The sequence below is a fragment of the Hermetia illucens genome, chromosome 4, assembly GCF_905115235.1.
Source record: "Hermetia illucens chromosome 4, iHerIll2.2.curated.20191125, whole genome shotgun sequence".
NCBI classification, from domain to species: Eukaryota; Metazoa; Arthropoda; class Insecta; order Diptera; family Stratiomyidae; genus Hermetia; species Hermetia illucens.
The window spans coordinates 83,369,703-83,658,060 of record NC_051852.1 but is presented as its reverse complement, the minus strand read 5'-3'; the positions used below and the strand labels follow the sequence as shown (position 1 = coordinate 83,658,060).

At 38.9% G+C, this 288,358-nt stretch overlaps 4 protein-coding genes across 18 annotated transcripts; 3 read left to right on the top strand and 1 right to left on the bottom strand.

Annotated features, from left to right (window-relative positions):
• The first annotated feature begins 15,279 nt into the window (after positions 1-15,279).
• On the top strand, positions 15,280-66,110 carry LOC119655581 (dehydrogenase/reductase SDR family member on chromosome X). Of its 2 annotated transcripts, none has more exons than XM_038061521.1 (7): positions 15,280-15,445; positions 41,352-41,640; positions 41,942-42,049; positions 64,784-64,957; positions 65,052-65,259; positions 65,330-65,528; positions 65,654-66,110. In XM_038061521.1, exons 2-7 carry the CDS (start codon positions 41,442-41,444, stop codon positions 65,849-65,851), a joined length of 1,086 nt encoding a protein of 361 aa, XP_037917449.1. In that variant the 5' UTR covers positions 15,280-15,445; positions 41,352-41,441; the 3' UTR covers positions 65,852-66,110. The 2 variants fall into 2 exon arrangements, with proteins under 2 accessions (XP_037917449.1, XP_037917450.1); XM_038061522.1 differs by lacking the exon at positions 15,280-15,445 and adding an exon at positions 35,388-35,403.
• A 12,454-nt stretch (positions 66,111-78,564) lies between these two features.
• LOC119654611 (trypsin alpha-like) lies at positions 78,565-79,444 on the top strand. The gene has a single exon (XM_038060083.1). It carries the CDS (start codon positions 78,597-78,599, stop codon positions 79,398-79,400), a length of 804 nt encoding a protein of 267 aa, XP_037916011.1. The 5' UTR covers positions 78,565-78,596; the 3' UTR covers positions 79,401-79,444.
• A 15,240-nt stretch (positions 79,445-94,684) lies between these two features.
• On the bottom strand, positions 94,685-269,374 carry LOC119653569 (probable phospholipid-transporting ATPase IA). Of its 14 annotated transcripts, XM_038058288.1 has the most exons (17): positions 205,354-205,890; positions 181,689-182,123; positions 137,657-137,777; positions 133,612-133,795; positions 133,390-133,550; positions 127,306-127,503; positions 126,862-127,249; positions 126,216-126,437; positions 125,366-126,124; positions 125,110-125,307; positions 124,763-125,058; positions 124,272-124,584; positions 123,952-124,205; positions 119,904-120,002; positions 114,713-114,817; positions 103,157-103,248; positions 94,685-95,687 (listed from the first exon to the last, which is right to left on the bottom strand). In XM_038058288.1, the coding sequence occupies exons 2-17, from the start codon at positions 181,939-181,941 to the stop codon at positions 95,590-95,592; spliced, it is 3,741 nt and encodes a 1,246-aa protein (XP_037914216.1). In that variant the 5' UTR covers positions 181,942-182,123; positions 205,354-205,890; the 3' UTR covers positions 94,685-95,589. The 14 variants fall into 14 exon arrangements, 12 of the variants coding, with proteins under 12 accessions (XP_037914216.1, XP_037914222.1, XP_037914214.1 ...); XM_038058294.1 differs by lacking the exons at positions 181,689-182,123; positions 205,354-205,890 and adding an exon at positions 268,950-269,374; XM_038058286.1 differs by lacking the exons at positions 181,689-182,123; positions 205,354-205,890 and adding an exon at positions 232,730-233,158.
• Positions 269,375-286,594: 17,220 nt separating this feature from the next.
• On the top strand, positions 286,595-288,047 carry LOC119655400. Its single transcript, XM_038061282.1, has one exon. The coding sequence runs from the start codon at positions 286,638-286,640 to the stop codon at positions 287,829-287,831; it is 1,194 nt and encodes a 397-aa protein (XP_037917210.1). The 5' UTR covers positions 286,595-286,637; the 3' UTR covers positions 287,832-288,047.
• Positions 288,048-288,358: the final 311 nt, after the last annotated feature.

Below are 288,358 nucleotides of genomic sequence, written 5' to 3'. Positions count from 1 at the left end.
GGGCTAGCCCGAAGTAATGTGACAAACGGTTCCGGGCTAGCTCTCTGACGATGGGGAGGTGTTTAGTTGGTAATCCGACGACGTACCGAATCGGGAGTCCAACACTCTGTGCGTAAATGCATTCACCTACCCCCTATCCCAAAAAAAAAAAAAATATGCCCATTCTGGCGGGAATCTGATTTCCCTCTTTATCTCGGCAGGATAAACATCGAGGTGTGTAAAGCTTCATCCTGCTGACTTATTGGTAAAACTTCCGCGCCCGATGCGGTTGTTCCCTGTACTTTTCGAGTTCACAGACCTGTTATTTCCCCCAGGCTTCCTTTTTCCGTCTGTGAAGTCGCTTCTCCGCTTGCTGCGGAGTTTGTGATAAGTTTCCGCGCGTGCCCCCTTCTTTGAGAATGCAGCATTACTCGGTATGCAGCATCCTTCCGTTCCGTTGCTAGTTTACATTCATCGTCAAACCAGCCGTTCCGACTCTTTTTGCGGCTGGGGTCAAGTATGTTTGTGGCCATATCCACGTTCCAGGTGGTGGGAAGATCATTTGTTGAGGCTTCATCTCCAGGATCTCGGTTGACCGCGGTTATTGAGGCATCCATTTCCCTCTTATAGGTGTTGCAGAGGGCTGTGTTGTAAATGACTTCAATGTTAACTCCCACCTGATTGTCAGAAGGGATTCTGGGTGGTGTTGTTATTTGAGCTTGGAGCACCATGCCAATGAGATAGTGATCCGAGTCTATATTGGACCCCTTATATGTTCTGACATTCATCATTAATAATAATAATAATCAAATAAAGAGCACACTGAATAAAGGATTTTTAGATTCGTGGCGGGTTTATAACACAGTTCACAAAAAAAATCGCAACCCAGCGGAAACCAAAGGCAGAGCTTCTTTAAAGATTCATTCAAGATTAATGGCAATTGATCTTAATGGAATCTGTGAGCGATTAGTGTTTTGAAATTCGTTTATAGGACGCTTGGTGGAAGTGCAAGGGGATATACATTTTTATTCCTTGGTTTCTGTTTTCGCGCATGAGCTTTTTGGAACATTGTTGATTAATCTAAGCCACTTACCCAAGGCTTCATCCTGCTGACTGGTTGTTACATACCTGTACTTTTCTAGTTCACAGACTGGTTGGTTCTCCCAGGCTTCCTTTCCTTCTCCGCTCGACGTGCCCGCGTTCTTTGAAAATGCAGCATTACTCGGTATGCGGCATTCTTCCGTTCCATAGCTAGCTTACATTCATCGTCAAACCAGCCGTTCTGACTCCTTTTGAAGCCGAGGCCAAGTAAGTTTGTGGCCGTATCAATGATAACGTTCTTCAGGTGGTTGTGAAGATCATTTGTTCCTGCTTCATCTCCAGGAACTCTATACACTGCAATTATTGCAGCATTCATTTCCCTCTTATCGGTTTCGCGGAGGGCTTTGTTGTGGATGGCTTCAGTGTTAACTCCCACCTGATTGTCAGAGGGGATTCCGGGTGGTGCTGTTATTCTAGCTCGGAGCACCATGCCAACGAGATAGTGATCCGGGTCTATATTGGCCCCCCTATAAGTTCTGACATTCATTAAGGCTGAGAGTGTGGTCAATTTGGTTGAAAGTGGTCCCGTCTGGAGAGGCCCATGTATGTTTGTGGACCGCTTTCCGCACAAACCAGGTACTACCAACAACCGTTTCGTTTGACACTGCTAATTGAATAATCTGCAGTCGGTTGTCATTTGTATTTTGATGTAAGTTATGGGAGTCAACGTATCGCCTGAATACGGGCTCCTTCCCTACTTGGCTACTAAAATCCCCAAGCATGATTTTGATATCATATTTGGAACAGGCGGTCAAAACGTGGAGGTGGACATAGGGATTGGTAGTAGAGCTGTTGGTGTTGATTCAGCAGGCGTTTCCCAGGTTTTATGCTCCATCGTGGGTACCAATCCACGTTTCGCCCTGGGACCTATACTACCCTTTGAACACCTTATACACCTCGATGCTCATCCTGCCGAGACAAAGAGGGAAATTTGATTTCTGACAGAATGGGCATATTGGAACGATGGGTTGAGTACTTTGATGAGCTAATGAACAATCAGAACATCGGCGAGTTGGAGGTCCCGTCAATTGAAGACGACGGACAAATACTGCCACCACCAAGTATAGGAGAAACAGTCCGTGCAATTCATCGGCTAAAAAATCATAAGTCACCAGGAGCCGATTGAATTACAGCCGAATTGGTTAAATATGGAGGCGATCAGTTACACCAAATGGTTCATCAGCTTGTGCTCAAAGTATGGGACAGCAAATCAATGCCTGACGATTGGCAACGAGGCATTATCTGTCCCATATATAAAAAGGGAGATATCACACAGTGCAGCAATAATAGAGGTATCACGTTAATGAGTAAGATATTCTCCGTTATCTTGCTAGGCCGGATAGCCCCGTACGCCCATAACAAAGAGGCTTCACTCCAGGCAAATCAGCAACAGATCAGATTTTCTCAGTGCGGCAAGCGATGAAAAAACTGTTGGAATATGGACATCAGTTGCACCATCCCTTCATCGAATTTAAAGCCGCCTATGATAACGTAGCCAGAGTAAAACTGTACACGACCATGAGAGAGTTCGGTATCCCGACGAAATTGATAAGACTGACTAAGCTGACCCTGACCAATGTGCGAGGCCAGATACAAGCAACAGGGTCACTCTCAAGACCAATCAACATCAACAACGGTCTACAACAAGGGGATGCTCTATGATACGTCCTCTTTAACCTGGCCCTCGAGAAAGTGATCTGTGATGCTGAGGTAAATACGACGGGTACGATCCTCTTTAAGTCCACCCAACTACTGGCCTATGCTAACGATATCGACATCATGGGAAGAACCACCCGAGACGTACAAACTGCCTTCATCCAGATCGAGCAGGCGGTGCGAGATCTTGGGTTGCACATCAATAAAGGCAAAACAGAATATATGGTGGCGACGTCAGCACCGAAAACCAACCAACCAACAACATCAAACCGCACTGGTCTAACGGGAAGAATAAAGATAGGAGAATACAACTTTGAGACCGTTGATAATTTCTCCTATCTAGGGTCGAAAATCACAACCGATAGCAGCTACTATGACAGAGCCTATTTCAGCTTACGAAAACTGTTCCCCTCGAAATGTCTCACCATAGGGTCAAAGCTCTTACTGCACAAGACAATGATCTTGCCAGTCCTCATGTATTCTACGGAGACTTGGGTTCTTAGCAAGTCGAATTGCGAACTCTTGGCCGTGTTCGAGAGAAGAATCCTCCGAAGAATTTTTGACTCCCTATATGAGGATGACCGATTCCGTAGCCTACATAACGACGAAATCTATGACCGATACCATGGACGTCACGTTATGGATAAAATCCGGCTCAATAGGTTACGGTGGGCGGGTCACTTAATCCGTATAGATGAGGATGATCCAGCCCGGAAAGGCTATAAGGGCAACATCTATGGTAGAAAAAGAAGACGAGGCAGATCCTGCCTAAGATAGACAGATGGACATTGAATTGGTGAGCCTCACCGTAAAACCGGGATGTCTGGAGTTCCGTATTAAGACAGATATAGACTGGATACCAGTTGTTGCGACGTTGATGATGATGATAAAGAATACCCTCAGTTAGATTACAAAATGTGTAAATTTTCACATTTTTTGGCATTTCATTTTTGAGATTTAGTAAAGAGTTGCGAATGGTGATCTTCACCCGCAAATGCGACATTTTAACGGTGATATTTCAATAAATTTCTATTTTGCAGGAATAAAAATCCAAACTAATTTTTAAATGAAAATTGTCATATTTTTGTACACTACAAAATGCAGTACTGGTCAAGAAAATCCGATCAGTTAAGTGCGCCTTACTTAATCTCGCGTAAGTCCGTTATTTTAATTTGAATTGACAGTTTTTTTTATTGTATAAATACTGTGAAGAAAGTATTAGCACCGTTAGATTGTATTTTTTCGCAGTGGTAAATGTTTGAATTGCATTAATTAAAAAAAAGAAATGACAGAAACAGGTAAAAGGAGTGATATCGGCAAAGAGGAAATAATTGCCTTATTCCATGAAAAATATAGCACACGACAAATAACGGTCGTTGTGGGCTTTAGCCAGTCCTCTGTAGCTGACTTTTTGAAAAAGTTTAGGCCCACTGGGTCTACTACCTGAAAACGGGGTTCTGGAAGGACGTGAAGGACGAAGACGGGCACCAGCCGAAGACAGACAAGAAAAGTTCGTCGGACATTAAAAAGAACTCAAGGATGCGATTGGGACAGAAATTGATGCATCAGCGGTTCGTCGGAGGCTCAGAGAAGGCGGACTTCATGGCCGACGTCCCGCAAAAAAAGCATTTTTTAAATGGAAGAAAGGCGAAGGAACACTATGGGCGAAGGACCATGAACGTTGAACATTGGAACAGTGGCAATCTATAATATTCTCCGATAAATCCCAATGTAACATTTTCGGGGCGGATGGGATCCATCACGTATGGAAAAAATCAGTGGGAGGAGCTTCTGATACTTTACAGTTAAGGGGGTCATCCCGTGTAAAGGCCGTTTTTTGGCTTTCTTTGAAAAATTATTTTGGAGCACTCGATAAAGATAGAAACGTAATTTCACCGTATGTTTATTGATATCTCTAGTATATGTAATAAACTTTTCAACTTGATATCGTAGCTATTATAGTTTTCGGAATACGTGTCAATTTATGCACCCATCTCCAAAAGAAGGTGTTTTTGTGCTGCCACGCTGGAGGGCGATGTGTTCATCTCAGGATAAAAAACTAAACGGCATTTTAATGTGGACAATATTCCACGGTCCGCAAACTAGGATAATTAATAAAACTAGGAATATGTTCGTTGGATAGATTTTGGGCTATAGTCGCAGCCGATTTTCAAAATGCAGTTTCGAGAAAAACGCATTTGAAAATTTAAATGTGATTATCAACAGTAAAATTTTCACACACCATTAATCTGCTATACCTGGTCCATAGAGACCACCCTCTGTTTCTTCAAAAAAGTCTTGTAAGGCCGATTGTTGCTCTCTGGTTTCAATTCTGGCTCTTTTAGCGAGGTCAGTCGATCGTCGTTCGGACCGCCAAATTCGCGCTTCATTACGGCGGTCGACATAAACCTGACATATGTGACCAACTTGACATCCCATTGTCACTAGGATTTTGAGAATGCCATTGAATCCTTCATTGAAAATAATTACAGCCAGAAAAGTGGCTATTTCTACGACCTTGGCCCCAGAATGAAGGTGTTTAGGAGCGAAAATCCAGGTCAATGCATTTAACGACTCATTGTTATTCTGGGTCTCTGCTCCTAAACATCTGTTCAAGAAATCATCTCGTGACACATCTTCGTAGATTGATTTGATGACTGTTTGAACTTCTTCAGTTAAAGGTGCCTTCTCGTGGTGGAAACTATCCAGTTCTCCTTTAGCTTCCGCTTTGTGCGATTTACACCAACTGTCCTCGCCTGCTGGACAATTTTGATGCTGAGGATTTTCGTCTGTAGAACATTTATGGAAGAAAGTTGCCCAAATTTCTTGCTTCATTCCTTCTATCGAATTTGCCTGTCGGCAAATAGCTAGCCCAAAAAATGTAGTGAGGTCGTTAATAACCTTATCAGTAAGTTGTCCGACCCCTTTTCCACCAATGCCTTTGTGATTCTTCTTTGCATTTCTAAGCCGCGTTCCCATTCTTTTCTCGACATGTCCTACGCATTCCTTTTTTACTACCACGTATATTTTATTATTTGCAGAAATTCGCAGATATACCGGAGAAAACTCCAGCAAAATCCAATATATAAAACTTGTCGCAATTGGAACATCCATGTTCATGCTTGCGAAAAGTTTCTTTACTGATGTTGATGCGAAGTCCTTTTTCTTCTCTGATAAGTATCGGTTCCCATGAAATACTCGTTTTTTAGTGCGAGCATGACGTTGAACGTTAAAGCCATCTCCCTTCGTACGATCCATTTAAAAAAATCACTGAACACACGAACAGCGCAATACTTACAACAAAATATAACTGAGTATAGCTTGAAAGCCTTTCAGTGCTCGCTCTAGACTGGATTATCCTTTTTATTCCAAACAGCAAATGAGTTTAGACAATTGATTGGTTTTCCATCTTTTTATATTTATACCTGTGTGCGAATTTATAAGGCTCAGGTAAAAAACTAACAGGTAAAAAAAGATTCGATGCACTTTCTCATCGAGTACTCTAGCCGCGGCCGCAAACTCCTTACCTGTTTAACACTGTAATTTCTGAACAACTCGGAATATCGGAAAATCCCTTTGCCCACATATTCTCCACTATATATTAGATACAATTCATGCAAAAAAAATCGATTTCTTCAACCTGACACACGGGATAACACCTTAAGAGTAATATCAGTATTCAAGTGAGGTCATCTTTCACGATGATTCTGTGTCCTGTCGCAGATCCCATATTGTAAGTAATATTTTTTTTCCTTTCTCTAGCTGTTTTATAATTATTATAAAATTATTTGACCATTTTTGCTTTGAAGGTGCGTAACTTTCTGACCGAAAACTCAATAAAGCACTTGACTTTGCCCGGGAACAGCCCAAATTGAAACCCCATAGAAAACTTGTGGGCACTAACGGAGAAAAAGGTAACTGAATAGAAACGAAAAGCCAACATGAGCTGGATTTAATTCTCTTAAGGACGTGGAATGACGAAATTGACCTGCAAATTGTGCAGAATCTCATTTTATCAACGCCAGCGAGGATTAGAGCCGTAATTAAGGCAAAAGGTCGTTACACGTCCTTTTGCCTCTAATTCTAATTAAGCATTTGTGCATTTATGTTTATTAAATAAACAAAAAAATTATTATGATACAAGTTTTGTGATTGATGTGAAACATAAACCAAATTCACCTATTTTTTGTAGAGTAGACTAATTTTCAATAAAAGTCCCTCCTGAAAAATTTTACATAGGTTTTTTTCTCCAAAAACTATTTTTAGTGCAAAATATCAATACAAAAAGACCTTTATATTTCATTGTGTTTCCCTATGTGAGGAGCATAACGCAGTTCTCCATTGGCTGGTAACATTGACCCGAGATATTTAAATCTCCCAGTTCTGAGCAGGCTACTGCCATTCTCAAAACTGAGCGATTTAAATATCTCGAGTCAATGCTATTCAACGGCGTAATGAAATTTCTTTACGCATTAACGCAACCTGAATGAAGTGATATTCCACAACTGGTGTTCTTTGTGATCGACGTTTAAAATTTAAAGTAAAATTTACTGCAATGTCGTCCGTCTGCCGCTTTCTATGGTTCTGAGTATTGGCCGACTATAAAAGACAATGAATAGCATCTTGCGGTAATGGAGACGAAAATGTTGCTTTGCACTGGTGGCGTGCCACGTTTTGATCACGTCCGAAATAAGAATATCCGCGATCGATATGGGGTTGCACCGATCGTGGAAAAACGAGTGCGACGTTTTCGATGGTGTGGTCACGTAATTCACGCTAACAAGAATCCACTTACTAATATTGCTGGCCAAACAACGGTGGCTTTAATACCCTGGATGGGGATTTAAAGGCCTCGCGATTACGACCAATTCCATTGCCCTCTATTTCTTAGAAGGCTATTTAAATATACCATTTGATGGAAAGCAGCAGGTATTGATAATATTCAACCTCATACGCTTCACACTCTCAGTTTAATATTATTAGCAAATGCCTATATCAAATATAATCAAGTCGGAATACCGGAAGCTCGCGCTTCGGGTATAAAGGTTTTGTGTTCATCTTATGTAAGAAATTTCAACCCACATTTTTCTATCCGAATAAGGCTACAAATCCAACCTATCCCTTCATATTTTTCCAAACTACGAGACATACGTACATATTACAGCCATAGAGATCACGCCCACCCTAAACAAACAAACTGCCTATTTCCGAATACTGTACACATATATGCACGTATATAAATTGATCGTACCCATATTTCCGAGTTACTTCTTACAACTATCTGAATTAGGCACTACCCGCAAAATACAGCACGCATATCAGGGTGCGTCAGCATAACTTCCTTTTTTAAAATGCGCGCCACTCAGTTAGTTGATGTCATAGCGGAGCGCTAGTGGTCTCGTTCAAGAGGGGATACTCTAAAGTTTTGTCCCGACACGGTTCAGTCGCCATCATGCGTTGAAATAGTGAGGAGCGTGCCTTTGCCGTTGAGGTTTACTTTTCAAGCGGATGTTCGGTTATTGCAACACAGCGTGCATTTCGGAATTGCTTTACTTTAGCCCCGTTGGCTCCCGTCCCAGACCGCAAATCAATTGTTACATGGGTCACTACATTCAGACAAACTGCAAGTGCGACAAAAGGAAGAACTGGAGTCCCTCGGCCCGTTAGATTACCTGAGAACATTGAAGCAGTGTGAGCGTCAATGTTGCGATCGCCACGGCGTTCTGCGCGCAAACACGCATCTGCCCTTGGACTATCCGATCGTTCTGTGAGAAGAATTCTTCGTGATGATCTTCATTTTCATCCCTATAAGATGGCCATAGTGCAGGAACTTTCAGAACGTGACTTCAATTCTTGGATGAACGCGTGTGAGCTTCTTCTTGACGTCGTTCCCGGGGGTGCTATTGTTTTTTTTAGCGATGAAGCCCATTTTCATTTGTGTGGGTCGGTTACCAAACAAAACATGCGCTACTGGGCTGACACCAACCCTCGAGAATTGCATCAAAAGCCTTTGCATTCACCCAAAGTCACAGTGTGGTGTACAATTTCCTCAGCTGGAATTATTGGTCCCTGGTTTTTTGAGGAAAATGAGGTTACAGTCACAGTGAATTCGGACCGGTATGTAAACTTGTGTCCGGATAGCTGAGTGGTTAGAGCGCAAGGCTGTCGTACGGAAGGTCGCGGTTCAAATCTCACTGGTGGCAGTGGAATTTGTATCGTGATTTGACGTCGGATACCAGTCGACTCAGCTGTGAATGAGTACCTGAGTCAAATCAGGGTAATAATCTCGGGCGAGCGCAATGCTGACCACATTGCCTCCTAGTGTACCGTTACGGTCTTGAATGAAGTGCTCTAACACACTTCAAGGCCCTGATCCAATATGGATTGTTGCGCCAACGATTATTATTATTATTATGTAAACTTGCCACAGAATTTTTTTTTCCCACGGCTAGAAAATGTGGATTTGGGGGACACTTGGTTCCAACAAGACGGTGCAACAGCACACACTTCAAGAGCATCGATGGTTGTTTTGAGGGAACACTTTCCAGAGCGCTTTATCTCAATTAGAGGCCATTTGGAATGGCCGGCACGCTTTCCCGATCTGTCCCCTTGTGATTTTTTTCTATGGGGTTTTTTGAAATCCCATGTTTATGTGAACCGTCCAAGAACCCTACAAGATTTGAAGACCAACATCCAAGAAGAAATTGCCAACATAACACCTCCTATGCTAACAAGAGTCATGACAAACGCCAGAAATCGGGTTACGCAATGTATGGAGAATGGGGGACGTCACCTAACAGATTTGATCTTCAAAACAATGTAAATAAAAACTTTAGACATGTACCTACATTATAAAAAATAAATACATATTTTCCGATGCATACAATAGTTTTTATTGAGTTTTGAAAAAAGGAAGTTATGCTGCCGCACCCTGTATTATATACCTACATACACAAATGTCTGGTTGGAGTGATATTCATATACAAATGACTGAAAAACTAAAACAAAATAATTCTTTGCGACCCCATTCATAAGAACTCATTTCGTTCTGGTATTGACGAATTGATATGTGATGATGACGTCATGCAGGTTTTAGAGTGAACAAAATTTACAAAAAATGGTAGTTTTACTCCCTATATTTTTGTTAATAATAGTTGGATTTTCTGCAAACCCAAATTGACCAAATTGTACATGATGTTCTTTATTACACGCATGCCGAATTTTATACTTCTGCATGTAAAGGGAACATCAGATTGCATACTCTCACCAATTTTCATGACAATCGTTCTAGCCGTTTCCGAATAAATCGGGTGTGACAGACAGACAGACAGGCAGACATTTGTGTTGACAGACAGACACCGTCTCGATTCTTAATTAGGACTGGCGACAATTTGATTCTTCTTGAATAAAATTTGAATATTTCACTCGAATGTCAATTATTCTCATTAATTATCACGTCAGTATCTTATTTGTAGGATGCTGTTAATTCGCACGAAATTGATAAATTTTAACTGCTATCACTTTGACACTAATAGTTGGACTTTCATGAAACTTGGCATGTGAACGCACGAGGTTGTCCCCTATGTCTTCAGCACACCTAGGATCAATTTAAGGGTAGTTTTTCAGTAAATTTCTAAAAGTTGGTAATATACTATTAGTAAATTTATTTGAGCAGATACCGGAATGGGACATCTTTCGAGGATTATATTTCACATAAGGATTAGATTTCACAAAACCTTAAAAAGGGCTGCAGAGAAGTAGATTCTTCATAAATGCGACTTTAATATTTTATGTGAATGTCAATTATTCCTGTTAATTATGACGTCAGCATCTATTTGCATGGCTTGGGAAGCAGTTAATTCGGGTGAAATTGCTAAGTTTGAACTGCTATAACTTTGGCATTAATCACTAGATTTCCATGAAATTTAGCACGTATATACGAAATGTTATCCTCTATGCTGGTTCGGAAGTTCTAGGATGAATTTAAGGGGCGTTTTTCAGTAAATTTCTAAAAAGTAGTAGAATATTATTAGTAAGTTTATTTGAGGAGATATCGGAATGGCACATATTTTGAGGCCTAGATTTCATCTACACGCACCACCCTGATTTTTTCGGATTTTTAGGTTGGGTAGTTGCCGCAAATCAGTCCTGTCTCACTTTAAGTGCGTACATTTTGACTCCTCACTCGCGTACTTTGCAATTCACGACAAAACTAATACCAGTTGCGGTAAGTACTAATCGAGACCTTTCATTTGATACCCTACACGACTATATCCGGTGAAAAAATTTTGGAATCCTCCCTTTGCATGTGCGGGGAGCCCCCTTTAAACTCCACTTAAATTTATGCCACTCACTATATGCGCGGGATTTCATAGTTCCCATCTGTCCATCAAATTTAGTTCGGATCGGTTTAGCCGTTTTGGAGAAAAGTGCGTGTGACAGACAGACAGTGAATCGATTTTAATAACGTTTTGTTTTACCAAAAACCAGGAGTTTTGTTATTGATTTTTTCATTTGAATAATTGAGATATTAACGTTACTTTGATGATAATACAGTAGAAATTCAAAAAAGATAAACTGCTTGTTTTTAGGCCTGTCAACTTTTGTGAATTATTAACTTTTTAGGAACGTTCAAGTAATATACATGAAATAACAAATAAGGAAGGAATTTAAATAACAAATAGATTTACTCGGGAGTGAACAAATAATGTAACTGTTAACAGCTTTTGTGAAAAAATGTCTTCGCCTTTGCTTTCAACATGGAGCTGCTAATAGAACAGTTACTTTCGTAATGGTCTAAGTACCGTTTAAGCGGCGTGCTTTCCATGTCTAGTAGAATATCTAAGCAAAACTTTTCCTGGAAATTTTTTACGGGTATTTGATGCTACTTTGCATATTTGTCTTCTGTTCGCCTTACTTTTAGAAATTGCTGCCTTAGAAACACTCAACTTTACTGCTAACCAGCCAAAACGTTCTAGTTTTTAAGGTTTTGTTTGCAAAGCCCCATACATGTAAAAAGGGGGTGTACAAATTTTTTCACTGAATGTAGTCATGTCGGGTATCGGTCGGTTCGAAGCCAGCCTTAGTTTTGAGATTTATTAGAAAAGCGGGGAGTGGGAGGGGTGGAAAGTGATGATTTCTTCAACGGAGCTATTGTCAGAAACTACCCAACCGTAAAATTTGAAAAAAAATCATGAAGCTACCTCTATATGGTACCCAGGCCTCAAAATACTCTCCATACCGATATCTATTCAAATTAAGTTAATAATTGTATATTACCACATTTTTGGGGAAATTGACTAAAACCCCCCTTAAGCTTATCCCAGAGCTATAGCAGTAGTATACAATATAATATGAAGTATGTTATCCCCAAGTTTGATCAAAATCACACTATTACTAACAAAGTTACAGTAGCTCAAAGTTGACTCTTCCCTGTAAATTTACTGCAACTAAATATCAATATCCCCTCTGACAATCAGGTGAGAGTTAACACTGAAGCCACCGATAACACAGTCCTCCGCAACTCCTATAAGAGGGTAATGGCCGCAATAACCGCAGTCAACAGAGGACCTGGAGATGAAGCATCAACAAAAGATCTTCACAACCACCTGGAACGTGAATACGGCCACAAACATACTTGGCCCCAGTCGCAAAAGGAGTCGGAACGGCTGTTTTGACGATGAATGTCAGCTAGCAACGGAACGGAAGAATGCCGCAGATCGAGTAATGGTGCATTCTCAAAGAACGCGGGCACGCGCAGAGGCTTATCACGAACTCCGTCGAGTGACTTCACAGACGGAAAAATGAGGCCTGGGAGAACCAACAAGTCCGTGAACTAGAAAAGTACAGGTAGCTACCGCACCAGGCGGTTTTACCAACAAATCAGCAGGATGAAGCCTTATGCACCTCGATGCTCATCCAGCCGAGACAAAGAAGGAAATATGATTTCCGACAGAATGGGCATACTGAAGCGATGGGTTCAGTACTTTGATGAGTTACTGAACAACCAGAACATCGGCGAGTTTGAGGTCCCGACAACTGAACACGACGGACAAATACTGTCACCACCAAATTTAGGAGAAACAGTCCGAGCAATTTATCGGCTAAAAACTCACAAGTCGCCAGGAGCCGATTCCATAGAATTGATTAAATATGGAGGCGACCAGTTACACCAAGTGGTTCATCAACTTGTGCTCAAGGTATGGGACAGCGAATCAATACCTGACGTTTGGCAACGAGGCATTATCTGTCTCATACATAAAAAGGGAGATATCACACAGTGCAGCAATTATAGAGGTATCACGTTGCTGAGTAAAATCTATAAGATATTCTCCGCTATCTTGCTAGGCCGGATAGCCCCATACGCCCAGAACATCATTGGCCCATACCAAAGAGGCTTCACTCCAGGCAAATCAGCAACAGATCAGATTTTCTCTCTCTGCGGCAAGCGATGGAAAAACTGTTGGAATATGGACAACAGTTGCACCATCTGTTCATCGACTTTAAAGCCGCCTATGATCGCATAGCCAGGGTAAAAGTGTACACGGATATGAGAGAATTCGGTATCCCGACGAAATTAATAAGACTGACTAAGCTGACCCTGACCAATGTGCGAGGCCAGATAAAAGCAGCAGGATCACTCTCAAGACCATTCGACAGCAACAACGGGCTACGACAAGGGGATGCCCTATCATGCGTCTTCTTTAACTTTGCCCTCGAGAAAGTGATCTGTGATGCTGGGGTAAATGCAAGAGGTACGATCCTCTTTAAGTCCGCCCAACTACTGGTCTATGCTGACGATATCGACATCATGAGAAGAACAACCCGAGACGTACAAACTGCCTTCATCCAGATCGAGCAGGCGGCGCGAGATGTTGGGCTGCTGTTCAATGAAGGCAAGACAACATATATCGTGGCCAAGTCAGCACCGAAGACGAGCCGAGACGGGAAGAATAAAGATAGGAGATTACAACTTTGAGACCGTTGATAATTTCTCCTATCCAGGGTCGAAAATCACCACCACTACGATGATGAAATCTGCGGACGGTTGTTGTCAGCCAACAGTTAAGCCCTTGAGTGTTTAACGTAGGTATCTGTCGTAGGTCCTCTTCAGATACGGATTGATTTTGTGACCACAATCAGAGCCCCGCTGAGACAAGCAGCAACGGTACCAGTCTTCTCCTAACTAGGGTCGAAAATCACAACCGATAAAAACTACGATGATGAAGTCCGCACACGGTAGTTGTCAGCCAACAGAGCCTATTTCAGCTTACAGAAACTGTTCCGCTCGAAACGTCTCACCATAGGGTCAAAGCTCTTACTGTACAAGACCATGATCTTGCCAGTCCTATATGAGGATGGCCGATTCCGTAGCCTACATAACGACGAAATCTATGAGTGATACCATGACCGTCCGGTTGTGGATAAAATCCGGTTCAATAGGTTACGGTGGGCGGGTCACTTAATCCGTTTGGATGAGAATGATCCCACCCGGAAAGTCTATAAGGGCAATATCTATGGTAGAAAAAGAAGACGAGGCAGACCCTGCCTAAGATGGAGCGATGGCGTAGGTCAGGACGCCAGACAGCTTTTAGGGATATCGAATTGGTGGACCTCGGCACAAAACCGGGATATCTGGAGTTCCTTATTAAGGCAGGCCTAGACCGGATACCGGTTGTTGCGCCGTTGATGATGATGAAATATCAATATCACATTGAAGTGGGTAGTCAGACATGCTAAATGCAAATTCATAACGGGCTACGTACAAATGGAATAGTTCTACACTTAAATATACTCACAGAAGAAGCAAACAAAATCTTTCACACTTGAAGCGCCCAGCTTCCGGTTTCCCGACTTGTTTAAAGATTGTTTACAATGTCTACGGCACACACGGACCCGCACCGCAGCTAAACATTATACATGTTCTTACAAGCTGAATATACATATTGCATAACTTAATATCGATTTTATTAACATTTTATTGTCTAAAAAAAAATTGAAAAGAACTTTGAAAAGTTAACTTTTTGGAATTTCCTGCGATGGCCAAAGATCAGTTAACTCCTCCGTATATTTAACTTCTGCGAGCGCCAACTTTTGCGAGTTTCTACTTTACCATTATTAATGATCCCAGCGACGAATTAATCACTTACCCAATTTCGGCGGTTACTTTGAAGGGGGAAGCACACCTTGCCATTGCATAACTTTCGTTTCTCATGCTACTCCCTAGTTCCAGTTCAAATTTCACGTTAATAAACGGTCATTTCCTGGACTAGTGCAAATCACCAAGTGATGATTTTTGGAAAACACCTTTGGCTTTTTTCTTGTTCAGCAACGCGCTGTGCAGCATTAAAATGAAAATTCGCTAAAAACCTTCCATAAATTGTGCACGGCTGCCAACTTACTAGAATGAGACATGTGAAGCTTTCACAAGCTCCACCTGTGAAGTTCTTTCGAAGAAATAGCTAAGACCCATATCCGAGCTTTCCAAACTTCGGTGCAGTTTGTCAATTTGAAGACTGAAGCAATGGTGGATTATCGTGTTTACTTTGCGATTTTGACAAATGTGGGAGCTGAGAGGATTGAGTTGCACAGATTTCGGATAATCTACTTCAAGCGGCGTGCATGGCGGCCGAGGTTTAGTTTCGCTTGGTACGTGGTTCGGTTGTGTCAGGTTAGAGCTGTGAATTGGCGGCGCCGTTTGTTTGAAAACGTAAGCATTTTTGATGTAACTATTATTTCTTGGATTTTGGGGTTTTCTGTGCACTGTCACTGACGATATAAGTGGATGTTCGATGTTAGTGGCTGCTCGCTGTGCGGTTGGTAGAATGCAATGAAATTGCAAAGTAACAAATCAGCCCCGAAGTACGTAAAGTTATCTGATAGTGTCGCAAATATCTTCTGCAATGACTTCAAAGAGTTGTGAATTGTTGGAAGAGCGCAAAGTTATGGACAAGCTTTCAACTGATATTAGTCACTTTTCCATTTAACCTGATTCGTCGGAAGAAAGTGCCGGGCGTATTTCCTGCTTGGAGAAGTTATTTAGAACATTTCTAGTGCAGGTGAAATGTTTCATGTATTTGCGTACATGAAATAAGCAGAATTTGTCCGTAGTTTGTACATAGCTTGACTACTGGAAATTGAGTTGTCAACGGTCTAACTATTCAGGGATATAAGTTGGCCTGCACTTTTCCTATCTTCATGTTGCAAATAAGATTAACTCTGTAGGAATGGTTGATACTATTTCGTCACTAGTGGTTCAGGAGCAAAAATAAACCTGGTAGGCGGTCAAAATACAAGCAACATTGAGAGTAGCGGCAAGAACGAGTTTTTGATTCTTGTGGCAAATTTTTACGACTTAAGTATGCATATATTATTGGATTGCAGTTTATGAAGAAACGGGAAACAATTTCTCATCCACATACGGTAACTTCCTTTGACTGTGGCTGTGGATATGAATCAAACTGTCTAGAACAGAGTGGTCACCTTGAAGACCAGCGAGTTTATTATGCAATCGGGTATGCCAAAAAAGTGAATATCTCTGCGCGCGAAGGTTGGGGATTATTCACCAATAAACTAGTTAGTTAAATTCTTCAAAATTGATACTATAGAGAGTTGAAGTTATGATTTTGTCTTTTTTTATGGTCGAGGAAATCTGTAGGAAATTCTAGCAGTATATGCACTCAATATGTACTGAAATCTCTCATACCCAGATATGATTCTGCATGCTGTTGAGGAGGAAACCTTTTTCAGACCCCGGCATTCTCTTCACCTTCCAGAGTTAAATACAATAGGACTCGATTAGTTCTATACTTATCCGTTCCTAAACTAAGTTAAGTTTTGGGAACAGTCTCGTTCTTGACATCTGTTGGTATGTATTTTCAAGTCAGCTTTTTCTCTCAGTTCAACAAAGGAACTCAAATTAAAAGCATTATCAAGGGGCAAACTCATAAATACTTGGTATTCACTTTGCCCTTGAATGCTAATAAATAAATGTCCAAAAAAACCACTGCAGTCCTGTAAACAGAGTATTTAACAAGTCGGGAAACCGGAAGCTAGACGCTTCAGGTATGAAAGGTTTTGTGTATTTCTTTTATGAAGAGATTTGGGTGTGCGTTTGCCCATTAGCATGTAGCACGTAAAATATGCATATATTATGTGAAAATAGCCACTTTCAAGTGACATTGACACTCATAGTCTTGAATTTGCAGAGGAGCGCAGATTTGACCTAGTATAACTTTGTTAGTAATAGTGCAATTTTCACCAAATTTGGCAGGATCATGGTCTATACTGTAGCCTACATTGTTGCAAAATTTTGTGATTCTAAGGTGAACTTAAGGGGGGTTTTCCTGTCAATTACTAAAAATTATAGTAATATACTATTATTGATTTTATTTGAACACGTATCGATGTGGAAGGTATTTCGGAGCCTAGGCACCATATAGTGGCAGCCCCCTGATTTTTTCCAGATTTTTCGATTTGGTAGTTCCTGAGAATGGGTTCGTTAAAAAAATGACCACTTTGAACCTCCCGCGCTCCCCACCTTTTCAGCAAAAGTCAAAACTACCTACTACTATACCGGCTTCGAAAAGTACTCATCGAGACCTTTAATTTGATACCCCACATGACTATATTTGATGAAAAAAAAATTTACACCACCCTTTTGCATGTATGGGGACCCCCCCCTTAAATTCGTAGTAAGAGGATGTAACTCACTATATGCATGAGCGTTCACAGTTCCCACCTTTCTACCAAGTTTGGTGTCAATCGCTATCACCGTCTCCGAGAAAAATGCGTGTGACGGACAGACAGACAGACAGTAAACCGATTTTAATAAGGTTTTATTTTACAAACAAAATCTTAAAAAATGTTGTATTTTCGATCAGGTTCTCATTATTTGAATAAATACAGTGGAGCCTCGATAATTTGAACTTGGACAATTTGAAATTTCTCTTGGTCTCTTGAATTTCCTATAGAAATGTTCTCGAAAAATCGTGAAGATTCCCCGTGTTAAAAACTAACTATATGGTTTTTTTTACGCCGAATTAATAGTTTCACCTGCCTGTTATCCGTTAGGAAAAATTTATTAAATTTATTATTTATAATAGTTCAATAATTGAATTCCCACAAAACGGCAAACGTGGGAAATCGTTACGTGAAAGGGCAATTCTTCAATTTACCTTACGTTTTGGCAGCAATGGTAACAGGCTAGCAAATTCTGGCAAGTTCAACATCTCCGAAAAGAAAAGTGTGAAACCGGAAAGTTCAATATGTTGTTTACCGGATATTAATTATACTAAGTAGAATAATATTGATTTTATAAGTGTGAGAAATTAAATAAATCTTCGCCATCATCATAATCCACGGCGCAACAACCGGTATCCGGTCTAGGCCTGCCTTAATAAGGAACTCCAGACATCCCGGTTTTGCGCCGAGGTCCACCAATTCGATATCCCTAAAAGCTGTCTGGCGTCCTGGCCTACGCCATCGCTCCATCTTAGGCAGGGTCTGCCTCGTCTTCTTTTTCTACGATAGATATTGCCCTTATAGACTTTCCGGGTGGAATCATCCTCATCCAGATGGATTAAGTGACCCGCCCGCCGTAACCTATTGGTCATGATATCGCTCATAGATTTCATCATTGTGTAGACTACGAAATCGTCCATCCTCATGTAGGGGGCCAAAAATTCTTCGGCGGATTCTTCTCTCGAACGCGGCCAAAAGTTCGCAATTTTTCTTCCTAAGAACCCAAAAGTTTCCGAGGAATACATGAGGACTGGCACGATCATAGTCTTGTACAGTGAGAGCTTTGACCCTATGGTGAGACGTTTCGAGCGGAACAGTTTTTGTAAGCTGAAATAGGCTCTGTTAGCTGACAAAAACCGTGCGCGGATTTCATCATCGTAGCTGTTATCGGTTGTGATTTTCGACCCTAGATAGGAGAAATTGTCAACGGTCTCAAAGTTGTATTCTCCTATCCTTATTCTTCTTCGTGTTTGTGTTTGACCAGTGCGGTTTGATGTTGTTGGTTGATTCGTCTTCTGTGCTGACGTTGCCACCATATATTTTGTCTTGCCTTCATTGATGTGCAGCCCAAGATCTCGCGCCGCCTGCTCGATCTGGATGAAGGCAGTTTGTACATCTCGGGTGGTTCTTCCCATGATGTCGATATCGTCAGCATAGGCCAGTAGTTGGGTGGACTTGAAGAGGATCGTACCTCTTGCACTCACCTCAGCATCACGAATCACTTTCTCGAGGGCCACGTTAAAGAGGACGCATGATAGTGCATCCCCTTGTCGCAGACCGTTGTTGATGTCGAATGGTCTTGAGAGTGATCCTGCTGCTTTTATCTGGCCTCGCACATTGGTCAGGGTCAGCCTAGTCAGTCTTATTAGTTTCGTCGACATACCGAATTCTCTCATGGCCGTGTACAGTTTTACCCTGGCTACGCTATAATAGGCGGTTTCAAGTCGATGAATAGATGGTGCAACTGTTGTCCATATTCTAACAGTTTTTCCATCGCTTGCCGAAGAGAGAAAATCTGATCTGTTGCTGATTTGCCTGGAGTGAAGGCTTCATCCTGCTGACTTGTTGGTGAAACTTCCGCGCTCCCTGTAATTTTCTAATTCACAGCCTTGTTGGTTCTCCCAGGCTGGAGAGGCCCACGTATGTTTGTGGACTGCTTTCCGTGGAAATCAGGTACTTCCAACAACCATTTCGTGTGACCCTGCTGATTGAATAATCCGCAGTCCATTATCATTTCTATTTTCGTGTAAGCTATGGGAGCCAACGTATCACCTGAATACGTCATATTGTCACATACTTAATTTACATGTTCCAGCATAAAAGTTATATCAACAATGCAGTGGGGGAATTCAGTTAATGTGCAAGGACAATGTTTACTCAGCTTTAGCGGACATACAAACTGCCTTCATCCAGATCGAATAGGCGGCGCGAGATCATGGGCGGCACATCAATTAAGGCAAGAGAAAATATATGGTGTCAATGACAGCCCCAAAAACCAACGAACCAACGGGAAGAATAAAGATAGGAGACTACAACTTCGAGACCGTTGATAATTTCTTCTTAGCAAGAAAAAATGCGAACACTTGACCGCGGGCGAGAGAAGAACCCTCCGAGAATTTTTGGCCCCCTACATAAGGATGAACGATTGACGGAATCTATGAGCGATACCATAACCGTCACGTTGTGGATAAAATTTGGCTCAATAGGTTGCGGTGGGCGAGTCACTTAATCCGTATGAATGAAAATTATCCAATCCGGAGTCTATAAGGGCAATATCTATGGTAGAAAATTATGAGGATCATTTTAGTGTGAGTTAACATTTTTTAGAGTTTAATTTCAATCTTAAGGGAGGTCACCCCGTGTGTCGGATCCGCGGAATCGAATTTTTTTGGCGTCAATTATATCTAAATATAGTGTAAAATATATGGGCAAAGTGATTTTTCGATATTCGGAGTCGTTAGGAAATTATAGTGTTAAACACGTAATAAGTCACATGCCAGATTTATGCCAATCGCCGTAAGAAAGCTTGTATTTATCGGTCCGAATGACGTTCGAATCACTTCGCTAAAAGGACAAGAATTGAAGCCAAGGCTGGACATGTGTTTCTTGCAGAAACCCCAGGCTTATGGATTAGGTGTAGCAGATTAATGGCCAGTTAAGGTTTTATGACTAAAATTCGCATTCTACTTTTTAAATGCGTTCTTCTCGAAACTGCATGTTGAAAATCGGCTGCCACCGTAGCCCAAATTCCATCCAACGAAATTCTTTGAAATTTTCAGGAGTTATACAGAACATATTTCTACGGTCTGCAAACTAGGATAATTGCAATTCATTCAGTAGTTTTTTTTGTATCATCAAAGAAGCCTTAAAAAAAAACACCAAAATTCACAAAACAGAAGTTTAAAAGACCTCCAAAAATTTTGCTTTTAATATTTTTTAATAATCCTAGTTTGCGGACTGCAGTTAAGTCTGGACGTTCAAATGTCATTTACATTTTTTTCTTTAAAATGATCACAGCGCCCTCTAGCGTGACAACAGAAAAACATCATTTTTTGGAGATGGGTGTATAAGTTCCTCTGTATTTTAATAACGGGCTATGCGATCGGGTTGAAAAAAATACAATGTACGCTCAAGATATCAATAAATCTAAGGTGGTACCTCAATCCTGTTCTTCACAAAAAATTTCTAAAAAAAGCGAAAAAAAAACGACGTCCACACGGGATGGTCCTCTTAAGTGATAATATACGATTGCGTTAGAATTTTGTGTCACTATTATTCTAATTAAGTCACAAGAGAAGAGATACCGCCGAATATTCAACGTTTCCAAGGTCCAAATCCCGTGCAGTGCAAATCCATTTTTTGCCGGCAGTGAATCTTTCAGAAACGTCCGTTTTATCGCCGTTCAGGTAAAAATGTGAGAATTTGCTATATAACTCGTTACCATTACTGCCGAAACGTAAAGTAACGTGAAGGATTATCGATTCAAGCATCAATTTCCCATTTTCCTGTTAAAAACTGATTGATTACTTGAAAAGTAAAAAGTAACAAACACTAAACCGGATGCCACATAGATAGATTTATTTTCCGCTTTTTGAGAATTCAATTTTTAAACCATTATTATTAAGAAGTGGGCGTTCCGAATTGGGTTTTTTAACGGATATGGTAATTTGGCATTTGAAACTACTATTTCGGTGTAAAAAACATAGTTATTTTCTAACGCGGGGAGGCAAGTAGGCTCATTTATCTTGTGCTTCCCTTGCAATTTCGTAGTTGCAGGTTGAATTTTCTCAGGATGAGCAATTTGGAGGTTTTGGAAGTCGGAACTAATAAGAACTGCATGAAATTCTCAAGGTCTTCTTTCAACTGAAACATGAGAAATGGAATAGTGGCACTAAATTCTAATTTTAAAATATCATATATTATTTATTTATTAAATGTTCACTCACATTGAAATGATCTTCACAAAAAAATAAACCTGGCCGCTAAAAAAACGGGTTTCTTCCGAATATCTCCTTTCGGAACAGCTAAAAAACTTTCAGTAGGGTTTTTGTGGAGTTATTTGTGCAGCAAGACGCGGAAGGTACGATTCTCTTTAAGTCCACCCAACTACTGGCCTATGCTGACGATATCGGCATCATGGGAAGAACGACGCGAGACGTACTAACTGCCTTCATCCAGATCGAGTAGGTGGCGCGAGATCTTGGGCTGCACATCAATGAAGGCAAGACAAAATATATGGTGGCAACGTCAGCACCGAAAACCAACCAACCAACAACATCAAACCGCACTGGTCAAACGGGAAGAATAAAGATAAGAGAATACAACTTTGAAACCGTTAACAATTTCTCCTATCTAGGGTCGAAAATCACAACCGATAACAGCTACGATGATGAAATCCGGGCACGGCTGTTGTCAGCCAACAGAGTCTATTCCAGCTTACAAAAACTGTTCCGCTCGAAACGTCTCACCATAGGGTCAAAGCTCTTACTGTGCACGACAATGATCTTGCCAGTTCCTCGGAGACTTGGGTTCTTAGCAAGAAGAATTGCGAACTCTTGGCCGCGTTCGAGAGAAGAATCCTCCACAAAATGTTTGGCCCCCTACATGAGGATGGACAATTTCGTAGCCTACACAATGACAAAATCTATGAGCGATACCATGACCGTCCGGTTGTGGATAAAATCCCGCTCAATGGGTTACGGTGGGCGGGTCACTTAATCCGCATGGAGGAAGATGATACAGCCCGGAAAGTCTATAAGGGCAATATCTATGGTAGAAGGAGAAGACGAGGCAGATTCTGCCTTAGATGGAGCGATGGCGTAGATCAGGATGCCAGATGATGATGAAGACGCGGAATAATATTTCACCGTCCTTCTTGACATTTTACACGCGAGATTAATGTTGACATTTTTTGGTACCACTTTTGACGTCGCACAACATGGTACGAACTTTTCTGTGCGTTTGAATTTGGTTGAAAATTAAAATGTTGATAATTTTGAACAAATAGGTTTTTTTCAAAAACGGTCTTTGAGAGTTTTATTAAATTGCACTATAGAAGTAATAGCCGTCATTAGCGAAAATAAGGCAGGAGACATGTTAAATGCATATACATAACAGGCTACGTACAAAAGGGAGAGTTCTGCACTCTAATATACTCACAGAAGAAGCAAACAAAACCTTTCATACCTGAAACGCCTAGCTTCCGGTTTCCCGAATTTTTTCTATTTTGTACGAAAAGGATCTCAAAAAATTCGAAAAATTGGACTCTCACCAGATTTTTTGGTTCAAACGTTCAGTTCATCTTAAAAATTCGTGGCTTTTGCGTTTGATCTGAGGCCCAAAGGATCAAATTATAAAACGCAAAAATTAGAGGATTCGACATATCCGATTCGCGCGATAGAAGTAAGTATAAGAATGTGTGAAAATCTTACAGATGAGGATATTTTGGAAGATGTGAAAAGACAGAACAAGCAGACAAGCAGTCTTCAGGCTAGAAAATCATAACCGAAGAGAAACAGAATGCACACGAGAGTTGAGACGTTTTACCGAAGCTCATGACAACATAAATTATGCGCAGTTATTGTACGTATGTATACATGCTTCTTGTCTTTATGTACCTACTCCCAACTTCCGTAATTTCAATTTTGAATAATTCGAGGTTCTTCTTGGTTCCCTTCGACTTCGAATGAACCAGGGTCGTCTGCAATTCTTATCAGAAAAGATAATTACAATAAAACATTGCTATTTTAAAAATAAACAAAATTCCCTTATTTATTTATAATTTCTTTGGGTGTGTGACTGGATTGGTAGTAGATATATCTGTTATTCGGTTGGCTGGTTTTTAAAAAACTTTACAAATTACGTAACTATATTTTAGTTGCTGGCGAGTAGAAGCTTTCTATCTTTTGGACGTAAAGGTTGCTTGGGGATCACTAGCTGCCCTCATTCGAACCATTGCTACATGAGAAGTTGATCTCCAGAGAAAAGGCCAAATGGTTCCCAAGACTCCTTTACGATATCGCTTCAACACTGATCTATAGTTCAGTCTGATGTGTTGTTGTTAATTGATAAGATGTAATCTGTCATTGAGTGTTTGAGAAGAGGTGCTCCTTGCTCGCGACGAAAGCCTTTTTAAAGTCTGTTATCCAAGGAATAGTCTCTTTCCTTTTTCTTGGCATTTTTGAGAAAGTCATGTCGGGGAGCTTACTTGTTAGCTATATCTTGGAGTAATTCCGGTTGCAGAAAGTCACTTCACATTCAGGGATAATTACTATACAACGGCCAAACGGAGAGCTATTAGAAACCCACTATGCCTATGCACTATTAAGGGAAATTATCATGGTAGATCCGAAGAAAGAACAACACTTCAAACTTAGAGTATGGTTAGGCTATGCGGACAACGTTATCGATATTGTCAAATAACGTGACAAAGAGAATTAATAAACTAATAATCTGCACACTAAAAACTAAACGAAACGTTTCTGATGTGGATACCAAGGCAATCGAGTGTCGTTTGTAATGAGGAAGCTGATAGATTGGCTCGCGGAAAGTTTGGATTCATAATAGTGACGGTCAGAGCCGGCATTTGCCATCTGCCACAACTGAAAATCTTTGTGAAAGAAGTGCGACACGAAAACTCCAGTCGGGCTTTTAATGGGACATTGTTCCTTAAACTACCATTTGTGAAAAATTGAGGTGGTGTCCTCGGCTGTACATAGCCTAACAAAGAGCATGAGTGCTTGAAGCTGCGACTCCTCCAGAAAATAAACAACATACCAGTTCTGCAATCGTACGGTGCATCGAAGAAAAAGGAGGAAAATCGAACAGGTAATGGGGATCAGGAAGGTTAAGCGGACCCCTACTGAAACTACTTTATTGAAAAAGAGGATCAAAAACACCGTCCAAGCAAACATATGGATTCACTTTTGCCAACGAAAGGATAATAAAATTGGTTCAATAAATGTATAGTTGTCATTTGGCCTTTGGTGAGGCATAGCGCAACAACCACGCCTAGACACCATCGTTCACGGTTCCCTGCAATTCAAATCCTTTCAGGATCTCCCAGGACGCCTCCACTCCTCTACTGTTCTGCGTCAAGTTCTCTTGAGGCAGCCTATTCGTTAGTAATTTTTGTGGGAATTGGTTTCATTGCATGGCATAGCCAGCAATGCAGTTGTCACCCCTCCTTAGTCTGTAGCTTATCCACTGCCACTTCCGCCCTCCCATCGCATCGCGTACGGGTGACAGGCCTGTGTGCCAAATTCTTTGTTCGAAATAGTATCAGGCCAGAGATAAAATGGCGCAAACAAGTGTTCACGAAGGCTTAGAACTGTTGCTGTGCCACTCTCATATAGCAACATAGAAAGTATATTAGCACAAAACAGTCTCAACTTGATCTTGGTGATAGATCACTGCATTTCCAAATTTTAGACAGGTCAGTGAAGACGGATAGAGCGCTGCTAATGCGTCGAACGATATCCAATTTAGTGCCACCGCCGGCAGAAACCTTTACTTCTTAGATATGCAAATATGCAGATAGGGAGAGTTCAAACTGAGAACCTTGGTTTCGTTGGTGTTTATCTTCAGTCCAACTCTATTTGCTCAGCTTTTTACATCCAGAAGCAAACAGATGGCGCCAGTGTAGTCGAGGTGTTTGAGGAAAGATGTCATTGTCCATTGTAGTTCTCCACGTCCCCTGGGCAAGGTACCATGAATAACGTCACCGATAACGAGAAGAAATAATATCGCTGGCTAGATGTAATCTTGGCGAACTCCACTTTGGACCTCAAATCTTCCTCTGTGATTTTACCACGATACAGCACGTGACAATTTGGGTCATCATTAGAGGCTGTGAGCATAGTTTTTTTTTATCCGGAATGCCCTTTCTGCAGAGGGCACGCCAAATATACTCCATGTTTACGCTGGCGAGAGCGTTCCCGAAATCAATGAAGAGCAGAAAAAGAGCAGGTCTAAACTCCGCGCATTGTTTCAAAATGATCCGGGGGGTGTTGATGTGGTCAATGCAGGAGAATCCAGAGCGGAAACCTACCCGCACACTTCATTTCTCATTTCTTCATGACCCCCAATTTCGCGTCGAAATCGGATATGGAGGTAGTAAAGAGATTTTCGGGAATGTAGAAGGCAATTTTAAAATACTTCAAAGCTCAAACCTATGTAATGAAAGACAGACAGACAGACAGACTTAGAAAGCGACACAATTCGCACGCCTGCTTGTGGGATGGACTGCACTGTAATCCAAGTCATAGATTAAGCATACGTACAAATTTAAAAATTGTGCGCCCGACTATTCTCACATAAGAAGCACTGATACTTCGGAAACTCATTCCATTTGCATTGGCATCAAAATCAATAGCACTAACAAAAGGGGCGATGCTCCATTTCTCGTTTTCCTTTTAGTTAACGAAACTTCCAGTTTGGTGTTTATTTTATTTATTTGCTTTCCAACAATCACTAGATATAATTTTGGATGCTCACTGAATGCCTGAAATGAAAGTCAAGTTTGATTCTGACAACATCTTCAGCGTTTGTCCCACACAGAAGCGGGGTCTTCTCATCTTGATCGGTTTCGCCATTTTGCGCGGTTAAAGGCCTAATTTGAATGGAGTTGCGAGGTTCTCAAATTACTATCCAGCGAATCAAGCTACCGTTTTTTCGACCGGCCTTTTTGCCGTTTCCCATTGACTTCCTGAATAACCCGATTGAAAAATTCACGGAACCAGAGTGTGTTATTGTTAAACCCTGGCGCTTTTCTCGATTCCATTTGTTTGATTGCTTCCTCGACTTCAACGGTGCTAATAGGTCGAATTGCCCCAAACGTCAAAAGTACTTGTGGAAGTGGAGGATGGACAAATTCTTCCGTTGAAATCTAGTCGACATCTTCCCGCCTTTTATCCGTCACGGCCCGTTGGTCAATGATGCAACATGCTATCGGCTCTCGACAAGTCGACATAGATCTCTCTCGCCATCCCGAGGGTCCAGTTTATCGGAAAGGTCTTTGTAGTGGACCGCTCGGGTAACAGCGATCGCTTTCTTTATTTCCCGGTTTCCATTCTTATGGTGGAGGAGTTTCTGTTTACGGGCTTTCATTTGGATATCGTTATTCCAAAGTCAAGTATCTCGGTTTGTATAGGTCGCTCTGTGGATCGTGTTTTAATTTGGTTCCACGATTCTTCAATATTCGTCATGGTTGTAATTGTGTAGGTGAGATCCTTTTTTCCCTTTTGGCACGAAGTCTCTACCATTTAATTCGCGGCAAGCCAGTGCATTTCTCACGCTGTTTTATCGGTAGCTTAATTCGCAAAGCAGCAATCAACGTGTGATGTCGAGGTGCGATGATCACATAGGAAACACGATAAAATGTAGGAAAATGACATTATTAACAAGTGCAAGGGCGCTCGTCGCTCTCACCGCGTGCTTCAGACCGTATTTCCAAATGCCACCTGCTACCGTATGTTTTTTCAAGCACATGATCATTAACGTCACCCACAATGGCTATATAATCATCAGTAGACACACTACAGGTGTTTGTGTTAAGTAATGGCCAGAAGGCATCTTTCTCGACATCAGCTGGCTATGATGCGTATGCGGTAAAGAAGTGGATCGGATCAGCTGATCTAATGGTGAGCTTCATAAGCCGCACATTAAGTCGCTCGACTTCTTTAATGTCATTATGGAAACAGATGACGATACCAACACCATACTGAGTTCGTGGACTACCAAAATGGAGCAGTTTGTAACCACTTTTATCGCGTTCGCATCAGCAGCTTTTGGCATTACACCATCGAATTTCTCGTAAAACGCAAATATCGATGCGCCTCTAACAACGGAATGTTGCGAGTTCCTTTACTTTCCAGTTTGGGTACCAATATTTAGCATGCAGACACGTATTTGTCTTGTTCGGACCAATTTACTTACGTCCTGATGCCATCCATGCGCCAAAAACCCTTGCTCATTTCTTGACAAGACCAGAACCCGTCCCGCCGCATCGATTGAGGTGAACACCCTAGCATTTCTCCAAAATTTAGAATTCATGACGATCATTTTTGTTTTTGCTGATATGCAATCAATTTGTTTGATCTGCTTGTCGCGGGCAGGTTCAGTTGGGGGTTAGCATAGTAGGGTAACTGCAACTATACTTCATCTATTTCCCTGATTTTAGCATTTTATTTTTATTTTGCTGAGGATAGTACAAAGTATGTTGTCTCAAATCTTCTTCCTTTTTCTTGGCTTGAGACGAGCATGCGGAGTTTTGGTTGCAGCAACATGACAACCGAAAACATAGTGATGAAACATGGTTTTAGTGACTACAGCACTACGTCCGATGCACTCGAAGGCAGTTCTTCAAGTGTGGGGCGCGTAACGTAGGGTGCAGGGTGTCAAACTTTACATCAAATAAGAATAGTCGACTTTGATTCTTTCTCTCATATTATATATATATATATATAATTGTTAAAATTGTAAAGATGAATCCCAGAGTGGCGACAAAACTATATGACGCGTATCTCTCTTAACTATTATTAGTCAATTTGAAATCAGTTGAGACACAATTTTAAGAAAGAAAAGAAGACACAAACAAAGGTGCCCTTTTTTTGAAAATTTGAAAAATAAATGTGTCCCATGGTAGAAAATTAAAACCAACTCAAAGGTAACCAACTGAACAATACAAAAATCAATCTGGAATTGATTCAATATCATGTTCAAATCGAATCGAATTACATGCTGCCATTACACTCATCTATGAGCAGCTAATACACCATGCTGGGGAAATTGCAAATGGAAAGAATATTTGCCGAAAAGATAATGCTACAGTTCATACCACTTGAGCTGCGCACTGGCACTTCCGCCATAAAAAATTGCAAGTCTTCCGTGGCCAGCAAGTTCGCCAGATTTACACATCATTCAGACCGTCTTGGGGAAATTAGTTTATGCTGAAGAACGACAGTTTACAAGCAATAGATTTACAATAGTTCAATCAAAATTATGTGAAAAAATTGCATTTCTCTTTACCAAAATGGATGTGCGAAGTGTCAACCAACCAAGGTGGGTCTAGTCATTATTGACACCTAAGCACGTGTATTTACTCCTACAATTTATTGATATTCATATGAGGTGTTCACTCTAAAATGTTCAGCCATTTCCAATTTGGCTTACTACAGGTTATTCGATAGATTGAAATTTAACGAACAAAGTAGTATCTCCAACATACTTTCGCCGAAAAAGTCTTTTCGAATAAGTCACATTCTCAAAGGAAAGTACATTTGCCAAATTGTCTTCAGGGAAATGATTACCCATGAACATAATGTTAGCATTGCCTTCTCCAAGATGTACGTATTCGAAAACTTATTTTTTTGGAGTTTTTCTTGTTATAAAGAAGCACACCTTTCCGATGAATACATATGCATACGTATTTGTATACAAAGTGCGCATTTACTTTACAATGTTGACCTAGTCCCAGCTACTAGCATCAATTCACCTCACTTTGATTCATGTATCTTGGAACAGTTTTTGACCAGATTCAACTCTTCTTTTTCTAAAGCCGGTCCAGTTCATTAAGCGGGCCACAAAAATACCAACAAATCAGCTGAGGAAAATTTTTCTGTGGGTCAAGGTTAACACTCACCCATAAATATCGATGGAATAGTAGTTATTTACTACTATCTATGCCTAGTGTAGTTTTGGGCTCAAAAAGCATCGATTCAGCATTGCATACGGTCAAGGCAGATTATTGAGGTTATTTGTGATATGACACGTAAAACCTTAACAGCATCATCAGCAGCATTTAAAGAAATGAAACGTGTTCAGGGCTCCGATTTTCTGCAGCATCTTGGTGCAAATTTTTCTCTAAAATTTATTTCAGCTTCCTGCCCAATTTTTCTCCACTGCTGAACATTGCTTTAAAAATGTATACTCCATCGGACTTTTGGTGTTTGCTGGCGAATAGTTATGCACCGTGAATATTTTTTTCATATCAGCAAAATTTTGCTGCAAACATTGCGCAACGATATTGAGGTCGATTATGTGCTATTTTCAATCTGAAGAAAGAAATTTTGAAATATGTAAACAATAAAAAGGTAACAAAAAGTATTTGCAGTGAATTATGAACTTGGTTAATTAGTAGTACAAATTATAACGTAGGAATTAAACGAAAGTCGATCTCATTATGCATATAATAACATCCAGGTGACTATGATGTAAATTGGTTTGAGGAAAGTGGATGATTATGCGATCATCTTGTGCGAAGAATAATTATCTAACAATTATGCAGGGTAGATTTCCTTATTTCATTCTCACTGTGTCTCCCTAGTCTTGTGGTATTATCGTACAGCATTACTTTCTCTTTCTTTGATTTTGTGGTTGTGCAGTTGGACCTAAATTTCTTGTTTTACCCTGTATTTCTCTACAAAATTGTTGGAGGCGCAATAAAAATTAAAGACGAGTTAGATTTCTTGGACAGGATATTCTTCATTCCATTTACAAAGGCTTTCATCTTTCTTGTTGGTATTGTGAATAATATATGATTGTGTATAAAATACTACTGGGAGTAGCTGAAAGAACAGACAAGTTTCCATAGGATAGCCCATCTCTTCGTTTTCGAAAAATATAAAGCTTTACACAACCACACATTATCACATATGAAAATTATCCAAAAAATGGGTACTGTGCGAAAAAACCGTGGAAAAACCATTAAGATGTACACCATTTCATGACGGTATTTATCCTGTGATCTTAGCCAGGTGCTATCATTTATTAAAAAGCCTGACTAGCTTGAGGATAACCTTGCATAAAAGTGCTGTGAGTGACAATATTATTAGAGTCACCTTTGAAAAATGTATAATTTCAGTTTATATGCAAAGAAAGGTAACAAACAAGTTGCCAATTTTTACAAATTATTTATGTTGTCAAGTAGTATTGGGTAGACTTTTGAAATATAAGTTCAAAATCAAATATTTAGTCAAGCTGTCTTTCGCTGGAATCATAAATCTTACTTTTCATGGCATAATTTCAATACATTGATTGCAGTTTATTTTTATTTCATTGCTTCTATGCTTAAACACCATAACGGCTTCTGTCAACTGTTACTTATTCATACAATTTTTCTTGAAAATTTTGTGTTTTTCATTGATCCTCAAAGGCTTAAGGGTTAAGTTCTGGTGGATTACCAGACCAGACTAAGGTTAAGATCGGGTGGATTATCAGACCGAACCAGAACCAGAAGCTCTTGTTTGGCTTTTTTCTAAAAAATTCTATTCGTTTTTAGCCTTTTGGCATAGAACAGAGTCGTACACAAATATAAAGTTACCATTTTATAACCATTCGTGTACTTTGATTATCATTCTGGTTCCCAAAATCTTCACATATTGGTTTTGCTCCAATCTTGATCCAATCTTCTTAAAATTGTTCACTAGGTAGTCTTTTCCGAGTTTGCTTTTCTGAGGAACCATCGGTATATACTTTCATTTTATGAAAAGACGATAAACTGGATGTATATACCGATGGATCCTCATAAAAGCAAACTCGGAAAAGATTGTTGAGTTTGAGCTTTTCAAAGCAAAGACTACATAGAAGCTAAATGGCTGATTTATTTTATTAAAAACACTCAAACAACAAACAAATAATCAAATTAAAATGTTATTTGCATCTATTAAGTCACTTCATCATCCTCGCAGGGGTGAGAAACCTTTCTATTTTGGACAAAAATATCCCTCATTTTTCACTCACCTCCAGGCGAGGCTAACCTATTACCAACACACTTGCCATCCCATTTGGTGTTGAATGAAATTCTGCACTTTCTGTTTGGTTCTGTGTATACCGCGACTGCGAAACATTTGATATCAATGCGATTTGGTTATCAACTTTTTTATTTGAGATAACAAAATGTACATTTTTAACTCAGAAATTGCTCAATGTAGAATACGTGTATATCCAAACAATTATTAAACTAGGTCCAAAAATGCATTGTCACCAGAATATAAAATAAATTCACATCTTTCAAAAACAATAATGATAGCAACGTACCCGATTTCACTCAATACTTTAACAACACAAGTTCTGCCTTCCGCCTGAGTGTAGAGGATGGCTTAAGAAACAAAACTTATATAGCGCCGATGTGTACTTCCCCCCGGGAGAGGTGTGGCACCGCATCTTTCGTGTAAAAATAATCAAAAAAATCGATGGTCAATTCTAAGCAAAAAATGTTTAGTGAAAATTTGTCGTACAAGCAGTAGTTTTCTTGTTATTAATGTTCAATCATGTCGTTTTTAAGGTTTTGTGTTTACAGAGAAAAGATCCATCCCTTGTTATTTAATTTGCTTTGTTTCTGCTTAGTATCATTTCTACATAGAACGCATGTGTTTCAGATTATTGGCAAAAACCGTTGAAAAACAAGCATTTTTTTATTTTTGCTTAGAATGTTCCATTTAATCGATTTCTGTGGTTATTTCGAAAAAAAATTTACACTTTGGGGGGCCAGACACTTCCGGGGAGGCGCACATCGACGCTATATAACCTTAGTTTCTTAAGCCGCCCTCTACCCCCACCTCAAATTTCATGTCAATTGATCTTGACTGAAAGGATTCGGAAGTCGCACTCGATTTTCAGCGGACTGGAATACTACCTAAAAGCCAATATCAAATTGAGACGTTACGCGTCAATATTCTCTGTGTTACTATGTAGGATCAGCATGTGGAAAATACCCGTTACTATTCCACGAAAGTGTTTATCAACTCGTATTTATGCCCAGCCTGGAAATAAGCACATGGCTAGGAATTGTCATCGATAAAAACGGTTGAGTATCACAGATAAGAGTGTTGTCTTTTCGAAGTGTAAATCGAAGTATTGATTCCAGGAAGCTGCTTTGAGAATCTTGCAGTGACGAAAAATGGAGCTCTTTTTTTACACCCGAATTTGGACACTAAAAGAAATCCAGAATCTCACATCTTTTTCTAGGGCTTTGTGTGAAAAACAGTGTTACTAAAATCGGTTTGTTGTCCCTCTGTTTGTTGTATAGGGATACCTACTTTGTGTGGCTCCAAAAAGGCGGCTTCATTATAACACATTTTTTGTGAACAAAACATTATTATTTAAGATTTTGTGGGATGTGAATCTTAGAAACTAAAATAAAATTCTTAGAAACCCGAAAAAGCTGCAGAAATTCATGACGATTCGTCTATATGACTTGACTAATACTTCGAAAATCTACTCTCTCTATAATATTTTTCGGATAGGTAGTTTCTGAAAATCGGTCCTTGAAGTAATCGACCTATTCGCATTCCCGTACTCCTATGCTTTGCCAAACTAATACCTGCTTCAGAAAGAATTCCTCGAGACTTTTGATTTGGTAACATACATACCTACATCCAGTGAAAGAAATGTTGTACCCCTCTTTTAAGGGCTGAATTGTTACTTTACGAAACTAGTCTAACTTTCAATATTGATTTGAATATAGCGGAGGTAAGGCGGAAATGACGTTGTCTGCCCCGTCCCAAAAGGGGGCACTAAAGTGAGGGTAACTGCCGGGAAATACAAGTATATTGAGGAGTAAAGAGAATTAATGGTTCTTATTACCGCTGCAAATAGGAGCAAACGTAATGCACTTGAACTCCGATATCCCGAAAAACCTCGGGAGTGAAACATACCGTGAGCCTTGGCAAACGGGAATTCATTATTGCGCTTCTTTGGAAACTAGAACCTGTCATAAATAATTGCGGTTTCATAAAGAGCTTGCAGGTGAAAAGTTCCTTGATGATTCTTTGAAGGACATTATCAGTAGACTTCTCATCCTCGAGAATCGCATAACTTTTAAGCGCAGTACCGGCTGTATCTGCGTAGCTGCTGTAGGAACAGAAAGTGTATCTGAAATGCTCTACGCAGTATGGGAATTCCGGAGAAGCTAATAGCTATTATCAGAACGTGAAGTGAAATTTCGAAAGAATTGGAAATTCAAAGCGAATTTCGCCAAGATTGCATTCTGTCGCTAATACTATTTCTTTTTGTTATTGGCGACATTCTCAATGCTGCCTTATCCGGCGGCCGTGGAGGATTTTAATGGATCATGACATTTGAAAACCGCGACTACGCTGATGACACCTGTCTGGGCCTTGTATGGTACAAATGGGTCTGGATTCCGAAACACCAGAGTCAGACATAAAATAGAGGCCAATAAAGACGTGGATCAGTCAGTATCGGTAATCGCAATCTTCTTCCCTGCATTAAAGGGTAGAACAACTAGAATATCAGTAAATATGTCTATCTTGGTAGCGTCGTTTCTGCCCATGGTAGTACCGAGCTTGATATCACCCCATGCATCAACAACACTTAATTCGCCGTCACCGTTTTGCCTAGAATTTGGAAATACAGATATTTGCATTCAATATTACACTAAAGTGACTTCTCTGACATGTTAAATACATATACCTTACCATCCATATTAAAGCTCTGCGTACTCTACACATTTCAACGCCCAGCTCCAACGGAATTGTCGCGCAAACGATTGCTATTATTAGGTTATATTTGATTTTATGTGAGATTATACTATCTGTCACACGTACTTTTCTCGTAAAAGGTTTTATGTAGCGTAGAAAACGAAGATACTGAACTGGGGGCAGGGATCAAAACTAGTGCCAAAAGCAACAAGGATTACCACGATCATTAGGTGTGATTTAACAAGCCTTCAAAGTCATGCCGGTTTTAGATGGGACTAGGTCGGCACATTGTATTATGAAACAATCGTTTCAGGAATCGAGTATTGAAAGACAAAGCCGCAATATGTCGAAGGCCCATAAGTGATTTTGCATCATGACAATATCTCCAGATGCTGCTCCGTCTATCAGTTACACGTATTTCAATCAACCACCAGTTTTTCCGATGCGGAATTCACTTAGTAAAAGGGGAGATAAAATATTGAATTTCAAATTTATACAAACTTAATTTTATGGTAAATGCAATCACTACTTATTGCCAACGTTTGTTATGGAAGAGGCCCAATCAACTTTTACCGTTTCATAAATTGTAGACGTCTAGACAGTCATTCTAAAAATTGATACTTTCAATTCATTGCTTGGCGAATCATGAAAGAAACTCCACAATTTATAATTAACAAAACAATTTTTTATGGAGCAGTGGTGCAGCGCTACAAGAACGAGTTTTTTCATATCATTTGTTTCACATCATTTACATTATGACAGGAAAACGTCTGTCTTTTTTAGTTGTATATCGATAATACTGGCAAACCAGTTCATTGAAATTAACTTTAAAATAACAGATGACTGTATCTGGGTAAATCTGAAATTCTGTTAAAAATATCTTCTTTCCATTTACAAAGAAAATATCTTTTTTTCGGGTTATTTTTGTAAAGTAATAAATTTTACTAGAAGACCAGTTACATACAGGCTGCAAAAATGTGGAAGTGTCGACACACAAATTAACTTGGTAGAAAAAATGTTAAAATTGATTCAATTCCCGTTGGTAATTTTCAACCGCATTGCGTAGCTTTTGTCATTATTACTAATATTTATATGTTTTCTATTTGAAAACATGTCAATTACATTTGCCTCGCTGTACCAAAAAGGGTTTAGAATGATGGTGTTGTCCTTCTGTGATAAACAAACCGGAAGCTCGGCACGTCAGGTATGAAAGCTTTTGTTGATATTTTGTGCAAGAATATTTGGGTACCCGGTAGCTCCAATTATGCGTAGCTTGTAATGTATGTACGTTGATTATACCAGATATTCAATTGGTTGTTTGCGGGGAGGACGGTTTCCACCAAACTTTCCAATATGATGCTCCCTACTAAAGTCTGTGTTACTGCGGTATATTTCGTACTTTCTTGTCAGTCGGTATAGTCGTTTCTGAGAAAAGTGCGTGTGATATTCAGACAGATAGACAGTGAATCAAAACAATAAAACCTTAAAAAGTAAGTGTCGGGTGAAAATGATAACATGAGATGTATAGTAATATAATAGAATAAATATGACGTAGATTTATTAGCATATTTGTGAATTTCAGGGATCTGCATTCATTCATGAAATGAATAAATACCATGCACTTCATTCTTGATTTAAATATACCAGTACCGTTTATAAGATATTCTCCGCTATCTTGCTAGGTAAGATAGATCAATAGATTGCGGGGAGCGGATCACTTAATCCGTATGGATGAGGATGATCCAGCCCGAAAAGTCTATAAGGGCAATATCTATGATAGAAAAAGAAGATGAGGCAGACCCTACCAGGACGCCAGACAGATTTTAGGGATACCGAATTGGTGGACCTCGTTGGAAAACCGGGATGCCTGGAGGTCCTTATTAAGGCAGACCTAGACTGGATGTAGTTTGTTCCGCCGCTAATAATGATGATCCATTGCGGTGAAACATGTATGTTCTAACGAATGTTAGAGATTTCCACAACTTATATTAATCCTAATAAGGTCTATATTCATGGATGTCTGCCCGCGTAGGGTTATGCCGAATAGAGTTACTACTGCAAGTCTGCAGCAATTTTACAACTCTGATTTCTGTTGAGCAGCTTTATGGCAAAAACCATCGAAAGATCCATTAGATCGTAAAAATTTGAAAGTCACAAATTATAGCCATTGAGCGTATCGATCAAAAAATCAGCCTAAAATTTCCAAATTGGTTTAAATAAATATTTATTATTATAAAACAAGTCGGAAACCGGAAGTCCGACGCTTCAGATATGACAAATTTTGTTGACGGCTCCATTTATATTATTTATATTGCTCAGAATGTATATATGTTGAATATACCCCACATTCCATTCAATGTCGTACTGATATGTTATCTCTTAGGGAGTAGTAATTTGTTGGGAAAAGCGAAGCGCTATAACTTTATTAATAAAAGTAGCATTTCTTCCAAACTTTCCCGCTTATTTGAGTAGATAGTAGTGCATGGAACACCCCATTTTTTCCTCCTCCAACGGAAACTTAATAAAAACCAGTCGTGAAACGGGACTGGGACTCTTCAGGTATGAAAGGTTTTGTGTTTCCTAATATAAGGAATGTTGAGGGCATTACACTTGTACATAGTTAAAAATGCAATTGTACACTATTTTTCAAGAGCACACAAACACTTGATATATAGGTCCTATATTATTTTACTCATAAAAAAAGTACAAATTCGTTTGCTGCTAATACTACAATCATTAGAATTGACGGCGTGAAACATTTTATAGGGTTTACTTCTTGGCCAAAGTAGCAATAAGCAAACAAGAAGAACTAGAGCTAGCAAAACCTGATATCTGCATTATTTAGAAGAAATTTACAAAAAACAACAAAAAGATATTTGTTTGATTAACAATAAACTATAAAAAATCGAATAATATTCTAGTTATAAAATATTTTCACACGTAGAAAATTCAACCTACATTTCCATAAACGGTATTGAGAACGTTCAAAAATAGTAACTGCTTTCAGAATGTGTTCCCTTTTATCTAGAGATGACATAAGGGATTAGCCCCATTTTTAGCGGAAAAAATATAATAGGAAAACTTCGAATTTTTTTTAAACCATAATTATATCATAATTAAAGTGTATATATTGAACGTCTTTCAGTAACTCTTTTTAATGACAAATATTACACAGTTGTTACAAATGGCCACATTCGCTTGTTGCATTTGATAAATTTGCTAATAGTAGGCCTCTGATGATGATAATTTTCCCCGGATGCGGGATATTCTAATGGATAACGGCAGCAGACCACCATTCAATCATTGCAACCGTTTCTGAATGCGAAACGAGCTGTCAAAAATATTGTGGTATCACAATTAAAACACTGAGCGTTTTAAATTCAAAATTAATTTTTTTCTAGTTTTCATTCAATCCCTGGGACATTAATTTATTGATCTAATTTGCCTTTTCCAATTTCTCGTATATTATTCATGGCACGTCGAGTTCAGAGACAAGCTCTCCAATAGTTGTTCACAAATCCACTATGACCCACGCCTTCAATTGCCCAGTTTGAATGCCAGACTTTCGTTTATGACTTCCTTCATCTTTATCCTTGCTTCGATATATACGAATATCACATAAAAAAATTGCAAAATATCTATCATGTTACTCGGAATATAAAAAAATGGAAACATATGATGGCGCGAAAGTTACTGGAAGCAATTGACACTTTAGATATTTTTTGGTCAGCTCATCCCTTATAACTTCTCTTTTTTAAGTAGTTTTAAGCGTATGATAAGATTATTACTGTCTCCTCCTCCTGAGGACAATAAGTAATTGGAGTTTACTCTATTTATTGTCTGTTAAATAAAATAAACAGAGCAATTTGCATGTCATTTCGTATTTCTATGAGAAAAAGTTTCTGTTACATCGTCGTCCTGCATTTTGAACAATGTACAATGTTTTAAAATAAAACGGCTGGGAAAATCTCTTCACAACCCCAAATATTCGATACATTGCTATTGATATTGAAAAGTTGATTACTTGTATTATATGTACATATGTAAATGCATGCATGCATCTCCTGCTTAGTTTCAGTTCTTAGTAAACTATCATCATTTTTGTAATAATTGCTAGTCATAAAATTTTCATGCAAATCTTCACACCATATGGTAGTACCGTACAACGATAAAAATCATTGTCACTGCAAACGCAAAGCTCAACAAATTCTAAAGAATATTTAAATACAAAGTTTACTTTGTATTGTTTGCTCTTCATAAATAGGGAAACATGTCAGAGCGAAGATACACAGTATTACACTGTTTGCTCGCAAAGAAAACAGGTTTTCCACTTAGCACTCAAAGGTTTCTCTGTTAATCTTGTGTCATAAACACAGACTCTTTGAAGTACCATTGCGATGTGCTTAGGAAATCAAGTAATCAAGGTAGATCTTTAGATATGTGAGAATCGATTTTTTTTATATTCGCAGAGAGGTCGTTTTAGAGGGTAAAAAGTTACATTAAGCTATTTCAGAACAGAAATTTACATATATTTATGTAAATAATCAAAAGAAGTTAAAAAATCATTTACTTAAGACAGAAAGATTACCTTTTAAATTGGACTATAGTTTCCAGTTTTGTTTTTGATAATGCTTGTGCTGTGAACTGACAGAATTGAACAAGTCTTTTCAGCAAAATCCATGGATTTCAAAATCTTCTTCTTTTTCTTTAGCCTTTGACCCATTCACAGACGGGATCGGCACGTCGTGATCGGTTGCATCATTTTATTTTATCAAAGGCCTGATTTGGATGTAGTCGTGAGGCCTTCAAATCACCATACAACTTTTGGTCGCTTAACATCGACTGTTCAGATCAATTTTTGAGAGTGAATTCTCGTTATCACGAAATTCCAACGACCGGCGCAACCTCATATCCATCGCAGATATCCTCATTTCGGATGGGATCAAGACCTGTCACGCCACTAGTCCACCGCAACATCTTCGATTCTATTACCGCAAGACGCCGTTAAATGTCTTTTATAATCGGCCAACACTCAGAACCATAAAGGTCGACAGGGAGGAGAACATTGCAGTCAATTTTAGATTTGAAACGTTGACTAATACGTCGATCACAAAAGCGATAGTTGTGGAACGCCACTTCATCTAGGTTGTGTTAATGCTTGAAACAATTTCATAACGCAATTCTCCATTGGCCGATAGCATTGACCCCAGATATTTAAATTGTCAGTTCTGGGCAGATCACGGTCATTGACAGTGATAGTACCGGTTTTATGGGGATCGGTCGTCAAAAATTCAACTGTATTCAAATTCAATCTGAGACCGTGTTACATGAGGCGATCATTCCATTTTTGATAAAGATAGGAGACTACAACTTTGACACCGTTAATATTTTCTCCTATCTAGGGGCAAAGATCACAACAAGGCGTGTCAGACCCTGCTTCACATGAAGCGTTGGTGTAGGCCAGGACGCCAGACAGCTGTTAGGTATACTGAATTGGTGAACCTCGGCGCAAAAACCAGGATGTCTGTAGTTCCTTATTAACGCAGCCCTAGGCCAGATACCGGTTGTTGCGACGTTAATTATGATAAATTGGTGGACCTCGGCACAAAACCGAGATATCTGGACTTCCCAGTAAAGGACGCCTAGACCAGATACCGATTGTTGCGTCATTGATGATAATGATGATGATACGAAAAAGACAACTTTGATCTGCTATAAGTTTGTTAATAATAGTTAGTAGTAGTGATATACTATTATATTATTCATTCTATTTGAAAAAATATCCGCAAAAGATATATTTTGAGGCCTCAATTTTACGTAGTGGGTGGCCCTGCTATAATTTTCTTCCGAAGTTTTTGTTTGGTGAATTCTAAGAATGAATCTCGTCTCACTTCAAATATGCGCTTTTTGTCTCTTTGCCCTATTATTTCGCAACCAACGGCAAACCTTACTGTGGTAAGTACTAATTTAGACTCTTCTCTCCTTCAAAGTCCACATCAAATTATGCTATTTATAGTATGCATTGGTCCACCAAATGTTGTGCTAATAGGTGTCGAGAAGAGTTCGTGGAATTAAAAAACAAGTCGGAATACCGGAATCCCGCGCTTCGGGTATAAAGGTTTTTTGTTCATCTTATGTGAGAAACTTCTACGCACATTTTTCCATCCGTATGTAACTGCAAATCAACATATTCCTTCATATTTTTCCAAACTACAAGCATATGTACATATCACAAACTCACCCAAAACAAACAAACTGCCCATTACCGAATATTGTACATATACCTGCACGTACATAAATTGATCGTATATTCGGATTTACTTCGTGCACAAAAGCGTACATATGTACATATTTAGTACGTATATTGAATACGACTGCTTTAATGTACAAAAATATTTATCCGAATTAGACACTACCTGCAAACTTCATTAGCACGTATATACTATATACCTACATCCGCACCTGTCTGCCTGGAGTAATTGATATTGATATATAAATGCCTAAAAAACTAAGACGCAATATTTCTCGAACCCCATTCATATGAACTCACTTCGTTGTGGTATTAACGAATTGATATGTGATGATGACGTCATACACGTTGAATGCACAAAGTTCACAAAAAATGGCAAAGTTTCACTCCCTATATCTTTGTTAATAATCGTAAATACGAATACGTTTCTATTTACTTTCGGAAGTGAGAATACAGCCGTATTTGTGTAAATACTAAAATTTTCACTTTTCCGTATACGATTATATTTTTTTTATATTATTCGTATTTACGAATACAAACATGCCCAACACTGGTTTCGGCCGGCCTTTTGAATGAATGAATTCTCTTTGGCGCGCATTACATGATCATACCATCGAAGACCTCTCCCTAGCACGCTACTATATATGTATATATATAAAAAAATATACTTAATCTAATCTGAAATCAAAATTATGTATATGGAATAAATGTAAGTACACATGCACTTTTTTTCCTCTATCACTAAAATTGAATTGTTTCCACTTAGTATTGTGGTATTCCACTTTAGTTTCCGCACTTTCACCAAATCTATAAATAAGAACAGACTGATACATTAGCTATTACTGAATATAATGTGATTTTTCATGTGACTGATTCCAACAAAATTTTAACTCCTTTTCCAGATTGTAGATGCCGTTGAAAAAGTAAACATAAAATTGACTGGGAGAAGAAGCATTTATATATTTTTGGAAAACGCGTAACAAGGTTGAAATATGGTTGATTTAATATTAGGTGTGCTGGCAGCAACTTTCATAGCCCTGCTGACCATTATGGTACTTGGTTTCTATTTTTTTAAATCATCGAAGCAAATGCCTAAGACATGGTCCGAATGGCAGACAGAATTCCAAATACAAGCCTGTGGAGCTTTTGGATTATACCATGATTTTGTCCTAAGAAAGAAGGACCGCGTGGGTACGTATTTAAAATTTTTGAGTAAAAATTAAAACTTGTTGTTAAAACATTTCAAACAAAAATAGTTTATTCAACATCATCATTTATAACATTAAAATTGACAAAAATGGAAGTTTAATTCTTTTATCAATTATTCGAAATTTGCATAAAATTGTTCTTGCAAAGCATACAATCACGAAAGCTAACCATCCAGCACTGCTTATGGCTTGAATAATCAATTAGTTATCGAAATGTTGCATATTGCGCTTTGAATTCCAATTAACTTCAGTGATGGTAACATTTTCTTCATTTGCTCTTCCAGAATTATACAAGCAACCAGATAGGGTGGCAGTTATAACGGGAGGCGGTCGAGGTATTGGTCTCAAAATAGTAGAGAAGCTACTCGAATGCGAAATGACGGTTGTAATGGGTAAGTCATATAATATAAACTAACGAATTTGAATTTATAACGATTCTTAAAAATGCTCATCAAGAGGCTCCTTACGTTAAATAAAGTAGAAGTATTTATTCGTCACTAAAATCAAGTTGAGTTTGCTGCCATAGAACACTATCAATGACGACAGCAAACATTTTTGGCGGGCGTGTGGGGTATCAAGTGGAAGTTCAATTAGTAGTCGGAACTAGCTCAACTATTCATATCAGAAAGAACTTGAACCCAAAATGTAGCCACCATAATGTGTAGCTGGTCTCGTTTTCAGAATCTAGCCAACCGAAATATCTAAAAGTAATCGCAAAGACGCATCTTAATCAAATCTGGACCTCAAAATATTTACCATTTCTATATCTTCTCAAATAAAGTCAATAATACTACATTACTATATTTTAGAAAATTATCAAAAAATCCCTTGAAATCATTCTAGAAACACCGTACCATCCACCATTCTATATGTATAGCGATATCAATGTCGCAATAAAGTGAACCGTCTGAGATACGAAGATCCCATATATGCATAAAAAGGCCGTATGGGAATTTTCGCTTTTTTAGTTATTTGTTTATCAATTATTTCTATATGTGTAAGAAGCTTGCGAAGAGTAGCACGGAACTAACTACCCTTGAAAGAAGAAGACTTCGGTTTTGTCTTGGCCCTCCAATGTTCGGTAATATTTTCGAAATGGTTACAGCGAATTAGGACACTTTACAGTGAGCGCAATTTCTATAGGCACACCCAATTTTTTTCAATTTTGAGATGAAATTCATGTTAAAACAAAATATTATATTCAAAGTAAAGTGGACACATTTATTTTAAATTATAATACAAACAAAAAATAACGAAATAAATATTATTCTTAAAAAAATTAACAAAAAATAGCATTTCAGTGCGCAATTTCCATAGGTGCACTTTCATTGTAACACTTTTACCAATCGAATAAAAGACATCAATCAAACTTTAGTATTTTGTTTTTGCACCATTATTTCTTATTATTTGAAATATTCTGTTTGGCATTGAATTAATAAGGGTTTTTAGTACATTATCATCGATTTCCCCCCAGCACTCTAATATTTTCTTTTTTAATTCAGCGACTGAGCTAAACTGCCGCCCATTTGCATAAACCCCTTCTGGATAGTATTCCCCAAAGGTTTTCGATTGGGTTTATGTCGGGACTACGGGAGGGCCACTCCATTATTTTTATGTTTTTAGAATCTAGGTAAGATTTTGTGAATCGGGAAGCATGGACGGCGGCGTTATCTTGTTGGAAAATAAAATCTATGTTATTTTTCTCGTCTAAATATGGGACAAGAATAACCTCTAACAAATCGGTGTAAATGTCTGAGTTCATTTTTGTGGGTACTATCCCAAGACGAAGTTTTCCATGATAGGAGAAAGCACCCCAAATCATTAAACTTCCACCACCAAAGTTTCTGCTCATACGCGGAGGGTTATCTTTTCGTAGGTCGTGCCAGTAACAACTAAACCCATCGGGGCCATCTAAATTGAATTTCTTTTCATCAGAAAAGATAACTGTTTTCCATTCATCTTCCCATTTCATATGTTTCCGTGCAAAATCTAACCGGGCGGTTTTATGGCACTGTGTTAGGTGCGGAGCTTTCGCGGGTTTCTTGTATTTTAAATTGATATCGGCCTGCAAAATTTGCTGAACACGCCTCTTTTTGATGGGAAGATTCAGTTTGGAAACAACTTCAGCCGGACTTAATTTATTTTTCGTCGCTTCATCCTTAATTTATGTGATGAGCCTGTTTCCAACTTTTTTGTTTCCTTTCGGGTGCTTTCGGGCGGCGTATTTTTCCCCTAATTTGAAAAAATTTCGGATAACATTTAATGATCTGCCGATTTCCTTTGCTATAGCTCGCATACTGCATCCCAGATTCTTCATAGTGGCTGCTTTTACTCGTTCTGTTTCAGTTAATACTTTTCCACGTGGCATACTGTTGTTGCTATATAAAACAATAATATAAGACTATGGATTTTAACCTATATAACATTAAACAATACTATTACTAATAACACATCTTTTTTTGTACGAAAAGCCCCCTCTAAACAACACACTATACATTTTTTTTCGTATGCACTTATAGAAATTGCGCAGTTGAAAACGGATTTTCACCATAAAAACATAGAAATTAGCACAACTAATCAGCTGATCACATTGCAAATGTCAAAACGCCTTCCCAGCAAACCCGAGAACAGATATTAATGCAAGTGGTCATGATACAGCAAGCGTTCTTTGTGCCTTCCTTGAAAATTATTAAAAATGCCATAGCACCTATAGAAATTGCGCTCACTGTAGTTGCTGCATACTCAATATGTTTCTTGAAATTAAGCATTTTGCATTTTCACTGTTGTTTCTGTGAGAAGGTTCTTGTTGATTAGAATTACCTCTGTTTTATTTTCAACAAGTGATAGGCCGGATTTTTTTACCACACTGTCTCGAGAATTTTGTATATTTTTTAGTAGTAAAAATAAATGCAATGTTGTCATTCTTTTTATGTTATTATTGGGGGCTTAACTTATAAGATAAAATCTCAAATCAATGAATTTGATAATCGTTTGTATTCTTTTTCTTGCGGTCAAAGTGTGCTTCTTTAAAAAAAGATTGGTTGCTGGTAGGAAACACATCCCCATTTGTAGCAATCTGACATCAAAAATTTGTTCTGTGTATACTAAACATTAAAATTGCGTCTATTTTTAAATGAAAATCCGGAGTAAAAATCAAAAGTTATTAACGGAAATGCATAGTGGCGGTGGTTCGGCCGAGAACTACTGATGTATAGAATAACGTGTAAAAATGTCAGCTCGATTGGTTCAAAAGAATTTTATTTGTGCTTCCCACCAATTGAAAAAATATGATTTCGAGAAAAACACGTTTAAATTTTTCAGTATGTATTCAAGCCAACATGGTACTTGCTATTCTATTTCGAATTTCGATCTGAAATTTCTGCAGCATACTCCTAACATATTCTGTTTCTAAAAACCGTAACATAGGAAATTTCAAAATTTTCCATTAACATTTTACGAATAACATACTCAAAGAATTAAAGTGAGGAAAATATCCAAATACTTCTATTTTGAATTTTCGCGCAACCCCTCTTAGTCCGATGCGGACATACGCTTTTATCGAAACTACATTTTTCAAGTTGGCCGAACTCAATGCTCGAACAAATTTCGACGGATTGACTTGAAATTTTGACTGCATATTTATATAATGACATTCTGCATTGATGTACAAAGAATTTTTACAATACATTACATAGTTTCTTCAATAAATAATTTTCGCCTGATGTGGTAATATAAGACAGAATTCTGGAAAGTGGAAAGAGGCAATCCAACTATTACTAACAAAGATATAGAAGGTCAAAGTTTGTATTCCACGTGAATCCATTATACTCCACGACTTTTGTGACGTCATCATCATATAAAGTGAACTCACATGAACGCGGGGTCCATTTGAATTTTCCTCAATGGATGGACAGATAAATGGATTGCCCAAGCATACTTCGCGAGTTTTTTGTGTTAAAATTTTCTTTGTAGGATTTGCCTCTCATAAACCTTTTGTTTTAAAACACTCCAACCATTTTCTATTGAGTTGATATCAGGAGACTTGGATGACCAAGGAAAAACGGCGATGTTGCGCCTGGACAAAAACCCCTTGACAGATTTCTTGGCATGATGCATTACCTTGCATAAAGATTGTAGAATCTCCATTTGCTTTCATTCCTTGTTTAAATGGCAGAGGACCACCGTTTACAATCTTTAAATATTCTTGCTGAATCTTACTGCCTTTCACAAAGTGCAAGGGTCCAGGACTTTTGTTCACCATCCACACCATCCCTGAAAGAGGGTGTTTAAGAGTTATTTAAAAGCAGTAAGGGCGGTTTCTCTTCATCCTCATTGAATGGAAACAAACTGGTGCCTTAAAAGTGGATTCACCACTAAACCATAATTATCCGCAGCAAGTTTTTGTAATAGCGAAAACTTGAAAACTTATTTTCATTCAAGTCTTACCTTTTCCCAGTCAGTTACAGTGAATTTTTCGTACTGCTTTTCGAAGTTCAAATGGATTTTTTTCATTATCTCTTATGAATTTCGGCCTTTTTGTGATACGTTATGAGGTTAGACCAAATCTAACACATCGACGCTTCAATGTTTCAATGGACAAAAAGACCCCACTAGTCGCCAATTTTTTCAGACTTTCTTTAAAGTTGCTTTACCGTTCTCCAACAATTTTTGCATTTGCCCTAATAGTTCGGCCGTAGACGTGGTTGCTCCCTTTCTCCTCTATGGATATATTTAACATATGCAGAAACTATACTCACACTTACCCCTTGTAATCGGACAATTTCTCCTTCTCCTTTTTTCCTTCCTGGAAAATTAGCTTTTCTGCCTATATTGTCAATTGCACGATTTTACCACCAAAAGAAAAGGCACATATTTTATGTGGTTTACCTTTAAAACTGTTAAAATCGGTTGATTTAATAATTGATCTTAAGGATGTCAAACATTTTGTAATGATGTCAAACATTTTCACAATAAAAATCGACGGTTTTACCAATGTAAAATAAAGCTACAAACCACGACACGCAAGGATGCTCTTTTTCTATTCAGAAGCACTTTTCAGAGTAAACCAAAACATAACGGTACTTTTTCTAGTATCAGGGAGAGTACAGAAGTGGGCAAATAAGAAGCTGCAGCAGCTGTTAAAAAAATATATTTATAAAACTATATACACTAAATTTCATAGTTGGATAGTTGCATTGAAATCAGCAATGTTATTAATTAGTGCAGCCCACCATCTATTGAATGGTTGTCTTAGCTGGAAGCAGTGTAAGTGCAAACCTGGCGCTTTTAAAACAGTAAATCATAACCTTGTTGGGTTTTAAATTAAACAAAAATAGAGCAAAATGCCACCTGCAGCCGGTTTCGGTCACGTTGCTGCTCAAGGTAAAGGTCCGAGGCAGCGTTTGATGAGACCGCCTCCAACCTGTGATTGGAACCAACCAACCACAAAAGTTTTTTACGGGTAGTATCGCATCTAGTTAGATGTAAATCTATGTTAGTCCCAGCAGTATTCAACTTTTGTACTTAATCTGTAAATATGTATGTTTTGCTCTATGCAGCAATGTGGAAATATTCAGATGAGCACTATCGATTTACATAGGTAGATGCGTATATATATATATGTACACATCAGTAAACATTAATAGACAATAGTATTTGTTTATAATAAAAATCGTTGGCGCAACAATCCATGTTGGATCAGGGCCTTGAAGTGTGTTAGAGCCCTTCATTCAAGACCGTAACGGTACACTACAGTACACTGTAGGAGGCAATGTGGTCAGCATCGCGCTCGATATATTTGTTTAGGATGATTTTAATATTTATGTCTTCCATATGTACATATATCTGAAAGTTTGGAAATACATATATGAAAGAATTATTTTGCATTTTAGCTAAGAAAAGGTAAGATAAACGCAAACCTTTATACCTGGAGTAACCAGCTTCTGGTCTTACTACTTATTAGACTGAAACACGCAAGTGTGCATCTACGGAACACTACAGAGGAGCTGCGCTTAGGTGCGGACTTGCACGGTAAAATGTCGTCACCTTTCTTTCGGCTTGGGATAACTATATCCTCATAACTCTCTATGGCCAATTCGATTCCTACTTCTTCCTTTATTAAATGTTCCCATAAACAATAAGTCAAACATAGTTCCGCACTTTTTTCAATCAAAGTGTCAAAATTGAATTTTCAGTGATACAAATCTTCTATTGCCACACACTTTTATCGATAATAACCCGATGCTACACGTACTAACATTCAGTTAAAATATATCACAAAATTTCAGTAATTTAGTTTGTTGCCAGGCTGATTTTTTTAAATTTAGTGGATCGACCCTTCTATTGAAATTATGTAAGGACAAGGTAAAATCTTTGTGATATAAAGCGTTTTAGGCGGTTTTATTTGAAATTGTCTAATATATCATATCTCAAAAAGAAAATTATCCTGGAATACCTTAAAAACTATTTATTTTCAAATTGTTTAGTAATAGTATACTCATACCGGTAAAATCTGTCACCACCTCTTCCAATCAAGAGGTAGAACCTAGCAAAAGTACCGAATTTCTTGAAAAAAATGTTGAATTGGTTGCAAAAAGTAATAGTTTGAATAAAAAACTATAATACTAAAATATCAGAGGAGAAAAATCACTGAAGCCGCTAAAAAAAATAAAAGGGTTGATTGACAAATGTCGGTACAACAACTGGGCTTTGAATACACAAACAAATTTGTTTTACTCGTTTTTTCTTCACTAGGGATGTCATGACGCAACAGCTTTCTTTTATGGTCAGAGGTGAAAGTTTTCAAAAGACGCTACTCCGCCTGGTTATACAAGTCTATAAGATTAACACCAACTAAAACCATTCTCATTTTCCTCCCGCCCCTATCCGCATGTGATCTTCTTGCAATACTCCACAGTATGTTTTCAGTCACTATGTTGTGTGTAAAAGTTGCACCCCTTAACCATAAGGTGCTCATCCCAGTGATTAACGTCCCTTTCATATATTGTGATTGCAGCTCCCTGCTAACTTTTCTTCTCACTTTTTTTATGACTATCTGACTCAAATATGCTAAACTTATTTCGCTAGAGAAAATGACGGATTCCCAATGTTCATAATCGAATTGTTCATTTCGTTTTGAAAAATTTATGCGACTTACATGATTCTTTGAATTTACAATGGGGTTGCGCACGTTGCGACTATGGTAACCAGCATTTTATTAGCACACGTCGTGACCATCCCGACCGTGTTTTTCGCCACTTCGCCCGAATTTTTGTATCTTTCTGTAACTTTTTTACAATATAGTGATTTCAATTTAATATTTTTGCAATTGCTCTCTAAAAAGTAAGTATTACTTTTTTATTAAGGTTTTTTGTAGAATAAAGCCTTACGGTTTACTGTCTGTCTGTCTGCCCCTCCGTCTGTCCGTCCGTCTGCCTGTCTGTCACACGCATTTTTCTCGGAAACGGTTATAGCAATTGAAACCAAATTCGGTGGAAAGATGGGAACTATGAACGCTCGCGCATACAATGAGTTACATCATTCTACGTCGAATTTAAGGGGAGTCCCAATACATGCAAAACGATGGTTTAATTTTTTTTTCATCAATTAGTCATGGCATCTCTTGAAAAGGTGGGGAGTTCGGGGCCGAAAGTGATCATTTCTTTCAAGGACCCATTCACAGAAACTGACCAACCGAAAATCTGAAAAAAATCAACATATCGTGCCTAGGTTCCAAAATACACTCCTGCTTTATGCAGATGACGTTTTCCTAGCGTCTAATAGCAAAAATAATCTCGAGCAACTTGCCCAAAAATGGAATTACCGAATGTGAATATAACTGAGTTTTTAACAATCGTTCTCCATGAAATGGCACAATTGCTGCCAACGGCAGTAACCTGCCCAGAACTGAGCGATTTAAATATCTCAGATTAATGCTATCAGCCAATGGAGGACTACATTATGTAATTGCTTCACGCATTAATGCGGCCTGGATGAAGTGGCATTCCACAAGTGGTGTCCTTTGTGATCGACGTATCACCGAATCGAAAATTTCCCGCAATGTCGTCCGTCCTGTCGCCCTCTACGGTTCTGAGTGTTGACTGACTATAAAAGACAATGAACAGCGTCTTGCGGTAATTGAAATAAAGATGTTGCGTTGGATTACTGGCGTGAAACGTTTTGATCACATCCGAAATGAGGATATCTACGGTCGATATGGGATTGCACCGATCGTGGAAAAGTCACGTAATTCACCCTAATGAGAATTCACTTGCCAATATTAGTTTGAACATCGAAGTGGATGGTAAGCGATCGAAAGGCCGGCCAAAACAATGTCGCACTTGCGAACGAGATAAAAGCTGAAAAAAAGAGAATGCGTGTATCTGTTGAATAAAATATAATTTATAATAATACATAGAACATTACTATATTTTTTAGTAATTGACTGCAAAATCCCCCTTAAGTTTATACTAGAATCACAGCAGCAATGTAAGCTATAATATATGCATATTTTATGTGCTAGATTCTAATGCGACAAATGTCCACTCAAGTGTTTTTATATGCGAAATACACAAAACCTTTCATACCTGAAACGTCTAGCTTCAGGTTTCCCGATCTGTTTATTTTTTGATCTCATCAGATAATTCTTTGCTATGTTTTGAAATTGTTTACTTGATCGAGTGCATTTTAGAGAACTTGTCGGTTTATTGTTTCAGATTTCAGAAAATAAAACGGACAGGATCGTCAGGCATTCATTCGCTGTCCCACAGCTTGAGCACAAGTTGATGAATCGCTTAGTGTAATTGGCCACCTCCATATTTAACCAATTTGGCTGTAATTCCATCGGCTCCTGGCGACTTTTAAGCCCATGAATTGCTGAATGTTTTTGAATTATAAGAATGATTTAAGAGGGTTGTGCATGCTTAATATTTTCTTTTGTGAGTAATTGAACATACACTCGATATTCAATTCGATGTGATACTGAAATTTTCTTCGTCCACTAAACCTTCCAATATGATACCTCATCCTAAAATGTCTATTACAGCAATTTTACGAATCTAGGACCAACTTCAAGAAGGTTCGCAGTAAATTTTCAAAATATGATAATAATATTATTAATTTTATTTGAGCAGATATTGTAACGGAGAGTATTTCAGAACCTAGACATCATGTACATGGCCTACCATAAGCTTTTGAGAACGGATCCTTGAAATAATTGATCCTTGCCAGAATACTGTACCGTTCCTAGGTACTACAATTTGCTATATGCTTTGTTGAAAAAAGTGCTGCTCGTGCTACGTGCTCCAATGCAAATTTGGAGAACTTGGGGCTAGCTCATTACCTTGTTTTTAATTTTGTGGTTATTTGGCACTATACTACATACGTATATCATAATCTGATTGGCTCATTGTCATTTCATTGAACCCCTATTGCTTCCCTCTTTTGAATGTTATGTACTTTTGGGAGTTAAATATCCCATTCCTGGATCACAAAGATTCCTTCATTTTGAACCTATTTTGAGAAATGAAATTTTTGCTATTAGGGTTGGCAATTTACTTGTGGTGCTACTCAGTGGTGTTCTATATTTCAGCAGAACAACATATTGTCCCATATGCAGTCCCCATAGAAGTTTTCATTAGCCCCCGCAACATATGCAACACACATATAGTTCTTCAAGGACGCGGTGCGACTTTCCCTTAACAGAATATATATGTGTAATTTTCTGACAAAATGGTGTACCATTTTGAATTTTACTGTCCAGCTATGCATTTTAATCCACCTTATTTTAAGGTTTTGTGTAAAGCAAAACCTTATTAAAATCGGTTTATTGTACGTACGCAAATATGGAGTTGATCGCATCCCAACTTCCCTGACACGCTAACACTCTTCGCACCAGATTTTCTGGTATGAGCACCTCTCCTAAGTTTCCTCTAGGTCCTTCCTTCCTTCCGCAAATCTTTGACAGTGGAAGAATACGTGCTTTGAGTCCTCTGGGACTCCATTGTAGTTTGCACAATCTGGTGAGGTATCTAGTTTAAACTTGTGCAAGGTTGGTTTAGCCCTACCTCTATATCATTTGTTGCGAATGTGGAGAGTGCGGGGGTCGAAAGTGTTCACTATTTTCACGGATCTATTCTCAGAAACTACCCAACCGAATAATCTGAAAAAAAATCAAGAGGCTGCCACTTTATGGTGCCTAGGCTCAGAAAAACCCTCCATACCGATATCTATTCAAAAAAGTTAATAATATATTACTATAACTTATCACGAACTCCGTCGAGCGGAGAAGCGACTTCACAGACGGAAAAAGGAAGCCTGGGAGAACCAACAAGTCTGTGAACTAGAAAAGTACAGGGAGCAACCGCACCAGGCGCGGAAGTTTTACCAACAAGTCAGCAGGATGAAGCCTTATACACCTCGATGCTCATCCTGCCGAGACAAAGAGGGAAATCTGATTTCCGACAGAATGGGCATATTAGAGCGATGGGTTGAGTACTTTGATGAGCTACTGAACAACCAGAACATCGGCGAGTTGGAGGTCCCGCCAACTGAAGACGACGGACAAATACTGCCACCACCAAGTTTAGGAGAAACAGTCCGTGCAATTCATCGGCTAAAAAATCATAAGTCGCCAGGAGCCGATGGAATTACAGCCGAATTGGTTAAATATGGAGGCGACCAGTTACACCAAGTGGTTCATCAACTTGTGCTCAAGGTATGGGACAGCGAATCAATGCCTGACGATTGGCAGCGAGGCATAATCTGTCTCATACATAAAAAGGGAGATATCACACAGTGCAGCAATTATAGAGGTATCACGTTGCTGAGTACCATCCATAAGATATTCTCCACTATCTTGCTAGGCCGGATAGCCCCATACGCCCAGAACATCATTGGCCCATACCAAAGAGGCTTCACTCCAGGCAAATCAGCAACAGATCAGATTTTCTCTCTGCGGCAAGCGATGGAAAAACTGTTGGAATATGGACAACAGTTGCACCATCTGTTCATCGACTTTAAAGCCGCCTATGATAGCATAGCCAGGGTAAAACTGTACACGGCCATGAGGGAATTCGGTATCCCGACGAAATTAATAAGACTGACTAGGCTGACCCTGACCAATGTGCGAGGCCAGATAAAAGCAGCAGGATCACTCTCAAGACCATTTGACATCAACAACGGTCTACGACAAGGGGATGCGCTATCATGCGTCCTCTTTAACCTGGCCCTCGAGAAGGTGATCCGTGATGCTGAGGTAAATGCAAGAGGTACGATCCTCTTCAAGTCCACCCAACTACTGGCCTATGCTGACGATATCGACATCATGGGAAGAACCACCCGAGACGTTCAAACTGCCTTCATCCAGATCGAGCAGGCGGCGCGAGATCTTGGGCTGCACATCAATGAAGGCAAGACAAAATACATGGTGGCAACGTCAGCACCGAAGACGAATCAACCAACAACATCAAACCGCACTGGTCAAACACGAGCACGAACAAGAATAAGGATAGGGGAATACAACTTTGAGACCGTTGACAATTTCTCCTATCTAGGGTCGAAAATCACAACCGATAACAACTACGATGATGAAATCCGCGCACGGTTGTTGTCAGCCAACAGAGCCTACTTCAGCTTACAAAGACTGTTCCGCTCGAAACGTCTCACCATAGGGTCAAAGCTCTTACTGTACAAGACTATGATCTTGCCAGTCCTCATGTATTCCTCGGAAACTTGGGTTCTTAGCAAGAAAAATTGCGAACTCTTGGCCGCGTTCGAGAGAAGAATCCTCCGAAGAATTTTTGGCCCCCTACATGAGGATGGACGATTCCGTAGCCTACACAATGACGAAATCTATGAGCGATACCATGACCGTCCGGTTGTGGATAAAATCCGGCTCAATAGGTTACGGTGGGCGGGTCACTTAATCCGTATGGATGAAGATGATCCCACCCGGAAAGTCTATAAGGGCAATATCTATGGTAGGAAAAGAAGACGAGGCAGACCCTGCCTAAGATGGAGCGATGGCGTGGGCCAGGACGCCAGACAGCTTTTAGGGATATCGAATTGGTGGACCTCGGCGCAAAACCGGGATGTCTGGAGTTCCTTATTAAGGCAGGCCTAGACCGGATACCGGTTGTTGCGCCGTTGATGATGATGATGATAATTTTTAGTAGTTTAGTAGTTGACTTAGAATCGTGAACTTTCGCAGTAATATAGGCTATAGCATAGACCATGATCCTACCAAGTACTATCACTAAAAAGTTATAATAGGTCGCTTCTGTGCAAATTCAAGATTTTGAATGTCAGTATCAAAGTCAGTAAATACACAAAACCTTTGATACCTGAAGCGTCCAGCTTAACACTTGTTTTTAAGTCAGTCATTTCATAATTTCAGGCTTTCTCCTTCGCTTTAGTTTCTGCCATCTGTGTCTTCTGAATTTTAGTTTCATTATTGTTATTGTACTTTTCAAACGTGGTGGCAGCATGCTCATTTGATTGGCTAAAATCTCTTACTATAAAGTATGTTCTATTTTGGATTAGCTTCTGTCGCAGCCTTTAGAAACAATTTAAGAAGCGCTAGTTCATTGAACTGATTGTATGTCTATCTGTCTGTCTGTCGCATTTTTCTTAGAAACAGTTATACCGATTAACATCTAATTTAGTGGGAAGGTGAGAACTGTGAACAACCATGCATACAGGGAGTTACATCTTTCTACGTGGAATTTAGGAGGGGTTCTCCACACATGCAAATGAGGGGAGCAACTTTTTTTTCACCGAATATACTTGTGGTCACTTAGTTATCAAATAAAAGTTCTTGATTAGTACTCTACAAAGCCGATCACAGTTTTGACATATAATGCACAAGTCGGGAGAGCGGGAACTGAAAAAACACCATTTCTTTCACTGACGATTCTCAGCTACCACTACACGGTGCCTAGACTCAAAAATACCCGACATCTGTTCAAATAAACTTAGTAATAGTATATTTCTATAATTTGTAGCAGTTGACCGTAAAACCTCCTTCAGTTCATCCTAGAATGATGAAGTTTGTCGCAATATAAGCTATAATATAATCCTACCAAGAATAATGAAAACCGCGCCGCTTTCAGTTCTGACTGCTTGATAGTGATCGCAAGTTAGTTACGTATACGCCGGAAAACGATAATACTTCATTCGCATTAGAAAAAGCAAATTCTTTCCTAAATCTTGAAAAAGGACACTTCTATAAAAAACCAAACATAATAATAATAATAAAGCAATTCATCTATCGTCTATCATATACGTCAAAGTCCTGAGTAATGTGAATAATAAAAACTGCCAATACAAAAGTTTATGAAAAATAATGTTAATTGAATAAAATTACAAAAAACCACCAAATCGATAGAAGAATTAGCCACCAAATCGATAGAAGAATTAGCAACGTACCGGAAAACTCCCACGATAAACAAATTATTGAGTATTATCATCTGTAAATATTCAACCACGTGAATGGATAAAGTTCGAGCACTTCACGCGGATATTATGGTAATTTGAGCTGCCAAGAATAGAAACAGCCGAGACAGTGAACATCTTGATATTTAAGGAGGTTCAAATAAAATATAAACAAAAAACATCTACTTTTGGGCTCTATTTACAGATTTGTAAAAATATTAAATTTCATTTCCATATGGCAGTTCAATTAAAATATCCTATCTCAAATATTATTAAAGAAATAACAATTGTTGCTTTATTGATCTGCTGGATCATTTGTAGTTGCTTTACCTGGAAATTTAATGTTAAGTTAGAGACTGTATATGGAAGCTTTAACTGGGAGAATTCATATGTACGCAATGAGATGTAGCCTGTGGAAGAAAATCTGTCTGTCACAGGCAATATTGTCAAAAACGGTTCTACTTTTTAAAACTCCATTTGGGTAAAAGTTTGGAATTGTGAATCCCCAAGCATGCAATGAATTATGTCGTTTTACGTCCATTTTATGGGAAGAGGATATATACAAACGCGAGGTGTAAAATTTTTTTCACTGGATTTAGTCATGTGGAATAGATATCATATGAAAAGTTTCAATCGGTACTTTACGAATTATACTATATATAATTGTTTATTACTTTTAAAGTGGAAGATTGCGAGGGTTAACAAGTCCCCAAATGGCTTTCAACCGAAAAATCTGAAAAAAGCATAATGCTATCTGTATACGGTACAAAGTTTACTGTATTTTGTAAATTTACTGCAAAGTCAAAAAAATTTTATTACATAGGCAACTATATGGATATGCAAGGATCGCAAGAAACAGTATTATTTAAGCTCAGTTTCAAAACATGAGGGTGAGCGTGCCAGTACTATCACCGAGTTACTTGAGGATCATCATATCCATTTCATTTCACCACGTTCGAATCCATGTTCGCCATGGATGTTTGCGTTTGCCATTGTGTTGTTCTGCTACTGTATCAGATGGAATAGCGAGAATTTTGGTTGTATAGCCATTTATTTTCACCCCAACTATTTGCCCTTTTTTTCCAAATCAAGGCCCATTTAAATCAGAGCAATGGCTTTTCCCTGGGTTCGAATCGTGGGGGACATGGATTTTTGCGTGCGTCTTGTTAATTGTCTCACCGCTGCAAGCTTTTCACTTGTATAACTTTACGTTTAAGAATAGTCTCATTGAAAATGAAATGAGAAATTACAAAAAAAACAATGGAAATACTCTACTCCACGAGTACACAGTTCACCTCCAAATTTTTAAACATGTTTTCTGTTAAAAAAAGAATATAAGAATATATGTATACTTTAAATTTCAGGAAAAAGTTTTCATGGAGTAAAATTTTCCCTATTGTCATTTTCGTCAATTTTTTGGGCGAAAAAAAATATCATCATCAACGGCGCAACAACCGGTATCCGGTCTAGACCTGCCTTAATAAGCAACTCCAGACATCCCGGTTTTGCGCCGTGGTCCACCAATTCGATATCCCTAAAAGCTGCCTGGCGTCCTGACCCACGCCATCGCTCCATCTTAGGCAGGGTCTGTCTCGTCTTCTTTTTCTACCATAGATATTGCCCTTATAGACTTTCTGGGCTGGATCATCCTCATTCATACGGAATAAGTGACCCAACCGTAACCTATTGAGCCGGATTTTATCCACAACCGGTCATGGTATCGCTCATAGATTTCGTCATTGTGTAGGCTACGGAATCGTCCATCCTCATGTAGGGGGCCAAAAATTCTTCGGAGGATTCTTCTCTCGAACGCGGCCAAGGGTTCGCAATTTTTCTTGCTAAGAATCCAAGTTTCCGAGAAATACATGAGGACTGGCAAGATCATAGTCTTGTGCAGTAAGAGCTTTGACCCTATGGTGAGACGTTTCGAGCGGAACAGTCTTTGTAAGCTGGAATAGGCCCTGTTGGCTGACAATAACCGTGCATGGATTTCATCATCGTATTTGTTATCGGTTGTGATTTTCGACCCTAGATAGGAGAAATTGTCAACGGTCTCAAAGTTGTATTCTCCTATCCTTATTCTTCTTCGTGTTTGACCAGTGCGGTTTGATGTTGTTGGTTGATTCGTCTTCGGTGCTGACGTTGCCACCATATATTTTGTCTTGCCTTCATTGATGTGCAGCTCAAGATCTCGCAGCGCCTGCTCGATCTGGATGAAGGCAGTTTGTACGTCTCGGGTGATTCTTCCCATGATGTCGATATCGTCAGCATAGGCCAGTAGTTGGGTGGACCTGAAGAGGATCGTACCTCTTGCATTTACCTCGGCATCACGGATCAGTTTCTCGAGGGCCAGGTTAAAGAGGACGCATGATAGCGCATCCCCTTGTCGTAGATCGTTGTTGATGTCGAATGGTCTTGACAGAGATCCTGCTGCTTTTATCTGGCCTCGCACATTGATCAGGGTCAGCCTAGTCAGTCTTATTAATTTCGTCGGGATATCGAATTCTCTCATGGCCGTGTAGTTTTACCCTGGCTATGCTATCATAGGCTGTAAAGTCGATGAACAGATGGTGTAACTGTTGCCCATATTCCAACAGTTTTTCCATCGCTTACTGCAGAGAGAAAATCTGATCTGTTGCTGATTTGCCTGGAGTGAAGACTCTTTGGAATGGGCCAATGATGTTCTGAGCGTAGGGGGCTATCCGGCCTAGCAAGATAGTGAAGAATATCTTATAGATGGTACCCAGCAACGTGATACTTCTATAATTGCTGCACTGTGTGATATCTCCCTTTTTATGTATGAGACAGATAATGCCTCGTTGCCAATCGTCAGGCATTGATTGGCTATCCCATACCTTGAGCACAAGTTGATGAACCACTTGGTGTAACTGGTCGCCTCCTTATTTAACCAATTCGACTGTAATTCCACCGGCTCCTGGCGACTTACGATTTGTAAGCCGATGAATTGCACGGACTGTTTCTCCTAAACTTGGTGGTGGCAGTATTTGTCCGTCGTCTTCAGTTGGCGGAACCTCCAACTCGCCGATGTTCTGGTTGTTCAGTAGCTCATCAAAGTACTCAACCCATCGCTCCAAAATGCCCATTCTGTCGGAAATCAGATTTCCCACTTTGTCTCGGCAGGATGAGCATCGAGGTGAATAAGGCTTCATCCTGCTGACTTGTTGGTAAAACTTCCGCGCCTGGTGCGGTTGCTCCCTGTACTTTTCTAATTCACGGACTTGTTGGTTCTCCCAGGCTTCCTTTTTCCGTCTGTAAAGTCGCTTCTCCGCTCGACGGAGTTCGTGATAAGTCTCTGCGCGTGCCCGCGTTCTTTGAGAATACAACATTACTCGGTAGCCCCCAAATGGCTTTCAACCGAAAAATCTTTAAAAAAGCGTAACGCTATCTGTATACGGTACCAAGTTTACTGTATTTTGTGAATTTATTGCAAAGTCAAAAAAATTTTATTACATACGGATATGCCGTTCGTACGCAGGTGTGATCGGAAGACGGAAGTGGCAGAATAGGTCTCAAATTAAGAAGGGCAGCAATTTCATTGCGGGCTACACCATAAAGTCGAATGCACTCTCCCAAGATGGCCAACGAGTGGAGCGCCGACACTTGGCGCAAAACAGTAGAGAAGGAGTGCAGGGATCGAAAGAAACAGTATTATTTAAGTTCAGTTTCAAAACATGAAGGTGAGCGTGCCAGCGCTATCACCGAGTTACTTGAGGATCATCATATCCATTTCATTTCACCACGTGCGAATCCATGTTCGCCATGGATGTTTGCGTTTGCCATTGTGTTGTTCTGCTACTATAGGCTGATCGCTTGTGAAGCATTAAGTGTGATGATAAAGAAATTGAAACACAGTGTCATCAAAAGTAACGAATACGAAGAAGAAACTATCATATACGAGTATCGCGTGCGAATCTCTTGTTGCTATGATTGCCTGTTTTTTGGACTAGAAAATAATTTCAGGTGCATTTGCCACATATGTCGCATCAGTCTAGTGATAAGTAATATTTGGTAATATCGACTGCCGAGTGTTAATATTTGTTGTTGATGATATGGCATGATAATCGTAACGGAAAGGGATATTTGTGATATCACTTTATAATACTAGTTTAAAAAATAAAGATATATGACACTACCTAATCAAATGATGTTTTACGCAGGTCTCCCTCTCTCAAAAAAAAACCGGTGAGGGGGGAACGCCTGGAGCACATTTTTAAAAACCGTCAACGATGGCAAGTAAGCACGGTGCCCCACAAACGCAGGCAATTTGGTGCAACAACTTGATAGTAGTGTTGGCATTGAAAACACTGTACTTCCAGATTCTAGACAAAACAGTGAACTCGAGATTAGTGCTAATATTGAGCCAAACGACATCAAATTCGATGCCCCATTTGCATCACCAGAAATAATGCTACTCACGGATACACATATAAACAGCGAGAATCTTGGTTGTATAACCATTTATTTTCACCCCAACTATTTGCCCTTTTTTCAAAATCAAGGCCCATTTAACACAGAGCAATGCCATTGCCCTGGGTACGAATCGTGGGCGACATGGATGTCTGTGTGCGTCTTGTTAATTGTCTCACTGCTGCAAGCTTTTCACTTGTACTACTTTAATTGAAGAATAGTCTCATTGAAAATCAAATGAGAAATTACAAAAAAAAAACAATGGAAATACTCTACTCCACGAGTAAACAGGTGAACGTGCTCGACATTTTTAAACATCTTTTCCGTTAAAAAAAGAATATACTTCTAATCTTTATGTTATATACAATTTTCTTCTCTATCTTATATAGAATTAGATGTATACTTTAAATTTCTGGAAAAACGTTCCCATGAAGTAGCCATTTTCGTCAATTTTTTGGGCGATAAAAAATGTGCTTAAAGTAATTTTTCCATTTTATTGTGTTGTTAGAAAACAATTGCCCGAGAAGCTGAAGCCCTATATCGTTAAAAGCTCTAGTCAGATTATCACGCAGTCCAATCCCGTAACACAAACCTCCTTGCAAAAAGGAAGGGTACCGGACGTCCACAGAAATCAACTGAGACCCAGACTTGTCTTATTTATGTTGTTTTATGTTGCTTTCCAACCCACTCAGAAGCTATTAACATCGGAAAAAAGCTGTTATGCCAGAATTCGATTCGCGAAAGAGCACTTTGACTTTGTTGTCAAATACTGGACCGCCGTATGTTATGATTCGGTTAATCCAAATTTATGCTCTTGTAGAAAACATTAGAACGTCAATTTCCACCTGTCGGCGGTCAAATATGGAGACAGAGACAGATCTATCGTGGTGTAATAACTGTAGCCAAATACTGTACTTTATTATTGTATCTATGCTACCTCAATCTCGCGACAAATTGGTCAACGATTGGATGTTTATCATCATCATCAACGGCGCAACAACCGGTATCCAGTCTAGGCCTGCCTTAATAAGGAACTCCAGACATCCCGGTTTTGCGCCGAGGTCCACCAGTTCGATATCCCTAAAAGCTGTCTGGCGTCCTAACCTACGCCACCGCTCCATCTCAGGCAGGGTCTGAATCATCTTCTTTTCCTACCATAGATATTGCCCTTATAGACTTTCCGGGCTGGATCATCCTCATCCATACGGAATAAGTGACCCCACCGTAACCTATTGAGCCGGATTTTAACCACAACTTGACGATCATGGAATCGCTCATAGATTTCGTCGTCATACATATAGACTACGGAATCGTCCATCCTCATGTAGGTGGCCAAAAATTCTTGGATGTTTATACACGACAATAATGCGAAGTTGGCGGCTCGAATGGCGAAGATTTGGCTGGCTAACAACCATGTAAACGTGCACTGATGGCTTGCACAATCCCCTGACTTGAATCCCATCGAACTTCGTTGGGAAATCGATGACAAAATGATCAGGGAACGTAATTACACAAAAAATACTGAATTATACACCGGCAATGAGTAAGAATGAGCGGGACTTCCAATGGATCTGATTTTTTGATTTGTTGACTCCTGACTGATTGCGAAACGATATGCGAGCTTTCAATTCGCATACTTGTTCAAAAAAAACTCGTATTTTAAATGAGTGAACGTGTTTTTTGGCCCAAAATATTGATGAAAGCGGCAAGAATGGAAGTGGTTACTTTATGACAACTTTTTTCAAAAACTTAAATTACTAAACCAAATATAAACAGATTAAAAATGTTTTGTTCGTGAACGAAAAACATCTTTAAAAACTTTGAGCACATTTTCCGCCACGTGCTCAAGATAGAAGAGCAAGCAAGCAGATGTCATCAGCGTTATCAAAATCTACTGATCGATCGAATGATTTCCCTTTTCAAGCCGTGATCTAATCCAGGTATTTGTTGCGGGTCAGGTGAAACAAAGTACCACCAATGAGAACTAAAAAAATGCTAAAATGAATTTGTTTTCCCCTGCAAATGCACAGGCACATACCATTCGGTTGCGAAATGTCACTTAGCGCAAGGAACTTAATGTAAGACTAATTAAGAGATTAGCATATAAATAGATGGCACGTCCGTCTGTATTATGCTATGTTCCTTGCGTTAAGTGGCATTTCATTGTGCGCATTGTAAGTGCGATCTAAACCATTACATTATTTTGAATGGCGTTGTGTGTTTTGTGCGATATATTAAGTGCACCGTCAATACGGCCTAACCTGGGCCGGGATTTCTCAGTCAATTCAATCTCGCATCTATTCATTTGGTCCTAATTTGGATCTAATCCAGCAAGAATACAAAAACACGGTGTCGTAGAAGAAATTATATTACTCTCCATAATCGCACTATCTTGCTTCGTTCAGGACCTGGGCCTGGCCGGTATCACTGAAATTGTCCGTATTGCGTTGCCAGTGTGTGAATAGTGCGTAAATAACGTTTCATTAGCATTTAGTTGTTTCCGAAATTGCAGACAGATACCCCATTCCACAATTCTACGTTAGCTCGGCCAGGATCTACTTTTATATTATTTGCGTAACTATTAGGTTGTTGAAATGGCCGTTTTGGTACTAAAATTTGAAACGACTGTAAAGCTTACAAAAATTTATTTATTTAATCAAAATAGGTGCCAGTCGATTGAAAACACTTCTCACAGCGAGATTCAAGAGCATGTATGCCAGTTTCGTAGAAGTCTAACTGTCGGGTGTTGATAAATTCGTGGAAGGCAATTTTGACAGCCTCTTTGTTCCTAAATTGTTTTTCCGCCAAAACATGATCCAAATGCTTAAAAAAGTGGTAGTCGGTTGGCGAAAGGTCCGGTGAATATAGTGGATGAGGCAGAGTCTCATACTACAATTCGTTCAACTTTTGAACCGTTGTTCTGGAAACATGAGGTCGTGCATTGTCGTGAAGGAATATCGTTTCTCCAGGTGCCAAAAAAGAATAGCGGATACCTCCAGCTGTACACCACCAAACAGTCGCCATTACCTTCTTCGGATGGAAGCTCGGTTTCGGCATATGCTTCGGTGGCTCATCAGCATCTAGCCATTGTGCTGATCGGCGACGATTGTCGGATAATATCCACTTTTCATCACATGTCACTATTCTGTGCAAAAAGGAATCGCTTCTGTTGTGGGAGACTGAAGAACTGCAAATTTTCATTCGAAGCGCCATGTAAGAGCACGGAACCCATTTGTCAAGCTTTTTCACCTTTCCAAGTTGTTGTAAGTGGCGCGAAGCTATCGAACAGTGTACGCCCAGTTTCTCTGCAATGTCTCACACAGATTGACGTGTGCCGGATTAGGCTAGCAAACGCAGCTCGTCGTTGTCAATCGATGGTCGTGGATGTCCACGTGGCTCATTTTGAAGGTTTACGTCGCCTGACCGGAATTTTTCGAAACACCACCGTGTACCGCATCAACTCCAAATGCACTGTTAATGTTCCTGGTCCGCTGCTTTATGACCGAGTTTTAACTCATACAGAAAAAGTATACGTTCTTGGCTCTTTTCCTTTTTCTTTTTTATTCACTGTTAGCACATCGATAGTCAAAACAGAAATGACTCCTTGATTAAATGTAGGAGTATTTATACTTTATTATCCGACACCAACAACGCCAACTGGTGGTGGTTTGATAAACCAAAATCGCAACTAACTTCACTTGATTGCCAAATCAGCCATTTCATATGCAACAACCTAATAAATATAATAGATTGTTGTTTTAATAAATTTAATACATTTGGTATTCCCTCTCATATCTTGAGGGATTTTTTATTAATAATCTGCTTATTTGTTTTTTATTCACAAATAATTGACAAATCGAATTATTGTTAACACATATTTTCTTATATATTTGGTTGGGGAAAAAGAAATGTCGTATTTGCGACCGAAATTTGACGCTTTATTCAACACACTTAAAATTATCCGATGTAGGTCAAATATACGCCGTTTTGTTCGCAAACTTGTTGCCATTTAGAAGGCAACTTCATTATCGCCTTCTAATAACCCCCCCACCCCCCACCCTCCTTATTTGCAAAAAATTCAGACAGCCAGTTTTCGTAACCCCCCTTTGAGGGTTAGTATGACCCGATGCGAAAAGTACAATACAAGATATGTGTAAGTATCGCCATCTGTTGACAAAATACGACATTTCTTTTCTTTTTCCCCAACCCAACATTTCAATTAAAATTAATATTGCAATTAAAATATTACTTATTTTTAGTGATATACCTCTCTTTATTTATATTTATTTACTGAACATATTTTAATTTGTATTTCGCTGCGGAAGTCCGCTCGCAATGACGAATGGCAATAGACTGATCCTCTTTCTCCACTAACATCGAAAAACCATTTTTACATATTTTCCTCATAAAGATCCTACCAATCTCTAATATTCTTATATTGTCAACCCAGTCTTTATTACTGTTAAATATTTCTTCCAATAGTTGGCACGCTTGCAACTCCATTTTTGGAGTTATCACTGTGCTACTCACTTTGAAACTTGCTTCTCCATTCGTTCCCAAGTTTTTCACTCTTCTGGAGGGGAGTAGTGGCTACTTTCCTATCGAGATTATATTATTCTATGTACATACTTTTCAAATCTGCATTTAACAAGTAAACGGTTGCTAAATATTTTTAGCAAGGGAAAATAATAATCACAGAAATCAAAACAAATAAATATAATCAATTTAAAAAAAAAAAAAACAAATAAAGTTATTGGTACAAATCGAGAAGCAATAATTTCTTTGGAGAAATAAATGGACCATATAGAATTGAAGGTCGATGCCGTGTCTACTTCTTCATCTTCATTCAGAGCTTAGCATTTTTACTCGTTATTATAAATCTAGTTGGTTCCGGATTTCCTCCTTACTATAGGAAAAACTTAAACCTCGAATTCCCTCCCTTAGAAATGAAAAATAAATTGATAATTAGATAGTCGTATACATATATTTTTCTCCCGTGTCATCTATGTAATTCAGTTATTCCGTTAACAGCTGAAATAGGAATAAATCAAGTGTTTTCAGGAGCCCAACCTTGACAAATTTACTGTCCGCTTCAAGCCAGTAACGTTTGTTGAATAATAATTTGGTGGAAGCAATATCAAACCGCAAATAGAATTTACGACTCTTAGTATGCGCGCTAGCACAAAAATACAGTTGGACAGCAGTTTTCATGCGCTAGTATCTCTCACTTATATAATGGAGTAATAAGTTTCATTCTTTATTTGCAGGAGTTAGGAACCCAAAAAAAGCCGAAGCGAGCGTGTCGGAGATTGTTGACCTATCAAAAACCAAAGGAAGACTAATTTGTGAAAAATTAGACGTTGGTAGCTTTGCGTCAGTTAGAGAATTTGCTAAATCAGTTCAAGCTAAATTCAGTAAAATTGATATTCTCCTAAACAATGGTAAGACTTTAAGTGAAGACTTTACTATTCAGTTTAAAATTATTCTTTATATAAATGATCGGTTTGCCATCTATATACATATATATTTTTCCAGCTGGTATTATGTTTGCACCTTATGAGCTGACCGAAGACGGTTATGAATCCCATTTTGCTACAAACTACCTTGGGCACTTCCTACTTACCCATTTGCTATTGAATCAACTGAAAGCTGCCGGCAAGGAAGGTAGGAATTCTCGGATTGTTAACGTATCATCGATTGTTCATCTTGTCGGTCGCATAAATTATAACGACATCAATGGAAGGTATTATGGCTGTATTGTTGGACCATTCAAATTTAAAATAATTGGATTGTTTCCGTTTTTGTTTTACCAGTAATAATTATTATCCTGCGACAGCTTACAATCAAAGTAAACTAGCTCAGGTATTATTCACAAAACATCTTAACAATATCCTCAGAGAAGAAGGGGCACATGTTCAAGTTCATGCAGTCCACCCCGGAGTAGTGGATACTGACTTGTTCGTACATTCCAGTACTACTGCGGTACCAGGTCTGAAACGGATTTTCTTTAAGGTAAACTTGTTTGATGCTCCGTGAATCTTTTGTAAGATTTTTTTCGAATTAACATTTTCTCCCATTACGTTTCATTGTCAACTTAATGTTATGCATGGGGGAATTCCTATTTGTGGCTATTACAGACACCGGAGCAAGGTTCACGATGCGTGGTCTATGCTGCTATTGCTCCAAAGTTGGAAGGCAAAGGCGGTTCTTATTTGAGTAATTGCGTAAGAGCTAAGGTTCATCCAGCTACAACAGATTACCAACGCTGCGAAAGATTGTTCAAATTTAGCTGCGACTTACTTAATATCGAGAAATTTGGCTCAGTAGGAAAGTAATTTTGTCTCAATTAGGCGTATAAATGTATATTCTCAATGATTTTAGTAGTACTTGAACGGTAGTGATGTAAGTTGGTCAGTAGAACACTATATTATTATAATTAGTGCGTAAGTTTTATACACTGTTGAAGATGTTGTTGTCTCAATTATATCGAATAACTACTTTACTTGGTATACTTCACTAAATTATTACGAATACCTTTGTTAAATACAATGGGAATAATTTTTATAATAAAACTTCTTATTTTATATGGATCAATTGAAATTATCTCTTTTCGTATCCAACAGGAACTTTTTCGCTTTGTTCTCTCTTTATATTATACAACATTGATTCAGAGGAAGGATGGAAATCTGCCATATTCATTTAGTGTTCATCTTTTATTTCAATCGTGCCCCTCTGTCCTCAATCTGTGACAATAAAACTGAGACAAAATATGAACTCTATATCTCTCACTTATTTAGTATCCGAAATGTGCAATGAGATAAGGTGAAAATTATGTAATTACATAGAAGCTGTGGAAGGGGTTTAGTTAAACGTGTAGGACGAGCATGGTAACACGCAATTAGTAGACGTACTAACTTGTTGCCATAGGTTGCAATCCTACACAAATGAGAAAATTAGGAATGGATCTTGACGAAGATCTTCCAAAATCCATGTGTGTGTGAAAACAGGTTTGGCTTGAAATCCTTCCACTTGTCCAGTTTTGCGCTTTAAAGTAGATAAGATAAGGAAGGATCTCAGTCAAAGATACGCCAAGAAATGGTTATTAGATAGAAAGTAAGTTGATAAAAAAAAGATCTTGGTGGGATAGATACGATGCGGGTACGGAAAATTTTAAAACAATGAAATCGAGTTTACACTAGAGGTAGAAAAGGATGGGGACCTACCCTTTCTAGATCTGAATATCGTCAATTCTAGCGGGAAGCTTAAGTTCGTGATATACCGTAAGCCTACAGCAACGCAGAGAACGATACCAGAAACTTCGCACCATACATTTCCCCAAAAGATGGCAGCCTATAATTGCAAGATCCATCGACTGATCACACACCCTCTTTCGGAATACGGCTTCAATAAGGAACGACAGCATGTTATTGACACCGCTATTAACAATGGCTGTAATCCTCAGACTATTGAGAAGCTGATCGTAAGGAGAATCAAGTAACACAGTAGACATGCCTATCCAACACTATTCTCGCAGCAATAAAGAAACAACCACAAGATGAATAAGTATCCCGTATTCCTACCTATTTAACAACATCAGAAATTGGATCAAAAGTTTCAACTGGAAGTCGTAGGTTCGAGTCGATCGCGGAATTTATTAGGAAACGTCAACGATCCTTTTGCAGCGGAGAAAAAAAGCGGGATCCATCGAATAACGTGCAGCGACTGTAATGAGACATAGGACAGACTAAATGCCTGATGACGACTAGATTTAATGAATACATCAAAGAAGCGGTAAGTAGTGTTCGCAAGTAATAGTCGTGCATAAGATCATCAGTGGCAGCGCACATAATCAAAGAAGCCCATACAATTCAACAGCTCTTGCGTCATACAAACCGAAGGACAACGTTGGACCATTGGAATAGTTTAGAAATTTTGAAAGAAGACGCGCCGCGGTTATTAAACACAGATTCAGGTAACTGCCCCTCAAAATTAATAAGACTGTCCGCGTTAATTAACAAGTAGTTAGGTTGATAGTTTAAAAAAAATTTTAAAAGTAATTTAAGTAATTAACAATATCAATTATTTTTAGTAGCTTTGTACTGATGAAAGGGGTAAGTTACTCTCGAAATATATACATATACGCTCTCCACATCGCGAAACTACGGCAGTAAAACGACACATGCTCTGCATTCTTTCGGTATACCACTACATGTAATACAATTCGGCGAATCATGCAGCCCAAAACGATGCCTATGCTGTCTGTAGCAACCATCGTGTATGCTGTCTGTAGCAACCATCGTGTTCCGTGAGAAAGCGGGTAATATGGTAATTAGTCTCTCCATTTTTCCGCTCAAACCACGTTAGTATTAAGTCTGTAAGCCCTCCGCTCCTTATCTCCTGCTTCGATGTACCATCTGTGCTAACACATACCTGCGCGACGTGAACGAAAAAGCATCTAACGCACCGTTTCAGCGCCCAGTCTATTCTTACTCTCCATGCTGTCAACAGTTTAAGTATTACCTTCACTGGTGGGTCATAGGTTTAGCGATTGGTCCGCTGTCTTTGAAGTCCGATAAGGTCGAACTCCTTTCCCAAGGCCTGGCAAAACTCCCCCTATATGGTGATTCCATCGACCTTACAGCCCTTATATCAGCTTCCTGTCCTAAAGACTTTCCAATTTCGCTCAACAATTTATCGGCTCTCCTTTCTGGGATCGGTATAATGCGGCTAATATTATCTTCCGAACTGTTGAATTCCGGGTTTGCCTCCACTCTCCTAAAAATGTCAGCGTATGACCTTTCCCATGCTTGGGGAATACTGATAGGTTCCGATCCTCCGATCTCTACTTTTCGGAGGTGCCACCATTTCCCAGACTTCACCATTCTCTTTTTGGGGAATCCACACTCTCTCCGCACATGCGGCTACCTTTGGAGCGATGGATTGAGTATTTTGATGAACTGCTCAACAACCAGAACATCGGCGAGTCGGAGGTCCCGCCAGCTGAAGACGACCGACAAATACTGCCACCACAAAGTACAGAAGAAACAGTCCGTGCAATTCATTGGCTTCAAATGAGTTTTTCTCGAAACTGCACATTGAAAATCTGCTGCCACCATAGCCCAAAATCTATTCAACAAAATTCTTTGAAATTTTCACGACTTATTCAGAACATATTTCTACGGTCCGCAAACTAGGATAATTGCGATTCATTCAGTAGTTTTTTTTTATTCATTAAAAAAGCCCTAAAAAAACATCAAAATTCACAAAAAAAATTTTAACAAGGAACCAAAAATTTAGCTTTAAATATTTTTTAATAATCCTAGTTTGCAGACTGTGGTTAAGTCCGCACGTTGAAGTTCCGCTTGCATTTTTACTGTAAAATGTTCATAGCACCCTCCAGCAGAAAAACACCTTTTTTGGAGATAGGTGTATAAATTGCTCTGTATTTCAATAATGAACTATGCTATCGGGCTGGAAAAAATATTACGCATTCTCAAGATACCAATAAATATATGGTGAAAAATTCGTATTTGTATCTTTATCCGGTTCTTCACAATAAATTTCTAAAAAAAAACGAAAAAAAACGGCCTTCGCACGGGAAGACCCCCTTAATATATAGCCTTTGTTTGTCACTATGCACATACTCTTCGCTGGCATTCCACTTTAGATGCTTACAAAAGTGAGATCTACGATAGCGCCTAGTTCTCCACGCCTAAACGTGTTTATATTTATAACATTGTTCGGAATGATGCTTACCATAAAAAGCCCTGAGTAGCCCCCTTTCATATATTTCTCGGCTTCTCCGACTGAGGTGATTGCTGCAATAATTTGGTAGCAAATGCGACGTAACCACAAAGTCGTGTTTGCGACGCTTCATTACAGGTTGCAAGGCTCGATTTCAGCAGGCGCACATCGCAACCTTTCTATTTACATCCATTTCTTAAACGCATTGATGGAGATTCTTGTATTGCTCGCGGCATAAACTTCCTTTTTATAGACCTTTTGTGACAGCATGTCCTGGCAAAAAACCGATTTTTTTATCATTAACCTGAATAGTAAATAACTCTGAAAATATGTTCTTAATAACGTAAAAATCGAATTAGGTTTTAACAAGTCGGGAAACCGGAAGCTTGACGCTACAGGTATAAAAGGTTTTGTGTTTCCCTATGTGAGGAGCATAACGTAGTTCTCCATTGGCTTATAGCATTGACCCGAGATATTTAAATCGCTCAGTTCTGGGCAGGTTACTGCCATTGCCAGAACTCAGCGATTTAAATATCTGCAGGGGCAGATTACTGCCATTGAAAGAACTGAGCGATTTAAATATCTCGAGTCAATGCTACCAGCCAATCGAGAACTGCTTAATGAAATGTTTCAAGCATTAACGCCACCTGGATGAAGTGACATTCCGCAACTGGTGTCCTTTGTGATCGACGTATCAGCGCACGTCCCAAATCTAAAATTTACTGCAATGTCGTCCGTCTGTCGCTCTCTATAGTTTGAGTGTTGACTATAAAGGACAATGAACGGCGTCTTGCGGTAATGGGGACGAAAATGTTGCATTGCACTGGTGGCGTGACACGTTTTGATCACGTCTGAAATGAGAATATCCGCGATCGATATGGGTTTGCACCGATCGTGGAAAAACTGCAAGAGAGGCGTTTTCGATGGTGTGGTCACGTAATTCACGCTAACGAGAATTCAACAACCAGTATTGGTCAGAACATAGAAGTCAATGGTAAGCAACCAAAAAGCTGGCCAAAACAATGGTCGCATAATACACTGGATGGGGATATGAAGCTCTCGCGATTACAATTTCAATTATTCTCGTTAATTATGACGTCAGCATCTTATTTGTATGGCTTAGAATGCTGTTAATTAGCACGAAATTGATAAGTTTGAACTGCTATAACTTTCCCAATAATAGTTGGATTTTCACGAAACTTGGCATGTGTATGCACGAGGCTGTCTTCTATGTCGGTACACTTAGGAGTAACTTAAGGGGAGTTTTTTAGTCAATTTCTAAAAGTTGATAATATACTATTAGTAAATTTTTTGAGCATATACCGGAATAGGACATCTCTCGAAGATTAGATTTTACATAAATCTTAAAAAGTGCTGCAGATAAGTAGATTCTTCATAAATACGACTTTAATATTTCACGCGAATGTCAATTCTTCCGGGTAATTATGACGTCAGCATCTGATTTGCATGGCTTTGGAAGCAGTAAATTCGCGCGAAATTGCTAAGTTTGAACTGCTATAACTTTGGCGTTAATTACCAGATTTCCACGAAATTTAGCATGTATATACGAAATATTGTCCTCTATGCTGGTACAAAATTCCGAAGTCCTAAGGGGGGTTTTCCAGTAAATTTCTGAAAAGTAGTAATATACTAGTAGTAAGTTTATTTGAGCAGATGTCGGAATGGGACATATCTTGAGGCCTAGATTTCATCTAGGCGCACCACTCTGATTTTTTTCGGATTTTTAGGTTGTGTAGTTTCCGAAAATGAGTCCTGTCTCACTTCAAGTGCGTACATTTTGACTCCTTACTCACGCACTTTGCAATTTATGCCAAAAGTAATGTCAGTTTCGAAAAGTACCGATCGAGACCTTTCATTTGATACCCTACACTACAACTATATCCGGTGAAAACATTTTTTGGATCCCCCCTTTGCATGTATGAGGAGCACCGCTTTAAACTCCACCTAAATTTATGCCACTCGCTGTATGCGTGGGATTTCATAGTTCCCATCTGTCCACCGAATTTCGTTCTGATCGGTTTAGCCGCTTTGGAGAAAAATGCGTGTGACAGACAGGCAGACAAACATTGAATCGATTTTAATAAGATTTTGTTTTACACAAAACCTTAAAAATGGGTAGCCAGTGTATGTAGCGTTCCGCGATAGTGCCCAATTATGGGTGTGTTTCTTCAACTTTTTGTATCGTACCTTTCTCTTTAAAGCATATGCTTCTTCCTCTTGTGCGTCATATGCAAGGAAACATTTTTTCGCGAAAATTTTTGATCTTAATTTCTGGTGACCCAAATTTTTAATGTTTTATTAAAAGGTGTAAAAATAAAGGAAAAAACAGGCTGGAAAATGCCAAAAATTACTTTAGAATTACAGTAACATATATGTATTTATATACATAAGCTACTTATCTATCTATCTATCGACCTGGTCGGCCTCTACTGAACTGCTTATAGCCGCTCATAGAAAGCAGCCTTCTCCTCTATATCGAAAGTTTCCATTGGTGCAAAGCACTGCATACTTGTGATCTTATTTAACCTGGGCTAGAATCTCCTCTCAAAAAATGGCTTCAGGATCACAACAGGATGCCTTTTCGTAGTTGTTGGCAATAGTTTGACAACGAGGTTGCGTCTACTACCACTAGGCCAGCGCCGCAACTGGGAAAGTAGTACTACTTTTGCAGATTTTATCATCTCAACTTGTTCAGGCCCAGAATACTCGGTCGAAATCCTTAGAATACTTGCTCAACTTGGAGATATAAAGCTATCGCTACCGAAGAAGATGGGAGTAAGTAGCTCCCGAAATAAGCACTTATTTGCTAAAATAAAATTTACTTGTAAAACGGAGGGGCTATCGTTTTGAGTTCTATAAAAGAGACCATTTTGAGCTACTATCTATTGGCATTGGATGATCATCATATTAATACAAATATATATATATTATTATTATTTTATTTGAGCAGATATCGATGTGGAAGGTATTTTGAGACCAGGACACCACATGGTGGTAGCTTCATGTTTTTTTCTAGATTTTTCGGTTTGGTAGTTTCTGAGAATGGATGCGTGGATAAAATGATCACTTTCGACCCCACACACCCGCCCTCCTTCAAAACTAATGTCAAAACCCATACCGTACTAATCTTGACCACTGGATACGCCACATATTCGATGAAAAAAAATTAATTATCCTCCTTAAGCTCAATATAGAACGATGTAATTCGCCGCATACGTGAGAACACACAGTTCCCACCTTCCACTGAATTTCCTATCAAACGGTACCACCATTTCTGAGAAAACGCACAACAGAGCAAATCAACAAAACCCCAGCTGGTGCTTTGGGTATAAAGGTTTTGTGTTCATCTTATGTGAGAAACTTTCTATGCACATTTTTCCATTCGTATATGGCTTGAAACCCAAAATAATCCTATTCTTTTCACACTACAAGATACATATTAAAGACGTAGATATTATTCGCACCTTAAACAAACAAGCATTGCCTATTACCGAATCCTGTGCATATTCATGCACGTATATAAATTGGTCGTACCCATATTTCCAAGTTGCTTGGTACACAAAAGTATCCATATGTACATCTACAGTGTGTATGTTGAATGCCGCTGGTTTAATGTACAAATATATCTATCTGAATTAGACACTACCCCAAAGCTTCATTAGCATATACATATAAATACATACATATGTCAGTCTCGAGTAATTGATATTGATACATAAAACATTAAAAAAGTAAAACGAAATGTCTCCATGCGCCCCTCATTCATATGAGGTCACTTTGTTCTGGTGATGATGACGTCATACACGTTTTAAAATACACAAAATTGATATAAATTGTAAAAATTTCACCTTCTGTAACTTTGTTAATAATAACTGAATTTCGTTTAAACTGATATCGCTCATGTCTATCCCATTTTGTATTTCGTGTAGTCCAAGTCCCTGCATAGAAGCAATGACCGGTAAGGAATACAAATAAAAATGAATCTCTTCACACACCTAACTTTTGCAGACCATATGCTAGTATCAATTGAGAACATCAATTTTCCTTCTACGAGAACATCAATTTTCCTTCTACGAGACCGAGGTATTATCAACAAGTTTCTCACACTACTCACGAAAACAACAATATACAACATTACAAAATGGCCAGGGTTACATCATAAACCCTTTATGGAATACTATCATTTAGGTAATCACAGGATCAAATAATTATAAATGCATCATATATATGGCAAGAACAGATCCTCAGTCTTAGATCTGTCCTGAAGAAGTGAGCCGAACTATCCCAAAAGGTCGCAATCCAAACAGCAAATTTCATGACCGAAAATTCAAAAAAAATACAAATTAAAGACTGCATGTGAGTGAGTACTTGAGTCAAATCAAGGTAATAATCGCGGGCGAGCGCAATGCTGACCTTTGCCCCCTACAGTGTACTGAAGTGTACCGTTTCGGTCTTGAATGAAGTGCTCTAACACACTTCAAGGCCCTGATCCAATATGGATTGTTGCGCCAACGATTATTATTGTTATTTCCGATTTATCACAATCTCGGCAGATGCCGGATTTTACATAATACTAGCACTAAGTGCCAAGCATTTAGGCGCTCGAGACGCCAAATTTCTTTGATTTCCCAAGCCAATGGCTCATAGTTCACCTTCTTCTCCACGTATTTCCGTTCAATGCTGCTATTATGGGGATAGCAACATCAATAATATACGCGGAGCGACCCGTCTTGTTAACTAACAATACGTCAGGCTTATTGTGTGCAGTATGGCGGTCAGTCAGAACTTGCCGGTCACAGAACTATCAAGTACTGCTTGCGGTTCATATTGGTAAACCGGACATGTTCCCGTGATCAGCCCATGCTTGTATGCAAGATTTCGATGGATAACCTTACATACAGCATTATGCCTGGTGATATTGCACCGGTGTCATAACAGTACAACCAGAAATGAGATGGTCCAACGTGTCTAACGCCGAACCACACATTCTGCACTGGTCGTTCTCCACCACACAGAGCCATCTGTTCGAAAAGTGAAAATCGACAAATGGCTGCCAAAGACAATTCACGTGTTTACCGTGCATTTCCTTCGACTTCCATTCATCGGTCCGCTCTTGGGCCGACTTCACCCCACTCAGAGGATTGAAAGATCGATCTTTCAAGTTAAGTGGAATCAGTTCACAGTCTGCCTTACAGACAGCCGCATGCAAGGGACCCGCCTGCTCTTTGCTGCAAAAATAACCGCGCAGCCAACTTGGCGATGATGTTATGTCGCCACGTCAACCACGCCTGGAGGTATGTATGCTCCGATGTCACGAGGCAGGTTCATCCGCTCCACGGCAGATTTTGGATGATGCATTCGGAATTCGGACATAGTTGTTCGTATCCGCCGCTGGACGTTTTCCAGATCGGTCTTCGTCCACGGCAATATTCCAAATGCAGAAGTCAGTGAAGGGATAGCGAATACATTCAACACGCTTATTTCATTTTTCCCCGAGAGATGCGATTTCAGCATCAGCTTTACACGTCGCAGGAATTCGGACAGCAGAGCTTCTTTCAGATCACCAACTCGAGCATGGGTTCCTTGCAGAATTCCTAGGTACTTTTAGAAGTCTGTCTCGGTCATAGCTTCGATGTGGAGGTCACCAATGCTGCTGCACCAATGTCTGCGGGGTGCTGCACTGTGTCCTTCTTAGGGATAAGGTAGGTAATGCCCGCAGTGAGGAAAGGATGGAAATTCCTCCGGCCGAGTCATGACCTTCTTTATACTGTGTGCCAACCGACTATTATCATTATTATTAATCATAAAAATAAATCTAAAAGAAGCAAACTATAAAGAAAGATAACAATTGTTAGCGGTGTTATAAAGATATTAAAATCTTAAAATATAAACAAAACAAATGATAGAAATAAAAGCAATAATAAAATTAAAATATATAGATGAAAGTGAATTACCTGAAAGCTTTGTGTGAACATTCTTCTCCTAAAACGAAAGTGGGATATTATAAACAAACAAGTCGGGAAACCGGAAGCTTGACGCTAAAGGTTTTGTGTTTCCCTATGTGAGGAGCGTAACGTAGTTCTCCATTGGCTGATAGCATTGACTCGAGATAGTTAAATCGCTCAGTCCTGTCAATGGCAATAACCTACCCAGAACTGAGCGATTTAAATATCTTGAGTGAGGCCCTTTGGATGGTATGGTGAATTCAGTTTACAATATTGGTCTGAACATCGAAGTCAATGTTAAGTAACCAAAAGGACGGCCGAAACAACGGTGGCTTGATACGCTGGATGGGAATTTAAAAACCTCGCGATTACATCCAAATCGGTCATTTGATAAAATAAAATGTCGAAACCGATCACAATGAGCCGACCCCGCTTTGCAACGGGGCAAAGGCTGAAGAAAAGGAAGATGTGAGGAGCGATCACATAGCTAAAAATTCCATTGCTCTCTATTTTTTAGAAAGCGATTTAAATAAATCATTTGATGGAAAGACCTGTATTGATAATAGTCAACCTCATACGCTTCACACTCTGAGTTTAATATTATTAGCAAATGTGAAGAATTTAACCTACATAAGATATAAACAAGTCGAGAAACCGGAAAGTAGACGCTTCAGGTAGGAAAGGTTTTGTGTATTTCTTTTATAAAGAGATTTGTGTGTGCATTTGTCCCATTAGTATGTAGCACGTAATATATGCATATATTATGTGAAAATATCTACTTTCAAGTGATATTGACATTCATAGTTTTGAATTTGCAGAGAAGCGACAGCTTTGACCTAGTATAACTTTGTTACTAGTAGTGCGATTTTCACCACTCCACTATTCGGGGAAAAGGGCCTGTAGATAGTCCTTTTATAAAGTAAATAAAACTACTTAATTTAAAAGTTGCAAAAGTTATATGTTTAAATTTAAATTGGAAGGTAGGGATGGGAATGGGTAAATTGAAAGTAGTGAATTAGGAAAGCTAAGGAGTGCTAGGACGGAAGAAAACGAAGGAATATTCTACATTATTAAATGCATTCTCCCTTCAGATCGTCCCTGGATAAGGCAGTAAAAATGTCATGCATTTATTATGTTAATTCAATCATGGAATTGATGCCGCCAAAAGTGCACTTACCTCCGGTTGAAATTCTATTGTTATGAAAGGAAGGTTCGGAAATAATGCTAGTGACATTCCTAATTAGCACTTGCAATTCAATTAGTGCCTACGACAGTTTCCTAAACGAATTCAAGCTAATTATTCCCAATCGAATGTAACAGCCGAAAACGTTAAGCGCCGCCATACTGCAAACGGCTGTAATCTGTCATCAGACTGATCCTTGCCGAGGTAGAACGATCTTTACCAACCTTAAGGGGGTCATCCCGTGTGAAGGCCGTTTTTTTGCATTTTTTAGAAATTTTTTGTGAAGAACTGGATAAGGATACAAATACGAATTGTTCCAGCTCGAGAGCATAGTTCATTATTGAAATACAGAGCAATTTATACACCTATCTCCAAAAAAAGGTGTTTGTCTGCTGCCCCGCTAGAGGGCACTGAGATCATCTTAATGAAAAAATGTGAACGGCATTTTAACTTGCGGACTTAACTACTGTCGGCAAACTAGAATTATTAAAAAATATTGAAAGGTAAATTTTTGGTGCCGTGTTAAACTTTTTTTTGTGAATTTTGGTGTTTTTTCAAGGCTTCTTTAATTAATAGAATAATGAATAGTTTGGGGACCTTAGAAAAATTTTCTGAATAAGTCGCGAAAATTTCAAAAACTTTCGTTGGATAGATTTTGGTCTATGGTTTTCAATATGCAGTCTCTAGAAAAACGCATTTAAAAAGTAGAATGTGATTTTTAGTCATAAAATCTTTGCTGATCATTAATCTGCTATACCTAATTCATAATCTTTAAGTTTTGTCAAGGACACATGTACAGCCTTGGCTTCGATTCTTGTCCTTTTAGCGAAGTCATTCGAACTGATATATACGCGCTTTATTACCAGTTATTATCTGGCATGTGACTTGTTACGTATTTAACACTATAATTTACGAACGACTCCGAATATTAAAAAATCACTTTGCCCACATATTCTACGCTATATCTAAATAAAATTGAAGCCAAAAAAAATCGATTCCTCGGATCCGACACACGGGATGACCCCCTTAAATCTTCATCGTACATTGAAGCTGCGTGCGGGCCGCAGCTTTTCTCATCTGCGTGCCGGAAGCAGCGGAATTGTGTTTCGGCCATATCAAAGTTTTATCTCACTCATCGTTTCATTCCAATGAAGGAGGAATAATCTGATACTTTCCAAATAATTACAAGAAGCAATTGTCGTTTAGGGAGAGGGAAAGATTCTTCTCAAAGCTTGGACGGCAATACCGGAAAACGAGGCTTGAGAACACTTGCCTCTGAGGAAAAGGCATGTTATCCAAAGCCCGAAAATTGAACTCATGTGTGAGGGGAGCCTAACCGGGAGCAAAATCGAGAAACTGTTGTCTTTTTTTCCGACACAGTAAAATGAATTTGGGGATCAGAATAAGCTATCTTCCATATGTTTATTGTACTAAAACCTTAAGGATGTTTCGCTCCCCACTTCGTTTTGTACAATTTTATAAAGTGAAACATGAGCGACTGCCCAATAAGACCCCACAGTGGTACTTCAGTATTTGCGAACGCAACTTTGCGGTCAATTTCGCAAACTTTTAATATTTTTAGGGTAGATCTGCCCTTTTGGTCAACTTCGGTCAACTAAGATGGACTTTGATCATCACTCAACCCATAAGTTATTAGAAGGAATGAAGAGTTTTGTGGATTGTTATGTGAGACTTTAGGGCGCTTGATGGTTCAACTTGTGGAAAGCTTGAATAGGATAATGACATTCTATATACGTATGATGTCTTGGAGTGCAGTGAATTTACGCGAAAGTCTGTTTCCTACTTTAAGTTGTAGTATCCGTTGGACCAGATATATAAACAAATTGTACTAACTTTCTGTATCCCGTCCAACGGATACTACGCGATCCATTATTGGTACAAATAAATTATATCCCCCTTGAAAAAAGAAATCAAACAGCTTCTTGATTTGATTACAATGAAATACTAAGAACCTGTATTTCATCCTATCTGATTTTATCAGCATGTTCCTTTGTTAACATCGAGTTTTGAGCTACAACTAAACATGAGAAAACATAAAGGCAATCGATTTATGTTGAAGTGGCTTGCCAAAAGATAAGACACTTTCGACGATCCGATTTTTTATCAGGGCTTCAGCCTGGGTATAAAAAGTAACTTTTCTTTTCTGTTATACATTTTGCGGGCAAAATGCAGCAATTACTGGTTCTTATTGTTGCGCTCATCGGATCTGTGCAAAGTGTAAACATTACCAAGTTATCAGCCACCAGTCGGAAATTTAACTTCCATTTGCGGGCGCGGATCGTGGGTGGTCGACAAACCACCATAGAAGACTTTCCCTATCAAGTATCAATTGTTCACGACCGGTCGCATACGTGCGGCGGATCTATCTACAAACCAGATATTATCATCACTGCAGCTCATTGTTTAGTCGACATCGAAATGCATGACTTGGCTGTTGTAGCCGGAACCACGGACTGGGAAGGCGGAGGCGTGGAAACTTCCATAAGAAAATTTGTGATGCATCCCAAATTCGACCCCAAAACTTTCGACTATGACATCGCTATCTTGAAACTTACGGATAAACTGCAGTATGGCCCGCGAATTCAACCCATTACGCTTCCAGTCTATCGCCAGGAATTCAAGCCAGGATCAGTTGGGGTAGTTAGTGGATGGGGAGCATTAGGGGAAGATGGCGATGATCCAGATGAGCTCCACTTTACAAGTTTAAAAATTGTTAGTAACAATGAGTGTTACAAAGCTTATCGAGATATTAATCCGGTAACAAAGAATATGATGTGCGCGTGGATTCGAAAAGGAGGACATGGAACCTGTCAAGGTGATTCGGGAAGTGCTCTTGTAGTGGGAAATGTGCTTGCTGGTATCGTCTCATGGGGGCTAGGATGTGCGCGACCAAATGTTCCTGAAGTTTACACCAAGGTTTCAACTTTCAGAAGGTGGCTGGATTTGAATATAAAATCATTAAACAATTGAGCATCTAGCAGAATTCCAAATAAAATATTTCTAGTGAACCACAATCAATTTTTCTTTGTCAATTTTTTCACTGTCAGCTGAGTTACCCACGAACTCTAATTAAAAAAACACAGCCTTTGTAGAACAAATCGACGTCTGGTAAAGATACATATGCAGCGATGGGCTAGGAAACGAAAAACCCACAAATGTTAGATGACTGATAAGTGATAAAATTTTGTGATATCTTTTCTGCGGAAGTGAGTTGTAAACTAGGTTGAAATAACACAGGGCGCTCAATGAATTTCGATGCGACACGCGTATATTATATTCACAAAACTCAAACTGAAACCAAGAGGTATACGCATCAAATATTCTATTTTAGGAGATAATATACATTCCCAAATAAGAACAAATCGGAAACCGGAAGCCAGGCGCTTCAGATATATTTGAAAGTTTTTTTTTAATAACCACAGAAATACATTGACTTGCTGAATTGAATATCGACATTGCACCTACCTTATTTGTAGCTATTTAGTCTATGCAAGGAGACGCCATTAGAGAGGCAGTTGTGGCAAGGTTCCAAGCAACCCCAAGATGAGATTTTATATCTAGACTATATGACTGACATCAATCACTATATGGTTTATAGTGTACCAACCACACCTATGTGCTATTGCTGTCGGTCCTTGTCAATTTGCTTCCCCAAGGATTTCCTGGGATGCTATCCAAAATATGTCTGAACAAAATGATCTAGGTCCCATCTAGAATATTCGAAATACAGCAGCAAGAAGATTAGAACTCCAAATTATTTTATGCAAACATTTAGAGAGGAATCTTATAGAAAACATAAAGTGAGATACATGTATCACTCCAGTTCCTTACGACGAAGTTGTCGCGACCATAGACATACGCCTAAACTCCGGGGGGAAGAAATCTAAAACACTAAAAAATACTGAAAAAGGAAGCACCGAATATAGATACAATACCTACGGAGCTCCTCAAAACAATCACAGGAAAATCGTCTGACTCAGATACTCTCATTCCCAGCTGAGTGGACTAGTTCCGGCCCCCGGTCGCGATAACAAATCCCTCTGCCAAAAGTGAGTTTTGAACCGCGACCGAATCAAACCATTCTAAACGGATAATGTCGGTGAATATCAGCATTGATTCCAACGGCTAGACAATAATAATCGTTGGTGCAAAAATCCATATTGGATCAGGGCCTTGCAGTATGTTAGAGCATTTCATTCAAGGGCGTAACGGTACACTACAGGATTACAGTACCCTGTAGCTGGCAAAGTGGTCAGTATTGCGGTCGCCCGAGATTATTACCCTGATTAGACCCAGGTACTTGATTCACAGCTGAGTCAACTGGTATCCGACATCAAATCACGATACAAATTCCATTGCCACCGGTGAGATTTGAAGCGTGATCTTCCGTACGGCAGCCTTGTGCCCTAACCACTCAGCTATCCGGATACTCGGCTAGATATTGACAGTGAAATAGTGAGTTCAGTTATTGAAGGTAAAAATCGGGTACGACATCCGAATTCTTTCAGTCAAGGCCGGTTAGCATGAAATTTGAGGATGAGAGTAGAGAGTGACATAAAAAACAAAACAAGAAATTGATTAGAAAAAATCTTTCCCTTTTAAGTATCTCAAAACAACAAAACGGAAACTAGGAGCTAGATGCGTCCGTTCGGATCGGTTGAGCCGAGACAGTGAATCGATTTTAATAAGGTTTTGTTTTACACAAAACCTTAAAAAATAGCGGAAAAGGCTTAAAGTACAAAAATGTGGTTTACTTCTCGCTAAAAGATTGAGATTCACTACCGTTTTAATTTTTTGAGATATTTAAAAAAAAAATTGGGAAACAATAAACAAACTTTTTTTCGGAAATTATACACTTTGAATGATTTTTATATCAAAAATTCTAGTAATTACATTATTTAGATCATAGCTCGGTTATGTGCCGAGGTCCACTAATTCGATCTCCCCAGAAGCTTTACGGCCTCCTGATGTACGACATGGTTCCGTCTCAGGCAGGGTCTGATTCGTTTTCTTTTTCTACCATAAATATTGCCCTTCTAGACTTTCCGAGTGGGATCATCCTCATCCATACGGATTAAGTGACCCGCCCACCGTAAACTATTGAGCCGGATTTTATCCACAACCAGACGGTCATGGTATCGCTCATAGATTTCATCATTATGTAGAATACAGAATCGTCCATCCCCATGTAGCAGGTGAAAAATTCTTCGGAGGATTCTTCTCTCAAACGCGGCGAAGGGTTCGCAATTGTTCTTGCTAAGAACCCAAATTTCCGAGGAATACATGAGAACTGGCAAGATCATTGTCTTGTACAATAAGAGCTTTGACCCTTTGGTGAGACGTTTTGAGCGGAACAGCTTTTGCATACTGAAATAGGCTCTGTTGGCAGTCAACAAACGTGCGCGGATTTCATCGTCGTAGCTTCTATCGTTTGTGATTTCCGACGGCGGTCAAAGGGTAGTATAGGTCCCAAGGCGAAACGTGTATTGGTACCCAACGATGGAGCGTAAAACCTGGGAAACGCCTACTGAACCAACATCAACAGCTCTACTACCAAACCCTATCTTCACCTCCACGTGGTGATCGCTGGGAGTTCTTTCTTAATGGAAAACTGCAGACGGAGAAGAATGAAAGCGAGTCTCCCACGCCTAAAACGGGACAAATTGTACCAACTGGTCCTTCAGCTGGGAGGATGGGTAAGGCTGGCAACCTTAGGTGGAAAACAAACCGTTACGAAGCCACGGAAGGAGCGGATATTGACTACTCAGCGACGAACCCGGCAATGACAACGGAATAACGATTTGCGCATTTTCTCATGGGACGTGCACTCCTTGTACTGAGATGGAGCTGCCAAGCAGCTTACCGGTACCCTGTCCCAATATAAGGCTGATATAACATCGTTGCAAGAGCCACTACTCCATTTATTATAGCGGCCATCCAGTAAACCATATGCTCGAACCAGGTTTCTTCTCCTTAGTCAGCTAAAGAATGAAACCTGCTGTTTTCGGCTTTGAAAATATAAGCGAAGGGCGTTTGCTATGCAAATTTAGAAATATAAGCTTCATAAACGTTCATGTTCCTACAGAGAAGACCGCAGACTCGGAGAAGAACACCTTCTACGAGGCAGTTGAGCGAACCCTCGAAGCCTGTCCAAAGTATGATATCAAAATCATACTTGGAGATTTCAACAGTCAAGTGGGAGTTGGTATGTGGGGCTACCCGGCCCAGCAAGATAGAGGAGAATATCTTATAGATGGTACTCAGCAACGTGATACCCCTATAATGCACTGCGTGATATCCCCCTTTTTATGTATGGGACAGAGAATGCCTCTTTGCCAATCGTCAGGCATTGATTCGCCGACCCATACATTGAGAATCGGTCGATGAACAACTTGGTGTAATTGGTTAATTCCATCGGCTCCTGGCGACTTATGATTTTTCAGCCGATGAATTGCGCGGACTGTTTCTCCTAAACTTGGTGGTGGCAGTATTTGTCCGTCGTCTTCAGTTGGCGGAACCTCCAACACGCCGATGTTCTGGTTGTTGAGTAGCTCATCAAAGTACTCAACCCATCGCTCTAATATGCCCATTCTGTCGGAAATCAGATTTTCCTCTTTGTCTTGCCAGGATGAGCATCGGGGTGCATAAGGCTTCATCCTGCTGACTTGTTGGTAAAACTTGTGAGCCTGATGCAGTTGCTCCCTGTACTTTTCGAGTTCATAGACTTGTTGGTTCTCCCAGGCTTCCTTATTCCGTCTGTGAAGTCGCTTCTCCGCTCGACGGGGTTCATGATAAATCTCTGCGCGTGCCCGCGTTCTTTGAGAATGCAACATTACTCGGTATGCAAGATCCGTTCCATAGCTAGGTTAGATTCATCGTCAAACCACCGGTCCGACTTTTCTTCCGGCTGGGGCCAAGTATGTTTATGGCCGTATCCATGATAACGTTCTTCAGGTGATTGTGAAGATCATTTGTTGATGCTTCATCTCCGGGATCTCTGTTGACTACGGTTATTGCGGCATCCATTTCGCCTTTATAGGTGTTGCGGATTTCGCAATAATCGCCAAAAGAAAGTATTCCCTTCAATATATAATGGGAAAACATGGTAACGTTTAATGTAAACGATTGATGTTTAATTTAAAATTGAATTTGTTTCCCATTGAGTTTTTTAACTGCTGCAAGTCTTCTTGGCATCGAATTCACAAGATTTTCTATTAATACTGATGGAATCTGATGTCACTCCATCAACGCTGTTTTAAGGGATCCCTTGCTCGTTATGGTCCGCTTTCTTATTTTTCGGTCAAGATGTTCAATTAAATTAAGATCGGGCGGTTGTGGAGGGTGGTACAACTGCTTTGCCGTTCTATAAAGTAACCATTCCCTAGTATCTTTAGCGGTGTGCTTAGGATCATTATCATTCTGAAAGATTCATGTGGGAATCTTAGCACAATTTCCATACACTGTCATGCAGATTCGTTTTTAAAATGTTGAGGTAGCGAAAGCTGGTCCTGTGTATCTCCATTTTTTTGTTAGTTTTTTCCGCCAAATATTTCAAACTGAGTTTCATCACCCAAAAACAACGTTTTACCAGAATGCGAAATCCATTTTTTCGTACTTTTTAACAAAGTGGAGTTGATTCTTCCGCGATATTAACGGCTTCTTTCTCGGTGTTCTGACATGTAACCCACTTTTATATAAAGCCCGGCGAACAGAACTAGCACTTACACTTGCAACTTTACGGTGCTTTGTGCCATGTGCAATTTTTATCTAAAGGGTTTTTTCGAACTCTACGTACTATGTTGTTATCGGCGCATGAAAGACTTTGTGGCCTTCCAGAAAAAAGATCCTCCAATTGTCAAACCTTTTTATATTTGTCCAAGATTTCTTTTTTTACTGTGCGATGTGTGCAATGGTTTCTATTGATAATAACGAAAATTTCACACAAATAGTTATCATCATTGTATAATTTTATAATTTGCTTACGAATTTCAATAGAAGCTTGTCTGCCCATGATAATAAATGTTGAAACTTCCTTAAATCTGAGGTAAAGTTATGTTCTGCTGCTGCTAACACTCACCAAACGACTAACCACCAAGAATTTTAATGTGAAATGTAAACAACATCTAAACGGACTAGGTATTTTCCCATTATACATAAAGTGTATATTTTATTTGGACCCCTGAATTTAGTGTTTTTTGCATATTTTTTTAATTGTATTTATATTATCAGCATTAATTTTTATGTTTCGAAAAGAGAACAAAAGAAAACATTCAGAAATATAAAAATTCCCTGTTCACTAATAATCTTAACATAGATATGACTATTTAAAAATACTTAATCGAACTGTTTACTTTCCTTTGACACTGACTGTATATAGTCAGGCATGGATAAGGATCCGATGCATGTAGATAATGTGTCATCTGTTCAAATAAAGCCTAAGAAGGTCATCTGTTACAAATACATTTACATAAAAATAATATAAATGCATCGAGCATCCAATTATTATCGGACGCTTTTAGTAAAGAGAATCAAAAGCCCAAATAGCACATATTTTCACCGAACTTGGTGACGATAGCTCCACTCGTTTCGAAGTAAATCGAGTGTGACTGACGGGCAGGCAGTCATTGAATCGATTTTAATAAGGTTTTGTTTCACACAAAACGATTCGAAATTTTTATATGATTGCTATTTACCCCGTGTTGGGGAATAGCGTGTCAGCCACATCTATGCGCCATTGTTCGCAGTTACGTAAAACACGCTTCAGCTGTCTCCAGGGCTTCCCAAAAAGCCCGTACTCCTCCTCAACTGTTTTGCACCTAAAGTCCTTGGGGCTTTTAATTTCCCCGGAATGTCCCTCCTGCGAAGAACATTCCAGGTGCACTCCCTATCCAGACTGTCAAAAGCTTTTTCGAAATCGCGCGTACTATTCCAAAATAATCCGCAGCGGGTTAATGTGGTCAATGCAGGAGCATCCGGAGCGGAAATCAGTCTGCTCTCTGTCGATCTGGTTTTTGAGATGTCTTTGGTGCGTTCCAACGGCTTTATTGTATCTGGGTGCATTGATGGGCGAAATAATTTCTCTCTCAGTACATATCTGCGATGTTACGGTAACTACTTCATCCCCAAGAGGAGGAATTTTACTGAATTTGACATGTGGTGTAGAGTCTTTTCCCCCCTCATTATTGTGGATGAGGAATCGACCACTAACGTCCTTCACAGGAACATCGAAAGATTTGCAAGTTCTTTCTTGATGCGATATATAGCAATAGCAAATTCCCTTTTGTCATGGCGTACACTACGCTAAATTTCTCGTGACATCGATCCGCCTCCACGATTCCGCAGTCAGTCAGATCTTATGGCCAAGGACCTACAGTCCTATGCTTATCGATATTCTCATGCGCGTTACTCACTGTATCTGCCGTCCTACCAGCAAGATAGCTCTCCCACTGTCGAACGACAGCTGGATCATACAATCGGTCGATGTTGGACTTTTGGGGTCGCAGCTCCCCAACCCTGCGAGAAGTGGCGGGCTCAACACGCAAACGAAGGGGAGTGTGAGTGACCATCAGATGGTGATCCTTTTCGAGGCTGATGTCAGCGTCTATCTTGTTGTGCACATCCAGCAGACAACTTCTAAATCTATTGTTGATCGCGAAGTGGTTGATCGGATTGATCGTACGGTATCGGGAAGTTCAACTTCAACTGACCTTATGGTAGGCTCTATGCTCGAACAATGTGCCACTAACAACGAGGCGGTAGAAGTTGCAGGAATCCACAAACTTCCGCCCATTATCGTTACGATCGCCAAGACCGTATTTCCCTGTCACATGTCCGAGAAAGATATTGTCAGATCACCCATCACGATCACAATGTCATCTTTAGAAAGCCTTCCCTGTCCAGCGTGTAATCGCTCGTGGATAGCATGCTTCTCCAATATATTGGAAGTCTCGCACCGTACAATTGTGATGCTCCTTAACTTGGGCCGGAATCTTGCAGTCAGAAGTTAAGAGAGTGCGGATTGCAGCGGCCGTCAGAAGCAACACGACATCTGATTCACGTCTGCTACTCTCTAGATTTCCATCATCTTAATTGGCTTAGGCTCAGTCTAGCATATAACGTTGGAATTTGCGCTCGAATTGGAGAAAGCACTGGGGGCACTTTCGCAACCGTTGTCGTGAAGCGTCACACATTCCATAAACCAATCATAGTCCGTTTTCAATAGCCAAAGATCGTGGCCGCGAGGTTAGTCCCTGCCGGAGGAGTTGTTGACGTTTCGGCAGCACTAAAGCTCAAAAATTTGCATGTTGAGAGCCCACAAACTTCTATCCTGATTTTTAGTATATTTTTACCTTTAATGGCGCTTCATTTTGGGTTACTACGGACTGCTGGTAGAAATGTAACATAGGTCCCTGATACACTCCACGACCTCTCGAAGGTCACCATGGAAAATTTCATCCCGTTCGAACAACAATACTCTTTCGATCATTTTGAGGACGTTGCCGACCCACACTTTCGCGCACTTTTTGCGAAAATATTCCGCATTACTACCGATTGTAGTATTTCTCAGCCAGTTAAGCATGACATTCATCACCACACTAACACTACTGGCTCCCAAATATTTTCGAAAGTGCGTCCTGTGCCACCTAAGAAGCTAGCTGTTACGTGGAAAGAATTCAAAGAACTAATCGAGCAGGGCATTTGTAAACTTTCCAACAACAATGGCGACCTTGTGGGGATTGAAGATGGCCGAATGCTCAGACGATTCCTGGCCGATACCGCATTCCACTCATCCAAGACTTTGCGCATTATTTAGAAAACCGTCGTGTTTTTTCGACCTTGGGCTTCTGATCCGCCTACTTGGATGACGTCCTGATCGCATCTTCTATTGAGTCCAAATATTTGGCATATTTCGAGTGTATTTATCAAAGGCTCCTTGACAATGGCCTAATTTTGAGGGCAAATTTTTCCATCAGCAGGAGGAAGTTCTAGGTCATTCTATCATCACCGACGGGATATAACCCGACTCAAACAAGGTTCAAGCTATCGTGAGTTTTTCGCTGCCAAAGACGGTCTAGGACCATGGAAGGTTTTTGGGCATGGTAAACTTCTACTGTCGTTTCCTGCCCAAAGTCGCTCGCCACCAGGTATTACTTAATTACTTCTTATCTGACTCTAAACCCGAAGATTCGCGGGAGGTTGTGTGGTCTCCAGAAACCTTCCAAGCGTTTAAAACCACCAAGCAAAAGCTGGTCGGCGCTATACTGTTGGTATTCCCTAAACAGGACGCACTCCTAACCATGTTCGTCGATGCCTCAGACATTGCAGTAGGCGCTGTTTTTCACCAGAGGGTGAATTGAAGTTGGCAATCGGTAGGTTTCCTCTCAAAATAATTAAATCCCTCTCAACGGAATTACAGCGCCTATGATCATAAATTTCAAGTCGCTTATCTGAGTACCAAGTACTGCGGATTTTTCCTTGTAGGCAGGCTGTTCACGGACCACAAGCCTCTAACTATTGCTGTTAAGTGGTGAAATCGAAATGTGTAAAAAGCTAAAACTGAGACAAAATATGAGCTCTATATCTCTCACTTATTTCGTATTCGGAATGTGCAATGAGAGTTAAAGTGTCTCCGACTCATTGATTATCAATGCGCAATCGGATGAAAACTATGTAATAATTGTCGTGGAAGAGGTTTAGTTAAACGTGTAGGACGAGCATGGTAACACGCAATTAGTAGACGTACTAACTTGTTACCATAGCTTGCAATCCTACACAAATGAGAAAATTGGGAACAGATCTCGACGGAGATCTTCCAATAATACATGTGTGTGGTGAATATGTGTGTGTGAAAACAGGTTTAGCTTGAAACCCTTCCACTTGTCCAGTTTTACGCTTTAAGATAAGAAAGGATCTCAATCGGAGATACGCGGTGAAATAATAAAGAAGATTTTAGAAGATAAAAGAGCTCGGTCGACTATCGAGCACCAATCAAGTAAATAAAAACAAATTGATGGACTCTTTTGTGTTTTAATATTTGTGCGTTGAGATACTTTACATTTGGTCCTTCGAGCCGGATATATCGCATCGGCAATAAACAATTTGCAATCGTGTAATTGAATAAATTGATAAGAGTCAATGAGGTGTCGGTTGCGATTAAATAAATGTTGAATGTTTGTGTTTTTGTTGAATTAAGAATTCCTAAGTTTGGTCGAAAAATTACTTTTATGTTGGGATCTGACCAAGTCGTGTAATTTGTTGTCTCGAGCGCGGTGCCAAATTCGAAGACGACAGAACATTATGAAAGGACAGCTTCCGAAATTACTATCGCGGGTTGTGAAATAGCGTGACAACTGCAATTATGCCCCTATCGTTACAGCCTCGGAACTGTCATTGGCTAAAATCAGTGATGGAAGTGATTTTGCAGTGAAAAAACAAAGTCTCGCCTCACGAAATCATCGAAAATTTTACTGTGAAGATTGACGCGTAAAAGGCGTCTTCCGTATCTATGGTGGATATCTTTCGTGGCCGAGAATCACGTAGTCTTGTTGCAAAGTTGTACAGCGCTATAAAAGTAGTTGCGTCTCAGCACCGTGTTTGTTTCAGTTTACTGTGAGTGTTATCTGCGGGCCGTTAGTCCGTGAATATTCGTGAATCCCATTGAAATCGGTGTAGTTTTGTTGTTCGTTTTGCCGGTAGCCAGCCCATCGCGATCGCAACGATTGTTTAGATTGCGGTTTCTAGCAATGTTAGGTCGGCAGGCGCATGCATATTTCTTGCTTTTGCTCGGCATCTGGATTCTATTTCTGTCGTTAGTGATCCGCCGGTTGGTGACCTTGATTTCCACCCAAGCGACGCTTCTCGCCCAGGCAGAGGTCTCCATGAAGCAAGCCCAGAGTGCCACCACCGCTGCTCGCAGTCTATTCGAACAGAAAGGAAAGTCGAGTGGCGCAGAAGAGGTCAAGTCAGAGGCAGCAGAAGAGCATACATATGTGTCTATGGTGTTTTGTTTCTTTCGCGGCCACTGCTGTCGGGAGATAACAAGGAAACGGGATCGCGAAGTACCGTGAAAATGGCCGTCGGAAGACGGACCATGCCAATTTGGAAACTGGGAAAACAAAATGATTTCAGGAAGTGTATGGTCGACGAAATGGTCAACAACAATTTAAGTTTAATATATTTTTTAGTTGGAATGTTTCAATGATTAAATTATATTTCCAGATAGGCTACTATTATTTGCTTACGTGTGTGCATCAATTCATTTTAGCAGAAGAGAAGAAGCTACAACCGAACGATATATTGTTTGTGGAATTATCAAGAATCGTTGAATCATGCTGTTTCATAAAAGTAGGCTGAATCGTGTGAGATTTTTTTGGGTGACAATTTTCTCACAGATTGCATTCGTGGTGATGTTACGTTGCATCCTTGCAGCGGCAACGGTTTAAAATATTGTATTCAGGTCATTTTCTCCTTTATGTATATATTGTTGATGTATGTTGACTCCTGTTAATTTTTTGTTCGACGTCGTATGATTTTGTGAATTTTTAGAAGAGAATAGATTAACAGGAGTAACTGCTTCAAAATATCGTTTTCGACTGTATGGAAACCAGCAATACAATTCGGAATTAAATAACAATAGGATTCCACTTATTTAGATATCAACCCAGTTTTATTTAATTCTTATTTAAGTAGAGAGAACGATGCTAGATACTAACTTCAACTGATAATTTTCCTCTCAATTAATCTTGATATCTGTTTATATGCACACAACCGCCATAGTACATTGTTGATCCATCCGAAAATCAAATCAATGCAAATTAAATCAACAATTTCGAACTCATTCAACTCAAATGATCTATTAATCTTTACATTTTCTAAAATTATAAATTAACACTTAAGAATGTTTCAAGTTTTTAGAAATTCAGCTGGGACCCTATTATCCAATTTGCTTCATATTTACATATTTGGTGCATTGAATATTTTGTCATTAAAGATGTTGGAGCCAAATAATCCCATTGGATCAGATATCATTGAGATCTTACTTAACATCGTTCTGTTGATCATGGTAATAATAATTAGGAAAGCCAAAATACTCATGCAAGACATTCCATGAAGGCGCCTAGTACTTTTGAATGTAAATCAAAAAAATCCCATATGTGAAATGTTCTTTACTATTTCATAAGAGTTCAAAAATCACTTGCGTAATTCAAGTTTCTTTGGAATACTTTTTATTTTATTTTTTGTTTTCGTTAATTGCTCCAAGAATATGTTTCTGCTGATAAATCGTCTATATAAGGACAAGAAATTATAATTTGCCGTTCTTGGGGGCATTTCTTTTTATATGAATAGCAAGCGATTGTAGACATTGCAACGCCCACGCTATCAAAGGTAAATGTCAATAATTCAAAAATGTTGGCCCTAATAGCAAATAATTATTCAATGACTACTAGATTAAATGCAGGATGCATTAAAATCACACCTAAATTTAATTGCTGCTGGAGGGTGCGATACTCCATGATGTGGCAAAGGATATTCAATAATATCATTTTGATGCGATGCTAATCGCATTCGTTTTAAATTTAAATATTTCATTATTCATTCTAAATAACGTATATTCAATTCAATATTTGGTGGCAATCTTTGTTCTAATCTCAGCTGTTGAGTTGGTGATTCTTCTCCAAATCAAACTGGCTCTTTGTGGTCAAAGAATATTGTGAAGCGCTTGGGCAGACTCCCCATGAACTTTAAAATAGCAAAGTCTTGATTACTTGAACAACATAAAACATTTAATTTGTCGAACATCACTTATATGTACAAATTTTCCTTCCGTTGTAAAATTCTTAATTATGTTCATAAAAAATTCTGTATTGTGCCTTTGTCAAGGTTCTGCTCCCACCAATTTTCCATAAATGAGCAATATTGTGTGAAAGAATGTTAACCTTTATTATACAAAAGAATTTGAACAACTGGCGAATGAGGAACAAAATAGGAGAAGTCAATTTGTGTTTGCAATATTCGCGAATTTCATTTGTATACATGATTAAGTTTGATAACTTATACACAAATTGCTGTGAGTCAACTCTATACTGTAGACGATTTGGATGGTTTGGATACATTTCATAATCCTAAAGACTAGAAATCTCCTCAAGGTGGTTCTGTAATTAATCAATTAATTTTTTCTTTTCATTGAAATAAAGCTGAACAGTGGATCTGCCTTCGTTGGTTTTCGGAAAAGTTTCCAAAAGAATAATTTTATTTGATTATCCTTTTATTCAATTCAGTTAAAACTTCTAATTGATTTCTTTTAGTGCCTTAACATAATGAAGTGTAATTAAGCAAATAATAATTTGAATTCTAACTCATGATCTGAAGATTTCATTATGTTTGGCTAATATGAATCCATTGAGTCGAATAAAATTCGAAGTATTGCAAAAATATATTTATATTAATAACATAGTGGGACTTTGAATATTTCTAATCCTGAACAAAGGTACGAATATTCTACAAGCACAAGGCGAATCCAGCTGATTATATTAGTAGAGGTTCCCAATAAAGAGAATTAAAAATAAAGTGTGGTAGAATGGTCCAGATTTTTTGAAAGACTTTTCAGAGTCTTGGATTTTACATAAAGTGGTAAAATTTCGCAAAAGAAAAGTTGATTCACACTGAAAAAAAGTAGTTCAAGTTCAACAAAATTCAAATTGATAATTTAGAGTTTTTAAAGAAGTACTCTTCCTTTTCAAAGACAAAATGGATTCTAGTTTACATTTTGAGATTTTTCATAGCTTTGAAAATGTCGATTTAATAATTTAATTTTGAGCAAGCTAAGAATCGTGGAAGTGAAACTAATAAAATACATGCAACAACAATTATTTTCGAACGTATTAAGTGAATTAGAAAAAGGAAAAGATCTTAAAGCATTCTTTTTTACTTCTTTGTGATCAGAATAAAACAGTTAGAGTTGAAGGAAAGATATATGATTATATAGAGAATTTAAAGTTGAACTTACAATCAAATCATGGGCAATTTGCTTGAAATCATGTAAGACCAAGTAGGATTTCCTCAGTTGTGAGTGTAAATCATCAAATTACTGCCTGATGCCTTTTTGCGACATTCAAAGATTTATCGGTAACCGAGGATTCTCCTTGAGACTATGTTGAACTAATGAAGCTAACTCTATACTATATATAACTATATACTATACTATGAATGAGATACCTTAAAAGCATATAATACAATTCCCTAAATTTTGTATGAAATAGAATGAAATGTAATTCCCAATCGATGGGTTGTTGAAAAGAAAATATTAGACCGGTGAAAATGTATTTCAGAACAAAAAATATGATATGATCTGTTTGTTTATTCAAGACGAATTACGCCATTTCAAACGGTTCAAACGAATTGACTATATTGACGCTATGTCTTTTTAATGGGTGATTCCCTAAAACTATATATGTACTTAAGTAGATGAAAATATTGAATACTCAGATCTATGTGCAACAATAAGTTAAATACGCAAATCCTTAAAAAATGAACAAATTGGCGAAAAGATATTTAATTTGAATAATTAAATTAAATTAAAAAAAACAAGGCAATATTGAATTAGATAATATCACTATTGCAAAAGATCAATTCCCGCAGCAGTAAAAATAGCAAATATAAATATTCGATCAATTTTTCAAATGAATAGCGGCACTGCTGCCCGGGGAATATGTTAAGTGGTGAAATCGAAATGTGTAAAAAGCTAAAACTGAGACAAAATATGAGCTCTATATCTCTCACTTATTTCGTATTCGGAATGTGCAATGAGAGTTAAAGTGTCTCCGACTCATTGATTATCAATGCGCAATCGGATGAAAACTATGTAATAATTGTCGTGGAAGAGGTTTAGTTAAACGTGTAGGACGAGCATGGTAACACGCAATTAGTAGACGTACTAACTTGTTACCATAGCTTGCAATCCTACACAAATGAGAAAATTGGGAACAGATCTCGACGGAGATCTTCCAATAATACATGTGTGTGGTGAATATGTGTGTGTGAAAACAGGTTTAGCTTGAAACCCTTCCACTTGTCCAGTTTTACGCTTTAAGATAAGAAAGGATCTCAATCGGAGATACGCGGTGAAATAATAAAGAAGATTTTAGAAGATAAAAGAGCTCGGTCGACTATCGAGCACCAATCAAGTAAATAAAAACAAATTGATGGACTCTTTTGTGTTTTAATATTTGTGCGTTGAGATACTTTACAATTGCCTCGCGGAAAAAGCCTGACAAAGCTTCCCCGCCAGTTTTGGCACTTAGCCTTCATAAGGCAACTCACAAGGGACATTCAACAAGTATCCGGTAAAGATAATCTAGTCACTGACTCTTTGTCCCGGATCTCCGAAATCAACATCCCTACCGCAGTCGATTTTTCGGCAATCGCTGTGGCCCAGAAGGATGATGCAATTCTTCATGGCATGCAGTCAGACTCCAAATACCAGTTCAAGGAGTTCCCCATGATGATGAAGATGAATGAACGAGCTACGACATCATCATCATGAGTAAGGATTACTGTTCGTTTCGCAAGGAGCAGAAGCTTTCGAAAATTTTCCGCGGTGAGTCCTTATTATCAATTTTGTTCTGCTGGATAGTGTGACTGCGTTTTATACCGAATAAAATCTTGTAAATGTAAATTACACAGCTGTTGAAAAAAAAAAATTAAAACTTTAGAATTTAATTTAAATTTTGACCATTTTTTCACTAGTTATGCAAAAAGCATCCTTAAAAGCATAATATCATCCTAAAGGTGCATTTTCTTTGCAATTTTATAAAGAATTATACCTTCAAAATAATAATGATCATAATGATCGGCTCATTACTTTTGAGTTAGAAGTCCCGCAATGAAAAGAAAAGGTAAGTACATACCTATTCTGAGATAGCTAAATCAACGATCAATGTGATAAAAAAAAAGATTCTCAAAACCTCTTGGTGGTCGTTTCCCCCCTTAATCTTCTAAGATGCAAAGAATGGAGGCAATGCATTAGGGAGACTAAATCCGACTAGGACTAGGTGACCATCGACAAAGGACAATCAAGGACATCTAGGTTATGTTTTTTTTATCTTTTTATTTAATAAATATTGACACATAACAAATATACAATTGTTGTAAATATGTACTTCGACGCTGATCGGACAATAGATCTTCAACTTAAACCAGATAAATACCACAATTATTAGATTATTAAAGAAAAAATGTAAAAAATAGAATAGCAGTTTAACAGTAGCTCATTAGATCATTCTTTCAAATTTTCTTCCAGTATAAGTAACAATAATATCTCATATAGAGTTCAGTTCTCCTATTTACAAAAGTCTTATAGCTAAAAACAAATTCGTGTTGATGCAGTGCATTTCGTGGTTTTAGCAGCTATTCAAAAAATTTGATATCTATGAGTCAACCATGCTAAGAAATTATTGTTCGCGTGAAATAAGTGTTTATCGATAAACATAAATAGGACGAAAAAAATCGTTAATCTCACCTTGTAACAAACATTCAAATGAAATTACTTGTAGGTTTATTTATCTTAAATATGATGGACACTTCACAGTTCTTTACTAAAACTTAAACTGCAAAAAGATTGAAAAACTATTTCGAATAAATCTGTAAAATGAATCAAACCAGTGCAATGAATGTATGAAATCAAAGACTCCGCAGTGAAAGAAACGGAATAAAATTTTCAGATCTCAGCAATCTTAATATAAAATATAAAAAATAAAACTTTTCTTTTGAAGATTTTTTATAACTGCTTGTGCAGTACAAATAATCTAGAATTAGTTAATGTTTGCTTCAAGAGAGTGTAGTTTCGGCTCCCAGGAGTCCTAAGATCTAATATTTTCAATGTGAAATTAACTTCCAAAAATATATTCACTTACAGTTATTTCCACGATACCAAGCTTCAAATTTGGAGGAGGAACATGACTATAGTTGGTGAAATAAAACATATTTTAACCCTTTGGGAGAAACAGTGCTCACATTTAACTATGTAGAGTCGAGATTTGGTTATTTATCCGCAGTATTATTAATTTATTTTTTTTAGCTTAAATCTAATGTTATCTGAATGTCTTATATGTATGTAGCCTTAATAGATTTATTAAGAACTTCCTAAAGTACTGATGTCCTTTTAGTTGCCTTCTGGTTTTCGTAAGTTTGTATCGTATGCTCGTATGACGACTGATTGTGGAACTGCTCCTCCCTCCTCCTGAGAAAACGCGTACCCATCTAGTTAGGTAGCAAGGAGAGAAAAAAAATCATTTAATCACGCATCAAATATATCTTCATGTCAATGTTGTTAATGTGGAGTGTACAATTGCTAATGGTATGCGAAGTGATAAAAGTTAGTAGACTAAGTGATCAATGTGATTTAAAGGCACCGTTAGAGGCAGATGCACAACAAGAAGACAGTGAAAACCAGACAAACACAAAGATTAACATAGACAGCGCCATATGATGAAGAAGGCAAAAGCAGGTCATTGTGCAGGAAGTTTTCAAATTCTCCTTCCAAAGCTTCGAAACATAGAGCTCAGACAGCTCGTGGTAGAACGAATCTGAATTTCCACATTTTTAACTCCCAGGCAACTGGGGAGCTGAAAGGTTAATGCCCGCTAGAAAACCATTCTACTATTAGTAGATTAAATTGATGTTACGTCCAGCAAATGATGAAATCATGCATGAAAATATGTTAGGCATATCCACCTCCATGCCAACTTTTATTCCCTTTATCCGATGAGAGTTGAGGACCAAATGTATATATCGAAATTGGCAAACTTGCTTATGAACCACCCTCTGGTTAGTCTAGACAGTAGAATAGATCATAGTTATGCATTTATATCAAAAATATAGTGTTATTGAAACCATAATAGAAAAACATCACGTCCCCTACTCTCTGAACTATGACTAAGAATGTTTTGATTGAGGGCGTTTCGATGCCAAGAGGCCAGTCAAATGGTTTGACTCTTTGCAAGTGAGATATTCAGACACGCAACGGGCTTTACGGGTGGTAAAGGATCCATACATACCTTGCGGTCTTGATGGAAAACCTTCATTACATGTAAAAGGTACGGGAATACTATTTTCGGAAATTATCAAACCTCAATTTAGTATTTGACGGCTTATTTTCTTCACGTCAAGCCTGCGCTCTAGATATCGCGTGCATGGCACACAAAAGCCGCCTTATTATCTGAAGCAGTAGTATATCTGGTGGATTCGCATTATATAAATGGTCGTTCCTTTATAGGTCGCTATATTTTGTTGTAGTGTTTCAGCTCCGCTTACGATTGAGACTTAACTTTCCATTATTTTCTAATTTAGCCGTTCGACCGTAGATGCCATAATGGTTTGATAAATTTAGGGTCATCAATTTCGATTATCAAAAGCAACGTGCTAGTTTAGTGTTTCCAGTTTACTTTCATCACACTAAACTTTGTGCGCGGGATAAGCTCACACACACACGGCGAGCCAAACACAAGACGAACACAGACACCCATGACGACTGGGATTTGAACCCAGAGCAGGGAGATTGGGAGGCTAACGCCCGACCCCCTCAATCATCATTTCCCGTGGATGAGTTTAGGGTCATCCATTTTGATTATCAAAAGCAACGTGTGTTATTTTTGGTTAAACAACGCGAAAAGCAGATCTGATAAAAATGACACATACCTGAACTAGGCAGAGAACTTTACAGAAAAAGGTAATTTGTTCCCAAAAAACCAAAAGAATAAAAAAAAATTGTAAAATTGGAAAACCATTTCAGAAAATACTCAAGAAAATGAATTAAGTATGCTTGTCCTAGTTTAGTTAAGGATACTCATATGTGTCACACTACTTATCGCACTGCTATAGGCTTATTCAATTATTTTACACAAATAAATATTAGTGTAAAAATATAAATAATAGTCCGTGGAAAATCACTTCTGGTAATCGCAATTTAAGTATTTATTTATTTTTAAAAAAAGATAGGCATTTCAATTAGGTATTGTCCTTACGGGTAGAAGACAACTGAGGCACAAAATGAATATGGAGCTACGCGAAGAGGATGCCAAAAATGTCCGCGAATTGAAAAGTGTTGATGCGATTAAGGAGACATAAATTGAGATGAAATAAAGAAAAAAACGCAAGATAAAACCAGACCTTTCGGAAACAGTTATTATGTAGGCCGATGTTTCAAGAAGACATGCTGCGAAGTTCACGGTCAAGCGGTCCTTGCCATACACAAGATGTCCCAAAGTCTTTTTCATATTTTTTTTATCTACTGGGCGAGCGATGGAAGAGGAGCGAGATTTCTACCGATCATTAACCGTGTACTTTTGAATTCAGTTGCTATAGAGCATTTTACAAAGTCGATTATTATTGCATTATTGCGAAGCACCGAGTACTGAACTCATTAAAATAGGGATAGGGATTTGAGGAGACATAAGCAAATCTATAATAGACCGACCAATGTCATCCAGAATAAGGAATAAGTGAAGAGCAGACGCAAATCCCGCAAAGGACAAGTGTCCCAAAGTTTCCTAGAAGTTCCCAACATCACATAATGCGTAGAGACTTTTGTCTCCATTGCAGTTGGTTTAAGCATTAAAGGTTGCAAATTATTAATCGATTTTCGTACTTACACAAAATTTCATTCTGGGATGAGAAGAATTCAAAACATTAACATGGAAGACTATTTTATTTACTAACAAGTCGGGAAATCGGAAGCTGGGCGCTTCAGTTATGAAAGGTTTTATTTGTTTTGTCTGTGAGTATATTTGAATGCAGAACTATCCCATTTGTATGTAGCCCGTTATTTGTATGCATTTATCTTGTCAGACTACTCACTTTAGTGTGATATTGATATTTAGTACTTTGGGTTGCTGTAAATTTACACGGTAAAGTCAACTTTGAGCTACTGTAACTTTGTTAGTAATAATACGATTTTGATCAAACTTGAAGATAGCATACTATAATCTATATTACTTTACTAATCTAGGATAAACTTAAGGGTGGTTTTTACTCAATTTTCCCAAAAATATAGTAATATACTATTATTAACTTAATTTGAGCAAATATCGATATGGAGAGTATTTTCAGCCCTTGACATCGTATAGAGGCAGCTTCGTGATTTTTTTCAGATTTTTTGATTGGGTAGGTTTTGAGAATGGGTCCGTTAGAGAAATCTTCACTTGCGAGTCCTACCACTCCCCGCCTTTCCAACAAATGGCAAAACTGGCAACGGAAAATACTAATTGAGACCTTTCATTTCATACCGAACATGACTATTGGGTGAAAAAAAAAACTTTACAATCCCCTTTTGCAGGAATATGGACCGCTTTTGAGAAAAGGGATTTAAGGCCCTCTTTTCAATGACTGAACCAAGGAGTAATGAAAGGATTTTCGAATGATTCAGAACAGTCTGGGGCGTAGAAGATGTACGCGTAAACACGTAAGAGAAATAATAAAAAATTAAGTGACAAGATGGTGGTGGTGCATTGGCAGCGGAGTTCCAAAATTAATAGTAGGAGGGAAAAATTAAATAGGATAAGGGAAATCGTGTATGGGGCTAAAGCATATTGATAATCAGGAAAACATAAATTGTATAAGAGCAGGGTAAAATTTATTTAGGATGCCAGTAAAAATTTTTGAAATTAAGATACTATATATTCTAAGAAATCATCCGCACATAGGTAAATGCGTTTTTATTTAAATAAGTGGAAATAGTTGTTTGACCGGGTTTTTGTTGGTAAGCCCACTGGAGCAACCCCTCCCCCCTCCGCAATACCTTCAAAGAAACTTTATTTTTCTTCTGCCGAATATAGTCATGTGGGGTATCAAATAAAAGATCTCAATTAGCACTTTCCAAAGCTTAGTTTAACAATTCGGCTCAGTTCTGATATTCGATGAAAAGGACACATTCTCAGAAAGCGTCTAGCTGAAACATCTTAGTGTTTAGGCTCTCAAATACTTTCCATTCCGACATCCGCTCAAATAAGATCAATAATAGTATAATACTGTAGTGTTTAGGAATTGTCTAAAAACCGCCTTAAGTTCTCCCTTAATCAAAATTGAAATAATATAGGCTATACTATAAAGCATACTACCGTGCAAATTTACTGCAATCTAAAACTTCGAATGTTAGTATCACACTAAAGTGAACACAATCAAGCTAGGAACAACTACGACTTGCTTTTCCTAAAACTTTAATACTTTTGTATGCAATTCCGAAACGTGAAAATTAATTAAAGCTTTTGTATTGTTCGTTTTTTCTAATCCAGTCTTCTCCGTTTGTGAAGAATTTAGAAAGCTTTTAAGATGAAAAATATTTTAGAAAAAATATAGACCAGATTTCGAAATTAAAATCATTTTTGGTAGTAGTTTGCATGTTCCTGGTACAGTTGTCTGTATAACTATTTATGATAAATAATGCACATATCTAATAAACCCCCCTCTCCTGCTTTTTGCCAGCAGTTATGAGGGTCCGTTGACCAATACGAGCATTCATCGCGAGTTCAGACAAAAAAATGGGAAGTTCGTCATCACTTCTTTATTTCTCAATATTTTTACATCAAATTTTAATCAGCTTCAAAGTATTCTCAATGAACCATAACATACTGCTGCCAGCGATCCTTCCATTCCACAAACCAGTTTTTAAATTCACTTATAAAGATGTTTTTTAATGTCTTCCAGCGATTTTGGTTTTACCCCATTCACAGTGACAAAGCGCTTTGATTTCATGTAGTTAGATAGGATGGTGAATAATCGGTGTCATACCGTTTTTACTCAAAAACATGCCTGAAATCAACGCTTTCTTTACTCGTCGGTGAGAAGGCGAGGGACAAATTTCGCTGCAACCCTTCTCACGTTCAAATCTTCGAAAAAAATCCCCTGAGTTGAACCCCATGATATTTCAGGCATCCCACAGAGCTAATCAATGGTTCGGCAATGATCTTCAGCAAGAAATTCTCCCCACCATAACCCATATTCTGTTTCTTTTGGGTTCACCCGTACACCATGTTTTTCATTTTTAAAAAAAGTTTGAAAAGCACAAGCCAACATTTCCCAACAATTTGCACCAAGCAGCTAATGACGGAGGTTCTGATTACTAAAAACGATTTTAAAAGTTCAACTGTGTAAACTAAACAAGTATTGCTTCCCTTCATTCTCACTCCATTCAAATTTAATACAGACCGTTTCCGCGACAGCCGGGTCCAGTCCGGAGGATTATTTGACCTTCACCAAGAAAAGCGTTAGATCATCAGGCTACTACAGGCTTGACTCAGATGCAGACTTAACATCATCGGAAGGAAAACAAATTATAATTGGTAGGAATCAAGTGAAAGAACGGACGAAAACATTATGAAGTTCTCAGGGATATTTGCTTGAACCCGTCACCGGGCGAAGCATACTACCTCTCGTTTGCTTTCATACTGTCCAATATTACACGATACAGAACTGTGTGTATATATATAGCAAATCAGTAAAACAGGAGGCATATCAGAAAAAACTAGCAAGAATAGAAAATTATGTCGTAGTAATTTTTTGTCGAATGTTGTTGTGATGAATCATGTCGTCTAATTCAAATAGACCGCTATTAGGCCACGGAAGAAAAGGCCACCATCCATAGTTAGTTCGGCCTGTCAGTTACGTCTGAACAGTCCACAGTTGACCGACGACCAGAACGTGGGTGACATCGCCTATCGATTCAGATTGTTCAGGCGGCCAATGTTTGAATGAAAAATGATTTGGTGAACCATGTGCAGAGATAATGATGTCTCCACGCAATTACAATGCATAGTCGGTATAACATCTTCAATCTTATTTGTAAGTATCTTGCACATGAAATGGCTGATTTGGCAATCAAGTAAACTTAGTTGTGATTTAGCTGTATCAAACCACCACCAGTTGGCGCTTTTGGTGTCGGATAATGAAGTATAAATACTTTTACCTGTAATCAAGGAGTCATTTCAGTTTTGACCATCGTTGTGATAACAGTGAATAGAAAAGGAAAGAGCCAAGAACGTATACTTTCTCTGAATGAGTTCAAACTCGGTCATAAAGCAGCGGAGGCGACCAAGAACATTAACAGCGCATTTGGAGCTGATAACGGTAAGCGAACGAACCACACAGCGGTGATTCGAAAAATTCCGGTCAGGCGACGTAAACCTTCAAAGTGAGCCACGTGGACATGCAGGACCATCAATTGACAATGACGAGCTGCGTTTGCTAGTCAAATCTGACATACGTCAGTCTGTGAGAGACATTGCAGAGAAACTGGGCGTACACTGTTCGACTGTTTCCCGGCAACTGCAACAACTTGGAAAGGTGGAAAAGGTCGACAAATGGTTCCGCATGCACTTAAGGAACAAAACATGGCGCTTCGAATGGAAATTTGCAGTTCTTTACTGACCCGCAACATAAGCGATCCCTTTTGGCACAGAATAGTGACATGTGATGAAAAGTGAATATTTTACGACAATCGTCGCCGATCACCACAATGGCTAGACACTGATGAGCCGAAACCGAGCCTCCATCCCAAGAAGGTAATGGTGACTGTTTGGTGGTATACAGCTGGAGTTATCCACTATCCTTTTTTTGGCACCTGGAAAAAGGATAAATGCACAGAAATATTGTGCCCAACTCGAGGAAATGCACCAAAAAGTGAATATTCAACGGCTGAGATTGGTCAACAGAGATGGTGTGATACTCCTTCACGACAATGCACGACCTCATGTATCCAGAACAACGGTTCAAAAGTTGAACGAATTGCAGTATGAGACTCTGCCTTATCCACCATATTCACCGGACCTTTTGCCAATCGACTACCACTTTTTTAAGCATTTGGATCATTTTTTGGCGAAAAAACAATTTAGGAACGAAGAGGCTGTCAAAATTGCCTTCGACGAATTTATCAACATCCGACAGTTAGACTTCTACGAAACTGGCATACATGCTCTTGAATCTCGCTGGGAGAAGTGGTTTGAGTCGACTGGCACCTATTTTGATTAAATAAATAAATTTTTGTAAGCTTTACAGTCGTTTCAAATTTTAGTACCAAAACGATCATTTCATTTGCAACAACCTGACACAATCTTGGCATAGAGAGGATTCCTTGGGAAGATATAAATTACCATAAATTTTTTTCCTAGAAATAACTTAAACTGTTCTAAAGTTAAGTTAAACATGCGGATGTAGAATCCACTCAAAAAAAAAATGTTATTAATTAATTGATGGACCTAATACTAAGGAATTAATGAAAACATAATTAGCAAACGAATAGTTCACGATCAACGAATCATGTCTGCAAGGAACTATGGCAGTCTGAATAAATCGTGCTCTATCAACTAAGAAATTATAGTCTATATGGCTGACTGATTTCCGCTTGGAAGTTTCCTCTCTTCCGTCTCCATGCAGTTGGGTTTAGTATTAAAATGAAAAATTTATGAGAAAATTATGGCGGAATGATCAGTATTTGAACCTGAAAACAGATGGATATATTCACATAACAAACAGAAATGTAGAAGGTCTATACAGACTTTTATATACTAGGCTATGTTCTCTAAGTTGTTGCAAACATGGTCAGAATAACACTCTGTTAGTATTTGAACTTCTTTGTAAATGGAATGAGTGAACTTTGGTAGTTTTATAAATATTTGTTCCAAAATAGAAAAACCAACTGAATCAATCAAAATCAATCTTAACAAAAATCAAATACTCACGCGACAACTCAAGCTCCGTATCTATTCTGGTGTTTGCTCGTCGACTAAATACACTACGGACATTTCTCAGAAGTCTCGCAGTTTCAGTTAATCTGTAATTTGGATTTGCAAAGCGATTTTGTTCTTGTGTTCTACATACATATATAGCTTGTTTGTGAATTGGGTTATTGTTTACTTACAGTCATTTTATACATAAGTTTGAAAGTGACTTTTGATTCTTTTGATTTTTGTTTTATGAACATAACAGATAAAAATATACCGAAGAAGAAAATAATACTGATAACGAACATAACAAGGGATATGGAGTTAGTGGTATATGTAAAGAAACCGATGAGGAGGTTAGAACAAAAAAATCAGGAACAACATTTATTTTTACACTTTTCTTGCATTGCTTTTTGGTGATATTTAGTTAAGAACAATATTTTAATTGAATCGTAGCTATAATAGTAATATTTTCCGCTGGTAATTGCGGAATAGACGACACCAATAAAATAAAAAGAAATAAACTGCACTGCCGTTACAGTTTCCATTTATGTGTACAAGCATGCAGGAAATTCAGGTTAACAAAGAGAAAGAAGAAAAATAGCAAATGAGTAACCTTTGTCTTTTATTAAATCTACTGAGATTAGCAAAGCTAAAAGGAAGCCATAAAATTACAATAACCTTTCATTCCATAGAAAAACACAACACCAAGTATATATTAATTCACTTCAAATATCCTCTTCAGATGCTTGTATTGGTTTTTGCTTGGTATTCGGCCCCTACGAGAGGCACCCTCAGCTGATGTATAGAATGACGCCTTTGCTTCGATTACTGAGTGATAAGAAGAAACATATATATCAGTCAGGGACAGAAAGACAGCTTAGCCGAAACCCTTACATCGTTCCTTCAGTAAAACTTGTCCCACAACCAGAAACATTACCTTAAAAAAGGCTGATCAAATGGCAATAAAATGTGCACAATTCGTATGGCGGATGGGACGAACGTGTTGGTTGCGTGGCGACCTGTTCATCACGTGGCTTTGGCTTCGGATCCCGATCGTCAAGGATGTTTCTGAGTTTCTTTGTACTGTGCTGTACGCTATCATTTGCGTATAAGCATTAAGTGTGATGAAAATGAAACAGAGGAACATTTTTTTCGCAAAATGAGCTTATGTGAATTCCCTATACCCCACAAAGGGGTGAACAAGAGACACACAATTCGTAGAAGCTCACTTGCACCGAAAAGAAAGATGAAATCATAAAGAGTGAATTATATTCTCTTGTGAATAAAATCATCGATGATTCATCCACCGTAATAGTAAAATTGTAATTGATTCTCTTCTGATTCCCCCTTATATGTTATATTGTACACATGGTTGCTATAAACCCCTTCGGGGTCATATAAATCAACCACAGCTACGCACCATTGCAATCGGTTCTCCTAAAATGTCATTCAGCTCCCCAAGCCTTTAGGAGAAGCTTGCATTGTCCCTCCAATATTTCACGACTGAGTCGTCGGCCGACTTAAAACAGTGCATTCTATTGCATGGTATAAGATGCAAAAGAATCTTCATCCTTTCTCAATGTGTGACCTATCTACTGCCAATTCCGCCTTGTTATTTGCGTCCACTAATATCTGGCCTATATTCAGACATAGTTCTTCGACACGAGTCGCTGAAACGACACTTTGAGTAGAAGGTGCAGTTACTCTCCACTTCCCATATGTCAGCACAGCAGGAGGATATTAACGCGTCGAACGACCTCACTGGTAGAAGAAACAGTACATAAACAAAATCGCTGCTCACGATGTTTAACAAAAGTTGACATTTTTCAGTACCATAAAATTAATTATACGCTCAACTGTTTCATAAATTGACGTAAGCATCGCATGGACGCAACAGTTAAAGCCAAATCGACCTGATCCTTACTACAAAAATGAGCTGAATATGAGAACTCTTTGCCGAGCGAACGGGAGTACACATCCTTTTACAAATACATAAAACACACATGTCGCATTAAAATGTATGCGTCATAAATAACAACAGTATTTTCCTACTCAATGTGGAGAAACTAAATGAAGACTCGAAATAAGCTCCGACACTGAAAAAAGTGTGGAAAGAATAACTTAAACTTGATCATAGAAAACATCTGACAAAGAGAAGAACACTAGTTTAACAACGCATCATCAGAAAGACACTAGTTCAGCAACTCATAGTTGTTACTGGTCAACTTCCGCCTGGGAGTTATAGAGACGAAAATGTTGGAGTAGTGGCACAACTCAATATTATCAAGCTAAACATTTAAAACTAAAACAGCGACGGTTTGATAGATTAGATTGTGATTTGAAAACCAAACCTACACCTGTGAGAAGGGAATAAACCCAATCCAGATGAACTGACCCCGCTTCTGAAGGGAAAAAGGCTAAAGAAGAATATGATGAATATGTTTTTGGAAATCACGCATAGTCACATTTCAGTACTAAACCCAAAAACAGCAGAATTTGTGGAACAATTCTCTGTAGACGGAGCTACCAAATTATCTGCAAAATCTGGATAGACGAGCAATTTTCACAACGCTGGTCTCGTTGATAAAGGGTGAAATGTCAAATGCAGGTCAGTACTTTTCAAAAGTTACACTTTAATGGAAGAACTGAAGAAAAAAGGTAATCTTGCCTTACTTTATTCAACCCGTCTTTAAAATATACACAGCTGATACGACATGCAAACAACGTGATCTTTAAGACGGAGCGCTTTTCTGAAACCGACGGTAGCACGCCATATCATAAAAGAAGCGACTCTTAAGAACTGAAGCGGAAACTAAGAACTGATTGGAAACTTTCTTCTGCAATTGTTTTTGCTACTTTATAAAGTTGATTTAATATTGTTTGATACTGTTATATATAATTTTCTGCATATTTTACCAGCTTTTTAGTGGCATATTATATCTTTTTAAGATGTTTTCTGGGACACATGAAGTTTGCGGCTATAATTTACATATGCTGCAAGTTAAAATTTTTACTGCAAAGTTACTCAATAGAAGATAATTTGATCATTATGTACATGAAGTACATTGAAATATCGAGAGAGACGGGTTCAAAGGTTATAGTTGTATGTCGTTGAAACGTCCAAACTTTATAAAAACGACCGAAAAGACAGTGCTGATTTCCAACAATTTTGATCAATTTTGAGTAATAAACGTTTGTGCAGATTCGATAATTGCATATAATGATAATGCCCTGCCGCCCAATTTGGAAAGCTAGAACAGTTCAATATCGCTGGGCAATAGTCAATGGTTGACGTCCAGCGAAAAAAGAAATGTCGGTAGAAAAATAGAACATTTGCACTTTAAAGTCAAACAGAAGCGGGTTGCACATTCTTCTTCTAATAACCGTTTCACAAGCGCCATAATAAGATATGCATTACGGAAACGGCCATGACGGGTTCAAAGGTTTATCGCATTATTAGAAGAATGGATTACCTGGAATAGAAAAACATTTCAGGTAATCTAACCTGACAGTCCTCAATGCCCGCCCAATAACTAGATTTTCTAAAATAATAATTGTTCGAAGCAAACCACCAAAACTACTAATCATGGTTCTCGATTTAAATCATATCGAAAATTTATGGGACGAATTGGAGTGACTGCGTCAAAATATATTAATGCCGACGAACGTTTTTCTCTTTACAGTGAAATTTAGAATTCGAAACTGTATTCGTTACTTCAAAAACGTATGCGAATCAAATACGTGATAACGTCATTGATGCTAACCAGTGTACATCGAAGAATTAACAATAATAAATTTTCCATTCAAATGTACGAACATTTTTGAAGTTATTCTTTATAAAAGTAATTTTTAAAAACCTTTTAAATATACAGTGTTATAGTATATATAATATTGAACAATATTAAATTTACTTTTTGAAATAGCAAATCCAACGACAAGAAAAAAATTGCAATCAATCATCCGCCATCATAATTCGTTCTCAAATAAAAATACGTGCAGGCTCATTCTGCAGTTACCTAACTTGCTCTAGCAGAAATTTATTGGTAACACTCGTTACACTGTTATTACAGTAAATGTAAATAATAATGAACGAAGCAAAACAATGATTTATTGAGAGGCTTCCCATAGAAGGGAGATTAATCAGGCCAATCAAAAAGAAAAGGATCTTAGAATCTAAATTCACTAGCATGAATCACAGTCGTAGCAAGGGAAAGCTGCTCAGTAAAATTTATGAGCATGAATTTGCACCTACAAAGAAGAACAAAGATGAGTAAGAAATATTGTGAAACTTCCTATCAAAGCTAAGAGGTGAATACTGATACCAAAGTGAAGTTCAACGAGAAAAAATAGTGAACATTTTATAAAATCCCTCAAATAGGCTCTGATCACTTTAAAAAGGAAAGCTTGAACCGTGAGGAGTGAACACTACACTTCTACACTAGGAAAGCTTAGTCGGGTAAAACGAACCAGGGTATGGAACGCATTTCTCTATGTAAAAAAGGTATAAAAGTATTGCTAGCAAAAAACAAGCAGCATTCCAACTTTATTGGGGGTAGGGTTCATCAGCCACATTTATGTGTCCATTATAGAGGATTCCAGCCGACATTTTCAGCACCTCTAGGACTTCCTAAGGAGCCTGCATTCCTCTACTGAAGGCAAATATTGGTTTTAGATAGTTGCATTTCCACATTTTGGATAACATGATGAAAAGACGCTGTTAGTATGTTGAATGATGTCTAGTTCGTTTCCAGTCCCGGTAGAGCAATGTTCGTTCGGCACTATTGAGAACCTTGGCTTCATTAGCATTTATTTTCAGTCCAACTCTCATTGTCTTCTAATCCAAAGCTACAACCATTGTTCAAGAAAAGCAGCAAAGAGACAAATTACAATCAATACGAATAAACCACGTACCAGATGGAAAACAGTGATGTAAAAAGTAGTTGACAACAAGTAGCAGAAACCCCATAGAAAGACTATGACGAGGCCATATGATCTAACTAGGATAGGAGTATGGTCAGAAAGTTGATTGAAATGAAAGATTCATAAGACTTTTCCTCAGATCTATGCATGAGAACTACAAGACTTCTATAATCTCGAAAATGTCATATATTTAAAATTAGCAAATTATAACAATGTTTAAAGCGATTTTAAGAACACAGTATGAAGGCATTTTATCAGGCAAATGGAACAAACAGATTTTTATGCTAATTTAAGATTTTTAGAAGCAAAAAATAAATTGAAATGTTTGAGGAGTGAGAAGGCGAACTTCGATTTTAACTAAGAAATACTAATGCATTATATCATGTGACAAAATTTATAGCATTAGCTTCTATGAATATAAAGAATAGAAATCGCCAACAAAATATGTTTTTGGACTTCTAACAATTACAAGCTGTTGCAGTGATTGCTATTTCTGTAATATTTCAATATTATAGTGTAGCGTATATTCCCTTTGAGCGCAAGTGAGTTAACTCTTTTACATGCTTAGCATATTATCCATACCGACATGTGCTCTCTACCCTACCATGTGATTCGTTTAGAAAAAGTGCAATTGACCCAAAATCTTGGAACAAGATGCATCGTTCCCAAGTGGAAAATATGAAATTTTAGAAAAAATCATTGGAATGCCCATTTGGAAACGATGAATGTCAATGTTTTTCTACTGATTGCACAAAAGCTGAGTGATTCAATAATGCAATTTGTTAAGTTACTTACACCGAATTAGGGCTCCCAATGCATGCATCGTACTGAGGAGAATCGTTTTTAAAATATTCATTTTTAATTGCTGTCTTTCAAATATGTTTTTCTGTTATTATTTTCTATTTCATATAATTTGATTCACGTTTCATATTAAAAGACAAATGCACTTTGATGCGCGATTTCTATGTATTCAGAACACATACTTATCAAAAATCAAAGAAGAAGGTTTGACCTATTGAAAATTTCGAGTAGACATTTCAATAGAAAATAAGGTCGTATGGTAATTTAGTAAGTTAACGTAGACACTTTTTCATGCAAGAAAGAAAGAAGGTAAAATTTCGATTTTTATCACAGATTGGAAATATTTCATTTTAGGAAGTAAATGGACGATGAGGTGCGAATACTGTTCTTAATTAAATTACAGTTTTAAATCGGGAAATCGATTAGCGTGCATAAAAGTAAAAGGGCAAACCAAAACTCTATAGATAAATAAAATGAATTTTCAGTATAGAATGGGTAGAAACACCTTAGCATCGTCGTTGAAAACATCACACTCTCCAAACATAATTTCCTCTTAAACAACAATAGTAGTTTATTCATATCATATTTCAACAACAATAAAAGTTTTATATACTAGATCATCACATGCAAAGGTTATACTGCAAATGGATTGTCATTTACACAGAATTGACAAGATAATTGATGAATACTTGCTTACTCCTGCATTTGCTTGGAATCGTTTATATTTAAACATGTAATGTAAATTAGGTGATTGCTTCAGATTGAGCAAAATAGATTATTATTTCTAATGTTAACTTTGAAATACACTTAGAAAATATGTTATATGGATAAAGTTTTCAAAGGGATTAAATTATGTTAATTGTCCAACGTGTTAGACAACAATAATACTGAGCTAATGCCAATTATATTGTGTAAAGTGAATTGCTAGAGTTTCTGCTTAAAAACAAAAATAATCAGATAAACTGAGCAATGTATTATTTTTCAATATCTTCTAATCTGAAAAATTATGAAAACCTATCAAATCGCAATTCAATATGAATATAAATACTCCTGCCTAAAATTGAAAATTCCATGGAAAAATGCTTTTTGAATGTGTCACGTCCGCGTTAACGGAAAGTTTGAGGAAAAATGAGGAAAATAGTATAAACTGCTCATTCTGTGCTTATTGTATGCTCTATTTTATAGTGAGAAAGTTAAGTTTCGATTTCTAGTTCATTCCATACTAATAACGAACGTTAGCAAAAACATATTCAAAAAAAATTAAAACTGTTTAGGAAGTGTCATTTCATATTCTCATTGCACATATAAACTCCGTAATATTTATTCGATTGTGTCCTGTATTTTATTTAAGCATTCCAATCCGCCAATTTATCTTGCATGTGGAAGTGGGCTTGGATTTATTGCTACAGCGTTGCGCTATAGGTATGAAGGTTTTGTAATTATGAAATTACCTCCCTAGGATAGGCATGTGAATGAATTGGTATGTTCTTACGTACAATAAAAGAAATGATAGACGTACATATAAATTCCTTCTAAGGCAGCTAAATCGCATGATCTCATATTAACATTAAAACAAGTGGCTTCTCATTTGCTTGCAAGAATTTTTTTATTATGCGTGTTGTATGTACATACATATTTCGAGAGCGCTCTGCGACAGCTTTTAGCTGTTTTATTTAGCAGCTAAGCACTGACTGTACTAGTTAAGTAATTATGAAAAGAGTAAGTAACTGCAAACTAACATTTTTAGGTACGCCGGAGCATAGACTAACTGTTTTTACAATCAATACTCGATAGATGTAATAATTAGACTTTATTAACTTTAATGAATGAGTTTAAATTAATTAAAAACTGCACCGCGTGATAACCGACTATCCAAACGTTAGAGGCAGAAGAGAATCATCTCCCTTCATGTGTTTCTTTCTGCCCCTAACTCATGGCACACTTTCCTCGCTAGTCCTCCACTCCCGTGACGAGCTCTACAAAGTGGAAAGTTCCGCGCTATCTATTTGTTCGCATTCGCAACATTCGAAATAAATTTCGAATGCTTCGAATCCTGCCGCGCCACACATATATGCATGATAACAAATTTCTTGTAAGAAAAAGAGAAGCTACTTGTTTTGATATTAAACAGGAGGATCAGATGATATCTACTTTAGGCATGAATCAAATGAATCTGATGCAAAAACAAATTCATGGATATTCATTATTCTAGAAAGTTTTCTAAACAAATCCCAAACAAATCCCCATATAGACTACGCGACGCGGCGTTGCACTTGCACTAGCGCGGCAGCCGATTGCAAACAACTGCATGTTTTGACATTTTAGCACGTGGATATAAGCCAAAACTGAAAAATCGTAACAGTCAACTGAATTCATTATAATAAATGACACGCGACACTGCAAAATATCCTCTACCATCCAACTCAGCCGCGTCGCGTTGCTTGGCTGAATGTCGCCAATGTGTATTGCTGCCTGCAAAACCATATAAAGATATTTTGACAAGCAGTGCAGTTTGTGGGCGTGCCGCGTAGCGTAGATGGGGTCGTACCTTTAGTGCAGCTTGTGGCCGCATCGCGTAGCGTAGATGTGGTTGCACTTTTAAGGTACGATTTTTAAGCTAAAAATTGGAAATTGGATCGACATTTTCTGCATGAAATGAGCCTAGGTTAAGAGTTTTCAACATACTAAGGTTATATTGATCTCATTCTGGAGAATCAGGTTACACGACAGTATTGTAGGTTTCTTCATAGGGCTGAGACGCATTGGTACAACTTGTTGGCTAAATACTTTGTCCGCGGGTAATCTGGCTCTTCAATGGCTGAAGAACCTTTCAAAAATGAAAGGATACATTTCACCAAATAAATTAAGAAGACAGAAAAAAAAGAAATATGTAACGTTTTTAATCCGTGTCCGAATGGCTCAGCGCTAGACTGTCGCACAGAAGGTCATGGTTCGAATCCCATTGGTGGAAGTGGGATTTGTATCATTACGGGATATCGGATATCGACGAGCACTCACCAAACCTCATACGGTAAGTTAATTTCCATTGCAGTTGCAGCGAAAATTAAGAGATATCCAGAAAGCAAGGTTGATTCCCAAACGTGAACGGCAATAGGACATAGAATTACTATAATGCAAACTGAAGAATAGAATAACTTGAAGCAGACGATATAAGGGTTTAGCTTAGAGTATTTGTGTCATCAATGACATCAGGATTAATATAATCAACAGTACAACAACACGATGGTGACTTACAATTGATCACCACACGTTGCGGTGATATGCAATTTCGAACGTAGCATTTCATGCACAGGTGTCATTATAAATAAACAAAGAATACTTTCGCAAGGCATACTAGCCATGGTTGACCAACAATGAAAATTCCAATTTCGAATATTGCACAACCAAAAAATTGTAAAAATGATATTATGCGTCCATAGCATTATTTTTAAAATTTGCTTGGAAAAACAACAATGTAATCCAAAAAATTAGTTAAGGTAACGGAATTACAAAACACTCATACCTGTAGCGCCTAGCTTTTGGTCTTTGGCGAGTTATTACATGTATATAAATAAATTCATTTCTCTGTATGCATATTAATTTTAGGAATAGAAATGATTCATAGTGATATGTAGGAAAATATGAGCAAAAAGCAACCGTGACAGATCTACGCATATTGGAAAACTTTAGCTCGTTCCACACCGTGAATGAAGAAATACCCCTACAGTTAGTAATTGTTTTATCTTTGCTTTTGAAAAATTTAAAGCATTATTCCCACCGCTTTTTTAACAAAGTTTTTATTACTTAAGAATTAATACTTTATGGAAAATGTATTCGAATCGTTGAAGAGCTAAAAGACGTCTATAATACTTAAAGAATACTTGGATTTAGTCAAATGCAAAAATCTGATTTAGAGAAAAATCTACTAAATCAACTACACTAAGCTAATATACTACAACTAAATTGGAAGTAAAATTTGATTTGGAAGTGCATTTTTCGTAGTGCGCTTGCGTTACTCGATCGGACCTTTTCTCTAACTAAAATGATTTTGTACATTTCTAATGTTAACTTATTGATATTTGCCAGCATTTGTGAATGCAATTGTGCGTGCGGCTAATGCAACTTCTTCGGAGGCCAATCTTTGAAACCGTAATAGAAGTTTCCACACTTAAATGTGGCTACAATCATAATAGAAATCAAAATCATATTTATGAATTCCTATTAAATGAATATAGTACACTAACATATTTTTTGAAAATAGATAAAATATTTATTTCCATATAGCCCACATCGACCTTTACAATAAAAAATGGAACCAAATACAAAATGCATTACATTCTGAAACAGACTTAAAACAAAATTTAAGCGTTTTAACTTTTTCTATTCTATACGAAAGCGATATGCAATTAATGGAATATAGCAGTTCAACCACACTCAGTCGGTACAAACTTCCTATGTGACGATTTCCAGAAAGAGATTTGTTTTATATATATTTTGAAAAGTAAATATGTTTACTCATTTTTCTCGAAACCACATTTTCTCAACTGGTGGTAAGTACAACTAAAATTCTATTGAGCTGATTGGACTGAAATATTTGCACGTTATTCCTACATCAATAGTTCTAGTCTAAACCACGATAATGTATTTTGGTTTTTGTTTCTTCTTTTTATTAATATTTAATAAGGCATTTTAATCGTGGTTCAAACGATAGAGGCCAGATTGAATTTTTGATTCGAGATCACTGTAACAGGAGATGTGCTTTCAACCAGTCAACAATCTTTTTTAGAGGAGTCCACTTTGGCCGAAAAAAAAACAAATGAAACGATTACCAAATTAATTGACTACAAAATTTTTTATCATAATTCCGGACCCCAACAACAACTTACAAAAATATTCTACTCCAGAAAAAAATCTAAAGAAAGATTGAAATTTCGAGCGTCACATAGGAAAACCACCTTAACCTGAAATATTGTTGAGATTTTAGAAATTCAAATTATTTTTATTAAGCTTTTTACCCGCGTAAATTGATATTATTTAATCGTGACTTACTTTAAAACAATCGATTGATATTCGAAATTTTTAGCTTTGGAATCATTATACTTGCTATATTCATTATTAAAAAAAGAATGAGAATAATATGCAATCTTTCCTTTTTTCGTAAAGGACGCTGTGGGATTCACCTGTTATGAGAATGTTGGAAATTCAATTAACATCTATATAAATAAACCCTACCCTGGAAGAATACAATTTCAACATATGTTGATGTGCTTACTAATTAGCATATAATAAATTCATTTGAAACATGTTAACTTCATATATGATGCGATTATTGTCGCAACTATAAAGGATTGTCTATTTGTTTGAACTAACATAATTTTCCCTTCATTTGCCCAGCCAAGATAATTCCCTCACTAAAATTAAAAAAACTTAAAAAGAAACATAAACAATTGTAGCTGCGTAATTTGCTTAACTCAGAATATATATCTATGTATTGATAATAGTCTCACATAGCTACCACTGTAGATAATACTTTTAGTAGTTTTATATTAATATAAAATATAGTTTTCAATCACAGCCATTATATGCGTAAGTTGCATGCACTTTTATTTACAATCTAAATTTCCCCTCCAAAAAATATACGAAACAAATATGCATGTGAAATTCCTTGTTACTACGGAGAACCCCAGTGGGCATTGGAGATTTTTTTAAACTAATATTTAAATTTCATATGACCCTACATTAGGCGCTCATACTTGAGAAACGCTGAGGACTGTAGAGTTCCAATCTACAGTCTTTATGGTAAACATGAAAAGGTTTTGCTGTTTTCACGTTTTTGTCCTGACGACTTACATATGATGCGTAGCTACTGTTGCCATCGAAGTCGGTGTTGTCCATGCAGGTACCGGTCCTATGCTGTTCAAACCACGCCACGATATTCCAACTGGCTCGCCACTTCTGAAGAGATGAGTAAAGGAAATTTGAAAGTATAGTGGTCGATTTTTTCCCATTGTCAAACTAACATTTTTTCATTATACGATTTTTAATCATATACTCTTTAAATCTCGAAGTATGATTGCAACATTTATATTTCTTAGTTTTAGACTGAAAGCAAGGCTGATTGTTCAAAAGAGATTATTGAGAAGAATCCTAGTTATAGGATATGGTTTTAAGTGACAAACGTCTGCCAAAGAGCTCTGATATCTCAAATCTATTTTGGTACACTAACAGTCAAATTTATTATCAAGAACAATTGGGTAACAAATAAACGCAACCAACTAACACAAATCTCTTAGAATTCATTGAGAATAACTGCAGCTAATACATATATTCTAAGCAGAGGATTAATTGCTTAATAGATTGATATAATCACAGCCGGCAGCAACTTTCAAATTATTTCTTTGTAAAAACCTGCTAATGAAGAAACTCTGTGCCTTTCAAAGTTTTCTAAGCAGTTGTAATATTTATAGAAATCCCAAAGTTTTTACATAAATCCCACAAAATGGAAAATATCGTAGCTAGTAAGTTCTAACAGCATTGAAGTGAACCAATTTAGCCTGTAGATACGACAACCGACATACTTTATCTCCATAGCTCTACATTCAATTTCTAGATTATTCGAGGAATCAGTCAACCAAAACTTATTAGTAAGAAAGCGATATCACCGACTACGCTGCTGGCGTTTAGCAGGAGCTATGTCGGAAGGATTTTTTTGTACTAACTCATGTCACTGAAAATATATGGACCACTTGTTAAATGAACTTTAAGCCACAATTATAGTTCTCTTGCTTTTTACACTATTCCTTATTCTAATTCTGAAAGACTCTATTCAAGGGCAAAATATCGACGTGATCACAATTACACAATGGAATATTAACAATATATTGAAATTAGTTTTCTAGTCAGTAAAACTATTTTCAAATAGTTTACGATATTGAGAAAAGACTTCAATATTCAGAGGAGAAAACAGTGGATCGAAACGGGACGACCTCTGAATCGCAGCCATAAAAGTTCGATCCACCTGTTGAATAAATAATAATAATAATACAATAATAATCGTTGGCGCAACAATCCATATTGGATCAAGGCCTTGAAGTGTGTTAGAGCACTTCATTCAAGACCGTAACGGTACACTACAGTATACTGTATGAGGCAATGTGGTCAGCATTACGCTCGCCCCAGATTATTACCCTGACTTGACTCAGGTACTCATTGACAGCTGAGTCGACTGAAATCCGACGTCAAATCACGATACAAAGTCCACTGCCACCAGTGAGATTTCGACCGCGACCTTCCGTAGGACAGCCTTGTGCTTTAACCACTCAGCCATCCGAGCACATAGTACAACGGCCGGAAATAAATTACAACTAAAAATCCATACTAAAATCAAAAAACTTACTTTATTCAGTATAAATTAAACAACACACTTTCTAAGTTCGCGGCGATTAATGCATGAATGAAATAATGTTTATTGTATTTTCAATAATCCAGTTTAGGAATTTTATCTCACCCAGCCTGATTACTTTAATTTAAGAGTGCATCACCTTTAGTCTAGTCTGTAGTCTAGTCATCATGAGATAAAACCACTTTGCTGCAGTGCTTTTGAGGGGCGTTCCCGGCGCTTTTCTGCTATAAAATGCGAACTATTTTCCGAAATCGTTTTGGTAAAATGTAAAATTAAAATACTGATGATTGCAACCATGGTTCTTGAAAACGTATTTTACTAATCATGCAAAACAATGTCCACGTTATTTCAATGAAACGGTTAATGTCTAAGCTAGAATAGCTATTACCTGAAAATTGCATCTCCGTCTCTTACTTTTGAACCTTACCACAAACAAGGTAAATCCATGTATTTCAATTTTTGTTCCTACGATGCCAACACAACATAAGTTAGCTTTTTCTCTAAGGGCCAGTATAATTTCGCTATTGTATTAGGTCGCTTCTGCTATGCATATAGTGAAGTGCTACTTAGTACAAGGCATTTAGTGTAAAACGACTAAAGAGTTTAACATTTGGCAACTGATATATCATAATACAGGCACATGGTGCGGCGTACCATTTTCTAAGGTTCTAGCTTTTATGTCAAATTATGAATGCATATGTATATATACAATTCACGATTGTCGTAACAGTGTCGTGCACGCAGGTAGTTGCGCGGTAGTTGAGTTCACGCTTCCTCTATCAGCATAAATATTGCTATTTTGTCGTTGAAATCACGTCACTAGCACACAGAACGTCGCTTAGCGTAGAAGTAAGAACCTTCCAAGGTTGTCTGTCGCGCGATGCGCACCGTAAAACAGGTGGCACTTTTTATACGATTTAGCAACCATATAACTACATTGATTGCATAGCTTTGCCCTGACTTTGCAACTCATTCTTATCAAAGATACGAAATCCTATCAGAATTTAGCTATTAATTTATAAAGACGTGAATAAAAAGTTAGAAATAGTCCAAGGAAAAAATGCAGTTTTTGAGTAGTAAAGTGAATATGTGCAGCAGATTGAAAGAAATATGTGAAGAAGAAAAAAATATTCCCGCTAATATAATGACTGAAATATATTAGGCAACGCGGAAGAAATCAGAATAGGACGTCAAAATAGTCCAGTTACGTAAATCGAAGCGTAGGAGAAACAAATCTCACTGCAAAAGATAGTCAAGTATAGGGGTAAATACTATCCAAAGATACCAAGTTTGCAGTCTTGAATCAAAGTAAAATTTTCGAATCAGAAATTCATTTTAAGGCTCAGTCCATGCTAGTGTGATTGTGAAAATATGTGAATGTGTTCTAATGAAGCGAAGAATAACTTCAACATGCGATATGGAAGTGAATTCCAGAAGAAAAATAATAAAAGAACTCTTATATCGCAGTGGCAACTCTCCGCACGCAGCTATATTAGGACACTAAACGAATCATATTTTTACGCATTTGTGGTAATCATACTGTATAACCTAATGAGATTATAAAAATACTTCAAATAGAAAGGCACAAACTTACACCGGATTCGGCTAGTAAATCTATAGCATCTATCCCAAAACAACAGATTCTGACACGCAACGCCAATTTGGATAACTCAATCCCAAAACAATGCAAAACAGTGAAGCACATTTTGGCTTAAAACTAAGAAAGCATAAATATTTGCAATCACACTCTTTGTCGCGAATATTTAAGATTATTTGACTCCGAACTTTTAGAGAGAAATTGCTGTTTAAACTCGTTTTGCCAGGAATAACAATGATCAATCAATTTCTTTGTCATGAAATTCTACACCGAAGTAGCACTCTCGCATCAAACTGGTGAAATAGTGTGTAAAAGGCTTTTTTGGGGAAAACACTCGTATGCAGGTCAATCGTCCAACTTCTTAGCTTTCATGAAGTGAGTGAGAATAAAATGCATATTCACGGTGAAATGGTCCACTCACTAAATTTTCTAATACTATGTTCACTTTTTAATTACATTATCTTCTTATCTCTTTCACTTCCAAAGAATATCTATTTACAACTATCAATAATTTATGCATGAAAATTACTTACAATTAAAAATTAAAATATTTGAACAAACGATATATCAACATTGACTTTTTAATCTAACAACCAAGCTATATCACGTCTTTGATCCTTTCCTTCTTTCTGTTTTTTTTTTCTTCCTGCATATTTTTTTTTTTCATTTTTTGAGTTTGAATTTGCTGTTTTGCAATTGTGTCTTGCAAACAAATACTCTAAATCTTTGGGGCTTCACTTCGACACATCTGAAGCTACCAGTGGACTGGTCACTTTTATACTAAAAATAAATGAAGAAATGTCAAATGCCAGATATGAGCAAGTGGAAAGTTATTCATTTAAAAAAACCATCATCACCAAGGGTTTAAGTTCCCAGGTATGCAACAAATGTAAGCATTTTCTCAACTAACTGGAAGCCTTTCTGTTTTACAAATTGTCACAAATAATTACATGTTTTCAAATAATTATAATATAACTCTCAATCCAAATAAAGTGTGGTATAAGTTGTCCTATATGTTGAAGTAGAGACAGTAGAAAAAGAGAAAGTAGAGTTATTTTTGTTCTAGGAATGCTCGTAATACCCATATGTATATGCAGTGTGGTCTCAATTAGGTTGAACACTGTTACACAGAAAGCAATTTGTTCAAACATTTTTCAAATGAAACTTACAATCTTACACGTCAATAACATCTCAATCTATTAACTAATTATCCATTTTCTATTTTCTAGTACAATAACAGTTTTATCTAGGTTCTTATTTGTTATAATCTTTGCATATTGTTTTCACCGTGTTGATATTTATTTCCAAATACATCAACCGTGGCCATAAATAAACGATATATACTAATTAATCAGGCTAAGCAAATTCAATGCTACGAGTAAAACCATGCAAGAAGCAAGCATAAACTCTTCAAAAGCATTTTGTTATGTAAATCGTAAAAAAATATTATAAAACCCATTATTTTCACAAGTAATAATATTCCTTCTAAATGTGATGTCAAAGTATAAATAACACTATGTCCGTGTCGATAATACCATTGAATTTCAGATAGAAAAACAAACACCTTTGCATTGACAGTTATTTTCAATTACTACCCTTCACATAATCGAATCAATTAAAATATTGCACTTTTTACCGGACACAGAACGAAAAATTAAAGTATTTCTGATTCAATTCCCACACAATTGTGTAATAAGCGCATATTGTGTATGTTTTCCAATACTTATCACCCATAAAACGATGCGATTTTTCAACTATTTTCATAAACAATACTAGTTTTAATTAGGTGTTCAAATAAATTGCAAACATTATTTCACGAAACCATAAACGAAACTTATGAGAATAAACGTGTTTTCGTGTTTAAAATTCTAAGGAGTGCTACAAAAATACAACGAAATCATTTTGATAAACTTTGTCATGGACAAAACGAATTTATGAACGAAATCAAAATCAATACATGGAAAACTCAACTTAAATAAAACAAGGACAAGGAGTATAGCATTAAAACTGGAACGTGGGAAAAACTGCACTGAAATACTTACGAAGATCTCGATTCTCTCATCACTTGATCCGGGTCTTGTTTCTGCACTTCCGTCTCACGTACTGCTTCCGTAAGCGATTTGAACACAGTATTTTCCACTCTAGAAAAATAATAAAAGACGATCATAATAGAGTGAAAATATTTCGCTTCATAAAAATTATTTTCTGACTTACGGAATATAAAAATATGCATCTTTTTTCCAAAATTCACAAAATATTGCCTTCTCAATGTTTCTTTGGAGATTTCAACAAAGGTTTATACTAAATGAGAAGGTGTCAAAAGAAATGTCGTGTTGGCCGCGAGCAATACGAATTACACACACACACTAATGGTTTATCTTTTCATAAATCTTTAGTCCTCCAAGCGTACAAAGCATTCAGCATTCAACAAGGAGGCTAGAATCAGTTTATGGTTTATTTGTTTTGTTTTGGATTTTTACATTCGTTTGGAGTTGTTTGATTCGAACGACCAACCCCTTTCTTTTTAACTTCCCTAAAAGACCACTTAACAATGGGCATCGCAAGTGTAAAACAAAATCTTAAGAAGACATTTTACAGTCAGTATTATTTTCCATTTTTTTTATTTATTAATTTGATAGAATATTGTCTCAAGAATCATCCCCCTAAGTTTCAATTCGAAATTGGCAATAATTTATTTTTGGATTTTTTTTTGTGGGCACAAATCAAAAATTTCATACAAGTCACCAACCAACCTCATATGAATTGTATTTGTGGCACCACATTTTCCGGATACTTTTTCAGATTGCTCAGATATTTATTATTCGATTTGTTTCCTTTTGAAGATTTTGTTGAAAACAAAACCTTATTAAAACCGGTTTACTGTGTCGCAATTTTGTGAGAAACGTTTGTACCGATCGATATCAAATTTTATGGGAAAATGGGAACGCCCAATATGCATTCAGTTACATTGTTCTATGTGGAACTTAAGGGGGCTCCCCATATATGCAAGAGGAGGGTAAAATTTTTTCCACCGAATGTAGTCATCAAATAAAAGATCCCGATTAGTACTCTCCGAATCAGGTCTTAGTTTCGAAGCAGATTGCGAAACATAGGAATGAGGGTGTCATGAAAGACTCACTTAATTAACTAAAAAAACTATATTTAAACTTGTCAAGTTTTTTACATTCCCACTGGTTGCAATTATCTTGTCTTTTTCCAACCGATCCCGTTAGCTCCAGTTCGGGCCGTAACTACATGTGTTGTAAAGTTCTAAACAAAACTGTATTTACACTTTCTTCTTCGGATTCATAGTTTGGACAGAAATGCAGAAGTTGAATCAAGTCTCTACAAAAGTCAATTTCAACATCAAATACAACCCAGTGTATAGTAATAACAACCGGATAACTTTTTAAGGTTTTGTGTGAAACAAAACCTTATTAGAATGGTGACGGTGTCTGTCTGTCCGTCTGTCTGTCTGTCTGTCTGTCTGTCTGTCTGTCTGTCTGTCTGTCACACCCGATTTATTCGGAAACGGCTAGACCGATTGTCACGAAAATTGGTGAGAGTATGTAATCTGGTGATCCCTTTATATGCAGTAAGTGGCGCCATCTTGCGTTAAGTTTAAGGGGGGGCTCTCCGTACATGTGAATGGAGGGTGCAAATTTTTTTTTCACAGAATGTAGCCAAGTAGGGTATCAAATGAAAGGTCTCAATTAGTACTTTCCGAATCTGGTTCAATATTTGATATTAGATGAAACATAGGGGAGTAAGGGTTGAAAATATGACCCACAAAAAGTGTAACAGGTCTCGTTCTCAGAACCTATCCAACCGAAAAATCTGAAAAAAAATCACAGTGGTGCATTTCTACGAAATCTAGGCCTCAAAATATATCCGGTTCCGATATCTGAACAAATAAAGTTAATAATAGTATATTTCCACATTTTAGAAATTTACCCGGCACCCCCCCTTATGTTCATCCCAGAAATACAAAATTTGGCATGAGTATAACGAAGAATATAATGCACAGTTTGGTCAAGTTTGAAGAAAATCCAACTATTATTAACAAAGTTATTGGGGGTGAAACTTTACAATTTTTTGTGAATTTCGTGCACTCTACAACCCGCATGACGTCATCATCACATGTCAATTCGTCAATACCACAACGAAATGAATTCTTATGAATTGGGTCGCAGACAATTATTTTGTTTTAGTTTTTTAGTTATTTGTCAACCAGACATGTATATATGTAGGTATATAATATATGTAGGTATATAATATATGCGTGCTAATGAACTTTGCGGCTAGTGCCTAATTCAGATAGATATAAGACGTAAATCGGAAATATGGGTACGATAAATTTAGATACGTGCATATATGTGTACAGCAGGTAATAGGCAGTTTGTTTGTTTAGGGTGAGCGTGATATCTATGGCTCTAATATGTACGTATGTCTCGTAGTTTGGAAAAATATGAAGGATTATGTTGGGTTTGTAGCTATATACGGACAGAGAAATGTGCGTCTCTTACATAAGATGAACACAAAACCTTTATACCCGAAGCGCGAGCTTCCGGTATTCCGACTTGTTTATTCTGATTTCATTCTTTGGCTTCAAAATAAAAAAAAAAACGCAAATTACTTTGTTATTACTATCACAATTTTAAAAACACTCTACTCAGCGCTCTTTGAGTGTGAAAAGTGACCTTAACCAAATCGATTCAATGTTCGTGTGCCACCAGATTTAGTGAAAGTATGCAGCCTTCTCTATCTATGCATCTAATGCAGCGAGTAGCAAGTTTTTTTATTGAACTTACCAACGATTCTCAGATATAAGAAAAAGCACAATGAAGCATCTATGCAAAATCTAGGTACCTCACATCCCCATAGTTACTCAAGTAAAGCTAAAAGTGGTTGTTATTAAATTTTAAAAATTTATAACCCCATTAAGTTTCTTATAGAAGCAAGAAATTCACCTGAAATGTAAACTGTATTATAGGGGAAACACTTTGGAAACATTAGGACGATTGATAGAAATTCTTAGAACATTTCGTTTTTATCCTTCTTTCCTTTTCAGTTAATTGTACATCAAACTCATAACATAGGGCATGCCACAAAAAAAAGTTTTGTAGAAATTTTACTATAGGTCAAAGTTGTTTACATTATTGCACCTCAAGGGTTCAGAAAACGTCAATATCTCAATAAAGTGAGTGGTGACTGTTGTTCGAGGATTAAAAAAGATGCGTGCAAGAGAATACAGTCTGTTCCTCTGTAGGGTCGAAATGATGGAGTTTTCGACTCGAATATAGTTCTTAGACAAACCGCACAAAATATGAGAATGTTGTTAGATGAGTTTTCTTCAAATTACATCAGGAGATATCTTCTCAAGTACGGTAAGAGAACATACTGTGACGAAAATCACTTTGGAGGACTATGTGTCGTCAGTCGAAATTTAAAGCAACGGCAATTAGTGAGGATGCATAAATTGCATAAGAGTGGGGCGAACACTCAGCTAGGATACATGATTACACATGGCTCAAATCTCGGATAAGAGTTCTGTCATGGCAGTTTCTAGCAAAGAGGATTGTATTCGTATTCAGTTTCAGTATCAAAGGAATATTGTACTACATATTTCTGTGATGGATTCAATGCTTAAAAAAATGATTGTTTGAATTATTGTTATATCTGACTTTTGTACGGGTAGAAAATTCTCCAAACGCATTGCAAAATCATGGCTGCGGGTGTAATTGCTCAATCCTCGGACGGCCACTAATTTCCAAGAAGTAGGTTCTAATTTTTCGAGAAAATTTGAAAGACAGATGGAGACAGTAAATTGAATTTAATGAGATTTAGTAGAATCAGTGAATTCAATGCTCCATATAAATAATGCGAATTGGGGGAAGTTGCCATAGGAAAAGACTTTTTAACATCCTCAACACATTCATTGCAATATTGACTGAATCAGATTACTCCTGCTTTTCAAGAAATTAGTTAATGAAATATGTTTAGCGGCTCCGTAAATACTAAAGTTATTTAGGGACAACTGAAAAACTTCCTTGAATAATCTAACAACTAGGCAAAAACAGGATTACTCACATTTTAACCAAAACATCCAGCAGTAGTGTCGCAACAGGTATTATGATCAGGCCCAGCCAGAACAATGGTGACGAAAACAATATTTTATCCATTCCCGAAAAAATTGCAGCGAACGGTAATGTTGGCCAGATATTGCTATAAACTGCAATAAATATGAACCATAAGGCAATTGAGCCCCAAATAGAACAATGTGTTAACCATGTCCACGAATTTGTAATTAAACCAGCTTTCAAACACACTGTTATGACCACATACTGAAAATATAAGAATATAAAAATTTAGCTAGGAACGAACATTTCAAGCCCAAATTAAAAACTTACAGTGTAAACGATATTCCCTAAAACCAAAAATCCACCTGTTCTCCCACTGCCCCATATGGTCTCATTCTTGTATGCCAACATTGGTAGCCAAAACAGCAACACCGAGTGTATAAGAGCATTTATTATCCATACCCAAAACACCTTGACGTTGAATAGTTTTGCACTTTGTGAAGGTTTGTAAAGTGCCGGATATTTTAACATTGTTTCAGCCGAACAAACTTTGTCAAATAGACCCATTGCGAATGGCGGCAATGCTGTAAAAACCACGTTGTATAGACCAATCGTCCATCGTTCGAATAAAATTTGGCCGGACCTATAATTTGGTAAGACAAACAGCTTACATTAGCAAATTTCCTTATGGCGATCTCTATTTCGAAGAAGCAACTCGAAAGCTTAGTAGTGTGTAGTAATTTATAATTGATAATTCATTGATAATCCAATAGATAGTGTTGTTGAGTCTTCTTCGATGATTTTATAAACTTTATACGTACCATCCTGAATAAATTGCAAACCATAATTCTATCACATACAGGCATACGTTTTTGTAGAAGCTATAAAGAATTAATTTACACATGCGGCTATAGTTCCACGCCCCGTGAACCAGTAATAACCGTAGTAAGAATCTAAATTGTCCAATCGAATAATCGGATGCACATGCAGCTTGAAGTCCTTCCACACCTGAGATACCAACGCCTACATGCGCTTTCTGAATCATTGCCACATCATTGGCTCCATCTCCAATTGCCAGTGTTACACTTTTTGTGTTCGTTGTTACCAAATCCACAACCTGAAATGATTCTATGTGACATGCATATACGGAAAAACTGATAATGAGTACCTCAGCCTTTTGCATTGGTGACACCCGACAACATATTACAACCCTGCAAGCTGTGCACAATTCTAAGAAATCTCTACGCAAATCACAACTGAGGGCGTATTTCAAGGTCTTTCCATCTATTATAAGTGCCACGTTGCTCTCTTTCGCGAACTGGTCCCGGAAATCACCGCAATGTTTGTGTATACATTCACGAGTATTCTAGGAGTAAACATCAATTTGAAAACAATGTAAAAATCTCCAATAGTAGTACACTCACATCTAAGCTATCCTCATTTAAAATAAGCAAATCCATAGTTTGACTAATTAGTTTACATGAATAGCCAATATTTATAGCAGTCTCTTGTTTATCGCCGGTCAATACCCAAATATAAATATCGGCTTTGAGTAAGGCAGCTATAGTGTCAGGTACACCTTCTTGTAGTTTATCCTCAATTGCAGTGGCACCAAGTAACATAAGATTGTTTTCAATAAGATTAGCTGCATCTTCAACTTTACGTTCTCGGTATTGCAGTGCCGTCGACGCTTTATGATAAGTTTCTTTCCATTCATTGTAAACATCCTCAGGTATGGTGGCAACCGCTAAGCATAACGTTCGTAAACCTTCTGAAGCGAACTCTTCCAAATGACGTAATGTAGCTTCACGATAAGCTTGACCATCCGGCGCCAATCTTTCATAAATCACTGTATCTGCTCCTTTACAGTATAACTTAATTTCGCCGCTTGCCGTTCGAATTATAACAGACATCCTTTTGCGAGCTGACGTAAATTCAAGAACGTTCAAAATTTCGTAACGTTCCCGCTTTCCTAGTGCATCGATTTCAACGTAAGAAGGTGTTCTTGTGTCGAAAATATAACCAAATCGTTTTGCTCCATCGACAAGGGCTCGTTCATCAGGACTTGCAGCATGATAGGCTATGGTGTCTTCTAGCCGTTCTGGGATTACTGTATGACACACAGCAAGTAGTGTCATGAACTCGATTATGACTGGAGCGGTCTGATGATTGTTGAGTATATTCTAGAATAAGCAAACAACATATCGTTATATGTATTATGAAAAACACCACATCACATATCCACAATATTCTATATTTGGGCCGGTATTTTACCTGTACTAGTGCTGATTGTTCTGGTGTATCTTCGACAGAGTACATTAGCCTAGCGATAGAACATTTTTTGAATTCCATTATATTTCGCGTTAGGGTTCCTGTTTTGTCCGTGAAAATGTACTTCACCATACCAAGCTCTTCATTTAAATTTGATGTTCTCGCCATTGCAGGGGTGTCCGATTCCGCATGATACATTTCAACATCAAAATTTATAAAAATAGCCTGCGTGATCATTGAAATTAGTATATATAGACCTACTTCATGTAGATTTACGTTGCAATTTGGAATGATATGAAACTTTAAATGATTGATCCCTCTTAAAGATTAACTAGAACATATGTGAACATGTGAAGAAACTTTTAAGTGACTATTATTACATAGTATTAGTATAATATGAATTTCTGCCAATATACAGCTGAATATCCACTTTTGGTTTAATACGAGATAAGCATATTCACGTTTTTAAACTTTGCTTGTACCATACATAAAACTTGAACGTTTTTTTGCATATCAAATTTTCTTCCGCAAGAGTTAAGTCACAATTGATTTTTCATAAGTTATAGAAGTCCAAATACGTTGCTATTTGTAAGTATGTTACAACAGTACTAATATTTTCATTCCATTTTCAAAGGCGCCCAATACTCACCTGTAAAAACCTTACTAGTTCCAATGTAACTTGCAATGATATTGGGATCAAATTATTGTACAAAATAATAAACGTCAGAAGATTGTATCCGAAATTTTTGCTCAGCACATCATCAATACCCAAGTACCAATCACTTCGGAAGTGTGATTGTATCCACACTTCATTGAAAATGGCACTAACAAGGCATAAAACAATAAGTATTAAAAATAACATCAAAATTTGCGTGTTGGTCAGTCTGTCAACGGTTGAACGCTTCAAGGGCGCTGAGGTAGAATTTCTCATAAGTTTTGAATCATGCCCGGTGTAGACAACGATTCCGAATACCCATGAAGTGTTTCGTAAAATCGCACCACGCAGAAGCAATTGATCTGGTCCAAGCGCAACGGACCTGTAAATGTGATCCCTTAGATATTTCTATCCAAGTTATTTGAAAACTAAACTCACGATTTGTCTTCTTCCTTAAGAACTCCATTGAATTCATACAGATGTCTGTTTGGTAGTTCACATTCTAACACACCGGCCAATAAGCTGACATCTTTTGTTTCAATTAATTTGGCTGTAGAAGGTACACCTTGACGTATTTTAAGATTTGTCTCCCCATCTAAATTTGCGGTCTCAATAAAAGACATTCCTTGAGGCTCACTGAAAAATTGTAAAGTAATTGCTTTAAAATAGCTAACAAAATTATCAGCAAAAGAAATGAAGACATTCTTAAACGATGCATTACTTATTATTACTCATCGTCCTAGCGAAGAATAATGGACGTAAAAATAATGTAATTAGCTACTATTACTTATTTCAGCTAGTTTATCTGTTTATTTATCTGAGGAACATGCTATCCAATCAATAGAATATGCATTAAAACGAGTTTTTTTTACGACTATAATTATTGAGAACATATCAAGTATCAATATCAATTCGGCAACCACTTCAGTTTAATGGATATTAAAACTGTAGTAGCTACATTATTGAGAGCTTCACTAATACGGAAGAATGTGAAATTGATATTTTCTATATTTTTAAAGGAGTCATCCCGTGTCACGGCTTCAAGAAATCGTTTTTTTTTTCGTTTTGCATAATTCTAATATTGCATGCATAGAATATACTGGCAAAGTAATTTTCTGAAATTCGAAGCCTTCGAAAAATTACAGCAGTGGGATTGTGATGTGCTCAAGCGCGCAGCTGAGCGCTCGACGAAGTCCAGATCAGCCGTTCCGAGCGGCGCATGAGCGACGCGAAAAGAGACGCTAGAATTTCAGTCAGGGAGGAGCAGTCGGTCTTATGAAATGTCCAAAAAGTGGTAGGGAATAGCAGATTAGTGATAAATAAGAATTTCATGATGTAATTTATTATTAAATTAAGAGGATGTGACGGGTGAAAATTTTGATGTTTTTACTTTTTTCAAATGAGAAAAAAGATAGATATTTTGATGAAATTTTACATAAATATTATCATAATGTTAAGAGTCAGAAACAAGTCGGGAAACCGGAAGCTGGACGCCTTAGGTATGAAAGGTGTTGTGTATTTCTTTTATAAGGATATATGAGTGTGCATTTGTCCCAATAATGCGTCTCACGTAATATATGCATATATTATGTAAGAATATCCACCTTCGGGTGATATTGACGTTCAAAATCTTGAATTTCCAAAGAAGTGACAAATTTTACCTATCATAACTTTGTTAGTATTAGTGCGATTTCCACCAAGCTTGGTAGGATCAAGCTCTATATTACAGGCTACATTGCTACATTTTGTGGTGCTAGGATGAATTTAAGGGGGGTTATGCAGCCAATTACTGAAAATTATAGTAACATTCTATTATTAACTTTATTTGAAGGGATATCGGTATGGAAGGTATTTCGGAGCTTAGGCACCATATAGTGGCAGCCTCTTGATTTTTTTCAGATTTTTCGGTAGGGTAGTTTCTGAAAATGGCGCCGCTAAATAAATGATCACTCTCGACCCCCTGAACTCCCCGCCTTTCCAACAAATGTCAAAACTAAAACGAGCTTCGAAAAGTACTAATCCTTTCATTTGATACCTCACATGACTATATTCGATGAAAAAAAATGTACACCCCTCTTTTGCCTGTTTGGGGACCTCCCTTTAAATTCGACGTAACATGATGTAACTTGTTGTATGCGTGAGCGTTCACAGTTCCCACATTTCCACCAGTATCAATCGCTGCTACAGTCTCTGAGAAAAATGCGTGTGATCCCAGCTGGCGGATAGGGGCATACCTATTGATGTGTAAATATGTGTTCATGTACTTTTCTTTTCTGACTGTGCTTGGCATAGTTTTTGCTCATCTCTGGTGCGTGGACCAAAATGGCTATGGGAAGGACACACAGAAAATAAAACCAACATGGACGAATTCAGAAGGAATAAAGTTATAGTGCAGGAGTTCGGAACCCCAGTACCGGCGGCTATTGGAAGTGAGCAAGCGGGCTCCCGGCCGTCGATATCCCTCGACCGCAATGCCTCAGTGGTGTACAACTTGGCCACCGCTGCATCTAATACTACAAGCGTTTTAGATTTGGAGAAGGAGACGTTCAAATGAAGCACAACTCTGTCAAGCACACCAATTGCAAAGGCAAAGAATGATGGGCCAAAAAAGGCCATCTCGACACCCATTGGACTTGATCAAGAGGCACTCCAGCAGCAGCAAATAGATCCATTCAGGAGAAGCTCATCAATTTTACGATCTCCTCCAATACCAAAGCCGGCAAAAGAGAAAGCTCATGGGAGCTCAGCAATTGAAACCGGCGAAGGAGTCAGTAAGAGGAATAATCTGGCCAGGACTCACCGAGAACAGAGCCCTAACCCAGAAGAACTCCCTTTTATGCAGCTAAAAAGGACTAAAATAGTTGAGCTGTCCGAATTCATCAAGGACAAGCACAACGTGCACCAAGCCATTGAGAATATGGTGAGAGTCATCAGAGTGTTTTGCAATAATTCACAGGAAGAAATAAGAAAGCCTAAGCAAAAGTCGGGCATCCCAGCCTCAACGGTGTCACAGGCGACCCAAGTGGCACCAAAGCACAAAATCATCGACTTTCGCTCAAGTAAGAGAGTGCGAGACAAAGAGAGGGAAACTTTGGGGAATCAACAGGCCCCAAAAAGGAAACAAGTCGGGAAACCGGAAGCTGGACGCTTCAGGTACGAAAGGTTTTGTGTATTTCTTAGTACGTAGCACGTAATATATCCATATATTATGTGAGAGTATCCACTTTCGGGTGATATTGGCATACATAGTCTTCAATTTTCAAAGAAGCAACAACTTCAACGTATTATAAATTTGTTAGTAATAGTGGGATTTCCATCAAACTTGGTACGATCATGCTCTACGTTATAGCCTACATCACACATTTCGTGCCGCTAGGATGAATTTAAGGGGGGTTTCCAGCCAATTACGAAAAATTATAGTAATATACTATTATTAACTTTATTTGAACAGATATCGATATGGAAGGTATTTCGGAGCCAAGGCACCATATAGTGGCAGTCTCCTGATTTTTTTCAGATTTTTCGGTTTGGTAGTTTCTGAGAATGGCCCCCTTAAAGAAATGATCACTTTCAACCCCCCGCACTCCCCACGTTTCCAATAAATGTCAAAACTAAGACCGGCTTCGAAAAGTACTAATCGAGACCTTTAATTTGATACCCCACATGACTATATTTGATGAAAAAAAAATTTACACCCCCCTTTTGCATGTATGGGGACCCCCCCTTAAATTCAACGTAAAAGGATGTAACTCACTGTATGTGTGAGCGTTCACAGTTCCCACCTTTCTACCAAATTTGGTGTCAATCGCTATAACCGTCTCCGAGAAAAATGCGTGTGACGGACAGACGGACAGACAGACAGACAGACAGACAGACAGACAGACAGACAGACAGACAGACAGACAGACAGACAGACAGACAGACAGACAGACAGACAGACAGACAGACAGACAGACAGACAGACAGACAGACAGACAGACAGACAGACAGACAGACAGACAGACAGACAGACAGACAGACAGACAGACAGACAGACAGACAGACAGACAGACAGACAGACAGACAGACAGACAGACAGACAGACAGACAGACAGACAGACAGACAGACAGACAGACAGACAGACAGACAGACAGACAGACAGACAGACAGACAGACAGACAGACAGACAGACAGACAGACAGACAGACAGACAGACAGACAGACAGACAGACAGACAGACAGACAGACAGACAGACAGACAGACAGACAGACAGACAGACAGACAGACAGACAGACAGACAGACAGACAGACAGACAGACAGACAGACAGACAGACAGACAGACAGACAGACAGACAGACAGACAGACAGACAGACAGACAGACAGACAGACAGACAGACAGACAGACAGACAGACAGACAGACAGACAGACAGACAGACAGACAGACAGACAGACAGACAGACAGACAGACAGACAGACAGACAGACAGACAGACAGACAGACAGACAGACAGACAGACAGACAGACAGACAGACAGACAGACAGACAGACAGACAGACAGACAGACAGACAGACAGACAGACAGACAGACAGACAGACAGACAGACAGACAGACAGACAGACAGACAGACAGACAGACAGACAGACAGACAGACAGACAGACAGACAGACAGACAGACAGACAGACAGACAGACAGACAGACAGACAGACAGACAGACAGACAGACAGACAGACAGACAGACAGACAGACAGACAGACAGACAGACAGACAGACAGACAGACAGACAGACAGACAGACAGACAGACAGACAGACAGACAGACAGACAGACAGACAGACAGACAGACAGACAGACAGACAGACAGACAGACAGACAGACAGACAGACAGACAGACAGACAGACAGACAGACAGACAGACAGACAGACAGACAGACAGACAGACAGACAGACAGACAGACAGACAGACAGACAGACAGACAGACAGACAGACAGACAGACAGACAGACAGACAGACAGACAGACAGACAGACAGACAGACAGACAGACAGACAGACAGACAGACAGACAGACAGACAGACAGACAGACAGACAGACAGACAGACAGACAGACAGACAGACAGACAGACAGACAGACGGTAAACCGATTTTAATAAGGTTTTGTGTTTACACAAAACCTTAAAAAAGGAGTCTTGGGATGTATTTTCAACCAAAATCAATCATAAAAAAATAAAAATTTACAAAAATTGCACCCGTTAGGTCCTTTTAAAATGCAATTTGATTTCAGATAAACCAGTCTACCAGAATCGTGGACACCACTACGAGCTATGTATAAATGGAGCCATCGTGAACCCAAATATTTTTACTCAAACTATCAACAAAGCCTTTCATACCTGAAACGCCGAGCTTCCGATTTCCCAATTGTTTTTTGATAAAAAGCATCGATTTAATTAATTATCCATATTGGTACTAGGTATCCATTCGATATTTATAATACTTCATCATATGATTCTTGAGTACGCTTTCGTAATGCGATCCTTTTACCATAATTCTGAGCGCCATTCAAAGGAAGTTTGCCTATTCTCTATATTTTGGAAAATCTATCTTGCCATAGTAATTCTGACTTTCTGCTATCCTCCAGGTTTGCAAACATCTACAACAGCAAAGCTTTGGACTCAATTTCTCATGCTGTACCGCAACCTAGATCACAGCCCCAGTGGATGTCAACATTCCGTCTGCGTTTGAAAGGCTTAGATAGGGAAAGAATTGTTTCAACTTCAAATGAAAGAAGCAACAAAATCAATTAGCAATAGTCATCTCAGAACAAAAAAAGACATGAGAATGCAAATTCGACACCTTTTATAATATGTTCTATCTAAGGTCGAAAATCACAACTGATATAACTATGACGACTATCCGCGCACGGAAACTTGATTAAGAAAAATTGCGAACACCTAGCCCCATTCGAGAGGAGAATGAATCAATCCTCTGCGAAGGTGAAGGCAATATCTCAGGTGGAATGACAGGATGCCAAACAGCGTTTTTCCTGGACTTCGGCGCAAAACTGGAATGTCTAGAATTCCTAAGGCAATCTAAACCGAATATCTGTTGTTGGAGTTGTTGATAATGATGATGACTCCGCGGCGACCTATACTGGGTTTATTACTCATCAATTACAGCTGACCCACATTTAGTGATAATAGTTCTCATAAATAATAATCGCAATCGATTTTAGTGAAGGAGGTAGTCCATACCTCCAACACTGAGAAAATGATCAGCTTCCTCTGGAATTTTGATACAAACAACGGTTGAAGCCAGGGAAGTACTATCAATTTCATTATCGATTCCCCACTTATTCTTTTTAACTAGCTCATAATATTTACTTTACCGCTACTTATTTTCCGCTTTGTTTTGAATTCCAATGATAAAATGATGTATTTAACCTATTTAACCTTATAGTATTATTCAAATTGACGAAATTTATACTTTTAACATGTGTGGAATAAAATGGTCAGTAAATAATTTCTAGTGGTATCTACTTACCTGGATGAAAGCTGTACAAGATCGGCAGGAAAAAATGTATTATTAGGTACTTTTACAATATCGCCTACACTTAGCTGTTGCCACTTGACTGATGACCAAACGCCATCTTTAAGAACATCAACTTCTCTGTGATTGATTTCATCATCTGCTCGATGCCGTTTCTAGGAAAATTAATGAATTAATGAATTTTGAAAGATAAAAATTTAAAAATATAAAACTTACAATATCTTCCACTATTTCTTTAATTGCGCTTACAGATAATATAAAAATTAATGGTACTAATGTTGTATAACGTCCTGTCGGGGATACATCGGGAATTTGTTGTAATAGAGCAATCAAAAGGAAAAAACAGTTGGAGTATCGTCGAAATTGCTCGAAAAGAAATGACGGTAGAAAGCTTATTATACTGAAAATAGGAAAAATGTAAACATGAAAGAACAATATTTAGCAACAGGAAATCATGTTATTACACCAGCCTTAACTCCTGCAATCAAAAGTTGAGATTGTAAAATCAATAAACCATAATAAAATATTTTGTTATCAGTGTACGCTTCACTATCTGTATAGTAGTTTAGAATTAGTTTTCAACAGAAAATTATGGGCTACTCGATGAATTGATTTGAAATTTGAGGGACGAAATTTATTACTCAAAGGAAATATATAGTAAGCTAAATTATGTCTTTATAAAAATGTTCACGTCGTTGATCAAAAAGCTTCGAAAAAATGCTAGAGCGTTTACCCCGGTCGACGCGGCAGTGCAGCCTTGGTCATTTCGAGAAACGAGCAAGGGGTTTTGACGCATGATCGGCGTCAGGACGTAAACAAATAAGTTCGAGCCTGAAATGTGCCTGCTGATGACTATATCGTCAATACGGGGATCCTAAAGGCCATTTGGGTGATCAGACGGTAGATGGGAGGAAATGCCATGAAGCAACTGGTGTTACTCAATCAGTCTATTGTAAAAATCTTTATGATAAATTGGACAACCGGGACGTTGATAGATTTGCATCGACATGTCAAAAGCTGAACCAATACACACAGAATATCAAACACTTCTGTTGCATTTATAATAAACTGCTTACCGATCGACAAGTCCCGACGGAGAGATGGTGGAATATTTCCAACAAATTTTAAAGGAAGAAGCTATTCATCTTCCTTTTCCACAAGCTCTGCCGACATTAGGAACAATTCCACCTGCCATTAGGAACAACACCACTGAAGTCGAGGAATTAATCAAACGAATGAAATCTGGGAAAGCAACAGAACATCGCAAATGAGCTTTGGAAAGTAAAGAGTTGAGACCCAACACTATGGCTTACTGAGTTCTCCAATCGCGTTATTGAGGGAAGAACACCAACTGACTAGCGAGAAAACACGACCGTTCCAATATGGAAGAACGCTAGAGTTTGCCAAGAACTGCAGAACGACTAACGTACTGAAAATTGCTTCACACAGCGTGGATAAAAACTGACGCTGGTATGAGTAGCAGAACTGAAAGTTGTCAGTGGGTAGTTGCAACTTGTCTTGTGAAGTTGAAAAACTATATTTCGCATATCTGTTATACTAGTTATAATTTGCTGGACTTCAATTTCAGATATCTGTATGTTAGCACCCGACAAGACAGAAATATTGTTTAACAAAATAAAGAATCTCTACTTTTTTCAGCACTGCCAACAGTTTCAATTTATTTCAGATAGTTGAAGCATTGAGCTTCTAAACCTTCCTGACTTTCAGAACAATCAGACTTTCTTTGATGTTGGTTGGTGTACTCCTTTTCAGAATTGCCGTTTTATGTAGTATTGGTATAACGAATGCAGCGATGGAATGGAGCTAATGTGGTTGCTTAGAGCCGCTACGAGCCATGTAGTTTAAGGCGGCCCATCCATCGGCCAACCTGCGATAGCGGACTGTACTCTATAACGTAACCAGCATTGGACTTGTCGAATTGTCGGTTTTAAGCAAACTGCATTCATTGATTACAAGAAAGAAGCGAACTCCACCTTGGGTTCCAAATTCAGCAGTTTCGATAACAAATTTGACAATCGAAATGATATTATTTTTGTTTATACGAGTATACAGTAGGGTAAAAAAATGGAAACAATTTATTGATATAAAATTAAATGATTGTGAAAAGAGGTAAATATTTTTTGATCTCGTTTATCGCATTTTGTAACTAATGTTTCTGATTGACATTTTAAACAATTTTTTAAATTAATGATATCAACAAATGTCTAGTTTTTTCGTAAAAATAGTCAATAATTTAGGGGGTCCAAAAAATGGAAAGAAATTTACTGAAGCCACATACAATAAATTTCAAATTTTAGAACATTTTTTGCCACTTGCCTTTATTATCGACTCGCATTTTCGGCGTATCAAGATTACCAGATTAATCAGGACACGAAATCTTTTTCCGTTCTTCATGTGTTTCAGAGAATATCTGAATACAAACATGCTGATTTAATCCTTCCAAAAAATTCACAATGGGGTTCAGATCGGATTTCTGGGAAGACCATACTATTCGAATTATTTTTTTTGACTCAATCTAATTCTTAACCAAATTGGATGAATGCTTTGGACCATGATCATCTTGAAAGATCTAATGGTCAGTTAATTTTTCATGATCATACGGGAACATATGGTGTATCCGGATGACTCAAGTGGTTAGAGCGCTGGGCTGTTGTAACGGAAAGTCGTGGTTTAAATCTCATATAATCCAATATGGATTGTTACATCAACGATTGTTATTATTATTATTATATTATACAGGAACATATTTTGTCCAAAAATATGATAGTAAGTTTGGAGTGTTATGATACTCTCAGCAAAAAGCAACCTACAATGAATATTGAACAAATGAGAAAATGAATGCAAGAGGTAACACTTCCTCCTTCGTGGTTTATCTATAGTACTTGGAATCTCAGATGGGATCGCTAATTCATTGTACATTATATATACCAAATAGCGTCGATGGAGAACAAATTGAATTTACCTCTCGGCACTCCAAAGAGGACTGATGCTTGGAAGCAAATTTCAAAAGGAGTCGCACATTTTTCATAGAAATAATGTGATTTCTCTTATGGTCTTGCAGCAATAAATTCATTTCTTAAAAAGAATATCATATTTAGTATAATTTTCATTGGAGATATTGTCTCAAAATTCGCTGGATTGTAGATTTCGACACCTGAATATTGTGGTTTTTTGCCAATGCTTTTCCAATGTCTGTACTGGTTTTGGGCAGATCTTTCTAGATAATTCGTACTAGAGGTTGTCTTAGCTTTTCTTCTGGTTTTAATGACTATCCACTACTCTTTTGTATTTCTTTAGTATCAGTATTTTCCCATTTGATTTTGAAAGTAAATAAGAACTCTACCGGTACTGGACCATTGATAGATTTGTGTATACTTGAGGGTCTAAAAACAGTTATAGTTTAATCAGAGCTAATGTCGAGTACTATATGGATAAGATAAAATTTTGATTTGAGAGCAAGCATAAATTCATGAAACTCCCGAATGAATAATAAATAAAAATCTACCAGTTGAAGCAATTCCTCATGAATCACGGTAATTTGAGTATACAAAAATTATTTGTGCCGAAAGTTGCTTTGAAATTCCGAAAAACAACTAGTCTCGTGAGATATTCAGAATGCCTTTATAACGACTCTACTACCCCCTCTCGGATACCATGGACCACTAGAGGCAAGACTCTATCCTCTCTTAGATTTTTTCTGGTTGTGATAAATTATAAGTGATTTGGAAATATATTATTAATATCTGAAAATTACGGGAAAAGCAACTTGAGCGGTACATTACTATTTAGGGATAAATTTACGGAATGTAATATATTAGGGGAATGCTAAATCAAATGGGCGGAATGTAAGTAAGAAATCAGAAGAACCGTTGACAAGGCTATCCGCGGAAAAGGAGTGGAAATTTAGCAAACTGTTAAAATCTAGTGCAGCTCTTTAAAGTGTTTTTATATCTATAAAAAGTATGTATATATATATGTATCTATAAAGAGAAATAAAGAGAGGAAAATTAGATAATAAATTAATATAAATCATAGCTTGACAGAAAGTTTGACGAGCAAATGTAAGGAAAATTCCTCCAGAAAAGTTGAAACACGTCGGTCTTCTCCAAAGCAATTCTGATGAAGACTCTATACTGAAGTTTCGAAATACTTCAATTCATAATTTAAGATCGTGAGCTGTTATATGTATGCGAACACTTATTGAAATGAAAAAATAATTATTCGAAAAATGGAATCTTACCTATATTTCGCTGTTGATATGTGATTATTGCAGAACTTTTGTATTTGCGGTTTATTCAAAAATATCGTCCGTTTCTCTGTGTCATCGAGAGTAACTCCAGATGTTGTTGCATCATCGTCATCTGAAACGATAATTCCAAAACAATTCCTTGAATTTGTTTAGCTGTTTCTCACAAAGATCATGAACTTCCAATCACGTTTCAACTATTTCTTATCAGTACTTTATATAACTAAGTTCTAACATTTCCGCATCTTTCAGGCTTGAAGTTCTCGGAGTATATTCTATTCGTTCACTGTCAGACATCAACTAACTATTTTTACGGATAATAATTTTGTTTTGACAGAAAAACCACCAACCAACCCAGTGATTTCATTTTAAGCGGCTTTACGGGTTGATTAATCATTCTTATCAGCCCATTTATGTAGTATCAGGGAACAAACCGCATAATCCAAAATTCAGATTATATATGAGGGCTCTGTGCAACACTATCTACAGCTTATGTTCATTTCATCCAAATACACATTATTTTATCCAAATACACTGGAAACTTCATTTGTATTGCATGTTATCTGAGGTTATATTCACTTTGTATCGAAGTAATTGGCCTTAAATGACAAGTGCAAATGCTGATTGAATTAGTTAAAAACAAAGCTAGTATAGATAAAATAAAACTTAACCGTGAGGGAAGTGGCAGCGGAGACGTGCATTACACGCGTGAAATAGTCTTCACACACTTTGAAATGATTATCAAACTAGATGCCAATTGAAACACTTTAGGCGATAAGGGAGTCTCACTACCTACCCAGCGCAGAAGGAAACGTTTTGTACGAAGGCATTTTTGTATCAGTTGCACATAATTTTTTTGAACATCCTAGAACTACGACTCATGGGTTACACTGAATAAAACTACAATACAACTTGACATTATCACTGCACTGCGAATATGAAATGAAGGGGACCAGATATGGAAATTGAAAGCGAACGATATCTTGTTATCTGTAAAAAGATAAGTACATGATCAAGTGAGAAAAATAAGGAAAATTAGTTTCAGTCAGCGGTAATAATTTTCTATTGTTACTTTGAGATGCTCATATGAGATTATCAGCATTTCTCATTGAAACTTATTTCTATGCGCGAAGCTTTTACACTGAGAGGAACCTTTTTAAGAGCTCTAGAAGTTTTTGGAATAGTTAGGAATAAATATATATTTAGTAGTTGAAAGTACCTTTTACAAAAAAAGGCAAATATGTATGTTATGGGGCTACAGAGCAACATAAAAAACCGAAATATTATAGGGCCCAAGTACCAAGAAGAACCGTGTGATCAACTGTTTACTGGAACTCTCCAAAGCGAAATGTTTAGGACGAAAATATTCATTCTTATTTACAATGGGTAACTTGCTTGGTGTTCTAAATCTATATCGAATTCTCTAAATCTTACTTTTGTTGCTAAGAACCAAAGTCTCTGAGGAATACATGAGGAATGCCAAGACCATTGTATTCCACAGTAAGAATAGTTCCTGCAATATGAAATAGGCTCTGTTGGATGCCAACAACCGTGCGTGGATTTCATCGTCGCAGCTGTTGTCGGTTGCGATTTTCAGTTTTAGATAGGATCAACGGTGTCAAAGTTGAAGTCTCCTCTCTTTATTGTTTCCATTTGGCCATTTGATGTTGTTGCTTCTTCGGTTTTTGGAGCTGACGTTGCCACCATGTATTTGGTTTTGCTTTCATTAATGCACCGCCGATCGCCGTCGATAGGTCCCAGGGCGAAATGTGGATTGGTACCCACGATGGAGCATAAAACCTGGGAAATGCCTGCTGAGCCAACACCAACAACGACTACCAAACCCAATCTCCACCTCCACGTGGTGACCGCTGGGAGCTCTTTCTTAACGAAAAGCTGCAGACGGAGAAGGATGAAAGCGAGTCTCCCGCGCCTAAAAACGGGACAAATTGTACCAACTGGTCCTCCAGGTTGGGGGTTGGGTAGGGCTGGCAACCCTATAGGGAAAACAACTTGTTACGAAGCCACAACAGGAGCCTCGGACGACGGATCCGGCAACGACAACGGATGAACGATTTGCGCATTTTCTCATGGAACGTGCGCTCGCTGTACAGAGATGAAGCTGATGAGCAGCTAGCCGATACCCTCTCCCAATATAGGCCTGATATAACAGCGTTACAAAAGATGCGATGGACAGGGACCGGTTTCCTGGAGAAGAGCCACTACACCATATATTATAGCGGTCATCCAGTAAACCATGTGCTCGGAGTAGGTTTTTTAGTCAGCCAAAAAATGAGACCTGCTGTTATTGGCTTTGAAAACATAAGCGAACGGCTATGCACTCTGCGCTTGCGGGGTAAGTTTAGAAATATAAGCCTCATTAACGTTCACGCCCCTACAAAGGAGACTGCAGAGTCGGAGAAGGATACCTTCTACGAGGCAGTAGAACGAACCCTCGAAGCCTGTCCCAGATATGATATCAAAATCATACTTGGGGATTTTAACAGCCAAGTAGGGAAGGAGCCCGTATTCAGGCGATACGTTGGCTCCCATAGCTTACACGAACAAACAAATGATAACGGACTGCGGATTATTCAATTAACAGGGTCACACGAAATGGTTGTTGGAAGTACCTGGTTTGCGCGGAAAGCGGTCCACAAACATACGTGGGTCTCTCCAGACGGGACCACTTTCAACCAAATTGACCACGTGTTGATCGAACGCCACCACCTCTCAGCCTTGATGAATGTCAGAACATATAGGGAGGTCAATATAGACTCGGATCACTATCTCGTTGGCATGGTGCTTCGAGCTCGAATAACAATACCACCTAGAATCCCCTCTGACAATCAGGTGAGAGTGAACACTGAAGCCATCCACAACACAACCTTCCGCGACACCTATAAGGGGGAAATGGATGCCGCAATAACCGCAGTCAACAGAGGACCTGGAGATGAAGCATCAACAAATGATCTTCACAATCACCTGAAGAACGTTATCATGGATACGGCCACAAGCATACTTGGCCCCAGCCGCAAACGGAGTCGGAACGGTTGGTTTCACGATGAATGTAAGCTAGCAACGGAACGGAAGAATTCCGCATACCGAGTAATGTTGCATTCTCAAAGAACGCGGGCACGCGCAGAGGCTTATCATGAACTCCGTCGAGCGGAGAAGCGACTTCACAGATGGAAAAAGGAAGCCTGGGAGAACCAACAAGTCTGTGAATTAGAAAAGTACAGGGAGCAGCCGCACCAGGCGCGCAAGTTTTACCAACAAGTCAGCAGGATGAAGCCTTATACACCTCGATGATCATCCTGCCGAGACAAAGAGGGAAATCTGATTTCCGACAGAATGGGGATATTAGAGCGATGGGTTGAGTACTTTGCTGAGCTACTGAACAACCAGAACATCGGCGAGTTGGAGGTTCCGCCAACTGAAGACGACGGACAAATACTGCCACCACCAAGTTTAGGAGAAACAGTCCGTGGAATTCATCGGCTAAAAAATCATAAGTCGCCAGGAGCCGATGGAATTAAAGCCGAATTGGTTAAATATGGAGGCGACCAGTTACACCAAGTGGTTCATCAACTTGTGCTCAAGGTATGGGACAGCGAATCAATGCCTGACGATTGGCAACGAGGTATTATCTGTCTCATACATAAAAAGGGAGATATCACACAGTGCAGCAATTATAGAGGTATCACGTTGCTGAGTGCCATCTATAAGATATTCTCCACTATCTTGCTAGGCCGGATAGCCCCATACGCCCAGAACATCATTCGCCCATACCAAAGAGGTTTCACTCCAGGCAAATCAGCAACAGATCAGATTTTCTCTCTGCGGCAAGCGATGGAAAAACTGTTGGAATATGGACAACAGTTGCACCATCTGTTCATCGACTTTAAAGCTGATAGCATAGCCAGGGTAAAACTGTACACAGCCATGAGAGAATTCGGTATCCCGACGAAATTAATAAGACTGACTAGGCTGACCCTGATCAATGTGCGAGGCCAGATAAAAGCAGCAGGATCACTCTCAAGACCATTCGACATCAACAACGGTCTACGACAAGGGGATGCGCTATCATGCGTCCTCTTTAATCTGGCCCTCGAGAAAGTGATCCGTGATGCTGAGGTAAATGCAAGAGGTACGATCCTCTTCAAGTCCACCCAACTACTGGCCTATGCTGACGATATCGACATCATGGGAAGAACCACCCGAGACGTACAAACTGCCTTCATCCAGATCGAGCAGGCGGCAATCGGGGCGAGATCTTGGGCTGCACATCAATGAAGGCAAGACCCAATATATGGTGGGAACGTCAGCACCGAAGGCGAATCAACCAACAACATCAAACCGCACTGGTCAAACACAAACACGAAGAAGAATAAGGATAGCAGAATACAACTTTGAGACCGTTGATAATTTCTCCTATCTAGGGTCGAAAATCACAACCGATAATACGATGATGAAATCCGCGCACGGTTGTTGTCAGCCAGCAGAGCCTATTCCACTTTACAAAGACTGTTCCGCTCGAAACGTCTTACCATAGGGTCAAAGCTCTGACTTTACAAGACTATGATCTTGCCAGTCCTCATGTATTCCTCGGAAACTTGGGTTCTTAGCAAGAAAAATTGCGAACTTTTGGCCGCGTTCGAGAGAAGAATCCTCCGAAGAATTTTTGGCCCCCTACATGAGGATGGACGATTCCGTAGCCTACACAATGACGAAATCTATGAGCGATACCATGACCGTCCGGTTGTGGATAAAATCGGGCTCAATAGGTTACGGTGGGCGGGTCACTTAATCCATATGGATGAGGATGATCCCACCCGGAAAGTCTATAAGGGCAATATCTATGGTAGAAAAAGAAGACGAATCAGACCCTGCCTAAGATGGAGCGATGGCGTAGGTCAGAACGCCAGACAGCTTTTAGGGATATCGAATTGGTGGACCTCGGCGCAAAACCGGGATGACTGGAGTTCCTTATTAAGGCAGGCCTAGACCGGATACCGGTTGTTGCGCCGTTGATGATGATGATAATCGCCGCCTACTCGATCGAGATGAAGGTAGGTTGTCAAAATATCGTTATAGGCCAGTAGCCAATTAATTTGAAGATCATAGTGCCCTTGTACTTGCATCAACATCAACAACATTCCAGGACCAAGTTAAAAAGGATGCATGATAGAGTATTCCTTGGCTGATGTTGAATGATTTCTGCTCCTTTTATTTCTTCTAGTCAGCTTTATCAATATGGTCGAGGTATCGAATTCATCCAAACAGTTTTTCCATTGCTTGCCGCAGACAGAAATCTGATCTGCTCATTTGCTTGAAATGAAGCCTCTTTGGTATGGATCGATGACGTTCTAGGTGTTGATAACACCCTTTATTCGATAGACTTGTTGAAATTTTTACGTGAACGAGTAACAATGAATAGTAACCAACAAATTCAGTGGAAAACCGGGAGAAAAGATAACGAAGGTTTAGATAAGGTAGACTTAGAATATTCGTGAAACGAGAAGTGAAATTTGTGCAGTAAAAGACTAGGACGGAGTTTTTGAATATCAATAGGAAAAGATATTGTAGCAAACGTTCAAGCCCTTGGCTAAGTGAATATTTTCGTTATTTAAATGGCCACCAGTAGGAAATTTCGAGAAAATGAGATGTAGAAAAGAATCCCCAGGATAATTTTGCAAACTTTGCTTAAACGTTGAAGTCTGAAACTGCGATTATTAGGATAACAAAGCCACGTTAAGATAAATAAATGATCTTCCATTAGTACAGAATTTCAAATTTTTATACAATACCTAACTACAACGGTTAATAATTTTGTTGAAATGTAAACATTATTGACTTATTTACTGTTACATCATTTCATAAATGTTTATATTAACAAATAAAGTCAGTTCAATTCAATACTTTCCAGAGCCAACTTGTCAAATCAGTTGAATTATGTTATTTTTTAAATCATTTTTTTAGGTTTTAACTAAAATTCCGATAAAAAATTAATCAATTAACCATTAATTAAATTGTGTTCAAAGTATTGTGCTGACTTGAGAAGATGCCCCTAGGGCAGAGGTTTTGATCAACAAAGCATCTAACATCACGTGCATAACCAATGTATTAGGTGCCGCCTTTTACCGTGCACGATGGTCTACAACGGTTTGGGCCACCGAGAATATCCGTAGCCTACATAACAGCGAAATCTATGAACGATACCATGACCGTCAGGTTGTGGATAAAATCCGGCTCAATAGGTTGCGGTGGGCGGGTCCACATGGATGGGGATGATCCAGTCCGAAAAGTCTATAAGGGCAATATCTATGGTAGAAAAAGAAAACGAGGCAAACGCTGCCTGAGATGGAACGATGACGTAGGCCAGTATGCCAGGGAGCATTTAGGGATTATTGATGCACCTCGGCGCAAAACCGGGATGTCTGGACTTCTTTATTAAGGCAGGCCTAGACCGAATGCCAGTTCTTGCGCCGTTGATGATGATGAGGAGTGTCGATCGGAGAGACGGTAGCGGTTGACCGATAATCAGTGTCGATGCCATCGAGTAGAAAGGAAGCAGACCTGAAGAGCGCTTTACACCATGTGCCATGCGTAAATTACAGAATATTAAAAAGGCAGTCGGTTTGGCATGGGACATAATCAATGTCCATCCCCGTACCGAACTGATTGTCATCCAAAATGGACAAGGATACATTGAAGATGTGCTTCTGGGAGCGGTTGACCAATTTGATCAATGTATCGACGGACAAATTTGTGCTGATATAAGATAGTGTTAATGCCAACAGCTTCTTCCGATATGAATCCCATAGAACACTTCTGGGATAGGATTAACATACCCATTAGGCATCATTCAGCGCAACAAAGTTTGAAGAGCCTCAAACCGTGCTTATCGAAAAATGTGACTTTCTTCACAAGATGAAATCCGCGCGCTTAGTTGCTGAATGTTTAAAAGATTCGAAACTTTCTACCAAAGCCAGAGGAGGAAATAGGCAGTGTTAAGAGTGAGAAAGACTAACTTAATTAACTTGGCGAGTTTGTTTGAAATAATCTCTTTTATTATAACTCACGATTTTCTCACCTCATGAAGTTTCATTTACATTATACTTAAACAGAGCATGTGTTCAATTTAACAATAACCACAAAAATACGAATATTTTAAAGCAATCAAACACAAATGATTTATTTTCACATAATACAATAACAAGGTATTATTTGAAAGTAAATCTTTTGTTCTTTATGTATCATCTCATAATTGTTTAGATGTGCGTTCTTCACCCTCCCCGTGCCTAGAACGACTTTCTGCCAAAAAATATTGATAGTCACATTAAATGATATGCATAGGTATGACACAAAAGACAACAACAACTGAGGTGCAAATCTTTTGGTTAGCTTGAACCTAAGTACATGCGTTCATATAAAGGTATCATTTAGGTAGCTTTTTGTCACATTTTTTGATACCATATTTCTCGCTTCCGACGACAACGCACAACTGCAGCAATCGGAGAGGTTAATTGGAGTGATATTAAGGGGTTAGACTCTAAAACTACGAGAGGCTGCGGAGAAACTTAGCATAGGTTATGGAACCGTTCAAAGACATTTGCAACAGCTTGGCTACCTGTTCCACTTCGATATTTGGGTGCCACACAAGTTGCCCGAGGAGAACTTGAGCAGCTGCTCGTTCACCTACAATTCACTTCTGAAGTGGCACGAAAGCGACCCATTTCTCAAGCGAATAGGACTGACGACAAAAAATACATCATCTACACAAGAGGCGTGGGAGGTGTGGGGGCCGGTGAATAGCCACCTGCATCCGAAGAAGATTTTTATGAGCTGCTTCCTCAGGGAAAAATTATCGCTTCGAAAGTCCAGTGTCTGCAACTAATGAAGTTGGATCAAGCATTTCGACAGAAACGCCCGAACTGGTTAATCGCAAAGTGTCATATTGCATCATGACAACATCAGACCCCACACCACAATAATCACTCAACAAAAATTAGTGCAACTTGGCTGGGAAGTTTTGCCCCCTCCACCGACCTCACCGGACCTTGCACCATCCAACTTGGATCGTGACTGCAAAACTCCCTCAGTGGGAAATCGTTCGCTGATCAAACAGCTGTGATAACGCAGTTCGATCAATTTATCGTCTCTAGGTCCCAAACTTTCTATGAAAGCAGAATAATGAAATTGTTGACAAGATGGGAAGAGGTCATCAATAAAAACGAAGAATATATTATTGATTACAATCTATCCTTTGTATGAAAAACCCTTGTTTCATTCAAAAACCGAACTAACTACGAATACTCTGGAAATTTAGGAATGCTGACTTGAGGAGTGTATTTACTATAGCAAAATGTCAAATACCAAAAAACAGAAATCATAATATATTAGGCAAATTGTTTATTCTGAAATTGATTTAGATGTGTTTTGCTATGCACCACAATTGAATTTCGAAAAGCGTCAGCCGTGAAGAAAGTGATTGACCGAAGTAGACGTGAATTACTTGGAGTAATATCTGTGGTATGTGATGGTTGATTAGGTTCTATCCGGTCCAAATTTTCAACTTCCGGTAGCCTCTCTTGCTTAGTCGTTTATCACTGTCGTTTCTCCATTATTTTGTTGCACTTTGTCCGTTTGATGGTGGATGCGATTGATAAAAATGGCTTGACCCATTGAAACCATCTTCCAATGAACAAGAACGTTGGCCATCCAACAATACCTTCTTTTGATGGAGTTTTAGTGATAGACGTCCGCGCGTCTCATCCCAACCAAAGGCATGTAATGGTACATTTCGACGTGTGGACTTCAGCAGCCAATTCCTCCGTTGTTCAAGCCCGGTTCTATTTGATAGAATCAAGCAACTGTTTTTATTTTTTATTTACGGTGGACGATCTCCTGAGAGTCACGTGATTTGAGCTTAACATTTTTGATATCATATACGTATTTTTGACAGTATTCAATGCATTTATGCTTAGCTGAAAATCACGGAATTACCTACTTCAAATCCACATGATTCCTAGAAATATAACTTGCAATTAACGATATATAACATAATAAGCTACTAATAGCAGGAATGTTTAACACTTAAACACCTGACAAAAGTGAAAAAGCATAGACACTAACCAGTTAATCTAATATTTGTGACTCATTAAATTTGACAAAGCGAAATAGAGTTTTTAAAGAAATGCCCATTATTCCAGATTTCAACTCTTTGCAAGTTAACGTATTCCATATTATAATAGAAGCTAATTGCTCCAAAGTTTAGTGACTATAATGAAGTGGATTTTACTGTACTGTATTTTATCTGCTAAAAGCTTTCTATTGATATTACTCGACGCACCGATGAATAATAGCTTGTATTTGTGCTATGAGCTGTATTCATTCGAGAAGGTTGAATCATTGATAAACAATAAAAAGACTGATGATAATTAAACATCCAATGTTTTTCCAAGTTGATAGAATTTCTTCAAATGTCGGCTGCAGTTACAATAATATTTTACAGTAAAAGTGAACAATTTGAATCGTAAATGCGTAAGTAGTTCATTAGCATGAAAATCATTGACGAGTAAATGTCTGAATAAGGAGAATCAGAAATATCAAACAGTTTCATATTCAAATAAATTCCATTCAACACAATATTCACACTTGTTTTCTTTCTACTTTTACCTTAGATGAGCGTAAATGATATGTTAATGTTTCCACGATAGCAAATTAAGGGCCAAGAAAATAGCCAGAAAAAAAGTTTAAAGAAAAATTGAAGGAATACTAGAAAAAGAAAAAAGCAAGCCGGGAACTGGAAGCTCGGCGCTTCAATCTGAAAGGTTTTGTGTATTTCTTGTGTACACATATTTGAGTGTAGAATTGTTCTATTTGTGCGTAGGTCTTAATGTATATGCATTGAGATTGGCATGGCAGACTACTCACTTTAGTGTGATATTGACATTTATTGTTTTGGGTTGCAGTAAATTTACACGGAAGAGATAACTTTGAGCCACTGTAACTTTGTCAGTAATGGTAAGATTTTGATCAAATTCGGGGATAACGTCCGTCATAATATAGTCTACATTACTACTGCTACATTATTACTGACTCTAGAATAAACTTAAGGAATGTTTTTAGTATGTGGAAAACATGCAAACATATACTAACTTAACTTAATTTGAGTAGGTGGAGGGTATTTTGAGGGCTGGACACCGTATAGAGGGCGCTTATTGATTTTTCTCCAGATTTTTCGTTAGTCGGTTTCTGCGAATAGGTCCGTGAAAGGAATGATCACTTTGTAGCCCCCCTCCACTTCCCTCCTTTTCGACAAATGCCAAAACTAAAACCGATTTCGAAAAGTACTCGTCAATGCCCTTCTTGCAGACCTCGAACGACTATATTTGGTGAAAAAATACTTTCTCTTGCTAATTTTTCCTTTCATCCGCCATTTCGTTTGTTTTACACAAAAGATTTGATCGGTGTAGGAACGATAGCCACTTGTTTATTGACCATAAATCTTTTTGATTTTTTGGATTCACACCGTCCAAACCAAAGATGTTTACAACGCAATGGGGTTACCTTCGTTTTAAAGACTTTTGTTTATAAAATTATAATTAACCCCTAGTCCATAATCCTGGGTCGTTTGTGTCCGACCGAAAATCAAATGTAGCTGTAATTTTTGGAATCGCTTTCGCTTTGTTAAAAGTCAACGACACTAAGCATTCGCCTACCGATATTTGGCGCGGCAGTATCAATGTAACCACAGTGGCAGACAAATCAAATTTCGTTTGGACGAAAAAGACCTACTTTTACGGGGAACGTGAGCCAAAAGTGTAAGTCAATTTTTTTTATATTTCGTTTTCAAACGTTTATTATGAGCGGAAATGCACCAGAGAAACTCCCGATGTTTTTTGGGGGGAATTATTGACCAGACCGGTGTAAATTCGTGTATTCTGTACAACCTTCGGAAAGAAAATTACAGTTTAGACAGGCGAGCATTTTTGAAAACCCTTGCGTTGTCGCTTATCAAACCGCATCTTGAAGAGCGCGCCAGACAGCACAACACAGACATAGCCTATTACAGAATATCCGCGAGGTTCTTGGTACCAACGATGTAAGTCGACCTGGTCGGTTCGAATAAGTTGAAGAAGAGAATTTTTTGCCCGACAGACAAAGATCATAAAACTTACATTTCTTGGACGAAATGCAAAAAGCCAGAATGCGACAATCATCGTACTTCCCACTGTAGAATGTGTTTCTCGTAATTTTTTTGTACAAGTTTGAACAGTTATATATTTTTTACAGTTTGGATCACATGTTTTCAGGAAAATTTTTGGCAATTTTGAGGTTGACAAATGTAGCTTTTTTTCTTGTTAATTTCACGTAACACTTTTTTCATGAACGCAACACTCATCCCCTTCAAAAGTCATGTTTCAATTATTTGATATAATTTTTCGTCTAGAATTTATAATTTAAATAAAAAAAGAGAATTTAAACTCGATTGCTTCATTTAATTGTTCCTTAACTTGAGATTAATTGTCAAAAAATATGTCTTACTCAAAATAATATAACATACATCCAATTTTACTCTAAATTAAAATAAATCAATAGAAAAACCATCCAGTTAACTTTTCTTGTACAGCAGGAGCAACCTAATTTAACTATTCACTATCCAACACTACATTTGAACTCAATTGTGTCTTTCGCAATGACTGCCACCCTTTTCTAATATAGAATGACTTCACTCTCTTCTAAAGGTTTAGTAATTTTCTGATGTGAGGAACATTGAGTACATGACCGTTTCATTTGCAAGTAGTTAAGAATTCAATTGTACACTATTTTCAAGTTACGCAAGTCAATTAACACGTTCGGTACGGTTGTTAACAGAGACTAACAAATCAATTCCCCCAGACCAATATGTTATCTTCGGGATAGACTCACTATGAAGTCTACTTCGTGAGGACTGGGGTGGGCAAAGTCTTTGGCAACTTGAGCAACACATCAAGTAAATATCATCAATTGTTAGTTTTTTTTAGATTTTTCATTTTTATTAAGATGAATGTGTTAAAACATTTTGTATTATCCCAATTGTAATGAATCTGATTCCAATTGTAATGAATCTGATACTGCTGGCCTGATTCAATTCTTTAATTCTTGAATCTGATACTGCTGGACTGATTCAATTCTTAAATTCTTCAAACATACATACGATTTTAAACAGACGGACATTTCTCAAGGAGAAGATCACCCAGACGAGGAAAACTCCTAGCTCTACTAGCTTTGCGGAAGGAGGTGAATGTGACTTTTCGGGCTGGATCATCCTCATCGGTCGCTCTTCCCATGATATCAATATCGTCAACATAGGCCAGTAGTTGGGTGGGCTTAAAGAGGATCGTACCCCTCGCATTTACCTCAGCATCACGAATTACTTTTTCCAAGACCAGGTTAAAGAGGACGCATGATAGGGCGTCCCCTGGTCTTAGATCGTTGTTGAAATCCCTTTGGCATGAACCAATGATGTTCGGGCACGACCCTATTAGACCGGTGTTCAACAACCTGGCGTTATTGTGTTTAAATATTTCCAGACTTCCTGCGGCATATAGTTTGTGGACTTTATTTTTTTTTTTGTTATGGCCGCTGTCTACTATGTGTTTTGTGACTGCAGTTTTGCCGTAGTGGGTTTTCCGATTCTTTGGTATGTTCCTTGAATCGTGTTTTTACCAATCGCTTAGTCTGCCTAGTGGCGTATTCCGGGCATGTGATTTTATAAATCACACTCTTTTCCTCCTTGGATTTCGGGTCCTTTACGCACCTAAGTCGTATTTTAAGTTGCGCATATCTGCTTGTTGGGACAACCTCTATTTTAAATCCTTTAAGCGGATTACTAATCCTAGGTCACAACCTAGGATTTTCATCCATAACAAATTTTTCTGTAAAGCTTTTAGAATCATCAGCAACAATATCAACATTAAGAATATCACATGTGCAAAAATAAATTTTATTAACGTTTCTCTGTTGATAATATGTATATTCTTAAACAAAAATTTGATGACGTCGAATTAGATGAATGTATCAGTACTGGACGGCTTCAACGCTAAGGTGGACAAGAACAAATTGTTTCTTCCACAACATAACTAACAGTAACGGCAGTAGACTCATAAATCTGTAATGGTGCAAAAGTCTACTGATTTCAACCATAGGTTCCCCCCTTCAAGAATTTTACAAGACAACGTGGACCGCTCGAAATGAGAGAATGTAGGAGGATTACGTTCGGTCCTAACATCCTTTAAGTGCGATCACTGGCGCAACGTAGTAATCAGACTAGAACAGATCACTTTAGCTACCAGATTTGAAATCGAACACATCTTGAATACAGTCGTATCGTTAGAAAAAAACCTGCCTACGCTAAACCAACGTAAACGAACCGACATCAATGAGCACAAGTGGGATCAATTGTAATTCGCGATTAACGGCAGAAAGGGAAGAGAAGAAATAAGAGGGAAACATGGTAAAGGTAAGTATCGACTTGGGAGTGGAATGCTGTCTTAAATTCCGCCCACAACTGAAAATTACCAATAAATAATACATTCTGAGAAGTGTACCTGATTTGCTAGTTTTTTACTAAAATAGTCTACAGGCAGACAGATAAATGAAAATTTTAAAGCATTCATGAAAATATACATTTTCCAGGTGAAATTAAAAAGTTTAGGCACTTCTGTTGAAAATACAAAACGTACAAACTGATTCTAAAATTAACTACTATTGGTAGTTAAGTTATCAGGCAATGATTGCTACCTTTGAAATAAATAACATGGGCAATTGTTCAAATAGCTAATACGTCTCAAACAAGAAGTAATAATACACTTCGATTATCAATCTTTTCATAACTTCACGAAATACTATCTCATTGCTTTACAGCTTATTAACCATAATATATGCAGCTGGTAACTCCCAACTTTCTACATCTCCGTTAAGCACTCATGGCAAATTTGACTGCACTGATTTTTCCCTTCAATATTTAAGGGTCATTTTTGCCGACTACGCCTACCAATTATTTTTTATTCCTAATAGGAGTTTTCGATGGATTTCAGTCATCTCCTTAGAAAGTGCCAGACTGAACTGGCTTCAAATTTCTGGTTGGGCTTCCAAGCTTTTACAAGGATTAGAAACAAATCACTTCCACATTCCCTGAAACTGAAGATGAAAGATAGTTCACAAACATCCCTAAGTATATATTACTATGGTGCGTTTCATAACCATAAAATGCTCACTGATTTGGCTGAATAAAATAACAGGAAAATGGTAAACGTCAAGGTCAACAAGTCTATCTAATTACGCGGTATTTCTAGCGATTAATTGTTGTTTTTCCTATTCGCTAGTGTTGATTTATATTTTACAATTACCGATATTTCGGGAATCACTTGTTCCTTTCATCAGTGCTAACAAGTCCCCTAGCGAATAGAAAAAACAAGTTTTTATTATTTCAAGGTCAACAAGGTTTTATATAATTTATTTTAAAGTCGTTGACATTGCGATGCTGTGCGTGGCTAGTAAAAAGGCGGAGAATGATGATTATCGTAAAGACAAAAATGCAACTCAAACTCGAAAAAATATATGTTGTATTTGGAGACGACGCTATAAGCATGTACATGAGGTCTGGTTGCCAGTTGCTTGTTGTCTTCCGGAGATTGTCCAAGAATATTTAATTAATTAATTAATATTTTTAATTCTCAGTTCCAACTTTACCCATGAGTTTTTGGTAACAGTAGAATCTGATGATTATAGGGACAATTTGACGTATATCGGATAACAGTCACACAATGATCTTTAAATAGTGTGTCATGGGTTATTGTGCTGGAACCAATAACTATTTCCTAAATTCCACACATTCTTAAAAAGTCATATCGCGACGAATTCGTATACTTTCTTCATAACGCTATCAATAAATAGAAATACACCTACCCCACCCTAAACCATGATATTACCTTCACAACCTCTTATACCAATCATATTTTTTACTATTCGATAAAAATGTTGAATTTGCCTTCGTCAGTAAATAACACATTTCTCTAGAATTGAAGGTGTCTGTAGCTGTGGTGTGGTCTTTACATATAGCAAGTGGCGCCATTTTGTGTTAAGTTTAAGGGGAGCTCCCCATACATGTGAGTGGAGCGTGTAAAATTTTTTTTCACATAATGTGGCCACGTGGGATATTAAATGAAAGGGCTCAATTAGTACTTTTCGAAACTGATCCCATATTTGATATCGGGTGAAACGTAGAGGAGTGAGGGCTCAAAATAGGACTCCCAAAAAGTGTAACAGGTCTCGTTCTCAGAACCTATCCAACCGAAAAGTATGGGAGAATGAGGGCTTAAAATGTGACCCCTAGAAAGTGGAAGTCTTGTTCTCAGAACATATCCCACCGAAAAATCTGAAAAAAATCACAGTGCTGTATCTAAACCAATTCCAGGCCTCAAAATACATCCGGTTCCGATATCTCATAAATAAAGCTAATAATAGTATATTTACATATTTTAAAAATTTAGCCGGAAACCCCCCTTAAGCTTATGCTACCAATTTGGCACAAGGATAACGGATAAGTTTGAAGGAAATCTAACTATTATTATCCAAGTTATAGAAGATGAAGCTTATATTTTGTGTGAATTTCGTGCATTCTAAAACGAGTATAACGTCATCATAACATATTAATTCGTTAATACAACAACAAAGTGAGCTCACGTGAATCGTGAATGGGAGGTTCTAAGGAAACATTTCCTTTTATGTTTTTAACCATTTGTATAATATATCAATATCAATTACTTCAGACAGACATATGTATGTATTTATATGGATATGTAAATGAAGTTTAGGGGTAGTGCCTAATTCAGGTAAATATATTTGTACTTTAAACAAGCCGTATTCAATATACTTACTTTATATGTACATATATTCATATTGTTCAAATCTAAAATAGGTGCATATACATGCATATAGAATACGGTATTCGATAATAGGGGCATTTGGTTGGTTTAAGTTGAATATAATATCTACGTCTGTAATGTGTACGTATTTCTTGTAGTTTGAAAGAAATATGAAGGAATATTTTTGGTTTTTAGCCATATACGAATGGAAAAATGTGCGTAGAAAGTTTCTCACATAAGATGAACACAAAACCTTTACACCCGAAGCGTCATCAACCATTAATTTAGTTTTTTAATAATATCTGTTAGTTTTAATAATACATTGCGGGGTCTGGTGAGGCAATACTAACTTATTTCCGACTTCATTGTAAGTAATTAACAGTGCGATGATTGGTAATAATATAGAAGTTAATTTTTAAGATTGACGAGTTATTGTGCTGCAATTTGTTTTTCAAACTAAACTAGACAAGTGGAGTTTATATTTGTTACCTATGATCTAATGACGTATTATATTTTGAGGGAAAATATTGAGTTAATAACATACGATTTACGTACGATTTTTTTTACACAGAAAATTTTATAAAGGCGAATTTTTAGTTTTACGATTTTACTGAAGATATATTAAAAAAATGTTGATAATTTTATTCCAAGTCATAGTTTGTAAGTTTCATTAACAAGTTTGTTGAAAATACGAAGAAAATTTACTGAATGCCATAGAAGAATCATTAGCAAATGTTATACATGATAAATTGATTAATGGGTACTGAATCCTCAAAAATGTTTGTGATCTTCATCTATTTTTTTCATATGATTGAAAAACTAGATGAAAGGGTTCAGCTCTACATTCTGGAAAGATGCTGAATACTACGCTTACAACTGAGTAGAAAATTCCGCACCTACTACGAACAACAGCTATGAGTATATTGGGCCGTCTATCTCTGATGCGCAAAACCAAAAAATAAAAACTTAACGGCAAGTGGTGAAGGAACCGTTACTAATCTCCATTTTGTTTTCCACAAAGCCTTATTAAAATCGGTTTATTGTCTGTCTGTCCGTCACACGCATTTTTCTCGGAAACGGTTGTAGCGATTGACACCAAACTTGATGGAAATGTGGGAACTGTAAGCGCTCACGCATGAATTACATCATTCTAGGTCGCATTTCAGGGAAGGTGTCTCCATATGCAAAAGGGAAATGCAAACTTTTTTTCACCAAATATAGTCATATGGGGTACCAACTGAAAGACCTCAATTAGTACTTTCCAATGCCGGCCTTGACATGTGTGGGAAAGGTGGGAAGTCCGAGGGCCGCAGATGATCATTTATCATCATCATAAGAATATTTTAGCGTACATTTTCCCATTTGCACAAAACTCGTAGCGTTCATGTATTTAGTAAGTCAAGCCATTCACTTTAGCATTTAGTTTTAGATTGCAGCAAATTTATATAAATTGATACAAAAGAGCAAACTTAGGCCTATTATGACTTGGTTAGTAATAGTGCGATTTCCACCAAACTTAATAGTATCATGCCCTTTATTATAGTCTATACTAGTGCAGAATATCATATTTTCAGGATGAATTTAACTTAACTAGTGGTCAAAGGGTATTATAGGTCCTAGGGCAAAACGTGGATTGGTACCCACGATGGAGCATAAAACCTGGGAACCGCCTGGAGGAGTTCTTTCTTCACGAAAATCTGCAGACGGGTAGGTTTCTTAGTTAGCCAAAAAATGAAACCTATTGTTATCGACTTTGAAAACATAAGCGAACGGCTATGCACTCTGCGCTTGCGAGGAAAATTTAAAAATATAAGCCTCATTCACGTTCAGGCCCCTACAGTGGTAACTGCAGAGTCGGGGAAGGATATCTCTATGAGGCAGCAGATCGAACCTTCGAAGCCTGCCCCAGGAATGATATCAAAACATACTTGGGGATTTTAACAGTCAAGTAGGAAATGAGCCCGTATTCAGGCGACACATTCGTTCCCACAGCTTACATCAAAATACATATGATAACAGACTGCGGATTATTCAACTAGCAGTATCACACGAAATGTTTGTTGGAAGTACCTGGTTAGCGGAGAAATCGGGTCACAAACAAACGTGTGCCTCCCCAGAAGGGACCACCTTCAACCAAATTGACCACGTGCTGATCGAACGCCGCCACCTCTCAGCCTTGATGAGTATCAGAATATATAGGGGAGTCAATATAGACTCGGATTACTATCTCGTTGACATGGTGCTCCGAGCTCGAATAACAACACCGCCCAGAATCTCCTCCGACAATCAGGTGAGACTTAACACTGAAGCCATCTACACCACAGCACTCCGCAACCCAGCGCACGGTTGTTGGCTGCTAACAGAGCCTATTTCAACTTACAAAAACTGTTCCGCTCGAAACGCCTCACCATAGGGTCATAGCCCTTACTGTTTATTCCTCGGAGAATTGGATTCATAGCAAGAAAAGTTGCGAACTTTTGGCCGTGTTCGAGAGAAGAATCCTCCGAAGAATTTTTGGCCCCCTACATGAGGATGGACGATTCCGTAGTCTATATAACGATGAAACCTACGAGCGATACCATGAACGCCAGGTTGTAGATAAAATCCGGCTTAATCCGTATGGACGAGGATGATCCAGCCCAAAAAGTCTATAAGGGCAATATCTATGGTAGAAAAAGAAGACGAGGCAGTCCCTGCCTGAGATGGAACGATGGTGTAGGCCAGGACGCCAGGCAGCTCTTAAGATATCGAAATGGTAGACCTCGGTGCAAAACCGGGATGTCTGGAGTTCCTTATTAAGGCAGGCCTAGGCCGGATACCGGTTGTTGCGTCCTTGATGATGATGGTTTTATCTAAGTTCATCGGATGGATGACACGTATTAAATTATTCTCACCCAAATTTAAAAGAATATAAGGATCTTTCCTTTAACTTCACCTTTCAATTCAATAAACTTGGCCTTCACTAGATTAGGAATGTACAACTACCTGACTTAAAAATCTAAACATCACTATTTGTGGTTTAATAACATAACACAAAAAAAGCACACAGTTAGCTAAAATATCTCCGCTAACCATAACTTAGTATAGTTATCGTTCCGATGCTTGTAGTTCTTCTAAATAAAAATAAAACTAGGTAGTTTGCTCCTCCTACAATATATTTTAATAGTTATCATAGTAAATACGTATTTGGAAAGCTACTTACTCTCTTCCTCAGTACTTAAGCTACTAATTAGTAGTACCTAGTTTTATTTTTACATAACTTAGTAGTTAATATCTTTCTAATGCATCATCCTTTTTTGAAGACACAGTACAATATTATATATAAATCATACAGGGATACAGGGGTTTTTCAGGTGGGAACATAAGGGTTAAGGGAGGTTTTCAGTCCATTTCTAAAAAGTATAGTAATATCCTATTATTAATTCCTTTTAAAGGGATATTGATATTTCTGATTCTAATTTTAGACCCACACATCGGGGAAGAGATTATCCCTTTGATCGCTGCACTCCCCTTTGCATCAAATGTCAAAAATGAGGCTGGCGTTGGAAATTACTAATATAAACCTTTCATTTGATACGACCCGTTACTATATTCGATGAAAAAAAATCTTATACATTTGCGATAAGTGGGACTTAAAGGGTATAGTTCATTGGGAATTGCTTCAAAGAAGCAGTACGGCCAACAAGGAGCTGTACATTGCCCAACTGCACCGCGTAAATGAAGCAATTTAACTGAAGAGACCTGACCGACAAGGTGAAACTATACGGCTTCATGACAACGATTAGTGCCATGTTGACGTTTTAAAATAAATCTGTACAGGTGTATAATACACAAACCGAATTGAATCAAATACCAGTTAACAAAATAGAACTTTCAATGCTTCACAATAAGTTGACAGAATTAAATGAAGGCACTTATGAGCGCCGAAGTAATAATAGTAGGTAAAGCCCTTTTTATTTGTGAGGAAAAACTTTTGCCATATTCCAAGTAATTTCGAAGAAACAATAATAGAAATATTCCTAGTTTATTTCTTGCTCCAATACTTTTTAGAAAGTTACAGAAAAATCAATCATTTACTATAATAGTCCTAACAAAGTTGCTTATTACTAAATGGCTTAAAGAAAAATGAAAGGGTTCTAGTTTTCCATCAAAAGTTTACATTTTTAATGTGCACGTGGTACTACTTCAAGTTTGTATACTATAATACATACTTATGTACACCATATGAAACTATCATTCTTATTAATTATTTTATGACGTTCGTTCCTTGTCTATATTAAGGTGCAATCCTCTACGAAGTACAACACAATATCGTCGTATATTGCTGTATAACCTTCAGGGTTTCTTCAATAATATATCGAAATGGCATTCAAAACTTATTGATTAAATTTGTTCATAATGAAATAAATATCCACAAAAATTAATGATTGATTGAAATACTTTAAATTGCTTAAGTAGTTTATGACTAAGAGATGAAAATTGATGTCAATCTATCAGTCTCATTCAGTTATAATAGAATACATCGTTTAACGAATTTGAATTAATCGTTTCTCAGAATTTATGCGGAACGTGATAAAAGAGAAAGAAAAGTTCTACTTACTTAAAATAACTGGAACCCATTTCTTATTCTTATTCCCCTCTGCAGAAAAAGAATGCAGAATTCCAGAGGTTTATTGGAATTTTAATAAATATTTGAATCGCATATTACAGAGAAATAATCTGAGGTGAAATATAAGGAGGTCGACAGAGGCTACTTTTTGGTTACGCATCTTCGTTTACGTGATATATTCCCAGCTACTTGCGGAAATGGAAAGCTTCCATTTTTCTGGATTTAATAGACAGAGCTTCCACGATGCGACTGTTAGTCAGCACTGCGGAACTTTACTTGCTTGTGGACCAAAGTACTTCAAACGTACACTGGGCCGCCATCAAAATTGAGCGGGGAATAAGCGTGACAACTGAGGGGAATGAGCGTGGCGACTGAGATCGAATACTGTCTAATCAGCTCAAAATTATGGGGAGCTGAAAGATTTCCAAGGAAGTAAGAAAAGTGGACAATCTTAACATCCTGAATTAGGGGACCAGCCTTGAGTATAACTATTGGAGGGGTGCTTGTGTGTTCTCTTCTATAATAGAATAATTCTGGGATGCATGAAAGAACACTTCGAAAGACTTACGAACGGTCGACAGTCAGCCGACTGGTTTTCGCTCTAGATACTACTAAGTCAGCATCTTGCGGATAATTGTAGAGCAATGTATAGAGATTAGAACCCTTTTCCACGGACTTTTCATTGCTTTTAAGATTTTCGACCGTGTTAAAAGGGAGTGTTTTTACATGAGATTATTTCTAAAGTAATCTCCTTACGAGGACTCTGTCGAATCTAGATGCTGCTAGATCGACATGCAACAATGCAAAATGTCACTCGCCGCATTCAAATAAAATCGGAGCCTTTGAAATCCAAAGCATTGTCTGCCAGGACTGCGAAACCTCGAGAAGTTCAATAAATCTGCCTAAATTTGATTTGGAAGACAAGGAAAATCAAACTGACGGAAAATACAGTTGAAATGTCTAATGAATCATCGCACTTTTCCTAACTGCATAAATGGATAAGTGGTTGATAAGCAATTTGTATAACTGGGTGACTAGGTGCAATAACAGCAGTGCTCTACCGGTATTAACATAAGGCAGGTCCCCTTGAAAAATATCGAAAAAACTATGTTGAATTGCACTTACCTAATAAGGAAAGATAACCATTCCATTACTGACTACCATAGCAGATCCAACCGCAGCGGGATGGCAAAAGACTGAAAGAACTAAGTAGCGCAGAACAGTAGAAGAGTGGTAACTGGAGAAAACTGAAGCAAATCGCTAGGAACTATTAACAGATGTTTCAATAATAAGCAATATATAGACAATACAATCACTTCAAAATTGGTTTTTAATGGGGGAAACGACATTTGAATGCTTAGTTCCAGGTACTTATTTTAGATTTTTTTTTTGTGGGAAGAATTAATTGGAATTTAATTAAATTATATTAGTCATATTTCGCAAAACCTTTGAGAATTTTTTTGAATAATCTAAACCAGAAATAACAAAGTGACAGTGGTATTAGCCGGCTAAGGGGCTGAACTAGAGTTCTCCAACTGCGGAACGTGTAGCGACTCCAATTTTTATCTGAAACCAAAGATGTTTTGATTTTACAACCATCATCAACGGCGCAACAACCGGTATCCGGTCTAGGCCTGCTTTAATAAGGAACTCCAGATATCCCGGTTTTGCGCCGAGGTCCACCAATTCGATATTCTTAAAAGCTGTCTGGCGTGCTGGCCTACGCCATCGCTCCATCTTAGGCAGGGTCTGATTCGTCTTCTTTTTCTACCATAGATATTGCCCTTCTGTAGCTGTAGCTTCTGGTGGGTCATCAAAGATGTGTGAGGCCTGCGTTGTCCTGGTGGAACAGAACACCATTCCTATTGACCAATCCTGGCCGCTTCTGGTCAATCGCTTGCTTCAAACGTTCGAGTTGCTCACAGTAGAGGACCGAATTGGGGGTCTGGCCATAGTTGAGCAGCTCATAATGGATGACTCCTTTCCAATCCCACCACATACAGAGCAAAACCTTCCTGGCCGTCAATCCGGGCTTGGCGATGGTTTGGACCGGCTCGCCGTGCTTCGACCACGATCTTTTTCGCTTGAGATTTTCGTACGTGATCCACTTTTCATCACCAGTCACCATCCGCTTCAAAAATGGGACGAATTCCTTCCGTTTTAGCAGTGCATCGCAGGCGTTAATTCGGACCAAGAAATTTTTTTCTGTCAACTCGTGTGGCACCCAAACATCCAGCTTTTTTTTATTCCAATCTTCTGCAAATGGTTCCAAAGGGTTTTATGGTCCTTATCCAGATCCTGGCCAATCGAGCGAATGCTCACACGCCGGACTACTTGGATGATTTCGACGATTTTATCGGTTTCTAGGACAATTGGCCTACCAGTACGGTGCGTATCTTCGACATCCACTACACCAGAACGAAATCGATCGAACCAACGCTGTGCTGTGCGAATCGTTACAGTATCGGACCCATAAACTTCACAAATTTGTTTGGCCGCCTTCGTTGCATTTTTACCTCTCAGGTAGTAAAAATGTAAAATATGACGAATTTCTTGCTTGGTGGACTCCATCTTTGACGCGCTACAACTTGAGACTGAAACGTACGACCATAAAACTGTCAAAGAGACACTTGTAGCCCAGATCGTCTTCTTCAAATCGCCGTATAGTATGACCCGATGCGATAAGTACAACACAAGATATGTTTAGGTGTCACCATCTATTGACAAAATAAGACATTACTTTTTACCCAACCTAATATTTAATAATTTAATCAATATATTGATTTTCTGGACACTACTTGCAGTTCATATTTTTTGTTGTAAAAGCGTATGTGAAAACATTTTATTTTTGTGTGTTCCTGATCTCTTTTATAAGATTTAAACCCACTTAGTGTAAAATATGTTTATGGTATTATACTTTCAATTATTAATTTTGTTTATACCAAATTGGCTTTGATATGAAGAACTTGCTTGACTATGAACTATTTCCACTACACGTCACTGGAAACTAGCCTGATCATTGCCGATCAGATCAAGCTTTCGAGATGCTCTTTCTTGCGTTCCAGCAATAATTTAAGTTTTATCTCTTCATCAGGGAGCACGTAAATCCCCCCCTCCTTCTTGATTCATGAGTGTAATTATGATGCCACGTCCAGTAACATGATGAATCTATCCGGCACAGATTTTTTTAAAGCTAAAGTCCTTCTGGATGATTAGGGGTGATGGGCACTTCCATAGTTGATATTCGCCTCTGTAACGCCAATGAACGTTCAATCATTTTTGATAAAGGCACAAATTCCCCGAATACAGTCAATGGGATTTGATTTTACGCATCGATCATAATTTACGTCATTTCGACCACAACCAAATTTGCAGGCTCCAATCAAGACAAGGAGTTGAATGGGTTCCTTACTTGAAAACATTATTATAATTCGCTGCGCACCTCTTGTTATAACTTTTGATTGACTGATGAGAAAATGAAGAGAAACATTTCACTAAACTTGAATATTGTACAAGTTGGCTATCAATTAGCTGAACAAATTAAAGATAAAAGCCAGGTTTATATTAGACTCATTGTCTCCACAGTTCTACCAAGTTTCGTGGTAAGTCTTACCAAGTGGATTATGATAGATAGATATCATAATCCACTTGGCCTTGTGTGAAACAAAACCTTATTAGGATCATTTCAATATCTGTCTGCCGGTCACACCGGATTTATTCGGAAATGGCTGAAGATGTTGTCACAAAATTTGGTCAAAACATGTGGCCTGTGAAACATATTGACATATAGCAAGTGACGCCATTTTTTGTTGTGTTCAAGGGGGAACAATATGACAAAATTCACCTGCACCTATGGAAAATCTAGGCCTCCAAATACATCCCATTCCGATACCTACACAAATGAAGTTAATAACAGCATATCTAGCAGCCACATTTTAGAAATTTACTTGAAAACCCCCTTATACTCATCATAGAAGCACCATGGTACCATTATAAGCAATAATATACTACACAATCTTGAGAGCTTAGAAGGAAATCCAACTAATATTAACAAAACCATAGAAGCTTAAAATTTTGAATTTTGCCTGAATTTATTACAATCTAAGGTGTATATTACCTCATCATCATATAAATGTACTCAAATGAATGAAGGAGTTGGATATATCAAGGAATATTTTGAATTTTTAGTACGAATAGAAAAACATGTGTAAGAAATTTCTCACCCCCGACGCGTCCAGCTTCCGGTTTCCGACTTGTTTCATTGCATAGATCGTTTGCGTTGCTATTTCAGAAATTGCAAAAACATCTACCCGGAATTCGCGTATTTTTAGATTGTATAATGAGAGTAGAACCGAACCATTATCGAATACAGGCTTGCTAGATGTTCTTAAGCAATTTTGTAGTGCTCTGTAAATTGCATATTACTAAAAAGTTGGCATCAGTCTACGAGTGCATGTGCATTTGTTATAACTGTATTTTGTTTGAAATGAAAAGTGAAAAAGTCTTCATATTCAAAAAGCAACTTTTCAAACAATTTATTTTCAAACACGTTTCTCTCAGAACGACCTTTTTCAAAAAGTAATGAACCAATCATTACAGAGAATATAATACGAACAAACATGATATCATATTTTTAAGCGTACCTTTTTTTGATTTGACTTAGGTACTCATTCACAGCTGAGTCGACTGGTATCTGACGTCAAATCACGGTACAAATCCCACTGCCACCAGTGAGATTTGAACCGCGACCTTCCGTACGACAGCCTTGTGCTCCAACCACTCAGCTATCCGGACAAGATTTTGCATAATCAGTGAAAAAATTGTGAAAATTGGAATATTTTTTTTTGCACATGCAACATTTTTCATGTTGACTGTTTACGCCTGCATTAAGGTTCATATTCTTAGAAAATAAGTTAGTGATATTAAATTAATAGCTATTTGGTTTCAGATAAAAATTGGAGTCCCTACACGTCTCGCAATTCAAAAATTCCTCAGTGGAATAATGCGCAGTAACTTTATCTCTGCTTTTAATTATTCGAAAAAAATACTCAAAAGTTGTTCTAGGTGCGGCTAATATAATGATTGAATTCCAATTAATTCTTTCCACTAAAGAAAAAATCTCAACAAAGAGCGTGAAAATAAGTCTTTCGGGAAATCGATTTTTTTTCGTTTAAACTATACTTTAATATCTTAAGAATCGCGAATCGAAAGCGTAAATTACGTGGCAAGATAGGATGTAATCTGATCAGCATTGCGCTCGCCCGTGATTATTACCCTAATTTGATTCAAGTACTCGTTCATAGTTGAGTCGACTGGTATCCGCCATCCACTCCCCTGCCATCTCCCCCTCGGACACCACCTTGTCGTGGTGGGGGAGCCTGTAGTAGTTTACTGCTACACTAAGGGTGTCCAAAATATGAATATGGAAACAATGGATATAAACTCTCCAAGTGGTAAGAAGTCACAGACTTCGAATCCACCCGCGACCATGAGCAATCATGTCGCGGCCGAGGCGCGGATTTTGGAGGCCTCACCACGTTCATATTTGCCTATAGAGCAATCTGTAGAAGGCATGCTTTCCGACTCAGTGGAAAGTTTGCATTTAGTGCCTACGGCGAAGTTAGCCAGAAAGTACGGAAACTCTCAAATTGGGAGAAACTGGAAATCCGACTACGGCCGGCCCGTCCGCGGTACTACAGCCCAAATCTACCCGCAAGCGGAAGAGAAAGGCCTGGCAGAAGGGAACTTCGGCCACTAAGGAGGGGGGACTACAGGCTGAATCCTGCCTGTCAGAACCTTCTCCGCCATCCTTACTGGGAAGAGCGGAAGAACGGGAAGCTGGTGACGTGGACGCTACTGGTTCAACGCCAGTATGTGGAAATGGATCCAAGCGGTCCGAACACCGTGAACCTGGAAAGGCCCTAAGCCGACGGCAGAAGAGAGCACTGCGAAGGAAGATGAAGCACCTTGGGAATGAGGACATGGACGTGGCTGTACCACTAGGCGCGGTAACGCCCAGAGAAATCGGACGCAAGGTAGCGGAATCTCCGGCGGAAGGTGGGGATAAACTGGAAACCCCGGTAAAATCCACACTGGACGCACCAGACTCTTCAGTCAGCGGTAATGCGCGCAAGAAGCGTAAGACCAACACATCTGCTGTGGCCGACGCTTTATTGTGCTCCGCACCAGGGCTTACATCCACGCGTCTCGCGGGGATTAGGACCGGTGTGCCGGGAGGTGATCAAATCAGCGAGAGAGATCTCAATGAAGCTGGTCCCTCCCACAGGAATACGAACACGAAGGCGGGAAGGAAGAGGACGTATGCGCAAGCTGCGGCCTCTGTTCTGACTGCTGCCGTGGGAGTTTCCTCCAAGAATGGCAAAATGTCAGAGGGACAATTTACCATCCTCCAGGAATGCCTGTGGAAGAAAATGATGGAGCCTGGAACGAAGCCACGATTTAACGATCAAGGTTTTCGTGATGGGCTTCTACATTTGGAGTGCGCTGACGAGGCTGCCTTAAAGTGGCTCCAGCAGGTAATCCCAACTTTGAGTTCCGGCGGTCGGCCCAAGTTCACTATTGTGAACACTGAGCTACGCAGGACAGAACATGTCGGATGTTGGCTACCGGGCCCTCGAAGGAAGGCAGAGGACATCATCCGCTTGCTGGGTGAACAGAACCCGGGCATGGACTTTGGACTCTGGAGGGTAAAGTTCATGAATGCCAGGAAGGACCAATCTACAAACGTGGAGGGCTTCAACTTGGTATTCGAACTGGACCAACAGAGTCTAAATGTGCTCAGGGGAAGTCACCATATGGTGCTCCACTTTTTCCTATATAGACTGAAATTCAGTCATATCAGGAGACTGTAGGGCATCATCTCCATTTTGAGAGCGAAGAACAATGATGGTCTTCGACTTACACAACATAGAGCAAATTGCAGCATCTTCGGTGCGCTCTCCCACAATGGAGACGTGCGCGGAGGATAGTGCATACAGGGGCGGAACCCCCGTATGGGGGCTCGCAATGGGGAAGGGACTACAGAGTGAATCCTACCTGCTAGTAACTTCTCCTACACCTTCCAAGGAACAGGCGGAAGGAAGGGAAGCCAGAGACGTGAACGAAACTGACTTGATGCCAGTTCGAGTGATCGAATCTATGCAACCCGGACACCGCAAACCAAGTAAGGTGCTAAGTAGAAAACAGACGAATGCTCTGCGGGATGAGGTGAGATCTTTCGTGGATGAGAACATGGGAATTGCGGTACTCCCAAGTATGGCTTTTCTCAGAGAAATCAATCACGAGGGGATCGAGTCTCTGGCGGTACGGTGTGGGGGAAACCCCGTCATACGCGGACTGCCGCATACGCTTCTAACTGTTTTCTATAAGACAATAGACTAAGTTTATGTCGAAAAACATAAAGATTGGTCAAATCAACCTGCAGCATGCCAAAGCTCCCTCCTACCTGTTGGCAGCGAGAATGACAAAGCTACAGGATTTCCCCTATATCTTTCTGGTGCAAGAACCGTGGGTTCGATTTAACAGAATCTGTGGTATTGGATCAGTAAAGGGGGCTAGGATCTTCTACGACGAAAGATCCATAAGACCGAGAGCTTGCGTCCTGATGTCAAGACGGTTAGAGGCAACTATGCTGAGACAATATTGTTCCCAGGACTTAGCTACGGTCATCATACAATACCAGATAAATGGCGAGAGGAAAAACATCATAGTTGCCTCCGCTTATTTACCCTATGATTCTTTGTATCCTCCACCGACGCAAGAACTTAGGGATCTGGTGGCGTATGCAGAATCAAGTGGTCTCGAACTCTTAATAGGTTGCGATGCGAATGCTCAACATATTTGTTGGGGCAGTAGCAAATGCAATCCAAGAGGAGAGAAGCTATTTGATTTCATCACTTCAGCTGGTCTTATGACTGCAAACGTGGGGTGCGCCCCTACGTTCGTGGGACCGAGAAGAAGCGAAGTAATTGACCTAACAATCTGTACCCCAAAATTGTTAGAGTTGATTACACACTGGCGAGTGCTAGACGAGGTTTCACTGTCAGATCACCGATATCTAGAATTCAATCTGACTATTGCGGGCGAACAGTCTGCAGTACAAAGACGGAACCCTAGGAAAACGGATTGGGCAAAGTTCAATGAACTTCTTGGCAATAAAGTACAGTTCCCTAGGCGAATAAGGACTCCTTTGGTGCTGGAAGATGAATTGAAAACTCTGAACTACACACTTTTAGAGTGTTATGAAGAGGCTTGTCCTATTTCCCGAGGCCAAAGCGGTAAAACAGTTCCTTGGTGGAACCGAGAACTGCAAAAACTCAGGAAATCAACCAGGCGACTTCTAAATCGTGCTTGCAAAAGTAACAAGAACGAAGACTGGTTAAATTTCAGGAACTCACAACGTGAATATAAGAGGCTCGTGAGGTGCTCGAAACGAGACTCCTTTACTGTGAGGAACTGGAAGGCGAAAGGGAGACTTCAAGGCTGTGCAGAGTCCTCAAAAGGGATGAGTCGGCCAAGTTGGATTCTCTTAGAAAACCCGACGGTACTTTCACGAACTCCAGACTGGACTCAGTACAGACCCTCCTGGAAGTACACCACCCGGGGGAACGGGTGAGAGAAGTGGTAGGGGGAGAGTTGACGGTTCTTGCAACCCCTTCAACACGCAAGTGTTGCAAGAGGAACTGGAACACTGCGAAAGCGGTTATTACCCTTGAAAAGGTGAGAGCTGCGATACTGTCCTTTGAACATTTCAAAGCACCTGGCATGGATGGCATCTATCCGGCAATGCTAAAGGAGGGTATGGAGCATTTAGAGCGACCTCTAACAAATATTTTTCGAGGATGTCTTGCTCTGGGCTACGTGCCTTCTTCTTGGCAACAGGTTAAAGTAGTTTTCATACCGAAACCTGGGAAAGATGACTATTCTAATCCAAAGAACTTCAGACAGATCAGCTTGACTTCATTCTTGCTGAAAGGTTTGGAGAGACTGGTGGAGCGTCACATTCGTGGAAAGGCACTTAGGTCACACCCACTTAGTGAAAACCAACATGCTTACCAACGTGGAAAGTCCTGTGAGTCTGCTCTTCATTCTTTGGTCACAAAGATAGAGGATGCAACTTTGAATGGTGAATACGCGATGGGGGTGTTTGTGGACATTGAAGGGGCTTTTGACTGTGCGCCTTTTCAAAAACTTTGTGATGCCGCCAGAGCGCATGGTGTTGATGATGCTTTAATTAAGTGGATCCATGCTATGCTAACGCAAAGATTGCTGTGCGCTGAGGTAGGGGTCGATCGCTACCTGACTACGGAGGCAACGAAGGGCTGCCCCCAAGGAGGTGTGCTTTCGTCGCTTCTGTGGAGTATGCTGATCGACTCACTGCTATGTGAACTGCAAAATTTGCCAATACACGCTCAAGCTTATGCTGATGACGTGGCTGTACTTGCTGTTGATCGGGATCTTGGAACGGTGTGTAGGAATATACAGCGTGCCGTTGATTTGATAGACAGCTGGTGCCTTAGACATGGTTTGTCAGTTAATCCAAATAAAACCACAATGGTTTTATTCACAAAAAGGAGAAAACTGGATGGACTTTGCCTCCCTGAGATGAGGGGTACTACCCTTCAACTCTCCGAAGAAGTGAAATACCTGGGGGTTACTCTAGATAAAAAACTTCTTTGGAACAAACATGTAGAGGTAAAGATGAAACGAGCTCTCACAGCTTATGGGCTGTGCAGACGGACCTTTGCCTCGACATGGGGACTCAGACCTCATGTGGTAATGTGGATATACGTTGCCATCATTAGGCCGATGCTCGTATATGCATCCGTAGTGTGGTGGGTTAAAGTGAGACAAAAAGGTTTTCACCGTAAACTAGCTGCACTGCAAAGAACTGTTTGTCTGGGTATCACTGGTGCCATGAGCACGACATCCGGCGCAGCTCTGAATGCACTACTCAATTTGCAGCCTTTGGATATATTTATTCAAAGCACTGCAATGAGAGCAGCTCATAGGCTAATTCGATTAGATCTATGGGAAAACAACGGATGTGGGGGGCACAGAGCATTGGAAGAGTTACTGGGAGGACTGAATCCAGTTCTTACAATGCCTTCCGATTCTCGTGTCCCCATACATCTGTTTGGTAGAAGATATGTAGTTACCCTGAAGCGTAGAGAGGACTGGGAAGACCTAGAGGAATGCGTGGAGGGATATACGGAAATCTTCTACACGGATGGCTCAAAAACAGAAGAGGGTTCTGGAGCCGGAGTCTACCTCTCGAATAAAAACGAGAAGTGGGCTTTTCCTTTGGGACAATATGCAACGGTTTTTCAAGCCGAAGTTTATGCGATCCTAAGGGTGGCAAACTGGGTGATTGACGAGCGGTTGAAGGGCAGGCGCATCGCAATCTGCAGTGACAGTCAAGCTGCACTGAGGGCATTGAGCAGTCCTTTGATCACCTCGAAAATCGTTCAGGAATGCAGAAACCGTTTGAATTCTATGTCTAGATTCAATACGGTGGAACTACTCTGGGTACCTGGTCACTGTGGCATAGAAGGAAATGAAATCTCGGACGCTTTAGCGAAAGAGGGGTCAATCTCCCCTATGCCGGGACCGGAGCCAGCAATTGGGGTATCAGTAGCATTGGCTAAATCTGTTTTCAAAAACTGGGAACAGGTTTCCCATAATGACAGGTGGCAGAGCCTTAATGCTGCTCGACACACCAAACTTTTCCTGCCAGAACCCAACATACGTACCGCAAAGTTTATCCTGTCGAAAAGCAGGAGGACTTGCAGGTGTATTGTGGGCATTCTGACAGGCCATAATTCACTAGCTGGGCATATGTTCAGAATAGGAATTACCGAAGATGATACGTGTCCCTCCTGTAATGAGGAAGCGGAATCCACGGAGCATTTCCTATGTGAATGCCCCGCCTATGGACGCATCAGGCATCAAATCTTTGGTGCCGATGTTCTCCAATTACGACGGGTAGCATCACATCCACTAACGGAAATCCTACGATACGTTAACGAATCCGGAATATTCCGTTAGACGGGGGACGCGAGTACAATGGGCCAACACGGCCTGAGTGCTCAGAAGCTGTAGCTTCTCCCCACCACACACACACACACCCCTGCCATCAGTAGGGTTTGAACCGCGAACTTAGTTACTGAGCCAACCTTTTTTAATTGATTTTCGCAAAAATGGTGTGATTTTTAATAAATAAATTGAAAAAATGTGAAAAAAATCCGAACGATAATTATTAGCGAAAATTTAACTATGCACGAAGAAAAAATCCTACATAGTCTTCTGGAAGTCAGATAAACAGTGAGACTTGTAGAAAAAAGCGCAATTTGAAAAACTGCTTCGATAGTTAGTTACGGCAAATATGCTATTGGAAGCATTATAATGTATCAAGCAAAACTACTAGTGCGATCAATTATAATAGGCACCATCAAGTTTTCCCTGAATTTATGGAGCCAATATTGTTGTTACGCAATTTTCCGTACCATAATTTTCTATAACAAGAACATTCAAAATCGCTTGATTTTCTATTTGTGCCAGAAATTTGCTGTTTTATTTTGAACGACATTAACAACAGTCTTTTATTAATTATACTATTTTGAATATACACACATAGTATTGAATGCAAAGCCTAATCATTAAATTTTCAACCATACTTCGAATTTCATATGCTTCATTTCAATGTGCACATGCGAATATTTCCCAAAGATTTTATACGAACATGGCAAATGTCAAGGTTCCGTAATTTCAATATCCCCAAGGCCGTAAATCCCCAAACATACTTCAATACAACGTAAAACTCCTATCCAATTTTGTACCGTACTACATAAGTGGACCTAGTTATGACTACAATGGGAAGGGTTTCCGGTACTCGTACTTAAAATCATTTTAAACAGTATTGGAAAATATGCTTACGACTTAGACGGAGTCGCAGGGCTTTGTAAACATTTCTGAAAGCCATTTTCCCGTGCTTTATTTCCTCTTTTCCTGGGGTGGCACGAGCTCGCAGCACTCAGCGAACATAAGCTTGAATCTATTAATTATGAATGCAAGAATCGACCACAGCACTGACCTCGATTGCCTTAACGCTTTACCGAACACTATAAACAAATGGTACTTGCTTTATCTCAAGCCAAGTATTGCCTTTTTACACCATCTATTTTCACATTATTGACATTTTTGCAAGGATTACTCAACATATTGTTGGCAACCAGGAGATTCTCACTGCTGCAACAAAACACTTAAAACACTGGGGGGAGAACCGAAGCGCGATCCTATGTTTTTCCCGGAAGAAATGATCTGGTAATTTAACGGAATTAGCTCCTAGCCACAATCAACTCTGCTCAAATTTGCAGTTTGAATTTCTAGCATAATGTAATGCACTACGTTCAAAAAAATTGAAATTCGAGTTTCGCATTGAACTCAATATTCAGGCAGGGAAAATTCTACTACTTCGGCCAAGTTTCTCTCACATCCAAGTAATTGCTTTTACACCTCGGTCATGCTCTTTGCAATCAGGATTACAGCGTGGGGAACTTTGCACGTACTTCTTGCGGAGGGGTAGTCTTTGGCGAGGTGAGTTGAAGGAGCGTCCCACAAGGACAATTCAGAATACGTACCTACCTGTTGCATGTTCGAGTCCAGCAAGGTTATAATAGAATGGGTGAGAACTTTGTGTGCATATTTGAAATGATGCTGCTTATTTCCGCATATAATCAAATGTATTCACGTAAATTATGTTATTGTGTTTATTATGTAAAATGGAATGGAACAAGGATCTCAGAAAAATAAGTTTGTATAAATAATATATTGTTCTTGAATCTATGCTTAAGATCTAGTTCTTCATGGACACTAAACACAAGGAAACCAGTCAATCTTTTGCTTTCTTGCGTTAAATATAATTTCCCAATATCATTCATTGAAGACTCAATTAATCACTGCGAATGGTGCCGAGGAATGTTGGGAAGCGGAGTGTAGCGCACACCATGACAAAGGCAAATTTACTATCGTTCTGGCCAGTCAAAGCTGCCGTAAATAATGGCAGCTTCAGAACCCTTATATCGTGTTAAAAAGAACTTTTACGTGGTCGCAAATCTTTCGATTCACGATGATGATAGAAAGGAAAATGTAGAAGGAACATTTCACCGTGGTTCCCAGCCCTATAACATACGATAAGGTTCAACTTCTTTTGAATGAAATGACTACTCACCGCAAAACATGGATACGAAAAGCTAATCCAAATAGAACTGGAATTATTTCTCGTATCAATGTGCTGAAGGGAAGTAAAATTTAATGATTTCCCTACAAAATGGTTCATCGCAGCTCCTACAGCTTCTGTAGAACTATAACTTACATTTATCCCAAAATTCTCGTAGCCCGAAATCTTTCCAGAGAATGGAAAAAAGGAATGAGCGTTAAGGTTTCGAAAATGGCATCTGTCTTGAGCGAAACAATTGGAAGGTTATTTGTGTACTTACCGCTGTCACAAAGGTAACAGCCAAAATAATAATGATGCGTTCACACAGAACACCTCACAGCTTAATTCGATTAGAGTATACAGTACACTTAGGAGGCGTTATTTCTGCCGACGGTGGTACCGACTACGTATTACTAGCAGCACTAGATTGGGTTTTGCTGCTTTGTTCAAAATTTCAAAATGCAACCACCTCAATATCAGATTTAAGTTGGGATTTTACCGTGTTAATGTTCTTTCTCTGTCGCTATATGCATGTATATATGGGAGCAGAATATAGAAAGTGACCACGACTGTTACTCAAACGTTTCAAGCGTTCGTCACACTTGCTTACACCCTGTCATCGGCGTACGGGTTAGATACTCGTGGATGTGGCGATAAAATGGCGGGAGTGGAAGTTGGTAGGTCACACTTTAAGAAAGGATGACAACTGCATTGCCAGCTATGCAATGGAATCCGCTATGCTGAAATGCCCAACGAGTGTCTCACCCCCGAAACATATGAACAGCAAGTGCAAGCTTTTCGGGAATTATTAGAGGGAGTTGAAGCATATTTCCTAAAACCGGTGATGGCACGTAGGCGTGCTTGCTAAACTACGCCCCATTTAAGGGACAATAGTAACCATACTGCGTTTGGTTTTCTTATGTACTGAAATCCAACCACTTTTACTCGCCTACTTTTTATGACTTTCGAAGAAAGTCTAGCATTTCAAAATATCCGATGCATCGAATTGTCAATGACATGCATGCAAATCCTTGCAATTAAAAGTTTGTCCCTCTTCATTCTAGTACCAGTTGTTTCATCAAATCTTGCTTGGAATTCTTCGGGAATATGTCAATCGGATTTCATACCCACCTCTTGATCTGGCACCTCGAGTTCAAATGCCGAAAATGTTATGAGTACGTGTTGATTTTTGTACTGTCTATTGTGTCCCGCTGATGTACGCTTATTACTTGCATAGCATCACAGTTCCGCGCGCGTTTTTCCATTCGTACATAGCTAAAAATTCAAAATATTCTTTGATATATTCAAATCTGCCATCTGCCATTCATATGATTGCGATAATTTAATACAAAATTTTCACCTCCTTTAACTTTATTAATAACGGTTTGATTTCCTTCAATTTTTTTCAAGATTTTATATTATATTATTACCTATAATATTGTGCCTCTAGGATAAACTTAAGGGGGTTTTCGAGTAAACTTCTGAAATATAGTAATATGCTTTTCTTAACTTTATTTGAGCAGGTATCGCATGGATTCCCAATTTTCCCCCCAATATCAGAAATTGTTTCGAAAAGTACTAATCAAGCCCTTTCATTTGATACCCCACATGATTATATTCTGTGAAAAAAATATGCACCCTCTTTCACATGTGCGAGGAGTCCCTTTTCAACTCAATAGAAAATGGTACCAGTTGCAATCTGTAAAGAGTCGCAGACCACATGTTCTCAGCAAATTTCGTGACAATAGCTTCCGTCATTTTCGAACAAATCAATGTAACAGACGCACAGATATTGAATCGATTCGAACAAGGTTGTTTCACACAAAACTTTGAAAAGGGCGAATGGATACATATATAAGGGTAACATACTTCGGTAAACTGCTGGCGCTTCAGGTATAAAGGTTTTGTATTCATCTTACGTGTGAAAGTTTCAACGCACATTTTTCCATTCGTATATGGCTGAAATCCCAAAATATTTATTCACATTTTTTTCAAACTACAAGAAATACGTACAGATTACAGTCGTAGATATTATGATCACCCTAAACAAAGAAACATTGCCTATTACCGAATACTATGCTTATATATGCACTTATATAAATTGATCATACACATACTTTCAATTTAATTCGTGCACAAAAGCATGCATATGTACCTATGAAGTACGGTGGTTTAATGTACAAATATATCTATCTGAATTAGGCATTATCCCAAAACTTCATTTACATATACATACCATATAAATATATACATATATCTGTCTGGAGTAATTGATATGTTTCCCTGCGACCTCTCATTCACGTAAGATCATTTTGTTGCAGTTTTGACGAACTGATATTTTATGATGACGTCATGCACATTTTAGAATGCACGAAATTCACACAAAATGTAAAAGTTTCATTTTTACGGCTAGATTTATAGAATATGTTAATATAATATTATTAACTTTACTTTGCAGATATGGGAACAGGATATATTTTGAAGCCTAGATTTCGGTTAGATACACCAGTGGTGTGTGTGATATTTTTCAGATTTTTCGGTTGGATAGGTTCTGAGAACGAGAGCTGTTACACTTCTCGCGGGTTATATTTTGAGCCATCACTCTTCCACGCTTCACCCGATATCAAATATGGGACCAGTTTCGAAAAGTAATAATTGAGCCGTTTTATTTGATACTCCACATGCGGACAAAAATTTTACAGACTCCATTCACATGTACGGAGAGCCCCCCTTAAACTTAACATAAAATCGCGCCACTTACTGTATGTAAAGGGAACAACAGACCACGTGACAATCGGTCTAGCCGTTTCCGAATAAATCGAGTGTGTCAGACAGACAGACGGACAGACAGACATCAAATCGATTCTAATAAGGTTTTGTTTCACACAAAACATGCATTTCCATATAATAGCCTTAATCGGTCGTGCGTAATACCAACGCGATTCATTCAGGTTGGCTCGAATCTTTGGCTACGTAGAAAATACCTAGCGGAATATTTTGAAGAAGAAATTTTCCGCTGCATACGAGACCACTAAAACGATACTTATATTGTCGATAAAGAAAAGGGAGCAGTGTCATTTCCTTATTTTGGAAGAATAAGGGCATAAATCCAGACGAAAAATATTTTGTTCAAGGAACAGAAGGATCTTCGACGCAATATGTATAAAGCAGTAAACTAAAGGAATTAAATTTATTTCGTTGCTACGTCGTTTATGCCAAGACCCTTGAGAACATCCCCCATACCCGACAAGGAGATGCCTTACATCTGTACCGCATAGATTTCGTCCTAACAAATACTTTGTGACGTTCATAACAGCCTATAATGCCACCCCCTTAGTCCGTTCACCCGCAGCTTAAGCTCTAACGTTAGGTTATCAGACATAAAAGAATTCTTCTATGAGAGTATTCATACGATCCAGCAGCAGAGGTACCGTTCCCAGCATAGAATGTGTCCAGCAAAGCACAGACGAAAGTATTCATACTATCCAATAGATAGCGTGTCCAGAACACCACAAAAGAAATTGTCCATACATTTACTACGAAAGTATTCATATGTTCTGAGAGCAGGCGTTCCGGATCCGCACAGACACTGCACAGCACCTGTCGGAATTCTTATAAAGAGTATTTTACCACGTGCTGGAATACGTCTCAGTAGGGAAAAGCCATTCTATTGGAAGTGAAGAAATATAAACATGCAAATGATGTTTTTAGGAATTGTTGTCACAAATTCAAGCACGATTTTAACAAATATAAATTTTATTTGATTTGTAATTTCCGAAAATATGATAGTAGTGTTATGCCAAATTTCTTATTATTGATATCGTTTTCGGTTGAGAATTTATCATCAGCTTGGATAAATGAACGAATGATTACAATATCATCCAAAAAGAACGGTAGTTGCATTTGTCGATAAAAGAGATGAATTTTACATGCATGCATTTTTCATTAGTTTGCATTGATAAAATCATTGATGCAAGAACGAAATACTTGTACAAACTCCACTGGGATGCACAATGATTATCTTCCACCATACAAATTCAAGCCAGGAGGCGAATGTGCTTCGTTTCCACAGTGCCGCGTTTGACATGTTCCGTGCTAGACACGGGAATCGTGCCGCTGAATGGTACGAATTCATTTGTATCTGACACGTTAGAAGCTGCACAGGCTACTGGATAGTATGAATACTTTCGTTTGAGTGGTTTTGGACACACTCCGCGCTGGATACGCTGGTCGCTAGATCATGTGAATACTGAACCCCTTTTGGGTTTGTATTGTGAAAAGAACAACAACGGCTCTATAGTTGGGATTGTTCAGCATCAGCGTCCCAATCCCGTTGCCTGGAGTTTGAAACCCAGTTTGTCATGCGATGTCTGTTGTAGGCTTATCACTTCTATATCATTGAACATAATGATAAAAGAGAGGAAAGAGAGGAGGAAAATAAAACTACAAACAATACAAAGAGGACTGTGCCCTTATACTCTACCAAGGATTGACCAGAGTGCATATATTGCGATGAAAACTTAAATGTAGTTATGTGCTGATGCTAATAGCGATTAGATATAAAGATTTGTTGCATATAGTCGATATCACTTGGTTAGGACAGGTGTTAAAAATCAAAACCGCATGATCATCAAACCATTGATAGTTTCATATTTAAACTCTCTTGCGAACTTTAAGATAAGTAGTAGAAGTTGTACTGACAACGTATTGCATGGGGAGAATGAAATAAATTCGGAATATTCCTATGGACAATGATCGATTTGGTAGCCGATCAATGGCGAACACAAAATAATATAATACCTAATATGTAATTGATGGCGGAACATTTCAGATTGGGCCTAGATCCCTTAAAATGTCTTAGCGTACTTTTTTTCTGAAGCCTGACGATACACTAGGAGTGAAATGTGGTGAATATTGTACTTATGCTCCCAATAATAATAGCCGTATGAAAAATGACTGAGACAGATCAGCATGTTGTATCCTGTGAGATAGGGGCACAACAGGCGTAAGTCGAAATTGTTCATTTATCAAAATGAACTACAATCGAGAAGTTATTCTATCACATAGCACTCAAAAAATGCTTTTTTTCCGTAAAACTAGGTCACTGACAATTTGTTCAAACGAAAATTTCACAGAAATCAGAAAACAAGTCGGAATACCGGAAGCTCGCGCTTCGGGTATAAAGGTTTTGTGTTCATCTTATCTAAGAAATTTCAACTAACATTTTTCTATCCGTATACAGCTACAAAACTACGAGCCATACGTACATATTACAGCTGTAGATGTTACGTTCACCCTAAACAAACAAACTGCCTATTTTCGAATACTGTACACATATAGGCACGTATATAGATTGACCGTACCCATATTTCCGGTTTACTTCTTATATCTATATCTACCCGTTGGAATAATTGATATTCATATACAAATGATTAAAAAACTAAAACAAAATAATTCCTTTCCACCCAATTCATACGAACTTACTTCGTTGTGGTATTGACGAATTGATATGTGATGATGACGTCATGCAGGTTGTAGAGTGCACGAAATTCACAAAGAATGGTAAAGTTTTACCCCCTATAACTTTGTCAATAAATAAATAAATTGTGCACTATGTTCTTGTTTATACGCGTGCCAAATTTTTTACTTCTGAGATGAACATAAGGGGGGTGCCGGGTAAATTTCCAAAATGTGGAAATATACTATTATTAACTTTATTTGTGCAGATATCGAAACCGGATGTATTTTGAGGCCTAGATTTCATAGAGATGCACTACTGCGATTTTTTTCAGATTTTTCGGTTGGATAAGTTCTGAGAACGAGACCTGTTACACTTTTTGATGGTCATATTTTGAGCCCTCACTCCCCTATGTTTACCCAATATCAAATATTGGACCAGTTTCGGAAAGTACTAATTGAGACCTTTCATTTGATACCCCACATTGCTACATTCTGTTAAAAAAAATGTTGCACACTCCTTTCACATATATGGGGAGCCCTCCTTAAACTTAACACAAAATGGCGTCAGTTGCTGCATGTAAAGGGAACGGCAAATCACATACTCCTACCAATTTTCGTGACGATCGGTCCAGCCGTTTCCGAATAAATCGGCTGTGACAGACAGACAGACGGACAGACAGTATGGGAACAATATGAAAATCTTCATAGCGGAGTATGGGTAGCTAACAAAAACAGCAAAGCCGCGATATGGAGCTGCAGGAGTCATGCTATAGAAGATGTAAAAAAACATCCAGAGAACGGATTTACACGTGCCAAAATAGGAGGTATATACATCTATAGTTGTTACGCAGCCCCGAGCCTCACGCTGGAGGAATTCACTTTGTTGCTTGAGAAACTATCTTTTGATGCCAGGCGCTATAATCCCAAAATAATTGCCGGTGATTTCAACTCATGGGCAGAAGAATGGGGAAGCAGAAAAACAAATGCAAGGGGGCAAATACTGCTAGAGGCATTCTCGCGTCTAAATGTCGTACTTGCGAACTCTGGGGGAGCCAACACATACCGGAGGGGAGAATTACAATCGGTAGTAGACCTCACTTTCGTCAGTGACACCCTTATCAAAGACTTGCAGTGGTATGTTAGCGAAGAGTACACACACAGCGATCATCAGGCTATTGTCTTCCAAACCTCGCTTAGGAATTATATGAAGCCACCAAAAAGAATAACGATGAGCTGGGTAGCTAACAAATTCGATGAAGAAATGTTCAAGGAGGTACTTCTAGATAACACATTAGTATCGGGAAGCGCACAAGAAAAAGCTTTACAGGCCGCGGAAAAATTGCAGCGAGCATGCGATGCCTCTATGCCACGGCGTAGCGCTTTCCGAAGACGAAATCCCAATTTCTGGTGGAATTCAGAAATTGAGGAATGTCGGAAAAACTGCCTCAGAGCTAGGAGATGCTCCCAGCGCAGAAGAAATCAACCTGAATTCGTTGAGCTGCACATGCAATACAAGAACGAGAGGAAAAATTGCAAGTAGCTATCACGAAGAGCAAATCCGAACATTTCAAGCGGATTCTGATCCATGGGGTGGCGCCTACAGGTCTGTAATGTCATCACTGAAAGGCAAGCGCTCCCCATCGATTACCTGTCCAAAATTACTTTAAAACATACTGGACACTCTCTTGCCAGAGGATGTGAACTACACAAATCTGCCTAAAGTGCATGTAAACCCCGACGAAATTCCTGAAGTGGTAGAAGAGGAAATTTTTGATGCAGCAAGGAAATTCGCTGAAAATAAGACTCCAGGGTCAGATGGAATCCCGAATATCGCCCTGAAAGTGGCAGCCAGGTCAGCACCAGGTATGTTTGCCAAAGTTTTTACGGCATGCCTTAGAGAAGGCGAATTCCCCGAGCAATGGAAGCTGTAAAAGTTGATACTTATTCCGAAGCCAGGTAAACCATTGGGAGACCCCTCCTCATATCGACCGATATGTTTGGTCAATACGATTGGTAAACTATTTGAACGAGTATTATACAACAGGCTGCTCGCTGTTGCGGAAAAGGAAGGAGGCCTATCCGACAACCAATTCGGGTTTCGTAAGGGGAGATCAACCATCGATGCAATCTGCATGGTGATTGGCCTGGCTCGCGCTGCAATACAAGATGACAAATGCTGCGCAGTGGTGACACTCGATGTAAAAAATGCATTCAACACTGCAAAGTGGACGAAAATCGTAGAGGCTCTAACCAAACTAAAGGTTCCAAAGTACATTGTACGCATCGTTGTTGCATTTCTTCTTGGGAGAAGATTATATTCCGACTCGGACGATGGATAGAAATTATTCCCAATGACGTGCGGCGTACCACAGGGGTCTGTCTTAGGTCCCTTACTGTGGTTAATTATGTACAACGAAGTGCTGACGCTACGCCTTCCTAACGGCGTGACAACTATTGGCTTTGCGGACGATATCGGGGTAACAATAGTGGCAAAACATTTAGACGAGATCGAAATCTATGCAAATGAACGATGTGGGAGATCAATTCCTGGTTGAAAAAGTCCGGTCTATCACTTGCTGAACATAAAACGGAACTAGTGCTAATCAGCAAAAGAAGGAAAGACACGACCGTGAAAATTAAAGTTGGTGGAAAAACAATTTACTCCCAAGAGTCACTTAAATATTTGGGAGTAATGATTGACAAAAGACTCAACTTTAAAAAACACATTGAGTGCGCTGCAACTAAAGCATCTTCCATCGCTGTAACGATCTCGAGGATACTACCGAACATTGGTGGACCAAGACAAAGTCGACGTCGTCTTATTTCAAGGGTAGTTAGTTCCGTGCTACTCTACGCAGCTTCAGTTTGGGCAACCGTTCTGGAAAACAAATCAAACTGCGGAAAACTAGGAATGGCGTATCGACTAAGTGCACTGCGGGTATGCAGTGCTTATCGAACGACATCAGGAGAAGCAGCTATTTACTGGCAGGGACAATCCCCATAGACATCTTGGCGGATGAAGGTCGGCGTCTCTACGACAATATGTATGCAATCGGTGAGTCTATTGTACTTCGACGGCAACTAGCACGGCGAGAATCCATCGCAAAATGGCAAAAGAGATGGAACGAGGCACAAACTGGCCGTTGGACCTACCGTATCATTCCACACATTCGAAGATGGATGGAAAGGAATCACGGGGAACTAAGCTACGAGCTAACACAGTTTTTAAGTGGACATGGAGGTTATCGGGCTTATCTTTATCGATTTGGACACGACGAGTCACCATGGTGCCCAAGATGTGGTAACGTGGCTGAGAATGCGGAGCATGTTGTGTTTGAGTGCCCAAGGTTTACAGCACACCGTACTAGGCTGGAGGCGATCGCAGACAGGCGCTTAACACCTGGAAATATAGTGGAGTTTATGTTGGAATCAACGGAGGCTTGGAATCAAGTGGTAATTGAGCTGAAAATGATTCATCAACAGCTAAGGCATGAAGAACTGCGAAGAAAGCAAGAAAGGGAGCGAACAATAATGCGCCGCAGTTAAGAACTGATCCAGCCCCACGATGCAATGCTTATAGCAGTCCCGTGGGGAGAGTGGAAGAAGAAGGAGGTGGTTTTAGTGAGTAGAAGTCTCACATAACTGTATGGCAGGAGTCAGCAGTAGGTTTTGAACCTTTCCACCTTCCAACGATGAAAAAAAAAAAAAAAAAAAAGACGGACGGACAGACAGACAGACAGACAGACATCGAATCGATTGTAATAAGGTTTTGTTTCACACAAAACCTTAAAAACAACTAAAATCGGCGCATTATCCTTTACCGTAACATTTCTGCCTCTCATACAGCATATCGCACACAAAATGAAACTGATTTAGCACCCAATAACTTATTTCTATTCTTATTTTAGCACTATCTATATATTTCACTTTATGATTAAATATAGAAATATTACCACTGAAAATTTGGTAAAATGACATGGAAATAAGCGGAAAATAACTACCTATTTTGATATAGTATACTTTTTACAAGTCATAATTTTCCATAAAAGTTATACAATTGCTTTTGGATCCATATTATTTTCCCCAATATTGCATATACTAAATGAAAAATGATGTTCACTGCGATGATAATGGTCCCCGATTTTAGTAAGTAGTATTCAAAAATATTTTCGCGTTAACCACATAGTATGACTCAACAAAATTTTGCGAAACAGATAATAATCAGTAAAGTATGGCTTCGTGGATAACATACATGACTCCCAAATTATCTGAGATCAACAAAAAGATTAATTCCTTACTTAAACGTTGAATTCGGCAGATACGAAACTATCATAACTTTCAAGTAAAAACAGTATCAACTACATTACAAGATGCTTTTCAATATAATTTACGATAGCAAACTGATTTAGAACGAGTAATGCAGTAATGAGTAATATCAAGCAATATTTATTGGAATTTGATTTGATTGGACATTGTGCGTATCCCATGAACTAGAATAGTTAGCATAAATATTTTAATGAAACTTGAGAAAAACCAGTTTCTAATCTACAGATAAATCTCACAACATTTTCTGACAGCTCAGAATCCAATACAATTTCGTAACAATTAATAGGGAATTCTTAGAAACTATAATTATAAATACCCTTAATTGCACTTACTTTCTTTGTGCCACCAGAGAACTTAAAAAGCTTTTCCTCAAATACCTACACTGATCCACCTTATTGGTGGAATGGAATTCGAACAGAACAGATAATATTCAACACAACAGAACTATTTGAATAAACAAACAAAGCGCATGCTCACTTCTTTTGGATCCTTTGGAGGTAGTTGGTGGTGAATTGGAATCATCTTCAACTCTCGGGCTTCTCCTGCCTGCTGACTGTAATTTTTGCCTTTGTATTTCAAAGTCATCGATACATTCCTTCTGACTGTGAGCAATTCGACGAAGTCTTCGCCAGGACAACAAGGAAACTTTCCGCAAACGATTGCCTAATGCACTACAGCGGACGCGCACTTGTTGCACACAATCAGTCCAAGTTGCTGGCAGTCCTTGCATGTTTATTACCACGTTTTTTATGTTCGATAGATGAATGGAGGAACTTAACCATGAACGATTTCTGCACCAAATTTTATTTTTATTTCACGCAAGCACACCACCGGGTTAATCTTTCAATTGCTTCTTCTCTGACTTCAATAAAGAAATCCGAAAACGATTTGTTCTTCTTACATAGTGAGGCACTGTAAAAGAAATTTATTCTACTGTGAAATCATTATAGATGGGTGTTCAACACAATAATTTCAACTCTATTCAACGCTCTGACGACCAAACTAACAGCCTGAACTACCCAAGTAATTAACATTCACAGAGCAATAAAAGCGACGATAAGCATCACATTCCAGGAACATATTTTCTGTTAAATCTATTATTTCAAAGTTTGCTGTGCTCAATGTTAATATAGTATGTGTAATAAACAGAAACCATTAATAGAACTCGCGATAAGTATTCTGACGTATTTGGAAAGGGTTTCGAAAGGAGAATATTAATTGAGTGAAAAGTTGCAAACCACATAAAAAGGAAGAAGGGAAGATTTGATTGTTTGATAGATGATAAAGTTATAACAGTTGAGCTGAAAAGCTGGTACGCTAACACACTAATACTAAATCCCTATGATTTTTAGTTAACCCTAACACAAAAGAGGCTATAACCTACGAAAACATAAAACAAGTCGGACTACTGGAAGCTCTCGCTTTCGGTATAAAGGTTTTGTGTTCATCGCACAATATGTGAGAAACTTCTACGCAGATTTTTCCATCCGTATATACCTACAAATCCAACATATTCCTTCATATTTTTCCAAGCTACAAGGTATGCGTACATCTTCTTCTTCTTTTTCTTCAGCCTTTGCCCCGTTCACAAGCGGGGTCGCCTCGTTGTGATTGGTTTCACCATTTAGCCTGATCTGGGTGCAATCTCGAGGCTTTTAAATCCCCATCTAGCGTATCAAGCCACCGTTGTTGCGGCCTGCGTTTTGGTCGTTTACCATCGACTTCAATGTTCAGACCAATCTTGGCAAATGAATTCTCTTTAGCACGAATTACATGACTATACCATCGAAGACGCCTCTCTCGCAATTTTGCCACGATCGGTGCAACCCCATAACGATATCCTCATTTTGGATGTAATCAAACCGTGTCACGCCACTAGTCCAACGTAACATCTTCGTCTCCATTACCGCAAGACATAGTTCACTGTCTTTTATAGTCGGCCAATACTCAGAACCATAGAGAGCGACAGGACAGACGACATTGCGGTAGATTTTAGATTTGAAACGTTCGTTGATACGTCGATCACAAAGAATACCAGTTGTGGAACGCCACTTCATCCAGGTTGTGTTAATGCGTGAAGCAATTTCATAACGCAGTTCTCCATTGGCTGATAGCGTCGACCCGAGGTATTTAAATCGCTCAGTTCTGGGCAGATTACTGCCGCTGACAGTGATTGTGCCTGTTTCATGGGGATCGGTCGTCAAAAATTCAGTGTTGTTTAGATTCAATCTGAGACCGTGTTGCATGAGGCGATCATTCCATTTTTGGACAAGTTGCTCGAGATCATTTTTGCTATCAGATGCTAGGAAAACATCATCTGCATAAAGTAGTGTGTAGGGTGCTGGACATATCACAAACTACCTATTATCGAATACTGTACATATCCATGCGCGATATATAACATATAAGTTGATCGTACCTATATTTTACTTTAGATAGTTTACTTCATGCATAAAAGTATACATATGTACATATATAGTACGTATATTGAATACCATTGGTTTAATGTACAAATATATCTGTCAGGACTAACGACCCGCAAATTTCATTAGCGCGCATATATAGGGTTGGGGAAAAAGAAATGTCGTATTTTGTCTATAGATAGCGACGCTTAAGCATATCCTGTGTTGTACTTAACGCATCATCGCGTGCTACAAGTGTCTCTTTGACAGTGTTGTGATCGTACATTTCAGTTTCAAGTTATAGCGTGTCAAAGATGCAGTCCACCAAGCGAGAAATTCGTCATATTTTACGTTTTTACTACCTGCGAGGTAAAAATGCAACAAAGGCGGCCGAAAAATTTTGTGGACTTTATAAGCCCGATACTGTAACGATTCGCACAGCACAGCGTTGGTTCGATCGATTTCGTTCTGGTGTAGTGGAAGCCGAAGATATACACCGTACTGGCAGGCCAATCGTCGTAGAAACCGATAAAATCGTCGAAATCATCCAAGTAGACCGACATGTGAGCATTCGCTCGATTGGCCAGGAACTGGGTAAGGACCATTAAACCGTTTGGAACCATTTGCAGAAGATTGGATTCCAAAAAAAGCTGGATGTTTGGGCGCCGCACGAGTTGACGCAAAAAAATCTCTTGGACCGAATCAACGCCTGCGATGCATTGCTGGAACGATGGTAACTGGTGATGAAAAATGAATCACAAACGAAAATCTCAAGTGAAAAAGATCGTGGTTAAAGCACGGCGAGCCGACTCAAACCATCACCAAGCCCGGATTGACGGCCAGGAAGGTTTTGCTGTGTGTGTGGTGGGATTGGAAGGGAGTCGTCCATTATGAGCTGCTCAACTATGGCCAGACTCTCAATTCGGTCCTCTACTGTCAGCAACTCGACCGTTTGAAGCAGGCGATTGACCAGAAACGGCCAGGATTGGTCAATAGGAATGGTGTTCTGTTCCACCAGGACAACGCTCGACCTCACACATCTTTGATAACCCGCTAGAAGCTACGGGAGCTCGAATGGGATGTCCTATCGCACCCACCGTATAGTCCGGACCTGCCATCTCTTCCGGTCCATGCAAAACGCTCTTGGTGCTACTAAGTTGGCCTCAAAAGAGGCTTGCGAAAACTGGCTGTCTGAGTTTTTGCAAATAAGGGGGGGATAATAAAGTTGCCTTCTAAATAGCAACAAGTTTGCGAACAAAACGGCGTAAATTTGACTTGAATCAGATCAGTATATTAAATAAAGCGTCAAATTTCGATCACAAATAGGATTCTTTCTTTCTTTTTCCCAACATGTGCACATGTCTGTCTGGAATAATTGATATTGATATACAAATGAATGAATACAAGTGACTCCCAATTCATATCAGCTGACTTTGTTGTGATATTGACGAATTGATATGGGATGAAGACGTCATAAACGTTGTAGAATGCAAGAAATTCACAGCAAACAGCAAAGTTTCACCCTCTATAACTTTGTTAGTAATAGTTGGATTTTCTTCAAGCTTCCTGACTAGATTGTGCCTTATGTTATCCTTTACCCAAATGCAAAATTTTGTAGTTCTAACATGAACTTAATAGGAATTTCCGCCTAAATTTCTAAAATATTAACTTTATTTATACAGATATCGGAACCGGATGTATTTTGAGGCCTAGATTTCGTAGTGATTTTTCGGTTGGGTAGGTTCTGAGAACGAGACCTGTTACATTTTTGAAGGTCATATTTTGAATCCTCACCTAGTTAGGTGAGTGGTCCCGGCAATTCATACAAATGTTAAGGACAAAAGTAATTTACTAGCATTCAGCCGTGGACCGAAATAACGAAATTTGAACTATTATTTGGGATAATCTAGCTTTAGCCTAGCTTAGGTTCAAACTATTGGCGGTTTATCTTGGATATAATTCGCATCCTTGTCACGTTTCTGCGAATATATAAACAAGCGTTTTCCACCTGTTGCCACTTTCGGCCACGTTCCTCTCAGGGTAGAGGTGAGACAGCGTCTGAAGAGTTGCCTGTACCCTGGACAATACCGTTAGTCCCTATTTTTAAATTTGAACGTTTTCAATATAGTGATACCAACCTAACTTTTCGGAAGCACCGTAATATTGACCCGCAAACAATACCATCATATCAATCGACATTGATAGCCACCTCTAACCGTCACCAATAAATATGCCAAAAATGGATGCAAATTAGCAGCAGCTTAAGAACAACATCAGGGTAAATCCAAATGCTTTTCTGTGAAGCCAAGACAGATATTATGATTGCCAACTGGCGACTCATAACCACGTGTGACACAAGCAGAGAGTCAAAACCCTAAAAAACAGACACTCTCCCCTTCCGGATAATTCCAGGCTTATCTCTATTCAGTGGTGAGTGGTTACAGCACAAGGCTGTCGTACAGAAGAGCGTAGTTCAAATCTCACTGGGTACTGTAATCCTGTAGTGTACCGTTACGAACTTAAGGGGGTCATCCCGTGTGAAGGCCGTTTTTTGGCTTTTTTCAAATTTTTTTTGTGGAGAATTGGATAAAGATACGAATTTTTTACCATAGATTTATTAATATCTTGACCGTTCATAGTAATTTTTCCAGCCCGATCGCATAGTTCGTTATTGAAATACAGGGCAATTTATACAAACATCTCCAAAAGAAAGGTGTTATTCAAATCACTCTACCCATAGATTCTACACTATATCTAGATATAATTGATGCCAAAAAAAAAGAAAAAATTGGTTTCCGCGGATCCGGCACACGAGATGACCCCCTCAAATTAAGTGCTCTAACACACTTCAAGACCTTGATCCAATTGGATTGTTGCGCCAACGATTATTATTTCCAAATTATCACAATCTCGGCAGATGCCGGATTTTACCTAATGCTAGCACTAAGTGCCAAGCATTTAGGCTCAGATGATTATACCTACTTAACAACTAAAGGGACACTAGTGGTAGTGGCCGGTGATAGGTCAATGGAAGAGTCCGTTGAGAAATCCCCATAACATCGAGCACATATGCAGAATGGTGTACTTCTGCATGGTTTGAACCAGACTGTGTGAAGGTCTCAGGACATTAAGGGAAGTCGTGAGGGATTTGGGTACAATACCTGTAGCTGACAATATTATGGGAACTACAACCGAGCCAGTGGCTCTTCTCCACGTATTTCCGTTCGATGCTACTATTATGGGGAATAGCAACATCAATTATATACGCGAAGCAACCTGTCTTTTCAATTAACAGTACTTCAGGCTTGTTATATAGAGTATGGCGATCAGTCAGAACTTGCCGGTCCCAATACATGTTGTAAGCAAAACTATCAAGTACTGCTCGCGGCTCATATCCGGACATGTTCCCGTGATCAGCCCATGCTTGTATGCAAGGATTTGATGGATAACCTTACATACAGCATTATGACTGGTGATGCATTATCTCCATTGACACAATTTTCACTAATATTTTCGAGCAGAGCAACAAATCAATAAATGAAAACTGCGATAGAAACAGAATTCGAGTTCGGCGAACAAACTGATAACCCTTTAAACCTGAAAACGCATAGGTCGGGAATAATTGCAAAATACCTAGAATAGCCGCTGTCCTTAATATAAGGAAAACTTTCGATTTCATATGTGCCATAAAAAGCACAATATGCTACATTTTCAACCGTAGCTTTCCCGCTAATCCACAGCTTCCAAGAATAGAGGCAATCCCAACTAAAAGTTCAAGAACAGATGTCCTCTACTTGGACCAATCCAGCTATAATCCCGAAAAAAATCGTCCTAACCCTATTCTCACTTTTATTCCTGATTTTGCGAGACCAATTTCAAGGAGGAATCCCAGGACAAAGTTGTTGAGTTTGCGATATGGTAGGTTTTGTATGTTTGAAACCGAGGCATATTATAGGGACAGCTTCATGATTTTTTTTTTCAGATTTTGCGTTATGTAGTTCTGTGAAAGGAATGATCATTGACAACTAAAGCGTTAAGAAATCGACAAAAATTGCTAAATGTTTTTTGTTTAAAATTGCATGGAAAATCGTCTAGCATACAGTTTGTTCTTTAGTTGTGAAACACCCTGTATTATAGCCCATATTACTGTAAACTTTTATGAAACTGAAGAATTTAAGGCGGATTTGCAGTCAATTCCCGGAGAATATATTAATATATAACCTTATTTGAGCAGATATTGATATGGGGATATTTAGGGGCCTAAACACGGTATAGTGGCAGCTTCGGGGTTTTTTTAAGATTTGGGGTTGAGTAACTTCTGAGAGGAGTACGTGAAATAAATGATCAGTTTCTAGCCGTACACTCCCCCTTTTGCACCAAATGTCAGAGCTGAAGCAGCTTTGGACAATGCTAGCCAATGCCTCCCCCCCTCCCTTTACATGTACGAATTCCCACCTCAACACGGTTACTATTGAAATTAATATATGAAATTGTTTGCTATGGCCGGGGTTTAAAGGAGCAAGAGCAAGCTATCTCCTTGCTATCGAGAACGAGGAAGAAACCGAAAAGAAGTCGAAAACCAGAACCTCAACGCTTCAGGTATGAAAGGTTTTGTATATTTCTGCTGCAACAACATTTAAGTGGGGAACTGTTCTATTTGTAATGTAAATTTCATTATTCATTTCAGTTTAATATTGACACTTATATTTTGGATAACAGTAAATTCGCATAAAAGAAACAATTTCAACCTATTATAATTTTGTTTGTGTTAACGATTCTAAAAAAAAGTTAAAGGGGGTTTCCAGTCAATTTACAAAAAATATAGTAATTACATATAAATATAATAATAAAAAAAAATATTAAAACAGATATCGAAATAGCGGGTATCTTGAGGCCTAGGCACCATATAGTGGCAACTTCGTGATTTTCTTCACATTTTTCAGTTGAGTAGTTAGCCATTTTCCTTGACATTGCTCAGGCGTCCGAAATACACAAAATTTTTTCCGAATTCGAGCTTCAATGCTTCTCTTATTGGGATGTTCGAGAAAAGTGTCTTTACATCGAATAAGACCAATTTTTCATTTTTCTCTATTGCATCTACCTCGTTCAGTCTCTTCATTATACCTTGGTTGTACTTGACAACCAAAGAGATAAATAACAAGAGGAAATTAAATATATACCGAAGCTACCACGCAAAAATACCATCGGAAAGTCAATGAGCCTTGTACCTTGGAAGCAATTTTTTCATTTTAACTAAAACATTATTTAGCAATTAAAACAAACACAGATAATACCACAATAAAACAGTAACAAGTCGGGAAACGGGAAGCTAGACGCTTTAGGTATGAAAGATTTTGAGTATTTCTTTTACAAAGAGATTTGAGTGTGCATTTGCCTCATTAGTATGTAGCACGTAATATATGCATATATTATGTGAAAATATCTACTTTCAAGTGATATTGACATTCAAAGTTTTGAATTTACAAAGAAGCGACAAATTTGACCTATTATAACTTTGTTAGTAGCAGCGCAATTTCTATTATGTAGTCTACATTGCTGCGTGATTCTACGATGAACTTAAGGGGGGTCTTCTTGCCAATTACTGAAAATTATAGTAATGTACTATTATTAACTTTATTTGAACAGACATCGGTATGTAGGGTATTTGGAAGCCTAGGCACAATATAGTGGTAGGCTCTTGATTTTTTTCAGATTTTTCGGTTGGGTAGGTTCTGAGAATGGTACCGTTAAATAAATGATCACTTGTAACCCGCCGTACTCCCCACATATTCAACAAATGTCACAAAACCTTAAAAACATATAGCTTCAAACTACAAACTACATCATTATATGAATAATAAGTTAATTGTAGCAAACAAAGGAAAGATCTTCTCTTTTCACGTACAAAATGCTACTGGCCATATTATAGAATGGCCCACGGGATGAAAAATTAAACTAATTTTACTCAAGTTAACTCCACTGACAAAGAAGTCGAAACCGCAAGCTTGCCTTCAAATATAGGGGTTTTTGTATATTTCTTATGTTTGAATACACGACGTTCTATTTATATTTAGCTCGCAATTTGCATTTAGTGTGTCAGATTATTCACTTCGAATATCAAGGAGTGTGTTAAAATATATGGAAGTTTAGCATGGAAAAGTGTATTAATCAATCGTATGCAATGACCGATTCAGAAAAAATCAAATATTTCATCAAATAGCATTCACATTTATACAAACTGTACGTAGAAAATATTTTTCCAAATGTTCCATCACAAATGTGACCCAGAATAACTCTAATCTCAATAAAATCACATCAAACAATCTAAATTATACGTATTTCGAATGGTATCATATCACTCCGGTCATCTTTCGAAATTATTCCCAAACGACATAAAATAGAAGGTCAACTATCTCAAATTAGGCAAAGTGTACTAAGGCGGATATTAACTAGTATTTTCCTGTTAAAAAATTATTCCTTCATCAAGACGCCACCCCCGACAACCATCGTCATTAAAAACTCATGAATTGCTTCTGTTTTTCATACTTTCTATTTTTAGAAACTACATGCCATTTTACAGGTGTCTTTACTCAGGAAAATCAATTTTTCACACGTGCTTCTGACGTATGAACGGAGGAGCATACTTATTTACATTCTATTTTTGTTCGTGTTTCCAGACTAATTGAAACTTTAAATTGTGCAATATTATTCTGGCTACTATCGGAGTATCCAAGTGAAATATTAACTCAAGAGTAACGCAAGCGAAGTTAAATTGATTTAAGGCTCTAAATAGAAATTAATCAAAAGCGCATATAAATCAACTTTCCAAACTGTAGAACTTCATTTTATTTATGAGTTTAGAGACACATCAAGTGAAGAAAACATGCCCTCTTTATCGAAATTTTCTGTTAGTATTTTTTTGGAGGTATTGTATAAAACAAAACCTTATTAAAATCGGTTCTACGCACTTTTTTTTGGAAACGGTTACATCTTTCCACACAAAATTTTATATAAAAGTTGGAACTGTGAACCCTTACGCATACAGTGAATTACATTGTTCCACGTTGAAGTTTAGGGGAGGGGGCGCTTGTCCCTATACATACAAAAAAGGGGTACAATTTATTTTCTTCCGACTACATAATGTGGGGTATTAAATGAAACGTATCGATGAGTACTTTTCGAAGAAGTTTTGAAGTCTCAAGAAATAAAAAAAAATATGGTGGTCCATGTGAATGGCACCTAAGCGTCCAAATACTCTCTGTCAGGAAATCTACTCAAATGAAGTTAAGGCTACTATATTTTGGGATATTTACTGTGATGATATGAAAAATTGTGAAATAAAGTATTTTGAATGCTGCAATTTAACATCCTTTGACAATGTATGACATATTATGGGTAGTATTGAACCATTTACTACCATGCCGTGAACTAGAATTGGCAATAATTATTGACAAAGTATTATTTTTGTGAGACACCATTCAAGTAAAGTAAAAAAGCACTTGCTTTATTTGTTTGCAAAGATATTTTCCTGAGGAGCTATAAGAAAGCTTAGTTGCGTGTTTTACAAGTGAAGGTATATTGCACCATAAAATATGGAGAAAGGTTTTGTATATTTCTTGTATCGGTATATTTAAATGGGCATTAGTCCCATTTGTACTTAACTCGTAATGTTTATGCATTTCTTCTGTCAAAACATTCACTTTAGTATCATAATGACATTTAAACTCTTACAATGCAAGAAATTTGCATAAAAGTGACTTATAATAACTCTGTTGGTAATAATGTGATTTCCACCAAACTAGTATTATGTTCTATAGTATAGCCTATATGACTGCAAAAGTTGATGATACTAGGATAAAGTAAGGGAGTTCCCAGTCAATGTCTAGAAAATATACTTATAATAAATATGGTAATACGCTATTATTAACTGTATTTAGACAGGTATTGGTATGGAGAAGATAGATACCATGTACATGGGCCACCATATTTCCTTTCAGATATTTGGGTTGGATAGTTTCCGAGAACGGATCCTTGAAATAACTAACCAGACAGTAAACTGATTTTAATAAAGGTTTGTTTTACGCGATTATCTAAATAAATGTATCTTATTATATTTTGAAAACTTAACGCAGGCAAATCCGATTTGCCTATAAAAAAATAAAGGATGCCACAAGCGCATTCTTAGCCAAGTACTGGAGCAGGCGCTCGTAAGGAGTATAAGAAGCGATAAATGCCGAAATGCAGTAGAAATAGGCCACAGCCTTTAATACAATGACAAAGTGCAAATATTCTCAAAAATTCTTTGGCAAACACTGCGAAATGCTGGTCTTAGAGCGCGCAAGTTAAAAATCTTGGCTAATAGAGGGTTCCCCAAGAATTACCAGTGGCGTTCGCAGAAAAATATAAAACCTGGGCTAAAAATAACTAGACGAAGGCTATATGGTCAGATGAGACCAAAATAATGAAATAAGCCGTTTTGGATCGGACGGCTGCGAATGGGTGTAAAGGAATTATGGAGGGAAAATATATCACGTGGAATCCACACTGAAGTTTGCGTGAGGTTCAATTATGATATGGGACTTTATGGCAAGAAAAGGAGCTGTGAGATTAGAGAAGATGGGAGGATGAATGACAGCGGGCTCTTATATTAAGGTTCAACAGGATCATTTGTTTGGCACAATCGAAGAGGTTTCATGGGTCGAAGATTGCATCGCATCGCACAGGAGAATCGACCATCAAATGGTTCCAGGCGCGCAGAAGAAAGACGTTCCACTATCCACACACACTTAACCCCACCGAACACATCTGAACTGTTTTTAAATGGTCGCTCAAATAGGAGTTGGAGATACTAACCGAATCGAGACAAAATGTACAGGATGCATGGAACTTTCTGTAAAACCCAGTTCGTAGTATGATTACAATAATCCAGGGCGTACTAGAAGAGTGTATACAAAATATTAGCTTTAATTTTTCCACATAATTATGTAAAGGCACAAAATTGATCATGTCTTCTTCTTTTTTTTCAGCCTTTGTCCTGTTTACAAGCGGGGTCGGCTGTTAGATGTTAAGAAAATATCAAAACGTTTTTGAGTTATTAGTAACAGAACCCATTAATAGCGAAAGTGTGAGTCACTGAATATATAACTTACAGTATTTCAAACTCGCCTCTTTTGTGTCATATTACTACTCCATAGGAGATCAAATGTAACGAGCTATTTATATGTACATCTGAAGCGCTGAACTTCCAGTTTCCAATTTTTTTACTTTTCATTAGACGTACCAGATATGTGCACTTTACATCTTTGGAACCCCCAAGTTAAGCCGCATCCTTTTTTGCAAGTGGAAAATATCATTTTAGTGCAAACGACTGCACAATAGCTTTTAAAACTTCTTCGAAATCTGAAGCACTACTGTTCTGCCATGTTCCTCAAATCTAATTGTTTTTCTGAAAGACCCAAAAAATATATACGCAAAAAGTATGTAGTCATTTGGGGTATCAAATAATAAACCTCGATTAGCGTTTTTCGAAACAGATATTAGTTTTGACATTGGTTGCAAATAAAAGCAGTGCGTGGGTTCGAAAAAAAAGAGACTATCTAAACTAAAACATGGTGGTATGTGCACCACAAGGTTTCAAAATACTCCCCGTTACGAAAAATTAATAAAAGTATATTAGTGTATTTTGAAAATTTACAGCGAACCCCCCTTAAGATTATCTTTAATACGTAAAACTGCATTACAATAGACTTTAGTAGAAAGCATCATATTGGAAAATTTGGTGAAAATCCTACTATTAGCAACAAAGTTATAATAGATCAAAATTGTTCCTTTCGCGTCAAATTATTAGTCCCCACAAGATAAAATGTCAGCACGAATCGAGTTGAATATCGTTTATATTCAACGTGCATTACCTACGAGTCGTATTTAAGTGGAAATATCGTGTAGCTAAATATTCTTACATAAAAAGTCAACAAAACCTTTTATTGCAAACCGCTTCTAAGAAAAACGTTTCAAAAGTTTTCACGGGTTAAAAATTTGAACTCTTTCGTTTTTACAGGTTCACTGAACAATATCCAGTATCCAGAGATGAAGTTCTGGAGATTTGTGAGAACCCTTAATAAACAGAACTTGCTTTCTTTCCACCTCTAAAACCCTGTAATGTTTGGATTACTTTTATCATAGAATTGTATCTCTAGATTGTATGATTGTTATAAAATTCTTGTTTGTGTCAATATAGTTCATTTATAGTCTATTGAAAAATGTCCCATGATCGATTTAGTTATCCCTCGAAATCGCATAGTTTTATCATATTTAGATGATAAAAATGATTCATATAGTAGACGGTCATGGCGCAAAACAGTGAAGAATGGTTATACGCCTCTTGGAGCCTTGGGTCTATTCAACCCGCAACGATAGAAATGATTGAAACACTACATGACACAGAGATGTTTATGGTAGCCAACAATCTACACAAGAAACGATGCGTTTGATAACCTGCCATTAGATTTGAGACTTGAGGCAAGCGAGGGTAGAACACGCAAGAGATAAGGATAAAGAGAAGTATTGTCTCAACTTCCTAGCTTCCAACATTAGAAATTGGATTTTTAAATCAAGGACTCATTCTCAGAAACTTCTCAACCGAAAAACCCATATATAATAATAATAATCATTGGCGCAACAATTCATCAGGATCAGAGCCTTGAAGTGTGTTAGAGCACTTCATTCAAGACCGCAACCGTACACTAGGAGGCAATGTGGTCAGCATTGCGCTCACCCGAGTTATTACCCTGATTTGACTCAGGTACTCGTTCACAGCTGAGTCGACTGATGTCCCACATACAGCCACAATAAATAGCAAATATTAAATGAAAAGCAAAGATATTGTCTTCTCATTCATAAATAAAAACAAGTCGGGAAACTGGAAGCTGGGCGCTCCAGATATGAAAGGTTTTGTTTGCTTTTTCTGTGAGTATATTTGAGCGTAGAACTATCCCTTTTGTACGTAGCCCGTTAAGAATACGCATTTAGCATGTCAGATTTAGTACTTCGGGTTTTAAATTTACACGGTAAGGCAACTTTGAGCTAGTGTAACTTTGTTAATAACAGCATGATTTTGATCAAACTTGGAGATAATATTTTATACTACTACCAACTTTTATAACTCTGAGATAAACTTAAAGGGGTTTTACTCAATTTTTCCAAAAATATGGTAATATACTATTATTAACTTAGTTTGAACAGATATCGATATGGAGAGTATTTTGAGGCCTGGGCGCCATATAGAGGCAGCTTCATGATTTTCTTCAGATTTTTCGGTTGGGTGGTTTCTGAGAATGGGTTCGTTAAAGAAATCATCACTTTCCACCCCTCCCACTCCTCGCCTTTTTAACAAATCTCAAAACTAAGTAAATCGATACCTTTCATTTGATACCCCACATGAATGTATTTAGTGAAAAAAACAACGTAGAAGGATATCACTCACTGCATGCCTGGGGGTCCATAGTTCCCATCTTCTCACCAAATTTCGTGTCAATCGGTATAGCCGTTTCTGAGAAAAGTGGCTGTGACAGACAGACAGGCGGACAGACATACAGATATTGAACCGATTTTAATAAGGTTTTGTTATGCAAACAAAACCTTAAAAACAAGCTCAAATGTGAAACAACAAATGGAATTATACAGGTTTGACAGTATTCTAGAATACCGAATAAAACTCTTTGATAAAAACATCCACAAATGGAGGAATGGTTTCAGAAAAGGATGACCGACAATTCGATTATTCGATATAAGACAAATTCGCCAAAAATATGTGGAATTTAATATCGATGTGCAAAGATATTTGTGGACTTTCAGCAGGCTCATCGAAAGATTGACACGTACTGCACAATATTAGGTTCGATTTATCTGAATAACAACAATCATTTCAAAATCGCAGCTCCGTCAGATGAGATGATGTAGTTTTCGCATAGATGATCTACATTTCCCATAGATAGCTACCTCCCTTGCAGCCTTAAAAGGGGGTGGGATAAAACAAAAGGTGACTATTATGGATCGTTATGTTGATTATTCATGTTTTCAAGAAAAGTATTGCACACAGATAAGCAACTTTATTACACAAAACCTTAAACAGAGAGACCACATGTGTTTTATGTTATACAAAAAAATCGACTAGTATCCAATAATTTACGAAAATATGGAAATGAATCTGCCTTGTTTCTTACGATTGTTAGCGCGCACTTCAGACAATGAAGATTGTACTGGAAAGTGAAGCAATACAGATAGTACTTTATTTGATAAACACGCCACTATAATTTGAAGCTGAGATTTCATTGTTGTCTACCACTATCGGTGAAATAACCTAATGTGTATTTACGAACATGTAAAATAGAAATCAATCCACTTGAATTCTCCTCCATTCAATGAAATTCAGACAGAATATATCCAATGGTTTATCTACCGCATATTCAAATCTCTTCCTAAGCAGCTTCCATTTTCTGGTAGGGAATATATGTATGCAGTACAAAATTACAGGCTGAATCCTAGGCCATGAGCACAATTACTGCAATCTACTGTTTCGGTGCTCATCAGAGGAAATGAAAAAGTTTTTGATTCCAGCCTACCAAAACTGGGTCAAAAGTCATTCAGGACGTTGCAGTTTTATGAAAGGCAAACAATAAAAAAATCGCATTGACATCATGAAAAGCAACAAACTTCTATGAACCTGCATTTTCACCATTGTATAAAAAAGAAGAACTGGGTAATTGAAGGAAACTATGTTTTCATTAGATGGCCTTGGAAGCAAATATTTAGTTAGTTTTAGCACAGAGGGAAGCTTGATAAAAAATGGTAATGTGACGTATTGTATACTCTTCTGAGGGTTTTGTGTAAAGCAAAATCTTAATAAAATCGCTTTACTGCCTGTCCGTCTGGCTGTGGCTCCCACCTTTCTCAAAAACGGTTATATCGGTTGAAACCAAGTATCGTTGGGAAGGTGATAACGGTGAACATTCACGAACGCAGTGAGTTACATCGCTTTATCTGGAACTTTTTTTCTTTTCACCGAATATGTTCATATGTGGTATCAAACGGTAGGTCTCGATTGGTACTTTTCAATGTTGGCATCATTTATGATATTTATTGCAGAAGGGGGAAAGCAAGAGCTGGAGAGTGGTCATTTTTTGTTCACGGACCATTCTAAAAAATTACCTAATCGAAAAATTTGAAAAAAAAGTTCTACTACTACTTCTTCTAATTCGTACAAATTTGCCGGTAATCAGAGTTAATTTTCTCTATTTTGCACTCCCGATAATTGATAATCCCAATATTTCGTACCAAATACACAGTCCTTTGACCCTATGAATTATCGATTCTACTTCACTACTTTTAACAAAGTTATAGTGGGCCGAAGTTGTTGCTTCAGTATACATTTTAAAACTTTGAATGTCAGTATCACACTAAAGTGAAAATTTCGAATTCAACACATTGGAAGCGGCTGAATTTAAAGTGTCTTAATCTAAAAAAAAAGTTTTTTTAGGATATCTACCTGACTACTCTGCTACCGTATATTTGCTCCAATATTGCCACTGGCTTGCGGTAATATATGAAGGACAATGTACGCGGGAGATGAAAATTCGGGTTGCATGCACAAACTTTCCAACCATGGAATGCATCCTCAATTTTTATTCAATAAATGGAAAAGCGATTTGCTAAAAACTTGACACAATCCAATCAACCATACCATACCAAAACGTTCTTATGACTGAACTGTTACACTCTGTCTTCAAACATCGTCGTTCTATTACACCCTTAGGAAACCTTATGAAAGGTTTTGTGTATTTCTTTTATAAAGACATTTGCATTTGGAGGCCCATTAGTACCTAGCACGTAATATATGGATATATTATGTGAGAATATCCACTTTCAAGTGAAGTTGACACTCAGTCTTGAATTTGCAAAGAAGTGACAACTTTGATCTATTAAACTAAACTTTGTTTTTATACAAGCCCGCTATTGATTATGAACCTAGGAATGTTTTAGCGGATTTTAAGCCAATAAAAACATTTCTCTCTTATTTCAAAGATTATCTAATTTAAGGGTCCCATCCCCGTAGAGGTTTTCTAGAAGACCTGCAAAATACGCGTTTTCAGCAACTATGAGCTGTTCATTTGATGAAAGTTAACATCCTCGTGAAAGGTTTTTCATGTGTGGGAACAGCCACAAGTCAGAGGGAGCTAAATCTGGTGAATAAGACTGGATGTTGCAACAACTCGTACTTTAATTCCGTGATTCTAGTTATGGTTTTGTGAGTTGTGTGAACAGTTGCGTTGCCTTCATGTAAAAACATTTTTTTCTTCTACAAACCAGGCCTGTCCTCATGAATTTTCATGGTCAGCATACAAGTGATAATCTTAGAGATAATCCACTAACAAAATTCCTTTAGCTTCACAAAACACTGACGATAGCACCTTTTAGCTGATTTCTGCTCACGAATTCGCTTCGGCGCGGACGATTCGGATGGACACCATTCTTTAGCCTATTGACATGCCAAACAAAATTGTCTGAAGCAAAAACAAAATTCCCAGATGGATTTGAAATACAGGGACAGATAGAATGTTTTAATATTATGGTATCTAAATACTAGTACTAATATCGACGGATAGATAGCGTTCCGCGAACATCACCCCAAAATATGCTAAGGAAAGTTATTCTTACAATTTTGCACGAAACACTAAAAGATGATTCCTCGCTACTTTGACAAACTTTCTTTGGGTAAACATCTCCATTTCACCCCAGCGGAAATACTTTTAGGACCACCACGTTCCTTTTGCTATTTTTATTGAATTTATTTTGGGAAGAGAATGTCTTCTTCTTATTCTTTTCATTAGCCTTTGCTCTGTTCCGTAGTCCCGTCGACCAGTCTAGATCTAATTCGCAATTTTTCTTGGTCAACACTTGGTCCGGGTGGACTCAAAAGACAAATTAGAGTCTAGCATGTCAAGCTAACGCTATGACGGCCAACTTTTTTACCTTTCCCGCAGATGCCGATTTACAATTTTTCCACGGTGGATGCAACCTCATATTGACCACAAATATCCTCGATGTGATCATAACGGATTACAGTACTGATCCAATGCAAAATCTTAGTCAGAATCACATATAACGAAGGATCCTCCGATATATTTAGGAGTTAAGACGGCTAGGCTGCTGTAACGTAAGGTCGCGGTTCAAATTTCACTGGTGACAGAATAATTGTTATCATGACTGGATATTAGATATCAGTCGGCTCAGCTATCAATGAATATCTGAGTCAAATCAGGGTAATAATCTCGAACGAGCGCAGTACTGACCACATTGCCTCCTACAGTGTACTGTAGTATACCGTTACGGTCTTGCATGAAGTGCTCTAACATACTTCGAGGCGCTGATCCAATATGGACTGTTGCACCAACGATTATTATTATTATATATCCCACGCTGGCTGCTTGGGTGTCAAGTAGGTATCCGAACATCCCGATGAACATTGTGATACCCCGTTCGGATGACACAAACTCCTCAAGTTGTAATTGCTATGGGAACTGCAAGGGGAACAGAATCTAGCCGGCCTAGATCTTCAAAGCCAACTCGTAGCGTTTACAAAATATAACAGCGACTCAACTGTACAACTAGAGTTCTCTTGTTGTAGGAGGGTCAGATCCTCCTCAACTTAGCGCCGGAGGTAAGCTTTCGCCATCTCTGAGGTGAGCGTCTTTCAACTAGTGCGAGTAGATTCCATCCTTCACGGTCGCCAGTGTGACTGCGCCCACCGAGAGACTGTCAAGGGTGATGCTCCGTCTGGCCAGTCTGTCGGCATGCTCCCTCACCTCTGGGTTCCTACGATTGGAAACCCAGAAGAGGGCGACTTGGAGCGTACCGAAGCCACCGTTCAGTGCGCAGTTTATCTTTGATCCGTTAGTAAAGAATACGATGTCAAAATCTGCCAACACATCACCGATCTTCTAGTATGCGCGGGTTGGAAAATCCATATGAAAATTCCACTTCAAACTCAACTTGCGTGTAGCTTAATTCGTTGGGAATGACCAGAATTCCTTTTTGCATCAACTACCTATCTTATGGGCAAAATAAATGCTGCTAATATGGATCAAATGTGTGTGTGATCAATGAAATAACATGAAGCTTCCAAATAGAGACATATGTGATAGATCGGAGAAAATAGATAATTCTAGATTTAGACCATATGTTGGATTAGCGAAGGTTTTGTAGGGTCGAATTGTATACCTTTATACCTTTGTGTGTTTAGGTTTGGCCGGTTTCTCTAAACAGTTTCACAAAATTAAAGTCTTAATGGAGTATAACCTAGGAAAGCTTTTAGAATAGCCTAATGTATTTAAATAGAAATTTCGTTGCCAAAAAACACTGAGCAAATCGAATTTATTTGGGATTATATCAGATATTGGTAGGGATGCATTGAAGAGTGATATAAATGGTAGATATATTTGGGTAAGCCCTTTCCGATCAACAATTTTATGTGAGATCTATCTGATATCCTACAGAAGCTCCGAAATTATTATTAACGAGCTTGGTTATCTAAAAGTTACTACCGGCTGGGTTCTTATTGTACAATATAATTAATAGCATCCGTAAATTTTCAAAAAGTTACCAACGCTACCAAGTTGAAGGTGATTTTTTTTGTACAAAATCATAGTTTGCTACGAAAGTTCACACTATATCTTACTTTCTTCTGTTCTAATCAATGAATATTCTCAATAACTAACATATAGGTACCTTCTTCATATGAAATTCGTAGGTAATAACTCTTTAGACTTTGTCATTCCTATAACCTCAACTAAATATCCGATATCTGTCGGTGCCGTGATTACGTTCGTTGAGCGTCAGCCTTTCCAGCTCGTTGCTTCAAATTTGAATGCCGGTCGTCATGGATATTTGTGTTTGGCTTTGTGGTTGTTTCGGCATGGCATTAAATGTGATGATGACCAACCTGAAGCACAGTCCCATTGAAAATAAAATTTGGGGGAAAAAGAAAAGAATAACAGCTATACTCCATAAAAGAGTAAAGAGGAGACGTACTCCTCGTTCAGCTGCGAGTAGGCTATCGATATTCTAATAGCATTTAGCAATGCGGAGCATAGGCAGAGGATCCGTGTGGGATCTTTCTCTGAGGATGTTCTTCCAATTTAACTTCCTTACATTAACATACAGCGATGGTATAAAGACGAACTTAGTCCTTTGATGTTCACATTACTTCAACGTTTATTTCTTTAGTTTATTTTCTCAACAAGAGGTACTTGATGACAGATTTTATTTGTGTTTAGTTCACCATTGCCAGAACTGAGCGATTTAAATATCTCGAAGGGTAGGTTACTGCCATTGTCAGAACTCAGCGATTTAAATATCTCGAGTCAATGCTATCAGCAAATGGAGAACTGCGTAATGAATTTGTTTCACGCATTAATGCATCCTGGATGAAGTGGCATTCCCCAACTTTGTGATCGACGTATCAGCGCACGACCCAAATCTAAAATTTACTGCAATGTCGTTCATCTGCCGCTCTCTATAGTTCGGAGTGTTGGCAGACTATAAAGGATAATGAACGGCGTCTTGCGGTAATGGGGACGAAGATGTTGCATTGCACTGGTGGCGTGACACGTTTTGATTACTTCTGAAATGAGAATATCCGCGATCGATATGGGTTTGCACCGATCGTGGAAAAACTGCAAGAGAGGCGTTTTCGCTGGTGTGGTCACGTAATTCACGCTAACGAGAATTCAACAACCAGTATTGGTCAGCACAACGAAAGCAATGGTAAGCAACCAAAAAGCCGGTCAAAACAATGGTGGCTTGATGCGCTGGATGGGGATTTAAAGGTCTCGTGATTACATCCTGATGAGGCATTTGATAAAATAAAATGACGAAACCGATCATCACGAGCCGACTCCGCTTGTGAACTGAAGGCTGAAGAAAAAGAAAAAGATGTAAGGAGGGACGAGTGCACGACAGCTCCGTGTAATATAGCTAAAAATTCCATTGCCCTCTATTTTCTAGAAAGCGATTTAAATAAATCATTTGATGGAAAGCCCTGTGTTGATAATGGTCAACCTCATACGATTCACATTCTGAGTTTAATATTATTAGCAAATGCCAACAATTCAACACACATCAAATATAAACAAGTCGGGAAACCGGAAGCTGGACGCTTCAGGTACGAAAGGTTTTGTGTATTTCTTAGTACGTAGCACGTAATATAAGCATATGTCCACTTTCGGATATTGACATTGATAGTCTTCAATTTTCAAAGAAGCAACAACTTCGATGTATTATAAATTTGTTAGTAATAGTGCGATTTCCATCAAACTTGGTATGATCATGCTCTACATTATAGCCTACATCACTGCCGAATTTCGCGCCGCTAGGATGAATTTAAGGGGGGTTTCTAGCCAATTACAAAAAATTATAGTAATATACTATTATTAACTTTCTTTGAACAGATATCGATATGAAAGGTATTTCGGAGCCAAGGCACCATATAGTGGCAGCCTCCTGATTTTTTTCAGATTTTTCGGTTTGGTAGTTTCTGAGAATGGCCCCCTTAAAGAAATGACCACTTTAACACAAAACCTTAAAAAGGGCTAGGGAGAATTAGATTCTTCTTGAATTTCAATTATTCTCGTTAATTATGACGTCAGCATCTTATTTTAATATTCGACGCGAATGTCAATTATTCCGGGTATTGATGACGTCAGCATGTGATTTGCATGGCTTTGGAAGCGGTAAATTCGCGTGAAATCGCTAAGTTTGAACTGCTATAACTCTGGCGTTAATTGCCAGATTTCCACGAAATTTAGCACGTGTATACGAAATATTGTCCTCTATGCTGGTTCGGAAGTCCTAGGATGAACTTCAGGGGGGTTTTTCAGTAAATTTCTAAAAAGTAGTAATATACTATTAGCAAGTTTATTTGAGCAGATATCGGAATGGGACATATTTTGAGGCCTAGATTTCATCTAGACGCACCACCCTGATTTTTCTCGGATTTTTAGGTTGGGTTGTTTCCGAAAATGAGTCCTGTCTCACTTCAAGTGCGTACATTTTGACTCCTTACTCACGCACTTTGCAATTTATGCCAAAACTAATGCCAGTCTCGGAAAGTGCAAATCAAGACCTTTCATTTGATACCCTATATCCGGTGAAAAAAAATGTTGAATCCCCCCTTTGCATGTATGGGCAGCCGCCCTTTAAACTCCACCTAAATTTATGCCACTCGCTGTATGCGTGTGACAGACAGAGATTGAATCGATTTTAATAAGGTTTTGTTTTACACAAAACCTTAAAAAAGCATAGAGTAACTAATACTTTCGGTCAAGGCTATGTGTACATATCTTTTGTTCACTCCTATTTGTGGAGTATAAGGCATCCACGTAGCCCATTGGGCATTGTTATTTTTATCTCTTTTGTTTAATTTCCAGCGTGAACGTGTTTCAGTTTCATTATCATTATATCTAATGCTGTGCAAGTGATATGCCAATAGGTAGTAGGTTCGGTTATGTGAAATTGTGGTCAATATTTTACCCTTCTGGTAAAATCCAACAGTTTGGAAGGTACATACATATAAATATATAAAACATATATTGGGCCATTTACCATTAGTTTGGATGTTCAAGCCAACCTTATTATCGAAAACCCGTCTCTGCAACGTCAAATCCAATGTGAATGTCATTTGGGAGATGATATTAGCGTCTTATGTGACTAAATCAACACATCTTCGCCTGCATAATTGCGAGTCATAGTTCAGTTTCTGGTAGCTATTCTGACCATACCTAGAACCAACCATAAATGGGGACAGAAGAACGACAATGCGGTAGATTTTAGATATGAAGCGTTCATTGATGCGTCGATCACAAAGGACTTTATGGTGATACGTGAAACAATTCCATGATGTACTTCACCTTTGGCTGAGAGTACTGATCCTATATGTTTAAATCGCTCAATTCTGAACAGGTCGTTGTTACTGACAGTGAGAGTGGTGATTTCTGCTTAAAAAAACAAAACAGAGAATTCGGATGTTGAAACTATGTCGCAATCGTCTCTGTCGGAATGAACAGAGCTGTCCATCTCACGCCATTGAAAATGTTGAAAAATGATGCATGGTCTTTGATGTTGTAGAGAACAAAAAAAACTGACCAGGATATATTATTTTTAAGTACACAGTATGAATGGACTTCCTTTGAACTAATTCGATTTTAAAGTAAACAGAATTATGATAAGGACAAGAAGAAGAAAGATTTGTTAGTCAACTGACAAACCTGGATGTTAAGAGCAAACGATAATTTTTAGGTTAGATTGTGTCGACTCGAAGGAATCGATAAAGACGAACAAACCATTATTGAGGAGCTTATTAAAACCGAAACCTAAAACTAATTTGAAGTTGAATAAAGTTTTAGCAAAAGATTGGGAACAATCGAGATGCATGTTAATGCTCACCAGCTAAAATGGTATAATACAGTGAAGAGACTTTTGTTGAATAGTAAACACTTTGTTATGAGACTCACGTGGGGAAAAGAAAACGATGGATCATGAGTTTGGGTATTTTCAAAAAAAATTCAAACGTGAAAAGGACAGATCAAGGAAAACTATACAATTAATTGACGGAATCAAAAACTTTAAAGCAACGAGTGCAGACTATATATACATCTCAACAAGTTCATGAATTCTAGGAACACAAACAGTCGAACGAAAGGTAGTCTTTTACGTACCTTCCAAAAATACTGGAGTAGAAGATGTAAGATTGTAATATCCAATCTTAATTGATAACATCTTATTTGGGTAGGGGAATAATACGAGCTACTTTCAGAAAAAGTATTACGGCAAATGATTTGTTTAAGATGGGGAAGCATCCCCATAAAGAAGGAAATTCACATTTTTAAAGTTATGTGTAAAACCCCCCATATATGCAAAAAGGGGTTGTAAATGAAAGGTCTCGATTAGTACTTTCCGAAGCCGGTCTTAGATTTGATATTTGTTGGAAAGGAGGGAAGTACGGGGGGTTGAAAATGATCATCTCTTTAACGGGCGCACCCCATCGAAAAACCTGAAAAAAACACAAGCTTGCTACTATATAGTGCCTAGGCTCCGAAATATCCCCCTTGAATTCATCCTAGCATCACAGTAGTGCAGTAATGTAGGCTATAGTATGCAGCATGATCTTACCAAGTTTGGTGGAAATCGCACTATTACTAACAAAAGGTAATAGATCAAAGTTGGGGTTTCTTTGCAAATTTAAGACTGTGAATGTCCATATCACCTGAAAGTACTAATGGGGCAAATGCACACTCAAATGTCTTTATATAAGAAATACACAAAACCTTTCATTTGTTTGTACCTTTTGTGAGTGATTCCGTCCTCCATTCGAATTCCAATTTAATTCAAGGTTATTTGTATGAATTTCTATTCTTCAGAGATAATGGAGATGGTGTATAATTTCAATGTAAATAATAGAAATAATAAAAAATCTGATAGATCTCTATGTAGAAATACACAAAGGCAATAATCAATGCATCTAGAAATTTCCCTACACAACAAATTATACCCTACGCAAACACGGAGAATATTTATTTCCCACTTGAAGCTAACCTCACCTAATAAAACATAATAATAGGGAGAGTTTTTTGGCTGTTAGTTTGATCTTCACAATTAATCACGAATCGAACACAAGACAAATAAGATACCTTTTTCATGATTTCCAATAAATTACACCTTCCAAGTGAGTCATATCGTCTGCAGTTTCTCTGCTCTGATAGACTACGCCCATAACTCGAAAAATGTACAAAAACGAAATATTGCACAGTTAGAAAGGTCATTCAAGGTGCAATATGCTCAGAATATAGCATTCCCTTGAGAATACTGACACGTATCGGTTATAGTCTAGATGACTTAATGGATTTCCCCGCTTGTATGGATTCCCGCATGATACTACGCGTATACGTAACACTTAACAGATTAGAAATTAAGCGAACGTAACTTTATGTCAACAACAGATTCATGCTGTAATGAACACATTTGAGTAAATGAGTAAGTGCCTCATCGTTCCAGCCACTGATTCACTTTTGATGTAAGCCACAGAAACACCTAGTCAATTTAGCAGCCGCACGAACGACAATCTTCCTATCCGAACGAATTTTCCGGTACCGCTTCAACACCCACTATGAATGAATGATAGTCGGAATTAAAAAGCGGCACAAACTGAAGCTAACCTGGCTAGACACTGACTATTATTGTGTTCTGAGCTTTCATGTATTGGAACTTCCACATACATCCACGGCACATAATAATCAAACATAGTCTGACCAAACAAGAGAGAAGCCCATTCGCGTTGATACTAAATGCATGCTTCCTTCCTTTGATGAGCCGAGTCCACATAAACTCCAAACATCAATTTGCTGCTAGGCCATTCCTAGAATATCAAATTTGTATGTACAATGACAACAAAATTGCTGACGTCACGTTATTTATTCATAAATTAACAGGTAGGACGACCGTGAGTTTTTGTAGATATTGTATTTTTCTAGTCCACACACTGCCCAAAATGAAGAGCTTCAATATGGTAATTGTTTATTAGATTCGTTTACCCGTCCGCAATGCTATTATCTGCAAAAAGTAGATATTCTAAAAGCATTTAAACTCGGTAAATATATATTTGTAGATTTCATAGAAAAAGAATGGAAATGAAAAAGTGCAACAGAAAATTAAACTGCAAATTGAAGTTAACCTAAAATTCATCGTCACTTCATACAGGAAGTGTGCGGAACTAACCCCAAATTTAGATACATTTCGAATCACCGACACTTCAATAGCGAAAATCACCGATAACATTTAGTGCGATACTTATAGAACACAAGGCACCGGAAAGTAGTATAGCATGATCCTAGAAAGTTTGGTGGCTATTTTTAAAAAGGGAATAGGTTAACAGGTTCAAATTATTTCTTTTGAGTAAATTTACTGCACCCTAAGCCACCACATGTACAAAGTCAATGTCACATTAACCCTTAACATATCAACCTCCTTTCGTCAACGTCAAGTCGCTTAGAGTTCCAGCGGTTTTTTTTAGTTTTTCTCTATTCTATGTATTGGAAGGTTACTCAAATTAGTTGCACACTTCTTTATCTCCTGTTTGACAACGCGGGTGGAAATAGTTTTAAAAAAGACTGAAAAGCCCGCGCCATGTTGTGTGAGGTCACAACTTGAGCCAAAAGACTTCAGTAGCCCAGTAACTGTCAGTTGCTCATAAAAATGTAAAATTGAATCAAAGTCTGGTAGTCCGTGTGAATACATCAGAATTGAAGTCGATAGTGAGTTTTAAATTCCAAGTGTTACGAAGTAATCTTATTCGAGGCGTTTTGTTGCTAGAACTTACATTTCAATAAAGGACAAGTGAACTTTTATAGCGCCAATAGTAGCGAGTAGGATAAAAGAAGGATTCCCCGGAAAAAGTGCTCAGCAGAGACAAGTTGAAAATGCCTAAAATGGCTAAAAGTGCTGGAGTGTCGTCACAAAATCGCTTTTCGGTTTTGGCTGATGAGGTTATTCATCCCATAATTCCCGAAAAGGGACAAGCACCAAAAAAAATTAAAGTACCGCCAGTAACTTTCACGGAGCTACAACGTGAGACTATTCTCGCTATGCTTGGGGAATTGAAAATTGATAAATTTTCCATTAAAATTATTTCAATTGGACGCAGACTCTTGCTAGAGGATATTGCGGATTATGATAAGTTATTGGCTTACTTAACGGCCCAAAACGTAAAATATTTCACTTACCAACGGCCAGAATTGCGCCCCATTAAAATATTGTTATCAGGGCTGCATGCTATGTCCTGTGAACAATTGAAAAAGTATTTGAAGGCGGACCTCAACATTCCCTGCTTAGAAGTTAAAAAAATCAATAGAAAAGAGGAGGTGCTGAATAAAAGCGTTTATCTCCTCTATTTGGAAAGGGGAACGAAAATAAGTTCGCTCAGAGCGCATAAAGCCATATGCACACATTGGTACATTGGACTTACTACGATACTAAAAGGCGTGGCCCCACGCAATGTAGAAGATGTCAAATGTATGGCCATGGTTCCTCTCATTGTCATCTCTCTATGAAGTGTATGATTTGTAGTGGCGATCATCACTTTTCCCAATGCGAAGTTAACGATCGAGAACCTGATCGCATCAAATGCGCCAACTGCGGGGAACGTCACTTAGCCAGCGACAAAAATTGTAAACGTCGAATTGAATATATTGATTTAAAATAAAAGCTGTCGCGGAAGAGTGGAAAGCAGGTGAATGTCGCTTCAGAGAAACAATTCAAAGTTTCCGAAGCTTTTTTCCGAATTTAGTGGGTACAAACTCCGTTGCTAAAATTAGTGGAATATCCTAACCTACTTACAGCCAGGTTGCACGTAATATTCCTCAACGTACGGAAAATACTCAACTCAATGTTCAGTCAGCGAATTTTAGTGATAATCTGTTCTCTGCACAGGAGCTTCTGCTTCTATCACGGGAACTACTGCAACAACTATCGAGTTGTAAAAATAAAAATGAACAATTCGATGTTTTAGTTAAATTGACTATCAAATTCCTATACAATTAACAAATTTTTGAAATATTTGACATGGAACGCTAGAAGTCTAGCAAATAAGAAAACAGAATTTTATCGTCGAGCAATATTGGTATTGCATTAGTTTCGGAAACTTGCTTTTACGGATCCAAATTTTTTTGTATATAGAAAAGATAGAAAGCAATCTAAGGGTGGTGGTGTTGCAATTTTTATACGAAGAAATATTAAACATGAATTATTGCCTAAACTAGGAATAATAGCTATTGAATCTATTGGAGTAAAGATTAAACTTCAGTGGGGCACAGAATTGAATATAATTGCAGCTTATTTTCCAGGTGGGAATTCTAACGACATTAGCGAAAAATTATTTATCAGCGATTTACGGAAATTATGTAACCTAAATGGAAATTTTCTAATTGGCGGTGATCTTAATTGCAGAAATACTATTTAGGGTTGCAAGAGGAACAGCAAATGGGGGAATATTCTATATAAATACATCCAAACTCACCCCGTCTCAATGTTTTTCGCGGATGAACCCGATTTAACAAAAAAGTTTCGCCTTCAAATCTAGATGTGGTACTGTGTAATGTCCAGAATATCTGTTCTGCACTAGATGTACTTAACGAGCTAAACTCTGATCATTTGCCAGTTATCTTTACGTTATATAGTTCTCCAGAGTTATTAACCAAACAATTCTTTTATAATTTTAAGTCTGCTGACTGGTCAAGGTTTCAAGACAGTCTAAATACTGATATTGAGCTCGCACAGGTTTCCAAATAAGATATTGCATCCACCGATATAATTGACAAATATCTCAGATCTTTTGAAAACTTGATACATAAGGCTATAAATTGTAGTGTCCCAAAAACACTTGTTAAAAAATTCATTCACATTGCCTTTCCCACAGAATTGAAAAAGCTCATTGCGCTCAGAAACGCCTATAGACATGACTGGCAGAGACACAGAAATGCCAACTCAAAACATTTGCCTAATGAAGTTGCCAAGGAAAGTAATCGTATTTCTTATGCACATCTTCAATGCATGCATCAAATGTGGCTATTATCCAACTGTTTGGAAATCCGCAAAAATCATCCCGATTTTGAAGCCAGAAAAACCTGCTCATGTAGCTAGTAATTATAGACCTATAAGTCTTCTGAGCAATCTTGCAAAAGTGTTTGAGATGATCATCAAACAACATCTTTCTGTCCACGTGGAATGTCAAACAAGTCGGGAAACCGGAAGCTACACGCTTCAGGTATGAAAGGTTTTGTGTATTTCTTTTATAAAGAGATTTGAGTGTGCATTTGCCCCATTAGCATGTAGCACGTAAAATAAGCATATATTATGTGAAAATAGTCACTTTCAAGTGATATTGACATTCACAGTCTTGAATTTGCAGAGGGGCGACAGTTTTGACCCAGTATAACTTTGTTAGTAATAGTGCGATTTTCACCAAATTTGGAAGAGTCATGCTCTATACTGTAGCCTATATTTTTGCAAAATTTTGTGATTCTAGAGTGAACTTAAGGGGGGTTTTCCTGTCAATTGCTAAAAATTATAGTAATATACTATTATTAACTTAGCAAGTATCGGTATGGAGGGTATTTCGGAGCCTAGGCACCATATAGTGGAAGCCCCCTGATTTTTTTTAGATTTTTCGGTTGGGTAGTTCCTGAGAATGGGTTCGTTAAAAAAATGACCACTTTCAACCCCCCGCACTCCCCACCTCTTTAACAAAAGTCAAAACTAAGACCGGCTTCGAAAAGTACTAACCGAGACCTTTCATTTGACACCCCACATGACTATATTTGATGGAAAAAAAATTTACACCCCCCTTTTGCATGTATGGGGACCCCCCCTTAAATTCGTCGTAAAAGGATGTAACTCACTATATGCGTGAGCGTTCCCAGTTCCCACATTTCTGTCGAAATTGGTGTCAATCGCTATAACCGTCTCCGAGAAAAATGCGTGTGACGGACAGACAGACAGACAGTAAACCGATTTTAATAAGGTTTTGTGTTTACACAAAACATTAAAAACGATACCGGAACCATCAGTTAATGCGTGTAAAAAATGTTGTTGAATTAGCTTTCAGTTCAAAACAATCTATGGCCTTAGTGTCCCTAGATATAGAAAAAGCTTTTGATAGAGTTTGGCACAATGGTTTACTCTACAAGCTCATAAAGGCGAACTTTCCGGCTTACCTTATTAATCTAGTGAATAGTTTCCTTAGTGGCAGATCATTTAAGGTGCACATTTATAATAACCTTTCGGAGCCCCAAAATATTCGGGCAGGAGTTCCACAAGGCTCAGTGCTGGCCCCACTATTGTACCTTATATACACACATGATTTTCCTCAGGCAGACGGTGTACAAATTGCAATATTTGCGGACGATACTGCAATTTATACAGCAGACACTCTCTATTCTAAAATCCAAACAACAGTGGGTGTTAATTAGAATATTTTCAAAAATGGAAAATTAAAATTAACGAACAAAAAACTCAAGCCATATTTTTTACTAAACCTAGATCTATTCCTTATATACCTACCTCAGATTTATCCATAAATGAATGTAAAGTAAAGTGGACTAAGCAGCTTAAGTATTTGGGGTTTACGTTCGACAAATCTTTAATTTATAAAGATCACATTACTCAGACGATAAATAGGGTTAATAGTCTGATTAAAGTTCTGTGCCCACTAATTAATAGAAAGTCTCAACTAAGCATAGAAAATAAGCTGTTAATTTTTAAAATGATTTTCCAGCCTGTAATGTCCTATGCAGCTCCAATCTTCGCTACTTGTGCTAAATCGCATACCACAAAACTTTCAATTGCACAAAATAAAGTGCTGAAAATAATCTTAAATCGTTCGAAATTTTTCAGCACGAAAGCACTGCACTCTTTAGCTAAAGTTGACTTAATTGATTCAGTAATTAGTGTATTGAAAAAGAAATTTTATAATGGGATTTCACTTATAATCCGTTAATAAATTCTTTAATGTAAAAAAAAAATAGCTTATATAGTTTAATTAGGTTAAGTTAGAATAAGTTTTAGTTTTAGTTCAAGAGGTTTTTAATTGCCATTTTCCTCTAAATTACGCATAATGATATAAAGTACAAGTTGCGCGCATGCAACACTTGTAATCGTAAGATTTAAAGTTAGTTTAACTGGACTCTGAATTTCAAACTTTGTTATAAAAAAAACAACAACTTTGTAACACATTATTGGCAATAAATTATATATATATATATATAAAACTGTAAAACTGTCAATATTAATTTGCCGTGTGAAATGCTAAGGAGGACGATGAAATATTGTTTCGTGCCTTGCTGCACAAATGGCTCCACAAAACCCCCCTAGGAAGCTTTTCTGGTTGTTCCGAAAGCAGATTTTTGGAAGAGGTGGGTCTCCATCGTCCGACGAAATAAGGTTTAAATTGTGAGGATCAATGTGAGCTAACATTTTTCAAACTTTAATTCCAATCTTAATTGATAACATTCGAGTACGTTAGAATTTTGTGACAATATTATTCAAATCAAAAAAAGCAATCGCTGTTACTTAACCAGGTTACTACAAAGATCTTTACGATAAACTAGACACCTGGCGCGGTAAAATTTGTATCAACTTGTTAAAACCAAACACCAGCGCACACAGGATATCGAACATTGTTTTGTATTAATGAGAAGAACATTATTGCTTACCGACTAACGGTATGGTAATGAAATTTGAGCTGCCGGGAACTTAATAGTTAAGATTAATATGAATATCTAAGTTGATGGGAAACGACAAAAGGCCAACCGAAACAGCAATATCTTCATATTCGATCAAAACTATGCCCGAGAGAAATTATGGTTATAAAATTACAACCTAAACACTGTTCTAAGGAGATTCATCACGTCGAAGTTTCGAACCGAAATATTATCTTAATAAAGTCCACACGCCGAAGGCAAGCAAATACAAGTTTCCCACGCCACAATCTGGTAGATTTTCGTATGGTCCTAGGTCTCGATGCAAAACGTAACGCAAGAAATGCTTAATCAGATCCAAATCTTACAGGCTCTTATCAGAAACAAATCAACCCGCTGAAAACATGTCCGTGGAATGTAAATGGCATTTGTCACCGTAAACTGGAAATACAACATTTCTTCTTTGACGACGAAATCGACCAAATGGTCATATCCGAAACTAACCTCATTAATAAAAGTAATTTTAAAATTGGTATGTCTTATTTCTATGATATTAGCATCCGGAAAGAAAAGCTTATAGCAATATTGGAACATTTATCAGAACCTGCCTAGACTGCAGGAACTACCTCCGATTACTGGAATGGTCTAGCAAAATAACCACCACAGTTGATTTCCTAGTCACTAAAGTTCCCAAACATTTTAAACACTTTTGAACACTTTGAACAATTGATTTCTTAGCACTAAAGACTTTTTATATATATATAAATTGATCGATGCCCTACCCGTTAATGCAGATAGGTAGAGTACGATGACCCGTCGGACTAGGAACCTTGGTTTTGTATTCAATCCAACTCTATTTGAAGAGCGTGATTCTTTTTCCAAATCCAGACCCAGGCCAAGGCTCATGAGTCGGTGGGAGGCAAAACAAATGTTATGGGCGCAGTCGAAGTGTTTGAAAGAAAATGTCATCGTCCATTGAACTCTTCCATGTCCACCGGGCAAGGTAGCATGAAAAACGTCACCGATCACAAGAAGAAACAATATCGATGACAACCATGACGGACTCCACTTTGCATCTCTAATTCATCTGAGATTTTACCTCGATGCTGCACATGACATGTTGCGTTATCATACGTCGCTCTAATAATAGCTATTACTTTCTCAGAATACCTTCATAGAGTACTCCAGACACACTCCCTGCTTACGCTTAATGATCAGGCTCATAGAAAATCCCGGACATGATTGCCTTTGGTGCCGTGTCGGTTTGTCGTACTACAAGCTGTTTTCAGATCACTCGCCAGTAATTTTGAAACCATGTTACAGAATAGCACTGATTAATTGATTTTCCAAAGTAAATAAGCATCCGCCATTAGCACTCCCTTGAAACCTAAAGGTAAAGTAGACAATCCTCCATTAAAACTCAACGAAAAAATAACTATCGCTGCATAGCTCTCTACTCCACACCCCTGTGTTGTTAATCAAACAAGCCGGAATCTTTTATGAGAAACTTCCCATGCAAACTGCAGCTATAAAATACAACACTTTTACTTTCTACAACTTCGTGAATAGTATTTGGATTTCCTTTAAACTTCCCAAAATTGTACCCTATACAGTTTATTATGCTATTATTAACTTTATTTGACAGCGATGGAGTATAGACACCAGTTGCACCACCTATTCGTCGATTTTAAAGTCGCCTATGATAGCATAGCCAGGGTAAAACTGTACACGGCCATGAGAGAATTCCTATCCCGACGAAATTGATAAGACTAATTGGGCTGACCCTGACCAATGTGTGAGGCCAAATAAAAGCAGTAGGATCACTCTCATGACCATTCGACATCAACAAAGGCCTACGACAAGAGGATGCCCTATCATGCGTCCTCTTTAATCTGGCCCTCGACAAAGTGATCCATGATGCTGAGGTAAATGCAAGGGGTATGATTCTCTTTAAGTCCACCCAACTACTGGCCTACGCTGACGATATTGACATCATGGGAAGAACCACCCGAGACGTATAAATTGCCTTCATCCAGATCGAGCAGGCGACGCGAGATCTTGGGCTGCACATCAATGAAAGCAACACAAAATATATGGCGGGAACCTCAGCACCGAAAAGCAACCAACCAGCAGCATCAAACCGGTCAAACGGGAAGAATCAAGATAGGAGAATACAGACCGTTGATAATTGCTCCTATCTAGGGTCCAAAATCGCAACCGATAACAGCTACGACGATGAAATCCACGCACGGTTGTTTGCAGCCAACAGAACCTACTTCAGCTTACAAAAACTGTTTCACTCGAAACGTGTCACCATAGGGTCAAAGTTCTTACTGTACAAGACAATGATCTTGCCAGTCCTCATGTATTCCTCGGAGACTTGGGTTCTTAGCGAGAACAATTGCGAACTTTTGGCCGCGTTCGAAAGAAGAATCGACGAAATCTATGAGCGATGCCATGACTGTTAGGTTGTAGATAAAATCCGGTTCAATAGGTTACGGTGGGTGGGTCATTTAATCCGTATGGATAAGGATGATTCAGCCCGGAAAGTCTTTTAGGACAATATCTATGGTAGAAAAAGAAACGAAGCAGACCCCGTCTGAGATGGAGCGATGGCGTGGATCAGGACGCCACACAGCTTTTAGAAATATCGAATTAGTGGACCTCGGCGCAAAACCGGGGTGTCTGGAGTTATTAAGACAGGCCTAGACCGGATACCGGTTGTTGCGCCGTTGATGATGATCGAAATCTGCTCAAATTAAGTTAATAATAGTTTACTATTACTATGTTTTTGAAAAATCGACTAGAAAACTTCCTTAAGTTTCTCCTAGAGCTATACATATACAAATTTTCACTAATGTAGACTATGGCATGATATCCCCGATTAAAATCGTACTTTTACTGATAAACCTACACTACCGCTTTGATATCAATACAGATAGTATTTTGATGCCAAGGCACCGTATAGAGGCAGCTTCATGTCTTTTAAGGTTCTGTATAAAACAAAACCTTATTAAAATCGATTCACTGTCTGTCTGTCTATCACACACACTTTTCTCCAAAACGGCTAAATCGATCCGAACGAAATTTGGTGGACATATGAGAACTATGAAATCCCACGCATACAGTGAATCACATACATTTGCGTGCAAACAATTTTTTCATCGAATATAGTGCTCTAACACACTTCAAGGCCCTGATCCAACGTGGATTGTTGCGCCAACGTGTGGGGTATCGAATGGAAGTGTGGCGCGGCAGGATTCGCGGCATTCGAAATTTATTTCGAATGTTGCGAATGCAAGCGGACAGATGACGCCACCGGCGCTCTCCACTCAGTTTAGGCCTCGCCACAGGAGTGAAGAGCAGAGTGCCATGACTTGACGGCAGGACGTAAAAGAAAAAGAATAGAAAGTCTTCTGTCTTCGAGATTGGCTATTGCGGCAATTAATATTAATTTAATTTCATGTATAATTCATGTATATAATTAAGTGCTAAATATAATTTAATATCATAAAAAGATAAAGTATTTAGCTCTTAAAGAAGGTCTCAGTTAGTACTTTCCGAATTTGATATTAGCTTTGAAGTGAATTGCAAAGTGCGCGAGTAAAGAGTCGAAATGTACACATTTAAAGTGAGACAGGACTCATGTCCGGAAACTAGCCAACCCAAAAATCCGAAAGAAATCAGGGCGGTGCGCCTAAACGAAATCTAGGCCTACAAATATGTTCCATTCCGATATCTGCTCAAATAAACTTACTAATAGTATAACTTTTAGAAATTGACTAAAAACCCGCCTTAAATTCATCTTAACACTTCCAAATTTCGAACCAGCATAGAGGACAATGTGAATTTTCCTTAGCGCTAATTACGTGACCACACCGTCGAAAACGCCTCACCCGCAGTTTTCCCACGATCGGTGCAACCCCATATCGATCGCGGATATCCTCATTTCGGATGTGATCAAAACGTGTTACGCGACTAATTCAATGCAACATCTTAGTCCTCATTACCGCAAGACGCCATTCATTGTCTTTTATAGTTGGCCAATACTTAGAACTATAGAGAGCGGCAGACGGATGACTTTTCGGTAAATTTTGGATTTGAGACTTTCGCTGATCTGTCAATCCAAAGAACACCAGTTGTGGGATACCACTTCATTCAGGTTGCGTTAACATGTGAACCAATTTCATTACAGATATTTAAGTCGCTCAGTTCTGGGCAGGTTACTGCCATTGACAGAACTGAGCGATTTAAATATCTGGAGTCAATGCTATCAGCCAATGGAGAACTGCGTTATGCTCCTCACATAGGGAAACACAAAACCTTTTATACCTGAAGCGTCAAGCTTCTTTTTGCATGTATGACGAGCCCCCCCTCTCCCGGAACTCAACGCAGAAAGATGTACGTAACTGACAGAATCTTAAACGGGTCTCGAAGTATAGTGTATAACAGAATTTCTAACTACCTTACACCTGTAGCTTACGTAAGAAAAACACAAAACACTTTTTTATCGTAGAAATACGGTTTCAAAGTTTGAGAAAGAACTCTCCGTCTTAAAATCTTAAAACGCGTTATTATATTAAATTCCTGTATTGATTTTCTATAATTTTTTGTGTTCGGAAATTTTTAAACGAGATAATCAGATCGTACCATATAATAAGAAAATAATGACCAATTATATGTACAGCTGTACCTACAAATTAGTAGGTAGCACTACTTTTTCAGAATAAGCTCAACAACATTCATTTAAACCAGTGAAAATATTTTCAAGTTCAGCGTCAACACGAAAACATTTCCTCATTATCTTTTCACGTGGCCTTAGTTCAAGTGTTACACAACGATATTCAATGATATCCTCAATATACCCTCTGATCGATTTAATTAATAATTGACCAGCAATGGGGAATGAAAGCATAGTGGACGCCAATTGTACCCCCTCGATAAAATTACTAGTGTGGACTATTCACTGCTATCGATTGATGGGCCCAAACTAAGAACATTTCAGATAGTGGCAACATAGTCGACCTAAAATCTAATAAGCTTTTGTGTCTACCACATTCAATCCTTTTAACAAATAAATACACGCAATTCAGACACATAGTTCCTAAGCATAGAACAAAGGATTTAGGACGATTATTGGGGATCCTACCGGCATCCGAGAATCAAAGCGGAATTTTCTGAATTTCCCTTTTTATATGAAATACGATCGACACGACCACTGAGAAGGCCTTGACGGAAATTCCAATACGTTTATGAAATTGGAGGAGCTACACTTTCAATGGAAGTAGTAAAAGGGGGACATTAACTTGTAGTTGATATCGTACTATCGTATCTCTCAGCCCATTTAAAAGTTGTAATTTTCAATGCCGATATAACCCATAATTACTGTTCAGGCATTTGACGTTGGTTGCGTGTAAGCCTTGGTTATATGCAATAAGGACACATTAAATATTTATCTGAACTATTTCTAATAGGATCACACACACTGTTAGTGCATTTTGTTTTCATGGTCTATTGAGAGAGCTTCCTTTTTGTTGCAATTTTACTAATTTTTTCTACCAAAATTTGGAAATTGCCCACTACTTTCAATTGGTAATTGGTGCAATTTCTAATAAGCAGTTCTTTGTCTTTAAAGTCCACATTATAAATAAATACTCCCAGATTTGTTCAAATTTTGATATCTGGAAGTACTTTTAACATTGATTGAAATACTCGAAGACGATTTTATTGACTACGGCCGAGTGATGTCATATTTGCAAAATTTTGAATAGAAACCTACGAAGGCAAGGGTCCACAATCAAAGAAAAAATTTCTCAAGAACCTCGTGTCTGAAACATTGGCTATGAGTACGCACTCGCAAACAAAGTATAACCTTTTGATTTGGTGTAATCAGCGATATGAAAATGTGCCGCTAAATGACGTCGTTCTGGTACTGCATTCGGTTCCCTGTAAGTTGAAATTATTGTAGAATTTTTTGGCAATCTTAGGCAGGTTCCATTCGGTATAATCATTCTATGCCTCGACGTCTCTCGATGCTGCCAAGAATCCATTTTCGTTTCTTATACGCAGCTCGATCTGTTGTTAGGTTTCACTTTTAACGGACCTGGCATCCAAAAATATGGGAAGCAAAATTATTGGTTTGCTCACAAATCCAACGAGAATATCATATTCATATTGTAAATTTTTACCTTTCTTACGGACAACATGGCAAAATAATAATCTACATAACTACCAATATTAACTAGTTCGTTTGAATCAAAATTTGCGTCTAAAAGCTGCTAAAAAAATCCCGAATGGCTCGCCTATTGTTGAATTTTTACATATAATGTGAACAATAGCCGCAAAATTTACCATTTTTATCTCTTTTCGAATTTTCTTTTCGTTAGGTAATTTGGTTTTTTTTTTTACAATTAGCCTCTGCCCAACATCAATTCTCCTCGCAGCGTTTTCGAAGACGTTTACAAGGTCAACATAAAAATTCGGAAAAAATGATATAATAAAAAGCCATATTCTATAATACAAGCCGGGAAATGGGAATTTGGACGCTTCAGATATGAAAGGTTTTGTGTATTTCTTTTATAAAGACTTTTTAGTGTGCATTTGTTCCATTAGTACGTAGCACGTAATATATACATATATTATGTGAGAATATCCACTGTCAGGTGATATTGACATTTAAAGTCTCGAATTTACTAAGAAGCGACAACTTTACAACTTTATTAGTAATAGTGGGATTTCCACCAAACTTAGTAAGATCATGGTCCATGTTATAGCCTACATTGGTTCGTGGTGCTAGGATGAACTTAATGGGGATTTTGCAGCCAATTAATAAAAATTATAGAAATATACTACTATTATACTATACTATTAATAACTTTATTTGAACAGACATCGGTATGTAGGGAGCGTTCATAGTTCCCTCCTTTCTACCAATTTTGGTGTCAATCGCTTCAACCGTCTCCGAGAAAAATGTAACAGACAGACAGGCAGACAGACGGACAGAGAGACAAACAAACAGACAGACTTTAGACCGATTTTAATAAGGTTTTGTGTAAAATAATGCCGTAAAAGAGTGCAAGTGCCCAATTGTCGACAGTGTTCATTAAAGAACAGATATTTAATACAATATAAAAGATATTTTACGGTTGTTGGCAGCCAATAGAGCCTATTTTAGCTTACAAACAATTTTTCGCTCGAAGTGTCTCACCATAGGGTCAAAGCACTTACTGTATACCATCACCGTCAGGTTGTGGATAAAATCCAGCTCAATAGGTTACGGTGGGCGGGTCACTTAATCCGTATGGATGAGGATGATCCAACCCGGAAAGTCTACAAGGGCAATATCTATGGTAGAAAAAGAAGACGAAGCAAACCCCGCCTGAGATGGAGCGATGGCGTAGGTCAGGACGCCACACAGCGTTTAGGAATATTGAATTAGTGGAGCTCGGCGCAAAACCGGGGTGCCTGGAGTTTCTTATTAAGACAGGCCTAGACCGGATACCGGTTGTTGCGCCGTTGATGATGGAAAGGAGAAAGTTTCTCAATCAATTAACATGGTGAAAAAAAGTACAAATAACTTGCGATAGCAATTTAGCAATAATATTATACTAATGTTAAATAATTTCACAATGTTCTTCTTTGTGAGTTTTTGGCACTATCATAAGCAAGCCCTTACTAAACGAAATGGCTGATATGCAAAATTATTGTTTCCAATATGAGGTTAATTTGTGTAAGGGCATTAGATCCTAATCAAGATGAGGATCTGTCGGAGCTTTAAAACCCATTGTTTATAATAATAATATAATACATCGGATTTAAAAGAAAAAAAAACATAACTCAATTAATTATGGTAATTGAGGTCCAATGGGCAATCACACTTACCGTTTATAGTTTTGAAAAGTAGTAAAGGTAATCAATTTCTAAGGCACCAACATAAGAGTTTAGGATTTTTGAAAAAAGAAAAATAAGGGTGGCTTGTTATTATTTCCCAACCTGCGTAAATTCATAGGTTCAATATATTAATCCTATATATCCACACGTATTTATACATACCTGAAAAGAGAAAAATAAAGTGTCATTAAATATTTTTCTGTATAGACTCACTGACAATTGTTTTTTTTTCTTATTTATACATATAATTATTCAAATATATACAAGATGAGCGTGCATAGTAATTTTTCCAGCCCGATCGCATAGTTCGTTATTGAAATCCAGCGCAATCTATACACACAAAAAGGTATTTTTCTGCTGCCACGCTAGAGAGCGCTACGATCACCTAAGAGAAAAGTAGTAAACGGCATTTTAACGTCAAGACTTAACTACAGTCCGCAAACTACGATTATTAAAAAATATTAAAAACCAAATTTTTGGCGCCGTGTTAAACTTTTTTTTTGTGAATTTTGGTGTTTTTTTTAAGGCTTCTTTAATGAATAAAAAAAAAAACTACTGAATGAATCGCAATTATCCTAGTTTGCCGACCGTAGAATTATGTTCTGAATAAGTCCTGAGAATTTCAAAGAATTGCATTTGATAGATTTTGGGCTATGGTGGCAGCCGATTTTCAATATGTGGTTTCGAGAAAAACGCATTTAAAACGTAGAATGCGACTTTTAGCCATAAAATCTGAACTGATCATTAATCTGCTATTCGTGGTCCATAAACCTTAGGTTTCTTCAAGAAACACATGCACAGCCTTGGTTTCAATTCTTCTCCTTTTAGTAAAGTCATTCGAACGTCATTCCTACCGATAAATACGCGCTTTATTAGGGCGATCGACATAAATCTGGCATGTGACTTATTACGTGTTTAACACTATAATTTCCGAATGACTTCGAATATAAAAAAATCACTTTGCCCATATATTCTACACTCTATCTAGATACAATTGATGCCAAAAAAAATTCGATTCCGCGGATCCGACACACGGGATGACCCCCTTAAGCAGAAATATTGTAACAGGATCCAAATAAAGGATCTACGCTAATTTGCAAATTATTTTTTTTGATTCGCAATAAGTGGTTGAGTGAAATCTCAAGCTAATTGAATTGGATACCGCACTACCCGCAACTCCATTGGCATATACATACATATATGTGTCTTCTTAAACTAAGTGATCCACTTTTCATCACCAGTTACCATCCGCTTCAGCAGTGCATCGCAGGCGTTGATTCGGCCCAAGAAATTTTTTCTGTCAACTCGTGTGGCACCCAAACATCCAGCTTTTTTTGGAATCCAACATTCTGCAAATGGTTCCAAACGGTCTTATGGTCCTTACCCCTTCCTGGCCAATCGAGCAAATGCTCATATGCCGGTCTACTTGGATGATTTCGACGATTTTATCAGTTTCTACGACGATTGACCTACCAGTACGGGATGTATCTTCGACATCCACTACACCAGAACGAAATCAATCGAACCAACGCTGTGCTGTGCGAATCGTTACAGTATCGGCCCCTAAACTTCACAAATTTGTTTGGCCGTCTTCGGTGCATTTTTACCTCTCAGGTAGTAAAAATGTAAAATATGACGAATTTTTTGCTTGGTGGACTCCATTTTTGACGCGCTATAACTTGAGACTGAAACGTACGATCATAAAACTGTCAAAGAGACACCTATTGCTGAAGAGCGCTGGCAGCTGGAATCGTATTGCGCATTATGTTCGGGCTCTTCTTACTACGAAGAAGATTGAACTCGACCGGCAGAGGGATCGGACGGTAAGGGGTTCCCTGAGCTAACAACTCCCTTCCTCCCCTCCCCTCCCGTTGGTGAAAGGAATTCCCTGACTTGAAGGCTCCCAAAGCCGGGAGAGCGGGAGGGCTAGCCCGAAGTAATGTGTCAAACGGTTCCAGGCTAGTTCTCTGATGACAGGGAGGTGTTTAGTTGGTAGTCCGCCAGCGTGCTTTTGCGGGAGTCCAACACTCTGTGCGTAAACGCATTCACCTACCCTACTCCAAAAAAAAAAAAAAAAAAAAAAAAAAAAAAAGAGACACCTATAGCCCAGATTGTCGTCTTCAAATTGCCGTATAGTATGACCCGATGCCATAAATACAACACAAGATATGTTTAAGTGTCGCCATCTATTGACAAAATACGATATTACTTTTCCCCAACCTAATACTACAACTCGCAAAAAGTGCTCAACCCGGCGGCGCGTTTTACACATCAAGCCAATTCCCGGATGGCAAATTCGTTTCAGGAGTTGATAATGTAATGGAATATGTGTTGTAGGGTTGCAGTATGTGTTTCTCCAATTGGTAGTGAGTTTATAGTAATTCGTAATTCTCTCATGAAAAGTATTAATTTGATGCACTATAAGTTTGCTGATTTCAATACGATTACTGTGAAATCCGCTCGTATCATAGCGATATATCAACAGCTATATTCTGTACAACTACCATACATAAACTTAAAGAGGCTTTTCGAGTAAATTTCTAAAATGTAGTAACATGCTATTATTAACCTTATTTGAGCCGATTTCAGAGCGGGATATACTTTGAGGCGTAGTTTTTGTATAGGTGCATTACTGTGATTTTTCACATTTTCTCTTCGATTTCCGGAACTAAATCATGTTCAGGAGCAGAACGTCGTTAATCAATACCCGGTGATAGTGAAAAAAAATCGAGTTGCCCTCCCAACTAGGCAACAAATTTTTCACGAAATTTCACTTGAGCTCGGAATCCTTAACAAACCGCACTGAACAAAGGGACAACGGGAATACTCCACCTATAAGGCACTCCATGGACCCAGTAATCAGCAGAAGCTTAGTGACTGGGAATATCGACCCAATTTATGATGAAGCTTTGACCCCATTTCAGGTCGCATTCACTTCAATGATATGCCAATCGAAGGAATGCTCGAGGTACTGAAGCAGAAACTTGCGGTATGCTGCAAACGCATCCGTAAGTATCAGAAGAGCTTTCAGCGAAGGACAGACAACACCTTGTTCTTCCAGAACCAAAGGGGATTTTATAAAAATCTCACTAACTCAGATCGTGAAAGTAACCTCGATCTGGATCTGGCAGAAGACTTCTGAAGAAGTGTTTGGAGCAAAGTCAACTGCAATTTAAAAACAGCGTGGCTCCCATACTTTATGCGTTCATGCGAGGCCTTCTTCGAAATGACCATGCCTGATATAATTGAAGTAGACGTAAAAGCAGCCTTTGATAAGGCTGATAATTTTAAGGCGCCAGGAGTTGATAAGATTCACAATTTCTGGCTAAAGCGATTCAAGAGTACTCACAGGGCATTGGCAAACCATTTTAATCAAATGATTTTGATCCGAAAGTAGTTCCACAGTTTTTTACCAAGGGGATAACTTTTATCATCCCCTAGGAAAATAAAAATGTCAACCAATTACTTGTCTTCCTACCAACTATAAGGTCTTTACTTCAGTTCTGGGCGCGAACATCTCAAAACATCTTGATGTTCATAAATTGATAGCTGAGGAGCTAAAACGATGGGCAAAAGGCTCCCGAGACTGCAGGGAACAGCTTATAATCGATACGGTCGCTGTGGAGAACGCTGTCCACCAAAAACGAAATAGCTCTACAGCTTACATCGATCAGCCTTTGACTCCATATTACATTCGTGGTTACTACAATTATTGCACTTATATGATACAAAATCAACCCGAACGTGGTTCTGTTTGACTATGAATCTGGATCCCAAGTCAAATTTGGCATATTGTAGAGATGTACATTAAGTCATTTAATGTATAATTGACATCAAATTGTATGCCAAAAACGAGTATCAACTTCGCTACTTGCTGGACATCACCACCCAGTTCAGCAGGGATATCGGCATGCAGTGGGGTTTGGAGAAATGTCGTATAAAAACAATTGTTCGGGGAAAACACACTGACAATGAAGGATACAGCCATAATAACATCCAAATTGAGAGTATGGATTTGAACAACTACAAATATCTCAGCATATTGCAAGCAACAACATCTACAATGGCAATAATTAAATCTAAGTTGCTGGATGAATTTTAACGGCGTCTGGATCTTTTCCTGAAAACTGAGCTGTTCGGGAAAAATAAAATCGTGGCAATCAATACCTTTGCCATTCCCATCCTTCTATATACTTTCGATGTGATACAGTGCAGTAAGACGGATTTAGAATCTTGCAAACAACAACATGCACAATAGAGCTCCCGAAAAATTGAGGATCACTATCACACGTCACCAGGGAGGAAGGGGGGTACTTGATTTAAAAACATTGCACTACAATCAAGTGCATTCTCTTCGTGAGTTTTTCTTTAAGAAACAATTCTCTAGTCAGTTACATCAGGCTACCGTCATGGCAGCTTATAAATTGTGTTGTTTGAACTTGACAAGCAGAGAATGTGATCAAATGTCGAATGTTACTTCAATCCAACAGAAGATCGACATGTGGAAAGAGAAACCCATTCACGGAAGTCATATAAAAAAAATTGTTGCTGACATTGAAGCCTCCAACAAATGGTTGACTAACGGTGTACTATTTTATGAAGCCAAAGTATTCTGGGATGTGTGGAGTTCCTTATTAAGGCAGGCCTAGACCGGATACTGGTTGTTGCGCCGTTGATGATGATGATGAAAGTATTCCTAATTTCAGTTCAGGATGCTTCGTTTCCAACAAAAAATTACAAGCAGTACATACTTCATGATTCCTCAATCACCAATTCCAGCTGTAGGTTATGCAACTGTGAAGAGGAAACCATCCACATCTACGCGCAGGATGTTGAGCAGTACCGAATACACTAGTCGTCATAACTCCGTCTGCAAGATTCTCCATCAAAACCTAGTGGCAACCTACTATCCTTATCATAATACTATACTCCGCAGTAAATCTTGAAAAATGATCGGGTCAAACTACTGTGGGATCACACTAATACCACCTACCACAGAACCTAAACAAACGTATTCTTGCTTCAGTCGCGTTGACGGATATTGCAGTGGCGTTTGATTTGATTTCAGGGTAACGTGATACTAAAATATTCAATTATTTTCTTGGTATTTATCCAATAATTCATCAAATTGTAATATTTTATGATGGTCCTAAAACGGGTTCTTCACCCATCGGAAGAAAGGAGAAGCTAGATCATTTATTACTTCCAAAATGTAATGTAACTGTGAAGTATTGCGTAAATTCAATCTGCGTGAAGCTACTGCATGCCGATTAAAAAAAAAAGATAACTCATGTGAAGAATTGAGGCCAAAAATGAAGGAAAATTGAAAAGGAAGTCACTTTTGACACCAAGGACAGAAAGGAACCTCAGAAAAATTTGTTAAGACTGAACTGAACTGATTTGCCACTAAGAAAATGTTAGAAACTAATTCGAAAAGTTCCGGCCAAGAAACTCCAGTTAACAGGTGCGATAAAACAAAGCGACTAAACGACTAAATTAGACGAAGCAGTGTTCCGCCAAAGATGTGAATTTCTGGAGATAACTGATTTCCCATTTATTGTATTTATTGTAAGCAAACATCATCATAATGTTAACAAGTCGGGAAACCGGAAACTGGGCGCTTCAGGTATGGAAGGTTTTGTTTGTTTCTTCTGTGAGTATATTCGACTGTATAACTATCTCATTTGTACGTAGCCCGTTATGTATATGCATTTACCATGTCAGATTTAGTACTTCAGGTTGTAAATTTACGCGGTAAAGAGAACTTTGAGCTACTGTAACATTGTTACTAATGGTATGATTTTGATCAAACGTGGAGATAATATACTTCATATTATATTTTATACCACTACCAACTTTTATAACTCTGAGATAAACTTAAGGGGAGCTTTACTCAATTTTCCCAAAAATATGGTAATATACTATTATTAACTTAATTTGAACAGATATCGATATGGAGAGTATTTTGAGGCCTGGGCACCATATAGAGGCAGTTTAATGATTTTTTTCAGATTTTTCGGTTGGGTAGTTTCTGAGAATGGGTCCGCTAAAGAAATCATCACTTTCCACCCCTCCCACTCCTCGCCTTTTTAACAAATTTGAAAACTAAGTAAATCGATACCTTTCATTTGATACCCCACATGACTATATTTGGTGAAAAAAAAATTTTACACCCCCCTTTTATATGTATGGGGACCCCCCTAAATTTCAACGTAGAAGGATATCACTCACTGCATGTCTGGAGGTCCACAGATCCCACCTTCTCATTCAATTTCGTGCCAATCGGTATAGCCATTTCTGAGAAAATTGCCTGTGACAGACAAACAGACAGACAAACGGACAGACAGACAGACATTGAACCGATTTTAATAAAGATTTAAAAAAGTCAAAATAGGAAAACTAAAACGTTCCCACCACCGCGTAGCTCATACAAGGCTTGGGTACCATAAATTTACCTGAAATGTGAAACTCTAAACTCCTATCACTTTATTAATAATAGTTGGATTGCGTTCAAACTTTTCAGGATTATGTCCTATATTATCGTGTATGCTTATGTCAAATTTTGCACTCCTGGGATGACGCCTCCGGTAAATTTCCAAAACATGGTATACTATTATTAACTCTTGTGCAGATATCGGAATGGCATGTATTTTGAGGCCTAGATATCATATAGTTGCATCACTGTGATTTTTTCAGATATTTCGGTTGGGTAGGTTCTGAGAACGAGACCTATTTCCCTTTTTTTGGCACACATTTTGTGCCCTATTTTCACTAGCTTTCACCCAATAACAGAAAAAAGATTGTTTCGAAAAGTACTAATTCAGCCCTTTCATTTGATACCGTACGTGACCATGTTCTGAGAAAAAAAATACACCCTCCTTTCGCATGTAATTCAACACAAAATGGCGCCACTCACTACATGTAAACGGACGCACAGATCACATGTTCTCACCAAATTTCGTAACAATCGGTTCAGCCGTTTCAGAGTAAATTGGGCGTGGGGATAGACAGGATCAGAATTTAGGGCTGCATTTGGTTGATGATGTTTAAAAAATCAAAATAATAAATGATTTCATTTCTGAAGAACATTTTAGGATAATTCATGATCAGGCATTTGGACCCCAATAATTCTTTCTACTTAGTGCTTCAATCCAGTTTCCCACTTCTCAACCCCTTCGCTTGAGTCGCTTGCTGTAGAGTTGATTTCTTTGTTCCCATTGCTATATAGGAAAAATCAATGAAAAGTACTCTGGACGTTCTGAAGATAACAGCTGTAAATTGTTTGCGAAACTGCTTCCCAAAGTAATTGTTAAAACGACCTCCCGTATTCAAGTCTCAATTAAGGAAATACATCTTCAAGTATCCCACCTCGGCAGAATCGCTGAATAGTCCCGCATTCAGGAAAACACTGTTGTTTTCTTAGCCGTGGTTTTCAATGTTCCATGTGAGGATATGGAAAAGAAAAATTTTGTTCTGCCGCGAAAAAAATGATTTGGTTTCTCTCTTTTATTGAAACAAGTTACAAGGTAACCGAATTTGGATGCCTTTGTAGAAATTCGAAGAAGTTTTTGAAGCCGATTAATTAGTGATCTGAAAGAAGGGTATCAGTTTCGATGTTGAAAGAAGTGCTTCATTATTATTTAATGGTTGTTACCTTCTTGAACAAAGCCACGAAATAAACACAAAAATAATGAATTGTGTTTCTCGCCAACCTATAACTTCATATTACATTTAATTAAATATTGGATGCAACAAAGAAAGTGAAATAACTTTGCCATAAGAACCTTTTGGAAACTCTAATGATGGCTGAGAACTGTGGGTTGGCGTGAGGGTTTCACTAGGAACTACCGTCGAATATCTAGGTTATTGTTTACTTTGAAGCCCATGACGTATACGTTTTGCCAAAATAACGACGCGTTTTCCCTAGAGGGTGAGGATTGGTGGAGTAGCTCCTGCAAAAACGCATAAAAAAGTTGTTGCGGACAAAAGGCCTTAATGGGAAAAGCTAACTGATCATACCTTGCATCCTTGTAGACTAAACTCTTCGAAAATGCAATCAAAAAATTGAAAAGATGTTCTGTCTAAAGTAGGTTACTACCCTTAATTTATTAATTTACACATTGCCCTATTCGGAATAGCTCTTAGCAATAGAATGACTTGCTTCTTCTGCATATATAGGGTCTCCCGTTTATGATGGTACAAATTTTAATGGTGGATAGTACCACTTGTCTGAGGAAAATTGGTCTATGGAATGGGTATCCGATCTTTGACCGCTACAGAGTGATAGCATTTTTCGTGAATAGTAACGCTAAAAGATAGAGTACTCAGCCCATCGACCAATTTTCCTCAAACAAGTGGTCTACCATTCAAATATGTACCTTCATAAATAGAACACCGTGTATAGAGACATTTCAAAGGGTGCACTTGCTAGTTTTTCTGAACAAAATATATGAATACTTGGAACTCTATGAATTCATTTATTTTTATAAAAAATATGATTTAATACAATTGATTATATCTACTGGTCGAAAGGAATGAAGGTCGTGAAGGTTTAACTTTAATACATACCGTGTAGGCATAATCCTACGGTCCCGCCCCGCGCCGCCGTGCTTAACTTATATCGAAGGCAGCCTCAGTGCCCATAACAGTGGAGCATCTTTGCTGCAATTAAAGGGTACGGAGCCGAGTTATGAAGAGCAACTCCACATATTGGGCTAAGGAGAAACTCTGTTCGCAAGACTGGTGCAACCATAACCAACATGAAAATTACCACGTCAATAACACATTCCTCCGAATAAAAGAAATAGAAATTTATGGGCTTCTTACAGATTTCGGAACTTCCTAACTAATGAAAATATACACATGTCTCGGAAAAGGGCGGAGTTGTCGGTAACGACTTTTGGCTATCGTACTGGGACACAAGCTGGCTTTTGGAATATGCGCAAGTTTACCGACAACGGTACCGAAGGCCGCAGAATACTCATTTTCTCGAACTTGACTATGGACTGTCTACAGTAACTAGCGTTGTTAAGTGAAGAGTTTGCTGTTGGCAAGAACCGCACACGCGTGCGGATTCCCAGTACATTTTTAATGAGAGTATGCTTCGATTTAATGTTAGCATCAAAATTTATGTTGTGCAAGTGGTAAACCTACAACTACGAGATAAGCACAAAGGCAAACATAAACACCCATGATCAAACCTGGATTCGAACTTTAGACGCAAGAAGCTGTCGCTCTGTTTACTTGGCCATTAGACGTTCAACACTCACCAGTATCTCTTATCTACCAGTTGATTCTCTAGGATTAACCAACATATCAATAATACTGCCACCACCAAGTTTAGGAGAAACAGTCCGTGCAATTCATCGGCTAAAAAATCATAAGTCGCCAGGAGCCGACGGAATTACAGCCGAATTGGTTAAATATGGAGGCGACCAGTTACACCAAGTGGTTCATCAACTTGTGCTCAAGGTATGGGACAGCGAATCAATGCCCGACGATTGGCAGCGAGGCATAATCTGTCTCATACATAAAACGGGAGATATCACACAGTGCAGCAATTATAGAGGTATCACGTTGCTGAGTACCATCTATAAGATATTCTCCACTATCTTGCTAGGCCGGATAGCCCCATACGCCCAGAACATCATTGGCCCATACCAAAGAGGCTTCACTCCAGGCAAATCAGCAACAGATCAGATTTTCTCTCTGCGGCAGGCGATGGAAAAACTGTTGGAATATGGAAACAGTTGCACCATCTGTTCATCGACTTTAAAGCCGCCTATGATAGCATAGCCAGGGTAAAACTGTACACGGCCATGAGGGAATTCGGTATCCCGACGAAATTAATAAGACTGACTAGGCTGACCCTGACCAATGTGCGAGGCCAGATAAAAGCAGCAGGTACACTCTCAAGACCATTCGACATCAACAACGGTCTACGACAAGGGGATGCGCTACCATGCGTCCTCTTTAACCTGGCCCTCGAGAAGGTGATCCGTGATGCTGAGGTGAATGCAAGAGGTACGATCCTCTTCAAGTCCACCCAACTACTGGCCTATGCTGACGATATCGACATCATGGGAAGAACCACCCGAGACGTACAAACTGCCTTCATCCAGATCGAGCAGGCGGCAATCGGGGCGAGATCTTGGGCTGCACATCAATGAAGGCAAGACCCAATATATGGTGGCAACGTCAGCACCGAAGGCGAATCAACCAACAACATCAAACCGCACTGGTCAAAGACAAACACGAACAAGAATAAGGATAGGGGAATACAACTTTGAGACCGTTGACAATTTCTCCTATCTAGGGTCGAAAATCACAACCGATAATAACTACGATGATGAAATCCGCGCACGGTTGTTGTCAGCCAACAGAGCCTACTTCAGCTTACAAAGACTGTTCCGCTCGAAACGTCTCACCATAGGGTCAAAGCTCTTACTGTACAAGACAATGATCTTCCCAGTCCTCATGTATTCCTCGGAAACTTGGGTTCTTAGCAAGAAAAATTGCGAACTCTTGGCCGCGTTCGAGAGAAGAATCCTCCGAAGAATTTTTGGCCCCCTACATGAGGATGGACGATTCCGTAGCCTACACAATGACGAAATCTATGAGCGATACCATGACTGTCCGGTTGTGGATAAAATCCGGCTCAATAGGTTACGGTGGGCGGGTCACTTAATCCGTATGGATGAAGATGATCCCATCCGGAAAGTCTATAAGGGGAATATCTATGGTAGGAAAAGAAGACGAGGCAGACCCTGCCTAAGATGGAGCGATGGCGTGGGCCAGGACGCCAGACAGCTTTTAGGGATATCGAATTGGTGGACCTTGGCGCAAAACCGGGATGTCTGGAGTTCCTTATTAAGGCAGGCCTAGACCGGATACCGGTTGTTGCGCCGTTGATGATGATGATGATGATCAATAATTTGGACATTCCCTTTCAAAAATAATAAATTTACCTACCAGATGTTTGAGACTTAATTTCATAATTTTTCATTCGTAGCTTAAGGATGGGGGTTATAAATATTTTGCAATGCCGATCAGAAGATTAAGCCTCAAAGGCTACAAATTTAATTGTCCATATTATTTACTCCGCGGATGTTCATGTATATGTACATACATTTACCGCGTATCCAATCTACCTACATTGCAGCGTGACGTGACGCAAATTTATTCCCCAACCACTTTTACGCAAGTTTCAGAAAGTTATGAAATTGTTCTGGCCACCAAACTATTCCAAAACCTGGAAAACCCTCAAACACACTATTTACGTTTTCCTGACAAACTTGAACCAGAACGTATATTGATGTTGCATACGTCACACTTAAAAGTAGCTTACCCTTGGATTAGGGTTTTTTTTTCCACAAAGCACAGACACAGACAGAGTTCACTTTGGAACTTTCGCTATAAATAAAGATCTAGCCTATTTTACTGCCATCAAAGTTGACGAACTAGGATCATATTCAGCTTCAATTGGTTCTTGGCGATATGTCTCCAAGGATCCATTTTCATGAACCCAGGTGCAATTTGAGTAAAATCGTGGCCGATTTGCTTGAAAACATTTTGCTAGAAGGCGGTTTGTCCACAGCCTGTTTGCGAAATCCATGGGTAAGACTTTGTTTACCATAAATAGGGGCCGCTAGGTATGTCGGTAATAAGATCCCACTTCATCTCATCTAGTGGTAATTGAGTTCTAGTGACGTAAGTGGGATTGATCTACGCTGAAGCTGTGTAAGTCTTAACACAGATTTTCTCTTAACTATCTTCGAATTGCATTATTCGCTTGGACGACATCTGTTTGGATAAAATTTTCTTGTTTGTTTTTCCGTTTTTATAACCTTTACCACGCAATTGGAATAATGGGGGCTGAGCGCTTCGAGTATAGAGGTTTGGTGTTCATCCCGTGTAAAACTTTCTATGGACGTTTTTCCACTCGTACAAAGTTATTCACAATATTGAAAGCAAATATCTTAAACTCCAACTGCGCCATTCATATGAGTCCATTTTATATGATGACGACGTCATACACGTCTTAGAGTACAATCAATTTACGTGAAATACAAAAGATTGACCTTCCATAACTTTGTGAATGATCGTTGGATTGCCTTCAATTTTTTTCAGAATTAAGTCAGAATATCACTTATGCTGATGCCAAGTTTTGTACTTCTAGAATAAAGTTAAGGGGGTTTCTAGTGAATTTCTAAAATATATTCATAGGATGTACTTTGAGGCCTAAATTTTATATAGATGCATCACTGTGATTTTTTCCGATTTTTCGGTTCGGTAGGTTCTGAGAACGAGGCCTGTTTCACTTTTTGAGGCACTCATTTTGAGTCTTCAATCGTCTCCGTTTCACCCAATATCATAAATAAGAATTTTCAAAAAGTGCTCACTGAACCTGTCTGCGATATTCTGTGAAAGAAAAATTGAATGAAATGATAGCTCCAGCCGCTTCGAGGTAAATCTCATGTAGCAGACGGACAGGCAGAAATTAAATCGATTTTAATAAGGTTCTGCTTCACACAAAACCTTCGAAAAATGAAATAGGAGTAAAATGAAAGCGGTACACCTAGAGATAATGGAGTCTATGAAAACTTCGCCCAATCAACAAAAATCCCCGTTCGGGTTAAACAGATTTTATCAGTATCAGCGCATACCTTCAAATTTTAACTGAAATCGGAAAGACACTGATATGTCAAGACTAAGAACAGAGGGTGTAGATGGATTATTTAACGTTCATAAGTATGAAGTGCTAACAGTACTTTCTATCGTTCCAGTAGTCAATTCAGTGCGGTTCTTCTGTTCTGAGAGAAATATTGGTACCTTTTCCAACAAAATTGCAGTAGTCAACCTCCAAAACGATTTACAACATATACCTGACTTGAACATTCGTAACTTACACTTCTTTTTTCGTACTCACCCTCATATTCTGCGCGCTTCCGTCGAAAAAATGACGCTGTATATTTCAATTTCCTTTTGCTAGCAATACTGGAACTACGGCTTTTACCACTTTTACCACTTTTCCCACTAGTCATACTATGCTTGGAGACACTAGAAGCTTTCGACTCACGACGTCGATCTTGTGGCGAAAGGGTGGCAGATTGTTTCCTTTTAGGCGATTGCGGCGAGGTATCTGCAGATTTTGCATTAGGGAAATCCAAAAAGTCCAGCTGATCCCCATTCGACACCGAGCGAACGGTACGACGAGTCCAGGAATTCTGACGGTTCATATTTTTCAATTCCAAACTTTGGCGATATTTATTATCAGACATTTTTGATGAACTTATCAATTGCAAATAACCAGATTAGAAAAAGGCACGTTCAGGAATGTCCCCAATGTTCAAAATTATAATTACCGACAAAAATAATGAAGTGTCCACATTGCAAGGCACATTAGAACTATATTGGATCTTTGGCACATATTTAGTAGGAAATAATGTTTCACAGAACAGAATTATTTCTTAATCAATGCCGTTTAATACACATCAACGCTTGGGTTTAAAAATAATAGTAATTTTCTCTAGTGAATTTATCATTTATTTTTCGGCAGTCAGGTTTTATTTGGAACTCTGATTAGCTAAACGTATGTAAAGCAAAATGAGTTACATTTTAGCATCGTTTGAAAACTTGATTGTTTGGTGATATACAGTGTCTATATTACAGCTATCGATATCGACAGAATATTTGAATTCAATTCAAAATGGTAAAAAGTAAATCCTTTATTTGCGAAAACACTGCAACTTTCCAATAAAAATCAGGAATGATGGCAAAAATTAGTTCTCCGATTATTTATCTCAATACTGCATTACGCCTTTCCTCAGAAACACATAAACCTGCATCTACACGAGAAAAAACTAAAATTAAATTGGCGCAATCAAATAAAACGATGACAGCGAAACTACCCCCGTGACATAATTTATCTGAACCACTTTTCACCGAGCGCGACCAATCTGCAATACACATCATTCCTTGACTTTGAATTCTTTTTACATTTTAATTGTCACTGGATAAGTCTCCCAGAATGTTTGTTTATGCAAACATAAATGAATATCTTCTGCACTCGTCCCGGTCAGGATTCAACTCACGTTGTGCAACAAAGGCACAGGATTCGAAATTACCACGTTCTCACGATTATCACGTCGCGCCACAATTGCACAAAAATGTCTTCCGTAGACGCCACAACTTAACTGTTTATCGGAGGCTGCCAGTCTGTTTTCTATTTTCTCCAAACGAAATTCCATAGTCTCTCGTCTTCAAGAAAAATAAGGACGTGAAACGTGGCGCCACCCCGTTAACATCCCCCAGGATCCGTTAGTCTGTTTCTATTTTCCTTTGCAACATGTGCGAAATGTCACAGTGATGCGAGAGAAAAATCGGTGAAGCACTGCTTACTACGGAAAACGACCTACAACTTAGCGACATGGATCCACTGTTTGCGCGAGTTTTGCATAATGGAGTTGCAACAATATATCATAATTAGTGCCTCTACTAACAAGTTCACGACCGAAGTCAAGTTCATTTTTGAAGTTTTTATTTATGTTCCCATCAGCAGAGCAGAAATTAGAATAACAAACTTCCAATGCCAGGCAGTGTAACAGCAGAAACACCCCACCTAGCCCGCATGCTAACTCCAATTAGGATAGCGAAAACGGCTGTAGTGGGAAACCCCAGAGGGCCGTTTAGCGGAATGGGAAATAGTGTAACTCATTCGTGCTGGGATCACTGGCAATGAACTACAATTCATCGATAATAGCTCTGAATTTGATAGTACTCGCGAAGGACAGAACTGTCGATGGAAAAATATATCAATGAGGCAGCTCCTGAAAAGACAGCGCCCAACGTATATGCACCCAATCCTATGAATAACTGACATCTTTTAGTACATGAGTACGACAAACCATTTACGCGAGGGGTGGACTTCATACTCATGACGAATTCCCCCTGCTGGGCATCTTATGCCAAAATGGAGTGCGAGATTTATTTATAGGTTGTTAGATATTTAGAGAATATTCCCGAGGTAACAGGATAAATATGGTATCATCATATACGATGTCATGAATAAGGATCAATATTTTATCTATTTTATGCCCTTGTGTGTATTGAACATATACCATCATGGCGGTTTTTTTAGTATTCGGCTGAAGAGTAACCAGAAGTCAATGACGATTATTCAAATGAGATATTAAGATTTCAATGAAAGTAACGACTTACTAAACGTCCAATACACTTTCATTCAAATCATACTCGAGAGCAGCTCCAGTGCTTAAAAATCGAAGCCACTCCGCGCTACTACAACCAGTACATGCACTCCTTCCTACCTAGAATATCCTTATTTTCGTTTTGAAAAAAAAGGTGGATAAGTAATCGCAAAATGCGCGAAACTGATAAATCAATACTGGTAAAATTTGTTACCTTCCATTCCTAAGCAATAACAACTACTTATTTCCAACAGAAAAAAACTAATGAAGTTGAAGACCGGAAGTTACACTTTTCACTAGAATTTTTTGATATATGATAAAACTCACGCTAACTTCAGCTCCTGAAGTCGAGAAAAAAATGTGTCCTTGAAAACACATACTTGGCCTACTACAAATTTGTTAGAAACTCAATTCGAAGAAAACAGTTTTGCAGTATAAATTGGAAACTTTAGAAATATACGCCTATGGCTATGCCAGAAAAATTCTACAGCATGGTGGCTTATCAGGTCCTACCCCATCATTACGGAATTAGCGGTGAGAGCACTTTGAATCTTTAAACACAATATTCACACTTATGAGCAATTGCAAGCCGAAGCCCAAGGACAGAAATCAGAATGTAGAAAGTACAGTATTCATTTAGAATAGAGATCAAGAGACCAAATGCCATATAAAAAGACAGTAGTCATCCATAAAAATCAAAACAACCAATACAGTTGGCCAGAGTCAACTCTGTCATGTTATTTATCATACATGCTAGTGACGAGTCCAGATGAAGGAGGAGGATTTGAGGCAACGTACTTTGTACTATCGTCAGTAAAAATAAAATGCTGAGATCAGGGTAAGAGATAAATAAAATATAGTTGGAGTTACTCCACTGTGCTAAATCCTACCTGATCTGTCTTGTTGATAGGTGAAACCCCGACCAAAAAATTCGTTAAAACACAAAATGTTCGCTTTGAATAAGAAGCCACGGAGAAATGCTAAGGCGTTCACCTCAGACGGGACCCACTCGTGCCAAGAAATCAGCAAGCGTTCTTGACGCGTAGACGACGTCAGCGCATAAGTAAATTAGTTCTGACAGACAAATATGTGTCTGCACCATAGATATTGGTACCTTCACTGGGACAACGGAGGAAATCACAAGGGGCTCTACAAGAAATCCGATAATCCGCGAGCGCGGTTAAAATGATTATAGACTGTTCCGTTTTAATAGCACTCAATATGCTCTAAACGTCGGCACCTCTGGGGGTTTCCGAATACCATAAAGAAGAACGATTTAATGATCGGCTGATGAAGGTCACTATTATATCAGCTGATAAGGTAGGGAGCATGCAATGAGGATGGCGAGCGAATAATCAATTTTGCGGCACAAGTACAAGATCGTACTCGCCAATTTATGGTCTATCAAATGAATGCCTCATCTTATTAGATTTTATACTGGAAGCAGTGAAATGCAAATCGACTATATTTTCATTAGAAGGCATTTTAGCAGTGACAGTGATTATAAAGCCGTTCACTATAAGGCCATAGCACCTCAACATCAGCCATTCATTGCCGTCTTGCCAATTAGGTCATCGATAAAACAGCGTACCACACAAGATCTGCTCCGAAAAGTACTAATCGAACCCTTTCATTTAATATGATCATATAACCATATTGTGTGAAAAAAAATGTTACGCCTCCCTTTCGCATGTATGGAGGACGCGCCTTAAACCCAGTGTAAAATGATGCCACCCGTTGTATGTAAACGGACTCAGAGACCACACGTTCTCATCAAATTTCGGCACAATTAGCTCAGTCTTTTCTAAGCAAATTCGGTGTGACAGACAGACAGACGGACATAGAGACAGTGAATCGATTCTAATAAGATGTTGGTTCACATAAAACCTTAAAAGTTGACTAGATTCATATTTGCTTATTGATTCAGAAGTAAAATCAGATTTGAATCGAGCAATCGTCGGATTTGAGAAAAAAAAATTGTTGAAAAATCGTCTTTCGGATAAGAGGGCATTTCTCACTTATAATTATAAACAAAATAAGTCGGGTAACCGGAAGCTGGACGCTTCAGGTATACAAGGTTTTGTGTTTCCTTATGTGAAGAAGGATGAGTTCATTAGATTTCCGTTTGTACATAGTTAAATATTCAATTGCCCTCTTCTTTTTAAAAAGCCATTTACAAAAATGATTTGACCTAGAAAGCACGGTATTGATAACAGTCAACCTCATATACTTCACACTAGGAGTTCAATATTACTAGCAAATGTGAAGAAGTTAACCCATAACAGATACAAACAAGTCGGAATTCCGGAAGCTGGCGCTTCGGCTATAAAGGTTTTGTGAGGAACTTTCTACGCACATTTTTCCATTCGTATATGGCTAAAAACCCAAAATATTCCTGCATATTATTTTCAAACTACAAGAAATGCGTATATATTACAGACGCAGATATTAGGCTCACGGTAAAAAGACAAACATTGCCTATTACCGAACACTGTACTCTATACGAATGTATATAAATTGGTCTTACACCTATTTTTTTCTTGCATAAAAGTACACATATGTACATATAAAGTACGTATCTTAAACACCGATTGTTCAATGTATAAATATATCTATCTGACTTAGACATTACCCCAAAGCTTCATTTACATATACATATAAATACATGGCTGTCTCGAGTGATTGATATTGATATATAAATGATTAAAAAACTAAAACGAAATATCACCCTGCGACCTCCCATTCACGTGAGCTCATTTTGCGGTGGTACCGACAAATTGATATGTTATGATGACGTCATACACGTTTTAGAATGCAAGAAATTCACACAAAATGCCCCTTCTACAACTTTGTTAATAATGGTTGGATTTGCTGCAAACTTTCCAAAGTTATGCATTATGTTATCCCTTATGCAAATGCCATTTATAGTTTTAGCATGAACTTAAAATATGCTAATATACTATCATTAACTTTACTCATGCAGATATCGGAACGGGATGTATTTTGAAGCTTAGATTTCATTTAGATACACCACTGTGATTTTTCCCAGACTTTTCAGTTGGATAGGTTCTGAGAAAGAGACGTGTTACACTTTTTGGGAATCATATTTTGAGCCCTCACTCCTCTACGTTTCATCCGATATCAAATATGGGACCAGTTTCTAAAAGTACTAATTGAGCCTTTTCATTTGATACCCCACGTGGCCACATTCTGTGAGAAAAAAATTTGCATCCTCTGTTCACATGTATGGGTAGCCATCCCCTTAAACTTAACCCAAAATGGCGTGACTTGCTGTATGTAAAGGAACAACAGGCCACGCATCCTCACCAATTTTCGTGACAATCAGTCCAGCCGTTTCCGAATAAATCGGGTGTGACAGACAAACGGACAGACAGACATCCACTCGATTCTAATAAGGATTTACTTCACACAACACGTCAAAGGGGCAGGGGAGAAGTATATTCTTCGTGAAAGGGATTTTAATATTTCACTCGAATGTCAATTATTCTCGTTAATTATGGCGTCAGCATCTTATTTGAATGGCTTCGGATGCAGTAAATTCCCGCGAAATTGATAAATTTGAACTGCTATAACTTTGGCACTAATAACTGGATTTCCATGAAACTTGGCATGCGTATGCAGGATACAATCCTCTATGCCGGTGGTCCTAGGATGAACTTAAGGGGAGTTTCCCAGTCAATTTCTAAAAGTTGGTAATATACTATCAGTAAATTTGTTTGAGCAGATATCGGAAAGGGACATATTTTGAGGCCTAGATTTCATTTAACCACACCGCACTATTTTTTTTCAGATTTTTGGGTTGGGTAGTTTCCGAAAATAAGTCCTGTCTCACCTTAAGCGTGCTCATTTTGACTCCTTACGCGCGCACCTTTCATTCCACGTCAAAACTGATATCATTTTCGAAAAGTCATCGAGTAATTGAGACCTTTCATTTGATATATCCCAAATGACTATATCCGGTGAAAAACAATTTTACACTCCCTCTTGCATGTATTGAGAGCCCCCCTTTAAACTCCTCGTAAACTTATGTCACTCACTGTATGCGTAGAATTTCATAGTTCCCATCTGTCCACCAAATTTCGTTCGGATGGATTTAGCCGTTTTAGACAAAAGTGGGGGTGGCACATACACAGTGAATCGATTTTAATAAGGTTTTATTTCAAACAAAACGTTAAAAAACACATTCACTCGTAGAAGGGAATGACGCCAAGTTTGTATAAATACGCTATTTACAATGTAAACCAACTACTTCTTGGGCCCTCGAGCCTGAGTCTGTACCCGATAATCGTTCGGTTCTACGCTCATAAAATCTAAAGGAACACGAATTTCACTTTGACATTTTTTAGTGTATTCTAGAAAAGTTAAGGTTCTATGCAATAGAAAAAATCGATTGTGGAAATCTCCTAATGCTGTTTCCCCCTCAAGTGACTGAATATAATTAGATAATAGATAGATAATCGACTAATGATCGAGAAATGATAGCTGCTTATGCAAATATGAGTTGTTTTAGGTTCTCTTTAGAGGGCAGCTCAATAATGTCTGAATGACAGGAAAAACACTTGAGGAACATCTTCAAAGTATATTCATGAATGAATATTGCTTAGCAGTTTCCTTAGATATAACTGATATTCATATCTCGCAGTGTTCACATCTAAAGCTGATGTAAAGAGTAAAGCATAGAAGATTTACGCTTTGAGATCATGCTACAACACGAAAGTATGTCTATTTCTGTGATTTCTCTTTCGAATGATTATACTTGTCAACAATAGGTTGTTAACCCGACGTTCGCAATTAATCCTGTAGTATTCAGGTAACACTCCAACCCGCACATGATGCCATAGAAGTCAAACTTTCACGAAACTCGCACCAAACACTGACATGCGAGTTTCAAATTTAGCGATAATCTTGTCCAACTATAACACTCAATGAAGTAACTGCCGCCAACCGAACAAATGCAAAACAGTCTACTATGCACTTGCATGGATACCTATCGTGGGGAAAACAAACAATAAAATAAAACTTCATCAGAGAGGGCAACAAATACAAAATGCTGACACCTTAATTTGCAAGTTAGCTTCATACGATTTGAATAGAAAGTTTTGATGTTTAAATCCGGTGCCCTTAAACATCGATTTATTGCATATTCTATTGAACATTTCAGAAATAATATCTAATACGTTTTCGGTATGAACAAAATTCTAAATCTACGGAAATTGTCAAATTTCGGCAATTTTACCTAAAAATAACAGATTTAACATTTCATATGATCAAAACCAGGGGATACACAGTAAAGTTTATTTCCGGTTGATAAAACCCCTCTTAAGGGGTTATATACAGCTGTCATCGCCACAGATATCGGAAAAGCTTTTATTGCAAATTCTTTAAGTACATTATCTCAAAGATATTCTCACCAAATTTCATGACGATGGGAGCTTTAGGTCCGAAGTTATAGCTACCTATAATACATTACCTCGCCGCTCCAGTGAGTTCATCGTCGCATATACGTAACTAGCACCAAATCGATGTTTTGGAGTCTGCAGAAAGAATACTGTATGGCGGTGGATTCGACGGGTCGATGTAAATAAATAAGTTCGTTTTTAAAATGAAAAACACTAACTTTAAAGGCGATTCTCTCAGAATCATCTTTATTTAAACGTGCCTTTGCTGTGGACACGATTACTAAAAACCAACTAGTCCAATTAACGCCAAATTGTCACCACTTATTTATTTACTATGATAATAGTTAGTGGCTAAAGGAAGGATTTTAAATTCTTTTAAAAAATATGTTTTTTACGTAAAAAAATCCACAATTTTAAATCTAAAACGAGTCGAAACAGGACCCTTCGGCGCTTCAGGTAACGAAAGTTTTGCTGATTTTTTTGTATGAGAATATTTGGGTACACGATGGGTCCATTTATACATTGCTCATAGTGAATACACGTAGAATCTACCCGATATTCAGTTCGATGTGTTACTTACATTTTATCTCTTAAGCAGTAGTAATTTAAGGGAAACTTTGTTAATAATATTAGGATGTCCGCCGCGATGAACTTGCAGGGGGTTCGCAGTAAAGTTTCAAAACAATTATATACTGTTATTAACTTTATTTTAACAGATATCGGCCTAGATACTATGTGGGCATAATAATTTTCTTCAGATTTTTCGGTTTGGTAGTTACTCGGCTCCTTTAAATAATTGACCGCTTTCGGACCCCCGCACACCCTTTTTTAACCAGTACCAAAACTAATCATTTCTTTGAAAAGCATTAGTCGAGACCTTCCATTCGATAACCCACAGGGCTATATTCGGTGGAATAAAATTTTCACCCTCCTTTAAGTTCAACGTGTGATAATGTACTTCACCGCATGAGTGGGGGTTCACAGTTCCAACCTTTCTATCAAATTTCATTACAATGGATGTGGCCGTTTCTGAGAAAAGTGTGTGTGAAAGACAGAATCAATCAATCAAAGAATCAACTTTAATAAGGTTCTGTTTTCAACAAAAACCTTAAAAAGTAAACATCGCAACCATTTTTTTGCTAGTTTACTTTGGCATATTGACAAGTCCTTCCTTCGGCGGCTAGACAATAGCATGTACTAATCAACAGCTTTTAAAATTCTGATTTGGGATGAACCCTTATCGAGTTTTCGTGTCCACCACAAACAAACCATTCGGAAAAAAACTCTTGGAGAACAGCTGTAGATTCGCCATTCTTAATTTTGTTTTCTTGCTGTTACCCGCTTTTTATTATAATTAGCATCTACTAAGTTGTCTAGAAAAAATCGAGAAAGCCATACCACCCCCTGCATACAAGCCTTTAAACAATATCTCAGAGTTGGGTAAAATCATAATCATGATTATGATTGCGATTATAATCAAAAATGAGGGTGATTTTATGATTACATGATTGTAATCACAGGCCATGATTATGATTGTAATCATGAAGTCGTCGTAATAACCGTAATCATAATTATGAAATCATACGAAATCACAGCAGTTGCCATCACAATTGATGTTGTTTGTTATTTGTGCGGTTGCTAACTGGTTTAAAAATATAACTAATATTAAGTTAATGAATTAGATACAAGGGATTTGTTATCGTGACTGGATGTCGGATACCAGTCGACTCAGCTGCGAATGAGTACCTGAGTCAAAATCAGGGTAATAATCTCCTCCTACAGCGTACTGTAGGGTACCGTTACGGTCCTGAATGAAGTGCTCTCACACACTTCAAGGTCCTGATCCAATATGAATTGTTGCGCCAAAGATTATTATTAATATTAGATGCAATGGGCAGAGTAAGTAACATTTGGTTTAGTTGTTAATTGAATTTAAGGGCGCATGCGTTCTAGGTTACGCAAACCGAAAAAGTAACTGCTTTTAAGGTTTTCTACTGACATAAGATAAACTCGTTTTGGAAACAACTAAGTTTCTGTTCGTCTATCAAGGAAAGACGTCGACTGAAACCGACTAAAGTTACACGATTTTGAATTTATTTCTTTGCTGGGATACTTTTATTTTTTCAGCTGCAATAATTCAGAAACATACATACTTATACATATAATACATATGAATTCCGTCAATGGTCACGTAATGTTCAATTTATATGCCCATATGTAGGTACCGTGTGATAATCTTGTGCAAAATTTGGTTGTGTATGACGAAAAACTCAATATTAGCCAAAATGAGGAATTAATTTTTAAATCATTAAGTAAGTTGCACGAAAACCAGTTACTAAAGAATTGGTCGGCAGTTTCCACTGACAACTAACAACTACGTAGATATTGAAATAGGTTTGAAAAGTTTTTTACCTTCCTAGCGAATTGTGTATAATCAACACGAATGTTTCTGGACTGTGCAATATTGCAAAAATTTGGGTGATGTTTATTGGAACAATGTTGCCGCCTTTATTTTTATGAGGATTTCGTGAACAGGGTTGCTGTCTTAAAACAATCATATTATTTTAGGTGGAGTGGTTGCGCCTAGTGGCTACCTTACGACTGAAAAGGGTTGCCGTGTGGGGATTTTCAGCGAAGAGAAATCCCGAAAAGCCGAGGTGCAATATTGCTGCTTTCAGGTGACGCAGGTGACGATCAGCCGCTCAATATTTGGAGACTTTAGTTGGCAGGCAATACTCAAATAACAACCCTTTTTCAATGTTTATGACCCAACAAATCAAGAGCGGCAACTCTAACCTTTCCAGTCGAAACATGTTCGCGAGCGGAACCACGGCACCCAAACAATGCAGGAAATTTTCAAAAATGGCCACAAATTCCAATAAAATAACCGCATCTGCCCAAAACATTTGCAAAGGAGAAGAACAGCCGGCACAGAACCCCCGCATCATATAATAATAATCGTTGGTGTAACAATCCATATTGGATCAAGGCCTTGAAGTGTGTTAGAGCACTTCATTCAAGACCGTAACGGTACACTACAGGATTACAATACGCTGTAGGAGACAATGTGGTCAGCATTGTGCTCGCCCGAGATTCTTACCCTGATTTGGCTCAGGTGCTCATTCACAACTGAGTCAACTGATATCCGACGTCAAATCACGATACAAACTCCGCTGCCACCAGTGAGATTTTAACCTTTGGTACGACAACCTTGTGCTCTAACCACTCAGCTATCCGGACACAACCCCCACATCAGTTAACCCGAAATCGTACCACTGATTACCTGCTTTTAATTGGCAAGCACTCATTGCTGACTGAATTCATGACTATATTAACAAAATAATGTTGCACAACACTATTTCCCAATATGAATGTTTGTCTCTCAAATGGTCCAAGCAATATTTTGTGGTTGCCAATATTGCTCCAAAAAATCTGTCATGTCGTAACCATTGGGCATGCTTCCTGAAGGACATCATCCACGATCAGTTCTGTCTGTCAATTACGATAAGGAAAACCGGTACGTGTGGGCGTTGATGCGTCCTCTCGACGGTCGTCGCACACAAGCTGTTTAGGCAATGATCGAGAACTTCATATGGGTTTAACCCTGCCTCAGATAGATAGAATCTTATAAAAATGGCTTAATTATTATTACATGACTATAATTGTACTGTTCATGACAACGAGATACGACAATTACGGGCGTAGTTACAGTACAAAAATATATTTAAGCACATCTAAGTTCACCATTGCAGCTTGCTGTGACCACGCTCGAAAATATGTATACAACTAACTACAAAATGCAAACAACGTCTAACGGTACGCATATAGATGACTCGAAATGGAGATGAGGTCGATTGCTTACAATTTGTAGCCATATACATTCAAACATATCTAAGAGCCCATGCGTAGCAAACCGTGGTGGTTCAGGCGAAAAATTTGTCTGACATAGACACACTCATATGTCTGTTTGATGTCTGAGACAGACACAGACATTTGTCCGATGCAAGCACAGACACTTGTCGTTACAGATGTATGCCTGAAACGAATGAATGTTTATTTGAACCAGACATTTGTCTACCAGCGATTTTAATACGCGTATCCTGTCAATACACCACGCAATATTCTGTCGTGTTATACAGTTACGAGTAGGCGTTAGTCTCAAATGCACCAAATTAGATCATCCCAAAGATTTAAATAACATACCAAAAGCAACCTACAAATTAATGCTCCAAACAAATCCCAAAGTGCAAATTTTTCATTTGTAGTAATTCGGTTGTAAAGGTATTACCGACCCCCCCCCCCTCAACTAAACTCAAAATCGACTCACTAACTGCATTTCTTGTAGTTGCTTTCATTTCCTTCTACTGTTGCGAATAATGAAATTGCAATCAGAATTGTAAGTTACAAGAACATTATGCGGAACATTGCTCACCCCCATCCACGTCCTGTAAAAAGACCAGAACGTAATCAGTACCTATAGAGAAATTTGACGCCTCTTATGTGATACACAGCGTTTACTCCACACTACTCAAAGAAGCCATCAAAACCACCAAGCATCGAAAAACGTCAATATCATTTCTTTAAACTCACTTCAGCTAACAGTCATACAAATATACACTTTATTAAAGAACGAGATAAGGCAATCATATCAGAAAATCCAGCAATATGATTGATTAAATCATTATGATTATGTGATTACATGATTATCATTACATGATTACGTGATTACAATTATAATCACGAGAGCTTGATTGTGAGTACAATCGAAACCCAACTCTGTAATATCTGTATATTAAAACGAGATACGCGCATTTTCCCAGCTAAACAGAGACTACATCAATGTAAATAAAGTGTTCAAAGTCTAGCAACAGGGGCGCTGAATGAAAAATCCCGTGCAAGCATCGACATCACCGTGAGACCTTAGGCTGCACATTAATGGAGGTTAGACCTCGGAAGAAGCAGCAACATCAAATACCTTAGGGTCAGCAGTAGAAGATAGTGATTAGTTCGAAATGAGAAAGCTGTCGAGGATTTTTGGCCCCAACACAGAATGGACAATTAAGTAGCCTACGGAACCTATGAGCGATATCAAGATCGTTTCATCGTGAATAAAATCCGTCTCAATAAGTTGCGGTAAATGATCCCGCGTGGAAAATTTATAGGGGATATACCTATGGTAAAAAGGAAGACGTGACAGACCCGACCTCAGATAAAGCGATGGGGTAGGCCAGGATACGAGACAACTGTTACGTATATCGAATTGGTAAACTTCGTAAGTTGCAGAACAGAACAAAATTTACTTAGTCAAAGACAAGTATTCCAAGAATAAAACCTTTAAATTTATATCGTATTGCATATTTGCCCCGCAATAAAATAAAATCCCTGGAGATTGTTGCATCTTTCATATTTGCTTTTTAAAGTTTTATGCAAAACAAAACCATATTAAAATCAATTCATTGCCTGTCTGTCTGATATTAGTTTTGACGTGAATTGCAAAGTGCACGAGTAAGGAGTCACAATGTACGCACTTAAAGTGAGACAGGACTAATTTTCGGAAACTATTTAACCCAAAAATCCGAAAAAAAAACCAGTTGCGCCAAGATGGCATCTAGGTCTCAAAATATGTCTCATTCCGATATTTGCTCTGCTCTGCTTACTAACAGTAGGTGGTCAAAGGGTAGTATAGGTCCCAGGGTGAAACGTGGATTGGTACCCACGATGGAGCATAAAACCTGAGACAACCAAATTCTATCTCCTCTTTCACGTCGTGAACGCTGGGAGAACTTTCTTAATGAAAAGCTGCACACGGAGAAGGATGAAGGCGAGTCTCCCGCGCCTAAAAACGGGGCAAATTGTACCAACTGGTCCCCCAGGTTGGGGGTTGGGTAGGGCTAACAACCCTACACGGAAAACAAATTGTTACGAAGCCACAACAGGAGCCTCGGATTGGACGGATAACACAACGACGAACCCGGCAACGAAAAAGGAACAACGATTTGCGTTTTTTGTCATGGAACATGCGCTCCCTGTACAGAGATGAAGCTGCTGAGCAGCTAGTCGATACTCTGTCCCAATATAGGACTGATGTAACAGCGCTACAGGAGAAGCGTTGGACAGGCACCGGTTTCCTGGCGAAGAGTCGCTACACCATTTATTATAGTGGCCATCCAGTAAACCATTTGGAGTAGGTTTCTTAGTCAGCCAAAAAATGAAACTTGCTGTTATCGGCTTTGAAAACATAAGTGAACGGCTATGCACTCTGCGCTTGCGATAATAACGGACTGCGGACGGAACAGAAAAATGCTGCATTCACAAAGAACGCGGGCACGCACGGAGACTTATCACGAACTCCGGCGAGCGGAGAAGCGACTTCACAGACGGAAAAAGGAAGCCTGGGAGAACCAACAGGTCTGTGAACTAGAAGAGTACAGGGAGCTGCCCACCAGGCAAGCAGGTTTTACCAACAAGTCAGCAGGATGAAGCCTTACACATCTTGATGTTCATTCTGGCGACACAAAGAAGGAAATCTGATTTCCGACAGAAATGGACATATTGGAGCGATAGGTTGAGTATTTTGATGAACTACTGAACAACCAGAACATCGGCGAGTTGGAGGTCCCGCCAATTGTAGACGACGGACAAATACTGCCACCACTAAGTATAGAAGAAACATTCCGTGTAATTCATCGGCTTAAAAATCATAAGTCGCCAAGAGCCGATGGAATTACAACCGAATTGGATAAATATGGAGGCGGCCAATTACACCAAGTGGTTCATGCTCAAGGTATGGGACAGCGAATCAATGCCTAACGATTGGCAAAGAGACATTATCTGTCTCATGCATAAAAAGGGAGATATCACACAGTGCAGCAATTATAGAGGTATCACGTTGCTGAGCACCATCTATAAGATATTCTCCGCTATCTTGCTAGGCCGGATAGCCCCGTACGCCCACAACATCATTGGCCCATACCGAAAAGGCTTCACTCCAGGCAAATCAGCAATAGATGAAATTTTCTCTTTGCGGCAAACGATGGCAAAACCTTTGGGATATGAACATCACTTGCACCATCTATTCATCGACTTTAAAGCCGCCTATGATAGCATAGCCAGGGTAAAACTGTACACGGCCATGGGGGAATTCGGTATCCCGACGAAATTGATAAGACTGACTAGGCTGATCCTGACCAATGTGCGAGGCCAGATAAAAGTAGCAGGATTACACTCAAGACCATTCGACATCAACAACGGCCTACGACAAGGCGATACCCTATCATGTGTCCTCTTTAACCTGGCCCTCGAGAAAGTGATCCGTGATGCTGAGGTAAATGCGTTAATAATTTCTCCTATCTAGGATCGAAAATCACAACCGATAACAGCCACGACGATGAAATCCGCGCACGGTTGTTGGCAGCCAACAGAGCCTATTTCAGCTCACAAAAACTGTTTCGCTCCAAACGTCTCACCATAGGGTCAAAGCTCTTACTGTACAAGACAATGCTTTTGCCAGTCCTCATGTATTCCTTGGAGACTTGGGTTGTAAGGAAGAAGAATTGCGAACTCTTGGCCGCGTTCGAGAGAAGAATCCTCCGAAGAATTTTTGGCCCCCTACATGAGGATAGACGATTCCGTAGTCTACATAATGACGAAATCTATGAGCGATACAATGACCGTCAGGTTGTGGATAAAATCCGGCTCAATAGGTTACGGTGGGTGGGCCACTTAATCCGTATGGATGAGGATAATCCAGCCCGGAAACTCTATAAGGGCAATATCTATGGTAGAAAAAGAAGACGAGGCAGACAGTGCCTGAGATGAAGCGATGGCGTAGGGCAAGACGCCAGACAGCTTTTAGGGATATCGAATTGGTGGACCTCGGCGCAAAACCGGGATGTCTGGAGTTCTTTATTAAGGCAGGCGTAGACCGGATACCGATTGTTGCACCGTTGATGATGATGCTGAATAGTATATTGCCAACTTTTAGAAATTGACTGAAAAACCCTGAAATTCATCCTAGGACTGCACCAGCATAGAGGACAATATTTTGTATAGAGGTATCAAATTGCATGGAAATCTGGCCATTAACATCAAAGTTATGGCAGTTGAAATTGAACAATTTATTTAAGCATAATAAACAGCAGATTATTTGCCTTCAATAAAGCACTTTAATCATTTCATATAACATTGAGTACATAAATTGTAAACTGCAATTAATTTGGCGTTCGATATAATACCAATACTACATTCTCAATAAAGCTACGGATTTAACCGTTATTTCAATCCCTTTATATGGGTGTGTTGTAATAGAAGGGTGTGCCGATCTTTTAAAAGCTTCCGACCTGAAAACCAAATCACTTGGCCATTTCGTCATTTACGGCACTCGGTCTTTATCTTTATAGCGAGTCAAATAGGCGAATTGTTATAGTTTCCCTGTCTGTAATCAGTTCCTCAATATGACAGCGTACAATAGTTCACAATGGTATCGTTTAATGTCCTTTAGATTCTACAAATAAAGTTAATTGATTGCGGTTGATACGGATCCTTAATGGACAAGTCGATAGACGGCCATAACCGTAAGGCCACAAGTATGGAGCTAAGTTGATTAAAATTTCAGCAGAAGCGTTTTAGTGGATCGATATTTGATGTTGATGCTGTGAACACGTATGCCTATTTAATGTCTAACGTTTTAACTGGATTTCCAGATGGCATTTTCACGTAATTCTCGCAGCCACATTGAGATGTGATTTAATATGAAGAACTAAGTAGCTTTGAATAATACCTAATATACTTTCAAAACTGCCTATTTAGATTATTCACGTGAAAGAATCGAGCTAGTTTGTTATTTAGTTAATTATTTGCTTTATAAACCTGCACACTCTATTCATATCAAACTACAATCTAGCGAAATCTAGTACAAGCTCACACTCAACATTTCTCCAAAGATAATAGACCCCTGACCTTGCATGAAGCGCAATCATTTATTTCACGCTCTCCAAGCACTAACGAGTTGGAATTTTCATCTCTATTTGTATGCTGAATGTCACGAGTCTACAGAAAAATTAGAACGGTTAAATGCTCCCCTCAAAATGTCAGAACTGTTCCATCATACAGAACTGAAAAAAGGATAGCGAAATAGGTTGAAAGGATAATGGTATTGTTTCCCATCCATGCAGCCAAGTGACGACCTAGCCCATAAACATTTCAAACATTGTCAACTTAATTGCCTATCAATATTGACATGGTTTACTAAATGACTGCAACATAGTCATAACATTGCGCGATATCAATGATTCGATATTATAGCCCATGTGAAAAAGGAGACTTAATGAAATCGTTAAACATAAAATGCAAGTTTAAGTACTTGGAGAACTACTTCCGCCACAATTGGTGGTGTGACATCCATCAATCAAATTAACCATAAACAAAGAAACAACAATATATTATAGTTCGCTTGTAACTTTTTGGTGTTCGTGCGTATAAATTAAATGCAATCAAAACTATTTACCGCATCTTTATAAATTGGATATATGGTTGCCATTTACCCCTTGATGGAGTAGAACGCAGCAACCACACCCATCCGGCGTGGTTTCATAAATTAGAGAAAGTATCTAACAAACATAAAAATATTGATTAAAATATTTTAGGGATATCAAATTGGCAGACCTCGGGGCAAAATGGCGATGTCTGCAGTTCCTTGTTAAGGCAAGTCTAGACCGGATACCGGTTGTTGCGCCGTTGATGATGATGATCTAAATTGACCGGAATAGAAGTACCTCTGACTAGAGGCAATATATTGTATGAGAGAATTCAGTCTAATAGTGAAATACTCCTAAGACAGAACATGGCAGGAATTGAATGAGTGTGAGGAAACCCAGTTTACGGGAAACCGGAAGCTGGGCGCTTCAGGTATGAAGGGTTTTGTGTATTTCTTTTATAAAGCCATTTGAATGTGCATTTGTCCTATTAAAACCTAACAATATGGGAGAATATCCACTTTCGCTTGATATTGACATGCAAAATCTTGAATTTGCACAGAAACGGAAACTTCGACCTATTATAACTTTGATAGTAATAGTGCGATTTCCACCAAACTTGGCAGGATTATGCTCTATACCATACCCTACATCGCTGCTGTTTTGTGTTGTTAGGATGAACTCAAAGGGGGTTTGCAGCCAATTACCAAAAATTATTATAATATACTATTATTAATATTAACTTGAACAAATATCGGTATGGAGGGTATTTCGGAGCCTAGGCACCATATAGTGGCAGCCTCTCGATTTTTTTCAGATTTTTGTGTTGGGTAGTTTCTGAGAATGGGCCCCTTAAAGAAATGGTCACTTTCGACCTCCCGCACTCTCCACCTTTCCAACAAATGTCAAAACTAGGCCCGGCCTCGGAAAGTACCAACCAAGACCTTTAATTTGATACACACATGATTATATTTGGCGAAAAAAAATTACACCCCCCTTTTGCATGTATGGAGACGTAGAAGGACATAACTCACTATGTGCGTGGGCGTTCACAGTTTCCACCTTTCCATTAAATTTGGTGTGAATCGCTATAATCGTCTCCGAGAAAAATGCGTGCGACATACAGACAGACGGACAGACAATAAACCGAGTTTAATAAGGTTTTGTTTTACACAAAACTTTAAGAAGGATACAATAAGAGAAGAGAGGAAATTATTTTTTTGCTCATTAACCAGTAACACTTCCGATATCGGCAAAAGTCCTCAAAGTATTATCCAGGTAAGAAGTCTTGTTGCTCCTTCCCCTTTCTAAGTTCCTGTAATTTAATATTAACACCCTTCCGATTTGTATATGTATGTGTGTTGGGTGGGAAAGAAGCGCAGCCTCTGAGAACTCAAACCACAGTGGCCCAACGTACTCGCACCCCATCCCAGATTCACTTGTGCAACCACAATATATCATCACCAAAAATCTTATGTCTGATGCGTTCATATGCGTGACAACATAAACAAGCTAGAAAAATCAAATAAAATTCGTTATATTCAAAATGTATGTAGACAAGATTTGATTACCTTTTTAACACACCAATTTAAAGACTAAAAACATTAAAATATACATAACTATTAGTTGAATAAAAATAACAATAGAAAACTTTAGACAGATTTTTCATCGAAGTATCTGCCGTTACATTAAATGACTTTTTCACCATTCTGGTCATATGTGCAATCAATTTCTTTGTTCCCCTTGTCCCATTCTTCCAGCGTTCTCGTGAAACCCTGAACGGGGGCATCTACCACGAACGTTCCGATCGAATTCTTTTCACAAAAACTATGTGAGATTGAGATTAGGGCTCTACGGTAGCCTTACCATATTTTTTAAAAGCCCTCCTTCGTTCCTACAAAAAAACTTTTTAAAATCTTTTTCGTTTCACTCTCAACGGGTAAGGAAGTATTGCATCGTTTCCTCTTGTGGTTTTCACAGAATTTTTCGAATAGCAATGCGACTAAGCAAGTCAAGGGGTCAAGCAGTGCAGAATAGGCCGACGCGGAACATAGCTCCCTGAAGTCAATCGATCTCTCTCTGAGGATGAACTGTCTTCCCTCTAGGGCGATGTGTGGATTTTCAGGGGCCAAGCCTTTCATCTACGAAGTCCGTTATTTAGTGGTGATAGCCACACCCTGTACGAGGTGACCCCACTATTAACAAAATGCTACGGTTCTAGACTGGGGAACTGCGAACCGTGCCCATTGAATAGTTTGCAGTCGGGGGTAACTGACTGTATTCGAACGGAGCCTCACTGATACGTGTTCGCCTCAGTGAGTAAGTGAGTAGTTAGACCTTACCGTACTACGGCGGACTATGGCACGGTGGACCTCCTAGCCCCCATACTCGTGGGAATCAAATGAGTGCCAGCAATGAAGAAAAAATAAACGAAAACCAATAAAGCGGGGCCCTGTATCGCACACAAACTGGTTAATCAGACGGAGGCACATCTCCGAAATACTGAGAGCCAGGTGATTACACCAAAAAAAGGAGAAGTTGAGACGTCAAGCAGTGGATCCAAGGTTAACACAAACCAAAAAACGCCACTGCTCAAAAAGCAGGAACCAGCAAAAGCACGTCTGAGATAAATATATCAAGTTTCAGGAAGGAGACAGGTCTCAGTGACGCAGGTGCTAAATGGTACTTGCGCTCTCTCAAGGAAGGCCTGAAACCAGAAGAGGTCCATAAGAAGGCTCAGGATAGACCTAAGCCGTCCAAGAAAGCGGGGAGCAGTAGAGATTAGCCTGCATGAACGGAATACTCCCAAAAAATCCAAACCTGAATCCAAGGGGAGAGAAAACCCGGGCAGGTCAAGGGTGAAGGCAGGACTGCTAGTGCAGTCAAGGGCATTCGACTGGCTATACTGCCAAAATTGTTTCCCGAGCAAATACTCACTCGTGAGGAGAAGGAAACCGTTGAGGACCTTGTCGTCAAGCAGATGTGCAACGGGACACGGTTTCGACCAGGTTTTATACTGGTAGACTACGCGACGGAAGACACTGCAGAGTGGATTAGAACCATAGTTCCCGAATTGCCAGGCTGGGAAGGGGCAGATCTGTCAACATATGTTGGGGACGATATACCAGAGGCACTGATGGTGACAGTTTTTCTCCCAAAAGCCGTGACAATAGAAACGGAAGTTCCTATGGGTCTCCTAATCGCTCAGAATGAAGATCTCCATACGCGACTATGAAGAGTTTTCAGATGCAAGGTGGAGGGAAAGGGTAAACTCCTTACGACCGGGGTAGATGACTGATCCCTGGTGGAAATTAAACGTCGGAGTTGCCATATCAAACACCGATTTAGCAACATAGCCGGGCATGTGCACAGAGAAAAGCCGAGGAAAGACACCGGTTGAAAAACATACCGAGGTCCCCGAAAAAGTCTCGAAAGCCTTATAGGCGGAAAGGACTGGATCAACCAGGGAAGTAGACCTGCTGCCCAATGAAGACCAGAAGCTAGACAACCTAGACCTAGGACTCCTAGCACTTAGGGTGGACAGTGACGCACAGGAAAGCGCCACGTCGGAGGAGGTGGGCGATACTCCGACAGGGGAGAAGAGCTCCAAACAATAACGGAGCCAATAGCCAGCACTAAGATAGCCCAGATAAACCTCCACCATGCGAAAGCTGCATCTGCGGTAATTGCAAGGGCAAGTTCCAAGGAGAACATTGGAATAGTGCTGGCTCAGGAGCCCTGAGTGTACCGGGGGCAGATTCGCGATCTGCAAGGAGGAAGCATGCAGGTAATTTGGGACTTCTCTGGTGAAAAACCAAGAGCTTGCATAATTCTTAAGCGTAATTTTAAATACATGTCTTTCAGAGTTCCTGACCGGGGACCTTGTGGCTTTCCAAATCTCATTGGAAGCCGGGAGGAGCACTCGAGAGATAATCGTGGGATCGGAATACTTTCCAGGAGACGAAATCCGGGCTCCACCGGAACAAGTCGCAAAACTGGTGAAGTATTGTGAGAAGAGGGCGCTACCACTTCTCCTTGGCTGCGATGCCAACGCCCACCACGAAGTCTAAGGAAGCAGCGACACCAATCGAAGAGATGAGTACCTTCTTGAATTTATTCTTAGCAATAAGCTAGAAATATATAGCTTAGGGAACACTCCAATATTTGTGACCAGCACTAGACACGAGGTACTAGACATAAATCTAGGAAATACTCTAATGAACGGAATGGTCAGGAATTGCAGGGTGTCGGATGAATCCTCTATGTCTGATCATAGGATAATCAGATTCGACATTGAGGATAACTCCGAAATAAAAAGAACAATAAGGAACCCGAGGAGAACGGATTGAGAATTCTATGCAACGCACTTGAGCAACAACATTGCCCACCTTCAAGGGGGCGGTGACATCAGGAGCGAACTGGAACTAGAAACGGTGGTGGAAAACCTCAACACAGTCGTCATTGACGCTTATAAGGCCAGCTGTCCAGCTAGAACAGTTACGTCATCAAGGGATGCACCATGGTGGAACAGGAACCTGGCCAGAATGAGAATAGATGCACGAAAACTCTTCAACTGGGCAAGATAAACCGGGGATTGGCAGAGGAACAAAAATGCAATGACTGCGTATAGCAACGCGATTAGGGAAGCAAAAGAATTCTGAGATGGGATCACAAATCACAGAAACAACTAGGTTTTACAAGGCTATAGTCAAATAAGGGGCAATATCCTCTGTCTGTTTGAAGAAGGAAGCTGATACCCCAACAACGAATAAAAGGAGTAGAAAGGAGAAATGAAAACCAACAAAAGAGGTCAGAAGGTGGGCAGTAGGAACAGTTAAACCACTGAAATCATCCGGAGTAGACGGCATTTTCCCAGCACTAATCCAGAGAGGCCTAGAAATCACCTTAGAGTCTCTTCTGAGGGTAGCATAGCACTGGGGTACATACCAAGGGCATGGAGACAGGCAAAAGTGGTCTTTATTCCGAAAGCGGGTAAAAAGGATCCTTTTCATCCTAAATCTTTCAGACCAATTTGCTTAACATCGTATGTATCGTACTCAAACCGGTCGAGAAGATAATAGACAACTATATTAGAACCAACGTTCTAAAGCGTAATCCCCTACATCACTGTCAAAACGCTTACCGGGCAGGACGGCAACTGAAACTGCTCTGTATCAGCTGAGAGATATATTACGGCCTTAGAACATTTGATATCGAAGAACATTTGACAACACATTGCACACAGAAATACAAGATGCCCTGAGCCGCAAGGGAGTGGGAAACACCCTGAGCCGCAAGGGAGTGGGAAACACCCTGGCATTCCGGATGGGCAAAATGCTAGAAAGCAGGCAAATATAAGTACCGACAGGTACAAATTTAATTGTCATGAACACTAGTCAAGGTTGTTCACAGGGCGGGGTACTATCGCCGCTTATGTGGAGTATGGTACTGGACGAACTCCTGGACGTGCTAACAAATGCTAGAATACAAATCCAAGGTTATACGGACGACATTGTAATTTGTAGGGACAAATATGAAGATACCCTATGTGATAAAATCCAAACTGGACTAAAGGTTACTAGTGCCTGGCGCAGGAAGGTGGGACTGCGAATCAACCCAGGCAAAACAACCATAGTATCATTCACTAGGAGGCATAAGCTTCATCACCTGAGAGTCATAAGGTTACTTGATATGGAGGTGAAACGAGAAACAGAAGTCAAATATTTGGGAATCACGCTAGACCAAAAATTACTCTGGAAGACACATGTCGGAAACACTTGCCGGAAAGCCACGAGAGCTCTGATGACTTCTAGGTCCATAGCAGGAAAAAATGTGGTTGCAGCCCCAAGATACTACTTTAGGTATATACTCCAATAGAAAGGCCAATAATTACCTATGGAGCGGTAATCTGGGCAGAAAAACCGAACTCAGCACACAAGCCAGGGAATTACAAAAGCTCCAAAGATTGGCTTGCGTGTGTATCAGTAGGACAATGAGGACATGCCCAACGGCATCCCTGGAGGTCCTTCAACAACACATTGCAGTAACAAGGCAAACTCGAAGAGCGTGGCTGCGACATATGGCTTAAACCAGCAACTGATACTTAGTACACTGACGGATCCCTCACAGCAGAGGGAACAGGTGCCGCTGTCATTGATCCAAGGAAAATGTACTTCGAGCCAATTGACAGGTACACTACCATATTTCAGGCGGAAGTATACGCCATAGACAGATGTACCTCCTTTAATCTCCAAAGGAACTACAGGAACTTAGGTTCAACCAGGTGAACTTTAAACTGGTATGGGAATGCCTTGAGAAACTGAATACCCTCGGCTCGTCCAACAAAGTCTGGATACTCTGGGTTCCAGGCCGTTCGTATATGGCTAAAAACCAAAATATTCCTTCATATTTTTTTCAAACTACAAGATATACGTACATATACCCTAAACAAACAAACATTGCCTATTACCGAATACTACTACTACTACTAGATATAAATTGACCCTTCAGATATTTTCGATTTACTATCTGAATTAGGCACTATCCCAAAGCTTCATTAGTATATACATATAAATTAGTATACATCTGTCTCGAGTAATTGATATTGATATATAAATGATTAAACAACTCAAACAAAATGTTTCCCTGCGATCTTCCATTCACATGAGTTCACTTTGTTGTGGAATTGACTAATTGATAAGTTATGACGACGTCATACACGTTTTAGAAAGCATAAAGTTCACATCAAATGAAAAAGTTTCACCTTCCATAACTTTGTTAATAATAGTTGGATTTCCTTCGGAGTTATGTCTTATATTATCCCTTATGCCGATGCCAAATTTTGTACTCCTAGCATGAACTTAAAGGGGGTTTCCGGCTAAATTTCTAAAATATGCTAATATACTATTATTAACTGTATGTGAGCAGACATCAGAACGGGATGGACATACACCGCTGTGTTTTTTCCAGATTTTTCGGTTGGGCAATTAAGTTTCACATTTTGAGCCCTCAACCCCCTAGTTTCACCCGATATAAAACATGGGACCAGTTCTGGAAAGTACTAATTGATACCCCACACGGCCACATTCTGTGAAAAAAGTTTTGCACCCTCCTTCGCATGAATGGGTAGACGCCCCTAAAATTAACGCAAAATGACACCACTTGCTCTATGTAAACGGAACCACAGACCACATGCTTTAACTGTGGCGATCAGTCTAGCCGTTTCCAAATAAATCGGGTGTGACAGACGGACAGACATCGACTCGATTCTAATAAGGTTTTGTTTCACACAAAACCTTAGAAAAACGCGCGGACGACCACGAGGTCGGTGAAGAAGCGATACTCGCCCTAATGAAGCAGGACCCGGCAGACAAAAAAGCGTTTAAAAAAAAACTAAATAAATGATCGATATAAACCCCATATCTCCAATAAATTTTGTTCCGCAGATTTATTCTCATTACTTAAAATGCACACCCTGCATATCCTAGGGTCGGAAATTGGAACCCAACACAAGAGGATCTGCACTGGCCACCTGGTATTCTAAGAAATTAAAATTCCTCACTGTATGTTCTAAAAGAATCTCTTCAAAGCACTCTAAAAGTGCGCGATTCAAAGTTTCCAATTAAGTTTCTATTTAGGAAGCTAGGAAGATGCACTACCAAGAAGAACAGTGGTCTGGCTAGGATTCCGTCTTTGTATTGCAATTTGTTCGCCCGTAATAATCATACAAAAGCATAAAAGCAAAGAGCCATAAAAGAGTTACGCTGGGTTTCCACTATCTGATATTTTTTCTGAGCACAAATTGAAGTCTACAATGAATCCAAATTCAATTTACTTAGATTCAATGGAAAAACGGGCATGGCGGGCGTAGATCGCGCGAACGCTTTTCAAAGAATTGATTTGAGAACGTTCTACCTATCATCGTGTTGAACAATTGTCACTAACAGGAGCGGTGACCAGAAATGCTTACAAAAACATTCTAATTCAAACCATCTAACTCTATCAATAGAAGGACTCTAATTCTTAAGAAAATTACCCAATTCAAACATGATCCTACGCTGTGTCATGAACGGAAATGGTTCGTGTTTTTAATTCATTGTTCATAATTTGTTAGGTAATCAATAACATTAGTAATGAAATCCAAGATTTTTCTTCTTTTTGGCACGCAAAGGATTATTTAGCAGAGGTCAGCATTTCTACACTAAACTGTCTTAAAAATAGGCCTGACGTGAACCCTAGCGAGCATATTATAATGATGCCGGTAATGAAGTAGAATCCGAAATCTCTTGCTCAGTTAGACAAAGCGGTCAAAGTAATATGGAATAATAAAATAAAATTTTGTCAATTCGATTCATGATAAAATTCAAGCACTCATAAAAAATGAAGGAGGCCTCAAAAACCTATGAGAAGTTAGACTAAGAATCATCGTTTGCTATATAATCTATATATATAAAAGAAAGTGGTATTAGTTACACTATTTATAACTCAAGAACGGAGGAACCGATTTGGCTGAAAATTGGTGGGGAGGTAGCTTAGAACCAGAAGACGGACATAGGATACTTTTTAACCCGGTCGACCAAGTTTCCGTCAAGTCACTATAAAACGTAGTATAACAAAAACGCATCTGACATGGAATAACAAAACGCAAATGACAGCTAAAATTGGTTTCCGGAAATGGAGCAGATTCTATACATTTTTTTACTTAACATATATCCTGAAATAATACACTAATAATAAACTTATTTGAGATAATTTTATGCCCACTTTCAATGCAAATATAATAGATTATAAATTTCTACCATCTGGCTGGTTGGCAGCTTTCAATGAATGGTTTGAAGGATGTTGGTAATTTTGAATTGAAAAACGCAACAAGAAATTGATGGAGGAATGGCAACGCTGTAAGATAGGACAACGCCTGTCGGGTCAGCTAGTAAGAAACTTGGGTTCTTGGCAAGAAGAATTGCCAACTCTTGGCCGAGTTTGAGAGAAGAATCCTCTGAAGAATTTTTGGCCCCCTACATGAGGATCGACGATTCCGTAGCCTACATAACGACGAAATCTATGAGCGATACCATGACCGTGAGGTTGTGGATAAAATCCGACTCAATAGGTTACGGTAGGCGGGTCACTTAATCCGTATGGATCCAGCACGGAAAGTCAATAAGGGCAATATCTATGGTAGAAGAAGAAGACGAGGCAGACTCTGCCTGAGATGGAGCGATGGCTTAGGTCAGGTCAGGACGCCAGACAGCTTTTAGGGATATCGAATTGGTGGACCGGATACCGGTTGTTGCGCCATTGATAATGATGACCACTATTGCGAGTGTTTAAAAGAACAGAAGCTCGTTTAGACCTCTTTAGCTTACCAGAAACGAATAGCCGCCCCAAATACGCTAGTTGATGCGCCAAATCGTGTGCGTCAGCTAGTGTAATCTTTTATCAGCTCCTCTTTATGGCGTGGGAATTTAGAACGGTTTAGTCGTATAATTTTCATTATAAATTTCTTACCTATCCGCAGTAATTTTACATTGTCTCCCTTGGCAACAAAAATAACCTCGATTTCTACAGCGATTCTAAAAGCTCTCATTGTAAATAAATAATGTATAGCTTAGCACGTCTTCAAACAAATACCATAAAAATTTATTTTCCCATTACAATAGTGGAAGCAAAAAACATGTTTGGTGCGAAATTGAGTCAATACAGTACAAGTGTTCTCAGAACAGAAACAGAAAGAAAGAGAGGCCTAATTTCAAACTGAATAGATTCCTCTCACATTATAAAACATGATAATAAATAATTTTTTCTACTAGCTTCAACACATACGGTATAATGAGAGTATCTTTACATTTTCAAACAGCATTGACTCATTTTTGCACCATAGTTTGCCTACCTCCCTACCACCGGCTTTGACTGTTTTCCCGTGGAAAAGTTCCTTTCAACCCTGATAATGTTGTACTGAACTGCTCTTCCACTTATCAAGAATCTTGCGAGTGCAAATTCAGGCAATGGAAAAAGTAGATCTAGAACAAGCTATATTATAAGCCGACCAAATCGTCCTTGATTTGACACAGCTAAGCCTTTGTCATCTAAGGCACGCGGCTGCTAAGTAGTGCGAGTAGACTCCACCCCTGACAGCCGCCAGCGAAACAGCGACTGTATTCACCGAAGGGCTGCCAAGAGCAGAGCCCCGACTGGCCAAACTGTCAGCCCGCTCATTTGCCTCTATATTCCTATGCCCGGGAACCCAGAGGAGGGTGACCTTGAGCGTGCCGCCTAGGGATTATCGTCACTGAGCACAAACACTTGACGGCCGCTTGGCTGTCGGTCAGAATGGCTATATTACGCTTGGGGCTCGGATTTCGCTCGTGCCATCAACAGACTACCAATATCGCCAGTAATTCCGCTTGGAATACACTAGCGAAACCTGTGAGACCATACGACTCGGATACACTGTGTATATTCCAGGAAACCCCCGCGTCGACTCCACAAACCATCTTTGATCCATCGGTAAAGAATAGTGAATCATAACTTTGCAACACGCCGACGATCTTCCACTTTGCACTGGTTGGAAAGTCCACAGCAAAGTTTCTCGTGAAATTCAGCTTGCGTGTGGCACAATCCTTGGGGAATGACCAGATTTCCCGAGATACTTCGTCTAAGATGTTACTGTGGGTGTAGAACTTCACTGCCTAGCATCCGGACCCACGTAGTCTGACAGCACTGTACGCTGCAACATATTTAATGTGGAAGTCTAGAAGGAGGAGATGCAGGAGTATACTGAGAGAATCTGCCGGGCAGGACCACAGTAGCACCTGCACACGCGGACCAAAAAAAACGTGGGAGTAAGTTGCTCTCCATTTGGTCCGGCCCAACATCAAGTGAATATGGACTTAGAATCCCTCATATCCCATTACACTTTTTGGAGGTCGTATTTTGAGTCCCGATATCAAATATGGGACCAGCTTTAAAAAGTACTAATTGAGCTCTTTGATACCCCACGCGGCAACATTCTGTGAAAAAAATTTTGCACCCCCTTTCGCATGTATGCGGAGTCCCCTCTTAAACTCAACACAAAGTCGCACGGCTATATGTAAAGGGACAGGCATACATCGAATATTTAGAATGTTTCAAGCAAAACCTTAAAAACCGTTTTCACATAAAGAGAAAACCAAACTAGGACCGCAAAGAACGAAGACCGCAATTTTGCTGATTTGAATTAAGCTACTGATAACATCCGCAAGAGGTTGTCTAATGTCCTGGGAATCGGTACTGAACAGAATATTGACTGCCAGATTCCGAACCAGATTAAGGAGCAACTTAATAGTACAATGCACGCCAACGAAGACTTCCAATTCAGAAGAAAAGACGGCTTTTTATGAGCAACTGAATACAGTCCAGGAGAATCTTACTAAAGGTGACAGGAGAGAAATACAGTGCGCAAAATTTCTTGATAAAACGGTATAACGGCAATATTCAAAATTTTAATTGTGTAACATGATGTTCTGGAGCCTACATTTGATGTAGTAAACGCAACAACAAAACTAGGAACATAAAGATACTTAAATTTTAATATTCGATGACACTTTTTTACATTTTTGTTAGCTGCAGTGCTATTTTAAACACCGTACCGATAAAAGTTCCTCAATTTTTGGTGTTTTTAAGGTTTTGTGTAAACACAAAACCTTAAACCTTGTATAAACACAAAACCTTATTACAATCGGTTTACTGTCCGTCTGTCTATCTGTCTGTCTATCTGTCTGTCTGTCCGTCACACGCATTTTTCTCGGAGACGGTTATAGCGATTGACACCAAATTTGGTAGAAAGGTGGGAACGCTCACACATACAGTGAGTTATATCCATACATGCAAAAGGGTGGTGTAAAATTTTTTTTCATCAAATATAGTCACATGGGGTATCAAATAAAAGGTCTCAGTTAGTACTTTTCGAAGCCGGTCTTAGTTTTGACATTTATTGGAAAGGTGTGGAGTGCGGGGGGTTGAAAGTGATGATTTCTTTAAGGGGGCCATTCTCAGAAACTACACAACCGAAAATTCTAAAAAAAATCAGGAGGCTGCCACTATATAATGCCTGGGCTTCGAAATACCTTCCATACCCATATCTGCTTAAATAAAGTTAATAATAGTAAATTACTATAATTTTTTGTAATTGGCTGGAAACCCCCCCATTCCATCCTAGCACCATGAAATTTTTCAGTGATGTAGGCTATAATGCAGAGCATGATCTTACCACTATTACTAACAAAGTTATAATACGTCAAAGTAGTTGCTACTTTGAAAATTGAAGACTATGTATGTTAATATCACCCGAAAGTGGAGACTCTCACATAATATATGCATATATTGCGTGCTGAAATACACAAAACCTTTCGTACCTGAAACGTCGAGCTTCCGGTTTCCCGACTTGAATTAGAATTAGAATTTTTTCGGGATAATTTCATTCGAAAAAAGTAAAGTAAAAAAACTAAATTGCGGTTTTAAAAGAAACTGAAATTTCGGATCCTGAAATTAGTCGCCAAATTAATAGATCGGAGAAACTGGTAGTTTTCTTGAAATTAGGCGACAAATACAACTTTTCCGCTCCGAATTGTACAAGAAAAATCAAGATGCACCGCAAAAAAATCAAGAAAGAAGCCAGGCTAAGCGTGTCACAAATTGTATCCAAATTGCAACTTCCAATTGAAAAGTGTCGAGTACAACAGATTTTAGCTCGAATGGAAGTATCAAGTGACCAACACTGTCACTCAAAAGTTACAAGTTTTTGTTGACACCTGTCTCCGCCGTGTTACATGTATACTCTGGCGTGAGGAAATCTCGAACGATGACCTCGGCAAATCTGTTAATTAAAAGACGGAAGTGCCAGTGGCTGGGTCACACTTTAAGAAAGTGCGACAAATGGGTTGCTAGATATACCATGCGTAACACACTTTCGTAGACTGGCCGACGCAAAGGTTGGAGTAATGTAAGTTCTCGAGAATACATGTAGAGAGCTAAAGCAAAATTTCGTCGACCCAGAAAAGATGGCGCGTGTGGGTAGTAAACGCGCAATGCTCCATTTAGGAGACGTTAATAGTAATAATCGTCTGCGCGATATTGCAATTGGATATAATCAGCATTGCGGTCGCCAGTGATTATTACCCTGATTTGACTTACATACTCATTCAGAGTTGTGTCGACAGTGACGATACAAATGATACGAATCCAGCGACCTTCCACTGCGACACCCTAGCACAAATTCACTATAAAAGCAAACTAAATGAAAGAAGTATCGGGACAAGTACCCTGTAGAGTTTCGAGCAAAATCTCAATCACCATCAGAATAATGAAACACAGTCCCTTCCTATATACAAGAGGAATTTCCAGCGAAAGTTAAGTCAATCCAGTACAAAAAAAATTCCAACTTCTATATCGGTAATCATTATGGGGATCTGAATAAAGACAGTGACCACCACGCATATTAAAAGCAAGTTGAATTAAGAATAATCATCATCATCAACGGCGCAACAACCGGTATCCGGTCTAGGTCTGCCTTAATAAAAAAACTCCAGACATCCCGGTTTTGCACCGAGGTCCACCAATTCGATATCCCTAAAAGCTGTCTGGCGTCCTGATCTACGCCATCGCTCCATCTCAAGCAGGGTCTGCTTCTTCTTCTTTTTCTACCATAGATATTGCGCTTATAGACTTTCCGGGCTAGATCATCCTCGCCATACGGATTAAGTGACCCGCCCATCGTACCCTACTGAGCTGAATTTTATCTACAACTTCACGGTCATGGTATCGCTTATAGATTTCATCGTTATGTAGGCTACAGAATCGTCCATCCTCATGTAGGGGGCCAAAATTCTTCGGAGGATCTCTCGAACGCGGCCAAGAGTTTGGAATTTTTCTTGCTAAGAACCCAAGTTTCCGAGGAATACATGAGGACTGATCATTGTCCTTATTTATTTATTTAATTTAATGGACAATGAACAGAGCAAATTCCAATTAATCATTGTCCTCAGCAGCAGGAGGCAAAAAACTTATCCTACGTTTAAAACTACTTAAAGTAGGAAAGTTAAAAGGACCAAGCTGTTCTGCATTATAATTTCGGCAAAGCCTAGGAATCGGGGAATGAAAGTAGACGTCGAGCTCTGCGAAGGACACGTTAAAAATGTCTGCGCTACGTGTGTTATAAGACGCAGGACGGCAGGTGATCTCGTCAGCGGGGAAGCAGTCCATCAGACCCGAGGAAAGTTTAAAGAATGTGCATAGATCCAGATAGGATCTACGCTATTGTAGGAAGGGAAGGTTCCGAAAGCGGAGGCGGGAGGGGTAATCCACACGAGGGAAGCTTTTCTTAAAGAAGACGGAACGGGTGAATTTACGTTGCACATTTTCAAGGGCAAGACAATCACAGTGACGGGAGGGTGACCAGATCACGGAGCAATACTCGAGGGTATTCCTCACGAGGGAATTGAAGAGGGCTAAGAAGGATGGAGTCAAAATCAGAGGAGGAGCGAAGTATAAAGCCTGACAATTTTCGAAAAAATCAAAAATTAACTGACGATTTCGTCCAGGGCAGAGGCAACTCATCAGACGCTGCCTCACATCTGCCCTGGGAGCAGCGTGACCGAAAGTGCCAACAGGTGGAAAAACGCTCCCTTTTATCATCGCAAAAACACGACAAGGTTGCGAATTATATTGGACTTAAAACGCCAGTCGTTGTAGTCTAAGCTAGACTAAGGCTAAAGCTAGGTTGTTGTTTAGGATCTGACAATTTTTCTGCTCGATTGATGACATCGTGGCAATGGGTGTCAAAGCGGAGCTTATTGTCGAAAGTGACTCCGAAGTCTTGTACAGTAAGAGCTTTGACCCAATGGTGAGACGTTTCGAGCGGAACAGTTTTTGTAAGCTGAAATAGGCTACATGAGGACTGGCAAGATCATTGTCTTGTACAGTAAGAGCTTTGACCCTATGGTGAGACGTTTCGAGCGGAACAGTTGTTGTAAGCTGAAATAGGCTCTGTTGGCTGACAACAACCGTGCGCGGATTTCATCATCGTAGCTATTGTCGGTTGTGATTTTCGACCCTAGATAGGAGAAATTATCAACGGTCTCAAAGTTGTATTCTCCTATCTTTATACTTCCCGTTGGACCAGTGCGGTTTGATGTTGTTGGTTAGTTGGTTTTTGGTGCTGACGTTGCCACCATATACTTTGCTTGCCTTCATTGATGTGCAGCCCAAGATCTCGCAGTAATCGCCGCCTGCTCGATCTGGATGAAGGCAGTTTGCACGTCTCGGGTGGTTCTTCCCATGATGTCGATGTCGCTAGCATAGGCCAGTAGTTGGGTGGACTTAAAGAAGATCGTACCTCTTGCATTTACCTCGGCATCACGGATCACTTTCTCGAAGACCAGATGAAAGAGGATGCATCGTAGGGCATCCCCTTGTCGTAGACCGTTGCTAATGTCAAATGGTCTTGAGAGTGATCCTGCTGCTTTTATCTGGCCTCGCACTTTGTTCAGGGTCAGCCTAGTCAGTCTTATCAATTTCGTCGGGATACCGAATTCTCTCATGGCCGTGTACAGTTTTACACTGGCTATGCTATCATAGGCGGCTTTAAAGTCGATGAATAGATGGTGATACTGATGTCCATATTTCAACAGTTTTTCCATCGTTTGCCGCAGGGGGAAAATCGGATATGTTGCTGATTTGCCTGGAGTGAACTCTTTAGTATGGGCCATTAAATTTTCTGGGCGTATGGGGCTATCCGAGTTAGCAATATAGCGGAGAATATCTTATAGATGGTACTCAGCAACGTGATACCTCTATAATTGCTGCACTGTGTGATGTCTCCCTTTTTATGTATGAGACAGATAATTCCTCTTTGCCAGTCGTCAGGCATTAATTCGCTGTCCCACACCTTGAGCACAAGTTGATGAACCACTTGTTGTAATTGATCGCCTCCGTATTTAACCAATTCGGCTGAAATTCCATCGGCTCCTGGCGACTTATGATTTAAAGCCGATGAATTGCATGAACTGTTTCTTCTATACTTAGTGGTGACAGTATTTATCCGTCGTCTTCAGTTGGCGGGATCTCCAAAGCGCCGGTGTTCTGGTTGTTCAGTAGTTCATCAAAGTACTCAACCCATCGCTCCAATATGCCCATTCTGTCTGAAATCAGATTTCCCTCTTTGTCTTGGCAGGATGAACATCGAGGTGTGTAAGGCGCCTGTTGCGGTTGCTCCCTGTACTTTTCGAGTTCTCCCAATCTCCCTTTTTCCGTCTGAGAAGTCGCTTCTCTGCTCGTCGGAGTTCGTGATAAGTCTCTGCGCGTGCCCGCGTTCTTTGAGAATGCAGCATTCTTCCGTTCAATTGCGAGCTTACATTCATCGTCAAACAGCCGTTTCAACACTTTTTGCGGCTGGCGCCAAGTATGTTTGTGGCCGTATTTATGATAACGTTCTTGAGGTGATTGTGAAGATCATTTGTTGATGCTTCATCTCCAGAATCCCTGTTGACTGCGATTGTTGCGGGATCTATTTCCCTCTTATAGGTGTTGCGGAGGGCTGTGTTGTGGATGGCTTGAGTGTTAACTCTCACCTGATTGTCAGAGGGAATTCTGGGTAGGGTTGTTATTCGAGTTCGGAGCACCATACTAACGAGATAGTCAGCCGAGTCTATATTGGCCCTCCTATATGTTCTGACACTCATCAAGGCTGAGAGGTGGCGGTGTTTGGTCAACACGTGGTCAATTTGGTTGAAAGTGGTCCCGTCTGGAGAGGCTCACGTATGCTTGTGGATCGCTTTCCGCGCAAACCAGGCATTTCCAACAACCATTTCGTGTGACCCTGCTTATTGAATAATCCGCAGTCCGTTATCATTTGTATTTTGGTGTAAGCTATGGGAGCCAACGTATCGCTTCCTTACTTGGCTGTTAAAATTTCCAAGTACGATTTTGATATCATATCTGGGACAGGCTTCGAGGTTTCGTTCTACTGCCTCGTAGAAGGTATCCTTCTCCGAATCTGCAGTCTCCTCTGTAGAGGCGTGAACGTTAATAAGGCTTATATTTCTATATTTGCCTCGCAAGCACAGAGTGCATAGCCGTTCGCTTATGTTTTCAAAGCCGATAACAGCAGCACCACGTGGAGGAGGAGATAGGGTTTGGTAGTAGAGTTGTTGGTTCGCAGTAGAGATGGGCAAAAAATAACCAAACTGTTAAAAATAACAGTTTCTTCGTCAAAAACGAATTAATCGTTTTTTCAATTTTAAAACAACAGCTACATTTTTCTGCCTAAATAAAACATGAAAATGAAGCGGTAACGTATAACATTTAACGTATGACAAAATCAACTGTTAACGATAACGAGTGGAAAGAAACGTTTTCTGTTAAAACTAAAAACGCATCGCATCGAAACGATTAGCTAGTCGTTATTTTTCAACTGTTATTTTTCAACTGTTGTTTTTAACTGTTATTTTTCTTGAAAAAACTGTTAATTAACGTTTTTCAAAAACAACAGAAACGCCCATGCCTAGTTCGCAGGCGTTTCCCATGTTTTATGCTCCATCGTGGGTACCAATCCACGTTTCGCCCTGACCAATAGAAAATGTATTCTAATACATACGTAGAATTGGTCTAGATACATATTGTTTATTATATATAATATATGGCGAAAAATAGTACAAGGGTCGAACATTGTTTTTCCTTGATCCATGTGAAACCTCTGTATGCCCTTCGTATTGTAGATTTCACGCTTAGATTAGAGTCACCATTAATTTCTGTCTCTCCTCGCTTAAACTTAACTTGAAACTACTTCCTCCGCAAGCGTCGTGTATCCTTTCAAATATACCAAGCTAATTCCACAACAGCACATAACAAATGCGGTAGTGTTTTACCCTTGGGAGGAAAATACGAATTCGGTGCCAATGACTTAAAAGCAAATTGCTGCTTGCTCCGATCCATAATAAAAATTTTCCTTGGATGGTCGAACACCTTCGCTTGCATATTATGGTCCGCACTTGCTCACAAGGATGATATGGTGAACGCGGTCCTACGTGAGAAAATTATCTTCCCCCGCGTCCAAAGCCATTTTTATTCAAAAACTAGGCAAGGTCAAGGTTCACACTCGCAACGAAGCACCTAGTGGTATGGTGAATAGCGATTAAAATGGGTGAGCTTGTGAAGCATCAAAATCATTTAGTTGAAATCTAAATTGCTACATATCCCGGGGTTATTTAGTATTGTTTGCTTGTAGAGAGCATCCTACACCGCTCTCGGGAAACTCGCGATGATAACCCCCACAACAAACTCGAAGATTAGATTATTGTTTTTCTCTACAAGGTGATGTTAACTGTCCATCATGAAATATTTATTGTTCGGAAAGTGAATTCCGGTAATTCATTTTGAGTGCATTTGGTTCTTATTGGATCCCCAGTGAGTTGATAGTTTCATGGATCAAACTGGATTCTTGTAATGCAACGAAACATAGATGTTCTTTGTCAAATGTCGATTTTGCTTCTGATCTGTAATGATCATTTTATTTCCATTGTGTAATTTTAAAATCAAATTTATTTGGGAAGGCAAACATATGGAAATGGATGGGCATTTCTAAATTTGAAACATTTCTGAGAAATGCAATGCGTTCGAGTTGGTTCAGTGACTCACAGCCACCGACTGATCTTGAAGACAGAATATTACTGTGCCAAGTCGACCGTTGCAGCGGGTGTGGGGACCCCGGGGTACGCTACAAAATACGACATTGGTGGCATTACCGCGCCGTATCCAGAATCGATTTCATTTCTTACGCTACTTGCAAACCAACTTCATTACCAGCCCAGCTAAAAATAGAGAAATTTGTCGGATATTATCGTCCGAAGAATGTGTGACAAATGCACGGCTGGCAGCAAATTATACTTGGCGCGAGCGACCCGCCTACGCAATCTGCTTCGCCTTACATGGAGGAAAGTTGCGTGACTGATATCGCAATCTTATCTCAGCTTCAGCTAAGGCTGCAACGAAAAGAATTCAAATAAGCCAGAACTTACTTCGTGCCAGCAGTCCCTCGTACTCCTTAGGCTTGTGAGTTTCGTACTTGTGCGACATTCTACCATTCACAACGCACCGCGCACACCGATGTCTCTTCCGACGCACGATTTCTACCCGCAACGGATCACTTAGCGTTCGCGCAAAATTAAGACTTTACAAAACTGTTTACGGCTTTTAAAACGTTTTGACAAAATCGCAGGCAAATTCATAACCTATAAGTCAATGGAGAGTGATACGGCAGGAGCCACTGCATCTGCAACAAGTGGCACCCAATCACATAAATTGGTGTTCCTCGAAATTACCCCTTGAGTGTTCGCAAGGGTCGAAAGTTAATCGTTTGTTTCGATTTCCAATGTCAGAATGTTTTAAGTAACCTCAGCTCGTCAATTCCGAAAAAAGTAAACAGATTTCAGTCACTGTGGAGCGAAGATATTGACAGCTGTCAACCTAAAGTACATCGATTTTCTCTCAGCAAGTCCAGAGCCGTCACTTCCCACCAACAGAGCTCGCGACTGTAGGATGACGTCAGGACTGCACATTTTCAAATTGTCGAGCAACGTTATTGAATATATTTTTCACGTCATTGCTTTGAATATGCGTATAGAGAAGTAAAGATATTATATCGTGGCTGATCGATGAGACTTTTAGTGTGTCAATATCAAAGCCTTTTTGACTAGAACCTATTTGGCCACACCTAAGAGAAATCGAGTAAAGTTACTAGGTGAAGTTCACCCAATATCAAAAAAAAAATATTTGGTTCCGGTAATGAATCTTCTTAATCTAAAATAAGTTGTATATGCACAAGGTTGCTGAAGCAGACTTATGAGTATCAGAAATCAAAATTTGTTAATTGTACGTAATAAAAAAATATTATTCCAAAAACAGAAGAACAGAACTAACATGAAGCAAAGAAAGTTGCTTGCCGGGTGGACGAGTAACAGGAGTAGAAGTTTGTGGACTAGCAAACTGCAAATTTTGAAACTTTATTGCTAGTCAAACGTCAACAACGCCTCGGGTAGGGACTGACTTCACGCCAAATACCTACATCGAAAACGGACAGTGATTGGTTTCTGGAATGTGCGCACGCTCCTCGACAACGGTAACGAGGGTCCTCACAATGCGCGCCTTTGCCAACTCAAGCGAGAAATATAACGATATAAGCTGTACATTCTGGGCCTAAGCGAGGTAGGATGGTGAGACTCTGGAGGGTACTCTTCTCCTTCCTGTCAAACAAATGGTAATGCGCTTCTATACTCTGGAAAGCCAAGTGGCAGCGACGCGGATCTGGTGTCGGGCTATTTCTGATGCTTTCCAAGTCCCGCTCTTTTGACATACTTGTCATACATACACTTCTTGACAGATTTCTGAAGGTTCCTGCTCGGGTTCAATAGACGCTTCCTAAAGATGAAATTGTGATGGTGATGGCTGATCTGAATGCCAAGATAGGCTCTGGAAAGACCTTACTCAATATCAATCGGTTGTATAATCCACATGTTGCTCGACACTGGGAAAGCTTTCTTCCTGATCGGAGGCAAATATACTGAGTAACTTGCCTGAAAGTATCATGAGCAGTGGGCGGCCAAAGGGTTACATAGGTCCCAGGGCGAAACCTGGGAAACGCCTGCTGAACCAACATGAACAGTTCTACTACCAAAGCCTATCTCCACCTCCACATGGTTAACCCGTTGGAGAGTACTGTTCCCACGTACTCGAGGAAGGCGATCAGACGCGAGTCTGCAAAGGACTCATCTGAAGTGGCTCTAGCGACGAAGCCTGACCGGAGGTTATCTGGCACCATGGGGATGGCCCTCTGAGAGCATATGCTCCAGGAGAATTCCTAGAGGATGTGTTCCCGGCCCGGTTATTTGCGGTTGGCCCCCTTGTGGGAGCTTCATGGTGGCTCTGGTTATGCCTACATCGCGGGCAGAGTTCCTCGGAGCTCAAGTGTGGAGTTGCGCTGTATAACTCGGGTGCCGTACCCCTTAATTGCGGCGGAGGTGTTAATAGACTTTGCCTCTGGAACGCTTCCTATGATAGTCTGCTGAGACTCGATATGCGTAAAGAGTCGCGCCTGGTCGGTTATGCAGACGACGTTGCGGCGCTTGTTGTCGGACGCACTGTCGAACAGGCGCAAAGCAAACTTGGCATATTGATGCGACGGGTGAGCGGATGGATGACTGCTCAATGTTTCAGTCTTGTGCTGGAAAAGCCGAAGTAGTCATCTTGAGCAGAAGGAGAATCCCGACCCTGCATCCCATATCGATCGACGAGTTGACTATAGAGTCAAAACCAGGGGTTAAATACCTTGATTTAATGCTCGACTCGAAGATGAGCTTCTTCGAACAAATCAAAGCAGCAGCGGACAGGGCTGCAGCTAGAGTCGCGGTCTTGAGTCGGCTAGGGGCGAATGTCGGGGGCCCTATATCTACTAGGAGACGTCTCCTTATGGGAGCAACGCAGTCGGTTCTACTTTATGGCGTAGAGGTATGGGCTTATTCCCTTGATAAGGACGTGCATCGCGAAGGCTTTGCTCAAGTGCAGAGGCGGGTGCAAGTGGCGTCTGTTTATCGCACCGTCTCCGAACCGGCTCTGATGGTGATCGCGGGAGTGATCCCCGTTGCCCCCCTTGCCAAGGGGGGAACAAGCTATCTACCGCCATAAGGGCGAAAACTTAAGAGAGGTGGTTGCCCGTGAAGAACGTCAACACACCCTTACCGAGTGAAAACTTTCTTGGCAAAACGAGCCAAGGGGCGGCTCATCGACAATTTAGACCCGTGGTTGAACAGAATGCACGGTGAGATTTATTACTTCCTTACCCTGGTGCTCAGAGGTGGCGGTGAGGAAGACGGGGCGGCAACCCTGTCGGCCAATCCCAAACCAAGTGGTCATAGTGGTGGCACCGGGAAACGCTGTATCGCATTGGCTTGCCGGCCGTGATGCAGTAGGCGAATGCTCCAAAGACCTAATCAGGGCGATCAGACCTGAGTCTGCACGGGGACTCATCTGAAGTGGTAATTGGTCACGAAACCTTACCAGGGATATACTGGTACCATGGGAACCGGGATAGCCCCTGGACTCACATAATTCAGGGGAATTCCTGTTGTATGTGCGTACGGCTCGGTTGTTTATGGTTGGCCCCCTAGTGGGAGCTTCATGGGGGTTGTGGTTGCGTCCAAGCGAACAGAGACCTTCGGGTCTCAGAGTGGTGTTCCGTTTCAACACAGATGCCGTACTCCTTAGTTCGGTAGAGATTTAGGTAGGTTTGGCATCCACCAGTATGAATACTGAGCCATACATTTGGTATAGACTGGTACCGTCGTAGCTTGCTTCGGCGAGGCTCTGATTATGGTGACAAGGGGTTCTCTGAACTGACAGCTCTCTTCGTCCCCAAAGGCCATGAGCCAACGTGGATAGGAATATAACTGCTTATGGCCTAATGGGGCAGATGATGCAAGAACAAAGATCTTCCGAGATAGGAATTCATCATCGTGGTATGATGATATATTTGGAACTGCTACCGTCTGAGTGAGAGATGCGATTAAATCGCTGGTGCGGGCACATGGTCGATGAGATAGCTTCGTTTAGGTTCGTTGTGCAGAAGTGATTTTTTCAGCGTTTATCTCACACCGGATGAATCTATGTCCGCCACCTTGGAGGATAGGATTGGAAACACTTAATATTGATTCTCGAGTTACGAGATACGAGGGATGACTGCCAGGACAGGACTTATTGCTCTAAATATCGGTAGCATTGCAAAAAAATCGGTGCCTGTCGATCACTTTGCACCATTGGAACAGTGAAGATGGAAGGAATCGGGGAGTCACTTTCTCCTGTGCCCCCATTTCCGAACACACGTGAACAAGATAGGGAGAATCCCATAAAGCCAAGACTGGCGAGGTGGTCCACAATCAATGCGATTGAAGATGTAGCCCAAACTGTGAAAATGGCTGAGGTATTAGAAAATCGTTTCTATATTCCAGGCTACCTTTTGCGATCATCTCATTCTAGCTTCTTATATAATGGAGTGTCAGGCAAAATGTAGTTGTCTTCCGCCATTGAATAGGACCTCAGGAAATGAATTTTGAGAAGCAAATGTATTCTGCCCTCATCGTTTCCGCTAAATGCCTCATCGTTCTTCTTCAGGCAGACGGAGGATGTTGCCCTATCTTTGGCTCGAGACTTATATAGCCCGGCTGCTTTTGTGGTTCATTCAAATCCTCAAAGGAATTTCGTGAAACCGTTTCGTATTCCTCGTGGTCAATGTGTTTTTCTATTTTGGTCAGCCCCCCGGTTCGTTTCGCTCGATAGAAGGGTTGTCTGACCTCTGTTCTCATTTTGGCTTGGTTCTTGTTCCACCAAAGTACATCCCCTAATGATGTCACTGCCTTAGCCGGACAGTTTACCACAAATGTGTCAGTAACGACTATGTTGAGGTTTTCCACCATTGTCTCCATGTAACCAGTTCATGTTATTGCCCAGGTGCACTATATAGAAGTCCCAACCTATTCTTACTTCCTTACTATTTTTTCTGCGTTAGCGCTGCCTTCAATGCCAAACCTTATTATTCTGTGATCCGACATAGAGGTTCATACAACCCTCTCCAATCTTCACCATCCCATTCATAAGTGTATTCCCTGGAGTTATGAATAGCCCCTCTTGCCTAGTACGAAAATTGTTGTATTTCCCACATTATGAATATATTTCTAACCTATTACTAAGAATAAATTGGAGGAAGTACTCACCCCGTCGATTGGTGTCGCTGCTTCCCCAGACTTCACTGTGTGCGTTGCCATGGAGAAGTAGTAGGTTTTTCCTTTCCCCCGCTAGCAACTAAGCAAATGTACGGCGTGCCCGTCAGACACGCCAACAACCAGAAAAACCGTGGGCGGCCCCAAGGCCGGTTGGAAAGCGGATCTCACCCAGTGGAGCAAGATCCTTCTAAATAAAGAGCTCTACAAACGTAAAGATTTCCTTTGTTTACATTTTCGGTTTTCCTGCTCTGTTTTCATAAAACTAGAAATATTAAATTAAAATAAAGTGATTAACTCCTACAAAAAATAAATTAGCAAGAATGTACAACTTTCTACGTACCCATCATATCTGTGAGGAAAGCTCTCAGGCAAATACGAAAGGATGCAAACAATTAGTATACCTGATGAAGGCCGATCTTTAAATCCTCAACCTGGATATTCAATCCACTTTCTTTAATGCGACCAGGCGAGAAATCATCGATAAAACGGTGGTGTCGCTTGACATAGGCGCTATGGTAGAATGGGAAGTATTTCCGACAACGTATAATTTAGTGCTAAGTGCCCGAGTGGCGACCCTTGGTTGGCGCATCTAATTCATTGCTAGATTCGATGATCACAACCAGGATGAGAGAAATTTTCAAGCAGTAATAATAATAATAATAATAATCGTTGGCACAACAATCCATATTGGTTCAGGGCCTTGAAGTGTGTTAGAGCACTTCATTCAAGACCGTAACGGTACACTACAGTAGACTGTAGGAGGCAATGTGGTCAGCATTGCGCTCGCCCGAGATTATTACCCTGATTTGACTCAGGTACTCATTCACAGCTGAGTCGACTGGTATCCAACATCAAATCACGATACAAATCCCACTGCCGCCAAGCAGTAATAGAAAGAATAAATGCCCTGGGTCTACATATTCAGAATATATATATATATATATACCGTGCATACTTGGCACATGATTATATTCTATTGCAATTACCTGATATGGTGTGAATACAATATTTGTTCCCAAACCAGAGAAACGAACCTTTACGATCAATCAGAATAAATTTCTTTATACTAAAAGGACTGAAAAACTAGCCTGGGAAGGGTTTTTCTTCTTGTTTATGGCTCCTGGTGCCTACTACTATGCCTCCTGAAGGACATAAAAGTTTTTGTATTTGCGGACGATCTGGCCGTAATAATTATCAGCTAACGAATAAGAATCACATCCAGGAAGACTCGGAGAAATTAAACCAGGGGATTTCCACAAAATGTATTCACTGGATGTACACAATAGGACCCTCCTAGCACAGAATCAAAGGCCGGGTTGCATTAGTATCACTGGGATGGTCAGCACTACTCTTACTACTACTATAACAAATCTATTCCTTATCGATTTGAAGGTGAAACAGAAATCAGCTAACGAGACACAACTTGATGCTTAGTGGCGATCGCCCTCGTTGTAAGCCCCGACTCAATATCTTCAGTGATCAAAGTTCGGGAAACAACGGATAATCCAGACGAGTATGCCCAGTGTCTAAAGTACAGACCCTATACCCCTTTCTGTGAAAAAAATCTGGAATGATTTCAGGATGAACTGTTAATATACCTTTCTTCCAAAATCCTTTGTAATAGATACTGCAGTTGTCTTGGAGTTGTTTCTTAAGCTCCGCAAAATCTGACGTTTTGTTTGCTCCAAAGAGATTTTTGAAAGTCTATCGCCACCCGTTTTGCGAGAAAGCAGGCCAATGGGCTTGGGTTTTCTATTGTTTGAGCAATTTCTTGAATGCTTTTATTACTATTATCATAGGTTTTGCAAGTTAAATTCAGAATTTTCCAAATGAATTGAGAATTCTCCAAACTAATTTCAGAAATTTCCAAGTTCCAAGTTTCCAAGTTCAGATTTTTCCAAGTCAATTTCAGAATTTTCCATTTTAAATTCAGACTTTTTAATATATTCAAAAAATTCTGAATTGGAAATGGAATGTATCTAAATTTGAAATGGAAAATTCTCCAATTGGCTTCGAAAAGTCTGAAGTTAGTTTGGAAATTTCTAGAAAATTCTGAATCAAACTGGCAAAGCCTATATCATTTTAATAATCAGCTCATTTGAGTAGCAGAACAGCTGCTCATTGTCCATTTCCGGCCTTTTAACATGCGATACTTGCAACGAATTAATCGTTTTTGTAGATGCCAAGAAACATAGAGCCTCTAAATACAACATGACACATAACCGTACCTCTTTTCGAACAGCAGTCGCGCTATGTATGGCCGATATGAAATGATAACTAGAAGTGTCCAAATTTTTTTTGCCGCGATAAACGCCCACTTTTTCGTTTTTCCATAATATTTCTGTGTATCATAGAATATATAAAATAATAATACCGGTAGCAAACACCCATAAAAAATTATTGCTTTTACGGTTTTGTGTAAAACAAAACCTTATTAAAATCGGTTTACTGTCTGTCTGTCAGTCTATCCCTCACATGTATTTTTCTCGGAGACAGTTATGGCGATTTACACCAAATTTGGTGCAAAGGTCGAAACTGTGAATGCTCACATAGAGTGAGTCTACGCCGAATTTAAGGGGGGGGGGGCATACATGCAAAAGCGGTGTGTAAATTTTTTTTTCACCAAATATAGTCATGTGGTGTATCAAGTGAAAGGTATCGTTTAGTACTTTCCGAAACCGACATTATTTTTGCATTTGTTGGAAAGCTGAGGAGTGGGACGGTTTGAAAGTGATCATTTATTTAAGGGGGCCATTTCCAGAAACTGCCCAACCGAAAAATCTGAAAAAAATCAAGAGGTTGCCACTATATGGTGGCTAGGCTCTGAAATACCTTCCATACCGATATCCCTTCAAATAATGTTAATAATAGTATATTACTATAATTTTTAGTAATTGACAACAAAACTCCTCTTAAGTTCATTCTAGTACCACGAAATTTAGTAATCTAGGCTATAACATAGAGCATGGTGGAAATCGCACTATTACTAACAAAGTTATAATAGGTCAAAGTTGTCGTTACTTTACAAATTCAAGACTATGAATACCAATATCACCTGAAAGTGGATACTCTAACGTAATATATGTATATTTTACGTGCTACGTACTAATGGGGCAGATGTACATTCAAACGTCTTTATATAAGAAATACACAAAACCTTTCATACCTGAAGCCTCCAGCTTCCGGTTTCCCGACTTGTTTATTTTATAACTCCGCCATGCTATTAACATAGTATGCTGGTCCCAAGCCCAGGTAAAGGAGGAGGGTTTGAGGCAACGTACTCTGTACTATCCTCAGTAAAAAAACAAAAGTAAAATGCTGAGATCAGGGAAAGAGATAAATAGAGTATAGTTGGAGTTATTCTACTATGCTAAATCCTACCTGATCTCTCTTGGTGACAGGCCCCGCGACAGGTCGACCAAGAAAATGCATAGAATGTCGTTACAAACATGATGATCGGATTAAGTCACAGGCCTCGGAGAAATGCTAGGGCGTCCACCTCAGTCGACGCGGCAGGACGCGCCCCGGACCCGTCGAGAAATGGGCAAGGGTTCTTGACGCATGGACGACGTCAGGACGTAAGCAAGTTAGTCCGCACACAACGAACAAAACAAATACGTGTCTGCACGCTAAATGTTGGTACCCTAACTGGAAAGACCGAGGAATTCGCAAGAGCCCTTCGGAAAAGGTGCATTGACATCTGCGCTCTGCAAGAAACCCGATGGTCTGGTTCCAAAAGCTGCGACATTGAACGCGAACGCGGTAAAAATGGCTACAAACTTCTCTATTTTGGTAACCTACACACTCAATATGGTGTTGGCATTGCCATCTCAGAGGGTTTCCGTGATACCATTAAAGACGTCGAACGATTTGATGATCGGCTGATGAAGCTCACCATTATATCAGCTGATCGCACTATTCACTTCTTCACCGCGTATGCACCACAGACAGGTCGACCTGATGCCGAGAAAGATGCCTTCTGGCAACTTCTCGATGAAAAGACTTGTCACGTGCCTGCTGACGATTACATAATCATTGCCGGCGACCTTAATGGTCATGTGGGTGAAAAGGCAGACGGTAACAGGTGCCATGGGGGAAAGGGGTTCGGAGCGCGCAATGAAGGTGGCGAGCGTATAATCGATTTTGCGGACACCCATGACCTTGTACTTATGAATACATGGTTCATCAAACGATTGTCTCATCTTCCCACATTTTATAGTGGGAACAATAAAACGCAAATCGACTATATTCTCATAAGACGCCAACATTTTACAACTGCCACTGATTGCAAAGTCGTTCCCTATGAGACCATCGCACCTCAACATCGGCCGTTGATTGCTGTCCTGCGAATTAAGCCACCGATAAAACGGCGTGAGGAACGCACTGGCCCGCCGCGCATTAAATGGTGGCGATTTGGTGAGAAGAACGAAGAAACGGTCTCACTCATACGATTGCCAACCATTACGAATGTGCAAGAATCATGGAACCAAATGAAAGACACGATCCACAAAGCGGCCTCTGCAACCCTCGGGGTCACCAAGCCGGGTAAGCGGTACATCAACCGAGATACTTGGCTTTGGAATGATGATGTTGAAATGAAGGTCCGTGAAAAGAAACGCCTCTACCACAAATTTCTCGACGATAAAACGCCTGCTAATTGGCAAATTTATAAGAATGCCAACCGGGAAGCAAAGAAAGCGGTCGCTGTCACCCGAGCGAACCATTTTACGATAAACTGCACACTCGGGATGGCGAGAGAGATCTGTATCGACTTGCTAAAAGCCGTGATGAACGCACACAGGATATCGAACACTTCTGTTGTGTTAATGACAAGAACGGTACTTTGCTTACCAACCGTCGAGCCGCAACGGATAGATGGCGAGAATACTTCGAGCAGATTTCAACTGAAGAATTTGCTCATCCTCCACTTCCACAATCATTGCCGACGTTTGGAACAGTTCCACCAGTCAGCGCAACTGAAGTCGAGGAGGCAATAAAACAAATGAAATCGGGGAAAGCAACAGGACCTGACGACATCGCATCTGAGCTCTGGAAAGCGAAGAGCTGGGACCCAACACTGTGGCTCAGTGAATTCTTTAACCGGGTTATTCAGGAAGGAAGAACACCATCTGACTGGCAAGAAAGTACCACTGTTCCAATATGGAAAAAGAAAGGTATCCCAGCAGAATGTTCAAATTACCGTCCGATCCGGTTACTTTCCCATACCATGAAGATTTTTGAACGCATTCTTGACAACCGTATTCGCGAAATCGTTCAAATAACCGTGAATCAAGCCGGATTTGTCAAGAACTGCGGAACTACTGACGCAATACACGCTGCGCGGTTACTCATGGAGAAACACCGTGAGAAGCATCGCCCTCTTTACATTGCCTTTCTGGATCTAGAGAAAGCGTTTGGTCGTGTACCACACGAACTCATCTGGTACACTTTACGACAACACTTCGTGCCAGAAGAACTCGTGCGCTGGGTTCAATTGCTCTACCACGATCCGAAAAGTAAAGTTCGAAGTATGGTGGGTGTATCAAAACCGCTTCGTGTCTCTGTTGGAGTTCATCAAGGAAGTGCCCTCTCACCACTCCTCTTTGTCCTTGTTATGGACACCGTCACACGGGATATCCAACGTTCAGCGCCCTACACACTGCTTTATGCAGATGATGTTTTCCTAGCATCTGATAGCAAAAATGATCTCGAGCAACTTGTTCAAAAATGGAATGATCGCCTCGTGCCATGAAACAGGCACAATCACTGTCAGCGGCAGTGATCTGCCCAGAACTGAGCGATTTAAATACCTCGGGTCAACGCTATCAGCCAATGGAGAGCTGCGTTATGAAATTGTTTCACGCATTAACGCAACCTGGATGAAGTGGCGTTCCACAACTGGTGTCCTTTGTGATCGACGTATCAACGAACGTCTCAAATCTAAAATTTACCGCAATGTCGTCCGTCCAGTCGCTCTCTATGGTTCTGAGTGTTGGCCGACCATAAAAGACAATGAACGACGTCTTGCGGTAATGGAGACGAAGATGCTACGTTGGACTAGTGGCGTCACACGTTTAGATCACATCCGAAATGAGGATATCCGCGATCGTTATGGGGTTGCACCGACCGTGGAAACGTTGCGAGAGAGGCGTCTTCGATGGTATGGTCACGCAATTCGTGCAAACGAGAATTCACTTGCCAAGATTGGTCTGAACATCGAAGTCGATGGTAAACGACCAAAAGGCAGACCTAAGCAACGGTGGCTTGATACGCTGGATGGAGATTTGAAAGCCTCGAGATTGCACCCAGATCAGGCATTCGATAGAGCCAAATGGCGAAGCCGATCACGACGAGCCGACCCCGCTTGTGAACGGGACAAAGGCTGAAGAAAAAGAAGAAAGATAAAAATGTCATCTGGCTTCCGAGATATTTGACTGCAACTGTCCAACTTTTTAATCGCTTGAATATATTTACACATTATTCATGTGTGTATGTGTGTGTGTGTTTTTTGTCCCTCGTTGCCCCGGCAGGCTAAGGATGTATGACACCAGATCCCACCTACGATGACTCCTTGACACGGTTGGCTAGAAGTTTGTCCATGTTGACAGCATGACTATGAAAAATATGGGCTACTCGGCCTTATATTGTTTTGTAAATTTTCATTATATTAAAGTGATTGAGTAGTGAGAAGTGAAATTCCTTTTGCAAATTATCTGACCATAAAGAGGTAGGCTTTTACCTAGGCTATATTTTAGTGCTAAAGTTTTATTTCTGCTTGTTCTGCTTGCCTTCAGTAGCTACCAGATGTACACTTTCATTTAATTTAATGCCACTCCTTGCCGGGCACCACATTATGACTTCTTCTTTGCAGTTTATGTACAGGGTGCGGCAGCATAACTTCCTTTTTTAAAATGCGCGCCACTCAGTTGATGTCATAGCGGAGCGTTAGTGGTCTCGTTCAAGAGGGGATACTGTCAAGTTTTGTCCCGACACGGTTCAGTCGCCATCATGCGTTGGAATAGTGAGGAGCGTGCCTTTGCCGTTGAAGTTTACTTTTCAAGCGGATGTGCAACACAGCGTGCATTTCAGAATCGCTTTAATTTAGCCCCGTTGGCTCCCGTCCCAGACCGCAAGTCAATTGTTACATGGGTCACTACATTCAGACAAACTGCAAGTGGGACAAAAGGAAGAACTGGAGTCCCTCGGCCCGTTAGATCACCTGAGAATATTGAAGCAGTGAGAGCGTCAATGTTGCGATCGCCACGACGTTCTGCGCGCAAACACGCATCTGCCCTTGGACTATCCAATCGTTCTGTGAGAAGAATTCTTCGTGATGATCTTCATTTTCATCCCTATAAGATGGCGATAGTGCAGGAACTTTCAGAATGTGACTTCAATTCTCGGATGAACGCGTGTGAGCTTCTTCTTGATATCGTTTCCGAGGGTGCTATTGTTTTTTTAGCGATGAAGCCCATTTTCATTTGTGTGGGTCGGTTAACAAACAAAACATACGCTACTGGAGAATTGCATCAAAAGCCTTTGCATTCACCCAAGGTCAATGAGGTTACAGTGACAGTGAATTCGAACCGGTATGTAAACATGCTACACAATTTTTTTTCCCACGGCTAGAAAATTTGGATTTGGGGGACACTTGGTTCCAACAAGACGGTGCAACAGCACACACTTCAAGAGCATCGATGGCTGTTTTGAGGGAACACTTTCCAGAGCGCCTTATCTCAATTAGAGGCGATGTGGAATGGCCGGCACGCTCTCCCGATCTGTCCCTTTGTGATTTTTTTCTATGGGGTTTTTTGAAATCCCGTGTTTATGTGAACCGTCCAAGAACCCTACAAGATTTGAAGACCAACATCCAAGAAGAAATTGCCAACATAACACCTGCTATGCTAACAAGAGTCATGACAAACGCCAGAAATCGGTTTACGCAATGTATGGAGAATGGGGGACGTCACCTAACAGATTTGATCTTCAAAACAATGTAAATAAAAACTTTAGACATGTACCTAGATTATAAAAAATATATAAATATTTTCCGATGCATACAATACTTTTTATTGAGTTTTGAAAAAAGGAAGTTATGCTGCCGCACCCTGTATTTGATGTTGTTGTGGATTTCATTGACCATCTAGTGAGAGGTAGACTCTTTGCCCAGGAGCCAGCACACGTGTAAGGAGTCCATAATTATGATGACTTTCTTATGACCTTTTTCCAACGCATATTTAGTGCTAGCTAAAACGCTTGGAGTTCTGCTGATAACGTTGTGATTTGGTTTAGCTTGTGTTACCCAACCGTTTCAGCATGATCATTGACCATGGCAATGCTTACATCGCCTCCTCTGACAGAGCCATCAGTGGCATATATTTCAAAGTTTCTGGATTTTTTAGTTGCTTGGCATTGATCTCGTTTGCTAACGCAGTTTTTGGAATGTTTCTGCCTATCCCCTGAGTTATAATTACTTGTAGGGTATGTGGATTATCTGTCAGCCTTCAGGAGGTCAAAAAGGTGAGAGAAACGTTTGTACGTTGCAGAGAGGCCATTTTTAGCATCTGCACTCTTTTGGAAATTCCAAAAGACATGAGGTCGATTTGCATGAAGCCTTAATAGCTCCTTAGTTGCTGAAATCTTTATTCTGAGATGGGGCGGTGGTTCATTTGCAAAAGTAAAGGTGGACAGGTGAGGAGCAGTTTTGATAAACCGTAGGCATCTTTTTAGGATTGCGGCAATTATTGAGATGATTTGGTGCTATAACGGCGGCGTTATCTAGGACGGGTCGTATTAGCACTCTAAACAATTTGATACTATTTTCAGGAGGAAGGCCCCAAGAATGCCCAGTAGAGAAATTGATGACTCTAGCAGCTTTTTTAGCCTTAGTGATGGTGTCAATTGTTTGATCGTTAAGTATTAAGGATGAGTTTATTGTCTTGCCTAGGAAGGTTATCTTTTTGACTTACTGTAAGCTGACATTGCCAAGGTTCAAGGGATGTAGTGTGCTGCTGTTTCTTTTTGTCCGGATTTATATGTAGATTTAGGTTTTTACATTCGTCGATAACGGCTACTGCTTGGGCTTTAATGGAGGCTTTAGTTTCCGAGATTGTTTTGCCAGTGGCTAATATGAAAAAATCGTCAGCATATTGGTAGATTTCTATGTTGGGGTCGACTAGGTTATGAAGTGAGGCCGTGTAAATGTTGAATAGTGTGGAGCTCAAAACACAGCCTTGGGGTATACCATTGCTAATTTCCTCCTTCGCATCACCCAGGATTAATTTCCTGTTAGCCAGGAGTGCGTTGAGGATTTTGGTGAAAAAATTAATCAGGGATATGAGTATGAAGTTTTTCGATTTCGCTTTACAGTTCGTGGCAATGTGGCCCGATCTATCAGAAGCAAAACATTGTCTGTTCAATTAATGGTCAACCCCTATCTGATGCTATCGATTAAGATATGTTTTGGGGATCTCAGACCCTACGAAGGTTAGTTTGACTGTTCGAGATGGAAGGAAGATATCTTTGTTTTCCTTAGATCTGCACTTCCGTCACTTCAATCGGAGAGTTAATGTCTTGTAGTACTTCATTTTCTGAGAAATCCGTGGGGATACCTTTAATAATCCGAAATCTATGGGTATCTCTCACGGAACTATATGCTTTTAGCCCTAATGTGCTCAAGCGATTGTCGGATGTCAGGTTTTCCGCGCGGGGCGCTGATTTACAATAAACTTTTATCCTCGTAGGCCCATCTTCCATGACCATAATTTCCTTTTACTGTTTAATCGTGGGAGATTGAATTGGAATTGAATCTGTTGTCTGAGACAGTGAGGGAGATTTGTCTGAGGCGGACAAAGATTTGTCAGTGTGTTATCTGTCAAAGTTCATGAAGGGTTAGTGGGACACCCGTTGCTTTTTTTTTTGGGAACGTTAAAAATTCTCTTAAGAATGGCACTCCTTTTCATCCTCCTTATCTTTTCCACTAATGATGCTACAATCTCTATATCTATACTCATTTTTGGGTACAACCCAAAATATCACTTTTTTAGCGCTGTGCAAGTTTACTTTGTTTTCTTAGCCACAGAATCATCATTAATGTGGTCCACTAGCAAATTGGGGTATTCTTTTTTAACGTATTTCATAAAACAAAACCTTATTCAAATTGATTTAATGTGTATCTTCCCGTCTGCTTGCCAGTCTGTCTGTTTATCACACCCAATTTACTCGGATACAAATAAATCTATTATCGTGGAATTTGATGAGAATAGTCTGCGAATTCCTTTACTTGCAATAAGTGGCATGATATTATCTTGAAATAAATGTAAACTTTGCTTTTTCAGAATATCAGGTGACAAGGCTCAATTACTATTTTTAAAAACTTAATTTTAATATCATCTGGAAGGTGCGGGAGTTAGGAACTGAAAGAAAGCAACCAAATTTGAAATAAATCACAGTACCATAGGTAAATTCTAGAATCTATCAATGAAATCGAAAGGGCCAGGAAGTAGGTATGAATGTTAGGAGGAAAAAGTCGAGGCCAAGACCAGCAATCTGTGAGGGTAGCGTTTATAGAAAGCCAACGTTTGAAACGAAGCAGTGCGCTGTCATGAAAAAGTAAATAGGGTAATATTTACAAACATACATTTATTTCAGCAAAATTTAAACGCTCCTATTATCAGTGTAACAGCAACCACGGTCTTAGGAGTTTGTGGCATCAAAATGGCGCACCACAGTGCGAATTGGGTTTTTCGGAGTAGCCACTAGCAGACTTAACGTCAATAACAAACCCACGGTAGCTTGCGCTCTGGATTTGGAAAAGGCCTTTGATTCCGTCTGGATAAACGGGCTAATCTATAAACTGATCAAATACGAATTCCCAATCCCGACGATCAGACTTGCCATCAGTTTCTTCGAGGATAGACATTTTTACGTCAGTGTCGGAAATGAGATTGCCGATCTCTTGCCGGTTACTTCTGGGGTGCCGCAGGGATCCATTTCTGGTCCTACTTTATACAATATTTTCCCTGCTGATGTCCCCTCCCCTGAGGTCGGTATAGAACTTATGCAGTATGCCGACGACACACTCGTCTACTCCTCTAATTTTCGCCCAGACAAGGCAGTTAGCGATATAGAGGATTACTTGGTTGACCTCTGCTACTACTACCAGAGCTGGGGTATTAAAATTAACTCAACCAAGACACAAGTCTGTATCTTCAGGAGGAAATCTACATACTCGGGATCTAGATCTATCCACAGGAAGGCTAAACGCCTGAAACTGGAATTCGGGAATACAATAGTAAGAGGGTTGAAATCGATCAAATATCTAGGAATCAATTTCAACGAATTCCTAAGATTTAACGACCATGTTAAACTCGCCATTGGAAAAGCAAATGGTGCATTGCGCAAGATCTACTTTCTTCTTCGCAAAAAAGTGGGTCTAAGCACCAAAACAAAGCTGATCCTATATAAGACTCTCATCAGGCCCATCATATGCTACGGAGCCCCTTCGTGGATCAGCCATGGATAAATGCATGTCTTTCGAACGCCGTATATTAAGACATTGCACTGGATTGTCTTACAATTGGAAGACTAAGAAGTGCGGCAGGAACGCCATAGTATAACGGCGAGCAAATATAAACCCCATTAGAGAATATATTCTCAACATTACGGAGCGGTTTTTCAATAAACTTGAAAACCATCCAAACCCAAAAATTAGAAGACTGCATGAGCAGGGCAAAACAATCCCACTAGCGACTTTTTTAGGCCGTGCCAGATACTGAACCCTGACCTAAAATCAATAATCCTGTCTCTATTCGACACACTTTGCCTGGTAGGAGTGCAAAGAGGCTAAGCACTATATGAATATTAAGTGCTATTGTATATAGTAGAATTAAGTATTTATGTAAGTAAATATAAGTAGTAATAGGGTAGATGTACATAAGTAAAATAAAACCTTCTCGCGTCATTAGTGCGGACGCAGTCTTGAAAATAGGTTAAGTAATGTTTTAATTAAATACAAAGCCAAGGAACGTTGTAAATTACAGTTTGTTTTTACACAATAAAGTTAATTACAGAGAAGGTCGGGTAGGCCAAACAATGTATAGCCACCCATTGTAATAACTCTAAGCTACTTTTAAGCAAAATGTATCAGATGTAAGACACTAATTGGAAATAAATAAAATGAAAAAAAAATGGTGCGGCCACTGATACCTACCTACCTGCCTAGCATAATCTATTTTTAGATTGTAGTGGAGTAAGAGCCAGACGTATTGAGGCCAATCTAAATGCAACTAATTGTAACGCTTCAAGATGACTGAGATGGGGGTTGTGTTTAAATTATTGATGAAGATGAACCTCGTTTCAAAACTTTGATTAAATGCCAGAAAATAAAGCGGAATGTTTTATTTATTAAGGCAGAGTCCAGGATTGAACTAGAAGATTTAAGTACATATGCAATTGCATATGAATAGCACTAGTAAAGGTTTTAACCTCTGCTGAAGGGTAGATCTGTATGTACATATATTCATCGCTATATACTATCCTTCGTTGACTAGGCCTACTATATCATACGCAAAGTTGGTTTACATGTTCCCCAGATTTCATAAATTTATAAATATAAATGTTTGGTATACAAAGCAAGCAAAAATTCATCAAAGTTTATAGATATCGAAAGTAACTGGTGAGAAAACCCATCAAAACAATTCTTAGAAATCCAGGCAATTCAATCCATATATACATATTTGTACATTTTTACACAGAACAATTTTAGTAAACTTAGATTATACTTTAAACGGCGGAACAACGATTTTTTCCACTACGACATACACTCGTTTGACCTTTCTGATAAGACATCCCAAGATAGATGCTTCTTTGGAAATCTCATTATTCTGTAGTATAAAAGCATTCTTCCTCAGGGTAACATCAAAGTTACTATACAAAATGTCGTTCGCGAAATTATTAATTCTTTGCCTTACTTTTATTTGCGCGAGAGGACTAAATCTAGAAACTCTTGACTGCGTTATACCATTTGGATCACCTCAACAATGGAGTACTTTCTGGCCGGTGGTATTCAACCAGCAAGGACAATTGTTGAAGACAATGTTAGTAAATGATATTGAATCTGTAGTGATACCCAGCAATACAAATGTCATTGTGTCTTGTGGCCCTAATTATTTAAAAAAACAATTCAAAACTGAATTCGTAAATGTTCAATGCCGAGGTGATGGGCAATTTGAATTGAAAAACGGATTTGAAGTGAAAACTGCGAAGGACCTCGGGTGTGACCTACGATCAGTGCAGGAAATTCTAACCGAGGTGAAAGGATGTCCTCGGGATAAAACCGCTGTTAAATTTGGATTGGTGAATCCTGTTGACCACAAAGCATATATTATTGGTGAAGCTTGCTATTGCGAAACTGCTGGAAAACTGCTTTTCGCTCATATCCGCAGAGGAGACCTTCTCTCTTATAGTTTGGAAATCAAGGACAAAGATATATTCAAAGCGCCCGCTCCTTCATCGACTTACAAAGTAGACTTCATGAAAGCATTCCGACTAGATGAGTTCAATAATCGTTTGAAAACAGCACTAAAAGTTGAGCAGGTTCCTTTATTTGATATGAGAAACTTTGTAGACGATCTTTTCTTACCAAACCGACAATTGTACAGTATAAAAAAACTGGCTTGGAATTACTTTGTTTCCCATGAGCCATTGTTGAACTACCAACTCCTCAAGCAGGATATCGCTGACTTAGAAGGTAACATCGACATTTATACCGGAGCTCATGGCGTTACTACTCTAAAGAATAAAAGCGGCGGAAAGGTTCCTATTTATTTGGATCTCGAAGAGAAACGATTCCCAGTTCCTGAACTCATTTGGATTGTTGTGCGTCACGAGAAAGGAGAGGCAGCATTTATGGTGTTCAATGACCCTTCTCTGAACAGCGAATTGATTGAAGATAAACTGAACATTAGAAGCAAATGTAACTATATGAGTTGGCTGAAAAGATTAAAGGAGCATAACAAGCACTCCATCGGTAGAAATGGATTCGTCGTTTGCTGCGATGTCAAAGAACTTGCGGAAGAAATTCCTGAATTTCCATTACATATTTACATGAGCAGTAAAAATATTGATTAAATGTTTCTGATGTTCTCTTCGGTAATTTTTTCATACATATCAATGTAGTTTTCGAAAAAAGATGAAGTTTTAAATAAATAATATTATTGGCAGCACATACATGCATACTCCTCGTGAATACTATCCGCATATTTTCTAGGATAACCGTTGGTCACTCGAGACTTGCTGTTTTTGCAAAAGTCAGCTTAAATAAAAAAAAAAAATTGTAACCTCTAATGAGAGCTTGTTAATTTGGTTTCTTTATAACATCGCTCTTCAACACTGCAAAGAAAAGAAAAAACATGTGCAAATATCCACAGGTTTTTTATATAGAAAACGGAGTTAGTTTACAAAAATAAATATTAACAAAACTAATATTCAAAATGAATATAAAGTAATAGTTTTGTCAAAGCAAGCAGATTTATGAACAATACAAAAAGCAAAGATAAGCAGGTAAGTGTACAAAAGATTACAAGCCAACCCCAGTGAAAACAAGTCGGGAAACCGGAAGCTGGACGCTTTTGTGTATTTTTTTAATAAAAACATTT

Bases quoted from the DNA above. Each gene is read 5' to 3' on its own strand.
- LOC119655581 (XM_038061521.1), top strand. From the start codon at position 41,442: ATGGTTGATTTAATATTAGGTGTGCTGGCAGCAACTTTCATAGCCCTG. The intron at 41,641-41,941 runs GTACGTATTTAA...TTGCTCTTCCAG, and splicing joins AAGAAAGAAGGACCGCGTGG to AATTATACAAGCAACCAGAT. The intron at 65,260-65,329 runs GTATTATGGCTG...TTGTTTTACCAG, and splicing joins TATAACGACATCAATGGAAG to TAATAATTATTATCCTGCGA.
- LOC119654611 (XM_038060083.1), top strand. From the start codon at position 78,597: ATGCAGCAATTACTGGTTCTTATTGTTGCGCTCATCGGATCTGTGCAA.
- LOC119653569 (XM_038058286.1), bottom strand. From the start codon at position 233,081: ATGTCTGATAATAAATATCGCCAAAGTTTGGAATTGAAAAATATGAAC. The intron at 133,551-133,611 runs GTAAGTTTTATA...TAATTTTCCTAG, and splicing joins AAGAAATAGTGGAAGATATT to AAACGGCATCGAGCAGATGA. The intron at 120,003-123,951 runs GTGAGTAATCCT...TTATTTTTCTAG, and splicing joins CTGGATGTTTTGGTTAAAAT to AGTGGAAAATACTGTGTTCA.
- LOC119655400 (XM_038061282.1), top strand. From the start codon at position 286,638: ATGTCGTTCGCGAAATTATTAATTCTTTGCCTTACTTTTATTTGCGCG.